The sequence below is a fragment of the Stigmatopora nigra genome, chromosome 19 (assembly GCF_051989575.1).
Source record: "Stigmatopora nigra isolate UIUO_SnigA chromosome 19, RoL_Snig_1.1, whole genome shotgun sequence".
Taxonomy (NCBI): domain Eukaryota; kingdom Metazoa; phylum Chordata; class Actinopteri; order Syngnathiformes; family Syngnathidae; genus Stigmatopora; species Stigmatopora nigra.
Genome location: NC_135526.1, coordinates 2,236,889 through 2,444,400, shown reverse-complemented (window position 1 = coordinate 2,444,400; position 207,512 = coordinate 2,236,889). Strand labels below are relative to the sequence as shown.

The window sequence follows — 207,512 nt, the reverse complement described above, 5'->3', positions numbered from 1 at the left end:
ATTTCTAATAAATAACTCTCACATTTCTGCTCAGTCACAGTAAAAACGGATGTTAATATTTTGCCATTCAGACTTGATGAGTGCAATTTTTACTTCCTTGATTGAATCAGAGACTTTGAAGCAGGTGATTATAATCATTTATTTTACTGCCCGGTGGGAAATTTCACCCACAGTGGCGTGTGTTATGACTGTTTGACATGTTTCAACAGAAATGGACTTTTCTCTGAGGAGTCACTTCCTCCTATCGAATAATCCAGGCTGAGCAGTCCATCCAGAGTAGTATTGTGCACTTGAGATACTTCTTTGTCCAAGGCTCTTTTTGAAAGTCATGATCTGGTATTGGACTTAATTGGCAAAAGACTTGGCCTTGACTATTAAAAGTTTTGCTCTTGACTTGATCTCATTAACTCCTAATTTCTTGCAATAGTCTTGGTAAAGATTTTAGGCAAACTGGTATCATAGGATAGTGATAAGCAAAACTGGTTATATTGTCTTTAGATCATGGCCCATGCACCAGAGTATGGATCATAGAATAGCATATTAGAGATGACAGAAAATATGGATCATTTATATATATATATGTTCTTTAATATGTACTGTCCCTTTGTTAAAGAAATCCAAATGAAAGTCAAACTCAAATGACAAGATCAAAGCAGATCCGATAACCATTTAATGGTTTTTCAATTCAAGACTGTGCATCTTTTACTGTATTATGTGATACATTTTAGACTAACACTCAACTATGAACAAGAGACCATAACATTTTTTGGAATATACCCTGCTTTATAAATCATATCAGAGGAGCCATGCGCTTTAATTTAGCGGCTTGTCTCTAGTCCTTATGAGAAATGAGTCACACATAACAATGTGCTCGCACAAGTCTGCACACAAAGCAAAATATCTCACCACCTCTACAAGTGACGTTTTTATTTCAAAGGTTTGTCTAAATAGAAAACAAAACATGGTTAACCATGGCAACTAGAACATTAGACCATGAATTGAACTGTATTATTTATAGTCCTTGTTTGTGGCATATCATTTTTTTTTGTTTCTTCTAACTTTAACTTGCTCACAAGATGCAACAGGCGGTTACTTTTTATTAATGGACTGCATGACAGCCGCTTTGTCTTGGCGTGTATTGGTGGTGTTTACTTTAAGATTACGATGACAAAAAAGCTTGGTTATAGCGTAACCTTTGACCGGTAGAGTTGTGACAGTTACTGTATGAGAAGTTGATGGATGGATTGACGGTCTCTTCAAACACTAAATCCTTGAGAGAGTGCTTGACTTAACAGCATTTTTTTTTTACCTTTCTTCTACACAAACCGGGGCACACCCAAAGATCTTTAATGTGTATTTTAATTATATAACTGAAGCTCACTAGTTTGTTTTAATACACTTTGCAATGAAGGTAAAAGGGAGCTTATGGAACCAGAATACAAACTTTAAATGACCATGTCAAACTTAACTATTATTATAAAACTTTGCTCCTCCATATTGGTATCCTTCAATCCATTCAATATTAATCCCAACCCAAACTATTTTTTTAAACTCTTCTTATCCCAACCAAACTCTGTGACTTTTAATATATTCCATAAAGTAAAGATAAGATAAATCAATGAAATAAACTATTTGTATATCCAGTATAATGTTTTTTATGTATAAAAACTTACTTTACAAAATATTATTACAATGAAGGGAGTATGAGACCTAATACCCAAATACCCACTGCCCATGAAAGTGTTAAAAATGTTGTTGTTGTTGTTTTTTGTTGTTGTTGTTGTTATTATTATTAAATTTATTTGTAGGAGTGCATTTAAGGGTTTCACACTGACCTCATGTGGGCAAAAGTGCACGCACACTAGATCCTTACATAGCAGAAATCGACCAAAACCTGCAGAGACTTCAGTTCACCAGCAAGATGCGCCAAAGGATGTACTATGCAGGAAGCCTGGTTGCTTTTCTCTTTCTCCATTTAATATTTAAACATTTTGCTGTATTTAAAATACAGCACCAACAAAAACAGTTGTGAGATGCTAAATCTGGATTTTGAGAGACTTATTGTCTATCAAAAAAAGATGTAATAACATTTTGTGGAAACATTTGAAGGTCATGCATTACAACCAATCTGATTGTATTTGATCACATTGCATCTTTTCTCATCCTATTATACACAAGTGTCAGATGTCCAAGATTGTGTTTGTTCTTTAGTGCAGACTGCAAGTCGTTCTTTTTCTCTCTCTTTCCGTTTTAATTGCCTACCAAGCCCTGCCGCTCACCCGTGCGCCATTAGAGCGCCATTAGAGCATTAGTCTGCTTCCCCAGGACCACCGACCAGTTGACTTTTACTACACCTCTGAGGCCCTCCGCTCTACAAAACTAGAACATGTAGCCTGCTTTTAGCTCTAAGCCACTCAGATCCCACTTAAAAATTGTATTTTTACCTTATCAGATCAAGACACTAATGCAATAAAACTATTCAACACAAATACAAGGGTACTTCGACTGAAGAATGTTTGAAATGACAAATTTCTCAGGTAACAAATCACTTTGATAGGTAAATTATTGCTCCTAAATATGATAATTTCAGTCCAAGTTATGAAACAAGAGGTATACCGTATAAATATTTCAATGAAATACTGCAACGTATGCCATAGAGTTCACTTTCTATGGCCATTATGGAAGCTGTAGGTGTTGGTATGAGTGACTGACCAATCCTTAAAATTTGATGCACTACAATGCTACCTATGTGTCAGTCATTAGTGCATTTCAGTCCGGGTCAAAAAAAAAAGGATAAAATTTTCAAGTGGCACTGCTTTTATTTACAACTGTATGAAGCATTCAAAGTTCAGAGTTCATAAGTGTGGCTGTTGGGGATTTGGGGAATCATAAGGCCGAAGGGTGTCAGAGCCCGGGGGCCAGTGGACGGAGGTGCTGTTGGCGCAAAGAGGTGTCAATCACATGGCCCCGACACAACAACATAGCATCAATGATGGATGGCGCACACACCAATGGCATCAAACAATAAGAATGATTGACACGACTTATAGAACATACTCATGATAACATATATGATCACTTTCCTTTGCAACTTATAAAAACAATCACCTGACCTGCATTCCTTTATTATGTGGAGTGATTACAAAGTGGAAATGAAAAATGTACAATTGAAGGAGAAAGAAAAGTGCTGTCTATTGATTAGTTGTCGTGCCATGGCATGTGGATGTAAATGCATTCATGTGCGTGACCCACTGGGAGCGTGTGCTCTGTGATCCGGGTAATACGGAGTAGCCTCTGAACATGAATAAGGAGGCCCGCCATCCATCTTGACTTGACGACATGCGTTGTTCGCATGTATCGACCTGGCTAGTTGGACGTCGTGACAAGGTCCCGCCCGGCCGGCCTGTGTTTCTTCACAGACTATGAGAAGATTTCACTGCAACATATCAGTACATACATACTAAAGCCACGCCATATTATTGCAGTATTCTAGCTCATGAATGAATACACATGCTTGAGCGCCATTGACTGGGAAGGAAACAAATGTTCAAATGTTTAGTTCAGTCAATGGCAACCATTGGTTGATACTATAGAGTCTATTTTGCAGGTTGTTTTAAAATAATAGATAAAACAAAGTCATGATATATCAATGTATTATATTGTCCGATCCCTATCGGGTACTATCTGATGTGATTTTCATGGGTGTTGACACGAGCGGGTCGGGCCACCGCTTGGACAATTAGCCACCCGTGCCGTTTAAAACCATCCATCATGGCCGCTGCCATGTAAGGGACTCTGGTGATTTATCATTGTGTGAAGGACGGTACACTTGCTTAAGCACCGGCAAATGCTTGATTGCATGAAGAATCATTGTGTATAAACAAAAGTGAACATTTCATGCAGAAATTATTACTTTTATCTGTTATTTGGACCCCTAAAGAACATCCATTTAACTCATTAGTAGTCATTGTTAAATCCTTTGACAATGCATAAACATGCATTCCATTTGACGTCTATTGTTGTCAATGGCAGGAGTCAAATTGCACTACCTGTATGAAGTCCTTCAAGTCAATCCATAGCACCCCATTTGACCACACACACACACACATAGTAAATCGCAGTCATGTTTACAGACAGATGAATAAATGATGTGTGTGTGTGTTTGATGTATAATGAATGTCTCTTGTTCATTACACATGCTCCCATTCAAGAGGTATTTTCTAGACATATGCATACACACTATGCCAAATAATGCTATTGTATTGGCATTTGCTGACTTTTGTGGGTTTTTTTTTAGGAATATTTAGTATTTATTTAGCATTGTTGTGGCTTTGTGAGGATGGAGTGTGAGGGTAATTGGGTCAGGAGAGGGTCAGGGTTGGGTATTGGGTATGGGGGGGCATTGGGGGTCAAGCGGAGCACCCTGGGGGGAGACGAGGAAGAATAATGGGGTCTTTTTATTGTTTTATGGGTGCTGTTATGTAACTCATTTCCGCTTGCTGTTTTTTTTTGCTTTGTTGCTTCAGGGATGACAACTCATGGTAAAATGATATATGATCATTGTGAAAATTGTCCCCAAAAAAATTATTCATTCATTCATTTTACATGAAGCTTATCCTCACTAGGTTTGCAGGGGTGCCAGAACTTTCCCAGCTAATTTTGGCCATTAGGCCAAACAAATAATATTGGCAATTGTCAGAAAATGGTAATTAGTATTTTTTTCTAGCCACCCCACAACTTCTGGACTCTTAAAACGGGGGGGAGAAAGGGAGGGGTTTGAGATATGTCGCCATATGTGGGTGTCGCTCTTTCTTAGCCCCCGCCTCGTTGCACATAGGCAAGCATTCGGGAAGTGATCGTTAAATATGATACTACAATTAGAGCGTTCTGGCCTTTCACTCGTCAGCTGCTTGAACGAGTGAGAATAAGTTCACTTCATCATCCAATTATGTCCTTTTTATATGTCCATTCCAATGACTTCTGTTTGTCATATGGCAAATATTGACAAACTTATGATTGGAAGGTGGCAGAATGACATTTTTTTGGAGTCGTCGCCTGTTAAATTATTCAAATGTATGACAATGAGAAAACATTCATTTTAAAGTAACATTTTTTTACTCAAATAGGCAACTATATCAACATTTAAAAATATTTTAGATCATTATAAATCATATTTAAAGATAGAAGGAACAGAAATGTATTCCAGGTACTGCCTCAAATAAAGTTGAATGTAAATATTTTAAATTTGTATATTTATTTAACGCTTCCTCAATAATAAATCAATCCATCAGTACAATACTTGCCCTATAAAGACTTAAAATGCACAAATCTTAGATTTGATTTGCCGACTTTATCAATGAAATATCAATATTTATTCGGGAAAAGAATTTATCTAAAAGACTGAAGACAGAATTGAACATTTTTGAAGATTTGGCATCAATGTTTATGGAGCGCATGCAGGTCTGTAAGTTTATCGAGTATACTGGATACTCTTTCTTGCTCTTGCGTTTGTATGCACGTATACATTGATCGACATCCTCTTTATAGCCTGAGAGTCGCTGATATCAACAAAACGCATTAATGCCACCATGAGTGAGTGCAAGGTGATGTATGGATGAAATCTCAGGCAGACGGCAGGATGCTAATTTGTTGTTTCCACATGCACGCTTATCAATAAAGTGCATTATGCCTATGCACTTCATTTCTCTCATCCAGTTGCCTAACATCATCATGATCATGTTTCAATGCTATTGGCGGCGATCGAAGTCCAATCCATTAAAAATGGGTGGGTGTCCGTGATCATTCATTCATCTACCCGTCTGTAGTCGTCCTTGGCAGCAAACAAATACATTTTTTTTACTTTAAAAAAGTAAAATCAACTTTTAAAAGTAGCCTTGGATCTTAAAAATGATATTGTTTTGTTTTTCTCAACTATTAACATCTGAAATTCTAAATATTCATTCATTCATTCATTTTCCGGACCACTTATCCGTTTTCGACCCCAGGGAGAACATTCAAACTCCATCGAACCCTCGATCTCAGAGCTGAGAGGCCAACGCCCTAACCACTCATTCACTGGACTGCCCAAATGCTACACAGTCTTTTTAATTGATTTATTTGACCTGTTCCAGTAAATCGTCAGTAAAAGTTACAGAATGAAAAAAAAAGGCAACATGAACCATAAAGGATTTGATATTGTTCAACTTTATTCAATTCAATTTGATTCAAAACCATCAAAACTTGCAAAAGCAAGTGAAATAGTCAGACATAAAGTTTTGTTGACTTTTCTTTTTAAGGGGCTATATGGATAAGATCTGTTTTTTTATGGACTTTGGTATTTATTTTCTCTTTTGAAATATTCCTTGGCTCAATTTGGTGATAACTTTTCACATTTTAAGTCCATGTCCAAGGTTCAAGGTACACAGAGAAAGGGTTCTCTTAAGATAAATGCTGCCATTTATGTTCACCTGTGCAAGTTTGTCTGCTGTGTGGCGTTCAAGAGCAACAACAGCTGCGTTTTAGGAAACGGGAGGAGAGCATTGAGTTCTTTCCATACGCCATATGCTGCCTTAGTGTCCTCATGGCTGCAGGTAAGGCTTAACCTGACAAGCGCTTCTCTGTTGGCGCCCATCTCCCCAAAAATATCCATCCATTTAGATTTCCATTCACCACCACTGTAAACAAAGGCGCCCTACAACACTGGTAGAAGAGTTACAGGCTTTTATTGTTAAGAAAGAATGATGTGCGGTGACCCGTAGCAGGGCATAAGAAGAACCCCTGGAAAAGTAGACTAAAGTATCCTTTCTACTCATGGGCACTCCGAAGCCATTTTGCATAAATATCATCAATAGTGAAACTACAAAAAATCTAAACTATGACACCAGTTGCACTATTCCGTCATTCATTATTTCGGACATTTATTCTCACAAGGGATGCTCACCAAGTGGCAACAATTGACATGAATTTTGGCGGACATGTTCATCATTATAGCAGTGTTCATTTTATCTATGAAAACTGTTTGCTCCCCAAAACAAATAATAAAAAATAAATTTTTGCAAATAAATGAATAAATGGATGGTAATGAATATTCGGATTGGAAAAAAATACATGTCAAAATGTTTGAACTTTAGCTTTTTTACACAGAAAAGTAACATATTCTGATGAAGATATTTGCTTGAAAATAGAGGGAGTAAAAATAAAAACTCCAGTAATGTTGAAACCTGAAAAAATATTCAATGTATTTACACTTGGTTACAGTGTAGCATTGTTAATTTGAAAGGATTTCAACTTTGGACTCCATTCCAACTTTTTTCTCAGAAGACATGCCCAAAGTTTAAGATTGAAGAAATTGAACTTTTCAACAAGATGAGAGAAAGGAGCAGACCCCCCTCAAGAGGGTTAGTTGTGTGTATGAAAGGGGTGTTGGTGTTGCTCTTATTTACAGCCGCAACGTCTGACCCGCACGGCCGGCCGGTCACAATTAGAGAGCATGCCGGATGGATGATTGACAGCCGTTCCTTTGTGCCCCGAGGAGGCGAGCGGTCGGTGCCTGCCAATCACAAACCCCACCCGACATGTGAAACACCAGAAACTGGGGGGGGGGTAAAGGATAGAGAGGATTGTTAATTGGTCAATTGATCCTCATCAACCAATCAAAACCATGAATTATTAATAGTGTAGATGACGTAAAGGAGGATTGATTGATTATAAGATGATGGGTAGTTGTAATGGAAAGCTTGCTGGATGAAGGAAAGTATTGATTGGTCGCCACTCTAAGTTGGCAAAAAAAATTCAATTTCTCGTTGGTGCTTTTTTTTTACAGAAATTGGGGGGAAATTATGTCATGAGGTAAAATCTAATCTCAACATTGGAAATGGTTATTTTTTGGGAGGGTTTCTAGTTTTTTGCTTCTTTCATCTCATCATGCCTTTTTTTTTTAGATTTCTTGCTCATTAAAAATTAACAACTCCATTCTGGACTAATTGTCTTCACCGTAGCAGAGGAATGAAATTAAGCCATTAGACAGCACTCTCGTTTGTGCAAGTCTGTCTTTGGATGTATGCAAATATCTATGAAAATTAAATACATTTTGGTTAAAAAAAAAGTGGATATTTGATCAATTTTGTAGTCTATAACAGGGATGTCCCCAATAACATGTCCGTGCTCAGCAATCCAGCCATCCAATGTATAAATAATTGGGTTTTTAAAATGTGTATTTGTTTCAATCTAAATATATGTTTTTTTTATCAGCATCAAATTGGGACTTAGCTTCTAAAATTAGGTGATTCATATTTGGATTAATAAAATATAGATGACTAAATTATAGTATCTTAAGTATTGAAAAATATGTAAATATAGTTCGGACGTCTACCTGTAAGAGTTTAATGTTTAAGATCCAACAATTTTAACATCAGTGAATATAAAATGTCTCCTTTTTCCAAACTCAGTCAGTGACTTCCCTATTTCCTCATGTCCTTCTCAGTCAATCATTCTACAGCTCGGCCATCCCATCTCCTCATTTTCCCATTGCGAGTGCGGTATTGAATGTATTGACAGCATAAAGTGGTCCTACTTAACAGCGCTCTCCCCGGGGGGGGGGGGGCGCGACAACCAGACACAGAGAGAGAGAAAGACAAGAAAAGATGCTCTTCCTAAAAAGCGAGCGGTTAAAGTATCAAAATATGACTTTATTCTGAAGGTTTTTGTTGTGTCCGAATCTTAATGCTTGAAAATGTATCAGCAGTCCTTTGACTCACAGTTACGTCTCCATTAGCCGTTAAAAAAACAAGCAGGTAGACATCTTGGCACACCTGAGGGACTTAGCTGGCAAATTAGGATGCTGCCTCATTTGTGCATCATTAGTGCTAATTAGGCTCCCCCTCCTTGCTTTTCTTTCTTTCTTCTTCTTCCCCAAAACAAGTGAGGCTTCTTCTTCCATTTGTTTGTTTTGCTTCTGTCACAGAGCCTAAATTAAATTTGATAAACGAGTCGATCTTTCAATATTAATTATGTATTAATTACATTCGCGGGGTAAAACAAAGCTCACTTAAAGATTTATGAAGCGCGCAGACGCTTGACTCGTCTATTTACTGGTCCAATGAAAAGTGGGAAAAACCTTGAAAATGAGCTCAACAAAACACAGGTATGCCTCAAAGTTATTTTTTTTTTTACAGTTGACTTGCTTTTTTTACTGCATGTTTACCCCAAAAACTGCAATTGAATTAAGCATTCAATTAAATTAAACTGGGAGAAGTTTAGTCACATCAAGCATGAGTGGTTATTATATCGGCCTCACAGTTCTGAGTCTCTGGGTTCAAACCCGGAATGATGCTCCTGTGTGGAGTTTGCATGTCCTTTCCTGGCCTGTGTGGGTTTTCTCCGAGTACTCCGGTTTCCCCGCACATTCAAAAAACATGCATCATTTTTAAGTTGACGTTGATTAGGACGCTGTGCCGGTCATTGTGTTTTTTTGTTGTTGTTGTATTGTTTGTTTTCTGCACGTGGCACAACAACAAGGTCATGTTTCGGCGAGGAAGAAGAGAAGAATGCAAGGCAAATCTGACACCTCACACACACACACACACACACACACACACACACACACACACACACACACACACACCTTTGTTTAGTAAACTTTCCGCCTTTGAAATATTTATTAGCATTGGGAGTCTCACACACTGTGAGTGAGTTTCTATAAAGAGTTGAGAAGTTGCCCAAGAGAAAACGGACTATCAGGGGACGCTTGACAAATGTTTGTGTGTTTGTGTGCGTGTTAGTGACTTCATAAGTGAGACTTGAATGGAATTATGGCAACAATACGGTGGAGTGATATTTAGCTGGAATAAAATTGTTGATATAATTTCAGAGAAGATATGATGACATGGCTATGTTGCAGAAGAGATTTAAGTGGTCCTGAATCCAGACTTATAAGGGATTGAATCTGAAATATATTTGTTAATTTTCCATACCGCTTATTCGTGCATTGCTTACGAGGGGTGCTGGAGTCTATTCAAGCAAATGCAAACTCCACAAAAGAAGGTTTGAACCTGTAATCGAACCCTTGATCTCATAATTTTAGGAAAATAAGATACATTTCAGAGATAATTGAGCTGTTATTTATGGTCACATGCATGATTGCAAAGGTTTTTTTGCATTGTTTGACAAATGTTTTAATCAATGTGATGGTGGAAGTTTGTGAACTGTAGAATTTGTGACAGCAGTGAGACTGGAAATGAAACCGCAGCCGACACTGACCGGTGTGGGGGGGCTACACAGACCGAGGGGGGGGATGCGGGTATAATGTAGCACGGGGCGGGCTGGTGTGTGTGGATTAATAGCGCTTTTAAGACTTTGAGAAAAGCCTTGAGGCCAAAGTCAGAAAAGTGGGAAGTAGTGTGTGTGTGTGTGTGAGGGCCAGTGCATTGAAATTGATTCAGTCGGTAAAAACAAACTGGTAACAAATAATAATACAGAAAAAGACTATTTAATATGCTAATATGCATTTTAAGATACAAATCTTAGTTTTTTGGAAGGCTTTTCTGGTTGAAGTTTTGTTTGGTTGTCAATGAGATAAATATTTATAAATGAATGCATTTTTTTACAGTAGCTTGTTTGATGATTTTGGACCAAATGATTTTTTTTCATATATCCGAATGATTTATCTTAGTTTTAAAATACAGAAAAATGCATAAAAAATGCTATTTTTTAGGGGGAATCATTAAAAACACATACCTGTATAAACAACTATTTTATAGAATTAAAAACCACTTTACTTTCCATATAGCAAATTGGGTAGCTTTAGCATGGAGTCACCCCTCCCGTGAGAAAAAAAAAAATACAAAAAACAATGGAGACTCGGTGGGAGGGACAATAATGACGATGACGATGATGATGATGGTGATGATGGCCTCTTTAGTGGTTGTGTGATCTCAGCCACCAGTTCCACAGCTGGTGCACCAGCAGGCAGCCCGGCCCGGCCATATGCTCCCATCGCTCCCATTATCCTCAGCGGAGCCGCAAACAACCCCCCGCGAGACCATCCGCCACCCCGCCGCCGTACAACCATCACACTACCACCAGGACTGCTAACACATTATTATCATTAGTAGTAGTAGTGTAGCGAGTGGAAGTCCATCAAAGGCTTTTAATGGTGCCCGCGGGTCAAAACCAATGAAGAAATATTCATATTTCTACTTCCTAATGAACTGCAGCTCAATTTTTGCTTGAAATAAAGGTAGATTTGTATTATTTGTTATCATTCATTGCATTTTAGGTTGAAATTTCCCACCTAATTGGTTACAATTGACGGTGATTGACGTGTAAATTCCCAATGTGTCAGAAAGGATGAGATGCCTATCATATTTAATAAAAGCTGTAAAATCTCCCATTGCAAGCTATGATGTTTTTGCAGAAGCCCTTCAGATGTTTGACGGATATCTTCAGACAAGACCTCCACCCTTTGATTTGAACGACAGTTCACAAGAGTGCGACTCCCACCACCCCCTTTTCTGCAAAGCCCCCCCAGGCACCTCTGCATATACTGAGGGATTTTTCTTTGCCAGCCGTTTTGAATCCAAGACTAGTGATTATAGAGGACTAGGGGACAACCAAATAAATAAACACAACAAATAGAGTTTGAAATCTTAACTCATTCACTGCCATTAAATCCATTTCAACTAAGATTAGTCATCATATTTCACCGCCATTGACTGCAATAGAAATAAATCCATTCCATTGTATTTTATGGAAACCCAAGTTTAGTCCTAATTTTTAATGGATTGATGTTTTAAGGCTGTCAATGACAGACAGCCAATGCGTCAATGTATTCAATTCTGGCATCAAGGTGTCAATTTTGGAATCCTCCAACTAATATTCTCACAGACACGGTCAAACTATGATATAAAACTCCTTCACAGACATATATCGCACCCCTACCGCCCCCCCACACACAGAGACAGACAGTTGTAGTGTAGTAGTGGAGTGTATTAAGTGTCCTAAATGGTTTTCCCCATCTGTTGCAGAGCTCGTAAATAAGACATCACGCTTGTACGACTTAAATTAAGGTCAAGTAAAAACATAAAAAATGCATTTCCTCTTCAGGAGAATTATTTATGATGATTGTTGCACCTCTCGCCGCCGCCGCCGCCGCCGTCAATCGATAACGCCACCGCCCCTGACAAAGTTGCGTGACCTCTGCCAGGAAAAGTGTTACACAGATAGGCAGGACATCAAGTATTTATCGGAGGCCACCAGGTATCCGTGTTACCTTCCAAGACAGATATGTTATGTGCTGCAAATAGATTTCTGCAAGAGTTCTCCCATTTGACTGAATGCCTTATTACAATGACATTTGTCCAAAAAGACAGATTTTTAATAATTCACTGTGGCAAATGACAACCGTCAAATTATATATTTTTTTTGAATTGAGAAGCTTTTTCAATCCCCTTTGTAAAACGTACTACATTAAAAAATAGTTGTTGTATACTAGTATCGCATTTTTCATTATATTGACCAATTTAACTTCAATAAAATTGGATGCAATACGGTCGATATTTAACACAATTCTACGTGTGATGATCAAAAAAAGAGTCACACACCCTAACCCTTAATAATAAAATGAATAAACATCAGAAGTGAGATTTTTGGTTCGATAGATCTGCAAAAATATCATTGAGTAACAGCATTGTATTGGTTAATGTAGCATTTGTCACAGCTGTAAATTGTTGACTTGGGTGGGAGAAGTCTACAGTAGCTCACAGAGGTAGGACCCACTAAGGACTAGGCATCAAACGCCCGTTGCGCCCCCCCCCCCCCCCCCTCCCATCCCCAGAAAGCCACCACGGCTCATTAGCATCCAAACAAAATCCTACGTGCTGTACTACAACAATAGCACGCTGTCAAACAAAAAGCGTAAACAAGCAAAGACATGTCCCGCATCACAAATTCATTTTTTCAGCGAACCGGCGTCTCTGATGTTTGCCGCCGGAGGGACGAGCTATTTTCAAATTACGACCAGAGAGACGCTAGATTGACGGAATGACGGCCACCCGCGTACAATTTCTTATTTCCATCCGGAGGAAAAAAGGGGAAAAAAAGGGATTGTAATTTTGTATTTTTGCCAAAAATAATAGCTATAGATATCCAGCTGGTGGGAGCCAAGGGTGGTCTTTGTGTCACCCCCCCATACAATGCCTCCTCCTGCCCGCGGCCTTAACTCCTCGTCAGTCTCGCACTAACAGGATTAGAAGACGGAAGGACCTATGCGAGTATAGAAGTGGTCCCTGTCTCATGGGGTCCTGTGGAGGGGGGGTAAACATTGCCCCTCTGAGAATTGCGGCCCTTGAGGGACATGAGACGCAACTGGGACACCAAATTCACCCGCGTGACCATGTGTCCGAGCATGTGGAATACGTGACTAGATGCCCACAATCATGGCTTCCACGAGACGATTCAAGAAAATGATGTCATGCCATTGCTTCAAAGCACAATAAAAAGGTCTAAGCAAGGGAAATTAGGGAGGAGTAAAAAAAATGCCCAATTATTCGCATTTCAGTAGCAAATTCTACTTTGTCAGAGACCACAACATTAACCGTTTTTCACATAAATACTGTATAGACAAAAAGAAAACATAGCAACTTGTTTACCAACGTTTATTTCAATCTTAGTCACAACCAAATCTATGAAAGTCTTCTTTAGTTTCCTCTCTGAACAACAACATATAAGTCGCAGGCTCAGACAAACTCTGTAAAAAGTGCAACTTGTTGTGTTTTTTCTAACTTTTTTTATTAGTTTTATACTTGTGTCAGTATAATGGTTGTCATATAGTAAATATTAACATAGTTGTAGTAGGTAGAGTAGTTGCTATTATTGTAGTCATGCTTCTGGCCCTAGAAATGTGCAGCAATACTTTGTAATACACAAATCAGCTGAAGTGCAGCAGGGATGAGGGCGCCGCCTCACCTGTGGTCTTCTCATTACGCCGACAATGAAATAATGATGACGGGAATATCCATTGTATTATTTATTCATCCCGTCCCCCAGGCCGAGGGGGAGCGAGGACGCTTATAAACTCCACGGCCCAGCCCCAATGTAGCTCACTCTCACAGAGCGGGCTGCTCAGCCGACCGACTCAACGTGGCTTTCTTCTTCTACCTTTTCTGTCTCTTGACCCCCCCAGGCCATCCCAGCCCGCACTTGATTATTTCATACGCTGTTTTCCAACACGGACCGGATTAGCGGTCGGAGGAGGAACGGCTCGTGTGGTCAAAGGCTACTGTTCTGCGCCGTTTGGGGAGGGGGGGGGGGGGGGGGTGGTCTGCCATCGCACAATGGAGCCCATTGAAGGTGGACGGAGAGGGCTGACATGACAGCTGCGTGACGGGCAGGAGGAGGCGGCAACGCCCCCGGGGCACAACAGGTGAGTGATGCTCAAGTCACGCTGACTAATTATCATCCATTGATCCTTAATGGAAGCTACTGTTACTCACCAGTGAAGCAATATGATGGAAAATAATGCAGGCCTGCATCAGACCTGACTGGCAAGAAATACAAATGGTGTGGAATCGGGTAAACAACTGTGTCTCAGCTTTGTTAAAGATGCATGAAAAAATGCCAAAAAGTCAAAGTGATTATCTTTCAACATAATACAGTAGTTTCTGGGGTTATTTATTGGTGTATTTTCTATGCTTTCGATCTATATGTAATAATGAACACATGATGAAAAATAACTGACAGCTTAATTGATCATTATAATGATTACATTATGTATTAAAATAATTTATCAAGCTTTCAAGATGTTTTCAAATTTGCAAACTTGTCCAATGCACACATTAAATAGTCCAAAAAAGCTTTAGATTTACCAAATCTTAACTATACTTAAATGCCATGCTATAGTTGGGACATTGACCCTATTTTCTGCCTTTCCTTTCCATAGGTGCAAAGACGAGGGAAGTACAGGCTGATTGGCTGACTGGACTTGAGTCACCATGGCTGCCGTCAAAAGTTTTCCAACATCAAAACTATATGTTGATTTTTTTTGTTCAATGAATCACAATAAAATGCGCTAAAAACATTAAAACCTGACTTGGCTTGAATACTGTATATTAACTGGACACCTAACACCATTAGAGAATTAGCAAATGAAAAAAAAACATTCATAGTATTGTACTTGAAGATGACAAAATAAATTTCCAAGTGTGCTGACAATCAGCAGCACATTAGCACGCCGCCCGGCCTCGCTACGGGACTCGCCATTAATAATGCAGTATGTTTCCGCGGTAACTGCCCGGCAACCGCACACCAAGAAGTGGAGGCTATGACGACTAAGCAAAAAAAGGAAGTAAAGACTGATGAAAATGTTGAATAAGCCCTCCGACAAAGCTCTGGAAAAATGACTACAGATTCTTTTCAAGAGAAAAGATGATATTGGATAGTTTAATCAGACGAAACCACAAGAAATGACAACTTCTACTGATCAGTAAAAAAAAACTTGGATTTGACTTTATACAAAAGTGCAGGATATAGTGTTAATGTTGCTGTCGGTGTCAATAGGAAAAAGTACAAATCGACAAAGTGCCTGGTGAGAAAAAGGCAATTGATGATTGGCAATTTATCAAATTGTTTAAAATTGCAGTAGCGATACCTTTGTTGTTTTTGACCAATAAAGATGATCATTTCCATACATTAACTCATTGACATTGAATGAGTGTTATCCCAGTTGAAAAATGTGCTTGTCATCACTTGAAGCGGAATGAACATGGTCTCTGTTTCCCGTCCCGTTCTACAAATTTGCAGGTAAAGTGCAAAGAAAGAGGATCTCTCCTCCTGAGAAAAGCGCAAGCGTCTTTAATTTGTACTGGCAGACAATGAAATATTCACAAGGACCCCTACAGGCAATTACATTAAAAGTGTGTGGTTAGACACCGCCTAGCCTTTGGCGAGGCCCTTTGCAACCCCCGTCGTTGCGCCCCACCTCCTCAAAGGCCAGTTTGGTGAACTGTCGCAAAGTTTACAACGTCGGATTTTACCCGGCATGAATAATTCAAGGTTGAAGCGGGAAAAAGGAGAAACGCGCAAAAGAGAAATGGCGGCGTATGTAGTGCGGCCAGCCAGCTTCCATTTGCTAAATGTGGCAGAAAACGCAGCTTTTGTATGACCAAAAAGCTCCATAGGGGTCAAATCAGCACGTGTAACTACTGGCTTTGTTTTCAGCTATGTGGCAACTTACAACTGAATATCATTTATCTTTTATTAAACTGTTTAAAGATTTTGTAAAGATCGTTTTTCAGAGTCTGCCTCAAATAAGAAAAAGTGCAAGAAATATTTGACACATTTTGTAGTTGCATTTTGTAGTTTTGTAATGATTACGTACTTCGAAACCCTCCTATGTAAAGTCTATTGGACGTCCATTGCTGGTATAATGTCAGTATTTGTTTAAGTAGTAGTGGTTGAATGTTTGTGATTATTGGCCAAGTTTGCCCATTTTTTTACTTCATTGGCTTCCACTGATTAATTTTTGCTAGTGATCATGCTCTCCTAATCAAAATGGATTGGTTTTCTACCATTTTTAACGGTAGCCATTGAATTAGTTTACTGAAACATGAGGATTCAAACCCAGTCCCCCTCCAGTTTAGATGAATTGAGCATTGATCATTGTCAATCCGAGGCAATGAACTAACTTTTTTAATGAAGTTGATAAAAATGAGGTCAGAGGGACTCTTCTTACCTGGCAGCGGGCACTCACAGCTGGACTCCACACTGGTGTCACCTTCCCACAGGAGTGTTCTGCACCCCCCCCCCCCACCCGCTCGGTCCCAGAGGATGGCGGTTGATGCATTTTTGATAAGCGGGTCCCGGGAAGTCTCCGGAGATGGGGATGCACACATCGGGGACAATGGGCATCTCGCTCAGGTTACACTGCACGCTGCTCTTTTTTGCCAAACCAGTTCACACACAAAAAAACAAAACATTGCAAAAATTGAGGCTATTATGTTTTCATTTTAGACCCTTTGACCTTCATTGTAAAAGTAACTGCCTTTGAGGATGATAGACATCTAAGCGTGTGGCTCTTTTTATCAGTGAATTTGAATGGGTTTATCAAGAGAAGACGTCCAAACCATATAAAGTGGAATGAATTTCATTGCTATTGCTGTCTAAGGCAGCCAGTCAGTTAACAATTAATAATAAAATATTTGTTATGCAGCGTCCATGTTGATTTTGTTTAGTGTCTTGTTTAATCAAGATATTTTTAAATAATTAACTCAGCCATGAACATACTGTAATACAGTGGATATAAAAAAATAACTGCAATAAATAAAAATTACAAACAAGAATAAGAACAAAGTACCTAAAATGAAGGAAAATGTTTTTATGGAACCTTCCATTTTTTGGGCTCTTCTCCGTTCCACGACGACACATGCAAAGTAAACGAAGCATGATTAATTAATGCATTAATTGCCATGAAAGTGAATGTGGTTCACACAAGCAGGCAGGAGGAAATTCCTGCACGCCTCACATCAATTAATAATCTTGAGCTGAATAAATAACTCTGTCTGTGTGTGTGTGTGTGTGTGTGTGTGTGTGTGTCTGTGTGTGTGTGTGTGTGTGTGTGTGTGTGTGTGTGTGTGGTCACATTGTTTATTAATTGTGGGATCCAGTGATTAATCGGATGGTATCCATGGATTAAATCCCTTACATTAAATCAGGCCATTACAATTTGCCAAGTGTATTTGACTATTTGATTCATTATATATATAAATGTACATACATACATACATATATACATATATATACATCCATACATACATATATATAGATATACATATAAATACATACATATATATAGATATACGTATACATACATAAATATTTATCCGTATAAATGTGTCATTTTTTGGAATTTTGGAATTTAATTCTTTATTTTTGAAGTACTTTTGTCTGTAAAAACATCAAATGAGTACAGAATTAAAAGGGAGTTTTCTGAAGGCTTCTAATGCATTTGAATTAGCAGCTAAATGATAAATTATTCAAATCCGTCAAGAGACCATAATCAATTGCTTCCCTCCACCCTGTAATGTTTACATTTGTCTATTTATTATATACATTCTTTTTTATTAAGTATTTATAAGCAAAAAAAACACATTCTTTTCATTTGTTTTTTTAAAGTACTTTACTACTTTACAATTTATACAAACATGACAGGTTAAAAATATACCTTTCTAATGTTATATGTTTTGGAATTTGTGTTCAGTGAAGTTTTTGGATCATTTTTAATCAATCTACAATATTTAGTACATTGACTGGCTGTCTGTGTCTCTCTCAACAACCAAAAAACACGCGAATAGGCGTGGTTTGTCTCCAAATAGCTCGATCTGATTGGCAAAGACACTGATAACTGGGCGTGACTTGTTTCCAGGCTACTCCTTATAAAAATGATGGGAACGAGGCCCAGCTTACTCTTTGCCGTTCAGCACCAGGAGTGAACGGCTTGTACGACATTTTTTGGGGGGTAAGGGTTGAAAGATAACCACAAAAAAGAGATAAAACAACAACACTTGACTTGTTTATTTTTATGGTTAATTTTTGGTCATTTGAATTTGTTGAACAAGAGGATTAGAAACTGCTGCTTTCCACAGCCTCCGTCGTCATCATGATGTCGATGAACAGCAAACAGCCGTTCAGCATGCATCCCATCCTGCACGAACCCAAGTACACACCGCTGCATTCCAGCTCCGAAGCCATCCGCCGGGCCTGCTTGCCCACGCCATCGGTGAGAAAACCAGCAAAAAACATATGCAAACTTGCTTAAAATTCTACCGTGCCATTGACGGTGGCATTGACGGTGGCAGTGAATGATCAACCCAACTATATTGTTTTAGTTAATTAGCTGAGGGAAAGTGTGTCCATTCATCATATTATTGATATGCACATATTTATTCTCACGTCTGGCTCTTTGCATTGTATACGCACAAATTATTCAAAAGGAAGTGTGTGTGAAGGGAGCAGCATTGTAAATATTAATTTTAGATGAATGTCAATCCACGATGCCGGGATATGTTTGCACAACACGCAAGACACATAAAGAATAGTGATTTTTTAGTCATTGCAGATTCATTTTGATATGTTAATGTTGCTGTCTGGATGCTTTACGTATCTCACTTTTAAATGTATTTCAAAATTTTGACTTGGTTTGGGTGCAGGGGGAAAGGACCATGGTTAAATATTGTTGCTCATAAAAAAGACTAAAGAGTGCATTTTAATCATATACAATTCAACTACATCAAAATATACTAGTGTCTGGAAAATAAAGTTCACATATAAGAATACATAATGAATATTACCAAATTAGTGTGAAACTTTCAACATGTCTGGGCCCCAGACACAATGCAAATGCATTTAAACAGCAAATCTTTTCAAAGTATTGACATAATAATAACTTGACTTATTTCCTAAAAATACATACTGGCTTTGTTTTTGTTTTTTGTTTTTTTCAAATTCCCCAGACAGTTTGTAGACATTACGCGTATGGTTAAAAAGGCTTGCCGTTTAATATTTGTTATTATTTAGAAAATCCCAGCCACTTGGTAAATACATGGATAGAAAATCAATAATTCAATTCCATATGAATGCTGTTTTTTTATTTAAATAACATATATAATGATTTTTTTTTTAAAATATCGACGCCAAATATTCCATACGAATGATTTTGCAAAGTGAAAAGCACCATTTCAGGTCTTTCCAAATCCTATGTGAGAAAAGGCAGGCAAATATATTTATTGGTCCCAGAAGGCAATTTTGACGGCACTTCTCCCCGCTTGTTTCCCGCAGCTGCAGGGCAACATTTTCGCCGGCTTCGACGAGACGCTCCTGCAGCGTGCCGAGGCCCTGGCTGCCGTAGACATCGTGGCCCAAAAGAGCCACCCGTTCAAGCCGGACGCAACGTACCACACCATGACCAGCATGACCAGCATGACGTGCACACCCACGTCGTCGTCGGGGCATCTTCACCACCCGTCGGTGCTGAGCTCGCATCATCACCCGGCACACCACCACCAGCCATCGCAGGGTTTGGAGGGTGACCTGCTGGAGCACCTGACACCAGGCATGTCCCTCGGTGGCATGACCGGCTCGGACGTGTGCTCCTCGGCGTCGCACATGAGCGCCATCAACCACATGCAGCACCACCACCATCATCACCACCACCACCCGCAGACCATGAACATGCACGCGCACGGGCTGGCCTCGCACGCCTCCTTGGGGGGCGCGGCAGGAGTGGTGGGCGCCGGCGGAGGCGGAGGGGGATGCCCGGCGGGCGGCGACGCGGAGCCCGATCCCCGGGAGCTGGAGTCGTTCGCGGAGCGCTTCAAGCAGCGGCGCATCAAGCTCGGCGTGACACAGGCGGACGTGGGCTCGGCGCTAGCCAACCTCAAGATCCCCGGCGTGGGCTGTCTGAGCCAAAGCACCATCTGCCGGTTCGAATCCCTGACGCTGTCACACAACAACATGGTGGCGCTCAAGCCCATCCTCGAAGCCTGGCTGGAGGAGGCTGAGCGGGCGCAACGCGAGAAGATGTCCAAGCCGGAGATCTTCAACGGCGGAGACAAGAAGCGTAAACGCACGTCAATCGCAGCCCCGGAGAAGCGCTCGCTGGAGGCCTATTTTGCCGTCCAGCCACGGCCTTCGTCGGAGAAGATCGCTGCGATTGCCGAGAAGCTGGACTTGAAAAAGAACGTGGTGCGAGTTTGGTTCTGCAACCAGAGGCAGAAACAAAAGCGTATGAAGTTTTCGGCCACGCACTAAGAAAGAAAAAGACAAAAAAACACCGTTTTCTTGTTCAAATCATGGACTGGCTGCTACGTTCGTGCCTCTGGAACTGCGAGTTGGACGAGAGATTTCATCAACCAATTCATGACAAGTGGTGCAAAGAAACGAAAATTCTTCATTACTGTACTTCAGTAGATTCTTCAGGTATTTGTTCTTAGTTTTTTTTCCTGACCACTTTTACTCCCTACATTAAAAGTAAAAAAAAAAAAAAAAAAACACTAATAAAAAAACAAAAAGAACAAAAAAAATGCATTTTAGGGAAAGGACCACACACGTATGTTTGTCCCAGAACGAGGCATTTCACCACTTTGGGATGGAACAAAATACAAATGCTTAATGCTGTACTTAAGTAAACTTTCAGACATGTGCACTTAACTTTTTCACTTATTTTTAGACCACTTGGCAATGAAAAAAGAGACAAGCTTCCCCATTAATGTACTTATTTAAGATTTATGACCACAAAAACATACAAATCATTTCTAAATGAATAAGGTAATGATTTAATTTTATATTACCAGAATTTGTCACATGATAGTTTGCATTAAAACATGTATCTGCACTTCTACTTAAGTACAGTGAGTGTATATACATGCAACACACACACACACACACACACACACACACACACACACATAGATATACAAAAATTGTATAACAGTAAACAGGGCAATTATTTTCAAAAATGTTTTGACATATTTTTGAATAATTATTGTGCCTACAACACCGACCTGATACATAAACGTATACCGATACACAGAAAAACAATGTCACACATACAAACATGAATATGCGTACAGTCATAGAGTTCATAGGTGCTGAAATGTTTTGTTAAGATGTTTTTGAAAGAGCAACATGGAGAAGATTTGGATAAAACTCCATCATGAAGGACTTCTTCATTTGTGAGGAAATTATTGTACAAAAAAAAGACAAATAACTCCTTTTTTATATTTATCATTGTACAGATTGTGTGAATAGGCTGCACCAATTTATGGAGTTGTTTTCCTTGAATATTTTTGATTATGTAAAAAAAAAGAGAGAGAGAGAAAGAGAGATAGACAGTGAGAAAGAAATAAAGAAGCCACATGCATGTTTTTTTCGTTGGGAAATTTCTGCATTGCAATAAGAGGAAACAGTCATGTCGTGCAGGGTGTGTGTGTCTACCTCATTAATACACATTCAAACTCACGCACACACACTAGTGGTGGTCATGTTGATTTGAATGCACATATTGATTGGAAAAAATGTTTGTTCTTGTTTTCTGGATTAATTTACTCTTGATGTATTCACACGAGAAAAGTCACTGTAAAAAGTTGTCACCACAACAACGATGATGCTTTGACAATCAAGTTCATTTGTTCGAAACTCGCACTGCTTCTATGTATTATTATTATTATTATTATTATTTGGACGCCCCTTCATGCAGGAGTGCACTTTGTAGATATGTCACTTATTTATTGCATTATTTATACTCCTTTTGTTTTTCCATTTGAAATTATTTATTTGATTCATTTGTCAAAGTGTTCTTTTGAATAATGCGTCTCCTGATGTGTGTACATGACAGAAGCTGAAATAAAGTGTGCACGTCTTACGTCATTCTCTCACACGCAAAACCCTTTTTCTTATTTGCATTTGAATTGCTCACAAAAAAAGAAACTGTATCTTCAAAAATAACCATTAAGTCATTATTTAGAATTATGTCTGCCAATGCTGAACACAGTCAAAGTCCTATAGGTCTATCAAACAGGGATTTAGTCATGATCATTCACTGATGGGACATTGTCAATATTGTTATCATTTCAATTTATGATGATTTACCACATATGGAGTACTTTAGGAGGGCCCAAATTGAATAAATCCATACATAAACAATTTAATGTTTCATTAGGTCTGTTACTTATAGAGTTGATCAGTTGTTTGAAATGGTTATTCATTTGGATTTTATATATGCATTTTATTTCAATTCATATTAACTTAATTAGGTGGACCGGTGGATGAGTAATTAGTGCATTGGCTGCACAGGTTTGAGGTCGAGAGTTCAATTCCAGGTTGCTTTTTACTGTGTGGAGTTTGCATATTCTCCCAGGGCTTGGGTGGATTTTGTGCATGTACTACACACCCCAACAACATGCATCCTAAGCTTATTGATCACTCCCATTTATGAGCGTGAACAATTCCTCCAAAATCTAAAAAAAATAAGTAGAAGTATTTTCAATAATATTGCAGCGGCTTGCAAATGTTTTCATTCCATCACATCAGAATTTTTGTGGCAACAAATATGCGTTGTGTTTTTCCATGCGTGCATTTAAACGTCATGGATGCACTTCATTCAGCTCTCCTTTCACATTAGTTCTGCCGCCTTGTTTTTTTTTTTTTTCCCATGAAGCGAGGAAGCACATTTTCATAAATAGACCTTGGCCGAGCGCTGCGGCCATGAAACTTTAATGACGCTCCGAGTCTTGAGTGCAACGTCGGGTGTTTGGGGGGGGGACGGGTAATGAGAGTGGGGGTGGTGGTGGTGGGGCACGGAATGGAGAATAGCAGGCCTCTGTTACGCTACTATGTCTCACACTCACGCTTTTTCCTCACATGTACACACATAAAGACACACAGTAGGGATTAGGATCGAGGCAGTTGAAGTCTAATCTGTTCTTTTATGAAAGACAATGTCTTGAGGGGGGACTGACCTCCGCTAATACGTTAAATCATTGAGGCACCAGTGACCACACACACACACCACACACACGCTTACACTTAAACACAGTTTCATTGAATGACACACAATAGAAGTGTTGACTTAATATTTATCACATTTTTAAAAATGAAAATGTACAATATGGTTAACAACGGTGTAGGCCTGGGCAAAGATGTAAAATAAGGACAATTCCCACAAAAAGTATGTCTTTCTTGTCATTTTGTTACTCCTGAGCAGGCTTGAAGTGGCCACATACCCTAACACGGCAAGCGCAACCGTGTGTGTGTGAGTTCTTGAAAACATTCATTACGCATTGGAGGCGCTAATTAAAACATGGTGCGGGTAATCAGGAACATTGTATAACTAATCAGGCTTAATGAGCACAGGGGGTTTGGCCTTGAGCAAACAGGCGACTTATGAGGCTTAATGGACGGGCTTGCGAGAAGACGATAACAAGCAATCCAGACAAATATGAATGATGACGAGGCATTCAGGTGCCCGTTTTATATAAAAAAAATAAAAACCAAGCAGTATTATTTGTCTTGGAGAGAAGAGAGGGGGGCATAAATTACAGAATGAATACAACGTGATGAATTATGGAACAATATCGTGCAGCCATATCAATATTTACAGGGCCGGAATCCCAGATCTTGGAAAAGCCGTCTTTTGTCTGCTGAAGAGTAAAACAGGAAAAGAAGTGACATGTTGTGAATTTATATTAAGGTTGAATTTTTCAAAAAACAAAACAAAAAACAACAGCAACAATGTGAATAAGAAAGAAAAACATTTCATTGTAATGATTAAATGGCACTTGATCATTTCGAATCAATTATGTAGCAAACAGCAATTATTGAAATATTCATACGCACACCAGCATAATTCATCTTGTGTCATGACTTTAGGGCCATGCTGAGATGTTGAACTTGATTATTTATTAGCGGGTGGCCAACCTCCTGACTGTGAGAACCCAAGTTAATAAAAGCATTTAATAGACAACGAAGGAGGGTGGCCCGGTGGAGCCAGTGGTTAGCACATCACCCTCACAGCTCTGAGGCCTTGAGTTCAAATCCAGGTTGGTCCAAACTCCACAACAGTGGACGTAACCTGGATTTGAACTCGGATCCCAGAGCTGTGTGTCGCTTCACTGGGCTGCGCAAAGCTGTAGATATAAATATATCAAATCAACCTACACAATACTCATTATTATACATTATTTGGTGTTTAGTGTGAATTAAAGCAAGCTAAAGTCGGTTCTATTTTTAAATTGGCCTTTTTTTTTTCTTACACTCCTGCCAAAAAGACATGTTTGGAGAAACCGGAGACGCAAATACAAAGTTGCACTTAATTCAGAGAAGTCTGTTCAAAGCAAGCTGCAGTGCATCGGGCTCCTCTAATCATGTCTTATTCATTATACATGCGCAAAAACTGACAAGATGCCCCGCAAAAATAAATACATTCCAAAGAACACGGCGGCGCCAAAGCGTACGTTCACCCCCCCACACCACCACCACCACCGACAGACACCGGCTAAACTTCCCCATTTAGCAGCGGTACAATTTTAATGAAATTAAAAAAAAAAAACTATTGACGGGACCGGGTTAAATGATTGCAGAGTTGTGGAAATAAACTTTGGATCTCTTCGGATAAAAGATGAAATATGAATTTGCGATCGATGTGGCAAGTTTCTCTTAAAATGTCTTCATTCTGACAACTGCTGCACGGCAGATGGTTGACTTACAAGTGGATTTTTGTTTTGAAAAGACTGATTCATCATTGGAAATTTTATCAAAACTATAGGGGTGCCTATACTAACACCTGAGGAACTCCACAGTTGATAGCTAGTTGACATTTTCAACTATGTAGTCAATAAAAACATCAACAAGATGATAAAAATACACTCATTGCTCATGACTAATTCATCAACCAGCCATACCTTTGCAATTTACTACTATTTGTGTGATTGTGTGTTACTGTAAACAGAATATTATACACACAACATAAGTTGGGGTGGGGTGGGGGGGCACAGAATGCTAAACAGGCCTGAAAAAAAATGAAGAAATAAACAAGCTACTGAAAAAGAAGCAATAGTCCCAACAGTACCTTTCAAAACTGACAGAGAACCAATAATTGGTGCAAGTGTGTTGAAGGCTTGCTATGGGTTTGTGTTTGGGGATTGGTTCCATGCGGACCCGCTTGCTTTCTTGTTCTGGCCCATATACTCCACTGTATGGGCGTGAAGTGCTACTTTCTTGTCTCACTGATGAATAATGCATTGCAGCCAGGCACTGGGTTTCCAGTAAAATAGCAATTTGCTTAACCAGTCTTCCCAGTCACTGCCAATTGCACTCACGTTGTTAGCCTTTGTGTATTTCTATCTATCAATATAAGGACTTTTATTGAATTACACTTAACGAGCTATGCTTTGCATTTGCAAGTCGTCTGAATAAGTAGAAGAGAAATGACAAAGAGTATATTGAAGTGAATGTAAGTACTACAAGTAATATGAGAAAGAAGAAAACTTCATCAAAAGTTCAATGACATCACATTTTAATATTAGGGGATAAAAGATTATAAATATATGAAGGAAAGATCTACAAATGCAAAAGTGATCTGACAAATTTATAAAGAAACACGGGTTGATAGAAACAATGATATAATAGGCTGGAAAAAAAGCAAGGAACTAAGTATGAAGAAAATGGACAAAATATGGGACGTATGGACATTGGACACAAGAAAATAAACTGTAACATGTTAATGATCACATTTAAAAAAGGGTAGAAACAATGATGATTGAAATAATAATACATATTGCCTTGGCCTACTATTGATTAATGTGAAATCCATCAGATTTAATATGAATCTGAAATGTTAGGCTGTTTTCTGGAGTGTGAAATGAACGAAATGAGTGACATTTTTACGGTTTGAGGACTCGACAACCATTCCCCGCCGACGCTGTCGGGAGAAGGAGCGGAATTTGAATTCATTGAGGGATTTTTACGGGCGGCGAGGCCTGTCGGGTAATTCTGTTAACAAAAGGTATCCTTAGAAGGAATTAAATATTTATCCCTTCTATGAATAACAATTGGAGGGGAACGCACACGGGGAACGGCGCTGTTTACTTTTTCACAGGGTTTGCCAAGCATTCTGCTGTGCATTTCATCTGGCTGATATGATTGCCAGATCGGTCCTGGCGGTGGGTGGGGGAATTGGACATTACGCCCTTTTACTAAAAACCCCATGTTGGGGCTTTAATCCTCTGCAAGACAACTGGCTGTGGGACTCAGCGGGAACCCGACTTGATGTCCTGACCTTACGCTGGGACGCCCGCTGACCCTGTAACATAATCTGTTGATCCAAATGACACAGAGTTTCAGGTTTCGCTGCTATTAAGTCGCCTGGTGGTGTAGTGGTTCACACGCCTGGCTTTGCTGCGGGCAGGCGCGGGCTTGATTCCCACTGCTGGCAGAGTGAAAGGTCATTTAGCTCTCTAATTGCCCAACATTTGACTGGCAAGCAGTCTAAAGTGTAGACTGAAGTCAATAGGAATAGGCTCTGGCACCCCCGCAATCCTTCAGAGGATGCACGGTGTAGAAGATGAATATGATAAGTTGTTAAATGACCAGTGTGTACATATTTTTACTCAGCTGCCACTTGCATATCTACTCAATTAGAAAATGTACTTGCATTTTTTATTCATTTTATTATCTTTCTCTTATTTTTTTTATCCATACATACATTCATGCAAACACAAACATACATATCTAATACTAAATTGGCATTCTGGTCAAATTTTTCAAGGTTTTTAGGGCATTGTATTAAAGTTGGTGGAATGAATTATGCGTATTCAATGTCAAATATGCTTGTACTTATGAAAAATTCAAGTTACAAAACCACCTCTGGAACCATCTAATGTCATAAGTATAAGGTAGGCTGTATTGCTCATGGATAGGATGCATTTTTATCCCATGTCAAAGAAACCACTGGCAGTAAATTAGTTTGAAATACGACCAATAGGGAAGTTATACCAACTACTAACGCCTTGGTGTTTGTAGAAAAAAAAACTACACAAACTACATCTATCGCATCCCCAGTAAAAAGGATTCTAATTCAATGTTTTTGAAATTGGAGGGATTTGTTTTGAGAGGCGTAAAAGCAGACAGATGCATAGCAGGCCGTCATTGATCTGCGGCGTTAAGATCCCAAACTCCTTTTTTTTTGTTTTTTTTTACTCCTTTGTATTCCTTCCCGGTCATAAATAATGAATCGAGCGGCTCTGATGACATTAACGCCGGGAATGAGCTTAATGAGCCAAGCAGAACTGACTGATCTGAAGTACTCGGCGGCCATTTTGAATCAAACAGCAGGGGGTTGATATTGATTCCAAATAAAGTCAGATGCTTTGATTAGACAGTCAGTATTGGACGAGGTTTACGGCAATGGAAATGCTGGTCTTTGCAAAGCCATTCCAGAGTACAACCTGTTATGGCCACTGAAATTTACCATTAAACTTTAATAAGCCACGCTGGGAGAATGCACGCCCTCCTTTTTTTTTTAATGATTAATTCTTTATTTTAATTTCCCAAAGCGTTGCCCGAACGGCGAGCAAGACGGTTTCCACATGCACGGCAAAAAGGTTTCAATCGGAGGCCTTTGATCACGCTTAATAACATCCCAGCGGTTGACAGATGAAATGGAATGACGGCTCTTTGATTCACTGGCGTATCGAAGGATTTGATGCAAAAAAAAAAAAAATTGATACGTATATGTATATCGTCATTTGATTTGGTCGCCTTTTAATTAGTCATCGGTATTATGGGATGAGCATTCACAGCCACAGCCTCCCAGTTTAAATTAATTAGATGTCATTTGTTGTTATTGTTGGTCAAAGATTTCATTTGTTGAATTTGGGTGATTTTATGGACGTTTTGGGAGTATTTTAGGGTTAATTCCTGTACATTTAGGACTATTTCCTGCCGATTTTAGACCTCCTATAGATTTCGGGACTTTTTTTCAGGTCTCATCCTATTGATATTGAGTACTTTTTCTCCAATGGCCTCCAAAGTTTTTGTGGAATTTTGCGGTAACAGTAAGAAGTATTTTTGCTGCAACCATAAATCCTTTAACTTTAACTCAAATTACTTTTAGCTGTAGTTTCCAATCTTTCTTTTAAAAAAAAAAACGTACTGTGAAAGATGATTTGCTCATAGCCATCCGAGAATTTAACCCGATGAAGTATTTGCTGTGCAACACAAGATGGTCAAATTTATGCAACATTTTCTTCTGAGTGGAGGAAAATTGATTGCTTCAAACTTGCTGTCCAGCAGTATGAATAGGGACTCTGGAAGGATATTCTTGTAACCTAATTTTTAATGAGCAGAGTTTTTGCTGAGTTTACATTTTTCAAACTGTATTTTAATTCACTTGGGAAACAGCATATATTGCAGACCAATTCTCAATTTGGTGGGTGCGGAAAAGATGATTTGATGAACATCCACTGACTTGTCTAAGCTTTTTTTGTGGAATTTTGTCAATTCAATACTGGCAAATTCTTCAATGGACTACATAACTAACTGACCAGTGTTACTACAACACGAAGGCCATGTGTTTATTCAGCACCATGGACAGAGGTCACATCTGTGACATGAATTGCTGTGATGGGACAAACTTAACCTACTGCTTTATTGTTTGCAGAAAACACACATTACACAATAGCACCTTTGACAACTTTTCTAGTAAAGTCTCTTGAGTTTGTGTAGCATGTAACCTCTGTCCATGGTGCTGACTGACGAGTAAAAACAATGATTTAGGGAAGCAATAATTCAGTCTATTTCCTATGTTATACTGATTCATGAATATTGGTGTAATTTTCTCAGTCTAGATGTAAGGTAACTCTCTATAGGGGGTCACGTGTAGCCCACCCAGCCAGTCTTAGAATGCCTCATGTCCAAGTATCATGAGTCGGAAGTGAATGTCCTTTCCGATTAGCGCTGCTGTCTGTGAGTGCACTAATGCACCTTGCTATTAGCATGTTTCTCTTGGTTGCCAAGGGCAGCATCAGCACCTCACGCCCCATTTTACCCCGCCCCGGCCCCGTTTGCTCACTAGCGTCACCACCACCCTGTTTCAATGTGTCAGGATGCATATCAGTCACAGTACGCCGTGGCCCGTGGGCTTCACCGTTAAGGACCAGGGAGTGGTATCGAGAGCTGCTGCAAGAGGAGTGCATGGGTGGATCTGTTCATGCATTACACTTGGCAATTATGTAGTTTTGTTGTTTGGGAAGTGAGCACCCACTGGTGGGCTCTTTTTTTTGGTCAAGGAGTGAGGTAATAGAGCCTTGAAATCATCTTGCCTTTGAAATAAACAAAAACAATATATACTTCAGTCACTGTAAATACAGTAGCTGTTAAATATATTTTCATATGTAATCATTCGTATCTTTAAAAATTAATGAAAGGTTGGTTTAAGTGCTTGTCTTAAGTAGTATACACCAGACATTTGGATGAAAAGATTAAACATTGATTGATTAATTAATTACACTAATGTGTGTATGTAAATTTGAGGAAGTTACCTTTGGTTAAAATTGTGTCCACCTTATTTGAAATATTTTTTGATGCCATTGATGGGCTTGATTTGCTTTTCACAGTTAAAATTGGACATCCAGCATTGCCAATGAGTGAAATAAGTATGAAAAAAAGAGCTAAATATTATTATTAATGAAATAACTTCACTCATTTGTCCATTTTCAATGTAAAATGTGCCTCCTAACCATAAAGTTGCCAACCCCGGAGAGATGTTAAGATTGGTACAAATTTAAAGGTTCTAAAACACACAAACATCTCCACCCCAATAAAAACGTGTGTATGCCCCTGTGGAGCCTGTTCAATCATTAATAGGCAGGAGGGTGAGAAAGAAGCCCATGTGCCTAAAGAGCTTTGTTACCATATTAGGCACATTGGCATGTGAGGGATGCGTGTGGTGAGGAAGGAGGTATGAAAGGATGATTGTGGGGTCCTGGGAGGGGGGACTCCAAAAGCCCTCACACCCCCACCTTCTTGCATGTTCTCCCACTTACTATTACATCCCTCCTGTATTACTTTTCTTGGGGAAAAAACGCCTGGAGGCGGGGCCCTCTCTTGGGTGGTACACCCGCTAGCTAACGGAGCTCTTGTTCTTTCTTTTATAGAAGGCCGAAATGTGAGGCTTTTAGTTGGATCGACCTCCGAGGCCCCACTTCGTGCGATGCGTTGTGCCGGTCGCACGCCGACTCTCAGCCACGTGGCGAACCACTTTCTGTTGCGCAGTTCCTTATTCCAACTCCATTGAATTGAAATCAAATCATATTAGACGTATTTGGTAGCAGGGTGAGTAGTACAGCGGTGGTTTTAATGAAGCAAAGACAGGTAAGTAACCCAGAGAAAGCCCACACAGGCCCGGGGAGAACATACAAACTGCACAAAGGCCGCCTAAAATTGAACCAATACATTTTAAGAACCATATTTTTTTTCAACAAGTCCAATCTTTTAGAATTGATTTAATTAAGCCTGATATTATATCATGTATAATCCTAAATATGCGCAACATCCCTATACACTGATTAATAGGAAAAACTAAATAATGAAACAAAAGAAATGTCTTATGGTAGAAATTGAGTTATTAAGTTATACGCATCAGAGAAATAACAAAAGTAAATATAAACCAAAGGTCTTACTTACATAACAGTCCATACCGATATAAAGACACTAAAATATCATCCCGCTACCTCGGTGGCGCGGGTGATGATGATATAACAGGAGTTGTGAAGGAGCCAGATCACGCAACGGCGGCGCACTCGGGACCACAATTCTCAGCAACCGTAGCCCATTAAAAGTCTATGACATGTTTTACGTCACCAATGATCTCAAGGGGGAAGATGGTGGAAGCCATACATACCTGAGCTATGTTTCTACACATAGGTACACTACAGAGGACTCCTCCTTGTCCCTCAATCCACCTCTGGCAGATCTTTTATTTAGCCCATTGCTGCAAAAGCTCCTTCACATGAATAATGTAATTGTGGGCCCTCGGAACAAGCTCCGGGCTGACTCTACACCTTGTGTGTGGCTTAAAATATAGATAAAAGCCCAACAGCCAGCTACAAACATTCTTTTTTTTTCCGTTTCAAAACCCAAAGCAGCCTGGCGAGAAGAGGGTCCACATAGCAATTAAGCCGGTCAGTGAAGAATCGCTACACTGGCCGGAGTCCACAACGCACGCGGCAGAGCAATAATAACAACAACAACACCCATATGTGTTACTCATGGAGAGATGAAGGGCTTCTTCATGTGTCAGCACATGCTTTTTTTCCCCATTTAAACACATGCCGCGTGAAGACATTGCTTTGTATCAGTGAGATAAGCTTGAAGTCGGTTTCCCTTCTGTGTTGATTTCATAACAAAGCTTATGCAACTTTTCTCAACCACAACAGCTTTCTTTGTGCCAGATGTGGTTATTTTCAGTTACAGGATGAAAGAATTAAATGGAGAAAAAAAATTATGATGCTAGGGTTAGAAATATTTGAATGCCAGATAGATTTTTTAGTCTAGAATTGATATACTGTAGAACTAAAGGAGGAAGATATTTAGGTTAACCCAATAGGATTTGAATATGGAAAAACAGCAAACCTGATCAATAGATTTTTCATATTCAGTACTTAAAAATACTGTAAAATTGTATAGCTTTCTATGCATTGAAATTGAAAATTGAGACTTCTAAATAATAGCATATAAAAAAAGACCTCTTGTGTAGAACAATGACCAGTTACAGCCATGTTGGGTTTTGAATGAATTTAAAATCTTTACTGCAATACCACAGTTTCCTCCAAAAAGTGATACTAACTAGTTTTGTGCTTAAAAGCACAGCCAAAAATGCCTCAAATTAGAAGGACATTAGTTAGTTCAAACTAAAAACCTGCTAGTCCAGCCCTCATGACAATATAGGACAATATACTCATCCAGTATGATGAAAGACAGAGAAAACAACAGATTTGAAGGGTGAATGTCAAAGTTTGTTTACATCTGACATGAATGCTATCTTTATTATGCAAACGTGAACACGGAGACGGAAAAAGAAGACAAGTGTAATAGCTCAGCGCACTTATGAATTGTTTAAAGATAAATCCGTGCTACACACATTCACGCAGATTATTTGAAGAGGAGTCGCCGGCCGTGAATTCAATGGTGAATGTGATATCATACAACAGCGGTTATCTATTCATGGCGCCATTAATGAATCATAGCTTCCCCTCCTTGACTTTATACTCCAGACATGCCCTCTTTGAATATGTCATAAGCTCTTATTCTTTTTTAATGGCCTGGCATAAGCCTCAGACATACACAAATATGGAAACATGACGCAGTACTAAAGGGGAAGCTGATGATGACGAGTTTGATCATGAGGTAACGCTACCATTGCCACTTTGGCGAGGTGACGGAATGTGGCACAACGGCCAGTGTGTCTCTTTCTCTCTCTCTTTCTCTCTCTCTCTTTCTCTCTTTACTACTTCAGGTTACATTATTTATACTTTGTACGCCCCCCAGGCTCTTTAAGCCTATTTTTTGCATCACTTTGCCAGGCGAGTAAAGACACCAGAGTTGGCATCATCAAACCTTTATTAACTGTAAAGGAAATTTATAACTGTCCTGTAAAAACAGTGAAACCAGCCGGCACTGAAACTGATCCCAGGAGTCAAATTTGAGTAAATAGGTTTGGCCTTTATAAGGCATCTGACTATTTAAAATCTATTATTATTCTTTCTTTTGGAATAAAGGTAACATATGCAACAAGGTGGACAGGGCTCCTATATTATGTATATAAGAATATGTATAATATTTGCTATACAAATGCGGCCTGTATTACACCAAAATGTGATATCCATGTATGTAAATTATGATTAAATCATGGTTAGGGTGTGATTTGATTTAAAAAAATGATGTGATTAATTAAATACTTTGTAATTGATGGATATGGATTATAATTGTTTTGCAATTTTTGACCCCAAAAACTGCTTTTTTTATTTGGAAAGTATTTGAGTGTGTACTCATTGGTATTTCATTACAAAATAATTTTAAAAAACAATTACGCAGGCAAAAACCTCAAATTAGAGTGGACAAAAAAAGGAACTAATTGTACATTTTTCAGATATTTCTTATTTTAGAGTGTCATTTTAGGTCACAAGATTAGGTACCACCCCTATTGGGTAGCTAGTGGAAAAATTAATGAATAACTGAATGAATTAATACATTTTCTGTGCCTTCACATCATCACTTCATTCCAACACATCAATCCAAAAATAAAAAGTCACAAGACGCTCTTTAGCTCAGTAATCACCGCCCGCCCGCGGCAGTCCACCCGGATAAATAATGCACAGTGACGAGAAGGCGTGGATCTGACGGGTTTGTCACTAATTTATTGATTACCCCCTCCAGATGACAAAGGTCAAATGTCAATCAGAGGATCTGAGCCATGTATGAGAGAGAATACAATTTACTCCTCTGATGGAAAGATGTATTATTAAGTGTTGTGTTAAGACGCAACACTTTGGTAGGGAGGCATCGGAGGGAGAGAAACACAAAGTGAATAAGGAAGTCCACATTTTTTTTAATGTTGTGACAAAGTGGTGCTGGGCGGGGCTCTGGCGGCGTGACGACTTCCAGCTGTGTCTTTTATTTTTGCCTTGATAAGTCAAATAGCCAGCTCAAAAGTCAACAATAGACTACTTTTAGTGTGTTTTGTAATTTACAATGTGAGCAACAAAGAAAGGCAAGATTTTTTTGTTGTTGTTTTTTTTTTTTTTTAACCTCCACGGAGAAGAAAGCATTCGGGGCGGTCTTGTCATTCCAACATCTGCTGGCAGTGACAGGAGACCTGCTGTTGCAGCTGCTATACGCGGCCTTCAAGACCTTCCGAAGAGAATAAAAGCATCACATTTGGGACAAGAGATAGTGACGGCCATCAGGTATGCACAAATGCAGTCTATATTTCATGATGAATAGTTCACAAATAGAATAAGGCCTCTCGGAAGACATTGTAAAAAAAAAAATGGAAATGTGAAAAAGCTTGATGCCAGTAATCAAGGAGAGTCCGGCTCCCACCTCAACGCTTTTCAATTTCCTTTTCCTGACCTGCCGTAATTGGTTGGAGAGCGGCCCCCGCCCGCCACCTGTGCTCTAGGTGCCGGCAGGTGAATTATTAATAGCTAATATCATTATGTAGGCTTGACTTGTCATAACAATTCCGACTGGCAGTACGGGGTGGGGTGGGTAGGGTGGAGGGGGCAATCTACCGGACTGCCCCTTGTGCAGACAATTCACTTCAATTATTGATATTGACTAATTGGCGACAGGATTTGCCGGACAGGGTTACTTTCGTAGACGCCCCCCCTTCATGGCTGCCGCTATCACTTCAATAAGACAGTTTTACGAACCACCGTGTCGGCAAATTAGCAGGGAGCGCGACCCCGGCACAGTTTTTTTTTGCCTTCTTTCATATGGCGGAGAATTGAAGATTCCCCGCAAACCACCTTTTTCACCTTCAGCACTTAATTAAATGAAAAGTCAGGGTAGATTTGATTTTATTCGATGCACGTGGCGACAGAGATTATTAGATTGAGCGAAGGGGTTGTGGAAGTGTCTAAGGGTTAATAGAGTTTAATTAGGGTCAGCTTGGTGGTCCACAGGAGTCTTGCTGTACACCTCATTAACACAATGTTCAATATCAGTTAGCATGAGGACTTTTAAAACCCACACGGAAAGCATTCGTGAACAAATTATACATTTTGTTAAACCAGTGGGGCCACATAGAAGGGCACATATCTCTGCTACAATATTCCTACATATGTATACAGCTTTTAGTTAAAATTCGAAATAAGTGTTGGTTGCCTTAAGCCACAAGTGTCAAAGTGGCCGCCCAGGGGCTAAAATCTGGCCCACCGTATCATTTTGTGTGGCCCATGGAAAGTAAATCATGAGTGCAGACTTTCTGTTTTAGGATGAAATTAATATGAAGAGTTTAGATTTTATTAAATGTCCTTATTTTCCCCCTTTTAAATCAATAATTGTAATTTTTTAATCATTTTTTTTCTGTTCTTAGTTCAAAAATCATTGAACACTAGTGCACACAGTTTCCCTGAGTCTACTGTGCTTCCCTAGATTTGGGTCCAACTCCCCTCACAAGTCACCAACCTTAACAAGCATGAGTGCAACTATTCACACGTCACTCCCTTCTGCTCTACAATATATCAAATCATCTTAAAGTGGAGTCTATTTAATGTGGCAGGCGGAGAACTGCGCATATGGCGTATATAGTACCATTCTGGGTCTGGCGTAGAGCGACCAACGACTGCCTTACCTTCCCATTAAGTCCATCTCTCATGGTTACGCACACACACACACATATGGCTGCATGCGCTAAGTGGACCCGCCGTCTTGCGCTTTCCATCTAGGGGCATTTTCGTAACAGGCGGGGTCCAAATGGGAGAAGATGCTAATCCCAGTGTATACTCTCAGCCTCAGCGGAATAGCCACGTCCCGTTCGGAGAGGCTGCCGAGCCCTAATCTGCTTTTTAGGGCCTGCCGCAAATGTGCATCTGCATAATCGGGGCGACAAGTGTGGAGAGGGAGAAAGTGCAAGTGGGAAATGGGGGGGAGAGGGGAAGGGGGGGGGGAGAAAAAAGTATTGGCAGTCGGAATTGTCATCCTTTGTGAGGTCGTCACATGAGCGTCAAATAAGGCCAAATGTTTGTTCTTCAGGTGTAAAAATTCAACAGAAAAATGAGCATTTCTATTGTTTTGACCAACAATTACAACTGCAATGTAACAATTTTATACTTAATAAGTTCAAAATAACCAAATGAGTGAATTTTTACAAAAATATATATATTTTATTTGATGTCTCATGATAAAAAATGAACAATAATTAAGGTTAAATGGATACAGAATCACTATACATAAGAGAGAGATACAAAGAGTAGATTATCTATATATTAATTGAAATATATAGTATGTAAAAATGTTACATTTGTTATTAAAATGCTTATCAAGACAAAAATGAGTTTTTATACACCTGATTTTAAAGCTCTTAAGCAATATTTCATTGCATGCATGCAATGAAATATTACAAAAGAAGAATTCAAAATGATTTGCTATAAACTCAAGGCACAAAATAATACTTTAGCCACCCCCCTTCCAAGTTTGTTCCCCCAACCCACGCAAGTGCCCCCCCCCCCCCCCAGCTTCCAGCATCTACTGGCAAAGTTCCATGTGATCAATAATAAATGTGGCTGTCTCCTACGCTGCTGCTACATTAGCTAGTACAGGGGGCTGCATTTAACTTGATGGGCTTGTTAATGCGTCCCGTTGGGGGCACACTTTCCCCCCCCCATCCCCTCTACCCCTCCCAAACTCGCACAAACATGGATGGAGGTTCTAGACAACCATCCAAAAAAATGTAAGGTTTTTGTGAACTATTTCTAGATTCAAGATGACTTTGTAAAAAGAAAAATAAGAAAGAAAAACCTATATTGTATAGTGTGAGCATTAAAGTCAACTGGCATAAACTCCAGCCACCCTTATGAGGATAAGCAGTTCAGAAAATGAAGATGATATATAAGCACGTTAAATGATCAACACTTAATGTGAAAAATGGGTTGTGTTCTAGTCCGATATATACTCATGATGACAATAATAGCATTCATTTCAATTCAATTGACGACTTATTAGCACTATTCTTTTTCTAATGTAGATGAGGTCTTGTTTAAGCGCCCTCCTATGCCATTAGCAAGTCCTTGCGGTGCCCCCGGGGCAGCCCTCACTGCGACTTTTTCCGCCACAGGGCTGAACGTCAAAAAGATCCGAGAATGGAAATGTATTTGTCTCTTTTGATCGCTTTATTCGGCGTCTTCAGCGGTCTCAACGTTGCGCCAAAAGCTCGGCGGGATCGCCGTTAATGCATAAAACAGATATTCCCCGAAAACACATGTCAAGAGAATGCAATATGTATGGCCTTGTTAAGGCACATCATGTCTACTGGTGCTGGGTACCGCTAATATTGCATCCCATCATAATCTTATGACCAAGTTGTATTCTTTTACATCATTTCTCATTGATCAGAATCTCCTGTACACAAGCAATTAGAAAATATCAAATCAATTATACACTTTCTTCTTTGTGACATCATTTGTGTCCAAATTTCTGCAACGCCCATTTTTTAAGTTGGAAGCGTTCAACTCTCACACATGCAGATATATTCGGAACCATGCTCATTTCTCGCCTCATTGTCCGTCTTTTCTGCTTCTCGTTTGCATATGAAGCGCAAGGTGAGCGTGGGATCAAGACCCCCCCGAGTATACTACGCATGCAGAGTAGGGGGGAACCGAAGGGCGCCTAATTGACGAGCCTTTAAAATTCCCACAGAGGAGCAACGGCGCTTTTCAAGTAGGCGGCTGCTGCAACCCAGAAGAATGACGAGTGACAAGAGGTGAGGAGCGTGCGCCAAAACCTGACACACATAGCCCATTATCTAAGGTGGAAAAAGGTGACATAAGTTGGATTTGATATTCACACTCTGCTCTACTTTTGTGAATGTCATTTATTTTCATTTTGTATTTATTCATTTTTCTATTATTTGGATTCTGAATTTGAAATACCCCTAAAGGTTTGTGAGAAACATATGAATTTATTCTTTAATGAATTTCCCCAAAAAGTATAATCAATAGATTCTATTTGGGTGAGAATCACATTTTTTTCTACTGAAAAAAAGGGTTGGGGGGGGGTGCCGGAGCCAACTAACTATGGGCAACGGGCAGGGGAAACCATGAATTGGTGGCCAGCCAATCACAGGGCAGGAGGAGATGGACATTCAGGCTTAACCTGCATGTTTTTGGGATATAGAAGAAAATCCACATAAATTGGACTCATCTGGGATCAAACCCTTGACCCCAGAACTGTGAGGCCGATGTGCATCCAGTTTTTTCTTTGAAAAATGAGCCTCGTATGATTTCATAATGTCAATTGAATTTTTCTTCCTAGTCTCATTAATCAATTTTAGGGTAAGAAATCCTAGGGTTAAATATTTCCCTTAGGTTTTCGAATCCAAAAAAAAAAAAAAATCCGATTTGGCCTTCAGGTTGTATAGCGATGTTTCCCACAGACACATGGTATTATCTTTCAGGTGTAGCATGGTTTGTCAACAAAGGTTCTCAGTATTGATCGCTCCCCCCCCCCCCCCTAAGTTGTATGATGATCTCCACGCTTGAGAGAACAATTAATTGTGCATGTGATCGATGTTCATCCAAGAATCAATGGACACTAGCCTGTGTACATTTATAAGCATATCATTCCACACCTACTCTCAAATACTAAGAAAACAAAAATAAAAAGAATCATGAGTTTCAACTTTTTATGGAAGATATAAAAGAAAAATGACAGGAAAATGTCCTCTTTTTGTCTAAAAATTTCAACAATGCTGCCATAAAAATGAGCACGACTGAAGAAGATGTCTTCATTTCAGTCATATGTCTCGACTCTCACTTTAGCTTTCATCGGCGTAAAAAGCTAGCGCTTCTTTGGCCCCCTTCATCTGCCAGCTCGGTGTCGTTTCCGCTCAATGCACACGGAAAGCCGGGGCGCCGCCCTCTTGAGTGCCGCGCCGTGTCCATTTCCCCCACCTGCAAATGGCCCCCTCGCCGGCTCGCACGCATTTACGCGCCCCCCGTCCCTTTTCGGAAAAGTTGCGTGGTCTTATATATGAAAATGGAAGGTGTGACAACAACATACCTGCTGACGGTATGCGACAAGCCAGAAAAGAAAAAGAAATGACCTCACCGTAAAAATATCAATATTTCATTAGATGACCGAGAATGGTTTGGTTTTTACGGTAATTTTTAGGGGTTTTTTTTTGGGAGGGGGTGAAGCACCCACACTTTCAAGAATCATACACACATAGAGAAACACACCAAAACTCGAAACAGAGACAAAGAGTGTAACTCGGAGAGAAAGACGGAAGAGAGAGAAAGAGGACAAGGCCCACCACACTCAGCTACAGGAAAGCAATTAATAATTTACATCATCTGTCACTGTACGCTCCACTGGACCACTCAACAAACAGCCCCCGTAATTTAAGGCAAAACACACACACACACACATATAGGAAATAAAAGCATGCGTGCCAAGATCTGGCATGCACTTGCCTGCCACGCAACTCACCGGCACAGCCTTCCGGCCGAGCCTCAGCCTTATTGTACACCCCCATGACCCCCCCAAAACACACACACTCAGGGGCCGGCCTGTTGAAAGTTGGCTCCTGGCGGCCGTGTCTTTTGTCTCGGCGGCTGCCATGTTAAATTCATGCTGTGTGTGTGTGTGTGTGTCACCGACTGACGGTAAATATTTCATTCATTTCCCATCCGTCTGAGGGACTCCCCTAAGCATACAATTAGAGCTCCCTGTCTGTTGGGGTTGCTGATGGTGGTGGGGGGTCGTTTGCAGCCACCATGATAAATTTACAACGTTTGTTTTAGGGATATAAAACATTTGGAAACTAGTATAGGGATGGCCCTTGACTCATTTGCTAGCATTTACCTACGATCCATTTGAACTATGGATTGAGCATCTTTCCCTGTGAATGGTACGTAAATGTGAGCATTCACAGTCAATTCTCCTATTTTAAATAAATTGGGTGTCTATTGTTGTCAATGGGAGATGATGTGTGGTATTTCTATTCATCCATTCACTTTCTGAACCACGTATTCTAACTAAGGTCACGGGTGGTGCTTGAACCTATCCCGGCATCTCCTTGTGCCCTATGATTGGCTGGCCACCGATTCAGGTTTTTCCAAATTATGTACCAATAGTAGTCACTCATCCTATAAATGTTAAAACTTGATTTAATTCAAACCAGTGCTTCCATGAAGGAGGAAAGGTTCAATTTCACACATGGTCTGTCATAAAATTGTGACATTTCCGCCATCTTCAATGTCCTGGTTGGGAAAAAAAAAGAAGAGACAACCTTCCCAATCAGTCTAAACCTGTTGAAACACCTGAGCCAAAAGTTTAACCCCCTCCCCCCAAAAAAACCACAGAGATAGACATATAGAGTCGGGGCAAAGTTATACAGCCGGTAGGCATCTTGCGGGCGGTGGGTCGGATCATACTAACAAAATGTTGAGAGAAGACTGTCAAAGGCGCGAAAAGATATGTTTACTCACCACTCGCCTTGCGTGTCCACATCGACTCTCTTAACAGAATCAATAAACCGGTGAGTATGTGTGAGGAGTGGATGAGCGACATACAGTGTGTGCATGAGCAAGAGTTGTTGCTTATTCCTCACATCAATTATTGAGGGGTGAGGACACACAAGAGCTATGGGGGAGGTCAAAGTTCAAGAGACTAGGATTCTAAAGGGCTTTCAGTAGGCCTTAGTGTCTCTCACCTTAAGCACACTCATTCACACACTATCCAGTAGAGAGATTCAATCCACAGGGTGTTATAATGATCTCTCGGAATAGACATGACCACGTTTCTTTTGCAAGTCATTTCTTTGCCATGTACGTCAAAGTATATTGGTTGTTTTTGTTTTGCAAACAAGATTGAGTTGGTAAGGCCCCGCATTGTAATTCAACCAAATCTTCTTCTCCTACTTCTACCCTACTGGACAGACACTATGTAGTAGTGTGTTGTTTCTTTTCATTTGCAGGTACCTGGAGCTGAGGCTCCACCCCTGTGACCAACACAGCGATGAGTACTTCCCCATCATTCCTCCTCCAATCAAGATTCACTTCCTGCCCTTATTTAAACCTCCCTTGGCTTCCTATGACTGTAACTGCTGAGGCAGTAGAGTCCTTTCTTTCCTTAGAGAGCACATGGTTTAGTGCCAAGTAAAGTTTGATTGTCCCAGCTTCACCTGGTAATGTGAGTACGTTACTCCTTGTCATATTGAGTATTTATGTTGGCAAAGTTCAAGATTTTGGGTTGCATAGGGGGACTTGGGATAAGTTTAGACACCCCGGGGGTATACATATAGTTTGTGCATCATCCCACTGAGGCCCTGTGAGGTTTTGAACCTTCGATCTGGAGCAACATAAAGTCTGCAGTTGTGAGAGTTTGAATTTTTTGCAGCGTCAACTACATTTATGCACTGGCATTCAGATGCACGTCGGACTTGAAGAGCAGCTAAACTGGCTCAGAGCCAGCACCCCGGACGCCCCGACAACCTCGACTCTCTCTCCTACCTCCTACGGGGTTCTGAAGACTTAGAACTTATGACTCCTCTCCCACCCTGTTCACCCTCATAACCCCACATGAAATGCTGTGAGTTCACAGTGTTCATCTCCTTCTTGAGTTTTGTCCACGTCCAATAGGACGTAGCACACCCGTACTTCAGCGCCAACCCCGCAGCCCCTTTCCCACGCCTACCCAACTTTGCTTCTTCCTCCACAACCGCTGGCTGCATTAAAGGCATAAGGGTGGCTGATGCGTGTAGTGTTAAGGGGGCAGATGGGGGTGCGAGGGGCGGGCAGCAGAACCTGCCCGTGTCTGGGCCCGCCTCATGAAATATTGACAGGCAAGTGTCCCTTCCAGGAGTGAGGAGGATGATGGTGGTTGGAGATGGGGGGGCACGTAAGCGGGTTCAACATTAATATTTCAGACTGCAATCTCCTGCTTGACAAACTCCCCCACGTGATTGGCTAAAAAGATCGCAGTGCCTAAGCAAGCAGATACCCAACCCTCAACCATCCATTCTGTTTTTCTGCTTACACCTCTCAATCTCACCACTTCGAAATTCACGGGGGCGGCGAAAGGGAGGGCCGAGACGCCGAGTGACGGGGTTATCGGCAGGGGTGGCGGCCAAGCGGGTGGGTAATTAATTACGGCCAGTGATTTTTGGCAGCGGAGATCCCCCCCCCACACGCCTCTTGGGGGGGAGCCCAGCCGGTAGGTCCCGTCAAATGAAGTGACATCCATTTTTTATGAAGAGCAGGTTATCCTATTTAGTCAGATTAAAACAGGCAAGGGAGGAGGAAGTGGGGAAGAAGAAAATAGGAAGGCCGAGAAAAAAAAAAATCTTCCTTGAGCATCCCATTTGGACCATCCATCCTTTTCCCCCTTTTACTTTACGCAAAAGCTTCACTCAAAAACAACCCTCCCCTCTTTTTTTCCCATCAAATCCATCTAGGCTCCCACCCCTGCCTTCCCATTAACCTGGTTATGAGCACTGTGAGTGCTTCAATGACCTCCACCACCATCTTATTTTGTTCATCTGACTTATTTTTTTTACCTATTTTATACTTTTCTTGCTACATGCTTCTTTCATTATTACCCATTTTAATTCTGCAGGAAGAATCCAAGCTGGCTCCCTAATCAGTTTCAAAAGATTTCTGATCAAGGCATGCTGTCGGTTTAAAAAAAAAATACATTTAAAAAACTATCATCAATGAGAATAGTGTAATGTGCATGCTTTTAAATGTTAACACTATAATGAGCATAGAGCCCTGCTGGGTTGCTTATTTCCAACTAGACTACCAACTACTTAACATTTAAACTTTGGTGCATTTTGGCATGACAGATTCAGTACAGGACATTTAAACCGTTCTCTCCTGGTGACATATCAGTGTCTATATCAAATTTAAAGTGTGAACACACCCTTAAACATATCCCACAAGAATAAATGGTTGAAGACTTGAGATTTGAGATGGTGTACACTCCTCAGGGCAGTGTCTGTGGAGGTGTAAGGGGGGGCACATCAAATATACAAGCGGCAATCAGGAATTTAAAAGAAACCCCATGTGTAACTCAGGGCGCTTTTTGCAAAAGTGACATCATCAACTTTACATGAGTCACACGAGTACACGGCAGAGGATAAAAAGGGATTCTGACCTAAGCGTTTACTATAAAATGAACACTTCAGTAGCACCAGCTAGAAAGTTGGAAAACAATCTAATGACCACAAGTTTTTAATATCCATACGTCTAACTGTCATGTATTTATGACGAGTTAACAAAAGATGTGAATTTTGTTCTCTAAATATGCTCATTTTTTTGCTTTGAGAACATTGCATTGATATAAAAGTCTTCTTTTTGCAACTTGATTTTATCCCATGTACACATCCTCCTTAGTATATCCCCTGTGTCTTCTTCTTCTACTTTTACCTGTTTGCCATCCTCACGCCATGGGAGTCTATTGCTAAATGATGCAAGACACAGCAGACAGAACTGTAACATGGCTAAGCCAATGGCACGTAAAAAAGCAAGAAAGAAAGCACACCAAAAAAAAAGCAACGCGTTCCAGCGTGAAACATCCTCCTGGGGTTAGAGGTGGAGGAGAGTGGTCGTAACAGAAGCAAAAAGACAAATGGAGATTCTTCAGGGAGCGTTTCAGCACTTGAGGCAAAAGGTTGTGTCGGCGAAAACGACCGACAGGCCGCAGAACCCACGTTTGGTGCAATGCCGCTCGAGTAGGCTTGACGACGTGTTAGGCTACATCATTTAACACTTATCGAATAGGACGTATATTGTCTTTATAGCACGGTGTGCTGCTGCAATGTCTTTGCACAGCTTTTTTTTTATAATGTTATATTTTCAGTGTTCTGTGAGTGCAAGAAAAGTTTGAAAAGTTTAAAGCAGGACTTTTATATATTTTTTTGTAGTTTATTCTCTAGTTTGACTCATGGAATTGAATGTTTAGTAAACATTTCTATTATAGGCAGAAAAATCTGAAAGACGCATGTTCTCATTGGGAAATTGTTTGATGAGAGAGCTGAGGCCCGAACGTACCAATAGTAGTTCTAACGCAATTTTTAATCCAATTTTTTTTCTACATGCATATTCTCATTGGGACTAATTGATTAGCAATAACATGACAATATTATGTCCAAAGAATTCAGGCTTTTTGTACTTTAACAGAGGTGAAATGACTAAAGAATGCACACACTTCAGGTATTATTCCTTTAAGAAAAATACAAGAATGCTGACAATTTAGCTTCTTCTAGCCAATGCTATAAGTACAACCTAATTTGAGTAAAATATAAATATGGGTAAATCAAATTCCTATTTCACCAGCAAGGCGGGCTTGTTTCTATAGATGGGTCATGTGATGGTTGTGGCCCTCATGAGGAATGGAATGAAGAAATAGAAAGGACAAATAGCTGGGCAAGAATACGAGAAAAAAACAAACAAAACACTTCATCGTGACCCCAAATCTGCAAGCAAAGATGAGCTCAAGCACAAACACACACACATGCAGTCTCCCAGGGTAAGAGAAATCATGGCTGTGTTAGTGCTCCGAGTTCAGCCATGCAAATGATGTAAGGAAGTAGCTCAGCCACACACACACACACACACACACACACACACACACACACACACACACACACTCACTCACACACAACTTGAGTCGTGTTTTTAAAGGACAAGGCCTATGGGACAGTCAGTGAGCGAGAATCAATGAGGAGGCCGCCACTCCCTCAGCGTCTGCGACCAAGCGCTACATGGACGCCTTTGTGTGTGTGTGTGTGTCCTATCATAGAAATAAATACTTTTATTGAGCTGAGTGGTAGACTATAGGCCTCATTTGGATTTAAGGTGCAATTAATCCAAACTCACTTTGAGATTATTCCTTAATAATGAATGAATTTGAATGTCATTTCTATTTTTAGTACCCAAATGTGATTGAGGGAAATATTGCAGGTGGTGCTTTGGGGTTGGGCTATACTATGAAGTACTGTGGGTCCCCTAAGACGTGTCATTTAAGTGCACGCGTGTATAGAAAAAGCAACAAAACACTCAGTGACATACTTGAGTGGTCATTGCACATTATGGGCCCCCTCCACTTTGTGCATCCCGTTGGGAGAAACTCACTTCTTGGATGTATATCATAGTCCGTTATTATTATTATTATTATTTTAACTGTATGAGATTTTTGAATATGTATGTTTATTTCTTATCATTTACTACATATGCTTTTTAAATGTACTTTCATTTGTATTATCAATCATTCATTTTCTCAATCGCTTATCGTCTTGCAGGGGGTGCTGGAGCATATCCCAGCCAATAAAAATCATTGATTTTGCACAGTTTCTTGCCTATAATAATTATAATAATAATCACTCCCCAACCCATGTAAGGATAAACAGTACGGAAAATGAATGCATATTAATCATCATCAGCTAACAAGAATAACAATATTAAAAACCAACGTTAAATTTGTATCATACCTACTGTACTGTTCATTCATTAAAAAAAAACATTATTTTCCTGTTTGAAAATAGAAAAACATGCCACATTAATTGTAATTAAACTGGTCAAAGAAATACTAAACTATCTTTTTCCTCTTTAACTATAACTGTTGATCTTTGAGAAGTTGTTTGTACAAGACAATTTATATTTTCTTGTCACTAAGTAGACAATCCTAAAAACAAAAGGCATAGGTAAAACCTGTATTTTATTTTTTTGGTTCCTTTTTTTTAGTCTGAGGCAGATAAGTCCATTAATGCTATGCCTCTCCCCCACCAAGCAACACACACACACACACACACACACACACACACACACTGTACACTCTCTGCTTGTCTCTGAATTATGGATGGAGGGGCCCCTTGTTTTTCTGCTCGCGCTCGGCCCTGTGTCCACTCAGTGCACTCTACTAAACACGCACGCTTCTTATTTCGACATGGAGCGGGTTGGACTGAGAAGGAAAGGGGTTGAGGGTTGTACAGCGGTCGGATCGATGTAAATAAAGTTTGGTGGGAGGCCGGAAAAAAAAAAAACTTTCAGGCCCACCTTATTACAGAACCTTTTGACACATGATTAGAATCATTTTGCCCAAGTGATGGAATTTAACTACAGCTGGACATGACAAAGTGGGGTACTTTTATGGCATTTTCAAAATCAGGACTATTGATATGACGCTCTAAAACAAGCAATACATTTAAAATATCTCATCTCATTTCATGTTATGAACCGCTTTATCCTCACTAGGGTCATGTTGATTGTAATGTAGAGTTTTTTTGTGAGGAAAAGTGAATGAGTGAGCATGGAAGAATGATAGAAATAAACTAAATGTGGCATTTTGAACCCTGATTTAGAGTCATGACTCTTTGGGGCGCTTGGCATGGCAACATACACCAAAAATAACTGCATTATTGACAATGCAACATAACTTTGTTGCCACTTTAGGCCCACTTACTTCCCTCCCATTTTGCCTACTGGTGTGGCAATAGATTCAATCAATTTCAAGAAGAACTCCAATCACAAATCAAATAAAACTCATTAAAAAAGAAAGAATTCTTCAACAGCTTCTTCATTCAAACCAGCAAGTGCTACCAAAATCAGCAGCCCACCCGCTGGCCGCGTCCATAATTAGACTCATTAGGAAAACTCCCAAAGTATTTCTGTTAGCTTAATTAGAACCCGGGAGCTCTCATATTAGCCCTCAAGTCCCCGCAGACGTCAGCACAAGCTAACATAAACGCCATAATACCGCAAGTTTTGAAACATTAAATGCCGCCACCGACGTATATTTCCGAAGGGAATTAAAGTAAAAATACACTTTGACTTTTTAACTGCCATTGACAACAATATCATATATTTTAGAGCTTGTGAATGCGCAAATATTGTTTTTTTTATCCACGCCAATGGTACTGAAACAAGATGAAGTCCATGGTTTGGCTTGCATCACCATCACATTCTGCCGCGTCCTTTCCAACCAGATTGAAATAGCTTCACTTCTTGACACTCTTTGCAGCATTTCTCACCCCAGCCGGGGGCTTCATTAGAGGCCGACCCCGGCAGCTTGGGGGCACTCGGGTGGGGAGCGATATATATATATATATATATATGGGAGGGGGCTCCGTACAGAAGCCGCCGTTGCCGCCCATCTTTGGGCTGGAGATGGGCCAGGCTCCCCTGAGGCGACCGACCTCCTGCTTCTCGAACGGGCCGGCGAGGAAAAGAAATAAATAAAAAAAAACCCTCAACAGCATTTCTCCTTTGAACATCTTCCTTCTCTGTCTCTTCTCTTCTTCCTCTGTGGACCCTAATGAATGATTCATTTAACCCCTCCACCACCTTCCACTACCACCCACCTCAGGAACCCCACTGGCAACAAAAGAGGAGCAACAAACGCCCGCCATTTGCACCACCCGTCCAATTAAAGGCAGTGTTTGACAAATGATTTTACACAGGCGCGCTATGTTGATTCGCCTAATGAGGGGGGAAGATGTTGGAAATGAAAAATGAGAGAAAAAAAGGCTATTGGATGAAAAAAAAATCAATTACCGACTGTTATTATCTGGGAAGAAGCGTTAGTTGAACGGGATAATTGAGGGTGACGCCAAAGAGTTAATTGCCTTGATGCAACCAAATGTCTTGTGTTGGAAAAATGAAGGCAAATCTCAGGACGCCTATGTTTCAAAGTCTCGGACTTCTTGTGAAGGAAGTGCTTTTTGATTGGTCGCGCTTCAACTGGCGGAAAATAGAACATTGCCAAGAAGAAAAAGAAGATGAAGAAGGAAGATGAGGATAAAACAAACAAAAACACGCACTCCCCGTCTCCCCCTTCCCAGCATGAGATCAGCTTTATGAATATTTCAGGCAATTATGAAACCCGCAAAAGAAAACACAGAGTAAAAAAGTAAAGAGCAGACGAGAACGGGTCGAAAACGAAGGGATTATGGAGGGTAAAAATGTATAGCGGCGAGTTAGCCTTGAACACATACAGTACATGCGCTAAAAGTATCATGAAATATTCACGCTTAAAAAGCGTAGCGTCCCGGGAAAGGGAAAGCGTTTGTCCCCTGAAGGTTGGAGGTCGCGTTAAACTTCCTCGTGGGCCTCCAGGCTCCTTTTGGCTTCTAGTTCAATCATTTTAGTACCACAAAATGGGTAAATGTATAAAGTTGTCAAATTGATGGCCTAGAGGCCAGAAAAAGTCCGTCACTTTGTGCAACCAGCGAAACTAAATCATGTTTTGACATCATGTTAAAATTTGAAAAACAATATAGACATATATGTAGAATATTCACTCTATTTTTAAAATAGTTTTAGGTTTTTTTAATAAACATCTACTTATTTTTTAACATGTATATGTATAAAGTAATGTTAAAAGTACTTACTGTCTTTTTCAAATGAAAAACAAATGAGTAAAAAACATTTAAAAAGACAAATGTTTTGTTTTTTTATGAGAATATAACTAGTTAGATGTCATATTTTAAAGTCCAAATTCTGACTTCATGTATATAGAATTATGACTAGATTTTAACTTAGAAGTATTCTAAAAATTCTTACTTTCTGAAGTTATATCATGACATCTGATTTTCGAGTCAGAATCTTGGCCACTTTCTTTCCCCATGTGGCCAAAATCCTCCTCCATAGTTACCCAGAATAAAAAAAAAGTAAACTCTTTTGAAAGGCTTTGGTCACCAACCTCATGCACTCCGACAAGAGACTGGAGGAATTGACAAAAAAAAAAAATCAGTTCCCTGAGTGGGACTTGGATTCTCCCTACAAAGAAGCTTCTAGTTGTTCCATCTTTGCAGACGTTTGGCAGGAAGATCTGAGCCACTCCAGAGACACAAAATGTCTGCCCGAAGACGTCTCCGCCAAGCCCAGTGGCAACACTTCAAGTTTACAGTCTTTCACACAGGATCTATCCTACTTAATCACAATGCCAGGAGGTTGGCTGTGGTGTCTTCAAATTTCAAAGCCCACCCGAGGTTTCCCCAGATGTCCCCACTCCCCGACCCCCAACGCGACATATTAAAAATGAACGTAAAAGTCATAAAAGTCCCCAATTTGTTTGGATTTGCAAGAGGTCCTCCCTCCCTGATTGATGTGTGTTTTTCTTGCTTTTTTGATCCACGATTATCCAGGATAAATAATTGACAGTACTTAAAAAGTTAATCGCAAGTCCTGCCGGTAAAGGATTTGACGGGCGTGCCCAAACGCCGCTTTGAAAAAACATGGAGAGGTGTACCCCCCCCCCCCTAATTGGTACTTAAACGTTAACGTCGAGCCAAACTGTTGCTATCATAAGAAATTGATGAATTAACCGAGTGAGAGTCTGTCGGACGGCAAAAAGAGAGAGCGAAGCAAGCGGGAGAGGGTTCTGAATCTTTTAAGAGGATAACTTACTTGGGCAAAACAGCTGTTTATGCATTATTTGTGCGGCGGGCCATTTACCGCCGTTTAGGATGAAAACCTCGGGTTTCCGTAGTGTGCAGGGGTTGCCCGCGGGGAACGCGCCAGGAGGAGGAGGAGGAGGAGGAATTTTCGGAAGGGACCGTCCGTCACTGATGAGACGGGATGAAAAATTTATCGCCCGCTCGTTTTGGTTTGATAGAGAGGACCACGTCGGCCTGTCAGTCCGAGGGTGTCCATTTAAGTGACAAACAGGCCAGAAGGGGATTCGGGCGAGAAGGGGGAGGCGGAGACAGGAGGGCCTATCAAGTGTTTAGTGACAGTCTGGGAACTCATTTAGTCTATAGTGAGTTGTTTTTCTGGTGCACCAGACTGAACTTCTTAAATGGACTGAACTGGTTCAAAGTACTACGTCTCTCATCTCATCTCATTTTCGGAACCACTTTAGGGTCACAGGGGGGGTGTTGGAGCCTATTCCTGGGCTAACTCCAGGCCACAGGTGGGGTATACACCCTGAATCGGTGGCCAGACGATTTCAGGGTACAAGGAGATGGACAACTATGCACACTCATACCCAGACCTAAGGGCAATTTAGAGTGTCCTATCAGCCAACCATGCATGTTTTTGGAATGTGGGAGGAAACTAGAGTACCCGGAGGAAACCCACGCGGGCCCAGAAGAACCTGCAAACTCCACACAGTCAATGGAAGTGAATGAGTTAATGGCTACAACCAATAAAATCATCTAGAGGTATAACTATATATAGCAAATTAAACATTATTATGTATATTTATACTAATGGAACAAAGTTTCCAGATTAAATCAATGTTATTCATGTCCAACAAAGGAAAAAACAATGTATTCAAGATGAGAAGTACAACAATATAGGCTGGATTCAATCTTCCTGTGTGGACCATGTTCAAAGATATTAATCATTTACGGGCAATAGAAACTATTTAATGGGCCTTAAAGCTCTAAATCTAAAAGCCTTAGAATATCTATTTACCTTATTTTATTTACAACCTTGTTCATGTATAAATAATACAAAAATACATGATTGAAAGTGCAGATAAAGCAATTGTGGGTTGATTAACAGTGTTAAGTTCTTCTAAAAGCATTCATACTTTGCAAATAGTATGATCAAGAACTTCATCCTCTCAATTTCATCCATTTAATCAAACATGGTATGCTCTTGTAGTCGTGTGCTGGCTGTTTTATTGCCCGCTGTCACCTGTCTTCCCCGGCCCTGTCATCCCATCGACTTGTTGCCGCGGTGACCGCCTCGGGCGTCAAACACGTCGGCGAATGTCAAGCCCACAGCTGACGCTGATGGCTCCCGACGGCCACTTTTTGTCGCACGTTTGTTCACCTGAAGCAAATGTGTCATATGAATACCCTCAGGGGAAACACACATACAGTTGGAATATGTTTCCAAGGTAGGAAACAAATCAACAATTTCTTTGACATTAACATTGATGACATCCAATAACCTCAATAACGTTCAATAACATCAATGTCACAGAAACATCAGCATTCATTGGCAGTCCAACTAGTGTAAATAAATTCAATTAGATAATTCTTATGGCTGTCAACCTGGACACACACTATGTAGTAGTGTGTTGTTTGTTTTCATTTGCAGGTATATGGGGCTGAGGCTCCACCCCTGTGGCAAAGCCCTGCCCAAGCCAAAACACCTGTGACTATTTCCCCATCATCACTCCTCCAATCAAGATTCACTTCCTATCCTTATTTAAACCCTTTTATTTCCCGTACCACTCTTGATTCTCGACTTTGACTCCCTTGACTGCCTGGGATTTTAAATACTGAGGCAGTGGAGTCCTTACTTTCTTTAGAAAACACATTGTTTTGTGTTGAGTCAAGTTTGATTGCCACAGCTTCACCTGATATTGTGAGTACATTACTCCATATTGAGTATTTATGTTGACAAGTTCAAATATAATTTATAAAGGTTCATGTTTTGTTGAATAACCAACAATAGTTACTTGCCCTATGAGAGGTTAAAAGTCTGTAGTGTTAAAAGTAACACTGCTTCACTTTTTTTTTTAAAAGAGTAGCAAATGATTTGATTGCAGTGCATCAAAGTAATAATAAATTACACTATTAGGGCCAAAAATATGCAAAGATTATTTTGGACTTTGGAAAAATGATGCACAATTTGGTATTTGCACAATAGGATTTTGTAGGTTAGTAAAGAAAATGTTTATCCATGTAGATGACAGTTGAACATTCGTACTAAAATTGTTGTTTTTGTCATTTGCTGACATTGACAGAGTTTGGGATGTAATCCCATTAAAAAAAAAAGGGGGGGGGGTCAAATGAACCAACGTCTTATGTAGTCAATGGCACGGAAACATGATCATTCCTGTCAAATTTATGAAAGTCTTTTCCTGTCAATGACGGTGAACCAGTATCACGTTACATTGGCAGATGATTATAGCAGATATATTCTGGTGCGTTTAAGGAAGGTGGGGCTGCATGCTAAAATGGTAATGCGTTTTAAATGTCACGGGAAAGGTACGCTTCTCATCAACCTTTGGTCACCCGTCCGCTTTGAATATTCTTATTGGCGTCATGTATTAATAATGAGAGTTGAAAAGTAAGTCAAATTTAACCTTCACCATTCCCGCAGAAACTATGAATATTAAAGAGGCCCATTATGTGTACCTGATCTGAAAGATTCTTGACCCTCCCACCTGCTCCCGCCTGTCACCGGGAAGAAGTTTAACAGGCTAAATTGTAGGGGGCGCTGTATTTTGCATGGGAATTAAACACTGCCGATTCCATCATAGAATATCAGGGGATTGATATTCAGACCCATTTATCCATAATTGTCATATCAATGTGAGATCATTGTTATTGCGAGGCTTGTATTGCAAATCGGATCAGGTGCTAACCAAAGCTTCTCCAACCCTAATATATTTGACTTTTGTCTGTTTGGATGCATTCTCACAGAGAATAGAAGTGGGTCACAACATTTTTGTCATTGTGTTTATAAATTCAATGACGCCTGGTCTTTGAAAGCTGGGTTAATTTGCAAAAAAAAAAAGCCGGGTGACGTTTGAGCAAGGCAATTCTGGTCCCAAAAAAAAAAAAAAAAATGAAAGTGTAAATGATTCAGAAGAAGCGATGAAGGCACACAAAAAAATGACTGCCCCCCCCCCCCCTTCTGCGTTCGTGATCTCGAACCTCCTTCGTCCCGCGTCTGTCACCCCCGCTGTGTCTCCTCATCTCTGACATCACGGCTATTTAGCATGCACAGACGCAGTTGGCGTAGATCGGGCCAAAGTGGGACGAGATGGAGGCAGGGGGGGGGGGGATAACTTGAGGGGTGGGGTGGGGGGGTACGCTTCCTCCCTGGATTAAGGCTTGATCAAGGCGCCATCAACACACACTCTCTCGCTCCCAACTTCCCCAAGAGATCTCCAGAAAAAAGGGGGTGGGTTGTTTTTTTCGGGTGCTGTCTACCCTCGATGGTGGACAACAAAGACAAGAGGAAATGTTTGCTTCCCGCTTACTGTCACTTCAGATGTTGTGGCATCCGGGGAAAAGTGGCAGGCACTGACTGGATTTTTGACTGTTACAGCATCTCTTATGTTTATTAGCAGTGTTTATAAGGCTGTTTTTTAAAATCTGGTTTCCACCAGAGAGTGGAGGTGCTACTGCCAAATGGGTCAGAGCTTCAAGACTAAGTCTGAAGAAATTAAGGCATTCTCTCATCGCCGCTTATGGCCAGAGATGTTCAAAACTGGCAACCAAACAGTTTTGGGGTCTGTGTATAATCCTGCTTCAACGTGCATCATTTATACACAAAAGTGGCTTGCAGGTGTTATGGAATTTAATGGAATAGGTGTCAAAGTGGAGGCCTGGGGGGCAAATCCGGCCCACCGCATCATTTGGCCCGGGAAAAATAAATCCGACTTTTATTTTTAGGATTTAAATGACAATGAAGAGATTAGATGTATTAAATTTCCTGATTTTGCCCCTTTCAAATCAATACTTGTATTTTCTATAATCATTTTTTTCTGTGTTTTTAATTCATTTTGGAAAATCTAAAAATATATTTAAAAAAAAAACCTCAAATCAACATTGTTTTATATCAATAAAAAATGAATATTCTGGGCTTTAATGTTGATATTAAAAAAAAAATCGAAATATTATATCTAAAATGGTCTGGCCCACGTCGGTCAAGTTAGAGCTGCATTATGAAGTGGAATAGTAGTGGAGCACCAGTGCCTCATTAACTTTTTGAGTACTGCTACTAGCGACAATTGTCAATCATTCTCCCAGAGTCCTCTTCGGACCCTACGTTCGACTCCTCTGCTAGTCTAAGCGCGATCGATACTTGCTGAAGGTTGGAGGTAGGCTCACAATGATGTAGGAGACCGATCGATAGATGCCTCCTTCAAAAGCTTGTTTTCTCACCTGGACGAACTGGGGAAGCGGGAAGAGAACGTGAGGAGGACGCCAAAATGAGCTGGAAGGCTCTGCTTCTCATTTTAGAATCATTTCGAGGGTCGGGTGTCGAAATCTCTATCCGGCAGACCCACCCTAAGAATTATACTGATGCAACATTAATTTGAATTGAGATATTGACATATTTAATCACATTTTATGATCAAAAAACTGATCAGGATTTTGAGATTCAGAGATAATGTCATGTATGTTTGTCAGGCTAAAGCATTTACATTAACGAGTGCAAAGACCCTCCTGGGCGTCACACACTGCTTTTAATGAATCAAAGGAGAGAGAGACAGTGGGGTATTACTCTCACCTTATTTTGAATGTTATAGCTTTTCATTCAACAATTCTGGGGAAAGGGGGGGGTCATTTTTTAGGCATTAAAAAGGATTTGAGGATGCCGTCTGGCCGCCTTTAATACAAATCATGTTTCAATCGCTACTTGAAGACCTTAAAGCTCTCAAGGGGACTGGAGTAATGAGGCCTGCTGGGATTTCAATCACTTTTTTTTTACATCTGCTGGAAAATGCAGGACAACAAAAAAGAAGGGAACATTCACTACAGACAAACACCCCTTACCCCCATTTTTTTCCACTTTTGGTGGAGCTAAATTGGACTTATTTTAAGCAATTCCAAAGAAAAGAGCACATGCACACAAAAAAAAAACATACTGTTTAATACAACCGTTTATGAAGTGAACACTAAATCAAGTGGGACTTTCCTCAAATAGATATATATATATCATCTACTTGAGTGCTTTTTTGATGTTTGCAGTGATAACATATGTTTCTGACTCAAGGTGTCAGCCATCTTTCAACACATTTTCACCATTTGATCCGTGGGTGCTTTTATTTGGAGGGTGAGCAACACCCCTTAAAAAAAATCAAACACAAATATAAATATCAAACCGTTCACAGGGCCCCCTTTGAACAAGGCTCCTGCTGGAGAAGGATTGAAGATCAAATCCACCCCCTCCCTCCTCATTCCGAGCCCTAACATCCCAGTCATGCTCCCTACTCCAATGTGGTTTTTGTTTGTATATCAACCAGTGCTTGGATCAACAAACTTTGTGGAAAAATGTATAGTTTTGAATACTCCCTGGCGGAGATAATAACGGCCAAGTAAGTGATGGAATCACAGAAGGGATCATAAGCTTTGGGGATATTCAGCTCACACTGGTGAGTGACAGATAACCTCCCTTAGCGCTCTTTATTGATCATTCCCGTTTGTCTGTGTCTCACTTGGGGTTGGTAAGGTTTTAATACGGTTTGCAGTGACCCTTGCATGAACTTTGTGTTGTGTGCTCAGCAGGTCTGAGTGCAGCTGAGTCAAAATGTTATACTAGTTGTAAGGCATTTTTGGTAGAGATTCTACCTCCATCCATTTGATAGTGTACCTATTTAAGACAATTACTAACCACTTTTCTCATGTAAATTTTATTCTATCATTAGAAAATATCTTGAGATAAAACAGAAATGGTTGATTAGGACTTGAGGGGAAAGTATCATTCATGGGTGTAGTTAGTTAGGGTAGTACTGTAGTTTGGTTAATGATTTGACAGGAATTAATTTTACAAAATACTTCAGGAAAAATTTGGCCTGTGTTTACTTCACTTCTATGATGATGTATATTGGAGAATTTGGTGGAAAACCACCAAGTATAAATAGTTAGTATACATAAAAAGTATACTGTATTTTTTCACTTTCCCTGCTTTTTTAGAGTTTTATTTTTTCCTGACAATTAAAAAAAACATTTTTTTTACTTTGACCACCTCCAGTTTTTGGTCTTACAAACAGTGTGCCTATACTGACATTATGTGTTCACAAGTAGTACTACATCTATAAAAACTACATAATGTTGAAATGAAGTATCAACAATGTACAATCAAACAATATAATTTCTTTTATAATGTAACTTAAAAAGGAAAGATTATGCTATATAGTCAACAATACATGAATAAAAATAAAAATGTGTTGTGAAAAACACACTTCAATCTAATGTAAGTATGAATAAAAACAAATAGTTGAATAGATGTAATATGTAGGACACAAAGTGGACACTGCCATTTTGAAGCCTTATTACTTTGTAAATATATATACTTAGCGGTTTTGCATTAATGAAAATTTTGTGATGTTTACTAAATGTGGCTGAGGCATTCGGAGATGGGTTGATCCAAAGTGCCGGCCAATAGAAAGACCCAATTTTTTCCAAAGAAAATAAGCAGATGTCACTTATGACCTTTAGAGAAAAACAGTTTTTTTTCCACAACACATAACAATGATCCAACACATGTGTCAGCAAATGAGTGCAATTTGAATTTGAGGTGTAAGTTTCTTTCAAATTGTCTTTTTTTTCTCACCTTGTTGTACCCCGAGATTGCCACCGTGATCCATTGGGGGGGGGGGGGGGGGGCTTCCTACTTTTCACTTGGGAGTGGTGTGGGAAAAAAAGATGTGTCTTATACAAAAGGTGCCCTTTAACAACCGGTTTCCTGTTTCCTTTTAGATAGAATCAGTAAATTGAAAGCACCCAAGGGAAAACAGGCCGACACACAGACACCGGACTGCCCCAATTTAAATATATATACACATATATATGACAAAAAAAAATGTTTAACTATTATTTTGATTGAGGGGTTCAGGTGGTCGTGTACATGGAGTCCATTTGAAACCCTTGAGGCTTAAAAAAGATGTTTCCCATGTTGTCCATAGCATGTAATGTATGTAGGTCAAGTTTGCAAGTTGTATACGTGGCCAGAGAGTGCCAGTCATTCATTTCTATTGTGCATCCTGTGTGAGAGGATGCAATGAGAGGAAGCCATTGAATAATTCAGCATATTTCCTGAGCCATAATGGCTCACTACCGCTGATGGCACTGCTGGGAGGTTAAGTGCTGCTTCTTGGAGCATCCGTCCGTCCGTCCGTTCGTTCGTTCGTTCGTTCGACCGACCGATCATCTTTGGGGTTCAGCCGCAAATGATTTACGTTATTCCATGAGATAAAAAAAAAAAAAAACGACTACAGTGAATTGCCACATTTGAAGAATCACTCACATTGATAGTGCTTTTCAACTGGGTTAACAAGAATTGTCCATTTGCAAAAGCTCTTCCCCATCTAGATTTTGCTCACTATTCTGTCAAGGTTTGAGACTTTGGCAATCAAATCTATGGCAGGGATGTGTATAATAGTGATTTGTTTTGGAGAAACACCAAAGCAATGTACTTCAGATTTACGCACAAAGGATTTAATGTGGTAAAAATGTATATGTACCATATAAGCATTTGTGGTTAAGGGTTGCAAGCAAAATCTGAGAAACTGCTTAACCATTGCAGCAAAGTTTGTCTATGAAAAACTAAATGAAACTATTTTTTCCAAATCTGTGCTTTCCCCATCTTTTTAAACAGGGTGGGAAAATATTGCATGCAGATGCTTTATCGGATGCGTCCTTGAACGCAGAAGCTGCATGCTTGAACAGAGGCCAACAACTTCTAACTGACATTCCACGTTTGACTTTCACTCCGAAAGGATCGTCTTGTGATTTAGTCCAAAAAAAATGAAGGAGGAACGCTTGGGAGGGGATGAGTTTGAATTCCACGGGGGAGTTGTTGTTGTTGTTGTTGTCATCCCAGCAGCAGGAACAGGAAGAGAGTTGAAACTTGCCTGACCTCTTGACCCCTGCTGATAACATTCCCATCCTGCACCCCCCCCTAAGCCCGCTCGCCATCCCTTCAACCCTTTGTGAAACTTGTATTTTGCAAAAATGATCGAAAAGAGAGTGCTTTGAACCAAAGATTTGAAACTTGCAATAAAAGGCTCACCATAATGATTCTATTTCGATTAGGAGATGCAACAATTGTTGATACATTAGTTAGGAAATCCTACTACATTATTTAAATAAAAACAACGAGCTAATAACCAGAAAAATAAGCTCTTTTTAACCTTCTGCTGTGAGTTGAAAAGTAGTTGATTACTAATAGATATATTTGTTGTTTTACTAGCATCCCTCCCAAAACAGATATGACGTTTATGTAGCATCCATTGAATTAATTTTGTAGACCTCAGGTCATTTCCTGTTGACTTTTGGTCATTTTTTTTTGTTTATGTCCCTTCCTCTTGATTTGGGGGAATTTCTGGGTCACTTCCTTGGGACAGGAATGTCCCCAAATGAATAATAATAGCCAGTGACTCAAAATCAACAGGACATGAGCTGTAAAAGCCCCCAAAACCTGGGAAGACTGTCTTTGAATGCTTCAATTCATTTTGACATATTTTTATCCAAATTTTTTTTTTTTTAAATCCACAATTTAGGTAAAATGTAAAAATTAAAGTGAAAGTTGTCATTTTCCCCCGTTTCAATTTTTAATGTCATCAAATTTTAAATCCAGATTATTTGTTTTTCCTTTTCTTTTACCACATTTTACGATACTAGCAGATTCCGATCTTCTGAGTAATTTTCCCTTCTCCACCCTGAACTTTGACCCCTGGCTCATTTTGCCTACCCTATGTTGACAGCTGTAAACAACAAAAAAATCATAGTAAACATTCTTGGTTTCTTCATGATTGATTGACAGTTGTATGGGCCTTTGACAGACAGGTTGCTTTGTCCCAGGCTGGGGAAGGGGACTCCCAGGGGGTACAAGAGGATAGGGGAGTCCCCTTGCTTAGATAGAGAGGGTCAAAGGCTGATTGTCTGTTGTCAGGAAGAGTGTCTTTGTGCGCCATCCTCACACATTCTTCAATGATCACTCGTTCAAGTGTCGAGCTATCGGATCGCTGTCACTAACTAAAAAAACAGCTCTTATCTTGAGTCAAAAGTTAATTGTCGTCAATGTATTGCCTGATTTAAATACTTGATTAGCGATAAATAGAGCCAGACTATGTCAGGAAGTATTTTTAAATGAAGTGTTTTTATAGTCTTACTGCGATTTAATATTAATCAACATATTGATATTCATGGTAAGGAAAAAATATATGTAAATACGTAAGATTGTAGCCGAGGGAAGGGAACTGCACAGTCACTTCTAGAGCCAGCCCTAGTTGACAGATATTTATGGTAACTTTTAACTTTTACTCATCACTTAATACAATATGTATTCATATTATGAACTGTTTATCCTCACAATGGTTCCAAGGGGTTCAATACACACTTTTTTTAATATTTATTTTTATTAACTATAAAACGTTTCTGTTGTCTTTAGCATTTTGCAAGTCTACTCTATGAAAAGTGTCATTGAATCTTTCATTTACTCCTAATTTACAGCTTCTCTGGCTGTTTAATGTTCTCCTATGTTGAATCACAATATACAGTATTCCAATGTATTTTGTCTTTTATTCTATTTACTCAATAGATACTAATCTCGTCATTTTACCAATGTAAAAAACACACACAGATGTTGATTGGTGTTTGGAAAGCTCTTTTTTATTAGAGGTCATCAGCAGGCACACCAAATAGCCAAAAAAAAAAAATCAACAACCAGAACATACAAACAACAAGCACACTCATAATCTCATCCTGTACTCACTCCATGGTGGGGCATAACTTTGAAATAAATAACCAATGACACAATCTGGGCAAAGAAATATGTGTGTACTGTTTATATAGCATACTAATAAAAAAAAACAATATAATATTGGATTGAAGATAGACTTTTACATATATTTGCTCCATATATTCTTCTTAAATTGCTCTACAACAAACAAACAAGATGTCAATTGTGTACCAAAAGCTTATGTCGTGGTTATACATACTGTGTGAAGCAGGGGTGGGCAACCTAAGGTGAATGGGCCAATATGCGGCCTCTCCCGGAAGCGCATTTGATCTGGCTCCTCATGCAAACCATCCCAAAAAAACAAAAACAAAATGATAACCTTCCATAATCTCAATACACATTATAAAGTAGCCCTTGAAAGACTGAAAACTGATGGAAAGAACGTCAACCAAACACGCTGCCTCCCCCCCATGCCAAAAAATACTTTCCATCCATGTGCGTCATACAATATGAAACAAATAAATATTAAAATATAACACGTACCTCTATGCGCACATCCATGAATATATTGAAGTTTTCATTCAAATAAAAGTCATTTTCTCCAACACAACAGTTCAAAATAGTTCCCGTGACTGACATCTTTGCATATTTCATTTTCCTTATGGTCTGTTTTATTCTTGCAAGGATTTCATAGGATTTGACAGCCAAAAAAATACACCATGCTGAACTCATTTACTGCTTGTTCACAGTGAATGATCTCTGCCGGATTCCCAGTTCAAATGGATTGGACCTCTTTTTTTGTCAATGACAGTATAGTGGATGACATTTAAAGAATTGGAATATTATGATGATAAATTCCTAACACTACAACTGACTATTTTTAGGCCATTTATAAGAAAATAAACAAGAATACACGAGAAAGTAAACATTGGCTATTATATTTATATGATTGCATTTTTCTGATGGCTTTTAAAATGGTTATTTGTTTATAAATTAATACAATTTAATGAAATTCAAACAAAAATACACTCTAAATTGCCCCTAAGTATGAGTGTGAGGGTGTAAAAACTGAATGAATAAATGAATAAAATTTAAACCAGCAATACACATCGGAGGTCCAATTTATTTAAACTAGAAAGACTGGCTGTAATTGCTCACGTTTCAGTGCCATTGACCTCAATGGACATCCAATCCATTTGAACTGTGGCAGCCAATGACTTAAATGTATACTCTGTAAAATACATCAAAAATAAAAATCCAAATTTGTGCATGAAAGGCTTCAAATATTTTCTATCCTACCAAATCCTTGTGCATCATTTTTTTAAATTCTTTTTTTTTTATGTTCCACCCTTAATTCTTCACTGTTCATGGAAGCACAATAAAAAAAAAATCATTTCAACGCCGTTCGCTAGTATCTGCGTATAAAAATATAATCGCAAAGGAAGGTTTTAATGCTTCGGGTGTTGTTTTCATGCACCCCCCAAAACACACACTCGTATGTTCACTTGAGAACACACACACACACACGTCTTTCTTCTCTTCTGTCCGCCAAAACACCGCAACTCCATCCTGCATTCTCGTCTGGCCCATTAAGAGCCATCACAGAGATAATTGCCCGTCTGATCAACTCTCGGGTGGGAGGCTTTTAGCCCACAGGAGAGGCAGGGATAGTAGGATAAACTGGTGAACAGGAGGAGATGGTTGGAACCATGGTTTGGGCGGCGGTCTTACCAGGAAACATGGCGACACACTGAGAAACCCGAGCGGACCAGCGCATAGATGTAGCAGCGAGGCTAAAAAAAAAAAAAAGACAAAGACAGCTCCCTTCTTCTCATGCGTCCTCATCTTCTTCATACATACAGTACATCAACACACATGCATACAAAGACACAATGGACTAATGTCCATCTAGTCCACCCTGCTGTTGAATAACCCATTTGCTAAATGTTGTAGGATACTGTGCAAAAGTCTGAGGCATGGTTTTGTTTTTAGTGAATTTGTGAGAAGGGCTGGCGCTCTGGTTTTTGGTGGCGGATCTTGTTAGAAATGCAGGTTCTAGTCTGGAAGTTTTAAGTTGCACAATAAGTCACCACTGACTCTTTAAACTGAGTTTATTCCAAGCATTTCAATGTTTTTAGTCACGGAATTAGTTTACCCAATTGATGACCTCCAACTTTTGCACAGTTCATTCATTCATTCATTCATTCATTCTTTCGTCTCCCATACCACGAAACAGCTTCATTTTGCACAGTCTTGTCCTTCTTTCTTAAGTGTCAAAATGTTCCAGAGATGGTGAAAATGAATAGCCCCAAGGTCTACTTTGTGTGAGTACGGATTTAGGTAGAAGGCCTTTCTATGAGATTTTTGTTTTTTTAGATAAATGGCATGTATCTTGGTCAAGGACTGAATGAAAAGTCCCAGAAAACACATTTTGATCCTCCAGAAACGTCGGAAGTTTCCTGAGATTGAACCTAAATCCGATTTCTCTCAATGGCCTGCATGTTTTACGCAATGCAGCATACATTTGATGGCATTGAAACTCCGTTCTGACAGTGTGCGGTTCCTTTTTTTTCAAGTGCGTCAAAGTGGTTTAGCTCTGCCGAATATGTTCGCGTAATTGTTTGTTAACCTTGCATCCCAGTGATAGAACCTTTTGAGTTCCTTACGCACAGTCCATATTCTGGATTTCGACCCCAAAGAGTCTGTAGGCGTCCAATAATACATCAATATTTTTAGACATCCCGATTAGGCAGAAGAAGGAAGGCGAGTTCAATGAAGTTTTTCAGGTCGAGCTTGTAGTTTCCAAGGCGAACAGGCACAGTAAAGCTTTTTGGTGCCTCCTGAGCTGGAGAACAGGTGGATGCATACAAGGTAGGTGGACATTAATAAGGCAGGCATCAAGATGTCACCAATCCAGGACTGTCATACTGACTTTTCCACAGCTTTGCTAACAGAGGGATGACCTGGGCTGGCATTGGAGGCGGAGATCTTGCGGCACACGGTGTTGGTGTTGCTGCACCTGCAGCCGGGTCGAGTGGCCCGATCGTGGGCGCGGCGGCACAGTGCCAGGCACAACCGGGCGGGGGGATAGCAGCATAGGCAGGGCAGGCAAAGAGCTAGGACGCTCATGGTGCCCCAGCGGGCCAGGGCATGAGCCGGGTCGCAGGAGCACGGACGATCGGCGCAGTCGTTGTTGTCGTCGTCCTGAGCCGAGCAGTGGTAGAAGATACCCTTGACGCAACACAAGCAGGTGCCGTACTCCACCGCGCTTTGGGCCGAGCACAGGCAACGCTGACCGCATGCCCAACAAGATGGCAGACGGCGTGGGGCGCAACAATCGTGGCACTTGCAACGAGCGCAGCGCTCGCAGATGAATTGGTGCCGGCCCAGTTCGTCTTCGGCTAGGATTTTGCTCAGAGAAGTGTCGGGTTTGAGCTCTCCTTTGGGTTGAGCGCGCACAACCGAGGCCAGACCGGAGTGGGAGGGTGTCGGGCCCGTCAGCAGCCTCTGGTCCGAACCGCCGCTGGTCCGGGACATGGAGGAACTCACCGTACTGGAGCGGCTGATGCGAGAAGTGTGGGCGTGCTGCTGACTTTGACTGCGGGGTAAGGCGGCAAGGTGGGGTGGCTGAGGGTACTGCGAGTATATTCCATGTGGGTGGCGCTCATCGTGGCTGTAGAAAAATCCAGACTGGGACTTCAGTTCCAGCGCCACCGGACGATCTACGTAATCGTTGCGGGCCCGGATGGCGCGGATCTGCTCTAGCGACAGCACCGGGACCTGTTGGAGGTCCACGGTGTCCGGCTCCATCCTAAGAGAATGGGAGCCGTCCAAATGTGACTGCCACCACGGGTGGTATCAGGGTGGGAAGCACCGGGCAGGCCTAGCCTCAAGGCACATCAGACAGACCTGCAGGCAATTGAGAGAGTTGGTTAATCACTTTACACTACAATGAAGGATTTTTTTTACAGTACAGACTGATGTAAAGGGCCAAGATTTGCACATGAATTCAACAAATCAATGTAAGACATTTGGCCTAAACAAATATGAGAATATCGGTCATAAATTAAGGTCATTTCTTGTGATAGTTTTAAGGCCAATCCATGTATCTGTATAATTCAGCTGGAAAGATGTCAGATAGATGTTTGGGAAAGGAAAAAAAGACAAGTCCAGGAAATGCATGGGGCAGCAAAGTAGACTCAATTGAATAAAAGCTCCAGATGAATGGATAAGCAGATCCGGGAAAAGGAAGGCAGAAGTCTCTTATTAAAGACAATACATACTCGCCTCAGACGACAGCTTGAGGATTGCACCCAAAAAAAAATGAATAGTTTTTGGTAACTCATCCAATCAAATTAACAAAACAAATTACCATCAAATGTCAACTAAATCCTATTTTCAGGCAGATCAAATCATCTTGTTTCAACAACCAGTGAGTTAATGTCAATCTGGAAACATAACAGTGGACTTTTTGTCATTAACAGTTAAAAAAAAAAGTGAAATACAGGAAATCCTAACCAAAGGCCAGCAATCTGGTAACCTGAGCAAAGGGCCAATTCCGGCACTGAGGGAGTATCAATGTGACGGGACGTGAGGACTACCACACTTGCATGTAGCAAAGTATGCACTGTGCGACTGTTTTGGAAGATTCACGAGTCATTTTCAGAACACAATCAAATGTCATTCATTGCAGGATCTTTTTTCCTTCTGAGGGGAAAATAAAGTATTCAAAATGCACTCACTCAAGGTCGAAATGGGCGTTATTTGCTTTGACTTCCGTTGAATGTGGACGGTCGATGGGGATTTTTAATGGACTGAACAAGCTCTCTCCATGATGACCTCATGCAAACGACCTAGCTATTTTGAAAAGATACTGAAAGTAAATGGGTGAAGGGGGGCACGTGCATATTATCTCCAAGAAGAAACTACTAGTTGAAGTGTAAAAAAAGAAGTGGTAAAACAGCACTTGATAGAGGTAACTTCCACTTTTTCAATGAGTATTTTTGGCCTTCTGTATACACTAGGCTCTAAGACCCAGAGGCTTTCCTTCTGTGATGGTCTCCTGGGAGAAGCAGTAGCAGCAGGATTGGATGACAATAAACTTGATGAGATACCGGATGTTCTGAATCTGACCGTGACGGAAAGACTGAAATAGACACTGAAGACCGACCGACCGACCGGGAGGGAGGGGAGGGGAGCGAGGGCGGTCACAGGAAGGGAAGGGTCAGCCAATGACCGAGGGATCACGACGCTGTGAATGATTCTGAAATCTAAATATGATGAAAGGATGTCTGAGGGAAGGTCGCAGAGCAAGCACTCCCATAGGAGTGAGGGACTATTTTTTGGAGTTTGGACAAGGTCCCACGAGGGCCATGATAAATTGAAAGAAAAGTACGAATCAACAAAAGACTATTTTTATCATATATTAACATTTGCAATTTATAGGTTTGCTTCCTAAATTGGTTTTGTTGTAGATACTAGAATTAGATTCATCCTTGGACACTAGTTTCAGTTGCAATTATGTATTTTGGTAGTCATTTCTGTCATAAGCAGTTCCAAAATAAAATCCTGAAGCAAAACATGTATAAATATTGCAAAACATGTATAAATTAATGATATGTTCCAAAACAGCTCAATTAAAATGAACTGAATACAATGCACTGCATGGCTAACGTTGTCAATGATGAAATGACTACTCAAAAAGGGTTAAGGGCTATCTTCCAATACTTTTGTATAGCAATTTAAGGCAACTCTAACCTTGTAAAGTTTTCTTTTAGTGCAAATCGTACATTTCCGCTGCACTGTGGTGATACAGTACATTAGTTGGAGCATTAGTGCTTCTGCAGTGGCAAAAAAAAACAAACAAACACCATTCATTCCCTCCCTCCTTTCCGCCATCATCCATTCATCCATTTCATCATCCGAAAACCCCCTCCCTCCCTCCCTGCCTCCCTCCTCACCCCCATTTCCATCTCACAGCTCCCCCTCTGAGCCTTGGTTGGTTATTCCTCCAAGCACTTCCCCGCTCTATCATTCACATCCACTTTCTTTCCCCACAACGTCACTCCATCACTCCCATCATCCATCGGCCCACCCTCCTCACAGGCCCACCACAGCGGAGATGGGTATCGACATTCTGCATCCGACCTTGAGGACAATCGATGGCAAACCCTGCAAGCACGTCCCAGTCACGTTTACTCACACAAACGTTATGGGAGGGGACATGATTTTTAGGGTTATGTGAGCAAAAGAAAAGAAAAAAAAAGAGGCAAAAACTGTGATTTTTCTTTTTATTCAAAGCCTCATGAATGTTTTTGATCGGTTTCACTATACTAGACAGGTCCCTTATAAGAAAAAAAGATGTTTGAGAGAGAAATATGTTTGCATTTACTGAGTGTACTTTAACCACTTTTACTTTACTGTACTTTATTAACAGATATTTGATATCTATCGCTGTCTATGGTACTGAAACATGAACATTCACATTGAGTCCTACTAACTGTAATTCGATTTTAGGACATTTTTGGGTAATATAACTCTCACTTGTATAATTAAAGACAAAAAATGTCATATTCATTTATGAAACAGTCAGGAATACTTTCCAAATATGACTTTGTGACTTTTTTGGGCAAACTTTTGGAATGAATGTATGCCTCAATACATAAAGTTCACTTGTGACTGCTATAGCAAACTTTTGTCTTCACGAAATGATGTACATACTTGATTTTTGGATCTTAACCACAAACTTTTAACATTTCTGAAAGGAAGCACTTACCTCTGATTTGATTGAGATCCATTTTGCACTCAGGCAGCTCCTCTCCTAACGTCCTTTTAATGCAGTTTATCCTCACGGAAACTAATGTAGTGATATTTACCCTACACGTCTGTGGTAAGTAGAGTGACTTACTTCACAATCCTTTTCAGAGTTTATGTCAAAACAGACCCTAAATGTTCATATGCATGTGCATAGAGGAGAAGAAAGGCTTCATAGATGCTTTCTATCGCAGGATGTAGCCCTCTTCCTCCTTTTCCCGGAGCTGGGATCCCTGTGCGTCCTCCTGAGGTCACCTCCACCCCCACCACCACCACCACCGCTTTTCTTCTTCTCAAAATGAGGCAGAGGCTATGCCTTCTCAGGATGCTGAAGAGCTGGAAACTCAGAGATGAGGAAGAAGTGTCTGTTTCATGGACAGGAGTGGCTTAAATGGTAAGAAAGTGCATAAAAGTCAAAAGATGGAAGGCACAAATTGTTCCAAAGAACTCCTTTCCCTGCCCTCTCGTAGCGTCCAGAGATGAATGGCTCTTAGGGCTGCGCTCTCACTCTCTCTCTCTCACTCTCTCGCTCTCTTGCTCTCTCGTGCACACATATACTCCTCCCTCTGAAACCCCCACCCACTCTCATCATTGAATTAAAGGCACGTGCATTAAAGAAGCAAATGACAAAAGGAATTGAACTCAACCAGTTCAAGTACTGAGTCCAAATCAGTTAATACAAAGTGCAACTAACTTTTTTATTGGGTGGAAATCATCTTGACCACTTTAAATAGGACAGCAAGAATAAAATCCAAATATAAGATTAAAGTCTTAATATCAGTTGAATAAAGGCATATGTTATTATATGATTGAAGTCATAATATCGCTGAAAACAATTAGAATATTATGAAATTTAAGTACTTGTATTACATTTACATTGCATAATGTGTACGAATGCAGAGCAGGTCATTTAGAAACATTTGCTACCGTAGTTTCTGCATCATAATGTGCATCTAAAAGCCAGCAGTGCACCTTATTGTTCTTTCTTTGGATTGTCGTCATGTAATCAGGGCCTAAAATGAATTCCAGTCAGTGGCATCTCATAGTTTCACAGTAGAAAGATGAAAAGAGCAACATTACTGAACGTCTATCATTGTCAATGACACTGAAAGTTAAGCGGTCACACCCACATGGCCTCTAATTGCCACTGATATGTGGTTTCGCAGATGAGTCGACACACCGATCCATTAAGCCACCGGGACTGGCTTGATTTGCTCTTCCGGATGAACCCCCTCCCGCCTCCCCCCCCTTGAGATAGCCAGATTGGCTGTTGGCCAAGCGGCCATTTCCTGTGTCTGAGAGGAGCTCTAGCCACCGGGGCTCAAATCCATTTCCTGACTGAGAATAAAAGTTTTAATAATGAGCATCAGTACATCAGTGGCTGTCAAGCTCTTCCTTCGCTTAGTGGGAAGCATGACGGGTGTAAAAATTCAGACACAGTGACAAGGCAAGCAAAATTGCCCTTTATTTTATAAATCATTTCCAAATTTGCACATTTTTTATCCTTAAAAGAGTTAGTTAAGTGAAAAGATGGATAGACAAAGTGGAAAAAAATCAACTTAAATGCATGATCATCTTTTATTTTCAAATTAATTTTAAAAAAATCTACTTTTGGTTGTTTCTGTGACAGAATTAATGAAAGTATAGACTAGAGTCTAGATTGATTTTATTTGAGAAACTGGCTAAAATTCCTTTTAAATCAAATCAAATGTGGACTTTACAATTAGGCGTGCAACAAAAAGTTTGGGGTTCAATTTAGAGGAATTTTGATGATGTTTCAGTTACTTTTTATATGATCCTAATGTCATTAAACTAAACTAAACCATACACTTGATTCTATTTAGAAGGGAAATTCGGAGAAGTTACTGTTGCCGTATATTCAGTTTAGGGGGATTGAGTAGTTGAGAATTAGAACCCCGTCGCATTCTTGTTCCAGTGCTTGGGCCGTCTGTCTGTCCTTCTTTAGCTACACAGTTGACATTTTTCCTGTGGTGGGTTGAAACAGGTTGCACAGAGTCCTCCGCACACCTCACATAGAGATAATCGAACATGACATTGTTTTTTTAAAAGGGATAGATAAAAGTGTGTTAAATGTTAATGATGATGACTGTAGCTAAGCCTACCTGGGTTGACATGATGCATCTACAGTCTTCATCTTTTTTGAAAGAGGCTGTTCAGGGTCTGCCATGCCATCTTCCATTTTCTTTTTCCGTGGCTGGGTCTTATTCGGGCCACAGCTGCAGAGACGTTGCGAGAAAAAAAGTTGACGTTAGCAGGCAGGGAGACACCGGTAAACTGGGTTTTTAAGGGCCTTACTGGGGGCTGAGGGTAAAGTGAGCCCACAGATGAGTCATGTTGAGGAACTGATGCTCCAGGACTTGCTGGGGAGTCATTCTCGGGGATGCATCAAGGTGGAACATTCCTTAAAGCAGATCCACAAATATTAGTTTATCAGCCCAATGAATTAACTAGTCCAAGGGTTCTTTGGTGTAACACCACTGGAACTGCTGCTGTTGGATAATAAATAGTACTGTGTGAGAGCTAAGTGGTCATAGAATTGTTGTTTTTTTAACATTATCATGAAAATGAGCCATCAAAAACACTGCATGACTTGCATGCACAAATGAGAGGGTACCTTAAAGCTCCACAGACTGCTTTGACTTTCCTTTGAGGAAAAAGTTTTCCGTCTTTTTCCCAGAAAACAGACGACTCTGTGGAAGGGCTCCTTGAGTCTGTGTGATGATGATGTACCTTATCCAAAGGTACAACACAACAAAGTCACCATGGAAACTTGTGACTTTTATAGTTACTTGAGAACAAAAAATATTTTTATTTTTACATTGAACAATGTATTAATGATGCCATCACACAGGGATGATGCCAAAATAGAACAAAGTTCAATAGTCATTTTATAAAGGAATATAAATCAAAATACATTCAACACTTTGAAGGACATAGTGGTAGCCATAAACAAAAATTAACATTAGTTTAACTTATTCACAACTAATCCAGCTCACAGAATGTGTTGTAATTGTGGTCACTGATATATCAGTTTACAAAATGCTAAATGTACTTTGGTCTGCAGTATTTAAGGACTATATTTACCCTTTGCTGCACCCGTACAAAACATTGACTTTCATTTTTTTTGTATATGGTGAGTCATTTTAGCCAAATTCATTTCATCTGGATGGAAGGTGGACCTTGATGGTGTTTTTCTGGCTTCAAACTAGTGCGACGGTTCAAACTCTCATTACGTAAACATCCAATAAGCTTATGTATTGCCATCATTTTGCCCCCTCCCCCTTCAGATGCCTGCCAGGCCTATTGACTCTGTTACCCCAGAAAAAAACCAGTGCCCCACATACCCACAGGGGTGTCAGCAGTCCATTGAAGTTGATTTTAGACAAGACTTTTGTATTTTCATTACCTCGAGCACTCTCTATTTTTTGGTTTTTGTTCAATATCAGTATGATTTTAGGTTAAAACTTTAAACAAATTGTATTTTTACAAACTGTAACCCAAGCATGTAGGCCAGTTGGTTAGTGTTTTCGAACCTAACAGTTCTACCCGATTTCCTTCCACATCCCAAAAACATGCATGGTTAGGCTGGTTGAACACTTTTTGCATGACTGGTTACCCGCCTGGTGTCCCTAGTTAACTGGAATAGGCTCTAGCACCCCCCTCCCCGTGACCCTTGTGAGGATATGCATGTACTTTACCCTTCCAAAGTCAATTTGGCCTATTGATCTGATTATCGGGGTAGTAGTATGTGTAGGGTACAATAGTGGGGAGTGCTCCAAATAATGCAAGCAGCATTGATTATAGCTAACGACATTTGTGATGTGGACAATGCTGTTGCTCTTCCTGACTCCATTGCTCGAAAATTCCCTCCAGGCCCTTCACAGGGAGATTGGGTTTACATGGATGCATCGGACACCCACACAAGGAATTGTACACGGCCCACGTGAGTATGTTGAATGATATGGTAAGTTTTTATTGTTTGTGTATATTTTGGCTAAAGTGGTAGATCATTTTTAAGGATTAAATACTTATCCATTGACGGTCTTCAGAAAAATGCAAAATATTTACTGTGGAGGGAATTTGAAGTTAAGAGAATTTTTAATTTATTTTTCATTTTAATGATATATTTGCTTAAAATTAATTGCCACATGTCTACTTTCAGATTTGTACATGATACCAAACAAAATATAACCAAAATCAAATGATGATTTTCCAATGTTTTGCACCAAAAGAGACATTTTTGGCAATTATGTATAATATTACACTTATACATACAACTAAGACCTTATCCAATATATCAATTATGGCAAAGTAAAAGCTTTGGAACATGAATTGGCTAAACTGTGGTTAACATTTTATTACCCCAACCTCAGCTCTTCTACCGAACTTTACATTTGACCATTTTGTGCAATCTCACAGCTGAATTTTGTTTGTGTTTTTTATTTTTATTTTTTGGATTCTTCTTCTTCACCCTGCCCCTTTCACTGTCACTCCTCATAATTAATTCACGAGGCCTACATAACGTCAAACAGCCTGCATAATCGATTGGATCCAGAAATGTGTAAGTGAGACAAGGGTGGGGACGGATTGCAACACAGTAGTACAGCATCCCCTGTCATACTTTAAAAATGCGTTTTCTCTTCTTCATTTTGGATACCAACATTGATGGCTTTAGGAGAACATTGACTTTTATGATGAGTATTCGACCAGGCAAGCCAGCATTACCAAAAAAAAAGAGCTGCAATGACCTCATTCCACATGAAATGTAAATTGCGCCATCTTCTGGTGTTATTACTACATGCCTGTATGCTAGAGGGAGGGTTGAACAAATTAAGAAATCATAGGTTGCCATTAGTGTTGCACTTATACTAGTATCAGTACCACTATGGGAGTAAAATTACATCAGTTGTATTGGGGTGTACTAAGAAATAATGTGGGATTATATGTATTTTTTAAGATGTAGTTGGTTTTGTGATTCAAGAAGGCCACCCCCCAGACCCTAAAAAATGGGGTGCTTGTCGCATGTCCCAAGATAATGGTAGACAAAAAAAAAAAAAATATGATGTCGCTACATGACAATTGGTGTCATTTCTATACTACCTGCCATTATTTTAATCTGTTTTAACTGGGAAAGGCTCAAAAAGAATGAAATATACATACTAAAAAAACACAATAATAAAGTTAATGTTTTTTTTATTTCAGACAGAAAGAGCAAAAGTGTTTTGGAAACATCCGACAAATCGGTAATGAGTAGTCAAAGTCGAAAAAGTCTTTGTGGAAAGCAGATTTTATCGCAAATTAATTAGTGTCCCAAACTAGCCAGGCTACAGATTATTTCCCAGTGGACAAAAAAAAAAAAAAACAGCACACACATCCCAGAACTAAAAATTGACATTGTACATTTTACCACAAGCACCTTTTTTTCCACACATAACCCTTCACGACACCCTCAAATAAACGAGATTAGCATCGGATGTAAAGAATAAAGTTCCCCTGTTCTTAAACCGTCTCACAAATATATATATTTAAATATTTACAGCAACAAATCCATGTGTGACTGCGAGGAAACTTCTACAATGAGTGTCAACAAAGCTAGACATTGATCAATGGAAGAAAAACAATATCTTCAGAAAATTGTATTAGTATAAAAATAAACCATCAGATGCATTCCCACATTGAAACACCACAATAGGCTTGATGGAATGGACTTAATGTTTCGATCCACTTGTTCTTCTTTTTGTATTAATCCTATAACAAGAGAAGCAGTCTCTATTAAATTGCCTGCAATAAATAACACTTTTAAATCAGCAGGGGCGGTTACGTACCCTTTCAATGACGATGGTTTTGTCTTCATTGATGGTTGAACTGTACGTCTGGTAGTCATCGCCCAGCAGGCCGAGTAAAGGGTATTGGTTTCCATACCTACAGCGACATTAAACAATAAAAAAATCATATAGTTGAGCTTTAGAATGGGACCAATAGTTTGATTTATACCTTTTGGTGATAATAGTTTTGGTGGTTTTCGAGCTGTCGTTTTTGACCATCATCAACTTCCGGATCTCCTAAAGGAAAAAGTCAAGATTTGAATTGAAGTAGCCCACATTCAAACAGAATATGTACGTTTGTTTTTGTTTTAACGACCTCCTCCTGTCGGTTGATGATGATCTGCCGCTTCTCCAGTGTGGCGAGTAGCTCAGAGATCTTCAACTGAAGGCTCTTCTCCGAAGCAGATGATGACCTTTCAGTGGTGATCTCCGTCTGGAGTCTCGTAATCTGAGTCTAGAAAGAGAAGCACACGCACACTAGGTAAGCATTCTGATTACAATCAATGATTTGATCCCAAAATTACAAAACACTAGCAATTAAAAGTCAAATAAACAATGAATTATATACTATTCCCGTTTTACTGCTTAAAATAGGAGAGTTTAAGACAAGGGGTAGGGAACATTTTTTTTTTATGAAAAGACAGCAAATTCGACTTGAAAAATGATCTAAAAAATGTAAAATACATATTCACCCGCAGCCTCTGAATCTCTTGGTCTTTCTCCTGTTTCATGGATCCCAGTTGCTCACTGAACTGACGTGACAGTTCTTCAGTATGGATGTGCAGAGTGCTGCTGCTATTAGACTGCCCTAATTGCTGTAAAGTAGGATTCAGAAAGGCTGTTAATGACAGAAAAAGTGAGAAAGGCTGACTGAAAACAAGTGGGGGGGGGTCACTACTTTTTGCCGGAGCAGCTCGTTCTCTTTCTCCAGACTTCTGATGCGTGCCTCTAGTTCTCGCATTCGGAAGTCACGGCTCGAATCGGTGTTACGGGCGCTCATGAGCTGGCTCTCCAGGGAACGCTGTGAGGCGGTGGTTTCCTTCAGGGACACCTGGATGCACAAAATAGGAAGTCTGGAGACTGCTCTTTCAATTCGGGACTGGTTTACATCCAATGGAATAGTAAGTAGTTCTCAAATGCCTCTTTTGCATGGTTCCTTTCCATTTCATCAAGTGGAATTGAATGCTTTTTAAGACTTTTTAAAGACCACTTTGCATGGAATTTTCATTTCTAGAGCAAATTTTATGGCTAACTTCACCAAAAAAAAGCAGTAACTCCTTGAAATAACTCCTCAAAGTAATTCAAAATGTAACAAATTAAACCTGTAGCAATGAAACGCACAGTATTTTAAATACAAAGGGAGAACAAAAAACAATGTCCATTTATCCTCCTTATGGAATTAGATAAAACACTGGAAATGTGGAAGAGGATATTTTTCTTACCTGAAGATGTCTGTTGTTTTCACGCAACTCTTCCAGGAGGCTGTCGTACTGGCGAGCCTGATCCGCTTTGAAGGCCAGATCTCGCTCCAATGACTCTTTATCGTTCTCCAGACGCTGGAACGCAAGACATAATTTCAAGGTAGTAATTCCTATTACACCCAGTGTGTGCATTGTTATTGCTACTAGTTTTACCCGCAAATCTTCGGACATGTGGAGGAGTTCCTCTCGCAGGCTGCTGAAGGTAGAGAGCAACAGACGCATGCTCTTATCTGCAGTCAGACGAGTCTACGCGTACACATAACCATTGACCATTTGTTAGAAACGCTTATTTAGTGTCAGATTCTGAATAACTGACCTGCAGTAGATAGCGGATTTGCTGTTTGGTCAGCTCAGTGGCTCCTCTAGGAAGCATAGACTCAACATCTTCCACCTGAACATAGAGAAATTATTATGTTTTTGTGTTAATGGCGATAAAATTACTGTGCATTTGAAGTAGGAGGGTGTGGTCTTACCTGGTCAGTGAGATCCACTCTCCTGTAAAACAAAAAGGAGGATGAATCAGTCATTATCTTGAATTTTATGACATTTCTGGTGCTATTATAGTGTTAAATCAGGCTGTCAAACCATGGCGACGTCTTAGTTATGTTTTTTTTTAAGGTGGGCCAATATATCTGCCAAAAATTATGAAATTGTGTATTTATATATAGAAAATTCCAGCTAACTTTTTTGCACTTGGACTTACTGTCCTTTGATCTTGCTCACGTGCTCGGAGATACACGAGTGGATGTCGCAGTTCTTCCTGTAGACGTCAGCTAGCAGCTGGGCAAAGTAGCGCGTGTCCATCTTAGTGGCCTCGCAAAAGTCGCTTTTCACCTCCGTGCGAGGGATCACGATAGTTGGCGTCGGCTTCTGCTGTATGACATTGATAATCTCCTCTTCGTCCACTATCACCGTTTCTTCATCTTCCTCCTCCTGAAAGCATAGTGGCTCCATTAAATGTCTTTTTATCCTATATTTTTAAAGGTTTCATTCTTGGAACCTAGGAAGGATCTGAATATTAATAAGATGCAGCTCAAAAAGTAAGCCTTACTGTAAAAATCTAATCAGGGCAAACTTTATTTACATATTTACAGATAGCAAGGGAGTCGACCATTATTTCTCAGGAAACACAAGCCTGAAAACACCTACTGCCGCCTACTCCTTATCTTTAAATGCGTAGTCCAACTTAATGTTGCATAACCTGTTATCGGCCACACAAGTCGACGCAATTGTACTCTGTAAACATTCACCTGTCACTCTCTCTTTTGTGAGCAGACGCCTGACAATACTTTAACAACAATACACTGCAAATGTGATTGTTATGAGAATGAAGCCAAAGTTTTATCTCCTCTTTTGTTGTTGTTGTTCAAATTGGATGGGCAGTTTCACATTTTTTCAAAGCAAACCAAATGGATAAAAGTATTTAAAAAAACTATAAGTAATACAGACAAGAGAGTAAAGGTCAACATTTCTATTACAGAATGTGTTTTTTCCACTAATATTTAAGTATGGCTACTTATATGCATATGTTATGTTTTGTCATTGTATTAAATGACAAGGAGGCCCGGTGACTGATTGGTTAGTACATTGAGCTTCCTGTGTGGAGTTTGCATGTTCTCCCCTTGCCTGTTGCCCATTGGCTGGAATAGGCTCCAGCACCCTCCGCAACCGTTGTAGGAACAAGTGATGCAGAAAATGAATGAAGTAAATATTCTTTTGTAATGCAATTACATTTAAATGACAGTAATTAGTAATACTCCAGTAATTAGTAATACTGATTGGTTGACCGACTGAGGACTAACTTTTTCACCAATACTCTGTCTGTAGTGTTGATGTCATCACTTTGTAAATACTCGGCTAGTATTATAGTAGCTCTGCTAGATTCCACAAGGCCTTGATGTCACATCACAAATCATTGGCATGATGGTGACAAACATTTTTCTGTGAATTGAAATGAGTTTATCACTAATCCAATGTCCAATTTGTTTAAACCAGTAATGTTTTTTTGTTGTTGCTGAAAACCAAGCAAACTGGGCATCCTTCAATGGCGGCCAATGAGTTCAGGTTAAAACTCGTGTGTGTATGTGTGTGTCTGTGGGATCACATGGGTGTGTCACCGCATGCCAGTCATACCTGACGCAGAAAGTCAAGCAAAGGCATCCCAAAAACCGGTCAAGCACTGTCGACTTGAACACGCCGCATTACAATAATTGCTTGAAGATAAAGTGGCATATTCAGCCAGCTTTTCAAACTATTTACTCAGCTATCAGATGAGTCACTGAAAAGTCATCTTATCTCACTGTTCTGGATGAAAACACACTGTGAGAAATTAACCTGATATATTTTAATAGGTAGGATTTGAAAACACTTTAGTACTTTTGGTGCTTGGCTATCTTTCCTTGTGTGTCCGTCCTGTCTGCGTGATTGTATTTGACTTTCACCTGCAGTGTCAAGTTGTACTGGGAAATGGCATCATTTGAAGAGGGGAGCTACTTCCAAGGAAAAGTGTAAGTGAGTTAATACAGTAAAAAAAAAAAAAACATCAGTTGTGACCACGCCCGTCATAAACGTGATGCTGCAAGTTGACATTCCATGAAATGTACCCACCCATGCCAAAAAGGTGTGGGAAGTGGACACACCTTTCTAGCTACACTTTCTAGACACACCCTGTTGTTAATGTTTTCTCACACATACATTGAACTATCGACACATGGTCACATGCTCTCAGGGCTAATGGTGCCAATACACACACACACATACTCCCCCGGTTCGACTGGTGCTGGAGTACCCAGAGAAAACCCATCCAAGCCTGGGGGAGAATATCCAAACTCCACACAATGAGGACTGACCTCAGATCGAACCCTCGACCCCAGAACAGTGAGGCTAATACGCCAACCACATGTCCACTGGGCTGTCTAGTTAAATTTAGTTAAAATGTAACTATTTCCTATTCATAATCAAGTTGATTAATTGGTTTATTGCAATCCAGAAGACATAAATATGCTATAAAATGCTGGTAAAAAGAAAACAACCCAATTTTAGGATATGTTTTGAAAGATATAAAATGTTAAAGTCTAATTAGACATTTTTAACATAGACAAATTAACTAAGTGACTGCCCTTCAATAGCACTGAAACATACTTTTAGTTCTTTTTAAATTGAAATACTAATGATTTTTATGTGAGCACACTAAAGGTTTTGCAGTACTAATACCACTTGAAAGTCAACTCCGACTGCAACCTGTTGCGACTAGTTTAAGCTATTATATTAAGAAGAATGTAATGTTGTTTCCTTAGAGCAACGGTTAAATGCTCAACAACAAAAAATATATAAGCAAACAAAGCCAGTGGCTTTCTAAAAAGCAAAGGACACATTTTTGTGCACCTGCCAGATGAACAAATGCATCCCAGAGACGTTTACACCATTACGAGATGGCTTTGACTACATTTGGGAAACTAAAACTAGTTAGTGTGTTTGTGTGTGTCTTGCCTCGTCCTCTATTTCCTCCTCCACACTGGGCTCGGGGCTCTTGGGGGGACTGGAGGACAAGCTGAACCCCGAGGACGAGTTCCTGCTCACACACTGAGACAAGAGGAAGAAAGAGCTGTGTTCATAGAAAGCAGTGGCCGCCAGAGTACTGTAAGCCATGAATAATGCTTCTTTGTACTCCTGTTTGAGGAACATGTGCAAAGTCAGTCTGCCCCGCTACTAAAAGGCTCCAATTTAGACGCTAATGTCAGAATTTAGTGACCGGAAATGTCTTAACTGGCGGATTGTCAAGCACGCAACTGTGATAAATGTTAAGACCCGTTCAAATAAGTCAGTGTTGGTTCAGAGTTTTTCTTAAAGGGCACTCAAGCGGTTTTGTAAAAAACAAACTCAAGTTTTGTAAACAAGCTGACAAAAGTATGCAGTTGTTCAGTTTTTACGATTCAAACTGTTTGGAAAAAAGAAAAAGAAAAGTTAGTTTAAAAGTATTGAATTTGTTTTAAAGTTATTTTATGCCTCTCCGTATTGGTCATTTAAAAGCTAATAAAGCGAGAGTTAAATTAAAGGCAGTGTACAATCAAATAAACTAAGTTTTTTTTTTTAAAAACTAATTCCTTGAGAATTTAGGTAGTATCACATTTTACTAACATTTTTTATAGTGTTACTTTTTAAATCCAATGACCCTATTTTATGAACTCCACAGAATTGCAATTCAACAATTGAATTACTATTAAATTCTTTTAGGTTCTTCTTTTTAAATACAGGCATGTTTGGCGAAAACAGCCCGACTCACTCTTGAAGTCGACACAGTGTTGTTATATAACAACTCTTTGCCAACTGAGCAGCAGCAGCAGCACAACAAGAAGCTGGAGAATGTTACGGGCCTCAAATGCCATTAAATCATGTTGTTTTTGTTTTACCCTAGTCTCAACGCAATCGCTGTAAAGCCGCAACGAGCAGGTTAGAGTTGATAACCTGACACCAAGTAGATGTACTATGCTGTGCTTGCTGCTTTAATACATGAGTAATTTGATTCTTGTTGCGAGGCCTATTTATTGAAAACACAATAGGAACTTGTCCTTACAGAGTATTTATTACTTTAATGCCATTTCTAACCACCATTTTTTCATATATCAAGTATAAATGTGTTAGATATATATGTATATCATCGGGGTGGAAGAATGTATTATCTTTTTTGGACTTTAAGGTGACAGCCTTTACTGCCAAGGATTGTGGGTTGTGTTCACTTCCGATTGAAGTTACTCAAACAGGAGAACAATTTTTGGAGTAAAAGAGGATACAAAGGTAGTCATTGTGTGTAAGAAACATTGGAGGAAAAAACGACAAGAGGCAAATAAAAGCAGAGAAAGTGGAATTCATATTTTGAAAGAGGTTAGTCAAAGCAATCTGGGAGGAAAACTTGACCAAAAACAGTACCGGAAAATCTCTGGTTTTTGGTTTAAAGCAGCCATCATGGGAGCAATATCAAAACTCGGCATCGGCCCAAGTTAACTGCAACTCAACAGCATCTACCGTCGATAAATAGGCTGTGTTTTTTTCCCAATTTCATTGACTGAACAGGGTTAAAAAAGATACATCAACATGAGGGACCAGTCACTCATATCCATCATGATGACAAACAATTGCTCATGAAAGGTTGTGAGAAATCAAGGTGGTGTGTTAAAATGCGGTTAGATGATGTTACATGCACATGCAAGTGCTTATGCATCATACTTCCCACCTAAAGATAAACATACACAAAAATAAACTAATTTATGCACCGTCTCCCTCTCCATGCATGCAAAGAAGATGCAATATGACAATTAAATCCAATGCCACAATGCAAAGAATACTTCCAAAATGATGATGCATTGCTAAAATAAATACACATCATGTATTTATTATGTAATAACAAAGTTTATGACTGTTTAATGATTTAGTTTTGGGGGGAAAACAGGTTCCCATATTATTGAAACGAGCAGCAACCCTAGTGAGGATGTATAGTAGTGAAGTCAAGGTTAACTCGGATCTCACCGTGTTCTGCTGAAAAAGGAGGTCCGAGTCTATGCTACTGACGCCCTGCAGGTAGACGGGTGACACCATCTGTTGCATGACCTGCGGCTGCTGCACGAACATGTACGACTGCTGTTGTACAGTCGGCTGAACCGGCACCAGGTAGCGCAGCGTGCTGTAGTTCCCATTGACAGCATACTGTATCGGGGAGGTTGAGCCGCCCGCCGCGGTAGTCAGCACCGTGCTGGTCGTCATGGGGCTCACCGGCTCGGGTGAGGCCATGTTCAAGGTCCGGTAGGTAGTCGTGGTAGTCTTTTGGCTCTTGATGGACATTGTTGTTGTGAGATCCGGACGAAAGAGAAAACTTTTAGAAAGTTTTTAGACTGGCAGAAAGGAGCGGTGAGCCTTTCGATGTTATTTCCTCCTCTGCCGGTGCTGCACGGGAGGAAAGTCCGGTTAGTAGAGTCGCTCACGGGGGTGGGTGGGGTGGAAAAGGCGGCGTGCGATGGGAGGTGCCCTGGCTCCATAGGCAATTGTTAACTTTGTATCCGTGGAAGTGGGTGGAACTCTAGAGAATTTCAGACGTTTTTCTTGGTGTTGTGTCTCGTTTCGAGCTGTTTCATTCGATATGCTACTGCAATGCATGTTATAACATGGGAACCAGTGCATAGATGATGAAAAAGGACCATCCAAGCTGCTCTGCAGATGATTTATTCTGTGTATTTGCAATTCAAAAGGTTTTCCAACGATTGTTTTTAGTTGATTTGTGTACGAACCCCCTTTTTCGCTATGGAAACGCCCCCCTCTGGCCTCATGAATGTAAACATGTCACTTTGTGTTACATCATTCTGTGAGCAATTGCTGAAGTGGCCACTAGGTGTAACTATGGAACCAACAGTGCAGCAACAATTCTTTAACGACATCAAAAATAAAACATTTGCAACATATTACAAAAGAATTACTGGAATACAATAAAATAACTTTAAATGTGTGAGGAAAACGCCAACTCATCTTTCCTCCACAAATAAAAATATAGGCAGAGACTCTCGCGAGGTTATGATACAACGTCGTCCCCCCCTCATCCCGGAAATCTTTTGTACGATAAATCAGCATAATGGCCGTTGACCAAGTCATCAATTATTTCCCAAACTGTCGAATCATCGTTGGGAGTTTACACTGGAAACTATAGCTAAACGCCCCGAAGACGCCGTTTGGTAAGTAAGAAACACATCTGCGATCTACCGCAGTTTCCATCGGTTTTTCTGTGTCAGCGTCGATTAGTTCCGCTATTTTCGCAACCAAACCGCGTTGATCTATTTTACGAATAAAGATCACTACTATTTTCACATAATGCATTGTTGATCGCGCATTATACATTGCAATGTGACGTATTATCGATCATTTCGATTTGGCGTTGGTGACATACACGCTCATCGTCGTTCAACTGATATATTGCGCGTCGCACCTCTACTTACGATATCATTTTGGTTGACTTTCGTAACTCGAGGATTTCGTAAAGTGTACTTTTGAGTGTCCCAATTTTGTATGAAAAATGCGAGGAAACACAAAAATGAGATACATTTTTAGGAAATGATTTATTAATGTCTTAAAATAATGTAACACGTATGAAGATGTGCCCTACACCGCTGAAACATCTCCCTCCGTTGCTGTTATTGGTGTAGTACCCGTGTTTGTCCGCCAGACGGCGGAAAAAGGCTGTTTTACCAGGGCCGAAAGCCGTCCACTACATATTAGACTTTTAATTGTGTTAAATTATGTGCCTCGTTGCATTTGTACAGTTTTTACTTGCTTAATAAGGGAAATTAGAATTAAAATAACGGATTTGGAAATGCATTTACTTTTGGGGGATTCCATAATGTGCATCTTTCCAGATTACATTTTGAGATGCTATGGGTGTTGACGATGCATCTGTTTTTGCAGTTGTTCTCCTCTGGCTTGGACTCCATTGGCCTTATACCAGCAATGAACTGCAAACAGGCGATTTGTCATGTCCCAGCAGACCTGATGTAACCTCATCTTTTCCATCAGCCCCGGTCCACAGCACGTAAACCCGTCTCAGGCGTGATGAACACATTCATGGCCTGCTGCTTCTGGTCTCTACTGCCTCTCTAATCACAGGTTAACTAGGTTCTTGTATAGGGAGTTACATTTTTTTCTATTTCATCTGGTGAATGTGTATGTTAAAGTGGCGAAAATGCTTATCTTCCCAGCCAACAGGTTCTCCTCAATTTTTGCTCTTAAGAATAGAAAAAGAACAGTGGCCATGTCTGGCTCGGGTGACTTACCAGGTGAATTGAAAGCTGTATTTGTAGTCATCTGTTGCTCAAGTGTATAAAGAACTGGCATCAAATAGTGTTGAATTGACTTTCAGCTCTGGAAGGTTCCGGTATGGGTGGAATGAAGCTCCCCATTGGCATGACTCGCCGGGCGCTCAGTTACGATGATAACCTAGAGGCGCCTATGTCCACGCCCCCACATGACATCAACATCACCAACCTATGGAGGCGCCCTGTTGTGCCCGAGAGGAAGTTCAACCAACTGGCTGAAGTGAGACACCAACCCATAATCTCCCACAAATTTTAGTAATGCTATTTTTCAATAATATCGATGCATTTTAATTTCTGGTCCATGTGTTTCGCCACCAGGAAGACGAAGGTGTTGCCGTACGTCATTCCAACGTGTACGACAGGGCACCAGCCAGGCCCTCGAGTGTGGTGAAGACCAAAGCTTCCTCCCTCATCCTCAACTCTCTCATCACCAGTAGGGCAACTCAAAAAAATACTTGACTTGTATATAACTAATATTACAATCACATTAATTTTTTTGGTTGGTAGTGATACCAATTCACAACCGGTCCATTTAAACTGTTGTCAAAAATGTCTGTATAATTAACATTTGAAGACATGTCTTACTATATTTGGGGTTGGGGTGTGTTCTTCTCATAGAGCAGACTCATGACAGTATGTACAAGTTTGAGCAGAAGGCGGGCCTTACCGACAGCAGCTACACACCCCACAAAGGTCTCACTGCAGAAGAGACCACACTCCACCACCGAATGCCAGAATCCTTCCAGGTAATTGTGTGAAGTTCTCACTGTAATTACTAAGGGTGTTATCATTTATCAAGTGTGTGATTATCAAGATACTACATTGTACTCCAAAAATAGTCCTAGTAAGACTAATATTACTGATATATTTTTCCCTTTTTTTTAAACATTCTCCCTTTCATTGCGGTATAGAAAATGCAGATTCAGAGCATGGAGGCCCGGGAGGAGCGCCATACCTCCTCAGCCCAGTCCACGCCATCCACTACACCGCACACCTCACCTAAACATCAGCGCAGGTACGCCCAGACTAATATTTAACCTATCCGCTTCCCCAACACTCACATTTGTTTTGTTCAGGAGCTGGTTCAGTAGCACCAGTTCGGACATCAGCGTGAGTTCCTCCAATAGCAGCGTGGACCTGGTTGGCAGTGACGGAGGAGGAGGAGGAGGAGGCGTGCTGGAACGCTGGGGCGTGTTTGGGCCACGGCCACTCGTACACAAGTCCACCTCCGATCTAGGCGCCGATCCTTCAACGCCAGGTCAAAACAACTTTTTCAGAATTGTCTCGGTCTAACACGTATTTAGCCTTAGTGAAGTTGCATGGCAAACATTTACCAAGCAAGTTACGGAATAAACATTTGTATTTTTTGTGAATAAATGGAGCAGGGACGCTCAGACGGGAAGTGAAACAAAAAGCAAACAAAAGAAGGGGTGCTAGTTAATGAGTGAAAGATTGACCTTCAGACCGGTGACTCATTTGAATGTCTGCTTATAAGAACAAAAAGACGAAAACAAATGTAGAGCAGGAGAGCACAACTGGACAAATTTGGAAGGCATTCAAATCCCCCCCCTGCATGACAATGGGTAGGTGACTAAAGAATTAGTTCAGTTTAGTTAAAGCATTTGTTTGCCTAAACATTGAATGGTGAATATCTTTTTGTATTTAAACTATACATTCAGTATGTTTTTGACTACGCAGACTTTACGAGTGTGACACTCACTGCTCAAACTTCTAAAAATTGTACTTTCTGTTTTATCCAGCAGGCTTTGCGCTGCAGGCCTATCGTGGCCACGCCACGAACAGCGCCGCAGATGCAGCGAAGCCTCAGGCGACCACCAGGTTGGCTGACAGCCTCGACGCCACGAAGGCAGCCGCCCCGCCCAAGATGGAGATCCCCACGATGGACGGTCGTCGGCAGGGTGCTCGCCCGCACAAACTCAAGCCACGCGATATGAACATCCTGACGCCCTCTGGCTTTTAGATGACGTCTTGTTACCTGATTGACTGCCACACTATGACGAGGTTATGTACTTCTCCATTTTTTTTCCTTACCAATGTTCAGCTGCATCTCATAGTCGTCCCATTCAAAAGTAAAATCTACAACCTAAAGTGGAACCTACAATTAGAAAGTATTTTTTTTTAAATATTATACAATGAATTGAGTACAATTTCAGAAAAAAATGGAAGCATTTTAGTACCATTTCAATCTTAAAATAGTACCCTTGATGATGAACGGAAGGCTTACAGTCTGGTGGCGAAAAAAAATTAAATATGCGAAAAAATACATACAAGTATATTACATTAATTCCACCAAAATACACACACACACACACACAGATACAATGTCAACATTGTCCAGAAAAAAAGTATATTATTTAAATTGTCCATTACATTCCTCACAAGTACATAGAAGTTATGCGCTACACAAAACAACTAAAATAAAGTAAAATAATTTACCGAAAGAGTGATCGTATTACCTTTAGTGGCGTATTTTTGCAATGGTCGTCTAATTAAGTATTTCAGTGGTTGCCTTGATTCCGGAAGTTTCACTATATTGTAATTAGTTATTATCTTACTAATAATGTATAAACTTAACGCTTAAATTGGCAACGGAAATTGCAGTTTATTTCACAATATGAATTCAAATGAAATCTTTTATTTGCAATCTATATTCATCTTCGTCTTCTGATTTTCAAAGTTCAGATGAGGTCCAATCAAATATATTAAGATGATCATAAAGTATACTACTATATTAAAAGAAAAAAGGCATCTAAGGAAAATGAAGGACACCTTCACACTGAAATAGCTTTTCCATTTTTATGATTTAGATGTTTTTAGTGTAGTATAAGTAGTGAAGAAATAATTTCCTGCTGTTTTTGCAGTGGTCAAAAAGCCACCCGCTTTACTCCTGACTGCTGTTTAAATGTGTCGTATGGCGAACTTGTATTTTCTTTCTTTAAGTAGCACTTTTTAGTTATTTTTCTTGCTCTTGCACTTTGATTTAAAGTGGACCAAGTGGTGTAACTGTTACCTTCCCTTCTCTTAAAAAGAAAAAAAAGCAAATATGAACTGTCAAAAGTCAATCTTTTTTTGTCTGTGTCTGTCAGTTTAAAGAGTTGGTGATGTGGCCTCCTAAGGTTCTTACTTTAAATTAAGATGAGAGGACACTTCATTTTCCAATTGACACAGGTTGGATATAGAAACATTACATGGGGAAAGATGACCTAAATGTTTGAACAATTCTATAAAAAAACATTGTTCTAAAATTACTTGACAAAGGTCCTTTAGTTCTACATTTGAAAATGAACACTGCTTAAACATGTAGTGAGAATTTCACATAATGGTAGAGGAACCCGATGGTTGTTGATACTGTATAATGAAAAGAAACAAACAATAAGAACAAAGTATCGTAGTGTTTTTCTTTTTTTTTTTTTGGGTTAAACGTTAATCTGTTTTAGAAAAACAAGGCAGGCCTGGACAAAATGCACTTGCAGGACTCTATGTAAGACTTTTGTGCTGTATATCCTTGCCCACCCTTGCTCTAAAATAGACTGAATGAAGTACTATATGTCTCAAATTCCGTCCTCCTTGTTTATTTTGCCTGGATATATTTGTTTCTGACTGTATTGAGAATAAATGTTCTGTTGTCATCAAAAACAAAGTGGGTCTATTATGTTAAATCTTGGTGCTGCCCTCAGATTTAGTCTTCATGATTAAATGTCCAGTCTTTTGTAAATACACAAGTGGCTATTTGGACAGTCCTCTTAAAAGAAGCGTACTTAATGTCTCGAAGCATTTTTTAATGTCGTTTATTACCGTCATTTAATATTCAGTTCACTTTCACTGTCATCCTCTAGCTGTTGGTACATTTATGTATTAAATTGTTGGGTGTATGTTGGTACTTTGACAAATTCTAGGTAGCCATGTCAATACTTATAAAACGAAAAAAGCACACATGGGGAAATGTTTGTATTAGGTCCTTTATATTAAAATTTTAACCATGCAGGTGAACGCAGACCTCTTCTGTGTATAAAAGCTTATTTTGTTTAACAGACTAAAATGTCATCCTTTGCTCCATTCTTATAGGCTCTTTAAGGTGCGTTGTCTTTTGCCTCCTGTATCATCATCATCATCATTATCATCCTTCCATTCCTGTGTTTGGATCTTTCTGTATGTCTGGAAAAACAGCTCCATGTCCACCTGCATTGTGGAGTTGCGGAAGTCCGCGGCAGTCCTGGCCTGCTCCACCTCTCGGATCCTGACCTCCGCTGCGCTCTGGCTCCGCCTCTGTCGCTCTAAACGGTCACGGAGTTCTGCCACCTGCCGCTCCAGGGCGTCGTTACAGCGCACCAGACTGTGGCGAAAGAGACAAGTTTCTGGTGAGTATTGCCAGGTTAGCATTTATACAATCCAGTAAAAAAAATATATATATACATATATATATCCAGAATGGAAGCCAGAGATGAGTATCACTGTACCTTTGCATCCTAGCTTGGTACTCCGTCCTCTGCTGGGCCATCTGCTGCCGAAGCTCGCCCAGGAGCAACTGCGCATCGGATGCTGACATTTCTGGAGGAACAGAAGGGAGGAATACCTCAGAGCTCCCTGTGCTGAGAGGGCTGAGGATTGAGCCAGATGTTGGGGTGTTCAAATGGCGTCCTCCGTTAAGGTCAATTCCTGCATCGCCTTCAAGGCGTCGCTCATCTTCTGCAGCTTGACTTGCAGGGGATGTTTTTGGTATCTCATCAAGACTGACCTGATCCCCACAGCTCTCACTATTGAGCAGCGGTAGGACTTCGCATGAGGACCATGATGACGAGTCATTGACAGTCTGCCAAGCTTCAGATTCTTCACCAGAGTCTTGTTCCGCTTTGGAGTGGAAATGTTCACTCTTGACATCCTCTATCGTCTGACTGGAATGCACACTGTTCAGGTTGTCATAATCCGATGGCGTGCTGTCTTCCTGTGCCTCACTGCTGACCCCACTGGCTTCTTGGGGATGGCCGTCTTGTTCCGCCGCCATTTGGGTTGCACCATCGATCCACAAAGGCGCTCTTGCCAGTGCTTGGGAGCAAAAAGGTAACCATACTTGTTTTCAAATATCCTTATTTCTCTTATACAACAGTATAGCTTTTACACAACTATCGACTAAGAACTGATTTCGAGTACTTTTGCCACCTGTGTCACTTGGTCCACTGGTCCAGGCTTCCATCCAGCTCATGAGCTCACATTTAGCCTCCTCAGACTTGTGGACATCTGCAGTAGGCGATCTACAACTGGTCAGGTCCTGGCATTGCTCTCTGGATTTCCCATCATAGTGGTTCTGAAGGTTCTGACTTGAGGGAGGTAAAGGTAAGAAGCAGTTTTCTGGCTGTGATGATGTGTAGCGATGGCCCAGGAGTCTCTTATGGCCAGAGGTGGATGCCGCTGGAGAAACAGAGCTGCAGGAAGATAGGGGAAAAAAAAAATATATATATATCATTATTTTTATTATTTCCCCTAATACTTTGTATTGATGATGTACGACAGACACTCCGAGTTTAGCTTTGTTTGAGAGTCAGCAGCATGAAACTCATTTAAAAAATTAAAAGCATACCTTGTACTCTGTCCAGGCTCTTGGCCTGGAGGCGCAATAAGTGGCAGGGACATCTGGCGAAGGCAGAAGGATTGGTGAAAATTAGGTCGTCTGAGAGCAGCAGGCGACACGTTTAACCCTGCGGCGGTATTTGCAGGAACCGGTATTGAGACTCTGGAGAACAAGGATAGGTGTTCCTTGATCAGTTCCAACATTAGGGCTTGGACCAATCCTGCACCTGCAACAAAAACCGTCAGTCTTTGAAATTATAACCGGACCACCTGAAGTCTGTGAGTTAGCGTTTACCCCCCATGATGCCTTGTTGGTCTTCTGCTTTGGCCCGGAGAATGTTTGGTCCAAAGACCATGGCCAAGTTATGGCAGCTCATCTTGTTCCCCTTTGAGTGACTTTGGACCTCATTGAGAAAACTACACAAGCAAAGCAAAGATTATTTGTGGTAGTAAGAGCAGCCACACACAAGTATTGAGTATTTGTGACAGGTTTTTACTGGCATATAAACTTCAGAAGGTTAAAATTGGCCACTGGTAGCTCCTGGAGAAGGTTCCTCAATTCATCCAATCCCTGTAAAGGCACACAGACAGTGATTTCCTTTTCATCAACAATTAAATTTTCTATGGAGTACCACAGCACCTGCATGCGGTCACTTAAAAGCTTTTGACCACTGAGTAAGAAGTCTTTGTGATGGCTGAACGGAACCAAAGGCTCTGGCAGCTGTCGCAAGTAGAGCTTCAACAGTGATGCCACTGTGTGGACATCTGTGTTGCTGCAAACACAGAAAACTTATCTAGAAATTGCCATGACTCTTTTGGATAACATCAGTTTTTTCTTTTTAAGGTAAAAGCATAAAGTCCCCCCATCCACCTGTCGAAGGAGGGCCTCTCCCCAGCGTCGAAGGCTTCCTGCAACTCTTTCACCAAGCTTGATCGTCCCGGTTGTCGAAACAAGCCCACCTCCTGGAGACCCCGCTCACGAATGAAGGCCACGCACTGCTCCACTACCAGAGGGACTGAGTGTATGCCATAACGACGCTCGTACAATACTGTCTCTTCCAGACGCTGACCAAAGACGCCTAAGCAGTAAAGGTAGGACATGTGGAGATGCAGTCATTTTAACCTGTGGTAGTATTGGCTTGACCCATGTTTAAGACAGAGATAGTTACAGCATATGGTATAGTCATAAGTATATTCAGTACAAATTTGAGGATGACAAGACTCATTGGGTGTACCTGTGAAGGGGATCCAGACTCCCTTGTTGAGGCTTTTCAGCCATTCATCTCCCTGGCCAGCGCTGTTGGACAGGAAGAAGTATGAGCCTGGGCTGGCCAAAACATCTCTGTTCCCTGCAACAATCAACCCAAAAAATGTGTTTTATGTTTCCAGTGATAAAAACGCAAGTCCTATCCAAATTATTTAATCAGTCAAACTGCTGTGCAGTCATTTTTTTTGTGGAGCCAGTTTCAGTGGCAGAACAGAAACTAGTAATTGGAGATAAGATGACGGGAGGTCAGCCTGGAAACATCTCAATTATTGTCAAGTCATTATTTCTAGTTTTACAGTAGTAAATGGAGATTATTATTTATTTTTCAATTTAAGACACATGCTAGTCACTAGACTTTTGGCTTCCATTATTCTTCACTGTTTCTCTTCTTCAAAGTCAAATTTGAAGAACGTCAAAACCCCTTAGTAAGCATTTAACCTCAAGGTCACACATATGATCTAATGGGATTAATATGTTGTTTGTGTGTATGTCACCTTTGAGGCCTGCTCTGTCATGTTTCCAGGACTTGAAGCAGCTGAGTCCCATGCTGCAGAACTCTGTTGCTTGGTAACGATGATTGTTAAACGCTCTCGTGCAGTTTGGCTGGTACAAAGTGAGTCAATTTGGGCTATTTTGTTTCATCAATCATTGCATTTTTACCTCTTTTTGTCTCCATCTAAAATATTTTTTGTCAAGGGATTCTAGAGATGATGTCACTGTTCATTCTCCTCAGTTTTCTGAAACAAATAGTCTAGACTCCAGTCTATAAGTTGCTCTGAAAAACAGGTTGTAATTCACATTGCTGGCTTTTCTTGGGATGATGTTGAAGCAATTATTATGTCTGGATGGACATCTCTTCGGAGTGTGGTCCGTAAGTGGGATGAACTCCTGCTGCCTTGCTTTTGAGCAAATTAAAGGGAAAGACGGATGGTCCTGGAATATATTCATCACTGGGAGTTGCATTGATATAACAAGTGTCTTCATACAAATGTGCTTATTTCTCCCTCTGAAAGCTTCATCCTTTGACTCCTCCAGTTAAAGGGTAAGTCCCACGGCAGACAAAACCCCCTTTGGACTGCTCTGGACTTACTCTGTAAGCCCATTTTGGTATAACAAAAGCAGTATTATTCCATCAGCCTTGGAAGTTGTGTCCCATTTTTCCTGTTGTCCCCTCATAAAAATCCAAATCTAAAGGAGCCTTCTTTTCACAGTCCCTTTAACTGGACGTCCTATCTGATCCTAGAACATCTTGGTGTGTCCTCTTTGCTCGCTTCCATCCCGTCCCCCGTTCTTTTCTTTCTTCTTCGCCCGGCGTGTCCCTCTTTTTTGTCCAGCTTGTCCTTTCCCTATGTTCCTTCGCCCTCCCTCGTTCTCTCTCCCTCTCCCATTTCCCAGCACTATGTGTGGCCTCGGGTCCCCCCCCCCTCCTCCCCATTTACATCATCAATAACCGTGGTGCTGTATATGTGTGCTAGTGCATTAGGAAAATTGGTTCTCTGCGACGCAGACCTCTTTTACCCCAGTAATCACAGCAGAAAGAAAGATAGAAAGAGAGAGAGAGCGTGCGAAAGACGAAGAGAGATAGGGATGATCTGCCTCTAAATCTGTTGCTGAGATATGGCCTACTGCAAGACACACTTGCGCTCAGTCTACATGATTTACATTTAAAGGAAGACAAACTGGTTTTCTCTGACAACATGTGAACTCACTGAAAAAAGCCACTGTCAACTTGTTGTCCTTTTTTTTCTTTGTGATGTATTGGAAATAATTTAGAAATGATTTAAGTTCATGAATTTAATTGAAAAATGTGTGGCTACTTTCACTTGGATAATTGGAAAGCCAATAGCAATTCCCTGGAGACCTATTTCGGATCTACGTATTGGAAAGGCTGCCACTGCTGACCCTTTTATGATCCATTTGTTGTTTTTTTTAGGTGGGTGAACTGGTGACTTTCTCTGATGACCTTTTGGGAAGAGAAATGGGGTCCAAGTCTGGATATGTTCACCAGTCAATTGCAGATATTCTCAGTGGTGCTCAATACGTCTATGATGATCTACCTGTCAATCATCAAGGTACTATTGGTAGCTCACATGACACTAAGATTTCATCCACTCTGTTGTTTTGTATTTGGGCACTAACACTGAGTACCTCAGTAAAAAAATATGTAGACTATTTCTTGCAATTAAAGTACTAGGTCAAAACTTCAATTTGATGGTAAAGTGGGAATGATTTTTTATCCTTACAAGGATTATCATCACAAAGTACGGGAGAACAAGGGCTTTAGGCAGGCTCCCTGAGGAATACCACAAGGTTTATTTCGTATTCAAAAAAGGATGCAGGGTCAAAGGTGCAAGTGATATATATATTAACGGGCGGTCATACATCTACCTGATCAATTGTATCTTCTAATTCAGGCCTAGAGCTTTAACAGCTGTCCTTCAATACACCACAATGCACTGGCAACTGCCATGAAAACAACATAACTCTGCATGCGTCTAAGTAATAAGCTTTTCAGTGAATTAAACATTGAAGTGCCTCCTCTCACTAATTGAATTAATAAATCATGCTCCGGTAAATGTACAAATAAATGGTGTCTTGCCTAGTACTTCAATTCAAAGTGGAAAAAATGATAGTTTTTTTTTCATTTTTAGCATTGTAGTGTTTTTAAAATTTATATCTGGTTGGAAATTAACTGTATTTCTTGTAAGTCAAATGAATCTTTTATATGATTGGATGGATGCTATTAAGATGAAATTTGACGTGTCATTTTGCCCCCCTCAACATATTATGTAATCAGTGTAATTTCCATATCAAATAAGCCCTCCCACAACCGGTGGGTCACCACAAGAACGTGAGGCAGCTGTTGTTAACTTGTTCTGCTGTCTGGCTTGAGTGTGTGTAGCCAATCGTGTTGTCTTGTTAATTTTAGTTTGACTTTTTAGATGAGGTGCTGTTGCCTTGCTCTTTTGCCACTTGTCGCTAAAGATAGGTGTTGACTTACCATGTCAATTAAGGAACATTGCTAAGATTTTTTGTTTTGATGCCACCTCCATATTAGTCTATATCGCATAAACTGTCAAAATAAGAGGGGCTTTCGACAAGAGCCCTGAGGTACACCATGAGTACATTTTGTCTTTCCTTATTGGTCAAAGATTCTCATAAAAACCCTAAAATCATTCAAAAAAAAGAAAATCAGTTGCTGTGTCAAAGTTTATGTTCAGTTCCATTCCTTTTTAAATGCTTAGTATTAAACATGTGACGCATTTTGACATTCTAGGCAAAGAACCAAAACCTCACGCCTCATAAAATATGTACATATGCGTGTACCCTTACATTACAAAACCATTATCTCCTAGTAAAATTAGAACGGCCATGTTTTCTATTTTGAAAAAGGAGTCCGTGCCGGGTGGTCATCTGGGAGTGAGTGGTACAGCGGTTTTTCCTCCCCTTTGCCCACCTTATTCCCCGTCTCTCGTTTCACTGCGTCTGGCTGTGACTTTTACCACTGTTGCAGTGTTTTCGACGTCTTGCTTTTTCGAAGGACATCATGTTTTATTGCACTGGTCACGCCAAATCTGTAACCCCTTTTTTGGCAGGACACGCGGCATCCAGCACTCACGTTCCACCTTGTGGGGGGTGCAGGAGCAGGAAGAAAACTGGAGGCAGACAAGGCAGCAGGAGAGCCCAGAGAATCGAGCTGCTAAGAGAGAACACAACTGAAGTCATTCTGCGTTCTGTGGATTAAGGTAAATTCAAACAATTCTCAGAGTTGAATAAGACTGACTTTCTACAAAAGGAAAAGAAACAGAAAACAAAGCTGTTTTTTCTCCTTGTCTTTAATGACTGTTCAAAAGAATCTTAAGGTATTTAACTGCAAATAAAATGAGAGAACCGTCTTAACTAGAGTCAACTGCAAAATGTTATTGAGTAGTAGTAGTCATATTTGTCATTACGCCATCTTTTGGATATTATATATACTTTTTTATTGTTCAAACAAGGTGTCCACTGTCGTTTCTTGATCAGAGAAAGTGAAGCAAGACTAAGGCGGTTCAGGAACACCAGTACCATGGGCAGGAAAGACCAGGACATTGGTTCTTGGTTAGGTATTTCATCGGCATGAATCTTTTTCTTCAAGTTATGACCCTGAACTGCTGTTAAGTGAGTAATCCACTTTGTCTTTGGTAGACGGCAACAAGGGCAAAAGCGACTCAGTCCATGTTGAGAACAAGAACAGTGCAAGTGATGACCAACACAGCTCAGCAAGGTTTTGCAATTCGGTATGGACCTTCCCATACTTCTTTTTGCAAATACTGACTATCACAGGTCTTTAAATGAGAAACACTACATGTATTACCACTCTTCAATATTTTTTTTTATATTTTAGCTCGAATCCACTCACCTCAGCGATCATATTCCGAGTAGTCAAACCGGTAGGAGCCAAGACATCAGTGAAGAGATGGGCCATATGCTCTACCACGTTGGGCTGGTGATTAAGCAACGCTGTAAGTGGCTTTTGGTTCTTTCCATCTTTGGGAATCAGGTTGTCATAATTGAATGTGCTTTCCAGATGAGGTGGTGTCAACACTTGGAGAGGGAGCCTTCGGAAAGGTGCTGGAGTGTATTGACCGAGTCAAGTAAGCTGAATTTTAATAGGTTTTTTTTTTCAAGGAAATGAATTTCAAGCTTTATCAGAAGTTTTTTTTGCTCATTTTTCCAGAGGTATACATGTGGCAGTGAAGATTGCTCGCAACATCAAATGCTTCTGGCAAGCAGCCAAGTGTGAGATTGCCGTTTTGGAGGAGATCAACTCTTTGGATGATGACAACAAATTGTGAGTTGATTTGAACTCCAAAAACTTCTTGTGTTATCTGAAATAGTAAAGCCAAAGTATTGCATAGTTCGTATACAGCCACTTCTGTTAATAAAGCAAAAGAAAATAAACCTGTCTCTATAAAGGTGCTGTGTGGAACACCATAATATCAGAAAGAAAGCAAAATGCTATTCATTAAATCTTAGAGACAAAATGTCAATACATTGGTTTAGAATCCCTCCTACTGACGACTTTGGACTTGTTTTACACTTTTCCCAGTGCATGTGTGAGGATGTTGGATTGGTTTGAGCATCAAGGTCATGTGTGCTTGGTCCTGGAGCTGCTGGGTATCAGTACCTACCAGATCCTCTGGCAAAACCATTTCCAGCCCTTCAGCGTGGAGCAGATCCGACATATGGCCTACCAAATCTTCAGAGCTGTCAGCTGTGAGTTAAGAGTAATGAATAAATGAATAAAAAGGATCATTGTACTGCCAAAATTCAACACAAAATTCCAAAGGTGTTCAACCTTTCAAGTATTTTTTCTCTTTCAGTCCTTCATCGCAATAAGCTGACTCACACCGATCTGAAACCAGAAAACATCCTCTTTGTTTCCTCTGACTACGACATGGAGTTCAACAAGGATACGGTAAAGGACTTCCCCATAGTTCTCCTGGAGTTACCCCTCCTAAAAGAACAATTGTTTACGTCAGAAAAAAGACCAGATGAACATGAGGAGTCTGGATGTGAAGGTGGTGGACTTTGGAACTGCCGTTTTCGACCACGAGCACCACGAATCTGTGGTCTCCACACGGCACTATCGAGCTCCAGAAATCATACTTGGTATGAATGCACTTTTCATTCCAGTTTATTACACAAAATACTCATTTTCTGCTCTTCTGTGGCTTTATGCTTTCTGATTTTGAACATGTCTGTTCAGATTTGGGCTGGAACCAGTCATGTGATGTGTGGAGTTTGGCCTGTGTTCTCATGGAGTACTACCTTGGACAGACACTATTCCCGGTATGTACACGAGCGAGAGCTGATCTTAACTTAACGACCCTTCTGACATTCCTGATTTAGAGGTTCAGAGTGGTGTCTGCTGAAATGGTTTGTTTGATATGGTGTAACATTTTTCAGAAGTGGCTCTACTTATACCTCACCATTTGTGTGAAAAAATCCCAATGAAAGTCTTTGTTTTTTCTCCACTAAAACCTAGTCGCCATATTGCTATTTATTGTTTCAGACCCATGACAGTAAGGAACATTTGGCCATGATGGAGAAACTCCTGGGACCTATCCCACCAAAATTGCTTCAAAAAACAAGGTACCACAAATACAAATATCTATTCTATGTACAGTGTACACGTAATCCCAACATTGTACACTTTTTGGGGTTTGGGTTGGCTGGGATTACGTGATTAAGAACCACTAACAATTGACAGCGATAGATGTCCAATCCAATTTGAGTGGGGGATTGGCAGAGATTGAACAAGCACAATCAGTGTAAATGAGTTAAGGGTTCATTCTCTACTGTACAGGAAGCAGCAATACGTTCTCAATGGGCGACTGGACTGGGACGAGCACAGCTCCTCAGCAAAATTCATTCAAAAACACTGCAAGCCTCTCAAGGTACACTACAAATACTCAATTTAAATCTGGAAGCAAAACATGAAGTTGACTGAATCTGGTCTGCTATGACAGAGCTTGCCAAGGCAGACCGAGGATGAGCGGCAGTTGTTGGATCTTCTACTTTGCATGCTGGAATACGATGTGGATCGACGGATCACCGTGGAGGAGGCCTTGTGGCACCCATTTTTTCAACCCGCCAGAACGGCAAGACACAAACAAAACTAACACACATACCCTCTCCTCACATTATTTTTTACACCCTAATAATATGTAATGTGAAAAGTTTCCACTTTAACTTTATTTTCATACTTTGAGTAGCATTTTTAGAATTTTCTTCCTCAATTAACGTGGCATTGATTGAAAGGGCTTAAATTTGGAGAAGAAAAAAAACGGAGAATTTAGTTATCACCCCTCTTAAAGGGTGTTTACATTTTCAAGACACCTTGCAAATGTATAGATGTACATACATCATCAAGCCAATACTGTATATAGAATGACATTGTACCTCAAGCTCTACTGCTTAACTCATTGGCTGCCTGTGATGGTGCTAGGCGTAAATTAGACATTTTTTTTGGAGCAAATGGAAAACAACGAGTTAAGGATTTGTCATTGTTTTTTTAACAGACCATAGAGAGCATTCCTTTTGCTATATCAATTTAGTTGTGTTTTCTGTTGATTCATTGTGAATAAATATGCTCTGTTTCAACTTTAGCAAAAATTTAACTGTTTGATATTGTTACAGGAGCCCTCTAATATGGAATATAGGACCCAATTAGATCTTGCAACCTGCCATACCTGATTAGATTACACAGACACGACAGCCTGCGGTCACACTTAAGTCAATATGTATCCAAGCTGAGCAACATCCATGTGGCCACACTGGCAGATTTATTGGCAGTGGAGCAAACCAGGATGTTTCCATGACTGAATAATTAACTACACATGAAAACCTTTCACTAAAACAGAGTCCTTGGATATATATTTTTTTTGTTATCCACATGAGGCCTACAGTAAATCGTTTAGAATTACTCTCAATGTACAGATTGAACTGAAACAGATGGTCAAAAGCAATGTGACATCATGGGGGATGGAGATAGTTCCTGGATGTAGCCTTTTTAACGTATCCTAGCTCCGGAGATTTGAATTAGTGCTGCCATATTCAAGTCTGCGCATGTGACTGAAGATCACCGCCCTCCAAAACCGGACCGGGAGCTAAAACTCTTCCTGCCATGCACACAAACATGTTGGCAATCTGCATCCTCACCTCCCTCTGCCAAAAGGCATACACCAATGGATTGATGAGTGAGTTAGACATACCCAATAGCCACAGGTGGTTCTCCAACACTGTGATAAGATGGCAGTTTTTACACAGCAGGTGCACGATGCTAACCACAAAGAAGGGGCACCAAAGGGTCAGGAAACAGCCCACCAGTAAAGCCACGGTCCTCAAAGCCTTGACGTGACTCCAGTACCGGTGTCTTGTCTGGGGCCACTGGGAATGTTGCAGGGGCGGTGAAGGCTCGGCGGTGGTCCGAGAGCCCGCCTGTCTGATCTGGAAAATCTGCCGTTGGTGGCCGCAAGCAATCTTCAAGATGTCCATGTAAATATAAATGAACGCAGAGAGGACGGGGAAGAAGCAGACGCTGAAGAGGACGATGATGCCAGTTGGGTAGATTACGGCGAAGAAGGCACATAGGCCGCCATACCCATCTGCTTGCAGTTGCCGGACCATCACTGTGGACATGTTGGAAATATACATCCCATTCACCAGTTAGGCTGATTAGCTGTATCAAACGCAATGAGTAGATAGATGATTTTACTCGGGAACTAAAGCAAGTGAGGGATTTACCTGGTAAGAATCCCATGATGAACGCGCAAGCCCAAAGAACCAGAAGAGACCCGGTCGCCGTCCCCTTCCCAGAGAACCGGTAATACCTCAGAGGGACCTTGATGGCAGCGTAACGGTCCAGTGAGATCAGAAACATGGACAATATGGAGGCAGTGCACGGCGACATCACGCAGGCCATCCGCATCAAACAACGGCTCTTTCCCAGTGCGGCAGACGTGGAGTTTTCGCTACTTTGACGCGGGTGTCCATCCACGTCCATGGAGGTGACGTTGGTACCGAAGTCCTCGGTGGCCAGGCCGGTGATGGCTAAACCCACCAGGCTGTCGGCCAAGGCCAGGTTGAGGACAAAACACCAGCTCTGGCTTCGTCTCCTGGCTAGGAGCCGCAGAACGGCGGTGGCCACCAGCACATTGGTGCCCACAATCAAGCAGGAGGCCACGCTCAGGATCCAAGCCGTCACCCGCGGCCTCACCTCAAACGCCGTCATACTGGCGCCACCAATGCGATCTTGATTCTACCTGCAGCCTTCTGCCATCCGGCCACTTGATAAAATGGAGTTTTCTTTCCGACATCCCTAGGACTGAGTCGTTTTTTTTTTCTTTCTTCCAAAAATAGTTGTTCCAGTTAAAGTCCAATCCGCCAGCACTACTTAACTCTCACCCGCCCGCCGGACAGACATTTTCCACTCGGCTAGACACACAAACAGATATGGCTAATGAGGCTTTTGCACATCCTCGTGTAAAAGGGATCAACGTTGAAAGGTGAGGTGTTAAGTCAGAATTTACTAAATGAAATACATTTTAACATGTTTCTAGTGTTTTTTATACTATACCTGATCTTTTGATTTGTCCTCAAAAGTATATAGTATTTGAAGTCACTTATGTAGTTGGGACTAATACAGATAAAACCCTTGAAATTGAATTGAAATCTTTTATTTTGCATTTTTACTTCATTACTACTATATTTACTCTGTGTAAACAAAAAAATAACTTCTGAATGTCTGATATCTGATGTCAGTAAGACTTAACAGCAACACTGGCGAAAAGCAAGCTTTTTATCAACATGAGATCCCACCTCTCTCTCTCTCTCTAAAAAAAAAAAAAAAAAAACACATAAACAGCTCTTGCCACATTTGACACAATGAGTCAATGTTATCCAAGCGCCACTGGACCATTCAGGACCTTCTGCAAAGCGCCCACCTCAGCATTTATGGCGGCCTGTGGTCCGTTGAAGCAAGGTCAGAGTTCCGATTTGGGTTCTGTTAAGAGCTTGAGACGACGCCTCTTTCCTGACTTCACTTCAATAAGAAGAATTTGTAAGTAAAAGTTCATTGTTTGGTGCGATTAGTCTTTCTTTTTTTTCTTTACCAGTTTTCAGTCTGACCAAAATGATGTTCCAAACTGAAATGCTAAATTTATAGATCGAGTATTCCCTAGTATTTTTCACACTGTATTGAAAAAAACACAGCCTAATAGAATTTAATGTACAGTATATGCATACAGTATTTGACTAGGAATTGTTTGACAGAAACAACATGATGTGATGATGCCAGTACTCGTCAGCAGAATTAAATAAAATAAATCAAAACTACATCCAATTTTGGTACCAAACATCTGTATTGCAACCATACTATCATCTAATTTTGTTTAATTGCATTAATTAACCAACAAATGTGCTGTTTGTACATTTGAATCCAATGTGAAAGCAAAAACTGAAAATATAATACAATAATAAAGCTACATTCAAACCTGCTTCAAATGAACTACGACCGCCTGGCTCACTCCCTCAAAATCTCATCCGCCCATAGACATAAAATCATTGGCTGCCATTAACAATGACAGACATACAATCCATTCGAACAGGTTCAAATGGATTGGACGTCATTTGGTGAATAGTGATGAACTGTTTGTTTTTTTCCCCCTTTTCCACCTGTCACTCAGGCTGAAAATGCCCCCCAAGAGCGCCCTGTTGTCCGTGGTAATGTACTGTGTCCGGCATGCAACCAAGCTATTGTGCCGTCAGCGCCAACGTGGCAGCGGCAGTTACGGAACCTCAGCCGGACCCCGGTGAGGCTTGCTCACTTTATTAGGTACACCCCCCACTCTGCAGCATACTACAATGACATCCATATATTTTGTATTTCCCCTGGGATCAGACAGAATACGGGTGTTTTAATGTCGCTATATTGTGAATTCTGAAGTTTTACAAAAGCTGAATCAACCAGAAGCGCCAGCATAGCAGATTTATGTTATTTTTATTTTACTGGAATCAGTGGGGTTGAAGCCTTTTAATATCCAGCAAATTATATCCATGTAGTAAAGATTTGGCAAAGTATTTGTTGTGATAGTTAGAAGTATTTGTGTGTAAACATGACAAATACAACCTTTTTATCCGCAAACATTACAAGAAACACAACTCTGTTGGGGAATTCATAATTTATATTTATAATTTTATATTTATGTGCCTGTCCATGTGCTATTTATGTTGTGTGCATCTGTATGTATGTGGAAAATAGGCGCAGAGAGATGTCTAAAAACAGAAGGTGGACAGTAGAGACTTCTTCACCGCAAGATCCTCGTCCTCGTAAACCTTGTAAACAAAGATCTCAATAAACCTGTAAAATGTCTGACTTTTGAAGTATGATGAATAAAATGTATTACTGTGGAAACTATAATGCACAGATTTTTTCTCTAGAACTGTGTCATTGAAATTGTCAAATTGTTTATGCCAAGCATTAATACATTTTTAATGGGATGATCAGTAGTGGAGATGCAGAAGGAGGCCGGTCCTCACTGTGCAGAGTCTGCATGTTCTTCCCGGGTTTGTGTGGGTTTTCTTTGGGTAATCCTGTTTCGTCCCACATCGCAAAAACAAGAACAAGAACATTTGAATTTGATCCAAAATACTACATGTAAAACACCATGTTGTTGTTTTTTATTTGATTTAACTACGAACAACGACCATTTGATTTCAACGTTGTACACAGTGGAACAAATCCTTTTACATTGAAAGTGCAAGCCGGAAACCTTGCCCATGTATCTTCCGTTGCACTTGACATTAGCTTTAATGGAGACGAGCCGAAATCGACGACCAATAAGTTTGTCATTCATCGCTCCGCCAGAGTTAACCATAAAAACGTATTGAATCATGGAAAATCTAGCGGGCTAGCAGCTGCTGAATTTTATTATCTTTGCACGGGTATGTAAGAGTGATTTATCGTAATCGGAAGTGTTTGGAAGCGGTCCAACAGGCTAGTAGTAATCGCTTGAAAGTGCTAGTCGACTAGCTGACAGTTGCTAACTCGCTAAGACAGCGATCTCCACGAGTTATGTTTAGAAATATAAACGATCTATGGTGAAGTTTAATTTTGAAATATAAACAATCTCGGATGCCCATCACGCGACTTTAAAAGTTGTTATTTTAGTATTGTTAGATTTGGGTATCATGCACCAATAGAATCGCGGAGTGTTTAAATGACATTGATGGCCAGCCAATTACCGCGAAGCGTCGTTCTGTGTATTTCGCCGCATTGTCTGTGTATTATAAAATATTTATTTATATATTGTAGTATTTATATATTGATCTGTGTATAATTATTTACTTTTAAGAGAGGCCGCTTCATATAAATACAAAATACTTAAAATTCACCATGTAACCTTTCGTCAATATTGCGTTTCACGTTTTGATTGACACGTTTGTCTTCGAATAGCATTGAAGGAGCCGACGTGACGTCATTTCGTTGTCAGTTTCCGGGCGCAGTGTGCTATCGGGTGCTGATGCTGATGAGAGTCGCTGCTCATCACAGCAGCATCATGTTTTACATCCTACTTATTCGCCTCCTTTCACAGCGCTGCTGTTTAGACCTGTGTCTGAGCGCTTTGGTGTTGTTCCTAGCCGGACTTCAGCAGGCAGAGGCAGCAGAAGCCGGCGCCTCCGCATCTGCAGACATGGCCAACCTGAACTGGAAGCCGTTCATCTACGGTGGCATGGCCTCGATCGTTGCAGAATTTGGTAGGTGATGCTCCGTGTCAAAGAGTGAGACATCCATTCATCATTGTATGTTGTCGTTTATGGTTTGTCATTTGAATGATTTTCAGTGTTACCTCTACTCACGAAATTATTTGCTTCCAGAACTTGTTTCGTAAATTGAATTTTTTGTAAATAGTATTTTATACGTAAATTCTCCAATTTGTTGCACAGACCTCAAAAAAGAACTACCAGCTTAACCATTTACAAATGATTAAAGTCATAATGTTGTATGAATGATATGAGAAACACAAATGAGAGAAAATTATTCATTAATGCATTAAAATGAATAGCAAGCACGAACATTTTATATCTGTGCAGGTGTATGAGTGTAAGGAGAAAGCTAACATGGAGCTTTTTGTTGGGCGCATGTGTATTTTAATTTACCAAATGAACAAATGCAACACAGATCTTGAAAACACACCTCCATTGCTTTTTTTTTTTTTTTCTAGGCACATTCCCCATCGATCTGACAAAGACACGACTCCAGGTGCAGGGTCAGTCTCAGTACATGGAGGTGCGCTACAAGGGCATGTTCCATGCCCTGTTCAGGATCGGCAAAGAGGAAGGCGTCCGGGCACTTTACTCGGGGTCAAAAACTTTGCATTTTCAAGTAGTATGTGGAAATCTGTTTTTGTCTTCTTTATTCATGATAACACACTGTTTGTACTTGTCGCAGGATCTCACCTGCACTCTTAAGACAAGCGTCGTATGGGACCATCAAGATTGGAACTTATAACTCCCTAAAGAGGCTTTTTGTCGCTCATCCAGAAGGTAACATCATAGAAATAAAATGAAAAAAGCTTAATTGAAGAGAAAGTTAGAGTACAGCAATACAGATATTGTTTTATTTAATTTCTAACCGCTATTGAAAATCCCATATGAGTCGACATCTAAATAAAATTGTTGAAATTATTTGAAGCAAATGTTTGTTTGTTGGCAGATGAGACAATGGTCATCAATGTCTTCTGCGGTGTCGTTGCCGGTGTCCTGTCATCTTCTATGGCAAATCCCACAGATGTCCTTAAAGTCGGTTTCTATTTTTTTTTTTAAGTTTTCAAGTTTTTCTTTCATCCAACAAGAGACAAATTCATCATGATTTTACTAATACCAACCTTGTCCGATTTTAGATCAGAATGCAGGCGCAGGGCAGTCTACTTCAGGGCAGCATGATGTCCAATTTCATCAATATCTACCAGACAGAAGGCACCAAAGGCCTTTGGAGAGTGAGTCCGCTCCATTCATGTCTATTTGAACTCTTTAGCTACTATTGACAGTGAGAAACATTTAATCCATCCTGTCTACTATAGATCAACTCATTCAAATTCACAGTAAAAGGATGAAAAGAGCCCCATAATTGGACATCCATCATTGTCAATAGCAGTGAAAGAGTTGAATATGTATTTGTCAACATTAGGGCGTGATCCCCACGGCGCAGAGAGCCGCCATCGTCGTTGGTGTGGAACTTCCCGTTTACGATATCACAAAGAAGCACCTCCTCCGATCCGGTGTCATGGGCGATACCATTTTGACGCATTTCATGTAAGAGTGAATATTAGTCATTGAATTCAATCTTTACTTTTTAACCAACCTTTTATTTTTTGGGGCTGTGTGTAGTTCAAGTTTCACCTGCGGCCTAGCGGGAGCGCTGGCTTCCAACCCAGTGGACGTCGTGCGCACGCGCATGATGAACCAGCGGGTGATTTCGGGGGCGCCCATGTACAAAGGCACGTTGGACGGCTTGATGCAGACTTGGAGGAACGAGGGCTTCTTCGCGCTCTATAAAGGCTTCTGGCCCAACTGGCTCCGGCTGGGGCCTTGGAACATCATTGTATCTTTTGCAATTAGAGTGTTTTTAATTTTTTTTATATATATAATACATTGGTACTTCTACTTACAAAATGTATTGGTTCCAGAACTTGTTTTGTAACTTGGAGGGCAGCATTTTACATTGAATTAGCAGGAGTTATTCCACATTCTTTAATACTAGCCACTATGAATGAACCCTTTATTTCTTCAGTTGTTTATATGTATGTAAAAACAGCATACACATATATAAGAACACTATTAAGCCATTAAAAGGAGTGACAGTACGGCTAAATTCTAATCCAGACACTTTATACAAGTTTAAAAAAAAATAAAGTTGTTTGATAATAGTTTGATTTAGTTGTCAGCAGATGTTTTCCTTTACCAACCATCTCAGTTCTTCATCACCTTTGAGCAGCTAAAGAAGCTCCCATTGTAAGCGTGGAAACACGCAGAGTGGGACAGCACTGATCTATTGGACTGTGTCGATTGGACACGGGGAGTTTCGCCGGAGAAGTCGGCAGCAACACTGGAAGAGTTGTGGTGTCAGTATATAGTCACACTCCTTTACCAGCAACTCAACCAAAACATCAGCCTTCCACCCCACCACACTTATCCAACACCATGTTATTTTATTTTATTACGCTATTTATTTATGGGTGACTCATTCTTTTTCAGCGCAATCGTGAACCCCGTGACCCGGCCGGCAGGTACTTACTTATTGCAGGGCCAAATGTTTGCCAATTTGTTACTGGTCTTGCCTCAGCTTTTTTTCAAAGATGTGAGAAAGTATAGTTAGAAACTTTGTAAGCTTTGAAATGTTTCAAAAGCAAAACAGTCCATCTGTTACAACAGATTTTACAGTAAGATGCCGCCATAAGTTTTTGTTTGGAGCTGGAGATTCTTAAGGCGTAAATAGCCCAATGTGGGTGTCAATCGGAGCCAAAGCCTTTTGCTGTGACGCTAATGGCAACGCAGTAGTTAAACAAGCGTGCGCCTACTGCAGTTATGTATGGAAGTAAAATTGTGCCACCAGAATGTACATTTCTAACAACACATTTATGAATTTCCAACCAAGGTTTATAAGAGTCAAGGTGAAAAAAATCTGTTGGAAATTCAAACAGGCGACACATTCAATTCCAAACTCTAACGTGCCAAAATTTGTTGTACTACTCCATGTTTTGCCTAAAACTTAATTCTGTAAATGTATGACTCTTTAGAGTCTTCTGAACTAGAAACCCTAAGATCTGGATTTTAGCCTGTTTTTACTGCTGTCTTTAAGTCTGGTAAAACTTTCTCATGACAATAAACTGTACTCCCAGGCAGTAATACTACTGGCTAAAAATTCTGATATGGGAAAGACATGCAAAAAGACTGCTTGCTTATTTCTTTTGCCCAATCACATGATGTCTTCTGTATAATTAATTGGATGCAGTTTGTCAGGCTCCTTTTTTTCCTAATTCAAAATAGTTTTTTTATTTTATTTTACAGTTCTTAATGGCAATACTTGGTCAAAGTCATCGATACTGTCAAGATAATTTACTGATGTGAGTTTTTGTCCATGTTTTTTTTTCGACTTATGTGATATGTTATGAAAATGGCTGCACTTTAATGCTATTGTCATATTTTGTTACCTATTCAATCCTCCTGTAGTTTGTGTGTCTTGGTCACGGAATGCGGTTTCTGATTTACGTTGTTGTTGTTGTTGTCTGACGCTTACTTGGGTTTATTCTTGCGGGTTTATTTATTTCTGTTGTTGAACACATTTTGAATTATGCTGAGCCTCACCCATGCTTGAATTATATAAAAAAAATCCCGCTTTGTTACACTCCTGATTACGTGAGCCTTTTCAGGTTTCAATTTATTGCCTGGTGGTATTCCCTAAAAATGACATCTTATATAAAAAGTTAAAATTTGGGGACTTTAATCTATTTTGGGGAATTTTGGATTGTAGCTCTTAAAAGCACCTTTTGCCTTTTTGTTGTGTTGAATCAAATTGTTAAAAGATATTTAGGTCATCAAAATGTTTATTTTTTATTTTTATGAAGGCCTAAACTAAATTGATGAAAAATGCAACAAAATGCACTTTCCGCCCGGCTTCTGTTCTTGTTGGTTTTACTTTAGTGCTTGCTTCAATTCAGGGGTTTTATGGTGGAGGTTTTGAATGTAATTTTATTTTTCATCTACTATGGGGTTGTCAAAATTTCTAAAACGCACACTCCAAATAAAAAATGAATCTGGTGATTTTGTTATCCCTTGACTATGTTTAATGATTGGGAAATAGCACTCCAAATATATCAACTCTTGAAAAACTTATTTTAATACACATCGGAAGCATAATTGGACTTTACAAGATTTAGCCTTTAGAGCCAATCAAACGAATAGCTCCGCCCATGCCAATTAACTCAATTGTCTACAGGTATTGATTTAAATGCAGACTGATTTTTTTCTTATGGAGTTACAACAGCAAATCTGTTTGCTTGAGCTTTGTTTTACTGTTTGTCTTCTTTACTTTTATTTTTCTTGCAGTCCTAGCAGGTCTTTTTGTTTTTAACCTCGTCCCCCTGTTTCAGAAGACAAGCAGTTTTAACCTTTCTCAATTTGAAACTGAATGATGAAGGAAGAGATTGCTGCAGCTGTATTTTTTATGACCCGCTTAGTAAAGCGCTACGGATGTCTGGACAACGATGGGCGCGAACGCTTTGGCGCTGCACTTACGTCGGCCTTGTTGGAGTGCTACAAGAACCACTGGTACCCCAATATGCCCACCAAGGGACAGGCCTACAGGTAGATGTCGACAAAAGTGAACCCCTGGAACCTTAATTGTCCAGAGTGGTTGTATTTGTGGATTATCTTTTTTTTGTGCTACTGCAACCAAGAAAGTTCCCGCATACGGCATGAAATAAAGTTCTAATCTAAAAAAAAAACATATATTGTGCAGATGTCTGAGAATGACCCGCATACAGCCTGAGGATCCGGTGCTTCAGAAGGTATGCAAATGGAGTGGAGTCCACTACGGGGACCTTGGCCTGCCTCTGGAGATCACCATCTGGGTTGACCCCGGCGAGGTTTCCTGCAGGTGCGTATATTATTTTTGTGTACAACCTCAACACTGCTGAAAATGAGGAAAAACTTCTCCTGCAGGTACGGTGAACACGGTTCCCCCTTCTGCGTCTCTTTGTTGGATGGGCGGCGGTGTTCAAACGGGCAGTTTACCCGGCGTGTCCACGACGCCGTGGAACGCGCCGCATTGGACGTGCCTTCGGAGAGCTCTTCGGATGAGGGTGATGACAATGAAGTTGATGACTACAACGAAGAAGAGGACGGTGGCACTGGCAGCCTGTCTTCGCATTGTACTCAACCCAGAACTATCCCAACTGTAAGCAACCCAAACAGCGTCTACAGAGTAAGTTGACTTGATTTATTTATTTTAAATTTAGGCAATGTAAAGCATGATTAACCCGAAAAGCATTTTGTTCCAAAATGCCATATTCCATTTTTTAATTAATAGGATTATAGATGCACAATTTGAATGCACATTTTTCTGCAGAAACCCTATTTTTAAATTAATGTATATATTTTTTGTATATTTATTCATCTAGCTAGTCATCGACTTTAAACATTAATTGGCATTAATTTAATTGCTATGCCAGAAATTATGCACTAACAAAGATTCCGTGTTTGGACTAATAGTTTTTTTGTTGTTGTCATGTATTTATTCTTACTCTATACTCGACTGTTTCCTTTTTTTTTTTTTTGGTCAAAATTGGGATTTTAATGTTTTTTTTATTTTTTTATTTGTTTACTTCCACAGCTCAGCGAGTTTGCTCTGGGTGCCCCTCAAACGTGGCTAACCTACCCACGAAAGCCCTTTGGTGGGGATGTCTGCCTGTCTCACGTGGCCCTTCCTTCTTGTGGACCATTGCAGCCGCCAGCCTCCAAAGGTTTCAATTCATACCGGACCTCGTTCACCTTCACTGGGCCTCGCATGGACAAGTACCACTGGGTCAGCAAATCCCGCTCATAGTACCTTTTCAGATTTACCGTAGGGGGGTACTCAAGGGTGTTTGTCTCTTTAAAGGATAGGAATTTTTGACTTATTATGAATGATTTAACATTTTAAATGTCTTGAAACACAAGTGCTTTTAATGAATTCTACCTGTAAATGTATTTTTAAACTCCTAATATTTGATTAAAGCAACCTAACTGTGTATTGTTGGTGAAAAGAAATAAAAACTATAGCTCATTTGTTCTTTACATTTGAATAAGCATCCATTTTTTTGTTCCTGTGCACGGATAAAGTTCTTTTAAATTAAATAGTGACTGGGTTATCTTTACAAATAAAAAAAACTTTAACTAGGTCAAATTGCAAAGATGAGTATGCAAAGCATCCACATTCAAATGTATTTTTACCTGTGCATTAAGTGCATGGATCTTGTGTCAAATATATATTTGGAAATTTATATATTTGGAAATTATTAGCAGTGAAATGGTTAAACCACAGGTAAGGAGAACTTTAGATTGATTATGACCATAATTTGCAGATAAACTTGTCAAGATGTCTATATTATGGTGCAGGGGTCAGCAAATCATTGCACTTTTTATATGATACAACCATTGAGGAGAAAGTAAACTATCTGGAAAATAGATGTTTTGCATCCTTTGGGACATTCTGTCAAAATAGCATCCAATGTGTAAACGGACAGATCTCAACTCGTGCAACTTGACCATTGTCAAAATGTAATAGATTGACTCTTCTCGATTTCGAGATAGATACATTTAATAGCAGATAAACATGTTGGTTAGAAGTTATGTCGCGTAAACATGGTCCAACAGGACCAAAGTACGGAACAACTAGTTCATTCCGTCGCCATGTTTATGTCACCGCCACCGACTCGCAAATGGGGCATCGCCATGATATGCACGCTCTGTCATTTCATCCAATCCGGAGAAGCGTTGTTTGGACGTGCAGTGACGCTCGGTCACATCCGTTCGTATATAAACTACCACGAGTTAGCGGCGAATTCGGAGTGTCCATTTTGAGCACCTATCCGGCGTCTCCCGCTTTTCCCCCTACCTTCTTAAAGTAAGACATTATGGCAATATTTTCCTCAATCTAAGTGCACATGTGTCAACCAACGTGCCCTTGCTTGCTTGTCTATGACGTTATACTCTTTGAATATAGCCTTATGGCGTATAAGTGCATCTTCTGGAGACGATGTTATCGCGGAGCTAGTGGCTAACAGCGATGTATTTACTTTACAGTATGTGTCACATATAAGGAATTAATGGTTAGCACGCATTTGAGGTTAGATTAACACCCAAATTTACATTCCAAGTGGCTATTTGAGAACCAGGTATTGATCTTCGTTAGGCAGGAGGGGGATCTGTTTGGCAAAAGCCAGATAGGGCCTTGCGCGGCTTTTTAGCACGCAGATCTCCATCTTATTGTTACCAAACATTGCCTGGTGTTAGATGATTTCAGACTTGTATAAATATCTCATTTGACAGCAGGTCGTGTGAAATCAACGTAGTGGGGATCCAAATTTAAATAGCGATCGTATTTACGGCGTATGTTTTGGTCTCGAATAGAGCGTGCGTTTGTTTGAATGAGAAGCGCCCCCCACTGTTTGTCATTAAAGTCATTGGGTTCTCAAGCAGCTATGAAGACACTCTTTAATCCCCGTGAACCAACGGAACATGGGGACAATTTGAATTAAACCACGCAAACCTTTTGGCATTTAGTTCTAATACTGATTTTTCTCCAAACTAAGTTCTCCTATTAATAATATGAGTTCTAACTCATTTGGTCGTGCAACATTTAATATGATTTTAAAAGAAATTGTTAACACATTGCCAGGCTACATTACTCATCTTTACAATGGCTGACGCTGACATCCTGCTCATGGAGACATCGGAACAGAATGGTGACGAGGATCAGAATGAGGACCTGAACGAAGACTTAAATGATGGCCTAAATGAGGACCTGAATGAGGGCCTGAACGAAGACCTGAACGAGGACCAGAATGGCGCCGAGGCTGAACTGATGGCCGACGACGAAGACCAGAGCACCGAAGACGGCAACAAGATTGACGCTAGCAAAAGTGAAGAAGATGCCGGGTGAGTGCCGCTCAACTCTTGAGATCATGTCGCTTCTTTGTAAATTTCAACAGTTTGCAACAAGTCTGTTTTGAAGTGGATTGGATGTTTTATACTACAGCAGAAAATATTTTAAAATCTGGTCTTATTTTTGCAGCAAAATGTTCGTGGGTGGCCTGAGCTGGGAGACCAACAAAAAAGATTTGAAGGACTACTTTTCCAAGTTTGGCGAGGTGTCGGACTGCACCATCAAAATCGACGCCGCCACGGGGCGATCCCGGGGGTTCGGCTTCGTGCTGTTCAAAGATGCGGCCAGTGTGGACAAGGTGGGTCGCTGTGGAAATTGCGTCATGTCCTGTCGCTGACTTTTTTTAAAAATTTTGCCTTGTGCAGGTGCTGGAGCAAAACCAGCATAAACTGGATGGTCGACAAATTGACCCCAAGCGGGCACTGGCCATGAAGAGGGACCCTGCCAGGAAGATCTTTGTGGGCGGTTTGAACCCAGAGGCCACCGAGCAGGCCATCAGGACTCACTTTAGTACCTACGGAGAGGTAGCGACAGTTTTAAGTGCAGTTTCCAACCGGAATGCATTAGACATATATCGCCATCTACACATTTTTTTTATTAACACTTATTTAACATCCGTCTCACAGATTGAAGCCATCGAGCTTCCGGTGGAACCAAAATCCAAGAAGAGGAGGGGCTTCATTTTCATCACGTACAAAGAGGAAGCCAGTGTCAAGAAATGCATGGCCAAGAAGTTCCAAAGCTTTGGGGGCGGAATGGTATGGCATCCTTGCACCTCTCAAAAATAACACATCCATACTAAAAAATTTTTTCTGTCTGAAGTGCGAGCTGAAAATCGCCCAACCTAAAGAGGTTTACCAACAGCAGCAACAACAACAGCAGTTTGGCGTAGGCCGTGGCGGCGGATTCAGCGCCCGAGGAAGAGGCGCACGAGGAGGAGGTCTGATCAAATAAGTCTACATGGGGAAAGTGGCGTGGATTCACTCTGTCTGAAATGTTAGGTCAGACCCAAAGCTGGAGTCAGGGGGGCTACGGGGGCTACTATAACCAGGCGTACAGCGGCCAAGGTTACGGCAGCTACGGGGGCTACAGTAGCTACGGCGGCTACGACTACCCCACGGGAGGTTACTATGGATATCCCGGCTACGACTACAGTAAGCTGCCTTTGAATGTTGCCTTTGCGACGGCAATCCTGATCTTATTTTTCTACAGCGGGCCAAGCCACCGCCAGTTACGGCAAGGCTCCCAGGCGGGGCCACCAGAGCACCTACAAGCCATACTGATGGGAATGAGGTACGTGGTCCTCGACTTGCTTTGTTTTCCACTTTTCATTTTTGTCACAGTCTTGTATTCTTTTCCCTCAGGATCCAGGCAAACACTGGACTGGATGGATGCGACACCTTTTATGACAGAAGACCATTTGTACAGAAAAAAAACAGAAATGTAACTTTTCCATTTTTTTTTTAAATTGTATTTCATTTTTTTTCAAGGTTTTATTTTCCCTTTCGTGTTATCTTCTCCCCTTCCTGACATTTCTATTGAAAGGAAGTGTAATTTTACTGTACTTTTTGGTACCCGTTTTGATTCTAATGTATTGTAAGGGTATTTTACATGTCGGCAGGCTTTACAGGTTGGAGGTCTTGGCGCTGTAAACAAGTTTTTTGACAAATAAAAGAAAAGTTTGTAAAGGTGGTCTTTAAGTTTGAGTCATTAGAGGGGGTTATTGTTTTCATACTTTTCTAATTCAATGCTTTATAACCGTAACAGAGAAATTATGGAATATTATTACCTTATTTTTGTCATCAAGTTCCCAAAAAAGCAGCTATAACTTTTTGGGAAATTATTTGGCTTTGAAATAAGAAATATGGCACAATGTTCAATGATTCATGGAAAACTAAATGGCGGCTATTTTATAGGTTACATTGTTTTCCAAACGTACGATTTTTTAAATTAAAAAATATATAATTTAAGCAAATACTTAAGCCGGCAATTGCATGTGATATTTCTTAAGCCTACTAGGGTATATGAACTTAATAAAAAATACAGCTGAACAAATGTCAGTTTCCGTAGTGTAGTGGTTATCACGTTCGCCTAACACGCGAAAGGTCCCCGGTTCGAGACCGGGCGGAAACACGCTCTTTTTTTTCTTCTCAAATATATTTTCCTTTTTAGGCAACACTCCATTTCATTTTATTTTTCAATTCTTGACAAGTAACATCAGGGGTTAGCAATTAGTATATATGTCAAATGTTTGCAAAAACAGTTTTTTGTCTTGCAAACCTTGCCTATATATAACTAAAATGCCCACACACAAAAATAGAGAGGAATGACACATCATTACAACAGTGAATACATAAAAGTCATTGGAGTTGATTTTCTCGTTTATTTTGGCAAAAACAATTCAACACTACAACTGGTCTGAGCAAAAAGCTGTGGAGGATGCGGGCATCGATCCCGCTACCTCTCGCATGCTAAGCGAGCGCTCTACCATTTGAGCTAATCCCCCTCTGTGTATAATGTACCCTGCTTTCTGTTTTTTCTCTGATCCAGGTCCTCGGAATGTCTCATCAAACTCATGCCTGTCTATTGAAACCCTGTATATTTGTCAGTCCTGGTCGGATCGTCTGCACTGTTGAGCCCATGTCCCGTAATCCTCGATTCCCCACGTCCTCCCTGTCAGGTATGGTTTCATTATTAGTTGTTTACTGTATTCGAACTTTACAGAACATTACAAGAAGTAGTGCTGCTGGGCTTCCATCAAAATGAACACTATTGACCATCCAATGAGGCTGTGTTTACAAATTGTCAGCTGTCAGCCTGTATAGTATGGGTACTATATCACCCTGCGAACCTTGTGAGGACAAAGCGGTTCATAAAATGAATGATTGAATGCCGTCAGTGAGTGAAATATCAAAATACTTGATTACCGCTGCTGCTTTAGAAAGACTTATGACTGAGTCTATCATCGGAAATAGAACAAAGCATAGACATGTTGGCATGCGACAGCCGCGTGTGCTGAATTTAGACTCTGACACACACGCAGACAAACTCGCTGCTGGAACTTTCGACCGGGCCTACTTAAGCAGCGAGGACGTGCCGACATCAGACACTCGAGCTGCGAGGATCAAGAAGAAGCAGGATGTTGTGCCCCAGCGTCTTCCAAAGCAGGCCCTTGACCGACGGCTTTTGGCCCGTCCGCAGCCTTTGGCCCGAGACCAGACCGCTCTTCTACCACCTGGAGCAGGAAATGCTGCGACACGTCCAGGAGATGAGGCAGAGCATGGAGTACATGGAGAGGCTTCACCAGAAGATCTTCGATGAGATTGACCGCACGCCCGCCACGGCCACCTTCGGGCCCATCGCCTTCCACCAGCTGAGCTCTGATGGAGGCAGTTTGGCCCTCAGTTTGGACACGCAGGAGTTTTCCCCGGAGGAGCTGTCGGTCAAGCAGGTGGGCCGTAAGCTGAGGGTCAGCGGGAAGACGGAGAAGAAGCAAGAGGACGGAAAAGGCTCCTACTCGTACAGGTGTCAAGAGTTCAGGCAGGAGCTGGACTTGCCCGACGACGTTGAACCCGAGACGGTCCGTTGCTCGCTAGTTGGGGGACGGCTGCAGATTCAGGCCCCGCGGGAGAAGGCGGCTGGGGATGGCAAGGAGCGACTGGTCCCCATCGCCGTGGCGTCGGCCGTCAACGTCCCCGTTCTAGTCGAGGCGCAGTCCTCCCAAAGCGAGGGCCCCTCGTCCACCGAAAAGGTGATAGAGTGACATCTCGTTTGGAGAAATGGACAGTTGTTGGACTGATCACTACACTATGTAATTCAGTATATCTGCTCATTAAAATAAAGACTTAGTTCATTATACTGTGTATGATGACAATAAAGGCTTTTGATTTGATATAAAGGCGAAGCATTCCATAAGATTAGGCTTTTATTTCAAACTATTACATAAAAAAAAGTCGAGGGCGTTCCCTGAATTGACGTCATATTGGTGAGCCGGAAAAGGAACGGACCGGAAAAGGCGATCAACAAAACATGTTTTCGTTTACCTGAATGCTACGTTTTGTTTGTAAACTTATTTTCAGGTTTTTAATCGCATGATCTAAACAGCCTAATTCGGGTCAGCTCCAACCAAGACACGTTTGTTAAAGGACATGAACAGAAGTCCACCAAGAAGTTGTTGTTTTTTACTTTGGCAGATTTTTGTGAACTCAACGCATGCCGCCGAAAAGGTAAGAAATGCTCCCGTTTTCTACATAGCGAGCTTCTCTACAGATATAGTTCCACTTGCAGTCATAATATCTCCAAATCGAATTACGTCTAGTGTTTTTTTCAATCGTTTCAAAGATCGCACAAGGATAGAAAAGAAGACTGGTCAATGATGACTTTTCCAATTCGAAAGTTCTATAGACCAGGGGTGTCAAACATACGTCCCGCGGGCCGGATTTGGCCCGTCTGGTGGTTTGGTACGGCCCGGGGAAGAAAATGCAGTTCGTATATTATCCGCTAGGTGGCGCAGTGTTTTAGTACGTGCAGACAACATGAATTGACATTTATGTTCTTACGTTATTCTCTTGTTCATAATGTAAAAGGAAATTCTGTTAATAAACATTTTGATAATTTACTAATTTTTTGAAGGTTATTAGTATTAGTAACTAATACAAAGGAAAAAAATGGGCTTATTGTTAGTTCTATGTAATTTTACAATGAGTTTACTGGTCCGGCCCGCTTGATCTGAAATTAAGCTGGATTCAGCCCGCAGACCAATGGGAGTTTGACACCCCTGCTATAGACCATTTGTCATAAAACGAAAATCCTAATTGTGGAAAGACACTATCTCCAGTAATATTGGTGATTTGTGACGATTTGATTTATATATTTATTTTTAGCAATGACCATGTTTCGTAAAAATTGACATGGTATAGTAAGGTTTAAAAAAAATGACATAGTATATATAATAAGACTTTTTTTCTCTCCAAAAAACGACATAGTAAAAAATATATTTCTTATGAATCAGAGTCAAGGTCACATAATAGAACAAGAGATACTTTGCTGTCAACTTTAATCTTTATTTTTTCAGATTAGTGACAATGCAAGCAAAAATGGACGACTTGTGGGATAGACAGTCTAACAACGAAAAGGTTTCCCAAACTGTGGAGGGCGAGGACACTTGAAGACCAAAAAAGTAAGTTGAAAAGAGACATTCACGGTGCTGTGCAGAAAATCATTCTTTTATTTTGTTTTTCTTACTCACCTGCAGATGGCGGTGGTGTAAGGATGTCGATTTCACCAGGTGGCTGACATGGCCTCATTAAAGTACTAAGTATGATGTGGGAATAAAAAGAGACAAAACAATAAATACTACTGTCTAATTTCGTATTGGTGGATAAGTTATTAGTCTTGTGCCTCTATGGTCCTGGGTTCAAATCCTAGTGCTTGTAAAGATTTTCCTACTATTATTCAGGTCAATGAAAGAGATAAAAGTACAAGTACTACTGCTTTCTCTCACAGGGTGGTGGCCCAATGGATAAGTCATCAGTCTACCACATCTGTGGTTGTTGGTTCGAATCCAAGTGCAGGCAAAGATTTTCCCAATATTGTTCAGTTAAAAGAATAAGTTCTAAGTGTTTAAGTGTATAAGTCTTCAGTAGTGGATGAAGCATTTTGTCAAAAAATGACTAAGTGTTTCACCCAATTTCCTTGGATAAAACGTTTCAACACCCTTGTATAAGTGGGGCACGAGTTGGTGTTGTGGGTTGCACACTCGCCTTTGCACCGAGAGAACGTGAGTTCGCTTCCCGGTGTCGGCGGTTCACTGACCAAGCAAGCGGTCGAGGGTCGGCCGAAGGCCGACCCGAGAACGCCTTTCGCACATACAGGTCCATCAAGTGTCTTCCGAACTGCCGAAGGCAGTTCGGAATATAACCTTTTGCTGAAAAGTATGACTAAGTGTTTAATATAAATTAAAAAGATTTTTCTTTTTTTTTTTTTTTTCCTTCTTCTTAGTCCATTGACCAATTCTTCTTTCCAAGTATTTTCAGCCAAACGACGGCGTCGGGAATCGAACCCAGGTCTCCCACACGGGAGTCCTGTGATCTAACCTCTGCGCCAACCAAGTGACTACACTTTTCTCCGTAATCATTTGAGTATTTATAGAAGAAGTCCACAGAAACAACTGAGTGAAAAAGTGTCCGAACCGGGAATCGAACCCGGGTCTCCCACACGGGAGTCCTGTGACCTAACCTCTGGGCCAACCAAGTGACTACACTTTTGGTTGTAATCATTTGAGTATCTATAGAAGAAGTTCACAGAAACAACTAAGTGAAAAAAGGTCCGAACCGGGAATCGAACCCAGGCTGCTCACATGGGAGACGGGTGAGTTAACCTCTGCACCACAACGTCCTCCCTAAGTGTGTGTGCAATATACCTAAGGATGAAACATTGAGTCCACACAGAAACTCAGACACACATGAAAGCATAAATTAGAATTTTATTTTATTATTACAATATTACAAAAAGAGTAGCACAACTCTCACACTCGCTTCTTATCAGTTTTGAAAGATGACAAAACATGGCCGATGATGGACTGTCTTCCTTTTCACAGCTGTAGAACAGAAAGGGGGTCAGAACTCCAATCAAGAACAGAATGTTACAAAAAGTTTGACCCCATTTCATAGGACAATCATTTTCACAATTTTCTTTGAAATGACCTCAACATTTTTACAGCTTTTGTGGCAACTTTTCTAGTTTTTGTGTGTGTAACATTTGACATTTTCTATCTTTTCAGGTTAAGAAATGCCATTCAACTCAATGGAAAATCATTCAAGACCTATTCTTGAAGTTTTTGGTACTAAGTCCACAAGATGTAAAAATTTGAGGTTATTCCAACAAAAAATGTCAAAATTATTAGCCTACAAAATAGGGTCATTTATTTTAGAACACCCTATATTATAGTCAACTTAGAGCTGGGCAATATAACATAACATTAAAAACTCAGTTTTGACTTTACCCATAAAGAGTATAAAAAAATGAAATGTCAAACAAAAGTCATGTAAATAAAGTGCAAACCTCTGTGTTATATACCATATTGTTTTTTTCTCCTATTTGTGCTGTCAACCGCTGAATACAAACTACAAAAAACACCATTTTTTTGTGTAAGAATCTAGTGAATAAATGCTTGTGGGAACAAACCCCTCAAAATATTCTATCTATTTATCGCCCAGGCCTAAGTTAACCATAAAATTGAAATTTAGGTAGATGTTACAGCTCAGCAATGGCAAATTGCTAAATGATACTTTTCTTGCTTCTCATAACAAATCTACTAAGGAATTACTCTTGTCTAATCAATACAAATCAAATAAAATGACCCAAAAGGTCAAAATAAAACAATAATGCCGTGTCTGTGTATTCTTAACGTCGTCCTTCTGCTGATTTGTTTTTTTTTTTTAACTAAAACCATGCTTGAGGAAAAAGTCCAAGGACCAAAAAATTAAGGCTTTTTTAAGGGGTTGGCCAGTTAATAAAAATGAACCAAAAAAAAAAAGGTCTTCATTGTGAGCGTGTGCAACACTCACGCAATCATTAAAGTTTAAATGTTACAGTAGTCTAGTAGGTAAGCCAGTGTGTACAATAAAATAAAACAATGCGTTTGCTGTTGAACATAAAAAGTCATCTTTGTTTCCATCTTCTATCTTGCAAGTGATCAATTTGGTCTTCACATCAGAATCAGTAGCAACCACACTTTTGGGCTCGGGATCAAACCTTGTTTTGTCGCATCCCGAGCCACATTAGTAACATGATGTACTCGCATCAATTGTATCGCCTTTTACAAAAAAAAATAAAACTAAAAATCACCTCCACATTCAAGTAATACATTTGTCATGGCTCTGGAAAAACGCAAGGGAGGATAAAAAGCAAAATGGCACGTGTCCCCCACGTTGAGGAAGCTTTTAAAATCCGACGTGGTTCACGCCGAGTGCAGTAGAAAGTCAGCGTTTGGCCCATTTTTTTTTTTTTAAACGCACTTTCCGCTCCTTAACGTTTCACAAGCTTGTCACCGAAGTCTTTTTCCGGTCGTGACCGGTTTGGGCCTTCGAAGATTTGAATAGACCTGAATGGGTTGCAGCATTTGAAGCGGACAGAGAAGATGGCCACGTAATAAAGTCTCCCTGCTGGGGGGGGTCCTTGCTACGTACAAACAACCTGATTGCGTTTGTTTCCACGCGGCGGCAAGGAGTCAAGTTTCCATAAGTCCTATTATACAAATAAATAGTTACATCTGAAAATAGTAAAAGCTCTGCGTACATACACTGGCGCGTTCCTTAAACAAGATTATTATACGTACCCCGCCAAAAAAAAAAAGTCTTTCCAATGTCGGATACCAGATGTTTTTTCCGGTAGACGTCGCGAGGAATTGCCTTTTTTAAAGTTGATAAACCCTTAAGTGTGTATTGGGGGGGCTTATTAAAAAGCAAAACACAGGATCTGTGGCGATCCAGGCACACTCATGGATGGCGAGGGTGGAAAAAAGCAGGAATGACAGACAGTAGAATGGGAACGGGAATCCTAAACGTTCCGGGTAGAAGCAAAAAAATAAAATAAAATAATTGATCACTTGCAAGATTTGTCCAACAAAATAAAACGACTGTTCTTCATGAATGAAATATATTCATTTACCCTCTTTAAGATCTGGAGTTTTGTCAAGTTATCGTGTGTGTTTTCTTAAGACTAAACAAAGGTTGCTTTTGTTGTTGTTGATAACTTGTGGAGAGAGACAAGGCCATATAGCTTATCTGTACCCTGGATGCTGCACGAGAGCGCCCCTACCATCCTGGAGCTCGGACCCCACCCCACTCACGGGGGGCCTGTGCATCTTGCCTATTAAGGCCAGATTCTGATCGCGGAAATAGGGCGTCTGGAAGTCCCCGCCCATGTAATCTGTGCATTGCATCAGATTTGTTTGGGCAGAGGAGCTGGCCAGTAGCCTGTAATGGGGAGCCCCCGGGGGCCCGCAGTCCAGCGCCCCACAGGCCCCCGGGCCCGCCCCGTGGAATGGCGCGGACATGTCCTGAGAGCCGGAGCTGTCGCCGTTGGGCGTGGAGAGGACGCCGCCGTTGTTCCAGACGTGCGATTGGAAGTAGTGACCGTTGGGGTAGTGGGCCACCGGGCCCGTCATGCCGTTGTGGTTGACGGGCGGGGAGGGCGTGGCCTTTTCCAGAAGGGTTTTACCCATGTACGGCCGCCCGGCGTCGGCGGGGTAGGCCATTCCCTTGAAGGGGAAGGGGGCTTCCCTGGAGGGTCGCTTGCAACCGTTGGGGAGGTGCGGCATGGGGCCCAGCGGGTGCTGACTCCAAGGTCGCATCTTGTGTTGCAGCTGTTGATTGGCTTTGGCGCGCAGGTGATGCTGCTGCTGAGGGTGCGGCTGCTCCAGTTCCGCGTGGTTGCAAGGCAAGTGGTTCATGGTGGCGCTGGCTAAAGGTAAAGGGTGGGCTCCCGCCGGGACGGTGGCGGCGACTTTGTCTTGAGGTCCCAGGACGCAGCTGTGCGGCGGGAACGCCACGGCCGGGTTGTTATTGTTGTGGTGGTTGTTGTTGTGCGCCGACACCCTGGAGCAAGCGCTGATGAGCAGGTTGCGACTGATGGGGCTGGGGTTGGCGATCTGGCCCTCGCACATCGAGGCCGAGCCGCCGCCCTGGGCCGCCCGGGCCTGGCAGAAGCGGTTGATCTGGTGCACGATGGCGCTCAGGTCCGGCTGCCGGCTCTGGTGAAGCCCCGTGGCCATGGGGAGAGGAATGCTTGAGGTAGAGACGGTCACGTTGGGCGGCGCCTCGCCATCCGGCGGCTTCCTGCCGCCCTGTTGGAGGTGCTGCTGTTGCTGCTGCTGTTGTAGCAACACGGCCGCCGCCACTGCCGCCGCCGCCGAGGGCGCCTGCGGGTGGCTCAGCGGCTGGGACACAGTCTGCAGTCTGGGCAGGCCCTGAGAATGCTGGGCCATGGAGAGGGGGTGTCGCAGACTCTGCTGTTGACCCAGCGGCATCTGCAGAGTCTGAGGCGCCTCCCGTCCACTAAGGGGGCCCAAGTTCTGCTGAGGACGGGGAAGCTCGGGCAGAGTCGGGTGAGGGTGCGGGTGGTTTAAAGTGCTGGTCGAAGCCGCGTGGTAAGGTCCGCCGCTCAGGTGGTTCATGATGACTTCGGGGTGCGGGCGAGCACGGCCGCCGGCAAAGTCTTTCAGGACGCCCTTGACGGCGGCGGGACCCTTGACGATGGCCAGGAGGCCGGTCTTGCCGTTGGCCTGAGAGGAAGGGTAAGGGCTGTAGCGCTGGCCCGACGTGTCCAGACCGTTGACGGTACGCCGGACGTGATTCCGTTGCGGGACTTTGACGCTGTTGGGGAAGATTTTGATGGTCAGGGGGTTGTTGGCTATTTTCTTAGCATAGGCGTCCAATTCTGCAGGGGTTGGGAACGGAGTAGATCTCATCCTTTGCGTGGTGTCCCCTGGGAGAGAAACAAAAACAAAAGAAAAATTTTGTTACACCTGCTTAAGCATCCGGGCTAAATTTAACTTCTCTGTGTGACGTTTGCTGAACTTGATGGGCTTTGTACGTGACGGAGTGTGAAGGTGGTTCAACTATTAGCCTGCTTTAAATTGATTTCAAGTAAAAGGGAGAACAGAGAGGAGGTTGCCCTCGCTTTTGTCCTAAAGAGCCATTTTATTAACATGGCATGCCAGGTTAATTGCTCCATATATCCATCTGGGAAATGTCTTTTTTCCGTAGGGGGAACCTTTAAAAAATATACAGCCGATCTAAAACTCAATATCGGGCCCCGAGGCGGCTATATTTAGAGTATATCAGCATCGGAGCATCCCTAGGTACAGTAAGACATATTAGTTCAAGGTAGAGCAAGAATATAGTTTGTTTCTCCATGTAGCCACAGTATGACATATTGGTTAAAGAAAGAGCAAGGATATAGTTTCTTTCTCCATCTAGCCAAAGTATGACATATTGGGTAAAGAAAGAGCAAGGATATAGTTTCTTTCTCCCTGAAAAATCTTTTGATGGCATTCTTTGCATTCCTTTCAAAAAGGGAATTGAGTGTATTTTCAAGTAAACGTCAGATGCGGATCTATCGACAGCTACCGCCTCTTTCACGATTGCCTGAGTGATTGGACACTTGAGAACACTCGCCAAGACGGCGGTACAGTAGGACGAATCAATCCATCGGGCAGAACAGACTTGCTTGCAAGGCTACCATTTAATATTCTCATTGTCAAAGTTGATGGAAGACTCATATTGTCATATTAATTTCAATGTCAAGTGGTCCAATCGGTGCGCCGTTCTGCAACGACGCCAGGTCACGTCATTTTTTCTGAACACTACAGTGAAAACTTAAGTGTTAAGATCAACTGTTCAAAAATGTCCTGTGGCAAATTTGACATTTATGGATGTTAAGTGGGTCGTGATTTTGTTAGAATTTAGGAGAGCTAGGCATCTTTTGGTTGCGAAATGTTGGATAATTAAGACATAAAATGTCATCAACTAAGAAGAAAAGGCTAGAAATCCATTTTCCAAAATCCCCTGTTTAGACCAGGATGAAAAAAAGGCTGCTCTGTAGATTGTGTGCTGGAAAATGTTGCTGATTAGCATTTCAGCCTTCACCTCAAACCGGGATTAATTGAAGGGCTTAAAGTATCAAGGGAGGGTTAATGAGGATATGAGTGAAGTATGTAGGCGGCTGCTGGTGGCGATGGGCGCATCATCTCAGATCTCCAGCTAAGCACGTTCTCCAATGGAGGGGCTACTTTGGCCTTGTATTAATTACCCCATTGTTGGCACACAAGTGCCAAGTCAGCAGGCTCTCATTAGGGTTTTAAAAAAGAAAAAAAATTAACTTACTGTTGTTATTAAACGTGTTTTATGCGGCACGGGGTGCTGCTAGTGGAAATTGCAAAATTCCAATCAGAAGCAGAAACATTGACACGTTCGCGGCTGTCATCTGGGAAAAGGCGAATGAACCCTCGAGATAAATAGATCAGCTGCTCCGGCCTTGCGTCTGACAGCAACCTGCTAGTCGTAACTTTTAAACGACGTCTCTTATGCGCAAACTAAGCTGCGGCAAAGCGGCCTGCTCCGGAGCTTTAGGTAAAAATAGAGTGAGAGGGGAAAAGTGGCAAAGGTTTCTGCAGCACTCAGCTACTATTTAAATGTCCTTTCCCAAAACTATATTTCATTTTGGACTGCCAGATTACCAGGAATTGGTGAATTTGCTTTGGTGCTATTTTTGTAACTAATGGAGGATAATCCTGCTTTAATTCATTGGTTTCTATTGACAATTTTGGAGGTTCAATTCATTTTGAGCGGCTTTTTCTGTTCATTTACTAATTTTTTTGAACCAAAAACGTGTGAAAACAGTAGCGGCGATGACGAGAACATGTCACAATCCTGCATGAGCCAGGCAACAGACGCCGGCACTTAGCAGACTCCCCCCCATGCTTGCTGATCTCCCATGGGGTTGGCTGATTACTGGGATTCTGAAATTACAGTCCTGATGAGCTGGAGCATTTTACAACGGGGTGAAAAAAAACAACTCTAGAAATGGGTCACGTCGAGTCCTCACAAGAAGGAATAGAAGGACTTTTTAAGGATTGAATGGATCACAGCATGAGCTGTAATCTGTGTCTGACAAGTGACTGATTAGAAAAGCATGCTACATGACGACCGGCTCTTTCTGATGACGTTGACGTGCATGAAAAAACAGGTGACAAATTGCATTTTGCGAATGTTTAAAGAATGACTGAAACTTTTTCCCATCATTAAAATTGGAGTGATGTGCAAATTCATTCAAATTTGACGGAAGGGGGGTCATTCTAACTTACATTTCTGAAGTCCAGTGTTCATCTGCGTGTGGGGGAGAAGCTGGAGGGGGAGCTCACCTGGCCCTGGCAGACAGGCCAGCATTTCACACAGACACTAATGCAACATGGGGAGCACGCTTCTCCTCACACTGTCAAAAAAAAGAAAGAAAGAAAGAAAGAAAGAAAGAAAGGGGAAGAAAAAAGGAGGTTAGTGGGCGTTGCTTAGCAATACACAAGCGCTGGCAATTCAAGCAAGTCATCTCCACGGGTAGACGCCTTAAGAAGTCTGTTCAATTACACGCTGATTGCTACCTGGAGCATCGGGTCAGGTGACATTTGACGCCGCTAACCACTTGACTCCACGAGGATCGCCATTCTTTGTGTGTTATGTATATATGTGTCTATATGGATGTGTATGTGTATACGTGTATACGTGTATACGTGTATACGTGTATATGTGTATATGTGTATATGTGTATATGTGTATATGTTTACATGTGTCTATATGTATGTGTATATGTGTATGTATATATGTGCTTATATAGATATATGTATGTATATGTATATATATATATATATATATATATATATATATATATATATATATATATATATATATATATATATATATATATATATATATATATATATATATATATATATATATATATATATATATATATATATATATATATATATATATATATATATATATATATATATATATATATATATATATATATATATATATATATATATATATATATATATATATATATATATATATATATATATATATATATATATATATATATATATATATATATATATATATATATATATTTCAGCAACACACATACAGGATGAATAAAGTTATCTAATCCAATCCATCTAATGGCAGGCCGGTAGACGCCCCAAATGTACTAAGAAAAATGACCATATCCAAATGTTTCCATTTGAAAAGAGCGACTGTAACATTTATTCCTCTTTCATGGCAGGAGGGCGCCGGAGCCCATCCCGGCTAAATACGAGGACCGCTTTAATAAATGTCTGCCATTCAGTGCAATAACCCCGACGCAATGGACGGGCAAAAAAGAAACGTTATCCACACTCCACTTGTCTTACTGCCGGATTCTCAACTAACACAGATGCTTGCTTAATCAGCACTAAAGAAGAGTCAGGAAGCAAATGAAGTCTAAAGACTCGATGCCCTCTCTTTTTAACAGCGCCAGTGTAGCGAGCGTACCGAGACAAACAATCTACCGGGGAAGGCAATTACCCACAAAACAACCTTGGCGTGCCGCCTAAGGCTTAAAGGTGTCTCTGCCCCCCTGCAGGGGGAAAAGAGACAAGCTCGGGGAAGGGTGACAAAGTGAGACGGAGAGGTGGAAGGATAGAAAGGGCAGGTGGCAGCTTTGGGGAAGGGCGCATTTGGCTTTCAAAAAAAAAGCAGTCGCCAGAAAGGTCAGGACGACAGCTCATTTAAATCTTCCCGGCGAGAGGAGGGAAAAACAAGTCTTAATGAAGCTGCCGCTTCCACGCAGACATCTGAGGGTGTCGCACCTCGGGGTGCCACCGAGGGCCACGGGGGCAGAGTAGCTAGATTCGTGCAGCGAGTGACGCGGCGGAGGCGCTCCGGGCCAGGGCGCCTTTTCTGCCTTGTGATTTACGGGTTGGAGCGCCATATGGCGGCAATCCTCGCTCTGGATTCGCTGTGTCACTACGCGTTAACTGTAATTGCTCTGATATGTTATTCTTTTTTTCTAGTTCAGGTACATGTGAGGATTTCTAGCTCCTATTCGCCGGCGTGCCGAGATCTCACATAAAGATAACGACGGAAATCTGTCGGGTGGGTGGATAGAAAACCACATATCAAATCCGCCGCTTTGACGGACGTCGTGTAGGAATAAAACGGCGGGGTAAGCCGGTACCGTCTGTTAAGGGAAGGCGCAGACGGCCGACAGGGGCATAGCTCCTCCCCCAAGGCGCTCCTGAATGTCAGAAAACGCTGCAGTGGGGAGTGCGGCGGCAAAGGTCAGCCTATGGTAATGCCCCAGCTGACACTCCGGCGGTATCGGCGGCCGCTGTCACGGCAACTAGTAGTACGTCTACCCATGTCACGATTCCGCAACGGTCGGCTTTGGTTTTACAGCCGCCCGTCAAGGTGGTGCAAAGATAGCGTGACATCTGATCGGCGCAACGTAACAAACAAACGGGGCAATAATGGAGGACCTGCAGGGGGTCGTCGGTATTGGTTGAGAGATTCTTCTCGTTCTGGATTGGACTCTGACCACTAGGCGAGGGGGCTCCTTAGGGTCTGAAGCCTGAAGCCAGACGGGGGCCGGTTTAGAAGCCTTTGTGACGCAGATACACAAGTCGAGCCAACTAAGCGTGAATTGGTTTGGTGGAGTTTAGCCAGGCATCTCTCGCTATCAGCCCCGCGCAGACTGTCAGGTTCTCAGAGTATTTTGGGGGGGGTTTTGTGGTGTGGCGAGTGGCCATGGGCTACTTACAGAAAGACATAAACATGGTGCGAATGAGAGTGAGGCCCGCATGTTCAATAATGCCAAAACAACAACAAAGAAAAGCGGGAGCTGTGGATGCTGCGTCAAATTGTTCCCAGGAAACCTGACCTATATCGCATTTTATTTTAATAAAAAAAGTAGCTTATTACGAGAGGTGCAGTAATGAAAAAAGCGAAACTAGGGTAATCCCTCAATTATCATGTCTTCCCTTATAATTATTTGAAAAAATATATATATATATTTAAAGTTGAAACATCGATGTACATGTATATGTATTGGATCCCAGGCACAAATTTTTACCAAAAACGTACTGTTCCAATACCCAAGCAATGTACTAACAAGAAGAAAAAAAAACTCAATTTCCATACTTTAAACAGTCGCTGCCAACCTCCCTGTCCGAATGCATTGGACATCTAGCACCGTCTTCTTCTGCAGCCAGCAAGTTCAATCCAGCAGCATTCCTACCAAAAGATAAAGAATAGCATTTTAAATACAGCAAAATAGTTTTAGACCATATTATTGGAGCAATATTTGCAGCTTTCCATGCCAATTAAATGCAAAAGCAATTAGGAGTGCTGCGTCACCCTCTTTTTTTTCTTCCAAGGCTTATAGAAACCGCTGCTAGAGAGAAGAGGAGAGGAGAGTGGTGGGGAAAAACAGGCGGATGCTACTTTAATTGCATGTTTACCCCCAGGTCATAGGTCTGAAATAGAACTAGCAAAAAAAAACTTCAATGTAACTTTCAGTGTTGATTTTCGCACGGAGAAATATGACAGTACTTTTTTTTGTGCCAGCCAGCTTTGTGGAAAAGTCAAGGAAAGAAAGAAAAGGAGCAGACAGAAGTGTAAACTTTGCTAAAGCATTCTGTCAAAAGAAGGGAAAAAAGATATTGGTGTCTTTAGCATGTTAACGAGAAATGAAAACATCAATATGACCTTGCTCGCTCGGGCATTTCCAAACAACGGCGCTTGTGAAGAATTTATGGGCACGAGTAGAAGGCCACAGCGGCGACGTGAGCTTGTAACAAAGTTTCATTAATCGGGAAAAAGTCTTTGCTTTGAGGAACTAACAAGAAAAAGTACTGCTTTTTTTACACAGTTGAATTGGATTATATTAGGGAAGTCGTAAATCCAATCACCTGATCAGAAATTAGGGCTCATGGCATCATTTTTAGATGAGAATAGGATAAAAAAGAAAAAGCAAAAGCTAAGAGACATTCCATTTGTAGCCTGGAAGCCCAAACATTGGAAAGCGGGAGTCTCGTTTGGATGTAAACAATAAAAATGCTTATCAGTGGAAAAAAATGTGCATGTGCTTATGTTTTCTCAGAATATGCCTGGCCAATAGATAGACATATTTAGTTTTTCAAATTATTTGTAGAAATGTTTTTTTAATAAATACTGCAACCAATTCTTCAATATAAAGTATATTTTTTGTGAAGTTTTATTTGGCAGTTAACAATGGAAAATATATTAAAGAGATTCTGCAATTTTTTGTATTACTTACGTTCAACATTGAATATTTTTAAAGTCTTTAAAGGGCAAGTTACTAACTTATTAAAAAAAGATGTAATATAACAACACAATGTGTGCAATGGTAGATTTCAATGATAATTATATACATTTAAATGGTGAAATACACTATGAACGGTTGTATTAATTTCCCCTTTTCAACAATAATGGGTGTGTCCAAAAAATGCAAAATGTGAGTGTGTATGGAGCAAATTTCTGCTTTTGCAAGCTTTAATGGTTCCTTCATTTCCAACGATTGGCCTCTCCCGCCTGCAATTTGACATTTTCAAGCGTCTCCAAATCAAATGTTCCAAGACCTTCATGTAATAGCCTATTAAAATCCCCCAAATCTCAGACTCCCACAGACAGCAGATAGTGGCAGAACACGGAAATGAATGCTGCTGCAAGATGATTTGTTATCTTGAAGAATTTTCCACCTTGTAGGAACCCGAACAGATCTCTCCCAGATTAACATGACACGCGTGAATGTTATTGCTGCTTTCATCTTCCTGGCGATGCAGTCAGATTATACCAGAGATTAAATGTCTTGAACATTTCATGTCAAGATTATGTTAGGATTTTTTATGGGGTAGCTGATGATATTTTGCAAATAAATGCAAACAAAATATAGATATTATTATTATTTTAAGTCAGGCCAGTATGTGGCCCGCGGGCCGTAGTTTGCCCACGTCTGGTCTAACCTAAGGTTTCCTTGACTGAAAATGTCTTGCATTTGAAGAGTGAATCATTGCAATTAGAAGTGAAAATAGCCCTTTTGCTCAACTCTTTTACTCCTACTTGAATGTTATCATCACACACGAGTATCCAAGAGTCATAGTAGACAACAATGAGCTGAGTCACATGGTATCAGATGCCAGACTTTGCCAGGTTCGGGGAACGGTAAAAGCGTGCTCACAACAACATGGAAGAACAGATGTTACGCCGCCTTGAGTCTCTCAATGTGCGGGAGCGAGAATCTGCCTGATATAATCGCGACACTTTAGACACGTGTTTTAAAACTTGTTTACAACTTTGACGCGTTTTTACGAACTGCATAATCCTAGTGCAAGTACAAGGTCAACATCTCAAATATACGACCATGCATTAGCACCAAATTCAATTCTTCACATAGAAGAATATTCTTCCTGGCTTCTAAGGGGACATTATTACCCACAATTTGGCGATTTTTGTCGGAAATCCATCCCAGAACTTTAGAAGTAACATCTCTCGTGAAAGTTCCAAAAAGGTGTCACCCTAAAAACTTTACAAGCCCTTCAAAAGCGCCCTTTTATAACAGCCCAGTGACAAGGAAAAAGCTGTCAATCTTTTCCTGGCGGCAGAGGAATGCGAAATTGGAACTATTTTAATTTGTTTGCATTTTGTGTGCCTTCCTCACACATGGATCATCTTGCTCAAATACAGCACTTGAAAGACTTTATTAACAAACTAAGGCTCCAATTAAAAGGAAAAGTAGCAGTGGGATTGTGCATTTTGCCTGGTAAAAATCCAAAAGCACCAATGGCCTGGCCTACTATTTATTTCCCTGGTATCCAGGTGTTCTCACGGCTTACATCTCAGCTTGGAGTGCTCTATAAACAAGTGTATCAATGCAGCTGTTTCCACAAATCTCTCTCCCACACAGGCACACAGAGACAAATGCCTCACGCACCGCCTCCATTTCTAGTTCTTTCCTACTGACGTACTACTTATTTAACACAAAACGATGCCCTGTCCACTCACAAGTACCATATTACTATTAGTGATGATGCCTAGTCTACAGACTAATTAAAATGATCCCAAATAGGGTTTAAAGTCTGTCAATTGTAAGTTTTTATACATTAACGGATAGTATCTCCTCAAAGAATGTTTAAAAAAGACCTGCACAAATCCATACTTATTGAAATTTTACAATAAAAACAATTTATATAACGGTTTGCCTCTGCATAGTGGAAAGCTAAGTTAAAGATTCCGGCATCTGACTCACTGGAAAACATTAGTCGACTCTATCGTGCAAAATGGAATATGAAATTGAATGTGGGTCAGAGGAGGAGCCAAGTTTGTCGAGGTTTTACCATCATGGGCTCCAATAACATGTCAAGGATAGGGATAGACAAACTGGTCGCCGCAGCAAAGAAAACTGAAGAGATAAAAATGTCTACCTTCCGCTACATCGCCTGGCCAACAGCTAAAATAGGATTAAAACTATGTTTCGAGCTTTTTGGTTTATTTTCCCAAGAAAAAAAGACTCCAGCTTGTAGCCCAGTGAAGTCCAATCAATTAAATTCAGTAAAGCCTCCCCTGAGGTAACAGTGGGAATTTAATGCAGAAAAACCTCTCTTTGTGTTATCCTGACAGAGGGACATTTATTAGGCCTCCCTTGAACAAGCCACTCTCCACTCACCATGCAGTTAAATTATCGTTTAACAGCGAACATGTCGAGTGGATTTTGTTTGGGAGGACCGTGCAAATGTATTTTGCTACACTGGGAACCGCAAAAAAAGTAGCAAGCCTTGATTAAAAATCCTCCACTGTTCTATAGATGCCGATCTGCCTCCTTCCTACGTAAGGTGGGGAAGGTCAAGCTCTGACATTCTGTCTAGCCCTCGGCTAATTCCGGTCTCCTCACAAGTGGAATAGAGTCAGTGTTTCTAGTGGCCAATTGTAGGACATTTGTGGTTATCTCGTCCAATTGGTTTGCGGTTGAATTTTGGCTGTGGGCTCTTCCTCCGACGCACGCCGTTTCGGGAGCATCGGGCAACGGTCAGCCAACCTATGACTCTTTGGAAAGGGAAGCAAACACGGAGAAAGCATGGTAAACATCTCACCTCTGTGTCTGCATGGGAACATCTGGTCCTCTAAGGGCCCTCAGTCTGTTGAACTATGGGCCCACACAAGCGCTCAGTTGTGTACTTCTGTTGTCATGGCGCCAGAATGATGACTTCTTCATAAGCACTACAGCCAGAAGAGAGGAAAAAAATAATAAAAATCAGCTACAAATCACAGCAATATTTTTCCTAATAGTTTATCTTTTTAAATGTAATCGACATCCATTCCTGTGAAAGACTTCAATTTGAGCATGTCATATGACTATGATGTATAATACGAGGTCGGACTATGACCTTGTTATCTTTTTAGACGATATAGGAGAGACCAAACGCATAAATCTTCAATAGCGGATCAATACGCTCATCCAGTCAAAGTACTACTACTGTCTTGAGCCCTGTATAAAGTCAACCCAAGTCCATAATAATAAATGGCTTCTCCCCTGTAAAATGAATGCAGTCATATGAGTCATGGAATTAGCTCAGCTGATAAGAGTCCTTTACATATCCTGCTGTGACTTCCTCGCGAGGATCTCCAGCGGCCATCCAATGACTCGAGACTGATGAGGCACGCTCAAAAGGTCTACGCCATCGAACAGAGCATTAATGCACCCGGCAGCAAATTTCTGCCATCGACCCCCGTTCCTTGCAATAAGGACAGCGCCATCAATCAAGGCCCAGATAGCCGACACCAGACGTGGCTTGATAAAGTAGGAGACCTTGGAGCTAATGACGAATGGATGTACCATTTGCCTTTTAAGCAAGAAGAAAATAAATACTGTATTTTCTTGCATATAAGCCCCCTCCAAATATAAGCTGTACCCTTTGTCATCCCTAGGTAAAATAGCAGGCGCAAAAGCGAGGTTTAGGCAAAATACTGTTAATTTTTTTCTTGAATTCCATTCATAGACATGAAAATAAATGTTGTTCAGCATTTAAAGTGTTGCGTTATGGTGTTTCGTGCATGTCAAGTCTTTTTTTTTGCGACAAATACAATGTATATGCGAGAAAATACGAGAAATAAATTAACGTGTGGTACTTTTTGTCTTCTAAATCCGACTGAAGCTCTCTGACATCACTCGGGGTTGTTTATGACCCTCCCCAAACCCTCTGTTCTCACACCAATGCTTGGGAGTGACCTCCAGGAGGCCCGCTAGTCTTGCTAATTGGGGTCTTTCAGAGCACAGTGGTCTAACCTCCAAAGGAGAGTAGATGAAGGAGAGAATTGGCTTGTGTTAAGCAGTAAATCAGGCAAAAAGTGGCTTAAAAACAACATGGTGAAAAACAGTGTGTGAAACTCATGCAAAAGTGGTTGAGAATATTTTATCGCCCATTAAAAAAACACATTGGGTGAGAAGATTTGAGATTTCAGATATAGTCCAATGTTGCAGCCAGTGTGGGGAAAAATAGGTTAAAAGCTTGGAGGTGAGAATAGGTACGGGGGGCACAAGACTTTGGAAAGAAAGTGGCCGTGAGTAGAAAGGTCCGCATTTAATTTGCTAATCCATCACAGCGATGGTGCTGCGTAACAAAGGGCGAGAGAAGAGTCGTGGGGGATTCGGATGCAATGGAGCATGCCGAGGGTTGCGCTTGTGGGTGTGTGTGTGGGTGGGTGGGTTTGTGGGTATGTGTGTGTGTGTGTGTGACTCTCCATGGAGTGGGCTGGGTCGGGTCGGGCCACAGCCTGTGGCCCTTTGGCCTTAAAAGCCTAGCCGGCGTTTGGGAGAAAAGGCTCGGGTGAGCTCGGGGCCGGCAAGACTAATCTCTTCATGTCCAAAGAATTGTTTAACTAGGTTTGACTGATTAACCCAAAGCCCTCCGTTGTGGTTGAAATCTATTTCTTCAATCAAATCTCCGCAAGTCATCACTCCGCAAAGTGAAAAAGAGAGCAGTGGGGAAACCAAAGGCCTGACAAATAAAATAAAATAAAGTAGAAAATCCAATTGGAGGAAGCGGACACTTTAACATCTAATTGCATATAAGGAAACATGACTAATTTCATGAATACATTTCGAAACTAATAAAATTTAAATATTAATGAAGTACAGAAAAACTATTTGTTATTAGCCCAATAAAACTTTAAAGTGAATTTTGGTTGTTGCATTTAATGCATTGTTAACAAAAACTAAATGAATGCCCTAAATAAAACTATAAAGTTATTGTTTTGTTTTTAATTCATTTTGATGGACAATAATAGACATCTATTTTATTTGGGCGTATGATCTTGCATGCCATTGACAGCACTAGACATGCAATTTTTGCACCAAGACGGGCAAATGAAGCAACAAAATGGATCGGACATCTAGGCCGTCAATCGTCGACGGGTCGCCCTAATAGCAGTCAACGATTGCACCCCGCCAGGTCGAGTTCAAAGTACTCGGAGCAGAAAGTGTAGCACCACATTAGCTTTTGGCCGTTTCACACAAAAGGCAAATTTAAGGCACTCTCCCCCTTATGTGGAAAGGAGGTTGCCGGGAAGATTAACCCAGCTTCCTTTTATAGCCTCTGAGAAAAGGTTAAATCACATCTTCCATTGCCTGAAATGTCTGCGAGTAATTAGATCAAGAATATGACTCTTCCTCTGGCAGACTGCAGCTGATCAAAGCCTAATGATGGTGTCAGTGCCTTTGGCAGTCCTGGCTGGATAAATCTCCCCATCGGGACGGCAATCTGTCAGAGCCGCCAGCGCCGCTAAACAGCGCGGGACGCACGCCGGCGGAATGGCGCTTGACACAAAGTCGACTAAACCAACCGAGTCCGCGTACCAATAAGCTCTCCGTCAGCGGCGCCGCATTAAAATTCGCCGCCGTGATTAAAGCTCTATTTGTTTTGGCGCCGGACCGGACGTTTCTATATACACGGGAGGACCGGATCGGAGCCGAGAAGCACCTGGACCGGGGGTTGGGGGGGCTATTCATTACAGAAAGCCGACACTGGAATCCCCACGACGAGAGTTGGGAAGCGAGGAGATCGGCGAGGCCGTCACACGGCAACATGACCTGCCTCGGGACTCCTTACATATGAATACTTAGAAAAATGTCTTTCAAAAAATGGGAGACCCCCTCCCTACCTCCCACCACTCATACTTCCATCCCATTCTATGGATAAGGCGCGACTTGAGGGTATATTTTGTGCCTGATGTAAAATGGTTGTGCAGTGGCGTGATAAAACTTGACATTTTCCTTTTCTAACTCAATGCTTCCTTTGTAAACAAGCTTGTGGTTTTGCGTGCTGGTGCACATAATGGTCAATTTTATTATCTGCTGGCCAACTGAAAGGGTGCAAACAAAGAGGGGAAATGGCAGGAGATATGCCAATCATTTATCGTTGAAAGATGGAGGACAAAAGGGGCCCAGAGAACCTGATGGCTTTTCTTTTCTGTGGCATGTCGGTTCCGTCTGGTAAAAAAAATGGGGGGGCTTTTAAGACACTAGTGAGGAATGTGACCCAAATATTAAAAAAAACATACAGGTGGCACATACTTAATTCTTTAAAAGGCTCTCATAATAGATAATGCTAGAATTGGTCCATTTAAGTGGATTGGATGCCCATTGCTGACAATAATTGAGATACTATAAAATTTTCAACAAAAAAAGCGTTATTGAAGGCTAACTTGGTTGTATTTAGGCATCAATTTGGTTGTCATACTTGAAAAATCTCTATTTTCATACCCTGTCCGGGAATTTGGACCCCGATGGACGACATTCGAAGCCCTCAAGAGGGACTAAAATGGAGTTTTTCGATGGCTTCAAAGGGCCCATCTTGCCAGAGATTGTCCATACGAAGGTCACAATCTTGGCCTATCTTTTCAGCGGCTTTTCACAACACAACCCGGGGCCTTTTCCAACAACAGGAAGAATGTCATCTGGTTACTTTTCAAGGCACGCAGATAGCATTCACTGCGACCAACAATGGCTGCAAACAGGACTAGAGGGTGAGAGGTTATAAAGAGCCCCATTCTAAGTGCCGCTCGCCCGCCCGCATAGACGCATGCGGAAAAATCAAAACACACCCACACGCTCAGGGCCGCCAGGGGTCACGGCGAAGGGCCAACTGCCTCCTCACCTCTGCGCTGGCGTCAAAGAAGCTCCCTGACATGGAGACTCCTCCACCAGTCAAAGCCTTTTGAGATGGCCCATTCTTGCAAAAATAACAAGAAACTACTTATCTACAACGCTGTGCAATATTGACATTTTATATGGTACTTTAAGTCATTTCATATTCCAACAACAATATACAGTCTTTCTAAAATGAGTTGCAACGTTTTGTTATTTTTTTAATCTATGCATACAAGACATAAACAGAAGAGACAAATGTATGATAAGATTGAGCTGATTTATGATGGAAAATATGACCAAGTTATAAGCTCTGAATGTACCACACGATAAGAAACCGTTTGGAACAGATGGCCCAGTCAAGCTCTATCCAACCCGGCAAAACTGTGACAACAACTTGCGTGTCAAAGAACTGGGAAAAATCCCCCCAAAATGCAAATATTTTCCATTTTGTTATATTTTCACATGCAAATTAAATACCAAGTATAGTCTAAATGCAACTACTTTTGGTTAAAACGATGTACTAGATTTACTTTGCTTAGAATTTGACACAAATCCCACTCGTTAATTGTTTGGTTTGCATTAATCATCCAAAAAACCCAAAACTCCCAACAATGAAGACATCCATTCCCCAACAAAGCATTTGAAATATTAAAAATAAAGCCCAATTAGCCAGCAGCCTTTTCCATCACCTCCCCCCCTTCGTCTAATCCCCGGAAGCCTTATCTGACGTTTGTGCCAAGTATGACACATGCGTATCTCGTCTGAGCTTTACTGCTGCTTTGTCAGGACATTCTATGCGACCCTGCAAACCGGGTCGTCCTCAGAGCCTTCTAACCCCGCCCATCCCAATACATACAATCGGCAAAAAAGACTGTAAAACCGCAATAACAGATACTAACATCAACCAGGATGTCATTCGGGACAGGGTCTTATTAGACTGACTTTGAGGGGGTGCAGGAGCCGAATGATCAGATTGAGACGGCCTTATCTCGGGCTTCGAAAAGATAGCCGAATGTGGCCTGCTCCTGGGCTGCCGATGGAGGCAGATAAACAACTCCTTCGTCTCCGCGGAGGCCGATCCCAACGAGATGCCTCCCGCCGCCACGGCTGTCGTTTCCGCCGGCAATGTCACAGCGAGCCGTGCATTCTTCCGCCATGGCCCTCCAGATGAAGACTAAACAATTGCTAAAAAGCCCTCATTGGTAGTGCTTGTTTGCTTCTCTGGCTTATAGGCCTTGGGGTTTGTTGATGGCGCAATCTACTCGGAAAGACCAGAGCTTTTTACCCCCCTCCCACTAATTGGAACGGGCCAGCCGGGGATGCAAATCCTGCGAAAATTAAATCAAAAGCAGCGCTGACACGTATTGCAGGGGAAGGAAGGCACAAAGTGTGCCTGCAGTCATTTGGATAAAGCCAAATGAAAAGGCATATGACCTGCCTGGAGCCCTTGGGGTCATTTCCTTACTCTCAGGCTAAGGCACAACTGGGCCACGGTAGCCATAACAACCAATTTGCAAGTAGGCCTGCCACATAGCATTATTTTCATAGCCGTCTAAAGCCCATGAGTCGATTAATGGGTTCACAAAATTGGCTTCTTTACTGTATATATTACAGATATCTGTCAATAGTTGCTGTAAATGTTTAAAATTGTCATATAGTGAACATTGAACCAAATAATTGCTTTCAAAACGCATATTTACAAGGAATTTGCATCCTGCCATTAACAGCAATGGACGCCCAATCCTTTCCGTCTATTAAAGTCTATGGCAGCCATTGCCAAGTTAGTATTTGGAAAATTTTCAATCAAAAATAATGTTTCCACTACTCAAAACAGATGAAACAATGGATTTTTTGATTATGCACGATGGCGCCATTTGCAAGGATTGTACACTCCCACATTTCTGACTTCCTGAAATGTTCATAATGTCTTCAAACAAGACCTGAGACCACAGAACAAAGCAGCCAGGACACGCCTGGAAAAAAAGGGAATATGGGGACAACCTGTTTAAAAAAAAAAAAAAAAAACACCAAGGTATGGAGAATAAAAAAGTCCTATATATGCACATAAAATTCCCAAGCAACACCTGCTAGAGATTTAACATCCACTAGCCCCTGCAGGGGAAAGAGGATTGTGGAGAGAGGCTGGTTGCATATTTCCAATTCAAATTGCACTTTCATCGTGCTCCTTCTGGAAAAAAAAGACACGGGCAGTTTTATTCAGCTCTAACCGGGGGAGGGAATGGGACTATCGACTAATCAATGGTATATAATGACCCCACTGTGATTGCAAGTTCTTGACATTCTTTTGCATCTTGTGATGTTTTTCGTAGTTTTGCAATGGGTATGATGGAGTGGACACTTTTTACTTGGATTAAAAAAATCTAAATCAGAATAGAAATGGACATAGAAGTGGCTTTGATTTGTTCTACAATTAATTCTAATAATTTTATGCAAAAAGTTCATCTGATCTTATTTTTAATCCAGATTCAGACAGATTAAGACAGTTTGCCCATGTAAACGTAGCCACTGACACCAATTTAATAAAGCGGGGTTTTAGATTATCCACTTAGAACTGCAGTTAGGAATTATATTGTTATTCTGCAACATAAAGCTTAAATAAAAACGTTTTAAATTAGCAGGACTGATAAAGTAAACAAGCAAATTTAACATTTTGGGGTTATTCACAGTTATTTTTGATTGATTTAATTCATAAAATCGGGTCACTTGTACTATAAAGCTGTGAAAAAAATGGCAGTTGATCATAAATCATTTTTTGTTTGTATCCAAAGCAAAGCAAATTTCAGAAGCTGATAAGATTGCCCATGACTGATGTCCGAAGCCTTGGCATTCCATGCCATTTATATTTATTTTCATTACCACCAGGCCATCTTTTCACACACATCAGAAACACTTGGGGAAAAAAAAGCAGATAAGGCTGTTCTACCTACGCTGTAAATCAATACATTCCAATTCATTTGTCAGCGGCTGGCAAGAAAACCTCAAGTCAAACTTGCTTTTCTGCCCCCAAGCAAAGACTATGGGTTCGTGGTGACAGGTCAAAGAGTCAGCACATGACTAGTGAACAAGCCAGCGAGTGAGCGGTATTTCCCTTTGGTGGAGAGCCCTCATTTTCTAGTATGCTGACCAGCCTGACATGAACAAATGAGCCAGGTGCTCCTGACATTCAGCCTTGTCAGCTCGCTTTTTAGTTGATTAGCAAATGCGCAAATCATCATCCGACTTCATTCCAAGTCGGAAAACACTCAATGCCGCGTGCTAACTCGGGTGGGGTGCGACAATCTATCCATATGGTGATATATTGTGATACTTTACATCCCAATAGGTCATCCGAAATTTGAATTGGCTCCTTTTTATAGAAGGCTTGCTACTAAAAATTGCAATAAAACATCTCATTGGCTGCATTAACTGGGCTTGACATCCAATTCATCCTGGGATATGAATTTCAACTTTTAACCAAGTTATATAATATTTAAACCCTATAATAATCACTGATGAAATTTTGTCTCCAAAACCAAATTGGACCTTGCTGAAAACAATCGTGCTCGACCTTTGACCTTTCACCATTTTTCCCTGCAAAAAAAACATGTGGGTAATAAGCAAATTTACAAACACTGAACCGCAAATATGCATGGGAATGCAATGCAATGTAAGGTTTTTTAAGCATCACAAAGTCCCCAAGTAGCTACTGGAAAGACTTTATTCTGGTAGAGGTGACATTATAGCACTTTACAGATGGGAGAGGCCTTACAGTCATTTGTTTCTAAGACCTAATTAATCTTCATTGCGCTGGGAAACATAGCACCCCGTTGCAAAAAGGCTTCCTTCTGCTCGATAATTGCACTGAGTCTGGGGGGCTGAGTTTCCCCGACGACACGCTCTGAAATTTAATTATCTGCTCTATGGTGAATGGAACTGGGGAAAAAATATATATTGTAAAACTCTACTTTTGCACATCCTACAAGCTTACTATAATGTCACATAAGTAACCATTGTTATTGTGCATTGAAATGTAAAAATAAGTTATAATTTTTTTTTAAACTATCTGCCATTAAGGGCAAGGGACCCCCGATCCAGCGACCATTCGCTCTAAGGTCTCTCGCCATCATTGGCAGCCAATAATTCCCATTATCCAGGCATAGTCCAGTGAGTAACAACTAGTCAGAACATTTATCATCGTCTTTGGACGGGCGACAAGCGCTCCCTTTTTCTGCGTAGCTGGCAGCCATCTTGGGTAGGGCGACAAGCAGTTGGAAACTAGATCTGGGAAAGTACATACCATGCAGAAAGTCATTTCTGAGTCCTCCCCATCAATTAACACAATGACCAAACAGATCTCAAAGCACACACTTACCTTGTGGAAAGCATTCCTCTGTATTATCCAGCCATACTCCAGTGTTAGGAATAATTCCCCATGACTCCGAGCAGCCCCCCAAAAAACAACAGCAGCAGCATTAACATTCCACGGTGCAAAGATCAGACTCAGATGGGGGGCAGAAACATCGATTGGATCCCATTAGTTAAGTGCGCCCTTAGGATAGCCCAAATTTGATCAGGGACAGACCTCTTCTGTCCAGACGCAAACCATTAGTCGCCGTGGTGAATAGAATAAAATAGTCCTCATCACTGACTCTTTCTGAAAGAGTCATCTCTTCACTCCGCTTCCTGTGAGGTTGACGTATGGCCCAGTGACGTCAACCTTTTGTTATCACCTTTTAACACTTGCTTTCGCAGGTGGATGAAAAAAACCTCCTCACTGCTCCCCGAGATCATTGCAGCCAACATGTTCCCCGATACGCGCAAACAACTTAATTGGGGCTAAATAAAGCCTTGACACGAATAGCATGAGCAACTCTAACCACAGGAGACGACGCAAAAGGGGGCACGACCGTAGAAATGGGATCAGGCTGATTTTAGTAGGGAAATGGTCGTCAATTCACAAATGTTGTCACAAGAACTAGCAGGGCATCTTTAGATCACTTTCAAAATCAATAGCGATTTCATTCAATCTTTTAAGCACGATTGCATTGCAAGGTGAAATGACGATAAAGATTAGTAGAATCAGCTTGTAGAGTTAAAAAAAAAGAGTGACCAGCTCCGGGCTAGCTAACCTAGCAGGTCTCAAACGTATGTATAGTACACAGTCAGTCCCATTGTTGCACTCTCCTCATCGGCGTTTTTGTCCAAATATATGCACCCGATCGCAGCCGGCCTGTGAGCGAGATGGCGAAACAGACAAAGTGTGACAAAGAGGCGTTGACTTACCCACCGTCCACCTCTGCGAAAGGCATCTTTTAGTCGGTAGCCATGGTTGAAAAGGGACAGATTTCCTCCCGTCGCTGCGCGTTGCCGAATCACTGCTGTGCTGCTGTCTGCGGCAGCAACTTCCGGCGCATGCGCCTTACATGCATACGTCTGCACTCTAGTTAAAGGGACACGACACATTTTTAACATGTGCATCTCACCAAAACAAAAAAAAGTCTTGTTTCATTCTTTGGCTGTCATAGACATCCAAAAAAAGCTGATGTCACTAAATATGATTTTTTTTGTGCAAGACACGACATGTGCAGAAGTATTGACATGTGCAATCAGAAAGAGAGAAAACAGAAATCTGGAATTGTTAGGCCCTGAAAATAAGCATTTAAAATCAATTTTCCCATCTATCATTGTCAATGCAAATGAGTCACTTTTAAAAAAATCATCATATTTAGCTTGTTATTAGGGTGCATGTCTGCTTTTATTTTGTAATAATTGTTTTTTTATAGGCCAGCTTAGCCACTGATAGTCTCCGCTTGTGTCCTATTTACTCCTATATAAATAGTCTGCGCCTACGCCTGTCCTTTGTTAAATCATCTTGTCATGTCCAGGACCAGCCTTATTTTCATTTTACTGAAGAGTATTTTTTTTCTTTTGCTCCTCTTTCAATAGACGTGCATTTTTTCCCTTTGTCTTTTAAAAAAGATCCATATTTTTCCAAGAATCCCTTCCGCAAAACAACCCCCAATCTGCACACGTACGTTAACGCCGGCACTAAATTCGTGGAGCAGGGCCTCCTTTTCCACATCAGCGAGTGAAAGAAGAGGAAAATGCGGCATGAAAGCCCAATCACACGCGGCGCTTAAAGTTCAGCAGGTGGGGAGCAGCCAGCTCCATCAGGAAATAATACAAAGTTAATGATGCAGAATGCTACTCTATTCCTCCAGAGCAAAGCCCACGTCGATACGGGATGTCAAAAGAACGCTGTTCCCAATTATGCTTTTTATATTCACCGACGACATGAGCGATGATTTCAAAGCCAGGCGTTATTGATTGGCTCGGCAGACAAGTCCCATCGATTGGAAGTCTTTACTTGATCCCCTCGCTGTGAAAGAGATTGTACAATCAGAGCGTGAGTGCGACCTATATGCTTCGTTTAGAGCAGGGGTAGGGAACCTATGGCTCGGGAGCCACATGTGGCTCTTTTGATGGGTGCTTATGGCTCTCTGCTAAACTGTGAGCTAAAATCTGGACACTACCTCTAGAGTTGCTTTAATCTTCCACTTTTTAATTAAACCTTTTTGCCATTGATTAGCATCATGGTAGCAATTTTGTCAACATCATTCTGGGACTTTTTCTACTTTAAAGGCAGTGAAATGACTAAAAATGCACAAGTTTTCATGTATTTTTACTTCTAGTAAATTCTGAGTATGGCTCTCAATGAATAACAATAGAAAATATGAATTGTTTATGGTTCTGTCTGTCAAAAAGGTTCTCCACCCATTGTTTAGAGGTTCAATTGCTTTAAAATAAAAATTAATAATGGCGTGATTGCCGAATGTGCACTCGGATGTCTGAGGCCCGCCGTCGAAAGTCACGTACGTGTTCATTAATCTGTTAAGAATGTGCGAGGAGGAGGAAGGAAAGCCAACCAGCTGTGCAGCATCGCGCCTCTCAATGCAATCACGGCGTGATGGATGCTCTGACACATTGTTTTTTTTTTTTCCACCTCCGCTCCCCGTTGACATGCCTCTGTGGCTCATGTGCTTATTATTCCGTGAACTTTGTTATTCCTCATGAGCAGACGGCTCTTATTAGTAAGGAGGACGCCGCCAGTTACCGTGTAGCTAATCCCAACCCGTGTTAACAGCGGGGTGTAAAAGACGACGACGCCCATTTTTGGACATGTAATTACATTGAATGGATGGTAGACTCTTTTTTTAAAGGATGCTTTACTTTTAATACTAATGCAGTTTTGGGAGATATGTGTCCAGCCTGAGGCCTTGAATGAGGATAGAGAAAGGCAAAGTTGACTGATCCTTAAATACCCTTGAATTCTTTTAAAAGCTCTATTTTGTCCCGCTCGGAGAGCTTTTAGTGTTTGATGATGACAGATTGGGAGCTACCTGATATGCTTCATCATCCTTCCCCACTGGAGGTGTTTGCCACACGCTGAGCGAGTCCTCCAGGACTAACAAACAGACGGCGTGTTTTGGACTCTGAGGAGACATCTGCTCGGCCGCCGTTAAGCGGAGCTAATGAAAATAACTTTTTTTTCTCGCAATGACACGGAACTTTTTGTCATGATTTGTTTAGGTCACTGACGGGTGACTGAGGATGGCTGGGGGAACATAAAGGAAGCTTTTAAAGGCTGATATCCGTTTTAAAATTCAGCAGATGTTTGTTTGTGCAATGTGATATCGTGAGAGTGTAATGCTTATTTTAGGATCTGTGAAGCCTACCTGCTGTTGACAGGTGCACACTGAAGTGAGCTTGAAGCGTTCCTCAGAGAGTTACTGGGAAATATTGGACATTTTCTTTGTTGTTTTTCAAATGGTGTATTCGTCCAACTTCTGAAGCAAATTATGGTCGTCCCTAAAACGGATATGCCAAAAGGAAAAGTATTAATTTTTGGAAGAACAAAAATGAGTATGAAAATATGAGTATGATCCATTTTACCATTTTGGACAACAGTGACACACCTCTGTAATGCAGTAATAAAATATAATAGTCATTTTAAAAACTGTTTTAGTCAGTTGTTTACATCGTATAGTTCCAAAAATGGCCGTTAGAGAGCAGTGATGCAATTTTAAATACGGTCTCAAAACAGGAATTTTCGACTCGTTGGTCAAATAAACATGGCTGCGCCCTGGTGACGTTTCTGTAGAAGGAAAAACAGCGACGCGGATTTTAGTTGGACGTCTATACATGTCCTATTCTTTGGAAAAGGTTTCTGACAAAGTATAATGGCTTTCAGAGTGTGTAGGCGAATTATTAGAAGCTCGGATCTCGTCTCCAGACGACTTATCGTGCCTGTCAGACAACAACAACCGCAATGGTTTCTTACCACAGGTTAGTGGTTTATCCTTCTCATGTATAACGTGACTCAAGCTTACCTTCATCGAGATCGAACATTATCTAGATTTTCCGAGCGACATCGGAGCCCAATTTTACACGTGGATGTCATCACATCTTAGTTAAACGTTTTATATGACACCCACACTTAGTTTATTTCCGCGTTTAGCATACTAATGGATCTATCATCACTGTTCACCTAGCAAAAAACATATATCAACATAATTTACCTTCATCGCTGTGCATGCAAACTAGTAGTATCTATATTCTAAATCGAAGCCACTTTCAAAGTCTATCCGACAACGAAAAGGCGTTTCAGTGCCCTCCTGTGGACAATGTTGGAACTTCCACAAGTGTAGTACTTTCTATAGAACTGATAGTGCATGTTCCAGTTCTATGTTATTATTATTATGATTTTTTTTCTAAAATGATATTGGTTTGACAGGAAATGCTGCTTGTTTGTGCGGGAGGAGCAACTTGATTGGCTTCATTCCTACTCGCTCCATCACATCTGACACATTTGTAAGCGGATTGCTGAAAGACAGCGACAGCCAAGTGGACAGCAGCACTTATCGCCTTCCTGCATCAGTGCCTCCAGACAGAGGTAACTTCTTCAAGACTGGGATTATCTTGCTGTCATATTAACCCAATTTTGTGATTCCGCTACAGGTGAACAAATGTGTCTTCTACTGAGACATCCAAATCAGCCTGAACATGCAAAAGTTCTGAAAGTAGCCATAATTGGTGCTCCCAATGCTGGAAAATCCACTTTGTCCAATCAGCTTCTTGGCAGAAAGGTCTCTTCATTTCAACCTGCATTTTTAAGTGCTATGATACAATTTTTCTATATCTTGATACCATATTATTGCATTAAAGGTCTTCGCCGTGTCCAAGAAAGTACACACTACGAGGAAACGTGCCCTGGGGGTCCTAACAGAGGACGATACCCAGATTGTAAGACTTTGCGTCCATTCCCGTGTGTCCCATTAAAAGGTCACATCTGAGCTGTTGTGTTTTAGATTTTACTCGACACCCCGGGCTTTACTACCCAATCAAAAGTCAAAAGGTACATTTGCTAGCCATATTTGATCATGTGTACTTTTCTTGGAGGGTGACTCTCATTCCCATTGACAGACACCAGCTTGAAAAATCTTTGCTTTTGGATCCTTGGAGCACGGTGAAAGAGGCCGACTTAAGTACGACTGCATTTGAAAATTCTGACCCAAATGTCCCAGTTCATTCACGGTAAGCGTCTATTCACAGTGGCCATCGTGGTAGACGTGTCGGATAAATGGACAAGCAGGAGGCTGGACTTGGAGATCCTTAAATGCCTGTCACAACATCCCGACGTCCCGGCCATCCTGGTCCTCAATAAGGTCTGCTCCAAGTCTGCAGGACAACTGAAACATGTTTTTAATTGTCTGACTCTTCAACTTCAAGGTAGACCAGCTGAAGATGAAGGACAAACTTCTCAACATCACGGCCGAGCTGACATGTGGGGTGGTCAACGGACGTAAACTTCGCGTCCGATCGGCCATCGATCGCCTTCGGACGGAAAAGGCGCCGGATTCGGAGGAGCGGGACGATGGCGCCGAGTCGTCGACTTCAACCAAAGAACGGATGAAATCGCTGAAGGACCAAAAGGGCTGGCCTGGCTTCAAGGATGTCTTCATGCTCTCGTCTCTGGATGCAGAAGATGTGGAGACGCTTAAGGTTTGGCTGCAGCATTTTTGGGGGTTATGAGCATTCAGTGTTGATTTATTTTTATTTTTTCTAGAGCTACTTAATGATGAGAGCCAAATCAGGGGCGTGGCAGTATCACAGCGAGGTCCTGACCGATCAAAATCCAGAAGAAATGTGCATGAACATCATCAGGGAGAATCTGCTGGAGCACCTGCCGCAAGAAGTTCCCTATTCCGTCACGCAGGTGATTGGCCGATGACGTAAATCTAATTTTGAGCCATGTCAATCATTTACATGACTTCTTGTTTGCAGTTTATAGAGGTTTGGGACGCGGATGAAAAAGGACAGATCAATATTTTGGTGAAACTTCAAACTACAAAAGAAACTCACCAGGTATTTTCCAATCGCACTACTTTCTCCAAAATGGATTGGGCGTCAATGTGTTTTTTTTATCTGGCAGAGGATGGTGATCGGCACGGCGGGTGGGATGATAGCCCGCATCGCCCAGGACACCAGCGATCGGCTGACCCGCCTCTTCCTCAGACAGGTCAACCTGAAGCTCGCAGTTAAGATGAAAAAAGCGAAGTGATTGACTCCAAATAAATGCCGTAAAAGACAGACGGGATCGAGCCTGACGCTTTTCTCTTCGTTCCATCCACCAATAACCAGACTCTCATAAAAATACTCTTGATGATGAAGTCAATCTGTCAATGTATTTCTCCCTCTGAAACTTGCTTTGAAAAAATATCTGGCAACCTTTTATTTACATTTGTCTCCCCTAATTACCCATTAAAAACAAATGAAACGTTGAGTCTTTTCATTTTATTGAACATTTTTAAAGTAATTTTACAGACTTGTGTTAGTTCATCGAAGCAATTCAAATGTTAAATGACCTTTTGTAAACAAAACAATTTAACTTCATTTACAGACCAAATAATACATGAAAAAACGATGAGTTTTCTTGATTGGACGATCCAGCTGATAATGAGCAAGAGCCATAGAACCCTTACCATTACTAAAACTCAGTAATGGTAACGGTTTAATGGCCCCTCTCTCTTTCTCTCTTTCTTTCTTCCAAGCATCCAAGTACGATGAGGGAATCCCCCCCTGGATAGTACATCATCTATACTGTAGTGTCTCTTCATTAAACTTACAGTATATGATGATATCCTGTCCAGGGCACAAGCTTCTTCAATGACATAATTTGGACGCTCTCCTCAACGTTCGGGATACTCACTGGCGTGCGTTGACGATCACGTCTCCCCCGCTCTTGTTCTAACCTCCTGGTCGATCTCCCCTTTATTAGAAGACGACCCCTTGCTCATTTGCATATGGACTTTTTTGTCGTCGTCTTATCTTGTACCCATCTGCTCACTTTTGACCGCACCCTTTTTTCGGGTTTCATAATTCATCATTTAAGGTCATATCTTTTGATATTCAAGTTATTAAAATGAGCAAATTGGTTGCAAAACTGCAGTCAGTTTTGACTTTGGGTTTGCCAACTGTTAAATAATAATAATAATATTCAAAAGGCACAGTTTAATCAATTTAAATGTTCACCACAACAATCTGACAGAGTAGGACGGATTAACGCTTGATACTTTTGGAGATAAAAATGCAATAAGACGACATGTCAGATGATGCTGTTTTATCGCACTTTTTCCATCGGATGAATTTAGCACAGATTTAAATTTGTGCTTCACACATCACAGATTTGTCACAAATAGATTTAGATTGAGAAAGAGCGAGAATGGTAAACTTTCTGGATTTGACTATCACTCTAAACTTTAAAACCAAACAAACTCTTCAACTGACCTTGGTGAGGACTTGAGATGGGTTTCCATGGTAACCAACTCCCGAGTTTGGGAGCGGCTCTAGTTCGGGTGCATCTGCAGAAAGAGATAAAGATGTCAGGCTATCAGGGCGGTTTGGTTTTGTGCTCACTTATCTGTTGAAAAACGCTTGTTTTTTAAATTTAATCCATCTTTTACATTTGCACTTAAGCGGGAGTTGTCCTAAAATATGTTATATTCTTGTGAATAGCATTAGTTGAATGAATTGTAAGTATATTCTTTTAATTAGGTTATATACAAAAAAGACAACTGAATTTCCCATTAATTATTTTTTTCTAATTACCACATTTATTCACTTATTTTTCCCTATACTTACCCAAATACTTTTCCATCCAAAGTATTTTTCTCCCAAAAAGTACAAAATATACACAGGCAGACAAAAGGTAGTAGTATGTATAGATATTTTTTATTATAGGGATGGCGCACAACATTAGAGTAACATGAAGACGTGCTTCAATTGCCATGCTGGATCAGTTTGACAAAAGATCACATTATGAGAAGCGTAAATAGAAACTTTTTTTTTAGTATTAATACTTTTTAAATCCTCTATAACATACAAATACAGGATGTTTTTTAATTTTTATTAAGGCGTAGGTTTAGTCTGCATCCACGTGGCCTCCCAACAATGCCACAAACACACAGATACAGACACACCCATCGTTTTTGGCGCCGAATATACCGGCCAAAAACGCCAAAAACAAAAAAATACGAACAAGTGCTGATATGAAGGACGACAGAAAAAAAAAAAAAAAGTCTTCTTGACTTCTAAAGTCCGCAGAAACTTAAAAGGTGAACTTCTTAAAACGCACAAAAGCCAAACGCGTATAAAAAAAGTAAATGAGACGTACACACGTACAACGTTCACATGGTTAGGAGCAGAGTAACAGAGAGCGGAAATGTAGAGCGGCTCTTCGGAAAAACCCTCACGGCAAACGCAAGTCTTGACCAAGGCACTGTGTACAAAACAGCTTACAAACAAATAGACGCACGCCACTGGAACAGCTGTATCTATTTACATTGGAATACAGTTTGAAACCTTTATAGGATATTTTGGCCAAAATGACTCCGAATATTGATTCGTTTCAATGACCAAAATGAGTCGTTTCCCCATTAAAGGCTTAAAGGAGAAGTGAGGTGACCACCATTTTTTTGTTTGTACTTTTTAGGTTGTGGAATCCAAAATTCTCTATTACATGTCAGTTTAGTTTTTTCTTCAAGTAAAAATAAATGGCCAATTATGTCTCTTTTTATCCTTCTGCTGTGAATTAAAGTGAATTTGTAGTAGGCATCAAATGCATTTTAAAAAGGGAAAGCTGGTATTGAATGATAATCATGATATAATCAATTTGGTCCAAAACCAAATGGATCGTGGCTATTAGGTTAATTTATGAATAACATTTGATATAAGATTGATAAACTCATTAAAACCTACAACAGACGGATAAAAAAGCCGTTTCTGATCCCCAATAGTAGCTAAGCTTTGTTTTTTGGTTAAAAAACAATAAAAATAAAGATTACTTTTGGATTCCAGACCTAAAATCTACATCAAAACCCCCCAAAAAGTTCTAAACAAGAAAAAAAAATTCAGTAACAAAATAAAACGAGTACAGATATAGCCGTTTTGACGTCACGTGTTGGGACCGCGTAAAAGAGTCGGAGGTTCGTCGAGAGCAGCACCGCCGGTTAGTTGCCGTTAGTTAGTAAAAGCTTGGTGGTCCTGGCGACCGACCCTAGTATTTTTTTTTACAAAACAGAACACAGCGATACTGTGTAAACATTCCTGTGATGGTCAAAAAGAAATTTTAAAAAAATGCTCACATTGATTTTACACTAGGAGATAAGAGAAAGAGGGAGAAGTGGAGTAGGCGGGACTTGTCCTGAGCATCCGCCGCATGCTACGTGACGCTAAACGCGAGTAAGGCTAGCCTTCGTTTTGCCCGACGGTTTGGAAAAAAAAGATGGGGATTTTGGGCACTTGAGTGTGATTGGTCGGACAGGCACCAGCACATTGGGAGGGGGGGACAAGCTAATAGTGGTTGTACTGTACACGCCGGTCAGATTTCAGTCGCGGCTGGTGAAAATTAAGGAATTGGTCGTAACCCTTTTAGATTGAACGTCAACTCCGAGCTTGCCATTGACGGTGGCGGACATCTCGTCCGGTGAGGGGGGCGGGTTGAACGTCGGCGTCAATGGCAGGTCGGAGTTTGGGACTCTCGGGCCAATTTACGCTGAATTAAAATAGGATTGCATCGTGGAGGGGGGAAAGAAAAGCGTTAAAAAAATATCTGAAATCTTTTGGTGTTTCTGGCAGTTTGCATTAAGGAGGTGAGAGAAAGTGTTGTCATGCTTGAGGCAGATACTGTTGGTGTCCCCGGGGCTCCTCCCATCATCATCAGATGGCCGTCTGGCCGCTCATCTTCTGAAGCAGCGGGATCTGATGGACAAAAAAGATGATGACAGGGTGCTCTGATTGGCTAAGCCAGAGCGCCACACACACACATGTACTTACCTTGGTGACATCCACCCCGGTGAGGGCGTTGATGCAAGTTGGGAGTTCGGCTAAAAGACGGTTGACCTCTCCGGTCACGCGATTGTTCTCGCCGGTCAGGATCACGATCTCATTGGTCCTGGACAGGGGCGCGGCCACCTTGCCAGCAATCTGATAGCGGACAGATGTAAGCATTAGAATTTCAAAAGGGGCGGGGGGACAGTCGTTATTTGAAAAACATTCCAACCGTTGTTAGGCCATCTAGTGGCTGCCCTACAATTACCACATAGAAATATTAAGCCAATTTTTCATCTGACCTTGGGCAGGGCCTCCAGCACCAACGCCGTCTTGGCGGCCTCGTCATATTGCTGGTAGGCTTCGGCCTTGAGTCTCATCTTCTCGGCCTCGGCTTTCCCCACGGCCTCGATGGAGGCGGCCTCGGCTTCACCCACCAGGCGGATCTTGTCGGCCTCGGCCTGGGCCGTCAGCACCTTTTTGATCCTGGAGGGATGGAACAGACGAGTTAGGTTGATTGTTCAGGCGCCACAAAGTAGCCGGGCTGGCCCCGCCCCCACTCACTTCTGCCCCTCGGCCAGCTGCTGCATCTTGTAAGCCTCGGCCTCGGCGGGTCTCTTGACGGTGGCGATGAGCTCCTTGTCGGTACGGTCGATTTCCTTCTCCTCGATGGTAATCTGCTTCTTCCTCTGCACCACTTCCACCTGAATCTCCTCCAGACGGATCTTCTGCTGCTCCTTGGCCGCTTGCAGTTCGTAAGCCAACTGAGCTTCCGCTTTCTGGAAAGACAAGAGTGGCTTAAAAGTGCTCACCGGCCAGCGGCTCATCCGGACGCCTACCTTGGTGTTGACTTCTTGATTAAAAGAAGCTCTCTGCATCTCCAGCTCTCGCTTGGAATCAGCCATTTTGGTGTCAGCCAGGAATTTCACATCCATCATTTCTTTCTTACATTCAGCCTCCTGTTAAGGGAAAGGATATTGCACTCGGAAGTCCGAGTAGGAGATGAGGCGACCATTGCGGTTTACCCGAATGCCAGCATCTCGCTCTGCCTCCGCCACGCCGATATCGGCGTCCCTCTGTACTGCAGCTGTCTGTGTTTTGCCCAGTGAGCTGAGGTACTCCACTTTGTCATACACATCCTAGGGGAGAAGGAATAACAATGTAGTTCAAACAGAAGGCAAATTAGTTTGTTTTTACACAAAGATTGGAAATGGTTTTGGATTCTCACCTTGATAGTGAAACTGAGGATCTCGATTCCCATCCGGCCCACATCGGGGGCCGCCACCTCTCGGACCAAAGAAGCAAACTTGTCTCGGTCTTGATAAATTTGCTCCACAGTCAAGGTACCTGAAACATAAATCCACTTAATTTCCAAAATCATTCCTCCAAACTTTCCCCAAACGCACCAAAAAAATAAATTGATGCCACTCTGCTGCATAATTTAAACTATAAATGTTAGTTTGTGATCCTCCCTTGAGGAGATGCCTACCAAGGATGGCTCTTAGGTGTCCCTCGAGGGTCTGCAGGATGACGCTCTTGATCTCCACAACCGTCTTTCCCAGAAACTGCTCGCAGGCATAGCCCAGCAGCTCATTTTCCGTCATCACCTTGACCTGCCGTCGGCATGAAAAAAACATTGTCAGCTGAGCATACACGTGGCAATTCACGACCATACTGGCATGGCACTCTATTTTTAAATTAAAAAAAAAGAGAATATTAAAAATTTCTGGTGCAAAAAACATCCTTTGGTGAACAGCAGCTGCTGGCTTTATGGTTACTTTACTCATCAATAACATTTGCTTCAAGTCAGATGGCTATTTTTCACTCATTTCTGACTGAGAATTCCAAAATCGCTCTTTCTTTTCATTTTTTTTAACTGCGGGATCCCTTTTGTCTTAAATAAAGAGCTATCAGATTAAAAGGTTTGCCCAGTTTACCTAGCGTGTGTCTACATTGTATTTCTAAACCTATTGGCTGATATACAATCATTACTTCATTTTCCAATGTCATGCTCATTACCCATGCGCACAAAAGAAAGGGAATGGGGGTTGGGGCGGACCTCATTGGCGGTAAGAGCTCACTTCTATGACAAAGAAATGGAAAATCAAAAGTTTAGGGGGGGGGGGTGATGCTCTACTCCACTGGGGGCTGTAAAAAGAGAGAAGTGAGCTGGGTCCTTAGGCAAGTGGTCACACCATTTCATTGGGTAACATGCACTCATACACAATTCAAATACACACACAATGTGCATACAGGTGATCATTGTCATTCCAGAAAAGAAAACAACAACGGATAAAAGGGTGCAAGATGAACAACCAATCAAAATAGTCAGCAGGGGGAGCTTCGCTGTGCCCAAAATAAACTCACGTTGACGGACCTCGTTAGCCTACTTTCACGAAAACGACGGACATGTGACTGGTCTGAACTTCATATACTAGTTAGGTCATTTGGGCAGTACATTGCACTAAAACCCCACCTAACCTTCCGAGAGACGAGTTTACGATTTAAGCTCCAGTCACTCCTGTTGCCACGAGACCCCGCGGTGGCTTTGGGCCTAATATGCCGTGGCAGAGCGCAATTGTGCCCTCGGAAGAAGTGTGAGAAAATGAGGGTGGTTCCGGACACTGGGCTCATTGTAGGCATGCATGGGGGCAAAATACACAGAGAGGAACACTGAATGGATCATACACAGTAGAGGCTGATAATGAGGCATGCACCCAAGATAAGGGGAGTTCAGAAGAGCCAAACCAAGGAGTAAAATACGGAAGCCCACGGTAGCGATTTGATATTTTGAAATGGAAGATAACTCAAGGTGACTAATTACCCATTTTTTTTAGACTATAAGGCGCACTTCAGATTCCTTATTTTCCCCAAAATGCATTCACACGGGTTGTTTTCGTTCATGTCGGAATGTTGGTTCGCAATGATTTACCGATTGTGAATTATTTTCTTGCTGGCATTCTAGCCGCCGCAGTCAGATTCTTGGGTTCTTATTTTGAGTATGACTAACTAACATAAGCAGAGTTTCTGCTTAATAACGGTCTAAATATAAAATAAATTTTCAAAATCTGCAAAAAATGTATGCAATCTGTTTAAACTGGACACTTTTAGCTTGCAGCACTACTTGACATGAACATTTGTGTGGTCACAGTGTATGTATGTATGGGGTAAATGTATATTTTTTCACCCAAAAATATATATATATTGTGATCCCCAAATGGATTGGACGTAGCTTTCCGTGCCTCGTATCGTCACCCGAGCTATCTGCGCGGAACCGCCTGACGCGATTATGGGGTGACGCCAGACGGAAGAAAGTTTTTAGGGTGGGTGGATGCAGACAGGGGTGTGAGTGCGGGGTAGAAATCCCAACTGGCATTCCCAAAGAGAAACAGTGTGGTGAGTTACCTGAGCCACCCCTGTGACAGTAATAGCTACACCCTCCGCTGTCTCTACATCCTCACACTTGGGCTGCAGGGTCATAATCTCAAGCGTTATCCTGTGAAGAATGTGGAAAAATATAAAATAAAAACAGGCATGTTCGGAGAGGAGGGGGGGCAAATGAAGGGAGGGGCCAGAACACAAGTGGGGGCGAGGGGAATAAACAAAATCAGGACAAAGTGAAACCATTCACCCAAGGACTCCAGAGCACTAACAACGGAGCGCTCTCCAAAAACGTACCTTTGCGTTATTAGAAAATAATTTGGGTTCAAGTCCCTGGCTTTCACAGGTATTTTTCAGGTAAGTTAGCGAGCGACAGAAGAAGAGCGAAAAGCCACGTGGGTGAGAGAACGCAGGCAACTTTTAAGATAATCGTTCCATCTTCTTTTGGTCCCGAGCGCCAGCAGCTGGTGTTTTGTTTTGATTTGTCGGAGGGCTCTGGGCAAATATACGTTACCTGTGCCACCCCAGTCACAGCCAGGGGAACGCCCTCCGAGGTTTCGATATTCTCACAGCGACAGAGGATGGTCATAACTTCCAGAGACATTCTACGCAGACAGGAAGGCAGGCCGGCCGGCGGGCGGCGTAGCATAGGCAAAACAGTAAGTTGGACAAACAGCCGTTAGGAAGGTCGCTCACCCGGGTTAAGAGATTGGATTTTCATTGGAGGATTTCAAAAAAATTAATGGAGAAAATTAATTCAGCCCATGTTTGAAGCCTATTTTCTTAGCCAATAGATTTATACAGTTGTGTATGTACTAAAAGTATTTATTTTTTCAGTTTAAATGAGTGGTAGATATTCAATCTGTTTCAACTGGAGGGGTGAACCCATATGGATTGAATGAATTGGACATCTAGCCACTGAGTTAAAAGGAAAAATGCAAAAACCAATAACTAACCAGATAAACATTTCTGCACTGATATTGCCAAATTGAAAAATTTCTCTATTTTTTCTATATTTTGATACATGGTCTGGGATAAAACCACCCTTGCCATCCACATTGTATTCGGAGACTGAAGTGGAAAATGGCAGCGGCTCAAGAAAAGCTAGCTGAATCAATGAGTCACGGTTCAGACATTAACATGATTGCTGCATCAGAAGCGGGAAGACCGTGTGCTTGTGCCCACCCCGGAGAGCCACTGGCTTTTAGTACAAGTGCGCGCCACTCTGCAGATGAGGGAGGGCTGCTGTTAAATCAAGAAAAAAAAGAAAAATAAACGATTGAACATGGCCTAATATTGACTAACAGCTGGGAAGGAGGAGGTTTGAGGAATAAAGCAGGCGATCCATGCACAAGCCTGACCATGTTGTTGCGGTCGATCGTTATGTTTCTAAGCGACGCTTCATTGGAAATGGGTAACCCGAAGCAGCTTTTCGGAGAGACGGGCAAACATTAGCTCACCGGGTGCAGCAAATGAATAGTAGAATAAGTTAGTAGTTAGTTAAGCTGTTTTGAAACAGGTAGAAGAGTTATAATTTATAATTTAAAACATAATCCTAAATCCACAATGAGATACTAGTTGGATAATTGTCAGATTAAATTAAAAAGCATGAAGCAATGATGTACTATGAATAACATGGTAACTAGCTTTTGAATTCAGATGGCAATCAGAAAATAATAATGTGGAAACAGCACTGAAATGTAATGGTCGTCTGCCCCCAGCCCCTCCCATTTGAAATGAATTGGCTCTGTGGTTATCGGAGCGATGCGCCTTTGGGCTCTTACCTCTGGATGTCGGAGATGAGCCACCAGGCCCAAGCCCAGCCTCCCACAACGTACGTTTTCTCATCTGATCCACAACAGCCACCTTGGGAAAAGACACAAACATAAACATGACATTATCGTCCGGAATTATATGATATTAGCTAATGCAAATGTCTGCTTTTGTGATTTGGACCTGCTCACAAACAAGTTTGGAAAATCCAACATTTTGTTCCATTACATTGTGTCCAAATTCAAAGGCCCCAGGACTGTGAACAAAATGAAAGAAACAGTGTACTGTTTTCTATTGCAACACATCTCCAGTGGGAGTGTTTTGGGTTAAGGCATTCCCAGCTGTCACACAATTCCTAAGAGAAAGAAAAGTAGGCGGGGCTTGACTATATTTACTGACACCCAAACAAAAACGCTCCTATATTTACCCACAATCGACCAGGGGCTATTGGACAATTCCTTCAACTCAATATGCACTTGGAAAAAAACCAACACAAGTATCAATCATGCTCATCTTTCAGTTTGCTTTGTTTTCTGGCATTATCATATTTCTGTGTTTATTTGGATAAAGGGATGTGGGTGGCACATGCTTGATGGTTAAAATAAACTGCCTCTCAACAGCAATCAGAGCGAGAACCTTTAGCGATGCACCGAGAGAGCCACTAATCGCCATCGTTCCAGCGCTGACATAACTAACATTCCTGACTACATTTATCCAAAGAGGGGGGTTGAAAAGCTTTGATTCACAGCATGGAGTACCATGCTGTTATCAAACGAATGATTTTATTGTCATTATACAAGTATAATGAGATTTAGTACTATACTATTAAAAAGGAAACAGGTTGTGCTGGTTTCCCTTGCAGAAGTGTGCAGAAATACAGAAATTCAAATACAAGGCAGACCTGTGTTTTCTGCATTGAGATCTGATTGGAAACTAACCTTAAATGTTTTCAGTGTTTATATTACCCAGAGAAAAATTACAAATGCATAATCTTTTAAGTTTCCTTTTGATAGGCTATTGTAGTATTAGTGAGGCCCATACATATTTTGTTAGGGGCATCTAAACAAAATACATGAGTTCAAGGTTACAATCTGAAAACAAAACTGTGTTAACTATTGAATCATTACATTATATATTTGCTCGCTCCATCTATCTGGTAGGTAGCCCCGAGATAACAAATTAAATATTCACTTTTATTGGCGGAAATACGAATTTCCAACGGTACTTAAACATCACTTGACGATCAGCCATTGGGTGTCCTACACTGCAACCTACCATGACACTGTAGGACTTTACGAGCCTCTCCCCTCTAATCCAATTTATTCAGCTAGCCATATTCCTTCTGCAGGAAACAAATGTCGTATCCTGCCACTAATACAATTTTAAAAAGAGCATATTATTGTTTACAAGACACGATAGCCCCCCTTAAACAATTTTCAACCCAGTAGGAGGGAAACTGGAGCAGGATCAGGGACAGGAAACGGCACAACCTCGGCTGTAAACCGATAAAATAAAATGCACGGACTTTGAAATGTGATTAAAAACATTTGAATAAGAAAATATGCATATTGAATATGAATGAGGAGGGTACATTGTGTTCAAACGGGCCAAGTTAGGAAAACTGGGCATTTTTCATGCAGCCGTGGACGACGATCTAATAACATTAGACCGCTAAACGAGACTACTGCAATATTTTACAGATCTGTGTGCATACGTGAGACATTTTCAAAGAAAATAAAGGCGAATTCGTCGATGAAGATTAAAAGAACGCCCCCATCACTTCAAGCCCACCCCTTAAATCCCCACATACAGCTAAAACAAGGCAAAGGCCGCGGAGCTTTAAAAGAAAAAAACATGCAAAGGCAAGCTTTCTATCTTTACCTGAAACCACGAGGGCCTCGTTTGGTCCAACGGTGTGACAGTTTCCCATTTTGAAGTGAACGATTAAAAAATAAACGACACGAAACGTCAAATAAGAGTCTTACGTTTCCCCTTTTCCCCACTGACCCTGGCAATTATTTCATTACAACATTCGCACTAGCGTTCCCAGTCACACCCACACCGTATCGATTTTGCAAGCCAAGGAAGCTCGATGGACACATCCGCTTGAGACCTTCAAAATAAAACGCCCAGGACGTCAGTGCGATAATGGCTTGTAGGGTTTGCTGGACTTTGTTTTCTTAATACTACCTTCACTTTTTCCGTTAGCTTGACGATTGTAATTTACCGGATAAATTCTTCCAAGCGGCGGACTATCAGAGGATATGACGTCCCTGGAATCTGGGCGTGGTCCACTTCTGACAGCAATAGAAAATTTAATTTAGTAAAATGCAAAATAACCATTAGAACATCATAATACCGCCTCTATTTACTAAGCACACATGCAATGTAATACAATCAATACAGGCCATTATCTCTCTTTTTAGGGTAACTATAGTGACCATTTTCGGTCATAGTAACTGCTTTTTGTGTTAAAATGCAACTATATTGATTAATGAATATGACTTCATTAAACAGCCTAATGATGTATTGCAATAGATTTTTTCAACCCCAGCATGAGGCATAATAATACTGATTATATCGCCTACATAACACGGTTATGAGTGCTCACGTGTCCAAAATGTACTTTGTATCATAGTGAAAGAGTGAGCTTTCAATGATTCATTGAAATATTAGATAGCAAATGAGACCATGTTGAAAAATAATATTCTGGGGGAAGAAAAGGGGCCTCAAGATATGAACCCTGTACCAAGTGTCCAATCAGTTCAAAATGATTATTGGAATTTGCATATACACATATATTCATTGTTAACATAAGAGAACACCTCATTTCTACATCAAAATAGATGTAATGTAAAAACAAATACATAACCCGATAATTCTGAATGAAAATCGGGGCGATGGGTTGAAAAAAAATTTATGTTTTCAGTTTATACTACAATTCCGGGGGGGGGGGGGGGGGGGGGTGTTATTATTTACAGTTTAGTGTAATGATTTGATTGTTGATTTGTGATTTTCCAACTATACATTTGCACCCCTTGTATATGTAATTTTAGTTTTTTTATCTAGCTATACTCTGTGACCTCACACTGATCACCTTCTGCCAATCATTAGGGATCATAAAAAGTTATGTCAGCCAGAGTAACATAGAGTGAATTCCTGCCCCTTTTGGGCTCAGAGAGAGACATGGACCAACTAGAAAGCAGACCGACATGGAGCCGGCAGATCGAGTTCACCCTGGCGGGCATCGGCTCCGCCGTGGGTCTCGGCAACATTTGGCGGTTCCCTTACCTCTGTTTCAGGAGTGGAGGAGGTGAGTGATGACCAAAGCTGAGAAAAGAAACAAAAAATGCTTATCGAATGAATACTGAATTCCTCCTTCAATCTGACCCCCAACAATTTCATTCTAATCGAGACCTGCTGTCTGCACCTGTATATCAAGTGTAATGGAAAGTCAACATGGTTAAGTTATTCATAACCAGCCAGGAATGTCGTAGCTAAACTTTAATTTCCTGGCAGGTGCTTTTTTGGTACCATACCTTCTCATGCTGGTTGTCCTGGGAATTCCTCTACTTCACATGGAGCTGACTCTTGGACAATACACCAAAAGAGGGCCGGTCCACGCCATGGCTCAATTCTGTCCACTTTTCAAAGGTACATCTGGCTTTTCTTTTAACCTGCAACCTGTCAAAAATGTCCATTTTTTTTCTCCCATCCTCCAGGTGTAGGATTGGCTTCCGTGGCCATTTCTTTCATCATGTGCACTTACTACAACGTGGTCATCACTTGGGCGCTCTACTACTTGTTTAGCTCCTTCCAAGCGCCGCTACCCTGGCAGAATTGCAACAACACGTGGAACACGCCCAACTGCACCGATCACGCTACTAATGGCACCTACTCATCCACAGCCAGCCAGGAGTTCTTCAAGTAAGTTCAGAGGACCATCTTGCCCAGAAAGTCCAAGGACTCCTTTCTCCCGAGGCTCTGCTTCTGATAAAGTAGCTTACAAAAGACAGTGTTTATAGCACAATTGACAAAATCCATCACGTGAGCCATGTGAATGATATCTGAGAACACACAGCGGTAAAGATAAAGACACTTGTAAACATTGCTCTCTCCACCAAATACGTACGTGTGATAGATTGTCGGATCCCACTACAATTATTTGAACTCACTTCCAAAATGAAAAGGTATTTTTTCCGCACAGATACAAGATGCTGGAACAAACGGGCCGAGTGGAAGACGCTGGGGTCATTCGTTGGGAGCTTTGCCTTCTCCTCCTGCTAGCTTGGATCCTCATCTACCTCTGCATCTTCAAGGGAACCAAATCAACAGGGAAGGTGAGCAGAAATGATTTTCAAATAGATTTGGAGGACCCCAAAGACACGTTTTGGCGATTTTTCTGTGCAGGTGGTCTACTTCACGGCCCTGCTACCTTATGTCATCCTCCTGGCCCTGCTGATCAATAACGTGCAGCTTCCCGGAGCTATGGAGGGCATCACCTTTTTCATTGTACCAGAATGGGACAAGCTGCTCTCAGTGGAGGTAAATATATGAATTTATGGGGACAAAAGGGCTGATGACAGAGGACAACCTTTATGAATTGGCCTTAAGGTTTGGGTGAACGCCGCAGCTCAGATCTTCAACTCCATCGGAATCGGCTTTGGCTTCCTCATCGCCATGTCCAGCTATAATGCTTTCAACAACAACATTATTAAGTAAAAGCCAGACTCGCCATCTGTGCGTGACACTATGAAGGCGAACCATTTTTTCCCTTCTTCCTTTTCACAGGGACACGCTGACAATTTCCATTGTCAATTCTCTAACCAGTATTATGGCAGGCTTTGTGATATTCTCGGCTTTCGGATACATGTCTCACCTGCAGGGCGTTCCGGTTCCGCAGTTGGCTGTGGATGGTGAGTTCAAAAAAAACATTTCAGTTTTTCAATAATAACATCGATGTAAACACTATAAAAAATGTGTTAAAAACAATACTTACCTTCCCAAAACAGTTGCCAATGTCCATATTTATGTTATGTTTACTAGGTCCAGGACTGGTGTACATTGTCTACCCACAAGCCTTTGCCAGTATGCCTTTGCCTCAACTGTGGGCCGTGCTCTTCTTCTGCATGCTTCTTTTCCTTGGAATTGATAGTGAGGTATCCCAAATCCTATTTCCTTAATATGTCATCTAAAGTTATTTTTTAAATTAGTATTTTAATTTTTTTTAAGTGTATTCCCTCATACACTCTTTCTAGGCATCCCCTCAGTAAGAGTAGACTGCAATGCGACTAGTATTAGGTAGCATATATATGTATTGATGTTTTATCCTATTGATTTTTAATTTTAATTAAGTTTTAATTCTGTTTTTTGTTTTTGTTAGTGTCAAAATGAACCAATCCCTTCTTTCTGTTTGGCCAGTTTGCCATGGTTGAGGTGATGGTGACCAGTTTGGTGGATCAATCCAATCAGCAATTTATGAAATTCTTCAAGAGGAAAGAGCTGTTAGTTCTTGTCGTTTGTTCAATCGCGTTTCTTCTCGGGATTCCCAATGTGATGCAGGTAAATGCAGCGCAGTATTTTTTCCATAAACAGTTTACAGATTATGACTCTTTCGCTCTAGGCGGGGATTTATGTTTTCCAGCTGATGGATCATTACACCGCCATTGTGTCTATTATGTTCCTCGCGTTTTTTGAGGTCGTAGCCATTTGCTGGTTTTATGGTAAGAGTAAAAGTGGTTTATTTGTAGATGTGCTTAGTGACGGTATTGAAATATTGATTATGTTTAGGAGCGAGTCGGTTATCTGAAAACTTGGAAGAGATGACGGGAAAAAGGCCAAACATTTTCTTCAAAGTGTGTTGGCAAATCATCGATCCTTTTCTCGTCACCGTAAGTCGACCGATGGTACGATTGTGTCATGACAGAGTGCGGCCTGATTTATTTTTTTGTTTCGGGGGAAGGTTATCCTCATTTTTTCAGTGATCCAGTTCAAGCCTGCTCGCTATGGAGACTATGTCTTCCCTCCCTGGGCTCAAGGGATTGGCTGGGTCATCGCCCTGGCATCCATCATTTGGATTCCTCTGGGCTCCATTCACACATTGTGGGTGCTACCTGGCTCCTTTTTGCAGGTAAACCTAAAACCTATGATGTTAGTATGGTGCCATACATGCAGGAAAAGGTCAATAGGGTGTCCTAAAAATGATTTCCATTTCCCTACAGAAACTAAAGCTGTCCGTCACACCATATGCTCTGAGTGAGATGTCCAAAATGCCATACTACGAAAGGGGAGGACATGATAAAAAGCCGGATGTATATGCCATCAGCACCATCGGTTTGCAAGACAAACCTACAAATCAGGCCAGTTGAGGCCAATTTGCTTCACGCAGGGTTATTTTTGTTTTAGCCGTGTGAATTCTGACATGTGCAGTCAGTATGAACCTGCATTTTCCGTTTCCAAACAAGATATCCCAAAACCAGATTATTCTTCAATGAAAGACCCGCTTTAGCCATGTTTGTAATAAAAGTTACAAGTGTAAATAGTTGTACTGTATTGTATTCATGACATCAAAAAATGCCATGATAGTATTTAAAATGACAAAATCACAATTCCAGAGTAAATCAATGATGCATAAGTTTAAGAACAATAAACCACCGTCACGGCAAATCAGTGTGGTGACTCATTTATTAGGTCAACGTCATTGTTGCTGATTAAAATGATAAAAGTTTAACTTTTATCTGGAGTACACAGGTCATGCTGCTCGTTATGTGAAGTTGAATTTAAAAAAAAAACTACTCTTGACATGTAACACGCAGATTTCCTTTACACTGAGTCCAATGCAGTATAGTCCTCGATGGGGTTTAGTAGGCTATACTACATACAGTACTAGCAGGCAATGGGCAAATGAACACAATTTAATAGTGGGACTAAGATGACTGGAGAAAATTTGACAAGCCATTCTCAAATGGAAATTTTATTCATGGACTCATCAGCCGCAGCTGACAGCGATTGACATCCGATTAATTTGAAGTGGGAAGTCCTCCCTATTCAAAGGAATTGGACGTCTCCGAACTATAAACTCACTTCAATTCACGGTAGAATAATTGTTCTGTTTTAACAATTTGGAGTGAGCACATAAGCTTGTTCTATGACAGCAGGTCAGGAGGTCAAATTGTCTCAAATCTTTTTAAATTAACCTTTTATAGGGCAAATGGCTATTTTCTGATGGGAAAAATAAACAAAACTTGGACCTGGTTTAGTGGACATCCCATTTTGTAGGCCACAGTATTAACATTTGGTATTCAAGTGTGACCCAAAATGTGAAATTCACATATCCGTAAAAATAGAATATAATGAATGGGTAGAGTTGATGTAATATTAGTGTTCTGAATAAATATAAATTCTCAAAGACTAAAACGTTACTACAAGCCCGTGAATTAAAAAGAAAGAAAATACACACTGGTTAACAAGTTGTTTTTTGTGGTATTTCACTCATTGCATGTCATTGAATACACGTCCAATTCATTCAATCTGGAAGGACTGGCTCATGTGTTAGTGTCCTTGGCGGCGCTCGACTTCCAAATCCAAAACGGATTGGACGTCCAGCCTCGTCAACGGCAGCGGAGGAGTGCCCCATAAAGGGTTAATGCAAACAAGCGATTACAATTTCCTTCCCATTTCAAATAGATATGTAAGACCCCCCCACCCCCAGAAAAAAAAAAGATAACAGAATAGAAACGTGCAGTCAATCGCAAGGTCTTTCGGACGTTTTGGTCATCATCCCCATTTGACCGCATAGACTAGCCTAGTATAGCACATCACAGCATGGACTCTGCATTCAGTAGTATTTTCACTGTGGTTTGAGTCCACACCCTTCATTTCCTTCCCTCCGCCCGCCCGCCTGACTTCCAAGCCTTCTTGACTCCTTGTGTTCCTTCACTCCCAACCAATCAATCCGCTCCAATTTCTGATCCCTGCCTAACACCTACCCGCGCTCAGCAGAGGTCACTACTGAGTCATCTTGGCTGCTGACTTTTGGGCTCCTCCTGCAGTGTCTAGCTACACTGCTAGGACACCTGCTCCACGGGCCTCATCTGAATATCTCCAATCTGAGAATATCATCCATACGGTTAAGGATCGAGTCATGTTGTCAAATGGAAATGAACATTTCTGACGAAAGAATATTACCTGAACATGAGGAGGGGCACTGAGGACAAATGTGACTGCGCTTGCTATGTCGTCAGCTTTTAAACACTGAAAAATTAGAGCAAAAAAATCGTAAATACAATCAATAATGGTTAGCACACATTTCCCTTAGAATTGTAAATGTTTCAGTCTTTTCCACCACTAAAAATGAGGAGGATGGATACAGGAAAGACAAAAATCTATCTATTCAACTCATGAATTCACATTTGTTGACAAAATGCTGATGGTGCCACATTGGGGAGGGTTTTTGCTTACTTTCATACTCTCGTACACGGCGGCGGCTTTCTCTGGATCGTTGTTGTGGTGACGGAATGCAAATTCAGTCTCCACTATTCCAGGGGATATACACTACACCAAAGGGAAAAAATCAGGTTTCAATCCATTCCCTGACATTGACAATAATAAACGTCTGATCCATTAAAAATGGGAGGGGCTGGCAGTGGTCAAAAGACCCCACCCACCATCCCAATTGTCACGGATCGGATGTCTATCGCCATCAGTGTCACAACGAACATTCATCATCATGACGCATGTCGCACACTCACAGTAGCTCTAATGTGGGTGTTGGCTTCCCTTAATTCTTGTCTTATTCCTTCGGTCAGAGCGGTGACCGCATATTTGGTGGCGCAATAGAAATGCTCGTCAGCACTTGCTACCATACGATGTCCACCCATACTGTAAACAAGAGAAGGAACAACCTACAATATGTAGTTAAAACAATCCAACAACCGTGAGTTCGGCGAATTTACCTGTTGATATTGATGATGTGACCGTCATCCACGTTTCTCTCTTTCATTGATTTGTAAGCCTCCCTGGTGCAGATGGACAAGGCCAGGACATTCACCTGCAGAGCATAAATTGTTTTTGTAATTAAAAATTGCCATTTTCCTCATACAGGTGAAAAAAAATAGTAATACTAATAAAAACTGCTACAATATCTTTCTGTCTCCCCCTATTTGTGCTGTCAGCCCCCAAATGCAAAGCAATAACTTGCCCATCTTTGTCCTCAATTATTATTACGTAGCAGACGCCGATGGACCGCCGGATATAAATTCCACAGAGAAGCAAGATTGGGGAAGGTGACCAAATCGGGTCAGTGCGCAGATTAAACCCAGGCTAAAAATAATACACTGGCCGTACACGGTCATTTAGGCCACCATGACAACAGATGGACGACTACTAGCGACGCCGGATCCTGAAAACCTTTGAGCACGGGGTCCTTAGTGGTCAATGAATCAGAATGGTGGGGTCCAAAGGGAGAAATAGTACTGGCTTTCATTTAGTGGGCCTCTGCTCTGCCAGGCTTAGTGCTTAGAGCCAAGAGAGTATTTTCTGTGACTTTTGGATCTCCATATTTATTAGCGGAACTGAAGCTACCGGATATGTGCTTTGCGCTCTAATGAAAAGAGTGCAAACATCTGAATATTATTGCAATAGTGTAAATTGTTCAAGTAGTGAGGATCACCCACGTCAATCATATTCCGCCAGCCTTCTGTTTTCCCGCTGAGTAGGGGCTCGTCATGGGCCAGCCCGGCGTTGTTGATGCATACGTCCACGCCCTTGTGGAGCGTCTTGATGGCCGAAAACATGGAGAGGATCTCCTCTTCGTTAGATAGGTCGCACTTGTACGGGATCAGTGTGCCGCTGTATCCTGCGCTCTGACATTCTGCTGCCAGTTTCTAAAAAAAAAAATAAAAAAAAACATGTTATTATTGTCTTTAAAACATTTATATATGTCTACATTGAAGTACATTAGAAAACTGATGAATAATTTGAGGCTCTTTCTACCACACATATAATTGAACAAACGCGCCTCATCTCTCACTTGAGTGCGCACATTTCCCAGCTCTTCCTGTAATCTGTTTAGCCTGGATTACCCAAAGAGAAGGCATTAGCCAAAGAGATCAGTCAAAAACGCTAAATTGTTGGCAATACTTGTTTCGGCTGTAGGGAGTGAGACATTGGTCAATTTTGCCTTTTTTTCGGGAAGCGGACCCCCAAAGTCAAGCTGTTCTCAAAAGGCAAGTCAGTAGACCACCAGAGAGAGAGAAAGGAAAAAAAACGAAGAATAGGTTGGGCTAGTCTTTGAGAGCAACAGAGTTCTTTTGGTAGGGGTTAAAGTGGGCACTCGGCGGAGGCGCAACTGGCCGCCTTTGATTTGGTTCCAACTATAGGAAGTCCCAGGCTGTGAATCTCTGCGTGTGTGCGTGACTTTGGGGCGCCAGCTGTATAACCGCGGCCAGGCTTGGCCCTCACGCTGGCCACGCCTACTCCTGAGGTACAAGAACATGGATAAGCAAGTGGCTAAAACAATGCACACACGAGATTTCAAATGTCAGGTGTAAAGCCCAGTCCGACACACAAATGGGGATATTTGAACAGTAACAGGTTTGACAGTAATGGAGGATTATTTTGGGATATTATATAACTACAGTAAATTAGTCTCAATGATGTCCATTTAATTTGAGCTATTTTATTAATTTTCTTTATTGATGACATGCTAGCAACCATTGGTTCACCGTTGCAGCATTAAATAAAAACAATGGGGTTTAAAGTTGAGTGCAGATTGTTGGCTTTTGCAATGGTGCCTGTCAATAGTTGAGTGATAATCTCTCACTGCTAGTAAAAGGTCTAAAGGTTGAACAAGAAGGTTTTATCACACTTGGCTTGACGCAGTCTAATCAAGCTGGGAAGATAAGCGCAGAAATGACTTCTAATGTCGATAAGTGTTTTCCCATTCTCACGGGAGACTGACTCAAAAACAAAAAAAATCAATTAATTGAACTCAGCTGGATACTGAGAAACCTCCCTCACTTTAAACCCATTCACATAATTAGAAACAATAGAGATAAGGTCGTATTTCCCCCAAACAAACTCATAATAATCAGCCAGCTAAGCAGTATGGAGCATGTTTGTCAGCAGTCGGCTCAATTGTGAAAGCAGCCATTATCCTGGTGTTCACACGGTAATCATGTGACAAAACATCTCTTTTGTTTGCAGTACAGACATGCTGAGGCTTGAAGTCCATCCTGCATGCATCACGTGCCCACCCTCCCCCCGCCATCACAGGTGATTGATTGCAGATGGCCAAGACAGTAGTCACCCCAATCATTCCACATGCAAGAGGATACTTAACAACAGAGAGCTTAAGTATAGTGGTTAATGGTTCACTTTGACAAAACAAGTAATGTGACATCATTGGAGATGGACACTTGTTAGTCACAACATTAGGCACCTAAAACACAAATGTTCAATAGTGTATGAACCTCAATTAAAAAAAAAAAACTTTGGATGAACTAAAAGGTTATTTAGTATTGTGCAAAAGCCTCCTGAATGGTTTGATACAAAATGATGACTGAATATTTGGTTAACATTTCAATTCGAGTATATCATTTGTGTCATTGCCATTCAGAGAGGAACTATTTCCCTGGGCCAAAAAGGCCAATGGTACCATCCTGTCCTTCTAATCCGAATGTATTATGTCATTCTGCATTAACCAGAGAACAGCCTACTTGCAAACATTCACCAAAACAACACCAAACATTTGATGCCGCTATACTTTCAATTTCCACATTGTTGGTAATAATTCTTTTTGGTTATTTTTCTACCTATTGGTCAATTAACACAAACAAATGTATCACCCTGATAAAACTTGGCGTAAGGCCCCAAGGATGAGTGGTTTGCGTGACGGCCTCACAGCGGGAGACCCGGGTTCAAATCCAGGTGAGTCCTTACTGTGTGGAGTTTGCATGTTCTCTTATGTGGGTTTTCTCCGGGTCCGGGTACTCTAGTTTCCTCCCACATTCCAGTCAAAATTTAGAATCACTTTTTGAGTGTATCTGTGTTTTAAATTTCTGTCAACAAAGTTAGGGTTTAAAATTAAATTCCGACTTACATTACCCAAAATGTGATGTACCATGTACATGGATGACATAATGACCATTCATTCCCAAATGTTAAACAAAAATAATTAAATAGTGCAAAACCTCTATTTCCCACCCCCTTATTTCTGACCTCATTCACCACATACATAGTAATAAATTCCCCAAAGAAAAACTGCCAATGACTAATCAATCAAATCACTGTGGCTAGATTTCCTAAGCCACACCACATTAAAAAAACAACAACTAGACAATAAAAAGAAAAAAATAAACCAAGTCTTTTAGCCAAGTACTATACTGGCCTGAAAAGAGTTAACAAGACAAAGTATTGTGGCTTCTTGGATACAGCCCCATCACTCCCATTCCTGCACAAAGCCCATGGTGACCACACGTCTCCCACAAATCTCACACATAGTGCAAGTATACAGCTGCTAGACTCCACTATTTTTTCCATAGTTTACACCAAATTCCATCAATGCAAGCAAAATTTGAATACAATACTTAACGTTCACCCCGGTTCCATCTGCTGCCTTCTAATACTGTAAGAACAAGGCCTTCTTTCTAATGCTAGCAAAAGAAATCTACACCAAAAGGAAGTGAAGAACAATTGCTCAGTGACAGACACTTGCATTCCCCACTTGCTTTGGCACAGCTACAGCCTAGTTTACATAGCGAGGAGTGTACAATACTGCCTTTGTCTCCCATCTCATATCCACATCTTTTCAAGACCGCAAGCTATTGATCGCTATACATTTCAATGGTGACCTTGAAAGTGCACCTTTTAAAAACTAAAACTCTTTACACAAGTTCTATTACTACTAGTACACATCCGATCCATGAACACTTTAAGGGCCCGTGTCGATGACCTGTAGTGCGCCACTGAGGGCCCTAAGACAGTTGGAGACAGAGAGAGGCTTAATTATTGGCTGACAAGATAAGGAAGCTGCCGGGCCTTATGGCCAATCACTTATCTTCATTTGGGTTGTGGGGACTTGGTGAGTTGCTTATCCTGGCTGACTTTAGTGTATACCCTGGACACAGGAGACAAATGGACCAATAGCTATTCACCGCTCATGTCATTTTCATCAGATTGTGAGAATCCCATTCTGATACCCATACACAATGTATTCAAGGGGCGGGGCAAAAAAAAGTGAACACAAAGAGGGATTTTAACAAAGCAACAAAAAAATTTAAAATAATAATAAATCCTTCTTTTACAAATCAGCTGTGCAGCACCAAAAAAGGTCACAATACATTTTAAACTATATATTTTATATAAATAAACAACTAGAGAGAATAAAGTTGGTCACTCAATGTGATAAATGGAGATATTGTAATTGTGATTTCTTAACTTCTTGGCCCTTGTATGTAAACAAATACATTTTAAAAACCCAAACCTTTACATCTGATCTTCTGATCATAAAAATGTCATCATAGAAATACATATATATACACAACACATTGATGGGTAACTATATTTTAAATACTATTTATTTTCTAATGTGTTTATAAGGGGAAAAAAGGTTTCAATGTCTCAATATTAAAAGCCCTGGGGCTAAGAGTTTGACTCTGGAGACTTGAAAGAAACAAACATGCGTATATTTGTGGAATGTGGGAGGAAGAACGTGGAGAAAAGCACGCCAAGCCCAGGGCAAACATGCCAAATGCACACAGGAAGGCCAAGTATTGAAAACCAAATTGCTGAACTGAGATGCAGCAAAAACATGCCTCCCACAGGTCCGCTATCCAGCTTCAGCATATCCTGTCTGGAAAAATCATTTGGAAAAAGTGTTTCATCAATGCAGTTGAACAGTTCTCATGATCCATCCGTGAGCTCAAAAAAGAAGGCGGACTAAAGAAAATTATCTCGCCAAGACTCAAATTCGTTAGCAGCGTGGTGCCAAATGCCATTACGGATGAGAGGTACCTTATTTCATTAACTCATTCCCTGCCACTCATAGCGATACGGCCAACGGGCTAAACAATCAGTGACAACATTATGAATAGTATATATAACATTGGACGTCTATGGCCGTCAATGGGACTAAACTACAAGCATTGAAAGCCCGTCCCCCACAATTTGAATTATTTAGGGGTCTATTGTTGAGTTAAGAGAAGCACAAATTTGTTTCCAAGAATACCAATATAGGTAAAAATGAAAATATTGCAAGATTGATGCATTTTAGTCTTCTTAATCCAGGTTTTTTTCACAATGTAAATAAAGAAGCTACATCATCACGGGTGGGTGTTTCTATAGCAATGATGGATATGATAGATAGGTAGATCATTGATTAAAGAGCAGTGCTATACAAAACCATCTTTTTATTGTCTAAATTAAACAATTGTATTTAATAAAACTCCAAACTTAGCTCTCACTAAGCAGATTTTCCTAAATGCCCCCAGTTTTCTGACGTTAGCCGAAGTTCCAAGCTAATGTTAGCAAGCTGTTTGCGTGCGTTAGCTTGTGTATTGCACTTAGCCCTTCATACGAGGTCATTCGTGCGTCCCTTACTATTTAAAGGTTGAGTAAAATGAGTGTAATACCTCGATTTTGTCGACATTCCTGGCACAACCGACCACCCTCATGCCCTGTTGGACGAGTGCCCGGGCCACAGCCGCCCCAATGCCCACCGAGGCTCCGGTCACCAGGGCCACTCTGCCTTTCCACCGCTCCATCGCCGCAAACAACGCAGTGCTCGCCGCTCGCCTCTCGCCGGCAAGGCACTGCAACGCTCGGGTGCTTTTTGCACTGTTGTTTCGCTGTGCCTGCTTCCTGACGGCCGGAAATTGATGGATCGTGCACCACCGTCGATTCCTATGAGGCTTCAGGGGAGCGCCTCGGTGTACGCAGCATCCAAAAGCGCAGTCGGCACTGGTGCGTAAAGGGATGTCCGTCCATGCGCTCCTCTTGATGACATGAAGCCACGAGCCCTGATCATGTTAAATATTGAGTTCGCATCGCCGCCCACTTTCTTTCAGCTATCCACCCAACGTTTTGGGGATTTAATGCCCCCTATTGGATTCTTTTACAATCGCTCTTGGCTCAGTTCAAATGCCCTCTGCTGGCTAACTTTGGAACTACAGGCAACAATAAGTCAAGAGTTGTTTTCATCAATTCTGGAAAAAAAATCCTAGAATATACTTATTAAAATAATGCCATCAAATGAGTGGCAGCTTGAGTTATCTCATTTTTTACCTGTTTAATGTACCTTTACCCAAAGTAATCTGGGATTGTAACTCCCTGCATATCCATGACAGGATAAACTGTATACAAAATAAATGGACTACATTTTCCCCCCTTCTCTTTATTCTGCAGAATTAACCATCTTTTACAACATTAGTTCTCAGGAAATACATTTTCTATCAATGTCCAATAAGTGAAGGCAGATTAATAAATATTTTTTGTCAAATTTCACATTCGTTACTTTCTCACACCCAAATAATCAATTTACTTGAATGGATTTTTAGTTCATTGTAAAAAAAAATTGAGATTTAATTTCACTACATATAGAGTGTGCAAGCTTTATCACCATAAGTGTCACCAAAGAGAACATATCTCGAGACAGTAGAATATACAACAATCCCGTACTACCTCTGTGACACATTTCAGAGCTCACAAAGAAGAGTTTACACTGTGCTCTAACCCAAAAAACTTGAACAAAAACCACGTCACAGGACCTGGCCAATGAGAATCAAGCTTTGGAAAGTCAGACCATGGAAGTGCAACTTGAGATGAGACAAAAATCACGTGAATTTAAAAACAACAAGGAATCAGCCCCCCAAAAAATTAGCAATTCAGAATTCTATTCTTTGCTACAATGATTTTTTTTTATAATATCATTGGCGCACCGATTTCACCGATTTTACACTGGAGGAAAAACAGTTGCTACAATCGGCCTTTTTGTGACTAGCGCAACAGTACTTGGTAAACTTCTCCTTCAGTAGCTGTCGATACTTTAGACGGTTGCTGTAGAACAAACCATTTCTTTGCACGAATGCTTGGATTTCATCTTGGGTGAGACCATTCTCTTCATCTGATAGGACTTCAGAATCATCCTGCAAAGAGAGTAAGGACACCCATCAAAAAAAGTGACAACAAAAATGTCTTTTTACATGACTGATTTGTTTTGTCACTTACCATGAGGTCCAATAAACTCATGCTGGCTTCTAACTGCTCGTTATTAAGGCGGTGATTCTTTGTCCACGGTAACTGTTGTGCAAAACGGTCCATCTTTTCACTACTTGATGACTTGAGCTCTTTGGCTTGGCAAACACGAGTTGGTGGCAAACGGTGTCCCTATTGACAGATTTTATATAGAGAGCCAAAATTGAGCAAATGAACCCTCCAGAAGCCATTTGAATCCACTTACATGATTATTACGTGAAGCATTCCCCTTTCTTTTCTTCTTTTTACTCTTGCATTGAGGCTTTTCCTCAGAGTGTGGCCAGCATTCAATACAACTGTCTGTTGCCTCTTCCTTGTCTTCAACAAAACCACTTTCATTGGACTTGACTTAAGAGAAGTGATGAAAATGCAATTAGGGAAAAAAATCTGTTGTTTGTTAATGTTTTGGTCTGCTCATAACTAACCTACGACATCATGGTTACAGAGCCCCTCGGAGCAAGCGACATCGGATCCTTCTCGCGAGCTGCTCTCGCTTAACTTGAGGCTTGACGAGTAGCCACAATCACTCCCGATTGAGTCTGTAAAAGGGGAAAAAATTCATTTAATGAATAGTGTGTTCAATGGGAGTTATGGATGATGGATGGGCTGTTGTCGTGTGTTAATTTTGACCTTGCTTTTCTGTACATCTCTGCTCCTCACACTTGACAGAACTCTGCAACATTGCATTCATTTCAAGCAAGATTCTGGTTATATTTTTGTGCTCAAGTTGCAAAATTTGAATTTGACAGTAGTATGTATTTTCACTTCTCACCTCCTCATCATTCGTTGCCTTAAAGTCTGTTTCCTGCTCCGAAATGTCACAGGCACATTTATTTTTGCGTCGATTTTTCCGCTTTTGTCTCTTTTTTTCCTGCTTGAGCTGTTTCACCCTCTCCTTTTCAGAAAGCTCCTCCACAAACTGCTCCAGGCGACTGAACCATTGTGTCATCTCTACTGCCGTCTGGGTACAAAACCAAATTTTAGATCTGATTAAAAAAAAAAAAGTCAATAGATAATTTAACAAGCTTTTCAAATCATGTACCTCAAAGCTTTTGCGAATTTCCCCAATGCCCACGTGGAATAGCAGCTGCCACGTCTGCTCCTTTCCTCGTAGTTTCCGCCAAATCCTCTGCAGTCGCTCATGGAGATAAATGCCTAAACACGTCAGGACTTCTTCCTGCGCAACATCAATGGTCTTGGCATGTCGCTCCCTGAAACAAATAAAACACGAGTTGAAATGATATCGGTTACATATCAAATGACGTTCACTCACTCATAGCCTCCGCCAAACTCGGCCTCTGCCCGCCCTAGAAGATGCGCCAGGGAGTCAATCTCGCAGCACACATGGATGTGGCGGTCAGACGGGCAGCAATACAGCCCATCGTAAAGATCGGGGCAATAATCTTTCTCCTCACTGCTGTCCACTTCCCCGACCAGGATGTTGTAAGCCCTCAGCACTTTATTCTTACAGTCACTGCAAAACCTGAAAAAGAAGAAAGTTGCCTTACAACAAAAAGAAGGGCTTCTAAAAAAAATCAATGGCAGTAGTCAAACAATACCTATGTTTCTGTAAGTGTATCTTCAGGGCCTCTAAAAAACAGGTCCTGTCGATTAGCACCACCTCATCCCAACACTCCAGGGATATCCGCTCCCACAGATCCATCAAGCATCCCCTGGAAGAGTACACAAGATTATTTTAATTGACAAGAGTGCAAAACAACAAGCAAAGGAGTGCATTTTGGGATATAAGAGGTAAGAGAGTCACACGGGCTGCAGCTGGACCCTTCTCACATTGATGGAATTCCATATGCTATAGTAGTACCCTCTAACGGCCTCGAGATGTCCCTAAATGGTTCCCATGCCACTAATGCAGGCAAGGCATAGGAAAATAGCAACGCAATCCAGACATAAAACAGAAGACAATTTGTTAAATGTGAGAACCACTGCTCACAAATATTTGTAGATAATTAGATATCTTCACATTTGCATGCTATTGTGCTGCTTCTGTTTGGACTGGATAGTTCTAGGTTGCAGCAGTACTTGATACATTTAACATTTGTGGCCATCAGTGTCGAGTCAAAAATAGAGTAGGATGGGGGGGGGGGGGGGGTCACATGATCATGTTTCAGTGCCATTGACAGAAACAGACGTCAAAGCTATTTTTACCTAGAGTGTTAGCCCCTCCCACTCAGAATACACTGGATGTCTATTGCCGTCAATGGCAGCCAATGGTTTTAAATAGCCTTTGACATGCTAGGTTTTAGAAGTTGTTCTAAAGAGCACTAAAAAAAAGAGAAAAAAAATCAGATGAAAATGTCCTTCTTACCCTGAAGGTCTGAGTTTGTTTGTGTCCAAGGAGTGTAACTGGCATCTGTTGCTCTTTTTACTTTTTGGAATGGCATCAATGACATCATTTAGCTTTGACCTGTGAATTATAATGGAACACTTATGAAAAGATGAGAACTCAGCGACAGGACAAAATCAAACCCTTTCATCTTTAAAAAGCATTGATTCATTTTCAATGCCACTTAACCATATTCAAGCAATAAAAAATGAACACTGAAAATATTTCCTATTTCTTACCCTTGGATGTAAAAGAGGCTGTATAGCTTCTCTAAATCTGATAAACAAGCCTTGGTGACAGTCAGTATGCCCATGGGTTTAAACGCAAGTGGCTCCAAGGCTGGTGTCCCCGATACAGATAAATGGGTGAATAGGCGCTCTACACTGTGTCTGCAGCCCACGCATGACACCAGCTGGGATAATGTCTTGGAAATCTCCCTGAAGCCCACCGACAGAGCCGCAGGCAAGTCATATTGCTTCAACTTGGAGTGACCCTAAAGGCAGAAGAGACATTTGCAGATCAGACTGAAGCAAGAAACACAATGAAGGGATGAAAGGGCAATGCTAACCTCGATGAACTGTTTCCAATGAGAACTACTAGTTATATGTCTGTCAACATCAATGGCACCATCAGGAAACTCCATCACCAACTGTAAATAACAGAAAATGCAAATATTATTAAAAGACAATGAGTTCCCAGGCTTGTGAGGTTATCAACATGACAGCCATGTTGACAAAAAAAGGAAAACAAAGCAATGCCCCTTGCAAGTGCAATAAGATGTGAATAATACATGAATTAATAATGACAACATCACTAGTGAAATATCACTCATTTAAAGCCAGTGATGATTGGGTTTATGAAAAATGCATTATTGACTAATTACCAGGCACCATCTTTGGGCACAAATATATGCTCAGTGCCTTACCGTCAAAGAGTCATCAATGCACAGAGGAATCTGTCTGGCAAGAAACAGGTAGTCCTCTTCATTTTCCTCACACACAGCTACCACGCGTGCCATGTTGACGTTTTACACACCACCTTCCAATACACCCCACCTAAAAGTTTCAAATGAGAGAGTGAATTAATACATTGTACCACAATAAAATCGATCATAGGTCAACGTGAGCTAAGTAGTACAACATTAGCAAATACCAAATTTCGCAGCCTCGTCGAGACTACATTGCACCAATATAACTAGTTGTCAATATGTATATTATTTTTTTGTTACGATGCATTTATGTCGTGGAGATATGACTTAGGTACAATTTACGATTAACAAGTCGACGTCATGCTAATCAGCTGTCCAGGAAACACGGCGACTTGTCGTTAGATCGCTGCTAAATTAAATCTAGACAAAGAGACCCAATCCTTCCGCGCGATAGTTATATATAGAATTTTTTTTTACCATGTGAAACAAAACGGTGTTTATTGCTAATACTTCGTAGATGCTAGTAAACCTGGCGATCCACTTGTTAGCTTCACCGTTCTGTGTCACTAGCATTAGCAAGCTGGCGCGTGTAAAATTGAAAAAAACAGACGGACAAGTCTTCCATCGACGTCTCTTTTAAAACACCTCATGTGGCATATGTTATTGGTGTTCGGTGTATATTGTCATTCGACGGGGGGAACAGTTTGAACTCACCCGCTTTGGAAAGTTACTTGTCAGCAAGTAAATGAGCGCGGTAGGTTGAGTTGGTGGTGCGTTCGAGAAGCTCTCTGATGTGGGATTTTATCCTTTCCAGGCAGAAAAGGCGAGGGTGACGTGACAACGCCCCGCGAACGGATCAGGAATCTCGTCGCAGCCTTTGACGTCACATACCAAGATGGCTGGTGGATGTCTTTTCTCCAATGGGCAGTATGATTGCATAATAACAAAACAAACCAAAAAAAAAAAAAACATTAACAACAACTGAACATACTGTACCCAACTTTGTAAACTATATGAATACCACACATGCAACATTTTCCTCACATATTTTTCATAATGGCAACGTTACATATGCCCTTTGGCACTCTAAATGTATCACAAATAAAACTTTCTTTACCACAATTTTATTGTAATTCCACACAGATGTAAAGCATATACAACAGTGGAATTTATGAACATGTAACACATCAAAATACAAACAGAATATACATCACTACTGTTCAGAGTGTTAACTAAGGTGTTGGTCAAGCCTGTCAAGATGTTTGAGAGAAGAAAATAGACCAACTGATTCTTGTTAATGGCTTGAAGGAGACACAATCCGTCCATCACATCTTTCTTTTTTTGAGAACTTCGGTATAGATTCCATGACGACGGTACAAAGTGACAACCCGATGTTGTTTTGCAAAAGACAACGATCAAATCGACTAAACACATACATGATAAAAGTAGTAGAGATTGAGCAACACTCCAGAGACAGAACGAGAGATTAGCTAAACGGCGAGAAACCGGTTCCACTAAAATCTGACATGTGCACAAAGCGACAAAAAAGGAAATAGTTGCCGTCAAAAGGTTAAAAAGGACTTTGAACCAATCTCTGACATTAGATCTTGGCTGCATCACATAACATCCAACTTGAACTCCTGCCATGTAGATAGCGACATAGCCTGCCATGGAGAAGATGCCCTCTTTGTTAGCATGGAGAAAGTCCTTCTCCCTATCTTTGTTATTCAAGATGAAAGCCTTGAGGCCTGTTGTCTCTAGAGCAGACTGATAAACACAACTTATGAGTAGAGCCATTACCCAAGACTGGTTTGCTGGTACTATAACCAAAAGTATGGATGTCAGGACCCTAACCAAAGCCAGCGTGAAGAAAAAATTCCAGTGGACACCGTATTCAGTCTCATGTTCTTGGTAGTCGCTCATTTTGACAAAGACTAGTCGGGCTGCACCGAGAGCAATCAGGGGCCACACGGAGAGGATCTGTTTGCAGATATGTTTCATTTTGGATCCAATAATGTTCTTTCTACGTGCTTCTGGGGAAACCAAACTATTTGCAAAGATGAAGGCTCCAACGCCAAAGTCCATTGCACCTGTTCCAAATGTTTCTGTTTTAGCAAATCGTCTTGGAAACACTGGAAAGTCTACAGCCAGAATACTGATAGCTGTCTGTACATTCACCATCACTCTGAAATTGGTCACAAATGGAAGCTGCTTGAACCAAATAGTCTTGTTGAGGAAATCTCTGGGGGCAGTTTGTCGGTGACTGCGGTAGATGTGACAAACGGCACCTATGAAAACAAATGTGAAGCTCAAAACCACTTGAACAAGATGGTCGCTCAGGACAGTCCAACACAAGATGAGTGGAAAGACCAACACGGAGAAATCCAGAAATAGGTGGAAAATCTGTGGGAATGGTAGGGGGAGTTTCCTCTTAGCTTGATAGTAGAAGATCAGAATGGTCGCTCGTGTGAGGATGCACTGTGGAATGACTAGTAAGCCTACAGTCAATTCCTGTATTGTGGTCCCATTAAGGTTACGGACAAATGCTTCTTTTAGCTCCTTCTGAGACATGGCCTGCAATCAATGAAATATTAATTGACAAAATGAATGAAGATAAATCACAGCATTTGAGTAGAGGGTGAAAGGATACTTAGCAATTAAACTTTAATTTAAATTTTGTATTGGACGTCTATTGTCGTCAATGGCAATCAATTGGTTTAATGACTGGCCTATAAACTAATTTCAATTTCATGTGTGCTTCTAATATCACTTACTAGAGATCATATTCGTTGTTAGAAACTATATTATCATCATAATTAACATTTTTTGTTACAATACTGACCAAGATCTTTGTCCAGATGCAAGTTATACGTCAGGAAAACTTAGCTCATATTAGATCTCGTTTTTCGAATCTAAGCAGGAAAAGACGGTTGTTGAATGGGATTGAATTTCCCCAACACACGGAAGGAGCCCGACAAACAAGTTCTACGGCGGATCCAATTGGACAAACTTTGCGAATTGAATTACAACCCTGGTATACAGTAATAACAACAGTGTACTGCAACAATATTCAGTTTGTAAAAATTAGCCTTTATGGCTCGATTCATTCGCCAAGTTGTCATTGTAAATGAATACTCTTTCCTATTTTGGCCTCATCCACTTATGTCAGTGTTTTTGTATTTCAGAATTATATGTCAAAAACTTTACAAATAAATAAACATTTCTGCTCTTGTGTCGACTAAATTCTACGTCATCGAGAAAGGGCGGGATTTAGAGTGTGTACTTTACGCTCCAGTCGGGCTGGGACTACCTGAGATTTGAAGATGACGGGAGTTGCCCTTGAAGAATCTTTTATTTTTTAATTAGTGCGGCATGGCCAAAGTTAGAATTCGTTTCAGGCTCGAAACGAAAGTGTTTTAACAACGTTGGTCTGTGTTACTTCATCTAAAAGCAAGCTTAACCCATGAGTTCGGTGAGAGGCAACTTAAATGCTGGACATAGCAATGGAGCCGGAGCGGTAAGTTTTTTTGGGGGAAAATAACCCTGTCTTTGAATTTGTATAAAAACATTTCACTGTCTATCACACTGTAGTCTTCCTTCATGATTCGTTTATTCACGTGAAACTCTTAGTCTGACACTGACAGCAATAGCAACTGATAGTAAAACAACGTTCTTTCTCTCAGTGACGAGTAAGTGGCAGATTTAATTGACAGCTAAAGTATGAATATATTTGTATTATCATTTTCCCCTATTATCATCCTGACACCTGGTTTTACAGTTCCAAAACTATTATTCTTAACTTTTAGCTTTCCACACAGCTGAGACTAATAACTGTCCATAACCCAAACACACGTGATTCGAGAGGGATATAGTTGTCAAGATAAAGTGAAAGTGATTAACCAGGTTTAAAGGTGCACACTCAGTTGTGTTTAGGGATTATCTAAGTAAAACCATAGCCTGTTACAGTCAGGTCAGACAAGACTTAAGTTTCAAACGCGGAACTGTAAAATTATTTATTGTCCCATTTATAGTGTGATAACACATTTCTTATGTTTCACAATATACTACATAGGTTCAAGGCTCAATTGAGGACGAAATGCTTGCCTTCCTTATCGACGATGAAGCCCAGTTGCACACATATGATGACCTCACCAAAGTCAACCCTGTCACTCCCACAACAGGTAACAATAGTTTATAATATGTTTCAACATGAACCCTCAAAAGCGCTACTCGCTGGCCAGAGAAAGACATTTTACAACACGTTTCTGCATGTATAACATTACGTTACCTTTCTGTGTGACAGTATTGAGATGCCTTCAGGCCAGATACAGCATGAAGGTATTTTACACCCATGCTGGTTGTACCTTGGTGGCGCTTAACCCCTTCCAACCTGTTCCTGAACTTTACTCCTTGGGTGTCATGAAAGAGTATCACTGTGCTCCTCAGATCAAGGTAATTACATGTACACAACAAATGTTTTTTTTTTTTGCTTAGCCACAATATATTAATGTTTTTTTCTCTTCATAGGACAAGAAGCCACATATCTTTATTGTGGCAGAGGAAGCTTACAGGAATGTTAAGGGTCAACTGGTGCCAGTGGACCAGTCTCTAGTGGTCAGTGGGGAGAGTGGAGCAGGAAAGGTTAATATTTATTTATTGTATTGCTTTTGAAAGTAAACTCAACCTTATCAAAGGTAGAATTAAGATCTTTGGCTTACACGATTTCCTAAAAAAAAAAAAATGGGATCTCTGGTATTTCTTGCCAGACATGGACTTCTCGTTGCCTGATGAAATACTACGCCACAGTGGCAGCTTCGTCCTCAGTGGTAGAGAGTCAGGACACGGTGGAGAGGATAGAGAGAAGGGTTTTGGACTCCAACCCCATCATGGAAGCTTTCGGTAAAATCCTGTGGCTGCCGTTTTTTGAATTTTACAGCCGGTTTGTAAGTAAAAACGTTGCTGGTTCATTCAGGTAATGCGTGCACGCTCCGCAACAACAACAGCAGCCGCTTTGGAAAGTACATCCAGCTACAGCTTGACAGGTATTTGCTTGTAAGAAACTTTCTAATAGATTGAACATTAAAACTTGTTCATCATGTGTTTTTATATGAAGGTGTCAGCTGCTAGTAGGGGCGTCGGTGCAGACATATTTACTGGAGAAGACCAGAGTTGCCAACCAGCCTCCGAATGAAAGGAACTTTCACATTTTTTACCAGGTCAAAGCTGACAGTAAACTTCCCAATACTATAAAACTCACTTTATGTCGCCTTTTTAAAATATATTACATGTAAAATCTACATTGGATGCAATGTATCTGAAGCTACTTGCAACAATGTATGCCATTCACACTGGACATCTGCTTTTATAGATGATGAAAGCAGCAAGTGATGAGCAGAGAAAGGAATGGAAAATGCCACATGGTCACCACTTTGCATGGCTACCAAATGTTGAAAAAACTCTTGAGGGTTTGTTCTCCATTCTATTTATACATTCATTTAGTTCACATTTTGACACCCAGGGTCAAATCAGTGTATATACATGATGTCTTCCAGAGGACTGTTTTCAAGAGACCCTTGATGCTATGGTTCACCTGCATATTAATATGGAGCAACAAAAGCAGATATTTAGGGTAAACTATATTCACAGTTCTTTTTTTTCCTCATAATAATTATTTTACATTTTTTTCTTCTTATTATAGATATTAGCCGGCATTTTGCATCTGGGGAACATAAAATTTTCTATATCAGTTGAGGAATCACAGCCATGTGAAATAAAGGATCAGTCCAAAGGTATTTCATCAAATCAGATTAACATTCAGTAATAGGTTTTATCTTAATGATGCACCCCTTTTTTAGGCTACTTGCAAATAGCTTCTCAACTTTTGCAAATTCCTCCTGAGCATCTTCAGACATGTTTAGTTGTGAGGACATTAAAAGCAGGGAGGCAAAGTGTACATAAGCCCTGTTCCCAAATGGAGTGCTGCCTACGAAGAGACTGCCTTGCCAAAGTCATCTATGCCCAGTAAGAGTTAACATTTTTTTGCTAATCAAATAATACTGTAACTAGTCATTAAAGCATTCTTTTCTCTGTTGCCATTACCTTTTGTCATCAAACACTTAAATGTGAAGCCGTGATGTCTTTTTGTTTACAGTATACACATGTGAAACCATTTTTCCCCCTCCACAGATTATTTGAATGGTTGGTGGCATATATCAACAACAGCATTTTTGCTGACAAATCCACTTGGTTTAACTTCATAGGTAAATCCAGTGCTGTTACAAAAAGAAAACTTTTTGGACAGCATGACATTTGCTAATGTCTATTTTTTGTTTGTCATCCAGGTGTTCTTGATGTATATGGTTTTGAATGTTTCCAAAGTAACAATCTGGAGCAGCTTTGTATCAACTATGCCAATGAGAAACTCCAGCAGCACTTTGTTAGTCATTATCTGCAAGCTCAGCAGGTACTGATTAATCGATTTATAGTTGTGACTAACTATTAGTAATCAATTTTTTTCATCTTTCGAATTAAACTGGTTTTCTGTCATTTTTTGGAAGGAGGAATATGTGTCAGAGGGGTTGCAGTGGTCCTTTGTCAAATACCAAGATAACCGGGCTTGTTTGGATCTCCTGGAAGGAAGCCCTTTTAGTGTCTTTTCTCTTCTTGATGAGGTCATTTAAAAAAAAAAAAAGTCCTCAATATTGTTCCAATGTGACATTGTTTCGCCATTCTGTAGGAGAGCCGTCTAAATCGGACCTCAGATGCCAGAGCGTTCAGTATTCGTCTTGAGAAGGAGCTTGGAGACAACAGCAGTATCAGCTGGGATAAATTCAGCAAGGTGCCACACTTCACCGTGGCCCATTACGCTGGCAATGTCGAGTACAAGATAGATGGCATGGTGGAAAAAAACAAGGTAGCACTTGGCTACAGTGGAGTCCAGATTCTGCTAAAATGGATGCTTAGATAATGTTCTTCTCAAATAATTGTTGTTCCAGGATCCAGTAGCGCCCGAGATCATCAACCTACTTCAAGTATCTGAAAACCCATTGCTCCAGCATATCTTCACAGAAAAGGGAATTGACAACTCGTCAAGCAAGGGGATCAGTAAAGTCACTGTTGTTTCAAAATTCAAGGTTGGAACTATTCATTGACGCCACTAGACGTTCCTGAAGGAACATTCAGGAAATAATCCAGGCACCTTTGTTGGTACAGAACTCCCTAGAGACCTTGATGAGGATCCTCCACAACACAACTCCTCACTATACTCGCTGCATTAAACCAAATTCTGACTGCAAGCCTCTGGTCTTCAAAAAGGACGAGGTACTGTAAATCTAATATGATCAACTCCCTTTTCATGTGAGGGGAATATTTATTAATATGTCTTACCTTCTACTAGGTTATAATGCAGTTAGAGGCCTGTGGGATTGTAGAGACAATACATATAAGTGCTGCTGGCTTTCCAATAAGGTAAAAACATTTCCATTTTTGCTGTGTTGTTATCATTTGTTTGATAATTTATAATAATACGGTTGTATAGAATTCCTTTCAAGGCTTTCATACAACGCTATGGATTCATATCGAAACACTCCAGTTACAAGTCAGGACCCTCACATTTTGGTAAGTGATTTGTTGCAGAAAATATTTTGAAGAAAGTAATAATTTGGTTCGTTCTCATTTTCCCTCACTAGCTCTCTTACTCAATTTGAACAGGATTGTTTAACAAAAATGCAACTTTTGACTTTTTCAGGTAAACGCATGTGCTGTCCTGCTGTCAGAGCTTGCTTTTTTTTATTATTTAATCACAATAAATAATACTTTGTCTATTTTTTACATCTTATTGTTGAATAACCACACTCATATATTTGCCAGCATGATTAACTCATTAGCTGCCATTGACACAATTAGACTTCCAATCCATTTAAACTGGGAAAATATATTTCCAAAAAATATTATTCCATTCGCCCCTTCCAGTCAAAATGGATTGGACGTTTAGCGCCATCAGATGCTTCCAATCAAAGTAGCTGACTCAATGTATTGTGTGCTGGACATTGCTAGCTATAAATTGTGATGAAGTCCAAATTGTCTTTGTGATAGAATTGATGACTGGCTGCAACAGTGAAATTCATCTCCAGGAGGTGGAAAGGCTACTCAGCTTGCTGGTGCAACATCCATGCTATAATATTAGCAAGGAACCCAAATCTTGGGTGCATCGCGGGAGGACCAAAGTTTTTCTCACTCAGTCAATGGTCTGTATTCGAAAATAAGCTAGCTTGTCATTTTCTCTTGGTCAGTTGGACCTATCATTCTGTGTTTGGCCCACAGTTAGACTTACTGGAAGATCAGAGGAGGAAGGTCCTCTCAAAATGTGCATTCTCCATTCAGTGCTGCTGGGCTCGCTATCAAAGACGCAAACGTCACGAGCGACGGCATTCTGCTACTCTAATCCAAGCAGGTATGTGTCTCAACATGACTGTAGTCCTCCATGAATGATCTGATTGTGCGTCTTTGCAGCGGTCCGTTCTTGGCTGGTCAGAAGACGTGTCCAGAGATGGGATAGAGCTGCAGCCCTCATTCAAAAATCATGGAGGCGATGGCGGGTATGAGTCAGGCAGGGTGGACCTTGGGTGAGCTGGAAATAATCTGGTAGTTGCATTTCTTATCATCAGGAGCTTTTGAAATCACTAGCTGAGGCCGAGCTGGATGATGCCGAAGATCTCATCCAGGGAGAGGTGGCGGAATTGAACAGCACAATCGGGAAATGTGACTCAGTGCGGATATCCGGCATCCAGGAACCTGTCACTGTGCGAGGGTGGCCCATGGGGTTGGCTTTGCCTTCGGCCCCATCCATCGCCATGTCCGCGAGGGCCGCAGGTTTGCAGAAGATGATGTCTGTGGTGGCTTCTCTCAAACTCCCTTCCAGGAGAGGCACATACAAAGTGGAGACAAACCAGAACATAAAGGGAGTTGCTTCTATTCGTGCTCATCCAAAGGTGAGGAACTTTGGTAAAAACTACAAATTCCTTGCATTTTTTTTTGCTAATAATTTCCCTCCCACATTTCAGGGATCTGTAAAAGTGCACTGCCAGTCGTCACCACTTCTCTACGCAAACCGCCAACCAGAGATGAGTAATTGCGTGACTGGCTTCAATGAAATCCTGCTAGAGAAGACCCTATAGTTTGCGCACAACTGAATTTCACAAGCTATTTGGGTAAAACATGCATTGATCAATGATGCCATTTCAGGTAAACATTTTTATTCTCACTACTGCCTTCCATGATCTGATTAGATCATCAAAAACCAACAAGAGTATGTATGCTGTATGTATTAATAATGGACAGTTGATCTGTTTTTGTTTTTTTGACATTTTGTAATAACTTACCTATTGACTGACAATGTTTTTATGCTCCAGAACCAAAGTGGGTATAAACATGTATTGCACATTTGCAAATATTGCACCTTCAAGCGACATACCAAACAATTCATACTTGAATCGGGGAGAAAGAATAATGTTTGGTCTAAACTGCGGCTACACCAGTGCAAATCAGACCTTTTTTTTAAAAAGGTATTTTACAAGAATCAATCTGGAATCTTTTTCACTAAATTAAGCATGCTTTATTAAAAAAAATCGGAATCATACATTTGTTTCTTTTTCTTAGCCATGTTAACAGCATATAATGTACAAAAAAATGAATCCCGATATTTAATTGATTTCTATATCAAAATAAATGTTTCTTAAATATACATTCAGGATATGTGTGTGTGTTTAGTAGTTTTATATGAATGTCTTGCAGAAGCTGTCATGATTTTTATATTTGTAGAAAATGGTTTGCAGTACATCAAGCGGATCACTCGAGTCTATCATCTCATGCATCTTGTTGTTCCACGATCTTCAAACATTGATCTGAAAACTCCACAAATAAGGGCTCCTGCATCGCTGCCTTCATTGCTTGTTCTTTGCTGTCAGCACTGTCAATGGTCCTTAAGAGCTCTCTCAGGTGAGGATTACAAAGGAGATCCTTGACTTCTTTCGAATGACCTGTGGAATTTTTATACATTGGAGATTATGAAGTATTCACATTCAAACATATTTTCAATAAATACCTAATAAGCGAAGCTTCTCTGCAGGTACTGCATCGGCGATGTCATCTTCATCCAGAAAAGTCTCACTACTCCATGTGTCTAGGTATGAATTTGATTTATTTAATAAAATATAATTAAGTTAAACGTGCTGACATTTTAAAATACAAAAAAAATAGCATACCAGTACAGACAGTCCCCTTTGTTGAATTAGGTGGGGGTTTCTCAACAGGAAGGCACGAATCTGAGGATACAAAGTTAATTATAGACATAAATATCAATAATTAACATCAAACTTAATATTTGACCTCATTTATCAACCATTACAATCCTAGATCAAATTTCCTCACCTTTATGCAGCTTGTAACAGGAAAGAGAACAACTGCAATGTGAAAAGGATATTTATTATCATTCGTTTACTCTTGTTTTTAAGCAAGTCACTCATTAGAACAATTTTAAAACGAAACGGCCACGTGTTTCGAAAAACGATTTACGTTACTTACTATCTTATTTTGCAGGTCGGGCATTTGTATTTTGGTGTCTGCTCGCTGCACACTTTGCATAGCTGCATTTTGCCAAAAAGTGAATTATACAAATGTGTAAATCTGTTGATTGTATCAAAATATCTCGGAAACAAATGAGGGGAAACTTTTGGGCAAACACCCGGAAATACTTTTTACTTCCTGAAATGTTCACCTTCAAAATAAACGCTGAATACCGTTAAAAACCAGGCCGCAACTAAAATGTGGTAGGGTTTATAAGTGAAAATTCTTTATAAGTGTTAGTATTTAAAAATCTATTAATCCCAAACTTACTTAAAATATTCTGTGTATTTAGTATGTCAATTGTCAGTCTTTAATATCACATTTAGCTATGTGTAATATGCAAATTTAGCTTTGTCTTTTTTAATCCTTGTACATTTTAATTACACCGCATGCGTTACACTCCACACAATAGAAACAAACACCATTCCAGATATAATCATTTATTCCAATAAAATACAGTAAAATATTTCCAACTGAAAGGATTACATTTCTATTTATAAATGGATCAAGTACGTATGGTTGACCTACTTTCGCACAACACAAAACTAACTATTCTTGCACAATTGTAACCTGAGATCATCAGGTTTAGTGGATGGAGAGAGCAAGTATAGGGCTCCCTAGTGACACATGGATGGGAATGGCTATCACAATCCAGTCACTAGTCAATAAGGAAGAAACTCTTGGCCATAGTCAACAACATTAAGAATCCAGCATGGGGTCCAGACCTGTGGGAGGGATTAAACAAATTGGGTCACAATTAGTAAATTTAAATAGAAAACAATATTACAACTCAGATATTCAGGCATCCACATATTTATTTTAATAAGAGGACTTGCCCGACATTCCAGAGCCACGCCTATGTTACTCACATTCCATTTTAATCAGCTGTATTTACATTTTATCATACAAACAGTTTTGTATTCATTTTAATTTTAATTACATTACATTTATGAATGAAGGTTAGTCCCACATTGCTGAGAAGAAAAATATTTGAAAAAAACATCCTAATACGTATAAGCGGTAAATTATTTTTCAAATTCGTGAATTGATCTGTTGTTGTTGACAACGAGACTGCAACAACAACAAAGCATATATCCTCCATAATTACTCTATTTAGGGAGACTGATGGCATTCCCACCTGCAAACAAACGAGGAAGCCAATGGAGAGCCATCAAGAAGAAGAGCTTTTGGTTCTCCTGCGTTTCATCTCGCAGTTGTAATAATTGGTCGTAATCTTCCTCTCGTGTCCGGCAGGGCAATGGCGATTAGTGTTGAGCTCGGTTTCTTTCTTCGACCTCCCTTTTCCGCCGACGTGACAGGAGTATTCGACAAGGTTGTAATAGTCATACTGATCGTAGTAGGCCTCCTCAAAAGAGAACAGGGTTTCGACGTCTGTTGCCATTTGTGCAAGTTAAAATAAAAGCTTAAGAAGTTTAGATGCCGTTGCAGTGGGATCTGACTGCAGTCTGTAAACAGATGACATCATTGTGTTTATATTGGCCAAGTCACGTGACGCCCACTAGACCACGTGAACACCGAACGTCAAAACCGCAACAAACATTATTTCCAATTTATTTTTTATTTCAATTATAAACACCTAACAATTTACTGTAGAATGTGTAACTAATCGTATTATCAGTGCTCGTTCGAGTTCTTACTAAATAAATATTGGTTATTACATATACAAAATTGTCATTAATACTTTATGATATAATAAATGAACATCAAAATAATAGAATAAGTCATTCCTGCATGAGTGCATTCATTTAAAAAAGGTATATACACAAAACTATTGTTTTCCATTTCAACATTCTTTTTGGGATAGTAAAAATCATAAAAATATGTTTGCAGCCTCTAAAATGGAAATATTTCCTTTAGATAAATATAGAATTATTAATCTATCAGCAATGGACAATCAGGTTCCATTGCCGTTGACGGGGATAGAGGTCCAATATGTTGTGAATGGGGCGAGTCAAAACGGATTGGACGTCCATCGCCGTCATTGGCAGCGAACGAGTAAAGTAAATATAGTAGTATTGTAAAATGCATGTCTTCACTAGCAATGCGCTTCCATCTCTGCCTAGAGAGCGAGCGCTATGTGCCTGGGAGTGGGCTCCGAGGTCGGCGTTGGTTTCGGAGTCGGCGTCCCGCCCCCTCGCCGTGTGGCGCGTCCTGACGCTTTTCCACGTCGCAGTGAGCAGGCAGGCTAGCGAGCCGCGTATGTCTGCGTGTCTCCGGCTAGGCTAGTCGAGGGAGTGAGTGATGGCGGCGCCCGTCCTGAGAGTATCCACCCCGCGATGGGAGAGGATAGCCCGGCTCCTCGTGTGCCTGCTGGGCATCCTGCTGTCCCTTTATGCCTTCCACATCGAGGGGGAAAAGGCCCGGGATCCGACTTATAAGGCGTTGTGCGACGTCAGCAGCTCCATCAGCTGCTCCAAAGTGTTCAGCTCAAGGTAGTAATTTGAATTTAGCCGAGGGCGCCCACAGCGTCGCTTTTCGCTCCATCAACGGGACTGCAATTGTTGCAAATCCGGGGCAGAAATCGAGGTTAAATGACACCGATCTGCTCCGATTTCTCAGCTTTAGATCGCTTCCTGCTTTCTTTATTTTGGCGTAATACTGCCACGAGCTATCTTAGCATCACCAAGCTAACTGCTGGAAGCTAACTGCTCATTTGTTCTCATTTTGCACGCGTTTGACCCTCACTATGGCTTCATTTGGGGCTTTCCCCCTAAACTAAAAGCTCTCTATCTATAATTAAAGACAGCAATTCTTAGAAAAAATGGATCTAGCCAAAGATCCCTTAAGTTGCTGCCCTGAGGTTTTAACAAGAATACACAGTACTTGAAAGCATTTCCTCGTGTTTTCACATTTCCTACCAGCATTTCTTTGGAATCGTATAGCAATTTTGTGCCTTAAACTGTAATTACACAACTGTCATCTAACCAGGAAAACCCCACCTAGTGATTCTACTAGAATGCATCTTGATTCAAAACAAACATTAATGGAATGTAACCTTGCAGCATGAGTTGCACATGAATGTATTATGTTGTGAGATCTAGCAATGTTGACTCCAAATGGTGTACATAAAACATATCTTAACCCATTATTTTTTAGTACTGATGCACACAATCTGTCAAAAAAATGTAAGTATTGCCATATAATTTATTGCAATCAATGTGTCCCATTGCTTGCAATTGACAAATCTACTAGAAAGTTTTTTTTCCTGGCAACCTTTTGGGGCCCCCTTATTACAGTAAAGAGTAATATAATTTTAGCACGATTTGTTGTTTCTTGGTGGGAACATATCTGCAATCTATATCTAAGTATTGCGATATATCTTATTGAATTGAATGCTTTTATTCTCATTATACAAGTATAATGATATTTTTTTTATAGATGGGGACGAGGATTTGGACTCATTGGCTCCATTTTTGGAAATGACAGTGCACTGAATCAACCAAACAGTGTCTATGGGATAGGTTTTTATGCTTTCCAGCTCCTACTAGGTAAGTGGACTTGATCAAGATGGCAGCCACCCATTATGTCACACACACATGTGCACACGGACACACAAGCTGCCCTTAGTATACTGATAGTGACGCTGACTCAGCCGCGCCGGGTCGCCATGTATATCTGGCCACCTGGCACTGAAGCAGAACAAGAAGTCCTTTTAGTCACATCAGATTCCCCCAATTAGACTTAGCAAGTCCAGTTAATTGCTCAAAATTTCCAAGGAAAGTTTGGTCAATGCTTGATTTATTTTTTGCCTTAAAGCATATATAATGTTTTTTTTTGTATTCAACCCCGTAGGAATGACTGTAAGTGCAATGGCTGCCCTCATTCTCATGATGACATCCATTTTGTCGGTGATGGGCTCGCTCTATTTGGGCTACATCCTTTACTTTGTCCTGGAGGACTTGTGCATCATCTGCATCACCACGTATGTTCTGAACTTCATTCTCTTTATCCTCAACTATAAGCGACTAGTATACTTGAACGAAGCCTGGAAGCAGCAACTCCAATCCAAACAGGACTGAAGCTGTCCAAAGCACAGTCAGAAAATGTGACACAAACAAAACGAAAACAAGAAATGTGACTGAAAGAACAATTGAACTTGCCACCAGGAGACCTTGCTTCCAAAACAATGTGTATTCTGCTGTGTTCACCCACTCAACCCCTCCAAAAAAAAAAAAATGAAGAAATGTAACCATGTTGGGCCTGACATCTCTTCATTCCGGATGGATGAAGAAGCGAGAGGTAATATTGTTATTTAAGTTTATTATTCTCATATGCTACAATATGGAGTTTCTTCTCCAAGAAGGATCTCATTGGTGGCACATCAGTCTAACGGGTGCGCACAAAAAAATAAGGTGGATTTCACAATAAGAGTCTCAAACGTTGAGTTTGGAGGGAACAAATAATACAGATTTTTTTTTTGATTTTTTTTGTTTTGTTTTTGTGGGGGGGGGGCCCTTTATGTTTACACTTTGTAGTATGCTTTTTATTTTCTTCGAGGACCACTAAATATGAACATGTGTGTAGATGGCTCAGATAGTTTCTTTTCCAATTGTGTACATAGCTGCCGAGCAATATTTTCAGTTAGGCCGCTCGACGTAAAGACGGGAAGTTGAAAGGTGGTTACAAAATGGCCAGAAAAGTCACAGTTGCCAGGAAGACAAAACCAAAATGTTGTCTTCTCACTTTGGCAGCAAAGCACCTTCACCTTCTATCGTCGCGTGTCGGCCACATTTAAAAAAAAAAAAAAAAAAAACTAACGTGCCTGAAGCATCCATTCGACTTGTTTTGAAAACGGGGAGGGGCACTTGACCGCCACTTTTGCTCGTTTATTTTCCCGTCAAAGATGTCAGGCAACTTTTTTTTTTAGGGTCACCGTTTTTTTGGGTAACATAACCTACCACTTGAGTGTTTCTCCTACAAGCAACGTCCACCGAATTGGTAACAGTGATGCCAAATAGCTGAGTTACCATTCGTTTTCTGGACAAACCTTTGCCGGGAATGTTCTTTTTTTTGACACAAAACTAACAGAAGCAAAACCAGTTGTTGGGACGCCTCAAAATCCAAATGTCAAACAGTAGAACATTTCCCATTGAGCTGAGTTCTCCATTGACGGAATAGAAAGTCAAACTGAAGCTTATTTCTCCTCCAAAAAGAATGAGTTAAGTGTTAGAATTTTTCACCGGAGCTCAAAGTTGCTTCATTTAACAAAAAAAAAGCACTCCAATTTTTTTTTATTGGTGTCAATAATGTCTCAATGTGCCCTCTTGCCCAGATTTTGCCATTGACAGCAAACGCATATTTTTCCACTTTTTTTTCCTGTTTTAAAGGGCAGTTATACCTCAATTCTTGTCAAAATGGGTTTTCCATTCACTGATAACAGTGCTTACTTGAGGTTGTCGATAAAACACCGTGGAATGTTCTGGAGATCACTTTGCGTGCTGTTTGTATCATATGACGTGTTGGTTAGAATCCTGTTTTGCACAGTTGGTTATTTTGTGTACTTGACATCAGTCTTACACTGTGCTTTTTTTAAGGGGGAGCATTCATTTTCACATTAAAATATTTGTCGGGTCAATAAGATGAAGCGTGAAATACGTGGGTTAGTTACAGTAAGTAGTTGTAGGGTTGGGCGATATGGATTTTTAAAAAATCTCAGATTATCAAGATGAAAATGTGATATTTATCAAATTATGCATTGTCTGCCATTGGTGTTCAGACATTTGGCCCTCCCAGTCAAAAAAGTTTAAATGGTTATTTTTATTCATGCACAAATGTAACATTATAATTGAGTCACCAATTTGGGTGTTGCAGCAGCATAGTGTGTAAAAGTATTAATATATATATAAGGTATATGCAATTAGTATAAGTGGAATTTGAAGTAACGTGTGTATATATGCACGTATGTATATATGTGTATATGTATGTATGTGTATATGTATATATATGTATGTATACATGTGTATATATATGTATGTATATATGTATGTGTATATATGTACATGTGTATATATGTATATATACATGTATTTATGTATGTATGTATACATATACATATAAAAAATATGAAAAAACAATTGAAATGTGGCATCCACAATTTAATTCTAAATATGAATTTATCGCCCAGCCCTAATGAGTAGGATGTTACTTGTACAGATGTTTCAGCTGTTTGGATTGAAAATTCAAATCTTTTGTACTATTTCATGTTAGGTGAATACACGTCAATGTCAAATTTTGTCGAATACTGAACGAGGATAACTGCCATGTTTTAAGTGCCTTGTGTTTGATCACCAAAAACAGGCAAATGACCAATAAAACGGGCACTTGAGTTTGCCTTGGAACATAAAAGACACATTTAACGTCAACCAAAAAGGTCATCCATTCCCTCCCTTAACTCATTGGCTGCCATTGTCGGCATTCGGCGTCCAATCCGCTCCAAGTGCCAGCCTCCCACTCTGAAAAGATTGGACGTCTAACGCTAATAAAACACGTTCAAAGATCTATTTATTTAGAGTCACGTGATTGGGCGCTTGTTTTCGTCAATCGGCATTCGCACCTTTATTGTTGATATTTTGTCTAGTCATAGGACTGCGCTGCTTCATCATGAGGATTGTAACATTCATATTTAATAATGCCCTTTAGCTGTACAGACTAGGTTACTTTAGTAAATAGAAAACAAAACAAAACATCTGTCAGCCAAAGTTTTTTGTTTTGTTTTGTTTTTTTTGGGTGGACGAAAACTTACTGGGTTTGCTTCTGTGTTGCCAAATGTGTTTTAAAACGCTGTATTTTCTTACTGGGAAAAGTGTTACAAATGGCAGGAAGGTACGTTTAAACAAAGGGAAAAAAACTGTGGATGACAACTTTGGAAATTGTGGCAGTCATGTGAAAATGATCAACCATTAAATCATTCCCTCTGAAGGCAAATTACTTTTAGCAATGACCCTTCTTTTTTTTTGCTGTGTATTTGCAATAACAGTTGCTAGGACAAAAAGTGGCATTTTCAACGGGTGTGTTTGTGTTAAGAGTGGTTAAATTATTCATGTTGTGTTGTTTTAATGAGTGAGCAAGTTGAAACAAGCAACTTGAAAAGTGGATCTTGGTACTGTTGCGTTGCCAAATTGCTTACTTGTTAAACCAGTTATGTTCACTGCCACTAAATAGCTTTTATTTGCTATTTCAGTAGGCCTAAAAGTCCAGAAATATGAAAATTAGTCACCTTATGAAAGTAAAAGTCATTTTTTCTTATAAAATTAAGAAAAGGTAAATAAAATAAAACCAATTTCTTAGTATTTACTTTCCTTTTTTTAATGAAAAAGCAAATGGTAAAGTCAAAAAGCAACAATACACATCTGAATAAGACATTATGGACCCAATTTAATGCATTCAATTCTATTCATTAAAAAAATAATCATAAAAAATGATCATGCAAATGTTGAAAATAAGAATCTCCCATTAAACCGTCTGCTTTCTTTCACTCATTGGCTGCCATTGACAGTGCTAGACACCCAATTGACAGTAATGCGTTAGCATCTACATTCTTCAGTGTCTTCCGATTTAAGATTTTTTTTAACAATGTTGCTTTTGATTCAGAGCCCACACGGATATCTGGTCCAAGGGGGAATCTTCCCCGTTTCATTTGCAAGCCTCCAGTATCTCTCTTTGAGGACAAATGCCGCTGCTTTGGGTTGCCTTTGCCTGGTGAAGACGCCTTTCTTGTTGCCCAAGACGCGTGTGACCCCTGCCATACACAAGAAACAAAAACTGCTTATCAGTTGCTTACTCAAGACCAGCAAAAAAATGGACACCAACGTGAAAAGATCACCATACCTTGCACGGTCATAAAGTCAGCAAAGTTCCAGATGAGCTCTCCAATCACATACTTCTTCCTCTTCTGGTCAAACACACTATGGTAGCTCTGCAAAACCGCATTCTGGTACTCCTCTGTAAACATCACGGGCGGATCCTGCAAACAGGGACACATGCCCCTCATTTTAGCCAGAATGTGACGTTTGAAAAATGGCTTCTTTGCAATTTCTCACATTGTGAAAGCCTGGCACCGTGTCTGCTCCATATTCACTCTGGATAATGGGCTTCTGGTACTTTCCATACCAGTTCTCGAACTGTGTGTTGAGCTGGATGGGGATGACCTCCAAGTGGCCTGGGTCGTGGTACCAGGAGAAGTAACTGTTTACACAGATTACGTCCACATAGGGAGCCTTGCCAAGACGGGACCAAAAAAAAAAGTACATGGGTCATTTCCAGGGATTTCATCCATCTGTTGAAAAAAAGTGGCTCAAAAATTGGACATATTCCACATGAAAACTCACCCCTCGATCTCTGGCATAGTTACTATCAGTGATGTAAGTCACAGGCCGAGTTGGGTCCAGTTCTTTAGTATATGTGATCAAAGTCCTGTGGGGAAAACAATATAAATTTTGGGCTTTCAAATAGCTCATTGATGTACTGTTGACTGGCAAAACTGTCCCAAAAAAAAACAACAACTTACTTGAAGTAAAACTCAGCAGGAGTCATCTCGGACGCCGGCTCATTGGCGACGGACCACATGACCACGGAGGGATGGTTCTTATCCCGACGCACCAGTTCGTCCATGACGTCCAGATGGTGGCTCAGCGAGACGTTTCCGAAACTTCGACTAGATCCATGGAGGTCATTCATTCATTTACCAAACCACTATCCCAGGTAACTTTTTGTGATTGCCGACATTGTAACAAAGAATTTTTACCTACATGTCTTTGATTCCCACCCCTGGGCATTCATCAATGACCACAATGCCATGGCGATCGCACATCTGTAGGATCTCCTCGGCGTAGGGGTAGTGGCTGGTCCGGAAGGAATTGGCCCCCAACCATTTCATCAAATTGAAGTCTTTGACGATCAGCGGCCAGTCAAAACCTTTCCCTCGGATCTAGAAGACACACTTAACTCGTCACCCATTCAGATCATGGTGCGAATGAACAGACGTCCACTCACGTCAGAGTCCTCATGCTTGTTGACGCCATGGAAGTAGAAAGGTTTGTTGTTGATGAGGAACTGAGTGGTGGTGACACGAACTGTGCGGATGCCGACCGGCAGCGTGTAGACGTCCGTGTACGCTCCACTCTGATCCACTGCCATCATGTGAACCTTTGGCAAAATCCCACAACTGAGACAATTCTTCTCTTGCCTCCACCAGGAAAGCGACTTTCCTCAACCTCACCTCCAAAGTGTAAAGATACGCCGGATTCTCGTGCATCAGGTACGGCCACCAGAGTTGCACATCGGTGAATTTGAGCACCCCGTAAGGCTCACTGGAGGATGCCACGCAGTGTCTGTCTTTGTCTGTCAACGTCACCTTAAAAGTGACGTCGGCAGCATTTTGGACGGATATCTTGTATTGGACCAGACCTGAAATACAAAGTCCATTCAATTAACTGCAGCAAAGTAAAGTAAAAAAATATTAATATTTTAAGTTAATATTTTCCCTGAAACAAAAAAAATGCATACCTGTGCTATCCAAAAAGTCCGTCACCACGGTGATATCATTAATGTAAGTCTTGGGTGTCGTATAGAGCAACACAGGACGGTGAATTCCAGCATAGTTGAAGAAATCAAAGTTGATGTTTTGCACAAAAAATCCTTTAGGATACCTGTGGAGCAACCCCAAAAAATGTGGGGGTAAAAAAATCATTTTCAATACAAAAGAGAAACCTGTTGATTGTTATTCATGAAAAAAGGTCAAAACAATGCATTGAATGGAGGTAAAGACTTGAGTTGTGTTACTTGGTAGGGTCATTGAAGAACTGGATGGTTCCAGGTGGGAGTGTCTCCAAAGTCAGAGTATTATTGACGGCGATGGTGATCAGGCAGGGGCTGCCTGGGGACCCTCGGACCACGCTGCTTATCTCTGCTTCAAAGGGAAGATGGCCTCCGTTGTGCTCAGTCACTTTGACTCCGTTGACCCACTGAAAAAAATGGGGATTGTTAACACATGTTGAGCTATTGGGAAAAAATAAGCAGTGTTTTGGATGCTTACCACTACTGAGTAATAGTGGGCGCTTCCCACTCGGAGGACCACCCTGGTTCCTTCATCTGTCACCCAGCGGGTCGGGACCACCACCTCTCTGTCGTACCACACCCAGCCTATGAAATCTCGTAACGTGGGGTCCTGTGTGATGTCATTGTAGCTGGCTGGAACTGGCATGTCAATCACCGGGCCAGTCTAAGTGGATAAAGGAAGACAATTTTGAGTCAGAAAAAGAAGAAATAACAGTGGAGTGTTCCAACTGATCCAACACAAGACAGTTTAACCCAGGGGTGGGCAAACTTTTGAGATAGAGGGGCTGTAAAATGAAAAACAAATAAGAGTGGACAGAGCTACTGCCACTGGCTTCCATGTAACGGCGCCATCTTGGGGGGGGGGGGAACAAAACATTTGGACTGTGGGCCGGATTAAAACGCCTCACGGGCCCGATGTGGCCCGCGCGCCGTAGTTTGACCACCTCTGAAATCTAATTGGTCAAACTTTGACCAATTAGATTTCTGCTGAAGCAAGAAGCACCTGGGTGCAATCCACTAATTGTGTATCTGTCATACCAGATGGGTGGAAGGACGGAGAACATGCACACGCTGCAGCCCTGTCATAACTTATTTCAAGATTTCTTGCAATATCTCACGCATCCAATCATTTAAATGGAATGGTTGTTTATAGACGTCAAGGGCTTGAAAATGTTAAATGGATCGTGCGTTGATGTGAACTTGATTTATTTATTTTTTCAGAATTTTTTAAAACTTTATCGTCGAAGCGGCTCACCTCAGCCAGGCGACTTTTGTACCATGCCTGTTCGAAGCCTTGATTCCTATTTGGCGACTTATCGGCTCGGAAGCTCCAAAGTCCGCTCAGATCCTTCACTTCTCGAGAAGAGGACTCCCGGGGGAAGAGCATTCCTGTGCCTGCCAGGCAAAAGGACATCGGTACCAAAAAAGAAAGACATCGAAACCATAGCAAGCTGGATCTCCCCATTGGAAGCGTCTTCAAACTTGCACGGGTCCGTTGATAGGATATGACGTTCAACCACTGTCAATGTAAGTATACACCGTCAACATCACATGCTGTTTAATTTCCGTAGTTGACGCAAAGATATAGTCAATCAGATCTACAAATTGCGTCAAAAACGTTGTTTGTTATGTTTTCATCGTGTGATGTTGTATGTATCAAAGTCGTCAGATTTTCAGGCCACTTTTAGCTAGGCCAACTCGAGAAGTAGACGCTTACTGCATGAACTGGAAGGGGCGTTGTCAATTGTCGTCCATCTTGTGTCAGTGCGCAATAAACAGCCATGTATATTAGTCAACGGAGCGCGTCCTTTTTTTCATGAATTTCAGATACAAATGTACATATGATAGACTAAATCGTAGGTAAGTGAATATGATTTGTTGTGAACCACAAAGTAAGGAAATTGCTGATTACACTGTTACTATTATAGTTATTCATGAATGATACTGTTATTTGGGAAGAAAAAGGGAGCAATAACTTTGTTTATTGCTTATTTTGCTATCAAAACAACATAGTGCAATTCAATACCACAATATATACACTGCAAATATAACATTGGCACAACATCCTCTTTCAAAGTAAAAATACAAACAAAAAAACAACAACATTCATGAAACAAAACTGGAACATACCCAACCACCCAATTGACCTTTCACAAATATGGACCCCAAACACAAACATTGACCAATCGCACGATGAAAAATAACTAAATAATATTTACAAATCACAAATAAATAACTAATGTAAATTGTATCTTTGGAGTCACTAAACTTGACGGGATAGCAACCATATTTAAATGGGGCAGAGCTTTTGCAAAAGGTCAATAGAGCATGGACAGACTTTGTGAAGTCGGAGTGGATACCTCGCTCGCTCTTGTGTATTTGAATTTGTAATTCTCAATTGTATGACAACAATATTACAACATCCCCAACAGAGGAACAAAAGTGCAAACCCACTTTCAGCAAAATGTAAAGACATTTCTTTGTTTTGTTATGTTTTTACCTCTAACCAACAATGCTGGAATTGCCCGAATAGGTCCTCTTTATCTGTAAGAGGGCAGCAAAAACGGCAATTTTCAATCAAAACATTCAAATCATCCACATGACCTCACGTTTTATTGTCCAGTGGTTGAGTTCAGTCGATGACAGACATGGTCGTCATGGCACCCCGTTTGCAGGCGTCAGTGCTATTTGGGTTGGCAGATGGACTCAAATCTATCGAGTAGCTTAATGTCATCTTCCAGTTGCTTCATTTCTGCCTCCAGGCGCACTTTTTTTGTCTTCATCGATGGTGTGTCGATCATAAAGGGGAGGCGCAGGTACTCTGAATTTAACTCGCTGTATTTTTGCTTCAGGCCCTGGAAAAAGACAGTTAAAATTGTCAAAACGTTGATATAGCGTCAGACAATATCAGAAATCCAGTTGAAGGCTATTTTTGCTGTTTTTGTATGTAAAACTACTGTTGGGAGATGTAGTCAAAAGCCATTTATCTTCGTATTGGACCAAGTTGTTAAGTACCTCAATTATGTCTTGACATTCCTTATCAGAAAGGCATTTCATAGTTTCATGTTGCTCTTGCATTTTCAAATTAAGATTGTACTCATCCAGAGCCCTTTGATGCTTTGCTTTGCGTCGTAGCAAATAGTTTGGTACTTCTCCATAATCCTGTAGCAACAAAAAAAAAAAATACATTTTATATAGAAAAAGCAAGACTGGGCATAGATTTCCAAATCCAGGGGTTCCAAAATATGATACACATTTATTAGAAATCTAACATGACATTGTAATTAGCAAAAGTAGTTATTTTTCAGCCGAATGATGGAATCTATCCCAAGATTATTTATGGTTCCATTGTAAAAATTATATTATAGAGTAACGTTTTTCTCATATAGCTGGGGAAAGTACCTTTTTCCTTATGTATACAGGGATAAGTCCTGTGTTTTTAGTATGGCACTCCTTGTGCCCTTTGTTTGTGTCAACAACGCATGGCGCTTGTTTGGGTCCCTTTGGTGTGGTGGCCTTTCTTTTTGGGGGGGTGCCGACGGGCGGCAGGAATGGCCCCGTGGGGACTGATGGTTTCTTCACCAGACAAGTGTAATGACTTTTCCCCTGTTTGACTACAAAACAAAGTTAAGGTCAATAATAACTCCTAAGGCAAAAAAAGGTACAATTGACAAATGAAATGTCAACTCACTCTCAGGTAGTCTGGGTTCTTTGGAGTGTTTTTTCAGGAAATTGGTTGGCATGGGCATCTCCAATTTGCTGGGCCCCATAGTTTTCATGTAATTTGTTGGCTTGGTCTCTTCCACAATTGTTGGCCTGAACTTTGACACGTACCTTTGAAAATAGCACGTGAAAAGAAATGCATTATTGGACCCCTAACCGCTTGCCATTGACGGCGAGAGTCGTCCAATTCATTCCAAGTGGGAGGGGCGAATGAACAAATTGGCAGTCCAAATGGAAAGCAATGGCACTGAAAGGTGAGCATTCACAACTAGAATCATTTTCAAGTATTTCAAGGCGTATATTGAACAATTTATGGCTGCCACTGACAAAGCTAGATGTCCAAACAATGGCAGCCAAACACGATGACACAATTGCATTTAAATGCATTTTACATGTCCAACTACTTGATCTAAGACACTTGATCTCCCAAGAAAAGTGTTCTAGTTCTAGACTATTTGTTATTACTAAACCCAGCATTACCTTTGTGGCTTCTCGATAATAACAGTCTTCTCAATAAAATTATGGATAGACTCGAGAGGAAAAAAATCTCCAGCCATCTTTGCAGAATTTGGACCGGGTCCGCGTCAGGTGCAAGCCCCTCGATTGGGTCTCAGGCTGTGTCAGCTGAGGGCAAGTGGTTCCGATCCATATGTGGCTAAACAATGCATGATTTGAACAATCAGTATCAAATGTAAAGCTATGTATTAAACCCATGGGCGAGTTAGCGGTGACGACGTGAATTTAGCTGGCTGTGTATAAAGGGCAGACTAAACTCTGCACGTAGACGTCACCGCCAAGTGAACGCACCACTCGCTCACGTGACATCATCATTTATTTCACTATGCGTACGACAAAACGTCACTTGGACAAGTCCCGTGACCAGCGCTCGCCCTACTCAGCCGAAAAGTGTATTTGCATGTCAGTGACAGTCATAAACAAAAGTCATAGCCTTCACGTTTGGGGCCCTTGGAGCCCTCCTGTGGTGAAATTGAGAATTGCATGATTGACTTGGGTACAAAATGAGCTTGGTTCAAATGTGCACAGATGGGCAATAAGAACACTTTTCAACTTTTGTTTATTGACACATTTTAAGTTTGGTGCAAATAATCACTCCCTTTGACACGTTACAATAATGCATATGGATAATAAAATAAATCATTTACAAAATTATATATACACAATTAGATATGTTTTGTAATACTGACAGTGTCACGATATGGGCCTTTTTTTACCATATTACTGATTTGCTACTATGTAGCAAATTTTATTGGTGGAATAAATAGTGCTGCAATCTTAACCTATCCAGTGTAAGCAGAAGCAGTACATATTTTTGCTAATATTTAAGATATATAACTAATTGTGGGGTTTTGAATGCTTGGACTGCTGTATAATATATAGTTTTAATATATGACTCTATATTGGATGCCATCATCTTGCCAAAATGTGCATTTGCATTGGCACAATAATGAAGACAGGTGTGTACAATTTCAATAGAAAGTTTTATATGTTTTTGGCGATAGATATCGTCATGTCATACAGAATTCATTCTAACTACGACTGCAACCGAGTCTTTAACTCGGTAATACGTGGTCTATAGCGACCAGATCTGTAAAAAAATCCCCATTGGACTGTTTATAGGTTGAGATTTAAAAAAAAAAAGTCAAGTGCAGCCCAAATGATAACAATCCAGAGATGTAGTTTCATCATTGTTTTTGCAGAGGTGAGTGAGCCCAGACGTGAAGCCATCACCGCAGACGCGGACAGCCTCTGGCTGTCTTTGATAGGCCGGTTTTTGTGAAGATGGATGGCCTCGTGGGCTACTTTTTGCAAACCATTTCCAGGAGTTTGATGTCATTCTCTACTTGTGTCATTTCAGCCTCCAGTCGCATCTTGCGGATCTTCAATGCCGGCGTGTCGATGACGAATGGGAGGCGGAGGTAGGATGTATTCAGCTTTGCTAATTTCTTTTTTAGGTCCTTCAGTGATGAAAAAAATATGTGGTCAGTTAGTTACGTATTTCAAGAATCAAAACAATAGCATATCTTGTGTGTAAATATCAACATATATTGGCCTAAGATAATGTCCCATTTATTATTATGGTGTTGTATTATTGTACTAATTCCCAATTTGGAGTCTCTTAATAGGATTTGTATTATTGCATGGGGAAAACATTTGTTTTTAGTATTGTTTCATAATGAAAATGGGTTAATTGAAGGAATAGTCATTTTTTTGTTGATTAGGGAAAAATAATGCAATTAATTACTTCAATAATCCCACGAAATTCCTCATCTGTGAGGTCATCGGGCCCAGGTGGTTTGGTTACTTCACTAATGTCCTCCTCCTCTAAAGATTTGCAGTATTTGCCTTTGCGTCGCAACAGATAGTTGGGGATTTCTCCGTAATCCTGTAAGAAAAATCAGCATTTTTAAAATGTAAATAACGTAAAGTGCTAATTTCCCTGCTTGCTGGAAAATGACCTTTTTCCTTAGATAGACAGGGACAAGTCCTGAGAATTTGTTATGAAACTCTTTGTGTCCTTTGTTGGTGTCAACGACACAAAGTGGTGGTTTGCTCAACTTTGGCATGGTGGCGAACATCCTTTTTGCGGGGAGCCCGGCGGGGAGCACAAATGTCCCCGCCGATAACATTGGCTTCTTGTTGCCGCTGGTGCAAAAAACATTCCTCACATGCTGTTTAACTGCAAAACAAAGCATGGGCGAATTCAATAGTGGATGCAAAAGATGGCTAATGATGGATAAGCACGTCGCAGGACTTACTGTCAGGCAATTTGGATTCAATGGCCAACTTCGTTAGGTAGTTTGCCGGATGCTGGAGCTCAATTACCGTTGTTGTTATGTTATTTTGCCGGGAGCTCGATACATACCTAGACAAAACAATAGTGGGGTAATATTATAGTTACTTACATGTGTAAGTGTCATGATTTTTCTTTAAAAAATGGATGATTTTCTTAGCTTGGGACCACCAGGCTCGCTCCTTTGTTGCCAAGGACAGTACTAGACGTCCAAACTACTACTTTGCATTTTGTCAATGGTAGTTAATGTCCTTAGGGCAGAGGTAGATGCGAGGGCAGACTTGAAATACTACCACTTTGGGTAAAAAAAAGATACCTTTAAAATATATATATTTATTCATGTCAAACACATGTTCTAGTCTCTGACAATGGTTGTAAATGATGGAGAGACTATTTTACTGCTCACTATTGTTAATTCTGAGTGTAGAGTCATAGGTTGGACATAGGTGAGAATGCTTATTTTGTCTATCGCCAAAAAATGCAAATAGGGTACACTTAAAATAACACAAATTTGGAGAGATGAGATAAACAACAACAAAAATGAAATAATAAGTCAAAATAGTTTGGTTTTTTTTCAAGCCTAGTGAAGTTACCTCTTGGGTTTCTCCATGACAACATTCTTTTGAATAAAATTGTGAATGGAGTCCTGCGGCTGATTCTCCGCCATGCGGCTAAACGAGATGACTCCAATTCGCCAGCGATAGGGAAAGTTCGGCGGTTCCGACCCAAGTACCGCTGAGCAAGCACCGCTCGCTGCCGAGTTGTGGGATCAAACTCACCCTTGACGATGCACTATTGCGTCTGTGTATAAAAGCAAGCTGAAGTTTACGCGTCCCAATCCGACAACCCAATGACGTCGTCGTCTTTCGCTGTGTATTAAGGGTGCGGGTTGAAATCCCAGTGAGGTCAACACGTCAACAGATCTCCTCGATCTTCTCCCAGTAAGCCGTTTTGAGGGAAAACATGCTAGTACGTTTTCTTGGCGGACGTTTGCGTGAAATCGACCATGTTTTATTGTTCTTGTTAAAATTGCAAAATAAATTAGATTGTCAAATTAAGCATTTAAATTAGTTAAAAGAATGTATATCATGATGAAATGTATGCTCACGTTTTCGTTCCGAGTTATTGTGTATGAATGAGGTATTTTCTATCTCTAATGACGACACATTAGCTCATAACAATGAACAATTTCTAATCAATGTATGTAGTATATTTATCGTCATGACGAGTGACTGCAATAATAAAAACTGCCACAGGAGGGCATCAGAATCAAAGCTAAAATAACCCTTATTTAAATGACCTTCCATGACCCATTCAAACTACTTTTTCAGTATAATTGACGACGATGGGCGTCCAAAAAAAAGCAAAATTAAAACTATTTAAATGCCTGTCACAGTAAGTCATTATGATTGCTGCCAGCCATCACAGTCACAATAAATTGACCATCAATGGCATTGAATCAGTTCAATATTTGCTGCAGCTCTCTAGATTTTGCTTACTTTACTTGCAGATGAATGTCTGACATTTTCCTTGCTTGAAAGGTCTATTTGCCACACTAAATGAACATTTTCTTAACGACACGCAGGGAAAACGATCCCATTCCCAAAGATAATCAAAACACAGCATCCCTAGTTTATTACAAAGTCATTTCAGTCAATGAGATTTTCTGGCATGGGATGGTAAAATGCAATTTGTAGGCCTTCTAAATCACCACTAAAGCAACTTTGTATTTCACACAGACATTTTCTCATCTAAACAAGTCATACTACTGACATCTCGCCGACATTACTTTAAGGTTAATGGTCATTTCTCGTTTCATTTCCTGCGTTAAAAGACTGCCATGTTAGTTTCCCACCAAATAATTCAAAATACTCCAAAATACATTGGCTATTTTTAGTACTTTTAATTAGATTCTCTCATGTTTACACACATTGCTCAGCGCATCATTCTGGGCAAGATTTTTTCTCTCTGCAGGAATGAAGGAATGAGTAGTTTAATGGTGAAATTATTTCAATAACTTGGTTGTAGTACTACTACCAAATATCCAATATAAGATCTCAAATAAATTCTGAATCTGTCAAAGTGGGTCATACATTTATAAAAAAAACAGAACTACCTTGCTTGTTCAAAATGTTGCATATTACATGTTGTGATGAAGTAATGTAGAAGGCGAAAGGAAGAAAATTGAATCTAGGACAATTCAAAAAAACAAAAATAATCTACAGTAATTCCTCAATTAGTGCGTCTTCACTTATTGCGAATTCACTACTTCATATTTTTTCCACTTAATTATTAAATCTGCAATCTGTTTTAAAAGTTCATCAAAACTCATCACTGAAAAAAATAGTTATAATAGGGGTGACCCTACTTTGCGATATTTCGATGTCTGTTTCATATTAACCACAATATTGTAGGAATTACTGTACGTACTTAGCACTCAAAATTTCACTCAAGTTGGCAACATGACAACTAACAAGACTCAAGGGAATAACAAGTGAAGAAAACCTGTCAAGTACCTCACACTCGCGCCACAAAAAAAAACAAGAGACAGCTTAGGGAGACACAAGAATTCATTGGCTGTCTGGCTGAGACAACTCGATAATAGGCTCTGAGAATTGGAGAATTAAAGTAAGACACTAGACAACCCCAAATCATACAATAACAACAAAAAAAGCCTCATTTCCACATCTCAAATCATCAACTGTCAATCAAAAGGACTATCAATGCCACCAAAACAGGATCTCTTATTCTACTTTCTTGAGTATTAAAATCCTCATTAACCACATATTCTTTGGGGAAATATAGGCCCTATATTAGAGACGCTCTAGTACATTTGGCAGTCTAATCTTATCTCCTAGATTAGACAACCAGTCCAACATTAAAACAAGACGTAAATGTGTCAGCGAATGAAGAATTTGGGAAGCGGCTTGTCATTTTAGCGGCCTTTTATTGTTATTTTTTTGTTTCATGCATTGTGACATGAAATTAGAACATTTCTTGACACTCATTGTGTCCTTTCCTGCCCGGGACGATTGTTTCCCTCTTGAGGTATTAGTAGTGTTCCAATGTTCTCGCTAACAGCAATATTGTGACAGATTGATGGCGTGGGCGCACACACACACACAACGCATGCATGGTGGCGCCGTCAAATCCATTTTTTTTTTGAAGGCCTGCTGCGCTCGTGTGTGCCAGCCTCTTTCTGCCAAGATACAAACTGATCAAAAGCCTTCATCTCCATCTTTTTTTCCCACCCCGCTTTCTTTTAGTAAAGTAGCTTGTTTTGACAGTAAATTTTTAACTAGGCTTGCACTGAAACCCAAATAATTTCAATATTTTTATATTTAGGACACTTGAATGGGTGGTTAATCATTGCTAATAAGGGCCATAAATTGCATTGTACATATGCACAATTTAAAAAGTGTTTTTCAGACCGTTTATATGAGCTAAATATGTATTTTGAATAAGGGCTGGTCAATGATAACACATTTTAATCCCGATGACTCATAGCTATAAACAGCCATACATTGTTTTGTCATACTTGCAAACCTGATTCTACTTTAAAACAAAAGTCTACCTTAAAATACCTTGCAACTTTTTACCTGCACTTGATGGCGATCACATTCTATTAGCAATACATTTCCCTAAAGCTAACAGGTTACTTTTTAAAACAGTAAATACAATATAGGATGGCATTTGGGAAGTACAGAACGTATCAAGTGTTAACTATCTGGCAATGAAAGCAGAAACTGCACGAGATGTGCTCGCGTTGGAGATAACGGCCATTTCGGCCAGGACGTCAAAACAGGTTTTTTTCATCCCGGAGGCGGGGATGGGGTGGGGGGGTTTCGCCAGCCATTTCTTCTCACGGTGCCATCGTGTAAGCGAATAGTGGGCTGGTGCTCAGACGCTCGTGTGGAAACGCCGCATTTGAATAATTTATCAGCCGTGGGCGGAGGAGGAGAATCAATCCGTGCGAACAAATTAATGCATGCTGATGAGCCGGAGAACGCCAGGGTTTCCCTTGGCTGAGGGATTGCACATAAAAAAATAGTGATAAACTCATTGTTGGGCAGGTGCGGCTTAGCCAGAGGAAGAATACATTTAATGTTATAGCTCACTAGCTGCCATTGATAGTGCGAGACGACACAGAGTTGACTCTAACATTCCTCCTATTGGACATCTACTAGTTATAAAGGAATTGGTGGGAGGGTGCATGTTGGCCAGAGGAAGAACAAATGTTAATTAAATGTGTATTTGTATACCTTCAACCACTTTAAATTGGACAGGACGAGAGTATTTCTTCTACCCGCCCGCCGTAAAACTAAACAAAAAGGTTGAAAGAAATTGTCTTAGCTGGAGTGAGGTAAATAATGCATCACTGCGGCACCCCGCGTGTGTACTCGCTGGGGTTTCCTCGGCGCGGAGCATCTGAGGTGTACTTCCCTCGTAGCTCTTACGTATTTTTTTTCGGCGTTAAAAGTAACCGTGGCCCTCCCACGCGAGGTTGGTCTAAATATATTCCTCACATGGCGGCGAAAAAGCCTAAGGCCCCCGAGGCCAGACAAAAAAAGAGCCGGCTGCACGTTTGCCCGTTCAAATTGTGTCCAAAGGTCGGCATCATTAATGCATGTTGCTTAAATACGCAAAGGAGCGCTTAGGGTTGGACCGCCGGCTGGGTTTCGAACGCGCTGGTTTGTTTGCGTGTGGTCGGTCCGTCGTTATGTCGGGAAGAGCTCCCTGTTTAATGAGGCGAGGCGGACACCGGCGCGCTCGTTTCACGAGGTGCCGCAGCGATGATTCACTTGGTGGTGAAGAAGAAGAAGAAAAAAAGGGGAAAGTGTAAATCTTGCGGCCTTGCGGTAACAGTTACAAATTGACTGAAAAAAAGAGGGGGTGCTTGATATGGGTTCAAAACCAAGGACAGTACAGCTTAAGAATCTTGTTTGGAAGTCTTATTGTGTAAAAAAAACGCTTGACAGGGGCAAATATGACAACCCTAGTTTGACATAAATTTGATATAGTATATTATCAATGGTAGGCAATAGGTTCATTGCAAAAGATTCTAGTTATGGGAAAAAGTAGGAAATTTCATGTGCTTTTGATGAAGTTTATGTTATGTTTTTTTTAACCATCCAAAATAGTCTCTAAATCAACACAATTCTGTTCAATTGTTAATTTTACATTGACTTAGTATTATATGACCATCATGAGGATACATGGTCCAAAAAAAATGAATATTAATTTTTTGGCTGATGTGTAACTCCTCACTGTAATGCCATTGACCGTCAAATCCAGGTCATACGCACAGGCACACAATCCCTCGCATACAATTTCAGGTCTTCAATTAAATTAACAGGCACAGGAGTGGAATGTGGAAGGAAGCCCAAGTACCAGGAAAAAAAACAAAAAAAAAACAACAAGGCAAGTGCGCAGGAAAGTCAACACAGGAAGGCCAGGTTGATTCTAATCCAAGAGCTCTTTATTAGAAGAACATAAAACTAAACCGAAATCCGTCATTGGTTGCCGTTGACGACCGTCAATACATTTAGACTGGAAAGGGCTAAATGTAAAAGGATGATTTTTGGGTGACTTTCAGTACTTTCATGTCTATTTTGGATCACTTTCTGTTAATTGTTTTGAATCTTTAGGCCTATTTTTTCTTCACTTATCACTATTTTGGAGCATATGCAGGTAAAAAAAAATGTTGCCGTGAAAAGGCACTAAAAAAGGGAATGGAAATATACTATGAAGTATTTTTATGAGTACTGATCATGTAAACTTGAGTATTCTGTATTGCTTTCATTCATTTTGATTCTGAGCATGCATATTAACATCAAAACCCCTTCCCCACCCTGCGTGAAGTGATTTAAGTGTGAATTTCTGCTTGAGAACTCATCATTAACGCCAAATTAACCTGGATCGCCTCTGCAGAATAGTATTGCAGATTAATAATATAGCATAAAGATGATGAAAATGGCTGTCATTCCCTTAGAAGCAGCTCCATAAAAATGCATTTATGCTCCTTTTTAAGTTCCAACCTGTCCCAGTGTGAAGGATTGTGAAGACAGGCTGTTCCCATGGCTTGATTTTTCACCGCTAGGAGGTCCGCTCTCCTGGTGCGAGTCCTCAGCTGACAAAATAACTTTCCCCGCTGTCCCATCTCTTGCCACATTCCCCTAAGTGACTTCAATCCGGCTATAGAAAAAAAATCATAACAATGTGATCCACTCTGCCATATTTTCCCCTCCTATGTCTCATCCCACCTATTCATAGTAGGAATTCTGATAAACGGTGACCAGCGACCGGTCGCTTCCTCTTCCTGCTTTTCAGGTGCTTGACTCATGGGCCAGAAAATCCGACCGTCGCCACCAAAAACACAAAAGACCTGTCTAGTCTTTGGTCATTATGCTTGTCTGGACGCACACCTTCATTGCTGGGAAGTGTCCAAATTTCATTGATTCGTTGAGTCAAAATAGACGTCACTGGCAAGTGTGGGAATAGAACAATGTGGACAATTAAAATAAACAAAATAGTTGGCTATTGAAATTGCATTAACCTTTTTTTTCTCTCCTGTTAGGTGCAGAACTGGAATTGAGTATGGTGACGGAATCTGTTTGTCTTGGCTGTTATGGTCCTGTAGCGGCTTCCCAGAGGTCGGCAGATCGAAAAGGTGTGTAGTGTCTTTTTTGATACCCAGAAAAATTTCTTCATTCAGCCCCATCCCTTTCACTTCAAGTCAATTGAGCATGCAATGGTCTCAATGACAGCCCATGAAATTACAGATGAAATTGGTTCTTCCTCTGGCCGAGATGCATCCTTCCACTAATTGGTGGACAGCTTATACACAAAACATCCATTTGAATGAATTAACCATGGCTGCTCGACATCCAATCTACTTTTTTGACTTCCCTAAATATGAAACATAATTGTCAGATTTGGCTGAATTTGTGGGCAAATTGTCCCTTTTTTTTAAATCTATGGGCGATGTGAAAGCGGTCAACGCATTTTCCCACAAATGAACGTGGTGACTCATCTCACCAGCGATTCTTCCACAATCAAATATCGAAAAATGGACGCTAGCCCGTCTGACCACACAGGAAAAGCGTAGCTCTCCTACGGCACTACCTGCCCACATTGAGCTAAAAGGAAGAGGCAGAGACTGTGTGTCCACCCTGGGACAATGGGGAAAAAAGCCGCTTCACGTCACGGCGGGGCGCCCCCCGCGTGAGTAAGGTCGGGCCCGGTCAGGTCGTCTCCGATGCCGAGCCCGGCATTGGACGACCCTCACGGTGTGCGTTGGCAGCGCCCTGCCCCGAGCGATAAGATCCAAACGCTCATCAAGTGGCTCCGGCCAAGCAGTCGCTGGCACGAGAAATGAGCGAGGAAATCCCTACGGTGTTCCCAAGAACAATATAAAAAGCAGCTCCCCATTGGAGGAACTGATGGCCATGTTATATGTGAGATAGGATCACTATTCATCAGCATACAGACATCTTGACAAGTCATCTCGTGCCATACTTTTTGACGTCAGTCGTTAAGGAATAATGTGCCTTTGACCTCATTAAAATGGTAAAATGGCTTTTATGGCAAGGATCAACAATGGAACGGCGTAGAGGGTGCCGTATCCTCTGCGTGTGAGGTGCTGAGGTGTGTCCACACGGGACCTTAGAGGATGTGGGTCAACGTTTTTGACCTGAGTAGACCTTGACCGATGGCCAAATTCAGGGTTTTTTGACTCATTTGGTGAAATTTGATGAAGCGTAACATGGAAAATGGGTTGGTTGGGGTAACCATGAGAAAAAAACACGGTAAGCGACATTCTCCCACAGTCAAAAACGACGAGAAGCCCATCACTGACAGCCAATTTGTTATTGCGAATAAACAGTAAGACAAACCCGAAATGAAAGGGTCATACCATGTTAAATTGGTCATATTCTGAAAAGTGGCCCGATATTGCAACCTATACTTTGTCTGTTGTAAAACGGATGGTAAATTGCGCCACCTCGTCACGCCTCTCGTGTGTTTACATCGCCATTTATTTCATGTTATATAATCCCAACATAATACGGCTTCACATAATGGATCACTCGGACGGAGGAAGGAAAATGCTTGGCGTAGCTTTTTGTTTTGCCTCCAGTCAAAGTGCAACGCTAGTACAAAAGGGCACAAGTGACATCAGACCCCCCCTCATGTCCCACCACTGTCATTTTCATGAAGGGAGGGGGTGCTGAAGCAAACAAGTTCTAACATCTATTTAGCTGCAGGGGAGTGAAATGACCAGATATCTTTCATCAGTTCATTGACGAATCCCTTTCACACATTTCAATTTAAAGCAAATGTTAGCAATGTTAACTTTTAATAAATATTTACTGCCACACATGCCACTCCCATTCAAAATAGATTGGGCATTTCACATCGTCAATGTCAAAAAAGGGGATAAAAAGGCAATAGAACCAAAATATTGGTAATTTTTGCCATTAAATATGGTAGCTGGACTTTTTGGGGGTCTTTGCTGCAGAAATCCAAATGCATTAATGTCTTTTTTGGGGGTCCGATTTCAGGCAGCTGTTTTGACGCTGACAAAAGTTGTTGTGCGAGACGCATCGTGCTGGATGAATCACCCGGTTGGGGGTTGGGTTTGGGGGTCCGTTAACTATAAGTACATTGGAAGTTGATCTTGAAAATGAATTGGATGTCTTGCACTGTCAATGGCAGCCAAATGTTTCTTCTTTTTTGTTGGCTTTCTGATAAAAATCCACAACTACAATGACTTTGACACCTGATTTTGGGGTATCCGAGGTCGAGCGAACCCAATTATTTCCCACTTTTGCAGTACTGAACAAACGAGATGCCTTTTTTCATGTTTCCAAAATCAGCAAAAATTCATTCCAAGTAAGCAAAGGAAGGAGGAGAAGTCCCCCGGCGCGGGAAAAAAAAAACGCTGAATGAAGCTAAAGCCGACATTTGAGCGGCTTTTTTTTCGCAGTGCAGAAATTCTCCCTGAATTTAAACCAATCAGCGATAAGATCTGATTTCCTTCGATAGAATTGTTGCTTTCGAATTAGTAAAGTTGGCCAGGTTTTTTTTTAGGCAAACGCTATCACCACGAGGAATTTGGATGTACTTTCCTCTCGGATGTCAATAAATATCCAACCGTATTGTAGCAATGTTCTTTTTTTTTTCCCCATATTGTCCTTCCCACGGCCTAATG

The 207,512-nt window shown here is 40.9% G+C and overlaps 24 protein-coding genes, 5 long non-coding RNA genes and 2 other non-coding genes across 50 annotated transcripts; 16 read left to right on the top strand and 15 right to left on the bottom strand.

Moving 5' to 3' along the window:
- The first annotated feature begins 18,473 nt into the window (after positions 1-18,473).
- Positions 18,474-20,815, top strand: pou4f4 (POU class 4 homeobox 4). The gene is made up of 2 exons (XM_077741389.1): positions 18,474-18,769; positions 19,828-20,815. Exons 1-2 carry the CDS (start codon positions 18,650-18,652, stop codon positions 20,797-20,799), a joined length of 1,092 nt encoding a protein of 363 aa, XP_077597515.1. The 5' UTR covers positions 18,474-18,649; the 3' UTR covers positions 20,800-20,815.
- A 16,930-nt stretch (positions 20,816-37,745) lies between these two features.
- LOC144213000 (uncharacterized) lies at positions 37,746-41,451 on the top strand. The gene is made up of 3 exons (XR_013329860.1): positions 37,746-37,868; positions 37,966-38,029; positions 41,246-41,451. It is a non-coding gene; the product is annotated as an uncharacterized LOC144213000 (long non-coding RNA).
- A 10,019-nt stretch (positions 41,452-51,470) lies between these two features.
- LOC144213077 (uncharacterized) lies at positions 51,471-67,746 on the top strand. Its single transcript, XR_013329875.1, has 3 exons — positions 51,471-51,590; positions 66,656-66,855; positions 67,628-67,746. It is a non-coding gene; the product is annotated as an uncharacterized LOC144213077 (long non-coding RNA).
- On the bottom strand, positions 62,204-66,965 carry LOC144213075 (protein sprouty homolog 3). The gene is made up of 2 exons (XM_077741332.1): positions 66,424-66,965; positions 62,204-63,557 (listed from the first exon to the last, which is right to left on the bottom strand). Exon 2 carries the CDS (start codon positions 63,456-63,458, stop codon positions 62,571-62,573), a length of 888 nt encoding a protein of 295 aa, XP_077597458.1. The 5' UTR covers positions 63,459-63,557; positions 66,424-66,965; the 3' UTR covers positions 62,204-62,570.
- Positions 67,747-67,901: 155 nt separating the features above from the next.
- LOC144213076 (uncharacterized) lies at positions 67,902-69,244 on the bottom strand. The gene is made up of 4 exons (XR_013329874.1): positions 69,097-69,244; positions 68,778-68,883; positions 68,585-68,698; positions 67,902-68,489 (listed from the first exon to the last, which is right to left on the bottom strand). It is a non-coding gene; the product is annotated as an uncharacterized LOC144213076 (long non-coding RNA).
- A 2,414-nt stretch (positions 69,245-71,658) lies between these two features.
- Positions 71,659-79,779, bottom strand: pof1b (POF1B actin binding protein). Of its 2 annotated transcripts, XM_077739855.1 has the most exons (13): positions 79,312-79,779; positions 77,278-77,370; positions 74,492-74,721; positions 74,262-74,283; positions 74,105-74,179; positions 73,942-74,034; positions 73,750-73,863; positions 73,206-73,358; positions 73,000-73,122; positions 72,624-72,761; positions 72,477-72,544; positions 72,308-72,404; positions 71,659-72,230 (listed from the first exon to the last, which is right to left on the bottom strand). In XM_077739855.1, exons 1-13 carry the CDS (start codon positions 79,621-79,623, stop codon positions 72,225-72,227), a joined length of 1,524 nt encoding a protein of 507 aa, XP_077595981.1. In that variant the 5' UTR covers positions 79,624-79,779; the 3' UTR covers positions 71,659-72,224. The 2 variants fall into 2 exon arrangements, with proteins under 2 accessions (XP_077595981.1, XP_077595982.1); XM_077739856.1 differs by lacking the exon at positions 77,278-77,370 and having other exon boundaries at positions 79,312-79,778.
- Positions 79,780-80,187: 408 nt separating this feature from the next.
- Positions 80,188-85,299, top strand: LOC144212199 (putative monooxygenase p33MONOX). 3 transcript variants are annotated; one of them, XM_077739869.1, is made up of 9 exons: positions 80,188-80,504; positions 81,232-81,429; positions 81,522-81,599; positions 81,683-81,858; positions 81,957-82,071; positions 82,257-82,384; positions 82,550-82,653; positions 82,715-82,896; positions 83,399-85,299. In XM_077739869.1, the coding sequence occupies exons 3-9, from the start codon at positions 81,575-81,577 to the stop codon at positions 83,617-83,619; spliced, it is 951 nt and encodes a 316-aa protein (XP_077595995.1). In that variant the 5' UTR covers positions 80,188-80,504; positions 81,232-81,429; positions 81,522-81,574; the 3' UTR covers positions 83,620-85,299. The 3 variants fall into 3 exon arrangements, with proteins under 3 accessions (XP_077595995.1, XP_077595994.1, XP_077595996.1); XM_077739868.1 differs by having other exon boundaries at positions 80,190-80,504; positions 81,529-81,599; XM_077739870.1 differs by having other exon boundaries at positions 80,197-80,504; positions 81,529-81,599; positions 83,402-85,299.
- Positions 85,300-85,502: 203 nt separating this feature from the next.
- Positions 85,503-89,156, bottom strand: LOC144212201 (rho GTPase-activating protein 24-like). The gene is made up of 10 exons (XM_077739871.1): positions 88,986-89,156; positions 88,460-88,573; positions 88,096-88,303; positions 87,865-87,997; positions 87,722-87,795; positions 87,520-87,641; positions 87,235-87,451; positions 86,817-87,079; positions 86,117-86,702; positions 85,503-85,992 (listed from the first exon to the last, which is right to left on the bottom strand). The coding sequence occupies exons 1-10, from the start codon at positions 89,035-89,037 to the stop codon at positions 85,719-85,721; spliced, it is 2,043 nt and encodes a 680-aa protein (XP_077595997.1). The 5' UTR covers positions 89,038-89,156; the 3' UTR covers positions 85,503-85,718.
- Positions 86,134-99,462, top strand: LOC144212197 (dual specificity protein kinase CLK4-like). 9 transcript variants are annotated; one of them, XM_077739865.1, is made up of 22 exons: positions 86,134-86,307; positions 86,408-86,717; positions 86,843-86,990; positions 88,069-88,316; positions 89,015-89,104; positions 90,425-90,563; positions 92,088-92,237; positions 92,515-92,594; positions 92,677-92,768; positions 92,876-92,993; positions 93,059-93,125; positions 93,209-93,322; positions 93,581-93,747; positions 93,855-93,949; positions 94,014-94,143; positions 94,241-94,323; positions 94,547-94,626; positions 94,841-94,931; positions 95,004-97,541; positions 97,901-98,095; positions 98,721-98,869; positions 99,296-99,462. In XM_077739865.1, exons 8-19 carry the CDS (start codon positions 92,558-92,560, stop codon positions 95,154-95,156), a joined length of 1,227 nt encoding a protein of 408 aa, XP_077595991.1. In that variant the 5' UTR covers positions 86,134-86,307; positions 86,408-86,717; positions 86,843-86,990; positions 88,069-88,316; positions 89,015-89,104; positions 90,425-90,563; positions 92,088-92,237; positions 92,515-92,557; the 3' UTR covers positions 95,157-97,541; positions 97,901-98,095; positions 98,721-98,869; positions 99,296-99,462. The 9 variants fall into 9 exon arrangements, with proteins under 9 accessions (XP_077595991.1, XP_077595992.1, XP_077595988.1 ...); XM_077739866.1 differs by having other exon boundaries at positions 92,490-92,589; XM_077739862.1 differs by having other exon boundaries at positions 92,490-92,594; positions 98,721-98,846.
- gpr119 (G protein-coupled receptor 119) lies at positions 95,293-97,434 on the bottom strand. The gene is made up of 2 exons (XM_077739867.1): positions 96,781-97,434; positions 95,293-96,665 (listed from the first exon to the last, which is right to left on the bottom strand). The coding sequence occupies exons 1-2, from the start codon at positions 97,265-97,267 to the stop codon at positions 96,091-96,093; spliced, it is 1,062 nt and encodes a 353-aa protein (XP_077595993.1). The 5' UTR covers positions 97,268-97,434; the 3' UTR covers positions 95,293-96,090.
- Positions 99,463-99,818: 356 nt separating the features above from the next.
- slc25a14 (solute carrier family 25 member 14) lies at positions 99,819-104,853 on the top strand. 2 transcript variants are annotated; one of them, XM_077741293.1, is made up of 9 exons: positions 99,819-99,978; positions 100,629-100,791; positions 101,259-101,397; positions 101,486-101,580; positions 101,750-101,835; positions 101,937-102,032; positions 102,224-102,348; positions 102,424-102,637; positions 103,010-104,853. In XM_077741293.1, the coding sequence occupies exons 2-9, from the start codon at positions 100,728-100,730 to the stop codon at positions 103,049-103,051; spliced, it is 861 nt and encodes a 286-aa protein (XP_077597419.1). In that variant the 5' UTR covers positions 99,819-99,978; positions 100,629-100,727; the 3' UTR covers positions 103,052-104,853. The 2 variants fall into 2 exon arrangements, with proteins under 2 accessions (XP_077597419.1, XP_077597418.1); XM_077741292.1 differs by lacking the exon at positions 99,819-99,978 and having other exon boundaries at positions 100,528-100,791.
- Positions 104,854-105,057: 204 nt separating this feature from the next.
- On the top strand, positions 105,058-106,869 carry btg4 (B-cell translocation gene 4). The gene is made up of 4 exons (XM_077741294.1): positions 105,058-105,399; positions 105,554-105,691; positions 105,757-106,018; positions 106,427-106,869. The coding sequence occupies exons 1-4, from the start codon at positions 105,224-105,226 to the stop codon at positions 106,637-106,639; spliced, it is 789 nt and encodes a 262-aa protein (XP_077597420.1). The 5' UTR covers positions 105,058-105,223; the 3' UTR covers positions 106,640-106,869.
- A 681-nt stretch (positions 106,870-107,550) lies between these two features.
- Positions 107,551-110,427, top strand: LOC144213046 (heterogeneous nuclear ribonucleoprotein A/B-like). 2 transcript variants are annotated; one of them, XM_077741290.1, is made up of 9 exons: positions 107,551-107,698; positions 108,473-108,732; positions 108,869-109,037; positions 109,105-109,263; positions 109,366-109,497; positions 109,562-109,679; positions 109,741-109,893; positions 109,952-110,032; positions 110,104-110,427. In XM_077741290.1, exons 2-8 carry the CDS (start codon positions 108,494-108,496, stop codon positions 110,020-110,022), a joined length of 1,041 nt encoding a protein of 346 aa, XP_077597416.1. In that variant the 5' UTR covers positions 107,551-107,698; positions 108,473-108,493; the 3' UTR covers positions 110,023-110,032; positions 110,104-110,427. The 2 variants fall into 2 exon arrangements, with proteins under 2 accessions (XP_077597416.1, XP_077597417.1); XM_077741291.1 differs by lacking the exon at positions 107,551-107,698 and adding an exon at positions 107,827-107,920.
- Positions 110,428-110,799: 372 nt separating this feature from the next.
- trnav-aac (transfer RNA valine (anticodon AAC)) lies at positions 110,800-110,872 on the top strand. Its single transcript has one exon. It is a non-coding gene; the product is annotated as a tRNA-Val (tRNA).
- Positions 110,873-111,172: 300 nt separating this feature from the next.
- trnaa-agc (transfer RNA alanine (anticodon AGC)) lies at positions 111,173-111,245 on the bottom strand. Its single transcript has one exon. It is a non-coding gene; the product is annotated as a tRNA-Ala (tRNA).
- A 21-nt stretch (positions 111,246-111,266) lies between these two features.
- Positions 111,267-112,651, top strand: hspb9l (heat shock protein, alpha-crystallin-related, b9-like). Its single transcript, XM_077741295.1, has one exon. It carries the CDS (start codon positions 111,879-111,881, stop codon positions 112,500-112,502), a length of 624 nt encoding a protein of 207 aa, XP_077597421.1. The 5' UTR covers positions 111,267-111,878; the 3' UTR covers positions 112,503-112,651.
- A 77-nt stretch (positions 112,652-112,728) lies between these two features.
- Positions 112,729-114,094, top strand: LOC144213051 (uncharacterized). Its single transcript, XR_013329868.1, has 3 exons — positions 112,729-112,965; positions 113,814-113,918; positions 113,994-114,094. It is a non-coding gene; the product is annotated as an uncharacterized LOC144213051 (long non-coding RNA).
- A 1,109-nt stretch (positions 114,095-115,203) lies between these two features.
- On the bottom strand, positions 115,204-141,108 carry fam222ba (family with sequence similarity 222 member Ba). 2 transcript variants are annotated; one of them, XM_077741287.1, is made up of 7 exons: positions 141,082-141,108; positions 140,239-140,371; positions 137,786-137,942; positions 128,448-128,574; positions 124,480-124,572; positions 121,608-121,735; positions 115,204-119,227 (listed from the first exon to the last, which is right to left on the bottom strand). In XM_077741287.1, the coding sequence occupies exons 6-7, from the start codon at positions 121,687-121,689 to the stop codon at positions 117,522-117,524; spliced, it is 1,788 nt and encodes a 595-aa protein (XP_077597413.1). In that variant the 5' UTR covers positions 121,690-121,735; positions 124,480-124,572; positions 128,448-128,574; positions 137,786-137,942; positions 140,239-140,371; positions 141,082-141,108; the 3' UTR covers positions 115,204-117,521. The 2 variants fall into 2 exon arrangements, with proteins under 2 accessions (XP_077597413.1, XP_077597414.1); XM_077741288.1 differs by lacking the exon at positions 141,082-141,108 and adding an exon at positions 140,893-141,032.
- Positions 140,613-143,345, top strand: eral1 (Era-like 12S mitochondrial rRNA chaperone 1). Its single transcript, XM_077741289.1, has 11 exons — positions 140,613-140,848; positions 141,297-141,455; positions 141,521-141,648; positions 141,728-141,805; positions 141,871-141,917; positions 141,986-142,047; positions 142,115-142,227; positions 142,292-142,564; positions 142,629-142,778; positions 142,847-142,927; positions 142,995-143,345. The coding sequence occupies exons 1-11, from the start codon at positions 140,743-140,745 to the stop codon at positions 143,121-143,123; spliced, it is 1,326 nt and encodes a 441-aa protein (XP_077597415.1). The 5' UTR covers positions 140,613-140,742; the 3' UTR covers positions 143,124-143,345.
- Positions 143,346-144,774: 1,429 nt separating this feature from the next.
- LOC144213125 (flotillin-2a) lies at positions 144,775-155,393 on the bottom strand. Of its 3 annotated transcripts, XM_077741411.1 has the most exons (12): positions 155,336-155,393; positions 154,272-154,341; positions 152,056-152,137; positions 150,296-150,386; positions 148,380-148,503; positions 148,119-148,237; positions 147,916-148,029; positions 147,730-147,849; positions 147,455-147,669; positions 147,193-147,376; positions 146,897-147,046; positions 144,775-146,821 (listed from the first exon to the last, which is right to left on the bottom strand). In XM_077741411.1, exons 4-12 carry the CDS (start codon positions 150,368-150,370, stop codon positions 146,780-146,782), a joined length of 1,143 nt encoding a protein of 380 aa, XP_077597537.1. In that variant the 5' UTR covers positions 150,371-150,386; positions 152,056-152,137; positions 154,272-154,341; positions 155,336-155,393; the 3' UTR covers positions 144,775-146,779. The 3 variants fall into 3 exon arrangements, with proteins under 3 accessions (XP_077597537.1, XP_077597536.1, XP_077597535.1); XM_077741410.1 differs by lacking the exons at positions 150,296-150,386; positions 154,272-154,341; positions 155,336-155,393 and adding exons at positions 150,786-150,876; positions 153,926-154,226; XM_077741409.1 differs by lacking the exons at positions 154,272-154,341; positions 155,336-155,393 and adding an exon at positions 153,926-154,220.
- LOC144213124 (sodium- and chloride-dependent GABA transporter 1) lies at positions 153,920-158,583 on the top strand. The gene is made up of 14 exons (XM_077741407.1): positions 153,920-154,199; positions 155,159-155,357; positions 155,564-155,698; positions 155,767-155,971; positions 156,252-156,384; positions 156,455-156,589; positions 156,659-156,762; positions 156,836-156,960; positions 157,091-157,203; positions 157,466-157,606; positions 157,668-157,767; positions 157,835-157,935; positions 158,007-158,174; positions 158,266-158,583. The coding sequence occupies exons 2-14, from the start codon at positions 155,231-155,233 to the stop codon at positions 158,410-158,412; spliced, it is 1,734 nt and encodes a 577-aa protein (XP_077597533.1). The 5' UTR covers positions 153,920-154,199; positions 155,159-155,230; the 3' UTR covers positions 158,413-158,583.
- Positions 158,584-158,710: 127 nt separating this feature from the next.
- dhrs11a (dehydrogenase/reductase 11a) lies at positions 158,711-167,126 on the bottom strand. The gene is made up of 7 exons (XM_077741412.1): positions 166,675-167,126; positions 161,719-161,928; positions 160,999-161,093; positions 160,795-160,924; positions 160,505-160,597; positions 160,232-160,297; positions 158,711-160,152 (listed from the first exon to the last, which is right to left on the bottom strand). The coding sequence occupies exons 1-7, from the start codon at positions 166,804-166,806 to the stop codon at positions 160,111-160,113; spliced, it is 768 nt and encodes a 255-aa protein (XP_077597538.1). The 5' UTR covers positions 166,807-167,126; the 3' UTR covers positions 158,711-160,110.
- Positions 167,127-167,419: 293 nt separating this feature from the next.
- ggnbp2 (gametogenetin binding protein 2) lies at positions 167,420-172,444 on the bottom strand. 3 transcript variants are annotated; one of them, XM_077740997.1, is made up of 14 exons: positions 172,282-172,444; positions 171,565-171,694; positions 171,208-171,288; positions 170,879-171,132; positions 170,622-170,720; positions 169,855-169,968; positions 169,569-169,778; positions 169,338-169,506; positions 169,068-169,256; positions 168,926-168,968; positions 168,721-168,834; positions 168,501-168,643; positions 168,269-168,427; positions 167,420-168,186 (listed from the first exon to the last, which is right to left on the bottom strand). In XM_077740997.1, exons 2-14 carry the CDS (start codon positions 171,655-171,657, stop codon positions 167,968-167,970), a joined length of 1,887 nt encoding a protein of 628 aa, XP_077597123.1. In that variant the 5' UTR covers positions 171,658-171,694; positions 172,282-172,444; the 3' UTR covers positions 167,420-167,967. The 3 variants fall into 3 exon arrangements, with proteins under 3 accessions (XP_077597123.1, XP_077597125.1, XP_077597124.1); XM_077740999.1 differs by lacking the exon at positions 172,282-172,444 and adding an exon at positions 172,045-172,069; XM_077740998.1 differs by lacking the exon at positions 172,282-172,444 and adding an exon at positions 171,792-171,810.
- A 231-nt stretch (positions 172,445-172,675) lies between these two features.
- On the bottom strand, positions 172,676-174,615 carry pigw (phosphatidylinositol glycan anchor biosynthesis, class W). Its single transcript, XM_077741000.1, has 2 exons — positions 174,410-174,615; positions 172,676-174,141 (listed from the first exon to the last, which is right to left on the bottom strand). The coding sequence occupies exon 2, from the start codon at positions 174,136-174,138 to the stop codon at positions 172,681-172,683; it is 1,458 nt and encodes a 485-aa protein (XP_077597126.1). The 5' UTR covers positions 174,139-174,141; positions 174,410-174,615; the 3' UTR covers positions 172,676-172,680.
- A 214-nt stretch (positions 174,616-174,829) lies between these two features.
- Positions 174,830-181,259, top strand: myo19 (myosin XIX). The gene is made up of 24 exons (XM_077741270.1): positions 174,830-175,084; positions 175,640-175,748; positions 175,871-176,019; positions 176,095-176,208; positions 176,334-176,466; positions 176,540-176,609; positions 176,681-176,783; positions 176,936-177,032; positions 177,120-177,196; positions 177,266-177,356; positions 177,423-177,588; positions 177,754-177,827; positions 177,909-178,030; positions 178,125-178,238; positions 178,304-178,480; positions 178,563-178,700; positions 178,780-178,887; positions 178,964-179,034; positions 179,105-179,184; positions 179,662-179,813; positions 179,890-180,019; positions 180,079-180,164; positions 180,234-180,557; positions 180,630-181,259. Exons 1-24 carry the CDS (start codon positions 175,031-175,033, stop codon positions 180,741-180,743), a joined length of 2,853 nt encoding a protein of 950 aa, XP_077597396.1. The 5' UTR covers positions 174,830-175,030; the 3' UTR covers positions 180,744-181,259.
- On the bottom strand, positions 180,915-182,332 carry znhit3 (zinc finger, HIT-type containing 3). Its single transcript, XM_077741271.1, has 5 exons — positions 182,149-182,332; positions 181,996-182,027; positions 181,830-181,889; positions 181,670-181,747; positions 180,915-181,604 (listed from the first exon to the last, which is right to left on the bottom strand). The coding sequence occupies exons 1-5, from the start codon at positions 182,214-182,216 to the stop codon at positions 181,432-181,434; spliced, it is 411 nt and encodes a 136-aa protein (XP_077597397.1). The 5' UTR covers positions 182,217-182,332; the 3' UTR covers positions 180,915-181,431.
- A 1,973-nt stretch (positions 182,333-184,305) lies between these two features.
- vkorc1l1 (vitamin K epoxide reductase complex, subunit 1L1) lies at positions 184,306-189,138 on the top strand. The gene is made up of 3 exons (XM_077740606.1): positions 184,306-184,643; positions 185,590-185,699; positions 186,004-189,138. The coding sequence occupies exons 1-3, from the start codon at positions 184,453-184,455 to the stop codon at positions 186,228-186,230; spliced, it is 528 nt and encodes a 175-aa protein (XP_077596732.1). The 5' UTR covers positions 184,306-184,452; the 3' UTR covers positions 186,231-189,138.
- A 359-nt stretch (positions 189,139-189,497) lies between these two features.
- gusb (glucuronidase, beta) lies at positions 189,498-193,301 on the bottom strand. Its single transcript, XM_077740604.1, has 12 exons — positions 193,022-193,301; positions 192,245-192,430; positions 191,992-192,173; positions 191,716-191,858; positions 191,429-191,616; positions 191,203-191,355; positions 190,959-191,137; positions 190,718-190,864; positions 190,539-190,623; positions 190,251-190,427; positions 190,039-190,174; positions 189,498-189,949 (listed from the first exon to the last, which is right to left on the bottom strand). The coding sequence occupies exons 1-12, from the start codon at positions 193,229-193,231 to the stop codon at positions 189,798-189,800; spliced, it is 1,938 nt and encodes a 645-aa protein (XP_077596730.1). The 5' UTR covers positions 193,232-193,301; the 3' UTR covers positions 189,498-189,797.
- LOC144212601 (uncharacterized) lies at positions 192,710-207,180 on the top strand. 2 transcript variants are annotated; one of them, XR_013329787.1, is made up of 4 exons: positions 192,710-193,293; positions 197,366-197,426; positions 204,879-204,971; positions 206,863-207,180. It is a non-coding gene; the product is annotated as an uncharacterized LOC144212601 (long non-coding RNA). The 2 variants fall into 2 exon arrangements; XR_013329786.1 differs by lacking the exon at positions 206,863-207,180 and having other exon boundaries at positions 204,879-205,052.
- LOC144212787 (enkurin-like) lies at positions 193,738-196,228 on the bottom strand. Its single transcript, XM_077740914.1, has 5 exons — positions 195,970-196,228; positions 195,458-195,600; positions 195,169-195,380; positions 194,782-194,928; positions 193,738-194,621 (listed from the first exon to the last, which is right to left on the bottom strand). Exons 1-5 carry the CDS (start codon positions 196,044-196,046, stop codon positions 194,451-194,453), a joined length of 750 nt encoding a protein of 249 aa, XP_077597040.1. The 5' UTR covers positions 196,047-196,228; the 3' UTR covers positions 193,738-194,450.
- Positions 196,862-199,187, bottom strand: LOC144212599 (enkurin-like). The gene is made up of 5 exons (XM_077740605.1): positions 198,895-199,187; positions 198,267-198,373; positions 197,967-198,187; positions 197,753-197,893; positions 196,862-197,465 (listed from the first exon to the last, which is right to left on the bottom strand). Exons 1-5 carry the CDS (start codon positions 198,966-198,968, stop codon positions 197,307-197,309), a joined length of 702 nt encoding a protein of 233 aa, XP_077596731.1. The 5' UTR covers positions 198,969-199,187; the 3' UTR covers positions 196,862-197,306.
- Positions 207,181-207,512: the final 332 nt, after the last annotated feature.

What these genes read in the sequence shown, in the direction of transcription:
- pou4f4 (XM_077741389.1), top strand. Translation starts at nt 18,650, where the DNA reads ATGATGTCGATGAACAGCAAACAGCCGTTCAGCATGCATCCCATCCTG. An exon ending in CCTGCTTGCCCACGCCATCG is followed by an intron (nt 18,770 to 19,827) that starts GTGAGAAAACCA and finishes TGTTTCCCGCAG; the next exon opens with CTGCAGGGCAACATTTTCGC.
- LOC144213075 (XM_077741332.1), bottom strand. Translation starts at nt 63,458, where the DNA reads ATGGAGCCGGACACCGTGGACCTCCAACAGGTCCCGGTGCTGTCGCTA.
- pof1b (XM_077739855.1), bottom strand. Translation starts at nt 79,623, where the DNA reads ATGTCCATCAAGAGCCAAAAGACTACCACGACTACCTACCGGACCTTG. An exon ending in GTGAGCAAGATCAAAGGACA is followed by an intron (nt 74,284 to 74,491) that starts GTAAGTCCAAGT and finishes TTTGTTTTACAG; the next exon opens with GAGAGTGGATCTCACTGACC. An exon ending in AAAACAACAGACATCTTCAG is followed by an intron (nt 73,359 to 73,749) that starts GTAAGAAAAATA and finishes TTGTGCATCCAG; the next exon opens with GTGTCCCTGAAGGAAACCAC.
- LOC144212199 (XM_077739869.1), top strand. Translation starts at nt 81,575, where the DNA reads ATGTCTGGCTCGGGTGACTTACCAG. An exon ending in TGGCTCGGGTGACTTACCAG is followed by an intron (nt 81,600 to 81,682) that starts GTGAATTGAAAG and finishes ATTGACTTTCAG; the next exon opens with CTCTGGAAGGTTCCGGTATG. An exon ending in AGTTCAACCAACTGGCTGAA is followed by an intron (nt 81,859 to 81,956) that starts GTGAGACACCAA and finishes TTTCGCCACCAG; the next exon opens with GAAGACGAAGGTGTTGCCGT.
- LOC144212201 (XM_077739871.1), bottom strand. Translation starts at nt 89,037, where the DNA reads ATGGGACTCAGCTGCTTCAAGTCCTGGAAACATGACAGAGCAGGCCTC. An exon ending in GAGAGGCCCTCCTTCGACAG is followed by an intron (nt 87,998 to 88,095) that starts GTGGATGGGGGG and finishes CTGTGTTTGCAG; the next exon opens with CAACACAGATGTCCACACAG. An exon ending in CTTCTGAAGTTTATATGCCA is followed by an intron (nt 87,642 to 87,721) that starts GTAAAAACCTGT and finishes TTGCTTGTGTAG; the next exon opens with TTTTCTCAATGAGGTCCAAA.
- LOC144212197 (XM_077739860.1), top strand. Translation starts at nt 92,558, where the DNA reads ATGGGCAGGAAAGACCAGGACATTGGTTCTTGGTTAG. An exon ending in TTGGACAGACACTATTCCCG is followed by an intron (nt 94,324 to 94,546) that starts GTATGTACACGA and finishes TTATTGTTTCAG; the next exon opens with ACCCATGACAGTAAGGAACA. An exon ending in AACACTGCAAGCCTCTCAAG is followed by an intron (nt 94,932 to 95,003) that starts GTACACTACAAA and finishes CTGCTATGACAG; the next exon opens with AGCTTGCCAAGGCAGACCGA.
- gpr119 (XM_077739867.1), bottom strand. Translation starts at nt 97,267, where the DNA reads ATGACGGCGTTTGAGGTGAGGCCGCGGGTGACGGCTTGGATCCTGAGC. An exon ending in CATCATGGGATTCTTACCAG is followed by an intron (nt 96,666 to 96,780) that starts GTAAATCCCTCA and finishes ACATGTCCACAG; the next exon opens with TGATGGTCCGGCAACTGCAA.
- slc25a14 (XM_077741292.1), top strand. Translation starts at nt 100,557, where the DNA reads ATGCTGATGAGAGTCGCTGCTCATCACAGCAGCATCATGTTTTACATC. An exon ending in GTCCGGGCACTTTACTCGGG is followed by an intron (nt 101,398 to 101,485) that starts GTCAAAAACTTT and finishes TACTTGTCGCAG; the next exon opens with GATCTCACCTGCACTCTTAA. An exon ending in ATCCCACAGATGTCCTTAAA is followed by an intron (nt 101,836 to 101,936) that starts GTCGGTTTCTAT and finishes GTCCGATTTTAG; the next exon opens with ATCAGAATGCAGGCGCAGGG.
- btg4 (XM_077741294.1), top strand. Translation starts at nt 105,224, where the DNA reads ATGATGAAGGAAGAGATTGCTGCAGCTGTATTTTTTATGACCCGCTTA. An exon ending in ACCAAGGGACAGGCCTACAG is followed by an intron (nt 105,400 to 105,553) that starts GTAGATGTCGAC and finishes TATATTGTGCAG; the next exon opens with ATGTCTGAGAATGACCCGCA. An exon ending in ACCCAAACAGCGTCTACAGA is followed by an intron (nt 106,019 to 106,426) that starts GTAAGTTGACTT and finishes TTACTTCCACAG; the next exon opens with CTCAGCGAGTTTGCTCTGGG.
- LOC144213046 (XM_077741290.1), top strand. Translation starts at nt 108,494, where the DNA reads ATGGCTGACGCTGACATCCTGCTCATGGAGACATCGGAACAGAATGGT. An exon ending in AAAAGTGAAGAAGATGCCGG is followed by an intron (nt 108,733 to 108,868) that starts GTGAGTGCCGCT and finishes TTATTTTTGCAG; the next exon opens with CAAAATGTTCGTGGGTGGCC. An exon ending in ATGCGGCCAGTGTGGACAAG is followed by an intron (nt 109,038 to 109,104) that starts GTGGGTCGCTGT and finishes TGCCTTGTGCAG; the next exon opens with GTGCTGGAGCAAAACCAGCA.
- hspb9l (XM_077741295.1), top strand. Translation starts at nt 111,879, where the DNA reads ATGTTGTGCCCCAGCGTCTTCCAAAGCAGGCCCTTGACCGACGGCTTT.
- fam222ba (XM_077741287.1), bottom strand. Translation starts at nt 121,689, where the DNA reads ATGCTGGCCTGTCTGCCAGGGCCAGGTGAGCTCCCCCTCCAGCTTCTC. An exon ending in GAACACTGGACTTCAGAAAT is followed by an intron (nt 119,228 to 121,607) that starts GTAAGTTAGAAT and finishes TTTCTCTCCCAG; the next exon opens with GGGACACCACGCAAAGGATG.
- eral1 (XM_077741289.1), top strand. Translation starts at nt 140,743, where the DNA reads ATGGCTTTCAGAGTGTGTAGGCGAATTATTAGAAGCTCGGATCTCGTC. An exon ending in TTCCCTATTCCGTCACGCAG is followed by an intron (nt 142,779 to 142,846) that starts GTGATTGGCCGA and finishes TCTTGTTTGCAG; the next exon opens with TTTATAGAGGTTTGGGACGC. An exon ending in CTACAAAAGAAACTCACCAG is followed by an intron (nt 142,928 to 142,994) that starts GTATTTTCCAAT and finishes TTTATCTGGCAG; the next exon opens with AGGATGGTGATCGGCACGGC.
- LOC144213125 (XM_077741410.1), bottom strand. Translation starts at nt 153,974, where the DNA reads ATGGGAAACTGTCACACCGTTGGACCAAACGAGGCCCTCGTGGTTTCA. An exon ending in AGCGAGATGCTGGCATTCGG is followed by an intron (nt 147,850 to 147,915) that starts GTAAACCGCAAT and finishes TTCCCTTAACAG; the next exon opens with GAGGCTGAATGTAAGAAAGA. An exon ending in CAGCTGGCCGAGGGGCAGAA is followed by an intron (nt 147,377 to 147,454) that starts GTGAGTGGGGGC and finishes CCATCCCTCCAG; the next exon opens with GATCAAAAAGGTGCTGACGG.
- LOC144213124 (XM_077741407.1), top strand. Translation starts at nt 155,231, where the DNA reads ATGGACCAACTAGAAAGCAGACCGACATGGAGCCGGCAGATCGAGTTC. An exon ending in ATTCTGTCCACTTTTCAAAG is followed by an intron (nt 155,699 to 155,766) that starts GTACATCTGGCT and finishes CCCATCCTCCAG; the next exon opens with GTGTAGGATTGGCTTCCGTG. An exon ending in ACAAGCTGCTCTCAGTGGAG is followed by an intron (nt 156,590 to 156,658) that starts GTAAATATATGA and finishes ATTGGCCTTAAG; the next exon opens with GTTTGGGTGAACGCCGCAGC.
- dhrs11a (XM_077741412.1), bottom strand. Translation starts at nt 166,806, where the DNA reads ATGGAGCGGTGGAAAGGCAGAGTGGCCCTGGTGACCGGAGCCTCGGTG. An exon ending in GCTGGCGGAATATGATTGAC is followed by an intron (nt 161,094 to 161,718) that starts GTGGGTGATCCT and finishes TATGCTCTGCAG; the next exon opens with GTGAATGTCCTGGCCTTGTC. An exon ending in CCGTGTACGAGAGTATGAAA is followed by an intron (nt 160,298 to 160,504) that starts GTAAGCAAAAAC and finishes CTAATTTTTCAG; the next exon opens with TGTTTAAAAGCTGACGACAT.
- ggnbp2 (XM_077740997.1), bottom strand. Translation starts at nt 171,657, where the DNA reads ATGGCACGCGTGGTAGCTGTGTGTGAGGAAAATGAAGAGGACTACCTG. An exon ending in ATTGGAAACAGTTCATCGAG is followed by an intron (nt 171,133 to 171,207) that starts GTTAGCATTGCC and finishes TTCTGCCTTTAG; the next exon opens with GGTCACTCCAAGTTGAAGCA. An exon ending in AGGCAACGAATGATGAGGAG is followed by an intron (nt 168,969 to 169,067) that starts GTGAGAAGTGAA and finishes GCAATGTTGCAG; the next exon opens with AGTTCTGTCAAGTGTGAGGA.
- pigw (XM_077741000.1), bottom strand. Translation starts at nt 174,138, where the DNA reads ATGTCTCAGAAGGAGCTAAAAGAAGCATTTGTCCGTAACCTTAATGGG.
- myo19 (XM_077741270.1), top strand. Translation starts at nt 175,031, where the DNA reads ATGAGTTCGGTGAGAGGCAACTTAAATGCTGGACATAGCAATGGAGCC. An exon ending in ATAGCAATGGAGCCGGAGCG is followed by an intron (nt 175,085 to 175,639) that starts GTAAGTTTTTTT and finishes TATACTACATAG; the next exon opens with GTTCAAGGCTCAATTGAGGA. An exon ending in ATTATCTGCAAGCTCAGCAG is followed by an intron (nt 178,031 to 178,124) that starts GTACTGATTAAT and finishes ATTTTTTGGAAG; the next exon opens with GAGGAATATGTGTCAGAGGG.
- znhit3 (XM_077741271.1), bottom strand. Translation starts at nt 182,216, where the DNA reads ATGCAGCTATGCAAAGTGTGCAGCGAGCAGACACCAAAATACAAATGC. An exon ending in CTGTTACAAGCTGCATAAAG is followed by an intron (nt 181,890 to 181,995) that starts GTGAGGAAATTT and finishes TTGTATCCTCAG; the next exon opens with ATTCGTGCCTTCCTGTTGAG. An exon ending in AGAGAAGCTTCGCTTATTAG is followed by an intron (nt 181,605 to 181,669) that starts GTATTTATTGAA and finishes AAAATTCCACAG; the next exon opens with GTCATTCGAAAGAAGTCAAG.
- vkorc1l1 (XM_077740606.1), top strand. Translation starts at nt 184,453, where the DNA reads ATGGCGGCGCCCGTCCTGAGAGTATCCACCCCGCGATGGGAGAGGATA. An exon ending in TCCAAAGTGTTCAGCTCAAG is followed by an intron (nt 184,644 to 185,589) that starts GTAGTAATTTGA and finishes TTTTTTTTATAG; the next exon opens with ATGGGGACGAGGATTTGGAC. An exon ending in TGCTTTCCAGCTCCTACTAG is followed by an intron (nt 185,700 to 186,003) that starts GTAAGTGGACTT and finishes TCAACCCCGTAG; the next exon opens with GAATGACTGTAAGTGCAATG.
- gusb (XM_077740604.1), bottom strand. Translation starts at nt 193,231, where the DNA reads ATGGGGAGATCCAGCTTGCTATGGTTTCGATGTCTTTCTTTTTTGGTA. An exon ending in TTCTTCAATGACCCTACCAA is followed by an intron (nt 191,859 to 191,991) that starts GTAACACAACTC and finishes GTTGCTCCACAG; the next exon opens with GTATCCTAAAGGATTTTTTG. An exon ending in CGTATCTTTACACTTTGGAG is followed by an intron (nt 191,356 to 191,428) that starts GTGAGGTTGAGG and finishes ATTTTGCCAAAG; the next exon opens with GTTCACATGATGGCAGTGGA.
- LOC144212787 (XM_077740914.1), bottom strand. Translation starts at nt 196,046, where the DNA reads ATGGCTGGAGATTTTTTTCCTCTCGAGTCTATCCATAATTTTATTGAG. An exon ending in ATTATCGAGAAGCCACAAAG is followed by an intron (nt 195,601 to 195,969) that starts GTAATGCTGGGT and finishes CTATTTTCAAAG; the next exon opens with GTACGTGTCAAAGTTCAGGC. An exon ending in AGAACCCAGACTACCTGAGA is followed by an intron (nt 195,381 to 195,457) that starts GTGAGTTGACAT and finishes TTTGTTTTGTAG; the next exon opens with TCAAACAGGGGAAAAGTCAT.
- LOC144212599 (XM_077740605.1), bottom strand. Translation starts at nt 198,968, where the DNA reads ATGGCGGAGAATCAGCCGCAGGACTCCATTCACAATTTTATTCAAAAG. An exon ending in CTGTCTATCTAAGGAAAAAG is followed by an intron (nt 197,894 to 197,966) that starts GTCATTTTCCAG and finishes TTTTTCTTACAG; the next exon opens with GATTACGGAGAAATCCCCAA. An exon ending in AATTTCGTGGGATTATTGAA is followed by an intron (nt 197,466 to 197,752) that starts GTAATTAATTGC and finishes TCATCACTGAAG; the next exon opens with GACCTAAAAAAGAAATTAGC.